The 288,358-nt window shown below is 42.7% G+C and overlaps 1 protein-coding gene, 1 non-coding gene and 1 pseudogene across 2 annotated transcripts; all 3 read right to left on the minus strand.

The window, feature by feature from the left end:
* Positions 1 to 9,044: 9,044 nt before the first annotated feature.
* Positions 9,045 to 125,519, minus strand: THSD4 (thrombospondin type 1 domain containing 4). The gene is made up of 11 exons (XM_090268309.1): positions 125,177 to 125,519; positions 43,536 to 43,711; positions 41,054 to 41,150; positions 38,189 to 38,464; positions 33,191 to 33,320; positions 31,285 to 31,489; positions 30,537 to 30,710; positions 20,859 to 21,032; positions 14,956 to 15,135; positions 10,758 to 10,902; positions 9,045 to 10,313 (listed from the first exon to the last, which is right to left on the minus strand). The coding sequence occupies exons 1-11, from the start codon at positions 125,517 to 125,519 to the stop codon at positions 10,171 to 10,173; spliced, it is 2,043 nt and encodes a 680-aa protein (XP_090124435.1). The 3' UTR covers positions 9,045 to 10,170.
* On the minus strand, positions 36,738 to 36,866 carry LOC150015729 (small Cajal body-specific RNA 15). The gene has a single exon (XR_016510331.1).
* A 157,155-nt stretch (positions 125,520 to 282,674) lies between the features above and the next one.
* On the minus strand, positions 282,675 to 284,183 carry LOC150015730 (non-POU domain-containing octamer-binding protein pseudogene; annotated as a pseudogene).
* Between the last annotated feature and the right edge of the window lie 4,175 nt (positions 284,184 to 288,358).

Below are 288,358 nucleotides of genomic sequence, written 5' to 3' on the forward strand. Positions count from 1 at the left end.
AGTTTGAAAAAAATTAGTTCTCCTAACCCCTATCCTCTTACTTTATCCCCCCAATGTTTACTTTAGAAAATGTCAAACCTCAGAAAAGAATAGTATAATAAACCCACATACCCTTCACTATTATTCACTGCAGCATGTTTTACCTCGTTTGCATGTGTTCTGCCTCTCTATGCACACACATGCGCACACACATGTGCAAACATGCAGTGCTACTGCCCCGGTAGGGTAAATTGCAGACATCATGACCTTCGTCCGTTACTACTGCAGCAGGCACACACTTCTGCTCGACCAACACCAATAATCTCTTGTAAGAAGTTTAGATGGAATCCCATGTTATCTTTATTTATTTTTCATATTTAAACCCTAATATATAGTTTTATTTTATTTTAAAGTGTATTTAATTGATTATGGTGTTACAGTAGTCCCAATTTATTTTCCCTTTGGTCCCCTCTGCCCAGTACCCCACTTCCCTCCAGTAATCCCACCCCCCTTAGTTCATGTCCATGGGTCATGCATATAAGTTCTTTGGCTTCAGTCTTTCCTATATTATTCTTAACTTCCCCCTGTCTATTTTGTACCAACCAATTATGCTTCTTAATCCCTGCACCATTTCCCCACTTCTCTCCCTTCCCCCTCCCAGCTGATAATCCTCTAAATGATCCCTGTCCCTATGATTCTGTTTCTATTCCGGTTTGCTTGGTTGAATTTTGTTTATATTTTTTAGATTTGGTTGTTGATAGTTGTGAGTTTGTTGTCATTTTAATGTTCATGATTTTGATCCTCTTATTCTTAAGTAAGTCTCTTTGACATTTCATATAATAATGGCTTGATGATGATCAGGTCCTTTAGCTTTACTTTGTCTGGAAAGCACTTCATTTGCCCTTCCATTCTAAATGATAGCTTTGCTGGATAGAGTAATCTTGGTTGTAGGTCCTTGCTTTTCATCACATTGAATATTTCTTGCCAGTCCCTTCTTGCTTGCAAAGTTTCTTTTGAAAAATCAGCTGAGAGTCTTATAGGCACCCCTTTTTAGGTAACTCTGCTTTTGTCTTGCTGCTTTTAAGATTCTCTCTTTATCTTTCACCTTTGGCATTTTAATTATGATGTGCCTTGGTGTGGTCCTTTTTGGGTCTAGCTTCTTTGGGACTCTCTGTGCTTCCTGGACTTGTATGTCTATTTCCTTCGCCAAATTTGGGAAGTTCTCCTTCATTATTTTCTCACATAAGCTTTCAAGTTCTTGCTCTTCCTCTTCTCCTTCTGGCACCCTTATGATTCGGCTGTTGGCATGTTTGAGGTTGTCCAGGAGGTTCGTAAGCTTCTCCTCAATGTTTTCAATTCTTTTTTTTTAAAGTATATTTTATTGATTATGTTGTTAGAGTAGTTCCAATTTTTTCCCCTTTTCTCCCCTCTGCAGAATATCCCATTTCTCTCCAGCAATCCCACCCACCCTTAGTTCATGTGCATGGGTCATGCATGTAAGTTCTTTGGCCTCACCCTTTCCTATATTATTCTTAACTTCCCCCTGTCTATTTTGTACCAATTGATTGTGCTTCTTAATCCCTGCACCATTTCCCCATTTCTCCCCCTTCCCCCTCCCAGCTGATAACCCTCCAAATGATCCCAATACCTATGATTCTGTTCCTATTCTGGTTTGCTTAGTTGGATTTTGATTTTATTTTTTAGATTCAGTTGTTGATAATTGTGAGTTTGTTGTCATTTTAGTGTTAATAGTTTTGATTTTCTTTTTCTAAGTAAGTCCCTTTGACATTTCATATAATAATGGCTTGGTGATGATGAACTCCTTTAGCTTCACCTTGTCTGGGAAGCACTTCATCTGCCCTTACATTCCAAATGATAGCTTTGCTGGATAGAGTAATCTTGGTTGTAGGTTGCTTTTCATTACATTGAATACTGCTTGCCAGTCCCTTCCTGCCTGCAAAGTGTACTCTGAGAAATCAACTGATAGTCCTATAGGCACCCCCCTGTAGGCAACTCTCCACCTCTCTCTTGCTGCCCCCAGGACTGTCTTTATCTTTCACCTTTGCATCTCAATCATGATGCATCCTGGTGTGGTCCCCTTGGGGTCCAGCTCTCCTGGGACCCTCTGTGCTTCCCAGACCTGTATGTCCATCTCCTTCGCCAAATTTGGGAAGTTTTCCCCATTTTTTTCAATTCTTGCTTCCTCGTTCTGCACTGGTTACCTGTTTTTTTCTTCCTTATGTTCCAAATCATTGATTTGAACCCCTGTTTCCTTCCCTTCACCATTGGTTTTATGTGGACTTGCCTTCATTTCACTTAGCATAGACTTCACTTCTTCTCTTATGTGTTTGCCGAATTCAAGCATATCTGTCAAGCCTGTGAGCATCTTTATCACCAGTGTTTTGAATTCTGTATCTGTTAGGTTGTCTGTCTCCTCATCTGTTAGGTTGGCTATTTCCTTGTCAATTAGTTCTCCCGCTGGAACCTTGATCTCTTTCCCTTTTTGGGCCACACTTCTCTGTCTCCTCATCTTGACAGACTCCTGTGTTTGTTTGCCTCTGTGTCTTAGGTAGAGCTATTGCACCTGTTACATTGTAAGGGGCGGGCCTTACATATTCGTCAATACAGGGTGGCCTGTTTCACCATGTTGTGGTGCTGTATGTGGGGAAGGGGTCTGAAAGGGAACAATGCTGCTTGCTCAGCACTCGCCCTTTTTCCATGCACTTCTCCCACTTCCCTATGGGCCTGGCGCTCCTCTAGCTGTTGCCCTGGCTGTTGTTCCCAGAGTGGGTAAGTCTGCAGATGTTCTAGGATCGCGGGGCCCTTTCAACAAGTGGACCCTGCTGAGAGACCAGCAGTTTCTTCCTCTGCCCCAGTCCCCACTGGTTTGCACTGTCAGAAGCAATGAGGCTTTATTTTCCCTGGCACTGGGACAGTGAGTTGGCGGTCTGGTCTGGTGCTGGGAGTGCTCCCCAGGTGTCCCTACTTTTTAAAACATTTGAGTGCACTTTCCACTAGCCTGCTGCTGCCACCGCTGCCGCTGCTGTTGCAGCCACCACACCACATCCTTTCTGCCCCGGCTCTGCCCCTCCTACCTGTCTGGATAAATATTTCTTCTTTATATCTTTGTTTGTTGGACTTTCATGCAGTTTATTTTTCTGGAACTTCTGGTTGTTTCTAGTTTTGAGGTAGTTGTATTTCTTCTTAGTTGTGGAGGGAGATGCAGCATGTCTCTGTAGGCCTCCATCTTGGCTGGAAGTCTTCCCGGTGTTATCTTAAATACACTTCATATTAAAAAATTCCTTCTTCCCGAGTGTCCCTGATCACTTTTGTTTGAGAGTCTCTGTCTTCTGAAATACTGCCAAGCCACTCTATTACAGGAATGTGTTGTTTTGAACCAAAGTCTGATTCCCTGTCCCTTCTCTTTGCTCATCTGCTGCAGGTTTCCAGGTTCTCATCACTATCCCTGATAATTCTTGAGATGTCTGAAGACAGTTTCCCCTCTACCCGCCCCCCAACCCCAGTCACCATCCTAGTCACCATCCTCTGGGCTTGTTTCTGGTGGCCAACTAACCAGTATGGCGTGCGGTCCCTGGAACTGGAGACCAAGGGTTCCAGCTGGGGCTAGTCCTGAAAGCAGAGAAGGCTTGTTGCCTCTCTCTGGGAGGTGGTTGTATATCTTCAAATGCAGCCTGTGATCAGATCAGTCAAAGTGAGCTTGGGCAGACTACACAGCACCTGACATTTCACAGGTGGCTAAGCATCCCATCCAGTTCTCATGCTGTTGTCATCACTGATCAGATTTGATGTGGAGGAAGAGACTGGAGCTTATACGTGCTTGGTCCGTGAGTGTGGGGAGATGGAGATGGGCAGGCACAGGCCACCTCTGGGGGAAGCTGACCGTAGAGTTCTGGTGTCACCAAGTGATGGCTGGGGACTCTCGAGTCTCAATGTTCTCATTTATTAAAGGGGATAATATTCCTACTCCTAGGTCTGCTGTGAAGGTTTCAATAAGATGAAGTGTGTCGGAGTGTGCAGAACAATCTGTGTATTGCATAGTACAGGGGGTTTGGAGGTAGTGAAAATGTGGAGCTGGTCACACAACACTGAATGTTTTAAATACCACTGAACTGAATACTTTAAGATGATTAAAATAATAAATTTTATGTTAAGTAAATTTTACCGCAATTAAAAGTAGAATAAATGCAGATTTTTCCAGGCAGAAAAGGTGGTGGAAGGGGTGGGAAGCACACTTCAGGCATAAGAATAATTTCTGAGAGCTGCTGACAAAATGCTGCTCTGGGCGAGGTTGAGGGCAGAGCTTGTAGGCACTCCACCAGATGCTGTCTCTGGTCCAGGGTAACTTTCAACAGGTACTGTAACCCAGGCCATACTCCACATCAGCATGCACCAAGGTAACTGAATGATCTTGTGAAACACTTTGCCAAACTCAAGACCAAGGGGCAGTAAGCTCAAGGGGAATCTGAAGAAGTCTTACTCAAGCTGAGATGGAGCCATGCTGAACTGGCACAGTGGGTTCTGACATTTCCTCCTGCCGTGGGGAGGTTTAAAGAAACCCCTGGAAAAGGGCCATCCTGGGGTGTCTCACTTTCCTGAATGTGTTCTCTTAAGCTCCTCTGATGGCTGTCACACACAGACAAGGGTGAGCTCTTACGGAAACCAGCAGGCTAACATCCTTCATACCTAAGGTGGTCCCTGTTCTCCAAGTGGCCCAGCCACGCACAGAACATCTGAAGCCAAGTCCGACAAGCCAACCAGCCGCTGGGGGCTTGGCTCTTTTTATAGACGTGGTCTTGTGAAGCCACTTGGGTAGAAATGGAATAAGGCCTGAGAAAGCACAAATGTGGTAACCAAGCTGATATTTTAACCAGTTTATTGCATTTTTACAATAATAAAAATAAATTAGTCATACACAAAAATAGTTGTCATTTTTGCTGAAGAGAAAAACAAACTGCATTTGCTCACATAATTCACCTTCCACCCTCCACCTCCTTAAACAATAATGCAACACCACAAGGGTGACCTGAGGGCGATGGCATATTCAGGGGCTTCCTTGCTTCTGACTATGCAGTTAGCTGAAAGGACAACCCAGAGAGCCCACTGCAACAGATCCCAGCAGGGATCCTGGACACATGTCCCTTCTACCCTTGCGAGTGGACTCTGCCTCATACATGGTGCTGCTCAGTCCTCCAGCAACTTATTGCTGGTGATCCTACCGAAGGAGGCAAGACAGAGAAGAGATAGGACAGACCCTTGTATCTCCTTCTCCAAGTGTCTGGGTCATGGTGAAGAGAAGCCGATCATATGAGCAAATATAATATTTAAGATGGAAAGGTGGCAATCTAGGCAGACCTGTTTCAGGTATAATGCCAGGGTTTGAAAAAGCCCCTGAGCAAGTCAAAAGCAGAGTAATTTATACTTGATCTTAAAACCCAAGGAGTTTGACTAATCAGTATACTAAATTGTAACTATGGACTTAGGATAAGATCATGTAGCAACTTTCCGGGAAGCTGGGTTAGTAAGATCAAATGTAGATTGCATATGTAAATAAATAGCTATCAGTTCCCTTTAAAATCAACATATTCTAAATAATAGAACTATTTTGGTGTAGTGACTCATTCTGCCAACAGAGTTCAGAATACACATTTCCTATAAACATCTTGTATTTACAAAGAACAAATAATAAGTTATAACAAAGTATATCCTTCTGTCAAGCTGAATGGTGGGGATCTGGGAGTCAAGGCAGGTGGAAGTTAGCTTATGTAACAGACTGGCTTTCCCATCACTGAGGCCAAGGGCTCAATGTCTGGAAGATGCTGAGAAAGTCCGTTGGAAGTCCCCACCTTCTCACGGTCACTTTTCCTCCACATGTGGACGTCTCCACCGCAACCCGCTGAATGGAACCAGGACTGGGGGTTGGCTCAGGGGGAAGGGATTACTTTGTGCCAACATAGGTGTCCAAAAGCAAGGTGAGTTGAGTAAGAGAGATGGTGTTAGAGGGTCCTAGTCTAGTTGAAGCTCTGCTGCCATCAAGGTGTGTGGCCCTGGGCAGGGAACCAGCCATCGGGACGTTGATTACTCCCCTACAAAGCAGGACTGGTTAGGGCAGCTCTGACCAATTTGCTAGTGGTTCTCTCTCAGCCAGATTTAGCTTGGGGCAGGGCATGACACTGGATTCAAATCGGCGGACACAGACATGGGGAGCACGTGTGCCCACATTTGCCATCCCAGACCTGGCACCTCACTTAGAGCAGCTCTACGTATAGAGCCACTTAACCCAGACTTAGAAGTCACATTGCCCAGCTAGCTGCCTGAATCCCCTCTCCAGCATCCCTGACAAATGGCCACTCGGTCTCTGCTGAGACCTCCAGTGACAGGTCAGTCACCACCCGCCAGGGAGGCCTCTGCCTTCCGAATGCTCTAACTTGCAGAAAGACGGTTCTTCTGTAAGCATTAAAATCTGCCTCTCTGTAGCTTTTTATCTCCTGGTTCTAGGACAGCTATCCCAAAGTCTCTTCATCTCCAGGCTACACATTCTCATAAAGCCCTCTGCCCTGTTCCTAACAGTCTGCACCCTCATCAGGACTGGGCACAGCATCTGAGCAGCGCGCACTGTCGGTGTACTTCCGCAGCTTCCCCACAGTCGTAAGCACAATGTGGTGTGGCTCCACCAACGCTTTCTCCTTATGCAGCCTAAGTGTTTCATCTTTTGTTTTGGTTCCATCCTACTCTCCTGACTCACATTGAGCTTAGTCAACTGAAACTCCTATCCTCCCCACCCTTTATAGTTTTTTGTTTTTGTTTTTTAATCCAAAGGTAGGGCTTTATGTTGCTCCCTGGATCCAGAACCTGCTCCCTAAGCTGGTAGCTCTCCAATGCCCTGACATCTACAAAATTCATCAGTAAGACATTATTTTCCCACTTCAGCCATATTAAAAATGTTTTACATGGCAAGAATCCGATGTTGGCCTCCTTCTGCCAAGCTGACATAGATTCCTTCAGGTTTGATTATGAAGTCTGCTTTAAGGTAAGTCCTGTTTCTTTGTACTACTTTTATTTGTGTCTTCTTCCACATTAGAAAACTGATATTTAGACTCTAAAATGGTCATTAAAAGAAAAAGTCATTGGTTTAGAACGGTACTAGTAACACCAGTAATATCTGGACATCTTTCTCTGCCACACAACTTGATAAAAACAAATGAAGCTCATGTTTCCAATTTTTCATCCATCCATAGGCCATTTGTTTTGAAATAAAAAGTGCTGAATGCTAACCACTTTGAAGATAAGTATATGATACAATACAATGTGAGGAAATGAGAAAGGAAAACAGAGAATAACACAGGACCAAAGGAGGAAGGCAAAGGGCCAGCCAGGCACAGTCAGGGAGCCCCGCCTCAGCACAGGGTCTGAGGGCAGAGACGGGCCGTGCTCACCGTGGTTCTCCATTAGCTGGTCACAGCGAACGGAGCTGACTCTGTCTCCGGGGGGCCTTACAGCATTTTCTGTAGCGTACTTTCTACTCCTTTTCCAGGGGCACAATGCAGATCAATGTGAGAATGGGAAAAGTTGACCACATTAAATGGCCTTTGCTTAGGCTTTAAAGGGGCACAATTTCCTTTTCCAATAAGTAAAAGTGAAAAAGCAAACTATTTCTGTTTGGTGCTTTGTTGATGTTTGTGAGAAAAACACAGTAATGGCTTAAATACACCTAATTTTAAAATTCAGGGCAGGGAACGAGGCAATCCAGTACACAGAAGAAATAAAGCGATAGCAAATATAAATTTCAGTTTTGCGTTGTGGCTAGTCCAAGGAACATGGGGAGTACTGAGAAGAGGTGGCAGGTAATGGAGAGGGGAGGGCGAAATAATGGGGTTCAGGAAAGGGAGGGTGAGACATGACTGCAGGGAGGTGGTTATCAAAGGTGAGCTTTCCTGACGTCCCCCACCTCCAGGAAAGTCATCACTGGAAAGAACAAAGGACTTTATAGAATGTGTTGTGCTAAGAAAGAAGGCATTAGATGCTGACATGAAAAGCTAGGAAATTAGTAAAAATTGCACGTCTAAGACAAATAAGTTGAAAAATCCCCTATTCAAATAATTTTTAACCTTTTCAGAGATAAATGGCTTCAAAGAATAGCTTGACTATTTGTTGGAAGAGAAAAAAAGCCCCCTAACATAGGCACTTTTCCCCCGGCAGTCACGAGGTTGAGCCATTTGCTCCCACCCAATTCTACACCCAGCAGAATGGCCGTTCTCACGGGAGGGTCACTGTGCATTTGCAGAGCTGTAGGTGACATATGGGAGCCACAGAACACATCAGATGTCAGACAAAGTCATCATTGGCCAGCCCACCACGATAATCCCAAGGCAGAAGGCCCCGGAACGCTCACCTGCAGCGTGACAGAGGAGTCCCATTTAGGATGGACAGCACACTCACGAATGGCGGCCTTCCCTCACTTGTCAGCTTGGATGGCTACAAGGTTCTCCTTTAATCTGAGATAAAGCCAGCCTTCCTGCTCTCCCACCCACTGATCCTGCACTGCCCTCCAGCATGCAGACAGCCTCTTCCATGGACTCTTTCAAATGACTGGCTTGTTCAGCAGGATCTGAGAGCAGCTGCAACCAGGAAAAACTCCCCTGTGACTAGAAGCAAAACCAGCGGTGAAAGGAGGAGGTTGGGCACTGGATGGAATCACTGATACACTGGTGGGCACGGGCAGCCGGGCCTCTTCCTGCCTGCTTCTCTGCATGGGTCCCCTAACAACCAGAAAAGATGCGGGTGCTTCTGCGAAGCGGTGGTGCTTCTGCACCCCAGCCCAGCCTCTGGAACTGCAGTTAGGAGAAGTGAGTCAGGAAGACCCCTGTGCTGCAGCCACTGTGGGAGCCCACAGACCACCCCCAGCCTGGTGGCGTTGCTGCAGGCCTCCATGCTCACATCTGGGAGGAGGGGAACATGGGCTGTGAGTCATGGGGGTGGGGGGAAGGATTTGAAGTCATAGAGAGAAATCCATAAATCAAACCAGAAAGACCAATGGCAGATTCTTATATAAACATTAGGTTTTTGCTGGGGTGGGGTGGGTAGACTTTCCACTGGGTGATGTGTGGTGAGCAGCCTGTGGGGCTGGCTGAGGAAGGGCAGCAGCCCACAGCTCTGGAAATCTGCTCTGTGGCCAAAGAGAGCCTGACCTGCGGTTCCAGGGGAAACATCTCGCTGGAGAATGAAGTAGGCAATCGCCTAGACACCCAATGGCTTTATGGTGTCAAGGGACAGTTCCTTTAAGGACAGGGTTTAACAAAACCTGCAGAGTTCTGTGACCAGGCTCTGTGACTTTGTGGGGAAGGGGTAAATGGAAGCAGATTTCTGAAACAATTGCTCCTGGGATGCAACTCTGACCTTGGGCTGGAGGGAAGAACTCAGAGGCCTGGGCTTTGTTTGCCTCTTGGCCTGAAATGAAGCTGCATCTTGCAGACCTGAGACTTCTGGAGCGGCCTTGGGGCCAGGGTTTTGGGGTTACATGATTGGGGTTGGGATTCAGCTCCGCACCGAACAGGTGAATATACCTGGCAGGTCAATGAGTATCAGTTTCCTTGTCAGTAAAATGGGGACAATGACTCATTCCCTGTCTCCCTTCTGGGGCATGGTGAGCTGCTAATGAGTTAATATCTGTGAATATACAAGAGATATCTGTGTCATGAGGCAGAAAAACAGCCTAATGTCTTTGAGAGTGAAGTCAGGCACAGCCGGGCTGAGGTAACAGAGAGACGCAGGCGTCTCAGAGAGGCCGGGTGGGACCCTGGGGTGGGGGCGCTGCCTCCTCGGACTCTCCAGGGGACCACTGACACCAGACAGCCAGCGGCACCGTGGAGGAAGCGGCGCCCAGCCAGGGTGATCACTGACTTAGAAAGTGCCAGGAGGGAGCTGGCTGAGAGCTACCCCCACGCCCCAGTGCTTGGTTTTCAGAGAGCACTGTTGCAGGTGCCAGGTTTCCCGAGGAGGAATCAGCAGTTTATGGCGATGCTCAAAGCCAAGGCTCTGCTCCTCGGCACCATGTGCACACTTCACGAGGGTGGGGCTGGTGAACCGTGGGCCGGCGGTGCCCTGGGTGGCGCAGCAGCCTGCCAGTCACCCTGCTCACAGACTCGCACCAGCCCTGGGGGTGGGTGCAGGGTGTTATCTGTTCCCTAGGAAGCCCGGGTGCCTGTTGGCCACTCGAGTGCAGGAGGCACAGCAGGCAGTCTTGTAGTAGTTGTAGACGCAGAGGCGGGCCTGCACCACCACATTGCAGTTGTAGTACCTGTCCTTGCAGCTTTCATCTGTAGCAGAGAGGACAAGGCACTGTGAGCACAGGGGCAGCAACTAAGAGGAAGAGAGCGCTGTAGGGGGCAGTTCATCCTGGTTCTGCTGCCCATTACTGACTACTGGCGAGGTGTGAGTGTGCACTAGAGCTTGCATTCACTTTTCTCTTTAAACTTGAGGCTGAAGTCTCACTACTCTGACCTTGAGGATGATGAAACCAAGTCTCTGAATGCATTACCATTTTAATCAATTCATATTTAAATTTATCTTCTGTGGGTGGCTTGGATCGCCCTACCTGCTACAAACTTATCTTCCATCTCAAAAGTACTTTGACCCCTGAACTCCATGACTATGCACAAGGTCAAAGAGAGACCTAGGTGGGTGTGGCATATTCATACTGGAGAACCTAACCGAGCTTAACAAAGATGAATCTCTAGTCCAAGATAGGGATCCCTACTTACCGACTTCAGGGACACAGTCCTGAGGGTTACAGGATTCTTTTTCTTCCGGTTTCAACTGAGGGTCACAGAGATTACTGAGGGTCATCTCATCTGACAGACAGCGCACTTCACGGACCCGGAAGCCACCCTGGCAGCTCTTGGAGCACTGCATGGGGACAAAGGGAGAAAGTTAGTTTTCTTGGCAGCTCAGCATACTGCAGGGGGCAGAAACTGGATAGTTTCAAACATCCTCAAAAGGAGACAGAATATTCAAACAAACTCTAATGCAGCCAGCAACCAGTTTCAAAACCCATCAACTCATGGCAAGTCATGTCCCATCTATACTACCCCCTAAGCCCACCCCTTGAATTATTGTTGTTATTATTATTTATACTCATTCAAGGACAGGCTTATTTATTTTAGACAGAAAGGGAGGGAGGGAGAGAGGGGGAGAGAAACATCGATGCGAGAGAGAAACATCAATTGGTTGCCTATCGTACACGCATTGACCAGAGATGATCAAATCCACAACCCAGGCATGTGCTCTGACTGAGAATTAAACCCACGACCTTTCAGTTTACAGGATGATGCTCCAACCAACTGAACCACACAAGCCAGGGCACCCCTTGGACTATTGTCAGGCAGATCTAGGCATCATATCATGTCTTCCATGGCATTTCACTTTGCAGTTCTAAAACACAAGGACTCTATAACAATTACCACAATACCATTACTACACCTAGAAATTAACAATACATAGTTCCTTATTGTTTTTAAATACAGGGGTGGGCAAAAGTAGGTTTACAGTTGTTTGCATGGAAAATAATGCAAGAATTAATAAATAATAATACAAGGAAAAACTCTTTTCACATGCCTACTCCTACAGATATTCAATGTTCCTATTTTCACTTGTCTTATGAATCTCATAGATTTTTTAATATAGTTTTTAAAAAAAATTGGGATCCATGTCTGGTCTTCCCACCAGACTTTCAATCATATGTTCCCCTCTTCTCTGCTTCCACCCCTTGCACTGAGTCAGTTGTCTGGCACAGCTTCCCATAGTCAGGACTGTGCTGACCGAACCCCTGTGGTACAGCTCAGCATGGTCCTCTGTCTTGACAGGTGCAGGTTTGATTTTTTGTGGTGAGACAAAAGTATGAAGTATCATAGGATGTATATGATTTTCTCTCTTTGAGGATGTCAGCAGCCGCTGAGTTGCAGAGCCCAGATGTTTTAGTTCATTCTGGGTTGGAAAATAGGAATTATATTCTATCAAATCTTCTTTCATTAGCTGGAATCTTTTCTAAAGAACCACCCCCCCAACCACGCCCTATCCATTTACTCTTCACTTACCTAGTGGTGCAGCTTGTTAGTAAAAGCTGACTCTTTTATTTATCAGTTTTCAGAATAATGAGTTGGTTCCCATTCTATTCTCTGATGGTGAACTATCAGTCTCTTACTATTATAAATGGATGGATTTAACATATGTGATGTGTTTCGGTCATCGATGGCAGTTATTATTATTATTATTATTATTATTATTGCCACATAAAAGCTGATTTATTGTTCACCACAAATCCATTGCAGGTCAATCAGCTCACTTGGTTAGTTCATTGCAGGGTCACTCAGGGATCCTGTCTACTTTCTTTTTGTGGCCATCTCAGTAGGTACATTCAGAGTTGCCACTGTCTGGATGAGTACTTCTTCTTTATATCTTTGTTTGCTGAACTTCCATGCAGTTTGATTTTTCTGGAACTTCTGGTTGTTTCTAGTTTTGAGGTAGTTGTATTCCTACTTAGTTGTGGAGGGAGACGCAGCATGTCTATCTAGGCCTCCATGTTGGCTGGAAGTCTGGCAGTTATTATTTTTATTGGTGCTCACTGATGCCCTGTCAGGGGCCGGCAGGAACTTCTAAAAGTTGGATCTTGAGTCCTCTGGTCATAAACTCAGTTGCCTCTGAGAACTTCTTTGTTGCCATTATAAAAAGATATTCCAATCTAATTTAAATACGCGTGGTCCCAGACCTGGAATCGGCCATTTAGCTAAGAATTCCTGGTTCCTTTAGTGGAGAGGGTTATTTTGGAACCACATTCTGGCTGACAGGTGTGCCCTTTGCTACTGGTCTGGTCACTGTTTCCAGGCTCTCTCAGTGGATAAAACTAGGAAAGTAAGATAAGTTAATTTATGAGTTCACACTGATATTTCTAATTCGAGTTCAGGACAACAGGATTTTCACTCAAACTTCGTCTATCTTTTTTATCTGTATCTTTTCTCTCCTAGGTTGAGAGCCCTATTTCTCAAGGATACTGGATGTAATAGAGCTATACTACTGTGTTATCACACACATATTATTGTAGTACTATAGAGTATATTACTCATTTACTTTATCACTCATTATACACCCAATCATCTCAGACTACAGTACATCATTATCACTCAAAATGTGATTATTACAAACAATGTAAACATTTTTCTGCAGTTCTTTTATTCTTAGGGATGGATATTCAAATTACTGTGTGCAATAGTACTGAGGCCAACAACTGAATATATACTTAGGTTAGTTTGTTTTATTTCATTTTCTATTATTAGGGATTTTTTAAAATTTTATTTTATTTTATAATTATATAAAGTATTTACTTAGTTCTAAACTCAAATGTATGAAACAAGGCATATTCAGACACATCCAGTTTCCATCATAGTCCTAGTTTTATCATTTATGTCCAAGTTTCATCACATACAACAGATCCCCTCGTGCTGTTGCTTTGCAGTGGGATTCAGGCCACGCTGCCCTCCGGCAATCACTGATCTGGCATCTGTCCCTATAGTTTTGCCTTTTATAGGACATTATATAAGTGAAATCATACAATTTGCAGCTTTTGGGGTCTTTCCTTCATTTAGCAAAATGCATATGAAGTTCACCCATGGTGTTTAGGTGTCAAGAGGTCATTCGCTGTTGCTGCTGAGTAGCGTTCTGTGTGCGGAGGACCACCATGGCCTGCGGGGGGGATGGTGGGGTTGTTTCCCACCAGGTGGCTTCAGTTTGTCTCCTGTGATCTGACCTGGTGAATCTGGCCCTTTCTAGACTCTCCAAACCAAATGGTAGAAGAAAACAGTGATCTCTCTGTGTGCTCTCAAGGACCTTGGCTAACATCAGAATAATTAAATTCCGCTTCCCAGAAGTTGACAAAACCTCTGGAGTGCGACACCCCCTTTGCCCCCACTACTTCTGAGGTGCAACCGTGTGCCTCACCACGTGCCTGGTGGCTGTTCTGGTGCTGACACATGCTCTTGGGAAACAGAATTTGCAGCATTTATTCATATATTTTACAAGCAAAATCCTTTTTATCGCCTTTGAATGATTTTGAGAAAAGCTTTGGCCTCTACCCTGGGCTCAGCTCAGCTATGTGAAGACCTGCAGTGACACAGTTAGAGTGCAGCCCAGCCCACATGGCCAAGGACGATGCCCAGAGCACATTTTCACTGCTAGGATGTTTCCTGAAAATGAACTCTTCTACTTGACAAAAAAAAAAAAAAAAAAAAAAAAAAAAAAGGGGTGGGGGAGGCGATTTATCACTATTTCCATCCTTTTCCACTTCATTCCTAATAACCCAGTACTTTCGTATTTACTCTGTCTCTCCATCTCCCACTCTCCCTGCCTCTCATCAGTCACACAGCACCTTCTTCCTTACAAGGACCTGAGATGGCTTCACAAAGGCTTAGAGGGCTACAAGATGTAAAAAAAGAAAAAGGGGAAACAGGGGTAAAAAGAAGACAAAAATAGGAAACTCCATTTTGTAAGGTCTGATAAACTCTCTCTCTTAGAGATGGACCATATTTTAGTTTTGAATTTCCTAGCAGCCAATTCAAAGAGAGAAACAGGACCAGGCCCAAAGTGTGCCCCAAGGACACCTGCATCTGACTCTCCTTGGGAGCTTGTTCAAAATGCAGACTCCTTGGTGGATCCAGAATTAATCTTTTCCAACGAGATCCCAGTCGATTCTTATGAATGTTGAAACTTGAGTCACTGCTTTATGACGCCACAGTTTAGAGATGAACAACGTCCCAGCCTCAGGCTCCATCCACTGAGCAGGCTGCATCTGGGGTGCCCTGACAGCGACCAACTAGATAGTTCACTGTAGGGAATCTGCCTGAGGGCTGAGCCCAGTGCCTGGCACCTAGTAGGTGGGCACGTGCGTGTCTCTCAATGCCCCTGACTTACCACACTCCACTCCGTGTTGAACCATTTGGCCCCGCAAGGCTTGAGGCGGCAGGACTGCTGGCTGGGGGGTCGCTCCAGGAAGGAGCATTCATAGGGGTCCAGCACTTCAAAGGCGTCTGCGTTCTTCCTAACGCAAATCACCTCCCTCTGCTGGGTCCCGCTCCCACATTCTATGGAACACTGAAGGAAGAAGCAGAGAAAAACGGTGTCACATCGTGGGAAGGAGACGAGAACTACCATCCATCAGAGCGTGTCTGCGCCTGCTTTCTACCATCCACTCCGGGCGGGAGAGCCCCAGGGCACCGGAAATCGTCTCCGGAGGAGACTGTCCGTGCCCTCCAGTGCTCCTAACTGCCGCGTGTCTGCGCAGGAAAGCGGGTGCCCCTAGTTGCCACCACTTCAGGCTCCCGGGCACAGCGATCCTGGAGCGCCCTGGGCTGCGAGTGAGATGGCCTCTGAGGTTCCCCATAGGGGCACTCCTCTGACGGTAAAGCAGTGAACTAGCACCCTGGGGTTCCGTGGGTCCCTAGTGGGTGGACACGGGGAATGAATAGTCAGTCTTATAGAGCCTCCACAACCTTGCCTGAGGGGCTGAGTATAGTTGAGTAGAAGATTTTAGACTTGGGAAAGACAATACGGTTAAGTCTCCCCTCCCAGCGGGGCTGGGGTGGGGGTGGGGGGCGGTGGGCAGCCGGAAGCCTTTCATTGCAGATCCAAGCCCCGCTTCCTAACTTGGTGCTGAAGCTCGCTGGGGTCTGAGCACGGAGGCCAGACAATTACACACACTGGGGCATTTTGTTAGTTTATGGAAATAGGATGCATATCACTACCCATGAATCTATTACTTTGTAAAATGCTTTTTGTTCATGTTCAGTTTACTCAATATTTCTTGATTAAAAAAAATCTAAAGCTGTGATTTATAGGCCTTTAGAGACTTTAAAGAATCCACTACATCTATGAAAAGCTTTAAACAATGTCTACAGCTGAAACTGTTAACAAAGCCTTGCTTCTGTAGGCAGGCACAGGGCCACACAAAAAGAGGGGGAAAACCCACATCTCTACAGAAAAGAAAAGACAAACCCAAGCCAGCAGACTATGAACTGGCCACACAGGGCATAATGAGCAGCACCACTGGCGGGCTCTGCTTTGTGCCTTCTTCTCTGCCATCTTCATAGGCATCCAGAGAGCCTCTTTAGCTTGTTTTCCCTTTTCCTTCCATGTTAGTTAGTTAGTTAATTTACTTGTGCTGAAGGTTAAGTCTAATTCCAGCATCACAGGCAGACTGTATTCTATCTATGTGGCTTATACAGTGTGTATTAATGACATATCAGACCTGGACATGATCTTTCTCATCTGTGTGTAACAATGCTCATCAGAACATGCTCGCTGATTATTTATCTGGTATATACTCAGTATATTCACGATTTGTCCTTTTCTTTTAAGTGCTGCAGACAATGAAAGAATCAGAGGCAGGAGAGGTGCAATGGGCTGCCTGGCGAAGGAGGAGTGAGGGTATGTGTGAAATGGCCCGGGTCGGCAGTGGCAGAATGCTGGACTGACGTCAGGAGGAGATGTGGAAACTAGTTTAGACATCGTCACTACATAGTTCTGTGTCTGTGGCCAAGACACAGCACTTTCCTGGGCCTCATTGTCTCATCTGGAAACTGGAAAGTTTGGAAACCAGATTGAAAGACACGTGACTGCTCTGAGAGGCTAGGTCTCTATTAGTATTTGGCAGAATAGCAGACAGTAAACTGTAACCAAAACCTGAAGCTATTTTATGCTGTGTTTGTAAATTCCTTGACGACATTAAGTGATTAAGGGAGAATAAGCACATAGCTCAGCCTTCTCATACCCTAAATGCCCAGAAAAGGCAGCATATGTGTGTATGGGAACAAACGAGTAGAATGGTGTATGTATATGTATGAGGCAGTGTTTGAGACAGGAAAGGCTCCCCTCCTTGCTGGACCAGAAATTACAGGGAATCTTGGAATGGTGAGAGATAGATGAGACAACTGAAGGAGAATATCATAGTCCAAAGCTCAGATAGAGGAGGACCCCTAACCAAGACGAAGCAGCTCAAGTGCTTTGGGTGAGAATGGTGGTGGCCAGTGGGTATGAGGAGGGAGGGAGGGAGACCTCAGGATGATGAGGGAGTGGCCCGCTAAGATAGTGCCCGGGAACCTGACTGTGCCAAGGTACCTGCCCCTCCTGGGAGCATTCAGGCCAAAGGGCCAAGTGAGGACATGTTCAGATATTCAAGGGCTCAGAAAAGATATTAGAAACAATTACTGGGTTATGGTCTCCAACAAAATTAAAGAGAACCAGGAAGAAGGCACAGGATACAAAACCAAAGTTGGGAAAGACACCAGTAAAAGCTATCGTTAATAATGGATATGGGTTTCTTTTGGGATGATGAACATGTTCTGGAATTAGATAGTGGTGATGGTTGTACAACTTTGTGGATATAAAATAATCACTGAATTGTATACTTTAAGAGGGTGAATTTTATGATATGTGAATTATATTTCAATAAAAATAAACTTTGAAGGGGAAGAAGCTATTTTAAAACCTAGATTAGTATTTTCTATGAATTAATTAACATTACTATGGAGCTAAATCCAGATAATCTCGACATCTTTTTGGAGTATTAGGGGTTGAGAGAATGTTGTTACTGATAACTTGAAATGATAGAAACATAAAAGTTTAAAACTCTGTGCTAAAGCTTTTTTTCTTTTGCTCTCATTAAATAGGATTTATGACTTCCAAAATCTTAGAGGAAAAAATGGAATTAAGGAAACCTGACCAATATAAATGCAGGGAAAGGAAATAGGAAAAAAAGCTGAGAAAGCACGACTATACGAACTAAATAGAAAACGCAAAATGAGATGTCAGGGAAAACTCCAAATATGTAAATGATTACGATGAACATGAATAGTTAAAGTTTAACTCTTAAAAAATAGAGACTTGCAGATTGGGGAAAAATAAAGACAAAAATAGTCCTGCACACAAAAGACATGTCTTAAAAAAATACACAAGAATTTGCAAAGGTATACTAGGTGAAAAGTAACAGTGAGAAATAAGATAGAGTAATACAAATATCAGAAAAATGCAGACCAGGGAAGAGTGGAGGGGTCTGTCCAGCTACCAGTGAGAATAAATATGATCCAGACACAGTGTGACCAGAGATTGTGGAAGACCCCTCAGAGCTAGGACAATCTAAGGGTGAAGTAAGCCTAGAATTGACCGGGAAGAAAGGAAACAACTGGGCATGAACAATAGACTTGGTGGAATACCTTACAAGTAAGAGTTGGGCTGTGAATACCTTGCCTCTGGAGTGGAAAATATTCTCTAAGCTCTACAGGTCTCGTTCTCTTTGGCTGGCTTTCTTCACAAGCTTCTGCACAGCCACTGTGGGCTCCTGTGCTCACTCACTACTTCCCAGGGAGTCTCTTCCTTTAAGTCCATACAAGTGCCAGGGAAGGACTCTGTTTGACTTGGCTTAGATCCCATGTCCACCCTGGACTAGTCACTGGGACCAGGCTGGGGGTTTTTCAAGATGCCAACTCTCATTCAAACCATGTGGCAGAAAGGACACATTCATTTTTATATTCTGAAGTCAGTTAATGCTTAAGACTTACCTTTCAATAAATAAGCATTATTAATTTCATTTTCTTTGGGGATGATGTCAAATTTCCAAGGCAGGGAGGTGCCAGTAGGTTCCAACGTTTTAATAAATCCAGAGCCAAAACTCTGTCCACATTCAGTCATGTTCTGATCCTTTTGGACAACAGGGCAATAAATTCCATGTTCCTAATCTCAGCAGAAATAAAGGCTGCTCTCACCTGGATTCACGCCACTCTGTTCTCTGGGTTTAGGTCTAGAGTCAATAGGAGGCCCACAAAGCAAAAAAGACCCTGAATCTGCTCTCCTCTCCTCTTCTGAGACTGGTGGGAGTTGAACTGCTCCCCTTATCTTCACTGTGCATGAAGACTTAGGATCTGATATTACAATCTCACATAGGACTCTTCCTATTGCTTCAGTTCCCATGGATATTTGGCATCCTATAGGTACATTCCACTTCTGAATTATCTTTGGGGTTTAGGTCCTAGGTGTTTTATTACCAATGAAGAGAGAGAAACAGCTGACAGCAAAAATAATAAACACGGAAAAAAGAGAACTAATACTTATTAAGTACCTCCCATATCCCAAGCAATGGGAACCTCCATATGTATAGTATTTCATGAAAATCTAATAACAATCTTAGGAAGCTGGTATTATTGTCCTCACATTTGGATAAGGAAACAGGCTCAGAGGGGTTAAATTAGTTGCCCCAAGTCAGAGAACTAAGGAGTAGAGCTGGAATCAGTTATTAAGTATGCCTAACTCCTACCTACTGGGGTAGCATTGGATATATTTGAGTTTTCTTTCTTAATTTTCTATATTTTACAGTTTGTATTATAAAACATTAGAGGAAATTTGAGAAAAAACATTTCCCCATGTTGTTTTCTATAATTTGAAGTGGTTGAGATCATCGGGTTCATAGGCTTTCATGTCGTTTTTCACTTGCCACTATATCAATGCACTACCCACATTTTCCTAGCTATTGCTGTTGTTATATACTATCCTAATGAGTTATGATATACCATAATATCCTTCACTGCCCCACCATCATGAATGTCATGGGCAGGTGCACTCATAAATCACCCATCATGAAATGGGCAAACGCACTGAAACAGTCTTCAAAAAAAATTCACTGAAGTTGAACACAGCCTCTCACAACAACACCAGCTGGTACATTAATACTAATGGGTTCCTAGAACACTAACCTGGTGGGGGAAGTGCATACTACAAGGGGCCTGCCCTCCAGAAGATAATTCCTGTTTTTTGTGGGGTCCTCCCTCGTACACTGTGAAACCATTGAGTTAATGCATCTTCCTTTCTTTGCAGTGTGAACACTAAGTCCTACTCTCACAGCCAATTACAATTATACAGTACAATGTTATGAACTACAGTCACCATGCTATACATTAGATCTTCAGACCTTATTCATCTTAAAAATGAAAGTTTTACCAGCCTCTCCATTTTCCTTACCCCAGCCCATGGAGATTATCATTCTCCTTTCTAAGAGTTTGGTTTTTTTAGATTCCACAAATAATTCAATCCATGCAGTATGTGTCTTTCTCTGGCTTATTTCACATAGCATTATATCATCCCTCCCCACACGAGGTTCATCCGGGTTGTTGTAAAAGGCAGGATTTCCCTTTTCTAAAGGTTGAATAATATTCCTATGCATATTTTCTTATCCATTCATCTGTTGATGGACACTTAGGTTGTTTCCATACCTTGGCTAGTGTGAATAATGCTGCTTTGAACACAGGGGTGCAGAAATGTCTTTGAGATCATTTCATTTCCTTTGTATATACACCCAGAAGTAGGATTTCTGGGTCATATATATTTCTGCTTCTGACACTCAAATATAGACAAACAGGCTTTATTAACAATAATAACAGCAGTAGCTATGATTATTGTATATTTATTGTATGTCAGGTACTGTGCTATATACTTAATATAAATTACTTCATTTCTTCTAAAAACAACCACTAAGGGGCTGTCGCTACCATCATTTTATAGACAGGCAACCATGCTAGACCATGAGCTTCCCTGAGGGCAGGGATATTTGTTTTGTTCATCGACATATCCCAAGTGTTTAGGAAAGAACATAATAGGCACTCAGTAAATACTGTTGTCCAAGTGAGGCTCCCGGAGCATAAGTAACTTCTTCAGGCTGATGGGTAACATAGCTGGGATTCAAACCCAGCACACCAGATCCTGGTTCCTCACCCCTCTGCTGTGCTGCCTCTTACTGGGCACAGGCAGATACACCTAGTCTGGTCACTCACCTGACTCCAGCTCCCAGCAAACCACTCCACCTTGCCCGTGCAGGGCCCATTGTCACACGGGGTGGCCTCTGCTGGCCGGTTGTTCCCACAGCCCTCCAGGGGCAGGCTGCTGACATGATGGGTCATGCACACCACCGAGCGCGTCCGCACACCAGCCCCGCACTCCGCTGAGCACTGTGAGACAGAAGATGGGCACATTAGAGGGGAGGCCTCTCTCCCCAGGCTCTGAAGCCACTTTCAAATGATGCAAAGAAGGATTGAACACCTCGTTTTCCCACCAACTCTTCCTCCTAGAAATCTTTGACCACTTCTCATTCAGGCCCACTCCATCACGTCACATCAGTCAGGCATATCCCCCAGCCTTAAGATTTTCTGGGACTGCCTATGTTCCCGATATCCTGTCTCATTGTTGTGATTTATATACTTACACTTGTCAGACTATCTGTCCTGGCTTTCGCTTTCGAAAATAAATCCAGCAAAGAAGAATTACAGCATGAAAACGTGGGCACACATCTGCTTGCTGGTAGTCTGGGCTTGTTTGAGAAGGAGGGAAACTGGCGTCTGTCGCTCAACATTGCTGCCTAATATTAAAGCACATGGTTCCAGTACCTGAAGGCCACAGCTGTGACAGTAGACCAGGAGGCAGCCTGGTAGGAAGGGAAAGCCTGGTCTGGGAACCAGCATGTTAGTGTTAAAATCCCCATCAGCTGCGTGGCCTGGGGCAGGTGACCAAATCCTCTCACTTGTGGCAAGTTTACCTGACAGTTGGCATGGGAACACACTCCTGGCAGGATTCCAGGGAATGAATGACATGTAGAGAGCAGGTGCTAATGAGTGCAGACAGCAGGTACTCAATACTGGTACGAGGGTTTTAAAGGGTCAAGACCTACACCCACACTCTGAGATAGAGAAAGCGAGGCTCACAAGGTTAAGCCTTCACTTAAAGCCACATAACTCTTAGTGGTTTCATTACTATAATATCCTTCCATCCTTACTCAGGACACAGTCAACACTCCCCTGAGTCACATCCTGGAGCTCCATGAGCATTTCCCATCTGTCTTGAAATACTTTGGAACACTGCCTTATTTTCAGGACACATTCATACGGATGCTCCACAGACACTTCATGTCCACCAGATGAAATGATGGGACACCCCTTTCATCACCATTCTCATCCTTCCCCTGGATTTTCCAATTTGTGTTCAAATGTATATCTGGATTCAAACCCAACTGCTCTTCTGCCTTCTGGCTTCCCACATCTTGCCAGCTGGCAGGTCCCATAGATTCTCTTTTAAATACACTTGTCTGTCTGGTCCCTTCTGCCCATGTTCCCAGCCCACTGACATTCTTCCCCTGGACTGTGGCTGCAGCTTCTTACTCAGAGTTTCCAGCTCTTCGAAGTCACTGGGCTTCCAGGTGCTGGAATGGCCACACTGAAATAACCCCCTCTGTTGTTGCTCCGTTCCTGACAGCATTCACTTACAGACCTCCCTGGTGGATTAAAGGATTCCTAGAATACGGCTCCAGTGATCCATCCTCCTAGACTAACCCTCTATTATACACCAGAAACACACTAACTAGCTTTTTGATGTGGTCTCCACATCACTAGCACATGAACTAAAAAAAATCATAGGGGCTGAATGGTTTGATATAATATGTGAAAATCAGACTATCTTGGACAGAGCCAAGGTTAGCTATTCCCTAGTCACATGAAATGTTCCCATGCCTTGTCCTTGATGGTCCTTCTGCTCTTCCCCAGGACACACCAAAATCCATTCAGGCTCAGCTCGAATGCCATCTCCTCTGTGAAAACTTTCTTGATTTCCCAATTCAATGTACTCTTCCCATCCTCAGAATTTTCATGACATCTGTATTCTGCAGTTGGCCTTTGTATTATGGTTATTTGTGTCTTGTCTATTTATTTTTTCATTAAAGAAGTAGGTTCTGTGTGGGTAGAGACTATTACATCACCTTTAATTCATTCTCAGTCAGCACCTTATCTATGGCTGAACCCATGATTCAGCTGAATGAATAAATATAAACTTGGGCCCTCCCTCATTCATTTCTCTTCTTTTACCAGCAGCTTCCAACTCTGGAAGTGCCTGTACATGGTGACCAAAGCCCTTCTAGGGGCTCCTGCTGAGTCTTTTCTTAAAAACAGAGTCTATGTTTGGTTTCTACCAACATTACCATTTTTAAAAGTAAATAAAAGCAATATAATTTTAAATAAAATTTGGCAAAAGGAATAATACTAACAACCTTGTTTCCTAATCAAAATTTCTACTTTTGTTTTTGTAACTTGCTGCCTAATCTTGTAAAATCACAGGCTGAGATGAGTCATCAAATATTTACATGACCACTGCTAAGGTGAGCCGGACTCCTCAGAGAGGAAACTCTGGAGCAAAGAGCTTGATGGTGGTTAGAACATGCCCCCAAATATGCTACTTTGGCATATTAATTATTTTGAGTTGAAGGCAATGAGAAAACAGCAGATGCAGGAAGGTTCTCTGCCCTCCCCTTTCCTGCCTAAAAGCAGGGCATCAATTTCCCATGAAAAGGTGCCCTCCCAGTTCCAGGAAGACGAGAACATTCTTATTGGTGGTGGGGAATCAAGATGATTTTGCACAAACATTACTAAAATAACTCCTATTTTTCATTAGATTTCCCCATATATTTCTTAGCCACTTTCCTACAGTTTACTGGCCCCAGTAGCCCAAACCCCTTTCTTTGCCTAGTCACTTCATACTTTATCACCCTTTGTTAAAGTGGTATATAATCGACTTCTGGCCAAGATGGAGGCGTGGACAGACACATTGCATCTCCCTCCACAACTAGGAAGGAGGGCAACTACCTCGGGACTGGAGACAACCAGAAGTTCCAGAGGGTCAGACTGCATGGAAGTCCAGCGAACAGGGATGTGAAGGGGAAATACTCATCCAGACAGGTGGGAGGGACAGAGCCCGGGCGGAGAGGGCGCGGTGTGGTGGTGGCAGCAGCAGCTGAGGCAGCAGTGGCAGTGGCAGGTTGGCAGAAAGCATAGTCACACATTTTGGAAACTCAGGAGGGACACCTGGGGAGCATTCCTGGCTCCTCGCAGGACCTCGTGGCCCATGGTCTCAGCATCGGGGAGGGTTGGGCCTCATTGCTTCTGATTGTGTGAGTGGGTAGGGGTTTGGGTAGAGGCAGAAACTGCTGGTTTCAGAAGAGTCTGCTTATTTAAAGGGCCCCCACGGTCCTAGAACATCCGCAGACCCACCCACTCTGGGAATGACGACCAGAGCAGCAGCTGGAGGGGCACTGATCCTGTGCGGAGGTGGGAAGGGTGCCTGGAAGGGGGGCGAGTGCTTGGCAGGCAGCATTGTTCCCTCTTGGACCCCTCCCCACATACAGCGCCACCACATGGTGAAACAAGTCGCCCCATACTGACAAATCCCTAAGGCTCCGCCCCTTACAACATAACAGGAGCGACAGCTCTACCTGGGATGTGGAGGCAAACATACACAGGAGCCTGTCAGAATGAGGAGACAGAGAAGTATGACCCCAAAGGGGAAATGGATCAAGGTTTCAGTGGGAGAACTTAGCGACAAGGAGAGAGACAACCTAACAGATAAGGAGAGAGACAACCTAAGAGACACAGAATTCAGAACACTGGTGATAAAGATGCTCACAGGCTTGACAGATATGCTTGAGTATGGCAGACTCATAAGAGAAGAAATGAAGGCTATGCTAAGTGAAACGAAGGCAAGTCCACACAAAACCAATGGTGAAGGGAAGGAAACTGGGGTTCAAATCAATGATTTGGAACACAAGGAAGAAAAAAACAGTTAACCAGTGCAGAACGAGGAAGCAAGAATTGAAAAAAATGGGGAAAACTTCCCAAATTTGGCAAAGGAGATGGACCTACAGATCTGGGAAGCACAAAGGGTCCCGGGCGAGCTGGACCCAGAGGGGACCACACCAGGACGCATCATGATTGAGATGCTAAAGGTGAAAGATAAAGACAGAGTCCTGGGGGCAGCAAGAGTGAGGTGGAGAGTTGCCTACAGGGCGGTGCCTATAGGACTATCAGCTGATTTCTCAGAGCACACTTTGCAGGCAGGAAGGGACTGGCAAGCAGTATTCAATGTGATGAAAAGCAACCTACAACCAAGATTACTCTATCCAGCAAAGCTATCATTTGGAATGTAAGGGCAGATGAAGTGCTTCCCAGACAAGGTGAAGCTAAAGGAGTTCATCATCACAAAGCCATTATTATATGAAATATCAAAGGGACTTACTTAAGAAAAGGAAGATCAAAACTATTAACACTAAAATGACAACAAACTCACAACTATCAACAACTGAATCTAAAAAATAAAAACAAAATCCAACTAAGCAAACCAGAATAGGAACAGAATCATAAGTATGGAGATCATTTGGAGGCTTATCAGCTGGGAGGGGGGTGACGGGGAAATGGGGAAATGGTGCAGGGAATAAAAAGCATAATCGGTTGGTACAAAATAGACAGGGGGATGTTAAGAATGATATAGGAAAGGGTGAAACCAAAGAACTTATATGCATGACCCAAGGACATGAACTAAGGTGGGTGGGATTGTTGGAGAGAAGGGGGTTACTGGGCAGAGGGGAACAAAGGGGAAAAAATTGGAACTACTCTAACAACATAATCAATAAAATATACTTAAAAAAAAAGGGGTATATAATCCCTCAAGTCTAACTGCTTCTTTGGGGTTTTCATTTCTTTCCTATGAAGCTCCCGCTGCCCCCATGATGCCATGTAAAAAAAAAAAAAAAAATCAAATAAAATTTGTATGCTATTGTCCTGCTAATCTTGTTATGGTCAGCTTAATTTGCAGGCCTCCATTACAGAACCTGAGTAAAGGAAACGTTTTTTCTTTCTTATAGGCTCACTAATACTTTTCATGACTTTTGTTTTTATCTGCATTGTCTTTAGAAATCTGCTTTCTGAACCAAATAATTTACATGCACCTTGGGAGAGTTTCCCCATGTTGCCATGGACTTAAATTAAAAGGACAATGTTAAGGGGCAAGTCAGTACCCAGTGGGAGAGCATCATAAGGATGAACCCCCAGAGGCTGCGGTGAAGAGCACAACACATTTCTATTCAGAAGGAGCTACACACACAGGACCTGGCCTAGGGAGCTTATCAGGCTGCAGAGACTAATCTTCAAAGTGAAGCACCGAAACACACCCGTTCACTGTCCCTGAAGGATGTGCCTAAAAGAAGGACCAAATCCACTTCAGAAAAGAATCTGATTCCTAAAAGAACTTCAGGACAGATAATGTACAGAGATGCATGCAATTCCTAAGCAACCCTCTGGCGGGGTTTGCCTTCTCTCTCTAGCAACAGCTAAATGCTAACCTTGGCCCAGCTGGCCCCCGAGGGACAAAGGGGCTCTAACGATTAATCCTGAGCATCAATTTTATGCACCTTCTTCCATAATTTAAATAACTCAATATCTTTACTAATTTTTTTCTCTTGGAAAAAACATCCTTAAAAATTAAATGGTACAAAATGGAGCCTGGTGGATTTCCCAAAAGTTGTTTTTTCTGCTGTGATTAAAAATTGGATGAGTGTTTCAACCTGGCATTGATGTGTAGAACTAAAAAGTAACTGATACCGGCAACTGATAGGGCCCACCCTGAGGCCCACCTCGAATAAAATTAGCTGCAAGGATGTTTTTACGGTGAGTCACTAACTCAGAAAAACTACATATAACCCTAGAAGCTTAAGAGAAAATTCAGATTGAATTTACAACCTCAGTTCATTTAGGCAGAGATCAATTAATTCTAAATTGGGCAACAGGATACTCTTTAGTATTCAGGGGCCAATTTCAATGTGTGTGTGTTGGGGGGGGTCCTTACACCAACAGGCAATTCTTAGGTCACCAGCTGGGTGTCCTACAATCCAACTCAATTCTGACACAGTCGACCCAGAGACAGTATCAGATCCCACACGTTAAAGACTCAGTCCTACAAGACTGTCCCACCCAGACTGCAGCAGCCAATCCCAAGGCCAGGTTGTTACCTGTACTTCTGACCAGCTGGCTAAATATCTGAGGTTCCTAAGACCCACTTCTCAGTTCAATTGCTTTGCTAGAGCAGCTCACAGAAATCAGAGGAACATTTTAGCAGTTTATTATACAAAGATATAATCCAGGAGAAGCCAGACAGAAGAGATGCATATGGAGAGGTATGTGGGAAGAGGCGCCGAGCTTCCAGGTCCACCACTCTCCCCTGTCTCCGCATCTTCACTAACCCGGAGGCAGGTGGAGGCGCTCCAAACCCTGTCGTTATGGGTTTAGATGGAGGCTTCATTACATAGGCATGATTGATTAAATCAGTGACCAATAACTGATTCAGCCTCCAGACCCCAGACCTTCCTTGGAGGTTGAGGGGTGGGACTGAGAGTTGGCACCTTTGGGAACCAACCCCTATTCTTAAGTCATCTTCTTAACATAACAGAAGACACCTTTATAACTTTCAAGACTACTGAAATTCCTAGGGTCTGGGGAGCTGTGAGCCAGGAACTGTGGATGAAGGCCAAATATGCTTGATCATCTGAATGACCACACCCATATTTCTTGTAAATTACAATATTGCAGATTCACTCTGGATCCTTAAGTGTTTGTAAACTTTAATCTCATTTGTTCTCTCTCCCCGTTGAACTCTTTAAATGAAGGCTGTCTTATTCACGCCTAGCTTTTAACAGGTACTCAATACATGTTTATGCTAAAAACTGCATAGTTTGGACTAAAGCTTAACAAGGCTATTTTATACACAGCCACTATTCACATGTGGAAGATGGCCATCAACTGGTTATTCCTGGGGTCGACCCTTCCTAAGTTCAGCTGGTGCCTGGAAGGCCCAGTGTTGACATGAAGCCAGAGAAGAATGAAGCAGCCTCCAGGGAACCCTCCCCAGGGCGCCACCTCATCTAGGTCATGGTTTCAGATGTTATCTCTTAATGCCCACTCAGCTATTACAGATGAGGAAACTGAGGGTCAGAGAGGTGACAGCTTTCTCAAGATCTAGTAAGAAATGTCCTTGGGCAAAGGGTGCCAAAGGAAATTCACCTTCTTTAAACCCAATAGCACCCCTTTCCATTCATCTGCTCTGAAATAATCATGAACGTTCAGGAATAATGATCTATTCTACAGGTAAAGCAAAATTACTTACATCATATGGTTAAATCACATGGCTTAAAACATCTTTTCCAAAAAAGCAAAGAAGTTCTCTAAATGGAAAAAGAAAAGTGCTCATTCCTTTGCAATATTTGGAATTTTATGTCAAGGCTTAGATCCAGCAAGTACTTATGTTAAAATACAAAGCAAAGAGTCTTTATTGGAGGGGAAATAGCTAATGAGGACTTCCTTGTAAATTACTTGTAGAGTTCTACTGTCCTAAATAAATATGGGAGACACATAGTGGAATTAAAGCATTGCAGCTTTTTCTTACCACGTAGTTGCTTTTTCCTTTGCCCACAGGGCATTCTGAGCCCAATGCCTTTTTCAGAGTATGGCAATACAGAGATGGAATTAAAAAATGGTAAAGAATCAGTGCCATAAAAGGATTATAAAAGCGATCTCAATTGCTTCTTGGGAGACTCTAAGTTGAAATAGTCTTTCTGGAGAGAAATTTGCCAAAACGTGTCAAGAGTTCTAAAAGGCTTTGCAACATTTAGTCAAAGAATTCTACTTTTTAAACATTAATTTAGGCAAGCACAGAAAGGTGCATATAAATATTTATGGATAAGAATATTTATGAAATATTATTTAAAATAGTAAAAAATTAGAAAAAAATGTCCCCAAACATTTAGAAATAGGGTATTGGTTCAATTATAATATTCATACAATAGCTTAGTCTAATTAAAAAATCATTCTTTAAAGGTGTTAATATTATTAAAATGTTTACAATACATAAATGAAAAAATTAGGTTAACAGATTAATAATATATTATGATTTATATTCTTGAAGTGTGTATAAATACAAAATACTATTTATGCAAAGTATGTATAAGTAGAAAAAAGCTTGGCAGTATAGCTTAAAAACCTTAAACTGTTATCTTCTAGTGAAGAGATTATAGTTATACTTTCATGTTCTTTTTATAATCTTTACAATAGTATACTACTGTATGAGCAGAAAAGTGAGCTATTTTAAAAAGCATCTTTCCAATATTAAAGGGAAAGCCTAGTGTCATTGTTCTTATCCATTTGCTTACACACTAAGTTTGGCAAGTTTACTGTGAATACAAATTCTGGCTAGAAACCCAGAAGGACAAAAAATCAGTTAAAGGAACTAGTAATTTTTAACCTGGAGAGGATGGGGAAGGAGCTCCCCATACCTGAGGGTCTGCAGCGTGAGGAGTGTGCATGCATTCCTTGCAGCGCACGCTGAGAGCTGGCAAGAAAGACTAGTTCAACAGGAAAGGAACCCTCTTGGCACTGGGCTGTACAAGAAATAGATGTCATTGTCTCGACACACAGGGAATTTCTGACAAACGGGCCAGATCTATGCCAGGGCCACTGTCGAGGGCCCCTCATGTGCCAGGGCGGCTGCCCAGGTGACCTCTGCCACATTTCCTGCACTGCTGCCACAAGGCCAGGAGCTGTGCTGAGACGGGTGGCTTGGAAAGGGGTCTGCACGCAGGCAGGACTGGGTGAGCCCTGCCGCACTCAGGGGCAGACGTCTGAGTCAATGTACACCTTTAGATCAGCGCCCACTCCCCCTTTGTTTCCTTTTGGTGAGCCCCTTCCTGATGGCCAGTTTGGTGCCCAGCACTGTCCACTCCTGGGGCTGGAGACACAGGAGCTGCTCATCCAGAGAGCTGTGCTTTCGCTAAAGGCTCTCTCTGGGGACTGCCTCAGGGCTAAGGGGCAGGGGCCTGTTGCCACCAGGTGTCGGGAAACCAAGAGGAGATTAAATCTCTTGATGAGAATCTCCAGGAGGATCGTTGAATGTGGGCTGAAGGCTGCATTTGCAGGTGTGTTTTCTTCCTTTCTTCCCTAATAACACCCCCACTAAAGTGGATTATTGCTGTGATGAGAGGGAGGCAATGCAGGAAACCCATGCGAGCACTCCAGGGTGATGCTGAGAATACTCAACAACTGCTCCATGGTGGGCACTGACCAGTCAGAAAGGATGCTGGCCAGTTGGAATCAACCAACAGGGTGGATGGGCCTCCATCTGCTGGTGTGTGAAGCTTACTCCTCCAAGCTTGAGACAGTGCACTGTTTGTTGTTCACATGACACTGCGGGGAGAGGGCCTGGGAGCTCAGCAATGTCTCCTAAGATTCCATGAACATGGCCTGTTTCCTCCATTCCCTGGACCAGCAACCTTGGCACCACTGGGAACCCCTTAGAAATGCAGAATCTGGGCTGGCCCCATACCCCTGCTCAGACTCTGCATGTAACAAGGTTCCCAGTGATCTGTAGGCATGCAATAATTTGGAAGCACCATGGAGATTCATATAAGGCTAGAACGCCTGTAATAGTTAATCTCTGAGCCTTTTCCCCAAAGTCAGAAAGCACCCTTGGGATTCTTAGCTGGGAATTCATCTTTACGCAGCTTCGGAGCACCTGCGACACATGGCTCCCACCCGTTAGCTGAGCAGACCCGGGTCGCTGGCTCCAGGAAAGCACTCTGCTGACATCACACTCACCCTTTCACTCCACTCGGTGAGGAACCAGCTCCTCGCACAGGGTCCCATGTCACAGTTCTCAATGTCATTTGGCCGGAGTTTCATGTTGCATTCCTCGTCATCAACCACGTCCCCGATGTTGCTCACACACTTCACGTCTCGGGTCCTCTGTCCCACGCCACAGGGCACCGAGCACTAGGACATAGCAAGCTCACGTGAGCAGGACGGGAAGCGTTGGCTCTGGGTGGTGCCCTCATTCTTGTCACCTGCCACCTAAACAGAGGCCTGGAGAGACGCCCCAGGTCGCAATGGCCCTGCAATGAGATGCTACCCCGGGAGGACCCCAGCCCTGAACATTTCACCACCCTCTTGCCTAAGACCTTCTCTGGTATCTTGCCTCCTTTGTTCGTCTGAGCTTCAGTTCTGTCACCTACCGAACAGGAGACCGGACTGGGAGGAGTTGGCTCTGCCAGCACTTGCCAGCCTTCACTCCACGAGGACACAAGAGAGACGAGACCGTCTACACCCACCTTCCGTGGGCTCCCTGCTAGGGCCGGCCGCGGTGCGCACGCTAGCTTTAATTTTATCGAGCTATTGGCACGTTCTTTGGTTTACAAAAGCAGCATTCAGAGCCCCACAGGACAGGTTCCCTCCTGGAGAACTCAGGGTACTCCTAAGTGAGGTCATGGCGTGGGGAGGAGGGAGGGTGGCGGTGGGTCTAGGGGAGGAGCCTCAGAGCAGGCCCCCTCTCCCCCTCCCCCCTACATACCGAAGTCCAATCCGTGCGGATCTGCCACTCGCTGCAGATCTTCAGCTGGCAGGTGCTGGTGGTCTCGGGCTTGTCCAGGTGCTGGCAGCGGTAGGGCTGCACGGTCAGGCTGCGGTTGGCGTACACCTGGCGGCACAGAACCTGGCGGTGCTGCATGCCCAGGCCGCAGGTTTTGCTGCACTCTGACCACTCCCCGATGTCCCAGCTAGCTCGGGAAGGAGAGAGCAACAGGGACAGATCACCTCAGTCAACAGGAGGAGGGCCGGAGCTCACTTAGCTTACTTACACAGAACCATCAGAATCCTCGGAGGTAATAACCCTTCTCCCAGGGCACTGCTTACTGGTCTGACTCTAAAGAAACTGACTTTGCTTGACATGCTATTTGCCAATGAGTCTATACAATTTAAGAAAATTGAGAAGGTACAAATAATTTTTATCTAGTAAAAAAAACCAAAACTCCAAAGCTTAGTTTCATTACCCTGTAGAAAACCTTAACTCACTTTGGAACTAACTTAGAAATCCTAGTCCAGCATTCTTTATATTATTACTTTAGATTTTATATAATCTTGGATTCAATGATCTCCTGGTTCTGGACATTAAGGAACATCTTTGTGTTTTGAGTCATCACTTTTGAGACAACAAGTTGAGAGACCCTGGCTCAGGGGGCACTTTCAACTTCTTAGTAGCCTGACAGGGACACACCTCCACAGAGAGGCCTGTGCGATGGGCCAGTGGCACAGCTGTGGGTTCCGTGGGAGGCCTGCATCTGCATGCATGTGAATCTTCGATTTCCTTTACCAGAAATCTTTATTTCTCACTGTTTACACGTTTCACATTTCTTCCTCTGTCACCTTGCTCTGTCATTTCATTAAGATGTCAGCACATGCATGTCATGTGTATGGATGAGAAATATGTTATTATTTTGAGAATTAAGTTTTGACCCTGTTTAGGGCCCTTTTGACCTGTTCTGATAGTGTCATATTTATCACTCAGTCAGCAGCACAAGGCCTCTCCTGAGATGCTCTTCGTGGCTGCTCCAGGCAGATGTGGTGTGACTTCCGTTCATCTCTCTCCGCACACAGCTCTCCTACCACACTGACCACACTGGATTCCACTGGGTTGGCCAAAAAGCCCATATGGATTTTTCCATAAACTTTACCAATAACTTTATTGATTTGGACATTTTGAGTATATCAGCTATCTCCTGTGTGGTATAATGTTGATTGTTCTCAATGTCTCGATTTGATCACTATCAACTTCAACTGGTCTACCCGACCGTGGTGCATCATCCAGTGAGAAGTCTCCAGCATAGAACTTCACAGACCACTTTTGACACAGCTGATCACAGCACCTTCTCCATATGCTGCACAAATCTTTATTTTTTTTGTGTTTCAGTTGTGTTTTTACCTTTCTTGAGATAATAAAGCATAATACGCCAAAAATATTGTGTATCTTCTACAGTCTTCAATATTAAAATGCCTACACAAAAATTCACCAATTTTGATACTTTTTTAAAAAAATGCATGCTGATGTGACAGCTGTCACAATACAATCTAACAAAATTGTTAGAGCCACCTTACAGAAAAAACCAAATGGACTTTTTGGCCAACCCAATAATTCTTTGCTTCCCTAACCAAGCTAAACCCTAATCGCTCCAATTTCCAAAAAGGTGGGCTCCCAGGGGCTGTGCTGACCTGCTAAAGACTCCGGCTCCTGTGTTGATCCTGAAAGACAGGTGCTCTTGCTAAACAGACTGCATTTTATGCATAGATCAAGACTCGTGTTCCTAAATCAGATTTAGACAGATTTCAAAATGAGATGAAATCTGCTACTAAGGTCCTACGCACGCACATGCAAGCAGAAGTGACTTGGTTTACAGGGGGTGGGTACAGAGAGACCATCTTACAAGGCTGGGCAGGGGAAGATGTTGCAGGGCTCCTCCTCGGGGGTTGGCTTCATGCCGGAGTCACAGTAGCTCTCAGGAACCTCTTCATGAGTGTTTCTGTGCACACAGCGAAAAATGGGATACTGCGATCCTGGAAGGACAAGGAGAACGTCTGAAGGACAGTCCCACAGACCTGAATGTTGCTCTGTGGTGGAGATGCACAGAGATCCAGGTGCTGATGAAGAGTGGCCGCAGAAACAGAACAGTTCACACACACACACCTGCCACACAAGGGCTTGTTCTGCACTGAGGTGCAAAGAAGAGTAGAATAGTTCTTGACTCCTAAGAGCTTATAGTTTATTTGTGGACATGGTTTAAAAGTGCTCAAAGGCAGATATAGACACTTCTCATAATAGTTTAACATATCACTATGCAGGGGAGAGATTCTAAAACAAGCACTAACAGTAACTCCTTGAAGATTTTCTGGAGACATTGAAGAGAAAGGGTCCTAGGGGGCTCAAGCTACAGCCTACAGAAAGGGTTGGGCTGGGAACCTGTGCCCACCTGTGTCTTGAAGGGAGAGGGCTGTCTAAGTCACTGAACTGGAACAAAAGTGCCCAACAAACTGGCCTGCAAGTACCAGATATGTTCACGAGACAGTTAGGTTGGTGCAGAGAAATGAGATTTAAGAAAGGCTAGAAGAGCAGCTGGCTTCCACTTTGCAAAGTATTTTGCACATTCCCCTAATAAAGTTCTGATCCAGTGGTGCTTTATTTATTTGAGTACATGCCTGCTTCCCACAAGACAGTGAGCTTCTTAGGTACAGGGCTAGTTCTCATTCATCTCTGTATCCCCAGTACCTAGCAGAGTAGTGGGTGCTGAATAAAAGTTTGTTGAATGAATATTTATTAGAGGTCTAACATTTCTTTTTATTACTTTGCTAAAAAAATTAACTGCCTCAGGTGTTTATATTTTTATAAAACATACACAGCCTTGGCCAGGGGGCTCAATTGGTTGGAGTGTCGTCCCGTGCACCAAAAGGTTGCAGGTTCGATTCCTGGTCAGGGCACATACCTAGGTTGTGGGTTCAATCCCTGCAGGGCACATGTGGGAGGCAACTGATGGATGTTTCTGTCTAACATGGATGCCTCTTTCTCTCTTTCTCTCCCCTCCTTCCTCTCTCTCTAAAGTCAACAAATATAGCTTTGGGTGAGGATTGAAAAACACACAGCCTAGTTTCATTGGCTTAAAATGGATAAATCTATCAGGAAAAAAAGATTTGGTTAAGTGTAATTTCTAGCTCTCAAAACAACTCAAAAAACAGCCGATTCACAATTCTGCCTTCCTCTCTTTGCTGCCGCCTGTTGGCAGCACTGAAGTATCACTAGTGAACGTTTACAAAGTTTGAAATGTAAACCAGCTGAACCTGCAACCCAGCTGCAGGAAGAATAAAATGCTTCCTCACAAAAAACCGTCTCCCCTCTATTATAGGCCACTACGCAATGCCTGCCCCACAGAACATTGTCATTTATTCTATGTACAGCTCTGTCTTAGCTCTGTTGCTAACTGGCCAGGTATATATAGTTTCTGGATTTCTAATTTCCACAATTTTAATCATAACTAGAGAAATAACTTTTAATATGTCTCAAAATTTTATCATCAGCCATGAGCAGTGTCTCAATGCCTCTTTAAACTGATCTTGTGTGACGCTGAGCCCAGAGGTAGTTCTTATAAGAAACTGGACAGTTTGTAAGACAGTTTAGATCTGAAACACATATTTGCTTAAAGTAATATGGCCAGTCAGAGAAAGACAAAAACCATATGATTTCACTCATAGTTGGAATCTAATGAACAAACTGAACTAACAAGCAAAATGAAGACAGACTCATAGATGGAGAGCAGGCTGACAGCTCTGGTGGGGGGTGGGGTTAGAGGGTGGAGGGATCGAGCAAAAAGGAAAAAGGACTCATGGACGTGGACAACAGTGTGGGGATTGCGGGGGGAGGGGAGTATAGGGGGGAAAATGGTAATGGAAAAAATACAATAAAAAATAAGATAAAATAAAGTACTCTGGTAGTAAAAATTTACAATGTAGCTATAACTTGAGATCGTTATTTAAAAATAGTGTTCCAATTAAGCATAATTAGTAGCTGAGTAAAAAGCAGCACTGACTGTAAAATTAATAAGAAACAAAAACTTTTGTGGAATTAAGTTTTGTCCAGAGACATATCTGTTTCCATTTAAGAAGAGATCTTTAATTAAATTCAACAAACATTAAGCATATTATTCTGAGTTAAAAGTTGAATAAGATTCAGTTCATGGCTTCCAGGGTACCCCTTTGGGACCCAGCTATTAAAAGATTAAGTAAAAATCTTATTTTTTTTTTTAGCCTATCCCTTTCTCTTCAGATCACATGGGTAAAACTTTTCTACTTACAAGTCTATGGCTTGGAAAAACAACAGTAGCTACCCCAACTACTTGGCACTCAAGTGAGAGGGAAATTTAGTATATTTAGCCATAAAAACACAGGCAAACAGAGGAATGTTCTGTGTCTTACAAAGATGGGTCCTGCATGAGGCTGCCTGCAAGGCCTTGGCTTGCCTTCCCACCCCCTCGCTGCCCTGACAGTAAACTTGTCCACGCACCAGCTCCGGCGTTTAGCCGAGGAAATAAAGTCAGAGGATTCGTTCTTTCTCTGATGGTGAGAAAATACCAGATCTATAATTTTTGACTCCAGTGACCACAATTTCTTTCTTTCTTTGGGTCTGTTTCAGTTACTGCAGAGAGGGAGATACCTGGCCATTTCTTCATTGTTCAAGCACACCATTGGATATTTCTCTAATTGCCAGCAAGCAGGAATAGGGTGGTGAGGGCAGGTGCTGGCTGGGCTCCAGGCAGCAGGAGGAACCTGGGATCAGTTTGGTTGGGTTCCATGTTGGGTGCATTGATCAAAACAGAAGCATGTTATGTTGGAGCAGGAAACTGTAACACAGGTAGAAGTCAGCAAGGCATTATGGAGAGATGGACAAAATAAGGAAGAAGAAAATAAATAACATTAGCCTTGGAACTCCAGGAGTCAACCAACCAAGCCAAGCGCTTGTCCAGGTAGACAGAGGTCTTGGCAATGACTATATGGAGTACAGGCCATATCTGAATGCCGGCGATGGAGCCCTTCTGTGGGGATAATGTCACAATGCTGAAAGTATTGACAGAAAGGGAAGTTTCAATGTGACAGGCAGAGAAATGTGTGGTCTGGTTAATTCCAGCGGGAAAGACTGGAGAAGAGTTTGGGAGGGTCCAGTGTGGCAGACTCAGAATTTCTCGTCATGGCACACTTGTCACCACTGCTGATGACCAAGAGATAAGCTAAATATTTGGTGCATCCATGCTGCCTCACCTGCCCCGCACATCTGACTGAGGCTTTCAAAGCTTGGGAGCAAGCCTACAAGGGAGCAAAGGAGGGGCATCCACAAATGGGCTATTGCCATTTGTCACAGGGGAGAAAAACAGGGGCCTGGGAGGAGGAGAGAATGGAGGGCTAGGGGAGTAGGACAACTCTCTCTTTTTTTGCTCTTGGTAGTAAGTAGGTCTTGAATTTATCTTGCAAATAAGACCTGTCCTATCTAACTTTTTATTTAGAAGGCTAAAAGCCGAGTTAGCTTGACTTCAAGGACTCCTCTATCTTCTAAGTCTCTAGCACATCTCTATTTTTGTTCTACTTTTAAGACACGTCTTCAGTATCTCTTTGGCCTGAGAACCAGTGTCATTTAGAGGCTGGACATCTCATTTTAGGCATCGAGTGGCAGCTGTGAAGTGTGTGTGTGTGTGTGGTGTATCCATGTGCAAAGGAGAAAGACTATCTTAGAACATTAATCAAAATAATATGGAAATCTAGAGAAAGAGATTCTTCAGTTTTGAATACATAAATCCACATTCTTTATGTTACTGATAGGACCTGGTAAAAGCAATAACAGACTTGTATACCCAGGATGTATTGAAGATGTAAAAACTACCCTTTATCTCCTCTACCAGCTGATATATATCACATTTGAAGTGTAGTGATGATATAGCCACTCATTCCAGAAGCCCTTGAAGAGCACTGACTGTGTGCATGGTAAGATACCAGGTGCAGAGGTGGCAAAGTGTACACTCATTAGGACAGCAGGCCAAGCAGAGCCCCAGTTCAAAAGGAACTGTGCCCCAAACTGCCTACTTCTGCTTTGCAAGATCAGGAAGGGCTTCACAGGGGAGGTGGCACCTGACCTAGATGGTGAGGTGTAAGCAGGAGTGGGCCGGCTGGGTACCAGAGAACAATAAGGGAGGCAGATTTTTATTTCAGCGCGGACCGTAAAGACTAGAGTGTGGCGTGAAGGGTGAGCTGACAAACGACACGCGCTTCTGTCCTCCTCCCACTCTGTCCACAACGCAACTCCTGATGGCTCCTGACAGGGCCACGCCCCACCCTATTGGGAGGCCTGGGCCAGGCTGTCTTTAAAGACAGGACTCGGAGAATCTTGTACACATGCAGCCCTTGATACAAAACCACGTGACAACCATTTTATCCTTTTATAACTTTCCCTTGTTTCCACCTGGTTCTGAGTGTAGCTAGTTCCTTTAATGAGTATCACACCATAACCTAAATGGCAGAATATTTCAGTAATAATAATTTTGATTTGGGTTCCTCTGCAGTGATGCTGCACACTGCTTACGGCCATCGTGTTGTGGGGAGGCCCTCGTTGAAATGCTTTTGGCCTCAATGTTTAATTATCTCTAACTTGCTGCCCCCCTTTGCTGATTCTAATCTATATCTTTTCACTGTGATAAATTGTAACCATGAGCACAGCAGCTTTTCTGTCTTGTAATTCCTAAATGGATCGTCAAGCCTGAGGGTGGTCTTGGGGCCACTAATGAGCCCTCTCGGGGCCAGGCTCATGGTGGCGTAGGGTGTGTCGTGCCCTGGGGGCCACCCGCTCAGCCCTCCTGGGGGGCTGCTGAGACCCCAGCCACACGTGAGCTCACCTTTCCCACAGGTTGTGGAGCACTCCGTGGTGCCCAGCTGCTTCCAGTTGTGGTCTCGGCTTCGTCGTGGGGGCTGGGAGCCAGGGGGAACCACACCGTCTGGCCGGTGGGAAGAAAATCTGTCTGGATGCCTGACTGGGAAGCTCTGAGCTGCTTCTGAGGTGAATATTTCAGGTGCTCCACCGTGTAGGTCTTCCTTCCCCTCGGTTCTCTCCATCCCTTCTCCCCGATCCTGGCTCCTCCCCTCCACGAGCAGCTGACCCTGGAAGGGCTCCCCTGGGAGAGGCCAGTGCACACACACAGGTAAGTTCATTTTTCACAGTGAGTCATAAAGAGGAAACTGCTTTAGCATTAGAAATCAGGTAGCAGGAGGTCATTTCTAATTCAGAGAAATATATTTAAAATATGCAGACACTAATTTCCCCAATCTTTAAAACATGATTAAAAACAAATAAGGAAAAGGTGAACATCCCAGTGGAAAAGGCAGGCAAGGGCCAGGGAGAGGCAATTCACATAAAAAGGAATACAGGCAAGGGAAGTCTTACAGCAGTGCTCCCTTCACTCATAACTAAAGCACCGCATGCAAAAACGAGGGCGGCAACAAGTCTACTTGCCTAACAATAAAGATTGGAGACTTTGGAAACCCTTAAATCACTAAACCCCTTGCTGAATGTGCCAGAAAACACATTCTCATACCCTGTGGGGGAGGCTGCAAGTAAGACACAAATTTTGGAGAGAAATTTGGCAATATCTATCCAAGCACATATTAGTTTAATACAAAATAAGGAGGAAAATTCTAGAGTCACTGTTGAATCCAGTTAGAACAGGGCTTTCTCTGACCCTTCACCAGTACTTTCTTATTTAGTTGGCTACTTACGATACTTGGTGGTTTAAAATATTATATGCAAATTAAACCAAGAGAGTTGAGACCAGGCATACTGATATGAGACAAGATGTTATCAGCCAAAAACACTTAAAAATCTTCGGAGTACTTTGTATGTACTGGATGCTAAGATTGATGCCTAATTTATTCACTACCTCCCTCCTACCCCCCTCAAACCACACCAAACCAGACCAGACCAAACCAAACCAGAAAATCTGTTAGTGCAGTTTTCTTCCTCTCTCTGTGTTGTGGACTGGGAGTGTGTTCGGAGAAGTTCCCGACTTGCCTGAGGAAGCACTGCAAGGAAGTGGCAGAGTGGGATCCAGGCTGTGGCCTCCTGCCTCAGCTGACATGGAGGACGAAGCCCAGTCCAGAGCGCCCCTCCTCACCAGCGTCTTACAGTGACCCCTGTCCCAGGCAGCCAGCCCCAGAACCCCATGCTCCCTGTCAGGTGTAATCCATTAGGCTCCATCGTTTCAAGTAGTCTGTTCAATTGCCCCCACAGATCAGCATCAACCTCAGTATCTCAATAGTTTGCCATCTGGACTTGGCTCTCAGACTGTGGACTGCTCCTGGGAATGGCTTACAAATTCTGCTGGGCTGGGTGTGCTGACTTGGTGTTCGGACAACACGTATATGCCACCTGTCTGACACCAGGCTGCTGTTTCCAGGCGGCCAGGTGGCTCTTCCCTGACCTGTGACAGTCGGGTGACCTGGTTATTTGATCGTCAGCCCAGGGAAGGATGGAGAGGCTGGGTCTCGCACCTCACTTTGTAGGACAGGCATTGGGCCAGGGAGCCTCCGGGCAGTATAACAAGCACAGGGCTAGTTGCACAGGCTAGTCCGAGGTCACTGAGGGGTCCGGGCAGGAACTTAATTTCTCTAAGTTTCCACTTCCTTACTTTTAAAATGAAGCTATGATAGCACCTCTCTCTGAGCGCTGTGGGGGAAATTCAATGCACTAATCTCTGGGAAGGGTTCAGCAGTGCCCAACACACAGGAAGGGCTCTGTCTGTGTGATCAACTATCATCATTAATATTTTTGCAGCCCTTCTTGTTGGAAAGACAGAAAATTGGTCTCCATTTGGGTGGGTTCCATCATCACTCAGTAAAGAAATATCTGCGAAGCCTGAGTGCCGAGCCATTCCCAGCAGCAACCCAATGAAAGCTGCCCGCTCTGTCCCTCAATAGAGCCTGTGGGGACAGGTGTATCACTAGGTGTGAATTCAGTATTCTTTTCTGACAGGTCAAGTCGTGTTCACAGATGCCAAAGGGGACTGGCATCCCTCAGAAGTCTGTGTCCTAATCCCTGAAACCTGAAATATGTTACCTTACATGGCAAAGAGGACTTTGCAGATGTGATGAAGGGGAAGATTTTGAGATGGAGAGATTATCCTGGATTGTCTAGGTGGCCCAGATTAGGGTCCTTATAAGAAAGAGGCAGGAGGGCGGGAATCAGAGAGATGTGGTGATGAAAGCAGAGGGTTAGAGTCAGCGAAAGATGTGAAGATGCCGCTCAGCTGGCAGTGAAGATGGAGGAAGGGGCTGTGAACCACAGAGGGCAAGTGGCCTCTGGAAAAAAAATGAGGAAACAGATCCTTTCCTGCAGCCTCTAATGGGAGCATGGCCCGGTGACCCTGTGATTCGGCCCAGCAAACCCATTTTGGACTTCTGACCTTTAGAGCTGTGAAACCGTAAATCTGTGGTTGTGTTGAGCCACTAAGCTTGAGGAACTGGGAAGAAAGCCCCAGGACGTTTAGTTCATTTCTGAATCAAGTGAGTGGAGTGCTCTTGTCAGTGAAGGCTCAGACAAATGGGGGAGCTTCTTCTGCTACCTGGGCCCCTGACTCTGAAGTTCGCATCCCTGGGTTTTCTCTGCATTGACTTAGAGATGGGGGAGGGGCGTGTCTGCACAAGAAGAAGATAGAGGGGGCTTTAAAAGGAAACGAACAGAGGGCTTGGCAGTGCAGAAAGGACTTTACCTGGTCTCCTGTGAGGTGGCACCTGTGGGCTGATGGCATTGCTCCCCATGATAACGTACTCATAGTGGACTCCTGGGTTAGGCTGTTGGTGTATCATCTGACAACACAAAAGTCAATGTCACTGCACTGGCGCGCACGCACATCCCTTTCCTCCCAGCTTTGGGCTCAGTGTTATAACTGGCACTATCTATAAATCCGTGGGTTAATCATATTAGTGGGCCTGTGACAGATTAAATGGAAGCTATTTTCCAATGGCTTGTTGCCATTTGCTTTTGAAGAATGAACAGCTGAAAAGAAAACTAGGCTTAAAGTCAATATTTTATACCTTATGATTAGGAAGATGGGAGCAATGGAAGTGGACCATTTCTGTTGGCTCCAGACCAACCTGTACCATGGCTTAGATTTTGCTCAATGCTCTCAAAATATCCAAATAGCTAAATGTTTACATTACAGAGAACCCATTAAAACACTAGGTGGCGAGATAGAGTCATGCAAAGAAGGGCAGACCTCTGGCAGAGCCAGCCTGGGATCCTTGAGGTTCTTTTAAAGTTTTCTACCTGTTCGGTGAGGCTGGCTCAGGAAAGCCCTGCCCCATCCCTCTATCTAGTTGATTCTGGGTCCCACCCCTTCTTATCCATAGGAAGCTCCAGAACCACAAAGAGATGGGGTCAGGAAACCAGGTATAAGGGAAGCAGCTTTCCCTGGGTCCCACTCTTTCAGGAGCCGATGACAAAAGCAGGAAGTTGCACAGGGCTCTGAAGTCAGCAATGAAGCTTGTTTGGGGTCAAAGACAAAACCAGTAATCATGGCCCAGCAGAATAAACCCCACCCAACTGGCGCTGGAGCACCAAGGCCTCCGGCTCCCCTGGCGGGCCGCGGGGTGATGGGCCCCGGGCAGCGGCAGACAAGAACAGACAGCGTGGGTGTGAGCCAGGCCAGGCGCCGCCACCACGTTCTCACATTCCTGTCTCTACTGCCGTACAGAGGGGCTCTCCTGTGGACTAGCTGTGTAACTTAGAGCAAGTCCTGAACTGCAGTTCTTTATTTCTTCACCTGGAGAATGAGGAAGTTGGAATCACAGTGGATCTCTTAAGTCCCGTTAGCTACAAGCACCTCTGAGTGACTCCTGCACAGCTGGGTCCTGTTTGGTTCCTGAGTATGTCTATTATGTCCATGTCGGCTGTCATCTCTTACCTCTTCCCTGCGTGTGCAACGGGGCCTGCATTTTATCAATCACCCACGGAGGGAGGCAGGCATGAGAACCACTGGGCTTCTTCCACCCAGAAACCATGGTGTGGAGTACAGAACCCCGAGACACACAGTGGTGTGACCTCAGGTTCCCGCTGTCTACCCTTCATCCCCTCACTTCTCCTTTCACACAATCCGACCATCGGTCTGAGGTTGGAAACCCTCTCTCCCTCTTCTGTGCCCCTTCTGCGTGAGCATTTTGCCAGTACAAACCCTGTCCCATTTATAAAATTATTGTTGGCCGCCGCATCCTAGACCACCCACACTGGGCCTTTAACAATCTGGGTTTTTTATTCCTGATGCCGTTCAAAACCTACCCAGAGTCCAACAACCCAATGGACAGTGTAAAAATAATATTCAAAATTAACTATAATAAGGCTTTCTTTATAGTTTTTAGTCCATGAACCACTAGGCTCAAGAGGAACAACCATGAAACTGCATAGTTGAAGAAGGAATCTTTATAAAACTCTGGCACAGCACACGTCACACGCTGGGCTTAGAGGTGGTAAGAGAATGCATATCTATGAGTCAGCTCATTCTTTTTATCATAAAAACCCAATTGCAAGCTTTTACTTCTTGTCACCTTTTATTTCCTGATGTTTTTAAGAAGACTGGATTCTAGTGGTTTCTTTGAAAAATAAGGACTCTTTTTAACTCTGTGTAACTTAATAATTCAGTTTCTCATTAAATAAGTGGAAGTTCTGTCTTCTGCGAGGCAGGGACTGTCTAGTGAACCTCTGTATTGTTACTCTGAGCTTTATTGGGCCATCTGGAGTTCTCTACAGTCCTTCTGTCTTCATTCGCTTTAATAGAATTTGAAGAGGGCTGGGAACTGTGAGTGGTCTTGTCTTGCTTTAGGCATTTGCTTTCTTTTGCCATAAAAAGAAAACATGCCAAATTAGCATTAGGAGGAAAGTGCCTGGAGGAGATCCAATGCTCATGAAATAAAGGATAAGTTTTGACTCTGATTTGGTTCAACAAGTAAAATTGGTTTTACTGGGTCAATAAACTCTGAGGGTTCTAAGCATCTGGGAGAGTTTAAGGTTTCTGTGAGCTTGGCATATCCAGGGTGAGTGGTGAAGACGAGGCTGAGCTTTACGGGTACCTCCAAAGACTCTGCTCAGATGGTCTTACTGAGCATGGGCAATGGTTTGTTGCTTATTTGTTCTAACTGTGGCCCTTAAAAGTAAAAAGATACAAAATCCAGAGAGCAGCCAGAAACATTAAAACTCACATAGACATCCAGGATCTCATTAGTGGGACCTTCGGCCAGGAAGGACTCGCCCGCAGTGCTCGAAATCTCGTTTGGACGCTTATAGGTGAACATGGTCCCTCCACCCTCGTATTTTCCGGGCCGGTCAATTGCCCAGTTCCCATTGATGATAGAGCGGCCAGAACGACTTCGCAAGGCTGTTGAGAAAAATGAGACAGTTTCTCAGGTAAGCCCATGGTGTACACAAGAAACTGAACTATCCCCCGCCCCCACCCCCAGTTACTGGCTATTGATTCATCAAGTTTCTCATTAGGATCCACTATGTGCCAGGTACTAATCTAGACCCTGGGACAAGATGAGGTGTCTGGATCACATCCCTTTGGGCTTCATCATCTCTTCAACCCACTCCAGTCCCTTCGCCATCGGTACAAAGGGTAAGTAAGAGTGGTTAGGTGAGGTGAAACTATATGTCCCATTATCCAGGTAAGAGGTTGCACATTGTCAGCTTAGCAGCTGATTTTGGCCCACAGATGGGCTTAGTTTGGCCTTGTTTTTTTTTTTTTTTTTTTTAATATAATTGAACTTAAATGAAAGAATTGGGAGATTTCACATAAAAAATGAAGAGTTCTAGCTTATCTTATAAAACAAGAAGACATGTTAACATTGGGTCCATTCCCTCAATGCAGCTGTGGAGGAGTCTCTCTGCCTGCTCTGGTTTGCCCTGATACCCACCACTCCCTAACACTCCCCAGCATTGAGGCTGTTGGTTTATTATCCATTTATTAATTAATATGAATTATTTATTCCATTTGTGAGCATGCTGCATTGCTATTTTTGTTACAGAATACATTTTTCTTATAATTTTTCTACTTGTATGTGCCCCAAAAGTGGCAAAGCTAAATATAGGCCGAGAGGTTTCATGTGATTTTCTCCTACCAGGTCCGCTTCATTCATTTCTATTACCTCCCTGACTTCCATGGGCCTTGGAGGCTGTGAGCCATGTTAGATACTTCCACATACACTGTCAGAATTAATCCTCACAGCACTGCCAAGCAGCTGTGTTACCCAGTCTTTCAGACACTGGTTCATGGACCAGAGGGAACTTCAAGTTCAGGAAGATAGTAAGTGGCAGAGCTGTGATTTGGAGTTCAAACTCACAAGGGAGGAAAGAAAGGAGGAGGGGCAATAAATGGAGTTAGGGTTAATGACAGAAGAAAGAACAGTGCGTGAGAACAGACTTTCTTCTCTTAGACACGTGACAGCTTGAAGTCCACAAGCCAATGGTGGATTAAAGGTGATCCTGTTTTGAGTACCATGTAAATAGTGGGCCCTGGGAGAATCACTGGCTGTTTAACTTTCACTTCACAACGTTCCTAAATTTAATGTTTTACAATGCATTGTGGGAAAATTTATCCATAAACAAAAGTATTGAGAACAATATTATAAACCTCCAGGTACCCACTGCCCAGCTTCAATAATGATCAACTTATGGCTAGTCTTGTTTCACCTTGCAAACCCCAGACTCCATTTACCCTCACATATTTCAGTAAGTGTCTCTAAAACAGAAGGACTCTTTGTTTCTTAACCCAGTTTTCAGCAGTGATTCTACAATGGGCCTTCCCAGGCCTGATGTGTTGGAGGCTGCTTGGAGTGGAAGAGCCTCCAATTTCCATGCAGCCTCCCCTGCAAACTCTGCTCCCAGCTGGCTGCTTGCCATGGCTACTGAGAGACCACAGCTGTGGAGCATTGAATCTGAATTATAAAATCAATTCAGGTTACTGAATGGCAAAGAAGGCTCAAGAGTTGAGACTGAGGAAGGGCAGGTTTGGGCTGTTTTCTATCGAAAACCCCACTGCTTGAGAGTGTTCCCGTACAGTGTTTCCATTTCCTCATTTCCAATTTATTCCTCAACCATTTCCTGTTTGATTTCTGCCCCCATTATTCCATTGAAACAATTCAAAATCATGTCACCAAGACCGCCACATTGCTGAATCCAGCGGGCACTTTCCAGGCCTCCTCGTACTGGACATCTTGACAGCACTTGGCACTACCGGCCACTGTCGTGTTTGGAACACTCTTCCCCTGGTTCCTGGGAGTGTGGCACACTTGGCTCACCCTCCACCTGCGCACCGCTCTCTCTCCACCTACTCCTGTTCTTCCTTCTCTCTCATATTTCTCTACTCAGTTATTAAATGTTAGTATTCTTTAGGGATTATGAGTAGATGTGATCTAGGTGCTGTGCTCCTTTCATGGGCCATTTTACCTATGTCCATAGCTTTAATTACTGTATTCAGTGACTTCCAAATTTATATTTACAACCCAGACTTCTTCTCTGGTCTCAGACTTTTGTATCTAATTGCCTACTTGACAGCTTCACTCAGACGTGTTTTCTAAGACTGCACTCATCCTTGACTCTTGCAGTGTTCCTTATTTCAGTAAATGGCACCCCATCTAATTAGAAACCTAGAGTCATCCCAGACACCACCTCCCTTCCTTAGCACCTACATCCAATCCATTATCAAATTGTACTTGACATCCTCCATGTTTCTTGAAACCATCTACTTCTCTTCATGACCACTGCCATAACCAAGGGCTACATTACCCTCAGAGCTTACCTGCACTAACTCAAGAACAGTGGGCTTTCTACTTGGTCTTTCTGTTTCCCTTCTTTTCAGCCAGAGTGATCTTTTCAGAATGTAGATTTGATCACCAATTACAGCTTAAAATCCTTTGATGGCATTCTATTTACCTAGGGAAACCCCTAATTATTAATGGGTCCAGGGCCTAGGTGATGTGCTCCACCTCCCCTTGTGCCACTGTCCTATCTGTGCTCTGCTCTCTGGCCTTCTTTCAGCACATCAGATACATCCCATGCCCTCCACAATGCTGTGCCTTCTTCCAGGAACGCTTCCCCTAGCCCCCAGTCTTATTTGTTCTTTTCTTTCCTTCCTTTTTTTTTTTTTTTTAAATTGAATTTACTGAAGTAACATTGGTTAATAAAATTATATAGGTTTCAGGGGTATAATTCTATAATACGCCATCTGTATATTGTATTGTGTGTTCACCACCCCAAGCCAAGTCTCCTTCCATCACCATTTATCCCCCCTTTACTCTCTTTTACATCACCAACTCCCCTTTTCCCTCTGATAATCACCATGCTATTGTCTGTGTCTATGATTTTTTTTTTAATCCTTTCACTTTTTTCACGCAGCTCCCCTACCCCCTCCCCTCTGACAGGTGTCAGTCTGTTCTATGTATCTATGAGTCTGCTTCTATTCTGTTTGCTAATTTCTTTTGTTCATTAGATTCCACATATAACTGAAATCATATGGGACTTGCCTCTCTCCTATTTTTTCTTTAGCTGTCAGCTTCTTAGCACAGTCTTCTCCCACCCCCCAGTCTAGGCCTCTCTCTTCTCTCACTAAGAGATGCGAGAGCTTTTCCTTTAAGGCACTCCACTCAGTGTGCAAACAGCCTCATTCAGAGTGCGATAGGATTAATGTTTGTCTCCCAGCACACGGTGAGATCCCAAAGGGCAAAGACAGTGGTGTGTCCTCACTATTGGAGCTGTAGCACTCAGCACCATGCTCTCCACATGGCAGGGACTTCCTATTTGCTCAACACAAAAATATGTGGTAGAAAAAGGCAGCAGCTCAAAAGATAGATGGCAGAGAATGGTAATGAGGCAATTCACAGAAAACCAAGTATAAATTTTCCATAAGCAAATGAAAAGATGCTCTACCTTACTTATACTGGCTTGGCCAAAAAGTTTGTTTGTTTTTTTTCTCTAAGATGGCTCTAGTAGCAATTAGTTGTCTTTACCTTCATTTGAAACAATTTTATTAGATTGTGTTGTGACAGCTGTCATACCAGCATGCATGAAAAAACTTATCAAAATTGGTGAATTTTTGTGTAGCCATTTTAATATTGAAGATGGAAGAAAATACACATTTTTGGCACATTATGCTTTATTATTTCAAGAAAGGTAAAAACACAACTGAAACACAGAAAAAAGATCTGTGCAGTGTATGGACAAGGTGCTGTGAGTGATTGAACGTGTCAGAAGTGTTTGCTGGAGATTTCTTGGTGGACTATTCTCCACAATCAGGTAGACCAGTTGAAGTTGATAGTAATTAAATCAAGACATTAATTGAGAACAATCAATGTTATATCATGCAGGAGATAGCTGACATACTCAAAATATCCAAATCAATTAAGTTATTGGTGAAAATGAAAAATGTGTCTCTTATTTATGGAAAACATGATATGGACTTTTTGGCCAACCCAATAATTTAAGAAATGTAAATCAAAGCCACAATGGGATATGCTTGGTCCACCAGACTGGCAAATGTTTTAAAAGATTTAATGCTGCCAGAATTGATAGGTGTGTAAATAAGCAAGCACCCATTACATTATTGGTGGGCAGTGATAATATTGTTAAAACTTAAGTGCTCATACACTTGACCCAGGAATTGTACTTCTAGGAAACAATTTGAGTTATAGCTTTCTTTAAATGTACATAAGTGTTTGTAACAAAGATATTCTTTGCAGGTTTTCTTTTTAATCCTCACCTGAGGACATGCTTATTTAAAAAAAAACTTTCTAAAAAAGGATTTTATTTATTTATTTATAGAGAGAGGGGGAGGGAAGGAGAAAGAGAGGGAGAGAAACATCAACGTGTGGTTGCCTCTCACATGCCTCCAACCGGGACCTGGCCTGCAGCCAGGCATGTGCCCTGACTGGGAATCAAACTGGTGACCATTTGGTTCACAGGTCAGTGCTCAACCCACTGAGCTACACCAACCAGGGCATGCTTATTAATTTTAGAGAGAGGGGCAGGGAGGGAGAGAGAATGGGAGAGAAAGATCAATGTGAGAGAGAAACATTGATTGGTTGCCTCTTGTAAGCACCCTGACTGGTGACTGAACCCGAAACCTAGGCATGTTCCCTGATTAGGGATTGAACCCATGACCTTTTGGTGTATGGGACAGTGCTCCAACCAACAGAGCCACACCAGACAGGGCTCTGCAGGTTGTTTTTTCTTAAAATGTAGAAAAAGACTAAAAATAACCTAAACATCCACCAGTAGTGGATTGCTTAAGGAAATTATCATAGAGGATGTCCATACAGTGTGGCCCGAAAAACAATGAGACAGGGCTGTGCCTGGGCATGGCAAAAACTTCATGATAATTTTTAAAGAAAACAAAAATGCAAACAGTGTGTTTGGTGTGATCTCATTTGTGCATACTTTTAAATAAAAGCATATGCATAAAACATGCATGCACAAGCATAAACATTTTGGGGACAAAAACTAGGGTTTAGGTTGGGATGAGAGATGAGAAAGGAGTCATTTCAATTTTATATCTTTTTACTGCCATTCAAATTTAGCTTAATCATATGCCTATATTCCTTTTTATAAGGCTTAAACATTTTAATTACTATAAAGGACACAGTACCAACAGACATAGTCTTGAGGGATCTATGTTTTTACCCCTTTTAAAAAAATTCTCATTAAATCTCATTTAGAGTATCAAAAGCTCAGAATTGAGGTAAGTTCTGGCTAATATTTTATTGCTCTCAATGGCAATATTGTAGGAGAGGTTATTATCTGGGAACCAAAAAGTCCAAAAAAACCATTTAAGGACTTACAGCCAAGATGGAGGCCTAGACAGACACGTTGAGTCTCCTTCCACAACTAAGAAGGAATACAACTACCTCAAAACTAGAGACAACCAAGAGTTCCAGAAAATAGAGCCGCATGGAAGTCCAACAAACAAAGATATAAAGAAGAAATACTCATCTAGATAGGTAGGAGGGGTGGAGCCAGGGTGGAGAGGCTGCGGTGTGGTGGAGGCAGGAGCGGTGGCAGCAGCAGGCCAGCAGAAAGTGCAGTCACATGTTTTAAAAAGTAGTGAGGGACACCTGGGGAGCATTCCCAGCACCAGCACCAGCACCAGCACCAGACCAGACCGCACAGCTCATGGTCTCAGTGCCAAGGAAAATAAAGCCTCATTGCTTTTGACTTTGCAAACCAGTGGGGTTTGGGGTGGAGGAAGAAACTGCCGATGTCTCAGCAGGGTTTGCTTGTTTAAAGGGCCCTCACGGTCCTAGAACATCCGCAGACCCACCCACTCTGGGAATGACGGCCTGGGCAACAGCTAGAGAGGCACCAGTCCCATACAAAAGTGGGAGAAGTGCCTGGAAAAGGGGCGAGTGCTGAGCAAGCAGCATTTTTCCCACAAAGACCCCTCTCCTACATACAGCACCACAACGTGGTGAAATGAGTCACCCCGTACTGACAAATACCTAAGGCTCCGCCCCTTACAATGTAACAGGAGCGACAGCTCTGCCTAAGACACAGAGGCAAAAAAAACACACGAGCCTGTCAAGATGAGGAGACAGAGAAGTATGGCCCAAAATGGGGAACAAATCAAGGTTCCAGTGGGAGAACTAAGTGATGAGGACCTAGCCAACCTAACAAATGAGGAGATAGCCAACCTAACAGATGTAGAGTTCAAAACACTGGTGACACAGATGCTCACAGGCTTGACAGATATGCTTAAGTATGGCAAACACATAAGGGAAAAAGTGAAGGCTATGCTAAATGAAATTAAGGAAAATCCACACAAAACCAATAGTGAAGGGAAGTAAACCGGGGATCAAATCAATGATTTGAAACGTAAGGAAGAAATAAACAGTTAACCACTACTGAATGAAGAGATAAGAATTCAAAAAATGAGGAGAGGCTTAGGAACCTCTGGGACAACTTTAAACATGCCAACATCAAAACCATAGGGGTGCCAGAAGGAGAAGAGGTAGAGCAAGAAATCGAAAGCTTATGTGAAAAAATAATGAAGGAAAACTTCCCAAATTTGGTTAAGGAAATAGACATACAAGTCCAGGAAGCACAGAGAGTCCCAAACAAGCTAAACCCAAAGAGGACCACACCACGACACAACATAATAAAATGCCAAAGGTTCAAGATAAAGAGAGAATCTTAAAAACAGCAAGAGAAAAGCAGAGAGTTACCCACAAAGGGGTGCCTATAAGACTATCAGCTGATTTCTCAAACGAAACTTTTCAGACAAGGAGGGGCTGGCAAGAAGCATTCAATGTGATGAAAAGCAAGGACTTACAACCAAGATTACCCTATCCAGCAAAGCTATCACTTAGAATGGAAGGGCAGATAAAGTGCTTCCCAGACAAGGTAAAGCTAAAGGAGTTCACTATCACTAAGCTATTATTATATGAAATGCCAAAGGGACTTACTTAAGAAAAAGAAGATCTAAATTATGAACATTAAAGTGACAACAAAGTCGTAACTATCAACAACAGAATGAAAAAAATAAAAACAAAATCCAACTAAGCAAACCAGAATAGGAACAGAATCATAGGTATGGGGATCATTTGGAGGGTTATCAGCTGGGATGGGGAAAGGGGAGAAAGAGGGAAATGATGCAAAATCTGTTGGTACAAAATAGACAGGGAGAAGTTAAGAATAATATAGGAAATGGTGAAGTCAAAGAATTTATATGCACGACCCATGGACATAAGCTAAGGATGGTGGGATTGCTGGAGGCGGAGCAGAGGGGCGCAAAGGGAAGAAAATTGGTACTATTGTAATAACATAATCAATAAAACATACTTAAAAAAAAAGAACCATTGAAAATACTGCATAGGAGAGAGCTGCAAGGGCCTCCTTGGTAATCAAACATGGGGATCCTGAATCTTTTTACCACACACCCTCTAGAATAGTTTAGATGAATCTTTATGCGTATAACAGTGCAGCATGAAAAAGCTGTACTAGATTTTTAGCAAACAGGGTTCTGGTTCAATATGCTCACGGGTTAGCTTCTGAAACAGCTCCCAAGCCAGCCCTGACCTGGCTGGGCATATTGCAAACAGGTGTGGCTGCAGCTCATGGGCCCACTGGCAGTCAGTGCTATGAGTGGTGTTAGCACTACCCACAAAAAAGTGCAAGCGACTCATGACTCTTGCTAGTGGTGTGTCACTGAAGTCAAGCTTTGGCAAAGCCTGTTTGAAAGTCAACCTCACAGCTGCGTCAGTGTGAGGAAACCACCTTTGTTTGACATTTGGGTTTATCCCAGTTTTAGATAACAATGCTTGGCACGTATATTTGGCTTAAACCATCTGCACCAGCAATGCCCTTCTCCAAGAGTCCTACAGGACTTGTTTATTTATCCAAGCCCTGTTTCTCATACACTTTGTCCCATAATCGCAATGCCTACTATTGATGACCCAACCAGGGGCTTTCACAGTCAAATAAGGAAGGTGGTTTCCTTTGAGCAAACAGATCACTATGATCTAGATGTCTGTTTCTTCCTTTGGAAAATGAAGGTTAAGTTTCTCCTAGTACCAAAATCCCAATCTTCTTAATCTTTCAGTAGTTATTAGTAGTTATTTGGGAAGTAGCACAACAAATTCAAAGGCAAAAGAGTCCAACATCACTGGCCACCACCACAATGCGAGCTGGAGGTCTGCAGCCCTGCCATTTCCCATGTGGCCTATGGGCTTCCACAAAAGCCCACATGTGGGCACAAACCCAAGTGAATCTCAGAATATACTAGCTAATCTGGAAATGGGACATAACTATTCATTTTATACCACCACCTTGGAAGGGTCTATCAATTACATCTTTATTTTAGCACTCCTTCTATTATAAATGTAGGCAACCATAATAGTTCTAACAGTACTGTGACTTTGTCACCAACAGAAATCACATATACAACATTTGTCCAGAATATATCCAGCCATGTAATATCATGAAATACAGACATTCATTGAAGAAGATATACCATCCAAGAAATATTGTACACAGGACAGTGACACCTCAGTCCCCTTCAGAGTAGCACCTTGGGACCTCACACAGTTCTCCTAATATCCATCAGCTGCCTTGTTGTATTTTTCTGAATCTCATTGACGGTCTGAAATCTCTTCCCTTTCGAAGGTGATTTTAGTTTTGGGAAAACCCAGAAGTCGCAGGGCCCCAAATCTGGGCTATAGGGGCACTGGGTCACCTGCTTGATTTGCTGTTTCGGTAAAAAACTCTGCATGAAATGTGATGCGTGAACAGGTGCATTGTCATGATGAAGCTGCCAACCACCAGTTTTCCATAGCTGCAGCCTTCTGAATCATTCAATTAGTTTCTGTGGAGGAATCTTTAAGCTTAATGCAGAATTTGATGCAGACTCATTGCTTTTACTGCTCAGACATTTTGAATTCAATGGCCACACAGTACAAATGCTTACTTAATGGTGTCTACTGCCTCCACTGAGTAGTACAGTGAAGTCATCAGTGTTCACGCATGTGCATTCCAGTCCACTCTCCTTGACTGCCAGGTAACATCGAGGTTGCACATACCATTATCGTTATATTACCAATGGCTGGAATTTTTCCAGAAAGACCTTGATATTCATACATTAAGTTGTTTAACAACTCATCACTATATATATAATTACTGTAATTATTAGATCCTTCAAGAGGTCTCCTATTTTAATGTTAAAGAAGCACACGTTACTATATTGCAAATTTGTTTTCTAAAAATTTGTTGATAATTATATTTCAATATAATTGGTTTTCTTTGTACTCTTTTGTATCATATTTTGTGGATTTAAAAAGAATATTCTGAGAAGGTATCCACTGACTGCCAAGGGAGTCCATGGTACAAATAAGTGAAGAAACTCTGGTTTAATGATTTATGGCTTTCAAAACACAAATGAATAGAGAATATGGTCAATAATACTATAATAACTTTGTATGGTGACAATAATAGCAATGTGGTGATCACTTTGCAATATATATAAATATCAGATCATTCTGTTGTATATGTGAAACTAATATAATATTATAAATCATTATACTTCAATAAAAAACCCACAAATGAACTCATTTTATGAATGCCAATCCTACAAAGCAAGCAGGACACATATTACCTTTCTTATACAGAGGAGGAAATAGGCTCAGAGAGATTTAAGTTGCTTGCCCAAGCTCATAGACTATTATGTAGAGTTCAACACTTGAACTTTGATGCTCTGACTCCATATTCTTTCCCTTACACCAGTGTGGTTTCTGGACCAGCAGCATCAGCATCCCTGGAAGCTGACTAGATATGTAGGTTCACACTGGCTGAGTCAGAAAGTCTGGGGTGGGGTCCAGCATGAAGCCCCCCAGGTGTCTATGGTGCATTTAAAGTTGGAGAACAACTATAGAACAGTCTTTCTCATCTCTTATTTTTGAGCCCTGATCAAAAGAGAAGGCTTCTCAATCCAGGGAGGAAAGGTTTCACCTCTCCTTGTCTGGCTCTGCCTGGGTAACAGGGCAGACACAGAGGAGGGAGGCCTTCACCACATGCCTGCCCTCTCTGTCTGTAAGCATTTGGGATTCTCAGAGGCAGATTTTTTGAGTTATCAGCAATCCATCTGAGAGGACACCTATAATTGTGTGACTTTCTACACAAGTCATAAGCCATTAGGATCTGGATTGTGAGTAATCCTTGACAGGGGGGTCAGGGTCAGGGGTATAAAAGAGAGTCCAGTTCAGTTCAACATAAAACTACCTCCAGACACTAAGCCTGCACACTATGTTGTTATATCCCAGGATGCAGAGTTTCCTCATTTTCACTGGCACTGGCTGTGTTGTACAACAGAAAAGCAGTGGCTTCCACGCAGATGATTAAGTTCTGGTGTAGTTGTCTTTTCCTGAACACATGGGCGATTCATCTGATTGGGTCATTTCAGTTGAGTTAATTGCATTGGCAGCCTGATTTGTAGTTATATTAAAAAGTTTTAAAAAAGGATATAACATATATAGAGAAATATTTAAATTATAAGTTTATAGTTGTTTTTATATTTATATTACACCTGTGTTACTACTACCTGAATGAAGATATAGACCATTCTAGCCCCCAGAAGGCTTCTTCCAGCCCCCTCAAAGTCATTACCCCTGTCCCCACAAAGCCTCAAGGATTAGTTACCACTACTCTGCTGTCTAGCACCATAGTTTAGCCTATTTCTGAATTTCATATAAATGGAATAATACCATACATATTCTTTTGTGTTGGACATATTTTAGTTAACTTTATGTCCATGAGATATGTTCACATTGTTGAATTTTTCAGTTCATTCTTTTTCATAGCAATTTAGTATCATACCATATGACTATCTCACCATTTATTTACTTTTTCTGTTATTGATCGACTTTTGGTTTGCTTCCAGTTTTTGACACTTATAGGTAAAGTTACTATAAACATTCTAGTATGTTTTTGGTGGACAGAAGTCCTGATTTTTGTTGGGGGTTTGCCCAGAAGCAGAGTGCTAGGTTATAAGTATATGCATGTCTAGTTGTACTAGGCGTGCCAAACATTTTCCCAAAGTCATTGTACTCTGGAGTTGATGTTGGGAGCCAGCGGCCTCACTGTGGAAAAGGAGACATACAGCTTGGGAATGGGGGAAGGTGATATAGAACCTCATGGTGATGGATTTGAATTTGAGGTAGTGTGAATGCATGATTTTAAAATTATGTATATATATATGGCCCCTGGCTGGTTTGGCTCAGTGGATTGAGCGTCGGCCTGCGAGCTAAGTGTCGCTGGTTCGATCTTCCAGTCAGGGCACATCAGAGAAGGAAAACTCTGACTCCAAAAAACCTCTGCTGCCTTGTGGTATACCTCTTCAGGGGAAAGGCTAAGGGAGTAAACCCCGACAGAAAATCCGGAGCCGGAGTCCCTAAGGCGGTTTGACGTTGTAGTCAACACCGGCAACTCCTGCGGCGCACCTGAAGCCAAGCTGTATTGACTCCGTCTTTCCCTTGGACCCTTCAGCTGCGAAGAGAGGGGGGGTCTGCTGCATGGGCAACAGCAGACCCTCCATATCACCCTGCCCAGGCTCTGTAGCTTCAGCTTCACTGGAGAGGACACTCCAGCGTCATCGCAAGATGTCGATTCAACACGGGAGGAGACAGATACCGTGTCACTCCCGAGTCGGACTGCACAACCATTCTCGGCGGTGCAGATAGACTCTTAAGAAGCTACACCATCGTCTCTCGAGACGGACGGCTGCCGACGACGATATATATATATACACACATGCATGTTTATATGGACATGTATATATGTCTATGAGTGTGCATATTTTATGTGTGCATTGCATATGTATATATACAATACATGCATGCATTTCCTAGCACTGTCTGCTAAGAGGGATAAGAAGTAAAAACAATCCACTAGCAAAAGCATACCTAGCACCTTAATCATAGTCTCTAATACCAGTTCCCATTAAAAGGCACCATTTCCTGGAAAAATGACTAGTTTCATGGGTGGGGCAACATAGATACATATATAATATGCATGGAAATGTTCACAGAAACACTGGGGACAAGTCACAGGGGCATAGAAGTCACCCTCAGGGGGCTCCTACTAGCCACATCTGGAATACTTTGAGCACACTAATAAGTATGGTAATAAATTATAAACTTTTTAGAGGAAAATTTGAGTCCACATCAGTAAGTAGATTATTAGTATAAATATAATAAATAGATGAGGGAGAAAGGAGAGCTCTTTCTAATGAGGGATCTTGAGGGAGTGCTGGAGTTTGAAAATCATTTTGCAATTGTCGTGGTAAAGATTGGATCAGGCAAGAATCATCAACAGATGTTAAACGTTGGGGGACATTTTTATGTGGATTGAGATATTCTGTTAGTCTTATAATTCCCTCAAACTCTTTTTTAGTTACAAGGGATAAAAAGAAAGAATAATTATCCAGTGGAGAAATTGGGCAGCACTTTAGCAGGTGGCCAGAAAGAAAAGGTGAACAGCGGACGTCCTGCCAGGTATCGTGGGGAGGAGGCACCGCGCTGTGTGGTGCTCTGGCTGAAAGTGCATCATTTCATCAGACAGCAAGGAACGTTCTAGTGTTTGAAAATAGGGGGACTGTATTCTTTAAAAATGTCGACATCATGAAAGATAAAGCAAGTCTGCAGAACAGATTAAGCGAGGAGAAAGAGGAATGTCAACTAAATGCAGTTTCTGACCCGGAACTGGGTTGGATCCTTAACCGGAGGTAGAAAAATGCCACAAAGGACATTATTAGATCAATTGACAAAAATGAAATATGTGGTAAATTAAATACTTTTAAGTATTGTATGAATTTAAATGTGTGAAGGTGTTAGCTGTACTGTGGTTACACAAGAGAACATCCCTACTCTAGGAAATAGTGAAACTGAGGTAAGGGGCCACGATATATATAACACCCTCAAACGGTTCAGAGGAAAACATCTAGGGGGCTCTGGATAAAGGGAATACAGGAGTTATTTGTACTATTTTTATGTTTGTGACATTTTATGAATTTCAAATCATAGATGCTCCTCACCTTACAACGCGGTTGCATTCTGACAAACTGTAAGTTGAACATGTCGTAAGTTGAAAATGCACTTAATCCACCTAACCTACCGAACACCACAGCCCAGCCTACCTTAGATGGCTCAGAACACTTACATCACCCGACAGCTGGGCAAAATCATCCAACACATAGTCTGTTTTATAATAAAGTGTTGACTATCTCATGCAATTTATTGACTACTGTACTGAAAGTGAAAACAGAGTGGCTGTATGGGTCCTCAGCATTCATGCACGCAGCTGAAAGCACTCTGGGCCTGGAGAAGGTTCGAAGCATTGAACCAGAACAGAAACGCTGGCAACACAGGGCACTGTAGGGCACTGGCTGCTTCTCCTAGTGACTGCCTGGCTGACTAGGAGCTGCGGCTCCTGTCACTGGCCAGCATCACGAGAGAATAATTGGACCTCATATTGCTAGCTCAGGAAAAGATCAAAATTCAAAATTCAAAATTTGAAGAACAGCTTCTACATATCACTTTTTTTGGGCTTTTATTGTTTTATTATTTGGTGATTACATATCACTTTTTGCACCATCAAAAAGTAAAAAAAATCATTAAGTCAAACCATCCTAAGTCAGGGTTAAAACACCCAAGTTGACTCCTTTTCCCTCAAATCCTTCTGCCTGGGTTCCCACTCCCAGAGGCTGGGATTTAACTGGTTGGGCTGCAGCTTGGGTATTGAGTGATTTAAAAACTTCCCATGTGGTACTAGTTACAGCCAGAGCTCGACCAGACAATAAAATTTCCCACGCTGGCGGAAGCTGCTGCCTCTGACCGCTGCATCCTGAGTCCCCACTCTGTTGTTGCTCCACATCTGTTTTTCAAAAGTTTCGAGTTAAGTCTTCAGAGATGATTGCTGGAAATATGTAATTTGATGAAGGGAAGACAATATGTTTAATCAAACAAGAAATGCAGACAAAATCCCAGTATTCCTTAAAGCGCTCCGAACTCCTCCTGCTAGGCGTGCACATGCTAAAGGAAGGCCACGTGCATGGATCACACAAACACGCTGTCACTGTTTCGCTCCACAAAACTGCCTAAGGCTAAAAGTGGCTCAGAATACGTTTGAGAATCTAAATATGAAGAAGGCTTGGGGTCCAGCTTCGATGCCAATAGAATGAAGTTGCATCTGTACAAATATCCGCTATGGATGGTTTCTGTTATTAAGTTTATGTCCCTGTTTTATCTCATGTATTTATATACCTACCTCCCTTGCTAGAAGGTGAGGGCTTTAAAGACAGATACTGTGACAGATGCATTTTTGCCCACTACTTGGCTCTTGCTTGGCACTCAGTAAATGCTGTTGAGTAGAAGAAAATTATGAGCCGTATTATTCTGATTTATATTATTTTAACCTTGGCATTCAGATAAGAGAGTCTTGGAAATTCTACTTAAAGTCCTGTTTATCTGGATATTCCAATCACAAAAATGTCCTCCATTTCGCTTGACCCAATGGTAAACACACACAGTGATGCAGAAAAATTCTGCTAAAAAACAAAACAAAACAACCATTTCTTTCTAGGTAGATCCAGGCTTGGTTTGATAAAGTGTCCCAATTATTATTTCTGTCAAACAAATATACACACATATCACACAGTACTTTTTCAGTTCAGATTTGCTTTGGCATTTGGGATTTTGAAAAAAATAGAACCCATGTGATTTTCTAAAATATGATGTAACACATTTAGATCGAAAATCAGAGCATCAGAGAAAGAAGGTTGGCTTTCTCTTTGGCACACCATGATCCTAGGTTGTGAGGGGTTTGAATAAAGAGAAATGCCAAGTCTTTGTTCTTATTTCATTGCTAAATTACAACTAAGTATGGCTAATTCTCATTCAAGATATTAACATTTCATTTATTTTGACTTCAAATTTCTTTTGAATACTTACTAACCATAAAGAAAGTTTTTGTTTTGTTTGTTTTTAAGCCCCAAATAATGTTGTATGTAATAGATTCCATACATGGTATAAGTAGGAAAATAAACTGGGCAAAAAAGTATTGGAGGGGGTGTGTGTGGCTGCAAAGGTGAGACGGCCCGTAGCTTTGGGAGCTCAGACGCATGCTCATCCAATGGGAACAGGGAGCCTGGCAAATTCCCATGGGAGGGCTGAGGGTCTCAGAAAGAAGGTGGCATCTGAGCAGGAGTGTGCAGGGTGAGGAGCAGTCACTGGGCGGAGGATGCGGACAGGGAAGAGCATGGACCACGGCAGAGGCAGGAGGAGCCCTGAGCTTGGAGGAGTGCGGGACAGTCTGGTGTGCTGGAGAAGAGGTGTCAGGGGGTGCTGGGGCCGGAGTGGAGTGGGGGTGTGGAGTGAGAGCCCCTGTTGGAAAGGCTGGGAGGGGAGATCGTGGGCAGACTGTGGGCTGGATTGTGGGCCCTGGGAGCTGTGAAAAGGTTTCTTTCTGCTTGGGGTGGAGATCCGATTTGTAGAGGTCACCCTGGAGCGGGACAGGAAGGCCAGAGGTTCATTGCACCACAGTCCCTGAGTGCCTACCACTCGCCGAAAGCAGGGAAGAACCATGTCTGCCCTTGAGAAGGAATTCCAGAAGTGTAAGTGCTCCAGTGGAGCACATTATAGCTCAGTTCATCCAGAGATAGGCCTTCTTCCTCACCCTAAGTCACCCTGCTTCCTAACCTCCCCCTAAAAAAAATATTATTCTCCCTTTACTCAGACTCAAGTTTTGGAGATCATCTTTGGCTCTTTCCCATCTTTCTTCTCCCCTAGCCAATCCCTCATCAGGCACATCTGTTCTCATCTGCTGCTGCGTCTGTCTCCTTGCTTTCCTCTGCTGCCAGCTGCTCCCCCGTCCAGGTTCTCTGCCTTGCACATGGGCCACAGCAGAGCAGCCGGGATCTCCCTGCGTGCTCCCCTAGACTGATGCTCTGAAATACACCTTTCCTCCTGTCTTTCCCCTCCCCCACACCACCTCATTCACAGTCAAGGTCTTGTTGACTTGACCTTCCCTTCAATCTCACACAGCCCCTTGTCCACAGTCAATCAAGTATAGAAAATGTCAGTAATTTGTGTCTCTGATATGAAAAAAAATACTACTGTGATTTTTCATAGGGCCGGAGCCCTGTCTCACACAGCGTCTGACAAAAAGACCTCGGCAGACGTTGCTGGATACAGCTGGCGTCCCCGACCATCCCAAGGGTCCTGTTTCCGTGCTTCTTCCTCCTGCTTCTAACCTCTTAGCCCTAATCTCAGTGACTATGCCCTGTTCTCCGAGGCTTAGTCAATAGCTGTCTCAATGGTTTTACTAACGTAAATGCTGATTCTAAGCTCCTCAAGACTTTTTTTAACCTTAGGAGCAGAAAGTTGAATTAAGACTCTTCAGCTCATGGATCTTCGTGGCACACCTCTCCTGTCTTATTAATTTTTTCCTTCACACTGAATTCTCACCGCCACTGCCTCCTGCGCATCCCAGAAAGCATCTACCCAAACATAATATATATGTGGATGTGTAATTCACAGAGTACTGTTTTTACAACAACTCTCTACTTTGAAGGTCCACCTTTGCTGCTGTAAAGTCCATTTAGATCATTGCTTTCTAACTGCTGCCTAGTATTCCATGGCCTACACCCACTCGGTTTACTGAGCCAACTCCCTGATGCTGTGGAGACTGGTTTCTCAAACTTCTTTCTATAGTCCATAGCGTCAGCAAAAGCTGGTATTTAGAAGAGACTCAGTGGGTATTTGTTGACAGAACACCAAAGCCACAAAGGCCCATTTTAAAAAATAGCAACCCTACCAATAACAAGAGGAGAAGTTTTTGATCAGGGTTCACATATGTAGGTAAAACATGGCAACATGTTTACAAGGATGCATACTCCTCCTGGCACAGGCAAGGAAAACTGGGAGTGTCTAAAAAATAATATGTCAGAGGTGGATTAGAATTCAACTTTTCCTGCCTCCTGGTCCTCTGGCCAGTGCTGTCCCAAAAGTTTTCACTAAGGAATATCTGTGCTGATTTCATGGAGTTATATGTGCAGGAACCCCCCAAAACCCAGAATTATCTTCTGGAGGGAAGACCCCTTGTAGTAAAGGCTTCCCCTTGGTCAGCGAGTGTTCTAGAAAGCCACATGTATCAGTGTACCAGCTGGCGTTCTTGTGAGAGGCTGAGTTAGGTTTCAGTGAATTTTTTTTGAAGACTCAATGTGTTTGCCCATTTTATGATGGGTGATTTATGAGTGCACTGGCCCACACTGCACTGAGGGCTTAGCAATTTTTGACCAAAAACAGCATGACCCCCATGCCCCACCCTCACTATTCATCTAATCTTGTCCTGAGTGACATTTTTTAAAGTTTATTTTATTGATTATGTTGTTACAGTAGTACCAATTTTTTTCCCTTTGCTCTCCTCTGCCCAGCACCCGCCTTCCCTCCAGCAATCCCACCCTTTTTAGTTCATGTACAGGGGTCATGTCTATAAGTTATTTGACTTAACCCTTTCCTATATTATTCTTAACTTCCCCTGTCTATTTTGTATCAACCAATTATGCTTCTTAATCCCTGTACCATATCCCCATTTCTACTCCTCCCCCCTCCCAGCTGATAACCCTCCAAATGGTCCCCATACCTATGATTCTGTTCCTATTCTGGTTTGCTTAGTTGGATTTTCTTTTTCTTTTTAGATTAAGTTGTTGATAGTTGTGAGTTTGTTGTCATTTTGGTGTTCATAGTTTTGATCTTCTTTTTCTTAAGTAAGTCCCTTTGACATTTCATAGAATAATGGCTTGGTGATGATAAACTCCTTTAGCTTCACCTTGTCTGGGAAGCACTTCATCTGCCCTTCCATTCCAAATAATAGCTTTGCTGGATAGAGTAATCCTGGTTGCAAGCTGCCTTTCATCACACTGAATATTGCGTGCCAGCCCCTTCCTGCCTACAAAGTATCCTCTGAGAAATCAGCTGATAGTTCTATAGGCAGCCCCCTATAGGCAACTTTATGCCTCTCCCTAGCTGCCCCCAAGACTCTGTCTTTATCTTTCACCTTTGGCATCTCAATCATGATGCATCTTGGTGTGTCCCCTCTGGGTCCAGCTTACCTTGGACCCTCTGTGCTTCCCAGACCTGTATGTCCATCTCCTTTGCCAAATTTGGGAAGTTTTCCCCATTTTTTTCAATTCTTGCTTCCTCATTCTGGACTAGTTGACTGATTTTTTCTTCCTTATGCTCCAAATCATTGATTTGAACATTGGTTTCCTTCCCTTCAGCATTGGTTGTTTGTGGATTTTCCTTCATTTCACTTAGCATAGCCTTCACTTCTTCTCTTATGCATTTGCCATACTCAAGCATATCTGTCAAGCCTGTGAGCATCTTTATCACCAGCGTTTTGAATTCTGCACCTCTTAGGTTGTCTATCTCCTGATCTGTTAGGTTGGCTATCTCCTTGTCGCTTATTTCTCCCACTGGAACCTTGATCCGTTCTCTCTTTTGGGCCATAATTCTCTGTCTACTCATCTTGACAGGCTTCAGTGTTTGTTTGCCCCTGTGTCTCAGGCGGAGCTGTTGCACCTGTTATGTTGTAACGGGTGTGGCCTTAGGTATTTGTCAGTATTCGGTGCCCTGTTTCACTACATTGTGGTGCTATATGTGGGGGAGGAGTCTGAGAGGGAACAATGCCCCTTGCTCAGCACTTGCCCCTTTTTCAGGCACTTCAACAACTTCCATATGGGACTGGTGCCTATCTAACTGTGGTTGTTGTTCCCAGAGTGGGTGGCTCTGTGGACGTTCTGGGACCTTGGGGGTCCTTTCAACAAGCAGACTCTGCTGAGAGACTGGCAGTTTCTTCCTCTGCCCCAGCCCCCACTGGTTTACACAGTCAGAAGCTATGAGGCTTTATTTTTTCTGGTGCTGGGACCATGAGCTCTGCGGTCTGGTCTGGTCTTATGCTGGGAGCACTCCCCAGGTGTCCCTCTTGACTTTTTAAAATGTATGATTGCGCTTTCCACCAGCCTGCCACTGCTGCTGCTGGTGCTGCCACCACACTTCTCCGCCCCGCTCCACTCCTCCTACCTGTCTGGATGATAGTTCTTCTTTATATCTTTGTTTGTTGGACTTCCATGGTGCTCAGTTTTTCTGGAACTTCTAGTTGTCTCTTATTTTGAGGTAGTTGTATTCCTTCTTAGTTGTGGAGGAGACGCAGAGTGTCTGTCTAGGCCTCCATCTTGACATTCTCTTTTTGTTTCCCCAGATGAAAGAAGTCCTCAAATGGAAACGTTTTGTAGATGTGGAAGAGGTGAAACAAAAAAGGGCAGAAGCACTAACAGGCATCAAAGTCAGAGTTCAAAACCTGTTTTGAGCAGTGAAAAAAATCTTGATAGGTGTATTGCATCAAATGGAGAGTACTTTGAAGGTGACCGAAGTTTAAACATGTAAAAATAAATACAGAATTTTTTAATAAATAAAATCTGATGTTTTTGAGTCCCCCTTTGTATATTAGGATCTTACATTGGAGGATTCTGTGTGGGAGATCAGAACACATCAATAAAGAAGCATCCTACATAGACAGCAAGAGGCGACCCCCTCCCCCATGAAACAGGAAGGTGCTCTATGAGTCAAAGGAAGAGTGTAATAACAGACCACTCTGCATTGTTCATGCTTGACTTTGCACAGCCACAGATACTGTACTGGGTTGAACTGTGTTCCTCCAAACTTGTATCTATCTGCCCAGAGCTTGTGAATGTAACCTTATTTAGAAATAGGACCTTTGAGGATGTAATAAAGTTAAGATGAGATCATACTGGATTACAATAAGCCTTAAATCCAATATGTTTGATATCCTTAGACAAGAACAACAACAACGACAACAACAAAAGGCAATTTGGACACTCAGACATAGAGCCACAGCGGGAGAATGCCATGTGATGAGGCAGAGATTGGAATAATTGGCCACCGGGCAAGGAGGCCAACTGCCAGCAAGCACTAGGAGCTAGGAGAGAGGCACAAAACAGATCTCCCTCTGAACCCCCAAGAAGAAACCAACCAACCCTACTGAGACCTCAATTTCAGAATTCAGGTCTCTGGATCTATAAGAAAATGAAATTCCCCTGTTTTAACCCACCTAGTTTGTGGCATTTTGTTATGGCAGCCCTAGGGAACCAATGAAGACACTTATTATCTAATTCATGTTGTGTTTCAGGCTGTAAATGTTTGGTGGTTGTAGAGTGTTGTTGTGTACAGATTAGATTGCAACAAAATAAAGTATCAGCATTTGAATCTGGAGTTTTAGTATTAAATAGTCCTATCATAAATAGAGAAAAAAAGCCCAGAGCCTAACTCCAATTCCACAGCACAAAACCTGCAGCTAAACTGGAATGACATTGGGGAATAAGCAGAATTCTCAGCATCATGGGACTGCTGGTGTTTTAAATTTTACTACATATATAAACATGTAATTGTATTCAGTTTCATTCCTGTTCTAGGCACTGTATAACTCAAAGGACCCTCAAAGCTGGGGACTTGGGCGACTTTTCTTAATTACAAAAATTGGTGAATAGCCCTGGCTGGGTGCCTCAGTTGGTTGGAGCGTTTTCCTGTACACATGTGAGTACTCCAGGAGTGTACAGGAGGCAAGTGATAGATGTTTCTGTCTCATATCGATGTTTCTCTCCCTCTCTGTCTCTTCCTCTCTCTCCTTTCCTCTCTCTCTAAAATCAATAGACATATCCTTGGGTGAGGATTTAAAAAAAATTGTGACTAAAGATAGGAACCTTGAAGTATAAACTTGAATCCAATGAAAAAAATGCAAGATTGTGAAGGGAATTCCAAACATCCAATTCAACGGTGTTGTTGGAACCCCTAGGTTCCAAAATTAGGACAGCAATTCAAGTTTAACTAGTGAACTGCTAATGGCAGAGAAGCAGTTAATCTAAAAAACATAGAGTGCATTCAGATGCTAATTTAACATAAGGGTTTCACTGTAGAGATACAAATGAACCCAAGCCTTGGAGTTTTTTGAGTATGAGAACTCTGAGCAATAATTGCATATCAGTTTTAATATCCTTTGAGCGTAAACTCACAGAAAGAAATTCCTGTTTAATTATTTTGACTATTGAGCAATGATTTTTGTATGTGATACTCCTCTAAGACTGAACTATTGGGTTGGCCAAAAAGTCTGTTACATTTTTTTCCATAAAATAAAAGCACATTTTTCATTTTCACCAGTAACTTTATTGATTTGTGTATTTTGAATATGTCGGCTCTCTCCTGCTATTGGCTTCTAGTCGGTAGAGGCCAGGGGTCCTGTTAAACATCTTCCAATGCATAAGGCAGCCCCACAGCAAGGAATTATTTGGCAAAAATGTCAATAGTACCAAGAAACCACTTTAGACACGTTTGAGCAGTCACAGCATCCTCTCCATACACTGAAAAAAAAAGTTTTTCTTTTGGGGGGGGGTGTTTCAGTTGTGTTTTTGCATTTCTTAAGAAAATAAAGTGTAATATGTCAAAAACGTTGCATGTTTTCTTCTATTTTTAATGTTAAAATGGCTGCACAAAAATTCACTATTTTGATAAATTTTTGTAAATGCATGCTGTTATGACAGCTGTTACAATACAATCTAACCAAATTGTTTTGAATGAAGTTAAAGACAACCAAGCACTACTAGAGCCATTGATGGAAAAAACATAACATGCTTTTTTGCCAACCCAATACTTATGTCTCTGGAGTTATGAGTTATGTATGTGATGATGGAAACTTGTTCACCCACTAGTTGAACAGGTAGGAAACATTTTTTCCCAACCGGTAATAATTTAAAACATTCTTTTTAGATGAAACCAAATGGATACTAATTAGAGTACAAAATCACATTTAGAAGATAAAATAAAAAATTTCTAAGAAATTTGGACTTGCAGTAGAACAACCCTGGGCAAACTTCTTCATGTCACATAGTATTAACTTTCCTCAGTTACTTGGGGCTACAAAGCACTGGCGGAGTAAATTTATGTCTAGCCATTTTAAGAATTTGAAAACAGCATTTTAATTTTTTTCTAACACCCATCCATCTTCTGCTTGGCTCCTTGACTTTATACTCTCAGTTTAACTTTTAAGGCAAAAAATTTTTAAACATGGAAAATGTCAAATATTAAAATAAACAGAGTATAATAATTTCTCGTGTACCCATCACCAAGCTGCAAGAATCATCAATGTTCAGCTATTCCTCAATTATACCTCAATAATTACTTTCTTTACCTCTAAAAAAAAAACTTTTGGACACTTTTCTTAGGGAAAATTGTCTTGTTCTTTTCCCTGGAAGCCTTTACTCAATTCAGACTCCAAGAATATAGATTTCTTACTTTTCTGCTTTAATTCTATTTCCAAATTGGGTTGAGGGATGCCAGGTGGAGCTCAGAATGGAATTAACCTCATGGGGGCACTGTTGCTGCACCTGGGGTATTGAGCATCAGGTGGCAAGAGTCCAGTGGGAGTCGCATAGGTCAGAGCCAGGCTTCTCACAGTGTGGTCCCTGGCCAGCAACATCAGCATCAATAGCATGTGGGAACTTATTGGAAATGAAACTTGTTATACACACACTTGCATGTAATCATATTTTTATTTAAAAGAGCCTAAAAAGTTGATATTTCTACATGAAAAATGGGATACAAGCCTGAGGAACATAGAAACAAATGAAACTCCATAGGCAAAATTTAAGCATCTTTGTTGCTATATTTAATCTTACTAATTCTGCTTTCAAATTTTATTATAAGTTATGTGCAATAGACATCTCTGAAGCTTAACCACTTCAGAGAGTAACTCACCTGAAAATCACTCCATGCCTGTTACAGTAATCAAGACTGTGGTACTGGCAAAAGAATGAACACACAGATCAGAATACAGTCTAGATATAGACCAGCACAAATATGGCCAATTGATTTTTGACAAAGTTACAAAGGCAATTCAATGAAAAAAAGGGTAGTCTTTTAAGTCAATGGTGCTTTAACAATTGGACATCAATTTATAAAACTGAACCTCAAACTATAGCCCCCACTTTACACAAGAACTAAATAGAAATGGATCATAGAATTATATGTCAATGTAAAACTTTTAGAAGAAACGTGGAATAAAATTTTTGTGACTTTGGGTTAGATGAAGATTTCTTAGATATTATACCCAAAGCTAGAATTATGAAAAAAAAATACACTGATAAACTCGGTATCATCAAAATTAAAACATATCCAGATGCTACAAATAACTTTTGAAATTCAACAGGAAGAAAACAAAAATCCATTTAGAAATTGGGTGAAAGATTTGAACAGTCACTTTAGCAAAGAAAGATACAGGTGCATGTAAGCACATTGATCTTTCTCTATTGCTTTCTTATTTTTAGTTTCACTGACTTCTGATTGCTTTGGGCTTAATTTGCTCTTTTTTTCCTAGTTTCTCAATAATAAAGTTAAAATTATTGACTTGATGTCTTCTTTTGCAGTATAAGCATTTTAATACTATAAATTTCCTCTAAGCACTGCGTTAGCTACATCCCACAAATTTTGACAGGTTTTATTTTCGCCGGTATTCAGTTCAAAATATTTTCTAAGTTCATGTGAGACTTGTGTTTTCATTCCCATGTGTTGTTTAATTTCAAATATTTGGAAGATCCCCAAATTTGTTTCTGTAACTAAGATCTAGTTAAATTCCATAATGGTCAAAAAAAGGCATATTTTATATGATTATAATTCTATTAAATTTGTTAAGGTCTGTATAATGGCCCAGAATATGGCTTATGTTGGTGACTATTCCATATGCACTTGGAAAGAATGTGTATTTCTTCAGCTGTGAGTGGAATGTTGTATAAATATTAGTTTGGTCAAGTTGTGTACTTGCTCTATTAATTTCTTGAGAGGCATATTAAAAATAATTGTGGATTTGTTTATTTCTCCTTCCAGTGCTATCAGTTTTTGCTGTGTGTTTTGGGACTTTTATTTATGACACCTTGTTTTCTTGGTTTATTTCTCCTTTACTGTCATGAACTTTCTTCTTTATCCCTGATCATTTTTTCTTGTTCTAAAGTGTACTTTGTGTAATATTAATATAATCACTCCTACTTTCTTTGATTAGTATATCCATGAAATAGCTTTTCTGTTTTAACCTCTTACTTTTAATCTACTTATATCATTACATTTAGAGTAGGTTTCTTGTAGATAGCATATTGGGTCTTTCCTCAAAAATCCTATGTACAGATTACTGGCCAAGATGGAGGCGTAGACAGACACGTTGCATCTCCCTCCACAACTAAGAAGGAATACAGCTACCTCAAAACTAGAAACAACCAGAAGTTCCAGAAAATCAAACTGCATGGAAGTCCAGCAAACAAAGATATAAAGAAGAAATACTCATCGAGACAGGTAGGAGGGGTGGAACTGGGGCGGAGAGGACGCAGCAGCGGCAGGTTGGTGGAAAGCGCAGTCCCGCATTTTAAAAAGTCAGGAGTGATACCTGGGGAGCATTCCCAGCTCCTCACCGGCCCTCGCAGCTCACCATCCCAGCACCAGGGAAAATCAAGACTCATTGCTTCTGACTATGCAGACCAGCAGGGGTTGGGGTGCAGGCAGAAACTGCCAGTCTCTCAGTAGAGTCTGCTTGTTTAAAGGGCCCCCACAGCCCTAGAACATCCGCAGACCCACCCACTCTGGGAACAATGGTCAGGGCAGCAGCTAGAGGGGTCGCCAGTCTGGTGCAGAAGTGGGAGAGGTGCCTGGAAAAGGGGCGAGTGCTGGGCTGGTGGCATTGTTCCCCCTTGAACCGCTCCCCTGTGATACAGTGCCACAACATGGTCACCCTGTACTGACGAACCCCTAACTCTCTGCCCCTTACAACGTAACAGGAGCGACAGCTCTACCTGGGACACGGAGGCAAAGAAACACAGGAACCTGTCAGAATGAGGAGACAGAGAAGTATGGCCCAAAAGGGGAAACAGATCAAGGTTCCAGTGGGAGAACTAAGCGACAAGGAGATAGCCAACCTAACAGATGAAGAGATAGACAACCTAAGAGGTGCAGAATTCAAAACACTGGTGATAAAGATGCTCACAGGCTTGACAGATATGCTTGAGTACGGCAAACACATAAGAGAAGTGAAGTCTATGCTAAGTGAAACGAGGGAAAATCCACACAAAACCAATAGTGAAGGGAAGAATACCGGGGTTCAAATCAATGATTTGGAACATAAGGAAGAAAAAAACAGTTAACCAGTGCAGAATGAGGAAGCAATAATTGAAAAAAATGAGGAAAACTTCCCAAATTTGGCAAAGGAGATGAACATACAGATCCAGGAAGCATGGAGGTCCCTGGGCATGCTGGACGCAGAGGGGACCACACCAGGATGCATCATGAGTAAGATGCCAAAGCAAAAGATAAAGACAGAGTCCTGGGGGCAGCAAGAGCGAGGCGGAGAGTTGCCTATGTGGGGGTGCCTATAGGACTATCAGCTGATTTCTCAGAGGACACTTTGCAGGCAGGAAGGTGCTGGCAAGCAGTATTCAATGTGATGAAAGGTAACCTGCAACCAGGATTACTCTATCCAGCAAAGCTATCATTTGGAATGGAAGGGCAGATTAAGTGCTTCCCAGACAAAGTGAAGCTAAAGGAGCTCACCATCACCAAGCCATTATTATATGAAATGTCACAGGGACTTACTTAAGAAAATCAAAACTATGAACACTAAAATGACAACAAACTCACAACTATCAACAACTTAATCTAAAAAGAAAAAGAAAATCCAACTACGCAAACCAGAATAGGAACAGGGACCATTTGGAGGGTTATCAGCTGGGTGGGGGGAGGGGGAGAAATGGGGAAATGGTGCAAGGATTAAGAAGCATAATCGGTTGGTAGGAAAGAGACAGGGGGAAGTTAAGAATAATATAGGAAAGGGTGAAGCCAAAGACCTTATATGCATGACTCATGGACATGAACTAAGGGGAGTGGGATTGCTGGAGGGAAGGGGGTTATTGGGCAAAGGGGAGCAAAGGGGGAAAAACTGGAACTACTGTAACAACATAATCAGTAAAATATACTTTAAAAATAAATAAAAAATAAAAACAAAAAATTTAAAAAAAAAAGAATCCTGTGTACAATATCTACCTTTCTTTTGCGTTTTAGACTATTTACATAATTTAACATAATTGTTGACTGGGTTTCTACCAACCATTTTATCAGTTGTCTGTTTGTTTCTCCTGTTTTATATTCCTTTGTTCTCCATTTGGCTTTCCGTTTTTGGAATTGAATCATTTTCAGTATGCCATATAATTTATCTATTGGCTTTTGGTTATATTTATTGTACCGTTTTTAGTTTCTGTTCAAGAATTATTATATACAAACTTCATTTATCACAGTTTACTTAGGGTTAATGTTAACCACTTCAACTAAAATGTAGAAGTCTTAAAAGCATATAGGTCTTTTTACCCTCCCCTATTTATATTTGCCATATGTATGGCATCTACATACGAGGTCTTTCCAGAAGGTATCCAGCAATGTAGTATGAAAAATAGAGACATTTACTGAAGAAGATACAAGATACAAGAAACATTGTACACAGGACAATGACACTTCAGTCTTCTTCCAGGTAGGCACCTTGGGACCTCACACAGTTCTCCCAATCACCATCAGCTGCCCTGTCGTATATTCCTGAATATCATTGCCAGTCTGAAATCTCTTCCCTTTTGAAGGTGATTTTAGTTTGGGAAAGGCCAGAAGTCATAGAGTGTCAAATCTGGGCTGTAGGGGGTCTGAGTCACCTGGGTGCTTTGATGTTTCACCAAAAAAACTGCACAAGATGTGATGCATGAGCAGGCACGTTATTATGATGAAGCTGCCCATCACCAGTTGCCCACAGCTGCAGCCTTCTGAATCATTTGAATAGTTTCTACAGAGGAATGTTCAAGCTTCATGCAGAATTTGATGCAGATTTGTTGCTCTACTTGCTCAGTCATTTTGAGTGGAATGGCCACACAGTACACATGCTCACTCAATGGGGTCTACCACCCCCACTGACTTTTACAGTGAAGTTGTCATTGTTCATGCATGTGTATTCCAGTCCACTCTCCTTGGCTCCCAGGTTACATCGATGCTGTGCAAACCATTCATAGTGACTGGACTTCCCCTGGACAGACCCCATACATTGAAATTCCCTAATGTTATATTTCTGCTTTTGGTGTTTTTGAATATTTTATATAACTTAAAAGGATAGGACCTTGGCTTATTTCTTTTTAACCCCACAATAATCCCATGAAATAGGTAGCAGATACAGTAAGCTTCATTTTATAGAGGAGGAAACTGATAAGTTAGGTGACTTGTCTGCATTCACACAGTTGGCTAATAGCAGAACCAGGACTCAGCCTATGTGTCTTCATTCCCTGTTCCTTTCCCTGCTCCCAGGCTGCCATATGTCAGTTTCAGCTTCGGTACGCAAACTAGAGCCTGTGCGGCACAGAGGTGCCATGAAATTATAAAAATACCCTGGAAAAGAGAACACCTGGGTTTAAGACTTGCTCTGCACAGTGTAGGACATGAACAAAGAGCTTAATCCAGGCTGAACTTCAACATGTGAATGCAAAGCCCAGGAGCTTTCAGCAAATAATATTTTGGCATTCTTCTCTTTGGAAATACCATGGTGAGCCAAAGGAGGTAGCTCTTATATCCCATCTGTGGCACCAAATAATAAGCAGAAATAGAACTGGGTCTAATTTCTAAGGCACTGGGTCCACCACAGACTGGCTGATACTCTTCATTTCCCCAACTAACAAATGGTGTAGGTCCAACCACGGTCATTTATGCTGGCTTTCCTCCAGCTGGGATTTGCTACTTCTGTTAATCAGGACAATCAAGATTTCAACTACAGTTGGTTGAATACATAATTCATTTCTGTGAAAATCCCTTCTCTTAAGTTGGTGGTTTTTAAAACTGTCTTCCCTGGAGTCCTAGAGATTTTCATTAAATTCCCAGATTTCCATGAAGTGTCCTCAGGGGTCATCATGAGAAGAGAGCAGAATGGGTGGGGATGGGGTAGGAGAAGAATCCCCCTCCCTCTTCCTTTGCTTGTTTTAAAGACTTTATTTTATTTGAACAAATAGTTCCTTAGAACTATTAAAGACAACCTCCATTTTGGAACATTGACTCAGACTTTCAGGGTGGGGGCACTTGAGGTTTGTCTGTTTTAGTCTACCTACCTAGGGGAGGGTGGACAGCTTGAGTTCATCAGCACCAAGTGACACGCAGTCTGGATCTGAGCAGCTTCAATGGCAGGGACTGTCCACACTCTAGCAGCTCACGTCTCCTTTGCTTAGTTCGGATCTATCATTCCTTCCAAAGATCACTGCTTTGCAAACTTGGTTGCCTGCTGCAATCATGTTGAGAGTTTTAAAAATAGTGTGCATCCTGGACAGTAGGAAATGTAAAAGTTTTGGCGATTCCAATTTGCAGCAAAGTTGGGAACCACTGCCTTAGATGGACTAAGATCCACACCTTTGAAGTGTCCACCCTCCTCTGGAAGACACAGATAACGAGACAAATCTGTTTTCCGTGTAAGAACATTCACAAAATCTGAAGAGAGTTTTCAATTTCCAGAGTTTTCCCCTTCCAGTTAAAACCCTGGAGCTCCCTAGATGTTTCCTCCTGCAAAATGTAATCTGGCTGATCTATATTCCTCTTACAGTGAGGAGCCTCCCCTGGCTTGCAATGCCTGGGTGGACATGATCACTGCACCCGAGAGCAGAGCCAGGATGCCCCTTCCCCTCCACACCTCTGCTCCATGCTGCAGTGTCTGTGTAGCCCCAGCACATGGCTGGTTTGATAACCAGCCTTTTTCAAACAGGTGCTGTGGCCAAGCTCCTTTCTCACACATCTGCATTTGGGTACTTATTACTGATGACTGGGTAAGGCCTACGGCAACCGGAAAGCCAACTCAGCATAGCCTTACATTTCTTAGGCATTTACAGTTCCCAAAGTAAATTCACAGCTTTATTTCAATTACTCCCCCTCAACCTACACCAGCTGTCTTCATGCCAACCCTATTATTCAGGTGAGAAAGCTAGTTTTAAAAGAAAGGAGATGTTTTCAAAACTCTGAGGTTAGTAAGCAGCCAAGCTGGGGCTGTAGTGTGACACTCCCCTGTCCACAGTCAGCGATCTTTACACGAGGCCACACTACATCCCATGTGACTGTGCAGCACACGGCAGGCCGGGCCAGGACCTCACGGAACAGAAACCTCGGGTTCCTGCTGCGGCTTTGCCTGGCCGGGCTCCAGGGCCACCCACGCGCTCTGCAAAGTGTGTGTGTGTGGCACCATAACCACAGGACGGGGCTCCGCCACCGTGCTGAGACAATAAGGCTTTGGGCAGCATTCCATGAACCTCACTCCTAATGTGGACAGAGATTAGGTGGTGACTTAAAGATCTCCTTGGAGGAAGGCCTCGTGTGCATGGCTGAACCAAAACCAAAACCCAAACCAAAAAACAGGTCAGAGAGTGGCAACTGTTTTGGCAGAAATTCATCATCCATCTCACGATGGATCCCTCCTTGCATGTACATGTGATGCTTTTTCCTTTGGGTTCCTGACTTGCCTTGGCCTAGGACTAAAACAAATTTCTTCTAGCAACTGACACCTTAACTCTATACCCTTTTAGTTGCCAGCTCAGCTACGACTCTGGACTTGGGGCTTCTGCCTGCGTGTTTGGGATACTCTTAGGACTTCCTCATTTCAAACTCCCATGGCTGACCCAACCTATGTATGGGTCTTAATTTTACCTATCTCACACACTGGAGTAAAAGACAGTGTGAGATCCGTGGGCTGGGCAGTGGGGGGTGGGGGGGTGGGGTGTCTGTCCTAGGTGCAGGCAGTAGGAGGTACACTACAGAGGATTTAAAAATGATAGTAAAACTGTCTATCATTTATGTCCCCACAATGAAATACTCCTGCCACTGCTCCCTCACCCCCACCTCGGCATGCTGAGATCCCAGACTTCCATTGCAGGTCTCCTACAGCCTAGGGCTCCAAGTCTGCCCTGTTTGTTGGGCAGAACAGATGTCACAATGGACCAGGGTCAGCAGGACTTCCACAAAAATTCCTGCACAGTTCAGATGGAGGGGAACTCAGTTAACTCTCTTAGAAACAATATATTCCTAGAAGATAGTGCAGCTTCTATGGCAGAGCCTGAAAACCAGAGAAAACTGGATTCTAAAAACCTCCAGGAAGGTACTTTTATATGACACACTTTATTCCCAAGCACTGGAAAGTATCGCTGGAAAAAGATGGCATGGAGTTGTTTTTATTTGAAATGCATTTGTTTGAGAAAATGAGGCTTTCTCCAAGCAAAATGGTTAGAAGTTAATTACAGTATTTATTGCTTAAAGCCATCCTGGAATTTTGGCTTGAATTCTTAGGAGCCCATTATTTAGGGGGAAATTACCTACTCAACCCAAGATCAGTGAGCTAAAGGTTGATTTGATAACTGCCTACTTCAGAAGAGCCTAAGACAAGAATTAAGTCCCAGAGGCTGTAAGAAACTCTGGTTTTAGATCCAGAAACCTTATTGGAGCTACAGGAATGTTTGTTACTGAGACTGGAGCTAAATGAGGAAATGACTTAAAGGAATCAAGTGGTTAGTTGCCTTGATTCCTAAATTAATAATGTTTTTGCTCTTTTGATATCTTCAATATTCACATTCTGGTTTAATTGAAATATTTGAAAGTTGAAGTCCAGTGCAAGCAGAGAAATCATGCATTTGATATGTGACTCAATGGACATTAGCTTTATCTGAAATTCTAACCTGTCTCACAAGCAAATATTAACCTTGTCGGTCATCTTCTTTCAGCCCCATCTTCGGGGCTGGGCACCCCTGACTGACCTGTTTAGACCTCTGGACATCATGACTATGTTTACCTACTGCCCCATCCTCGGTAGCTATTTGACCTTGAACTTTGGGTTTCTCGAAAGGTTGGTTTTCTTTTCCTGTGTGACTGACTTGATCTGCCGGGCTTCTGCGCTTGTCCCATCTACCACTGTCTAGCCCGGCTCTCCCACCTCACCTAAGAGGTTTCAATTCTAACTGTCAGCAGGCCATGTCCTTGATCTTAATCCCTTATGCCTCCTCCAGGAGCACCCTCCATCAACCATTCCTTCTCTCTTCCATCTTTTCTCTCCCTCTCTCTCTCTCTCTGCCAGCTCCTCCCATCTTCTAATAAACACAATTAAATCTATCCTAGCTTTAAAACAAAACAAAGCAAACAAACAAACAACAACAAAAAACTAGACCCACATTTTGTCTCAGCCCTGGCACCCCTTAATGTCTCTCCTCCTCTTTACCATCAAACTTTCTAAACGACATTTTCTCTGACTGCCTTGGACCTGCAAAAGCCAGGCGCAATGTTTTAGTTGCTAGATCCAGCTGTCTCTTCTCAGGCATCATGTTGGTGGCATGTTAACCCCTTTGCTGTGGCACAGACTGATCCCTAAGAAATCTCTCATCCTTCACCTCCGGGGTATCACATTCCCAACCTCTGCCTACCTCTGACTTGCCTTGGGTCCCCTCTGTCTCCTCTTCGCCAAAGGGAGCTGTAGTTGGCTATACTATAGTCTGTGATCAGCTTCTATTTAACCTCCATCCATCCCTTGGGCTACCCCAACTCTCTACTCTGAAGAGATGACTCCCAATTCATATCTTTAGTATCAACACCTTCCTGAACTTCAGCACCAGTTCCCACGGCCTGCTAGAACTTTCCCCTGTACATGTTATAAATGCCTCCAGTACAGCATGTCCCAGACCAAAAACATTGTTTTCTCTCCCAGCCCCGCTTCTTCCTGTTCCCAACCCAGGTGTCCTCCCATAGTCTTCATCATCAGACTGGAAACCTCTCGCTTTCCCTGGCTCTTCCTTTGTCCCTGGCATCTGATCAAATTACAAAATCATATTTCAAAGCAAACCACAATCCTCATCCCACTGAACAAGGTCAGAACTCACACCCCTCCAGGCTGCACTCTCACTGGTTCTGCAGGAAGCCCTGCCCCAGGACACTGTGTGCACAGAGGCTGCATTTAGGTAAAGGCTCAGTCTCCAGGCTTGCCCCTAACCTCCTGGGCTTCAGTTCCTCACAGGCAAAGAGAAGGGTTAGACAGACAATCGCTAAGGCTTTGGGATTCTCCTCACCACGCTTGCTTGTCCACAACCTACTTATCCTTCAGGGTTCATGGCTAGCTGCTGCCTCCTTCTGAAACATTCTCTGACTCCCTTCCTGTACCACGCCAACTAGAAGAAACGTCTGCCCCTGTGGATTCCTGTAATGCTATATATTTTTCTTCTAGGGTATTTTCACTGATTACTGTACTTCTTATCTCCCTTATGAGATTAACTGACCACACACTCTTGGAGGGAAGAACCTATGTCTAGTCATTTTCTTCTTTACATCCTCCTCATGGATAGGAGGCAACCTTAAAACAGTCATTTAATGAATGAATGAATGCCAAATCTTTTTCCTTGATGAAAACCAAGAATAGCTTCTCACTTCCTCCTGGCTGCTGTCCTGCATCAGGGCTGGATTAGTTTGGCTACCCTGAGCGCTGAGATAGGGAGAGGACCAGCATGGCAGCTGCTTCGGGATATTAATTGGTGAGGAGCTCTCAAACATCTTTGGGACAGCAACATCTTACCAGAAACGTGAAGATGAAGGAAATTTTATTTACCTCAACTCCTTTCGGGGACTTCTGTGTACGGCAGGAAGACCTCCCTGGATGAGCTGCTTGGGGTTTACGGGGATTCTCCTCCACTATGGGGCAAGGCTTCATTAACAAAGGAGGCCAACCAAATGCCCTCTAAAGAAAGTGGGCCTGGTTTTCTTTGGGATTTAGTTTACTAACTAGGGTATGAAAATTGAGGCACTGCCATCACTAGGCTCCTTTTCTCACACAGGGCCCAGCTTTACCTTGAAATGGATAGCAGTCAAGTATTTGAAGACACGGTTTGAGGGACCTGGCTGTTGGCTTGCCATGGATGTGCACCCTTCCGGTGCTGCTCCTTCTCCACAGGATCCTTCGCTTCACTCCTGCAGCTCCTTGACTGCCCTTCCGTGGTTTAGGATCAGCCTCACCCCTCGGCTTCTGCTTTTTCCTTTCCAAATTCTACCTTTCTCTGAGGCCTGGCCCATGTCCCTCCCGCCTCTTCCAGGTCTCCCCTGACTGTGATTACTCTAGATATCACCACTTTCTTTCTGTTTTGAAGACCCAAAGTGAACTCTCTCTATCTTCTCCAGGCCAAACTCTTCAAATCGGAGCCCATGGGGGTGGTGTTACTCTCCACTCCTCACAGCTTACAGGCACCAGGGTTCGGGTTCAGAGCCGGGTGTGGGCCCCCGTGCTTCAGCATCCCCAGCCACCCCACCTACGCTCCCTCACCTATTTCGAGTGCCTGGTTCATAGTGGTTGCTGAATAAATGCATAATAACTAAAAATACATACTTAGCTCTGAATTATGTAATTTAGTACAAACTTATGCACTATCTTTACCTTGTCACCTAGCAATTTTCACTCTAAGAAAACTGTGGTTTCTTAGGGGAAAATTACTTTAAGTTATGTTAAAAACTCTGTACAGTTTTTCATTAAATATTGGCTACAATTTGACAAGATTCTTGCCCCTCACCAGAGAGGAGGGCAGAAGTCAGACCTCACAAGGAAGAAATGAAGGCTCCTAGCACTAGAGATTTTCCACCCACCCTCAGGCAGAGCGGGGGCCTGAGGCTGCTGCTGAGCCCCCACCTGGACCTGCCTGCACTCCAGAACTGCCCATGCCCAAGGACCTGCTTCTCTGTGCCATCTGCCTGTACTGCAAGCCCAGATGAGCTGTCTTCCGTGGAAAAACCAGCAAGACGTCAAAGGGTGGGGCTGGCTTTAGGTCTGTCAGAGCACCAAGCCCCTGGGACTCTGTCTCTGGTACTTAAGACCTAGGTGAAATCTGAATTCTCTCTCGGTCACCTGCCTCAGGTTACAACCACTCACAGGTTTCCCCCATCTGATGACAAGGGGAAGCTTAACAAACAACCTAAATTAATGGAAGGAAATATGTTCAATTTTCCTCATAATCCTCATAAATCACAATAGATCTGAACCATTTTTTACTTTAAAAACTGCACTAAATGATAATACACATTCCATGGACTAAATGAGGAGAAAATCACATAGAGCAGGGCCCAGAAACCTTTCAAAAGTGGGTGTCAGATTTGCCCCACCATTCACCTAGCAAACTCTTTGAGCACCTACTATGGGTGCTGGGCTCTGCGGGACTCTAAGGATACAACAAGAGACACAAGGAGTCTCCTTTGTTTCAGGGCAACAGGTTGCTGACAGGGACAATGATGGGAAGACCTCTTTGAGGAGCCTGAGTGCAGGAAGGAGCTGGCCTTGTGAAAGGCAGGGAAGCACAGCCCAGAAAGAGGGAACAGCCTGTGTGCAAAAGTCTCAAGGTCAGTAGGACTTAATCTGAAGAAATGACAGAAGGTCTGGCTGATGACTTTTGTTCACAGAAGTGACCATTTTTAACCTTCCGGAGTAGCGGGCAGGTGATGACAATAACATTCTCAAAGGGTAGCAAAGGGGCAGGAGTTGGCTTTCCTATGAACCAAGAAATGAAGGTAAGCCCCCAAATTGCAGGGTCTTAAACGCAACACAATTTATTAATGCTCCTTCCCTGGGCTTCTGACTCCTTATACATAAACCATTAGGACTAAACTGAAAGATCTCCAAGGTCTCTTTAAGTGAAAAATTCTCTTAAAAGATTAAATTTAATTAAAATAATAAATTAAAAATGATGGAATGAATTAACTAAGAGTTTAAATATGACCATGAGCTCTAGAGACTTGGTGGCAGCCTCCTCCTGCTTTCCCCTGGTCTGGCTACGATGCTCCAGCTGCGGTTACTGTGGTGTGGGGGCCTGGATGGAGAGGCACCCTCAGTAGGAATCCGCGGGCAGGCCTGGGGTGGGGGTGGGGAGCAGATAACAGAGCACTGCATGGACAGCTAGTGTCTGAATGCTGTCAGTGAGAACACTTCAGATGAGGAGGAGGCTGGTGGCCGCATCTGGTCTGAAGACAATTTTCAGATTTTATTTAGAGGCTGGACATCAGTGTTACCTATGTTTTTCATTAGAATAACTTGATTTTTAAAGAAATCACAGAGATAATTTATTAAAACAATATGTATCCTAGAGGTAAGAAGTGCCAGTGCTCGCTTCTCCCTCCACGTAGCCCCGATTTCACGTCACTGCATGAGGATAACCCCTTTGAACAACTTGGTGTCATTCCTTCCAGACCTTTAGTGCATGTTCACACACAGATGCATATAAAATTATATGTAATTTCATATAGTGCATTTTCAATACAAAAATGGGGCCCTACTATAACTTATTTTTAAAGCCCAGAATCCCTTCAAGGATCTTCATTTTGTACCATTACATGGAGAGTGACTCCATTATTTTTAATGACTGAAGAGTGTTTCATAGGATGGAACTATCATAACATGTAAACCCTTTCTTATGATGGGGTGGTCAGATTGCATTTAATGTTCTTCAGCTTATAAAACTTGTTGTAATAAACATTCTTGCACACGTCTTTGTGCTCTTAAAGGACTATTTTCATAGGATAAACAATCAAAAGTGAAATTGCTAAATCAGTTTGAATAGTGTGGTATAGTATATGCTTAACACTTGATGAGAGTTGCCAACTATTTTTGCCTCCTCTTCCACACTGTATTTTTCTTTTTACCAACATTTAAATTTCTGAAATCTGCTAGGTAAAAGCCACACTGCAACAGTTTGCATTTTCCAGATTACTAATGGGGTTAGTTATCATCTTATATATTTTTATATCATTGGTGTGCCCCTCCCAATTTCAGGGGAATTACTTGCTTATATCATTTGCCTGTTTTATATTGAGTTGTTATATCTTTTTTTAGTGAATTGTAGGAGCTTTTCCAAATATTAAGGATATTAGTCATTAGTCTTTATATGTTCAAAAATATTATCTTTTAGTTTATCGTTTGTCTTAAACAGAGTCTTTAGACGTAAAGGAGGTTCTAATTATTATTAAATCAAATTTGTACACTTTATTAATACTTAAATAGGCAAAAAGGTTTTGAGTCTTGTTACTCTCTCCTCACCATGGAATTTAAAAATAATTTCCCCAGGTACTTTTATAGAATTAATGTTTCTATATATTTTTTCTGGTATATTTATAGTTTTTATACGAATTTATACTGTGACACAAATCTAGCCTTACTTTCTTTTCCATAATGATAACAAATACTCTCCAGGCTGATTGTTGAATTGTCCAACCTACCCTCAATTATTTAAAATGCACCCTTTATCATATACTCTGTTATATGCACTCTTATTTCTAGAATGTTTCATCTCATTGCAGTCCCTTTGGCACATGCTGTCATTTATCTTTATTCAAAAACTGTGATTATTCCTGCACATTTGCTCTTGCTCTTCCAGATGAACTTGTGAATCAGGCTATTACTATTAGAATGTTGATGTTCTTAAAAAATTAAATTTATGGACTCCCGACCAAGTTGGAGGCCTAGTCAGACATGCTGGGTCTCCCTCCACTCCCTCTACAACTAAGAAGAAATACAACTACCTCAAAACTAGAGATAACCAAGAGTTCCAGAAAATCAAGCTGCATGGAAATCCAACAAACAGAGATATAAAGAAGAAATACTCATCCAGACAGGTAGGAGGGGCAGAGCCGGGGCAGAGAGGATGCAGAGTGGTAGTGGAGGCAGCAGCGGCAGAAAGTGCAGTCACATGTTTTAAAAAGGGGGGAGGGACACCTGGTGAACGTTGCCAACTCCTGACCCGACCACACAGCTCATGGTCCCAGTGCCAGGGAAAATAAAGCATCATTACTTCTGACTGTGCAAACTAGTGGGGGTTGGGGTGGAGGAAGAAATTGCCAGTCTCTCAGCAGAGTCCTCTTGTTTAAAGGGCTCCCATGGTCCTAGAACATCTGCAGACCCACCCACTCTGGGAACGATGGACAGGGCAACAGTTAGAGAGACACCAGTTCCATATGAAAGTGGGAGAAGTGCCTGGAAAAGGGGCAAGTGCTGAGCAAGCTGCATTGTTCCCTCTCGGACCCCTCCCCCACATACAGTGCCACAATGTGGTGAAATGGGTCGCCTTGCACTGAAGAATACCTAAGCCCCCATCCCTTACAACGTAACAGGAGCAACAGGTCAACCTAAGACACAGAAGCAAACAAACACAGGAGCCTGTCAAGATGAGAAGACAGAGAAGTATGGCCCAAAAGGGGGAATGAATCAAGGTTCCAGCGGGAGAACTAAACGATGAAGAGATAGCCGACCTAACAGATGCAGAGTTCAAAACATTGGTGATAAAGACACTCATAGGCTTGACAGATATGCTTGAGTATGGCAAACGCATAAGGGAAGAAATGAAGGCTATGCTAAGTGAAACGAAGGAAAATCTACACATAACCAATGGTGAAGGGAAGGAAACAGGGGTTCAAATTAATGATTTGAAATATAAGGAAGAAAAAAGTCAACCAGTACAGAATGAGGGAACAAGAATAGAAAAAAATGAGGAGAGGCTTAGGAGCTTCTGGGACAACTTTAAACGTGCCAACATCTAAATCATAGGGGTGCAAGAAGGAGAAGAGGAAGAGCAAGAAATTGAAAGCTTATGTGAAAATGTAATGAAGGAGAACTCCCCAAATTTGGCAAATGAAACAGACATACAAGTCCAGGAAGCACAGAGTCCCAAACAAGCAAGACGTATAGAGGACCACACCAAGAAACCACATAATTAAAATGCCAAAGATTGAAGATAAAGAGAGAATCTTAAAAGCAGCAAGAGAAAAGAAGAGAGTCACCTACAAAGGATTCCCCATAAGACTATCAGCTGATTTCTCAAAAGAAACTTTGCAGGCAAGAGGGGACTGACAGGAAGTATTCAATGTGATGAAAAGCAAGGGCTTACAACTAAGATTACTCTACCCAGTAAAGCCATCATTTAGAATGGAAGGGCAGATAAAGTGCTTCCCATACAAGATAACGCTAAAGGAGTTCATCATCATGAAGCCATTACTATATGAAATGTTAAAGGGACACATTTAAGAAAAATAAGAAGATCAAAACTATGAATAGTAAAATGACAACAAAATCACAACTATCAACAAGTGAATCTAAAAAAAAAATACAAAAACAAACTATGCAAAGAATTAGAACAGGAAAAGAACTATAGATAAAAAGATCATACGGAGGGTTATCAGTGGGGAGGGGGAAGGGGGAGAATGGAGAAATGGTGCAGGAATCAAGAATCATAATTGGTAGGTACAAAATAGACAGCGGGATGTTAAGAATAGTAAAGTAAGTGGAGAAGCCAAAGAACTTACATGCACGACCCATGGACATCAACTAAGGGGTTGGGAGAGGATTTCTGGAGGGATGGGAGGTACTGGGAAGAGCGGGGCAAAGGGGAAAATATTTGGGACAACTGAAATAGCATAATCAATAAAATATACTGAAAAATGTCATGTCATATGTAAATAAGTTTTATCCCTTTCCCCTCATTATTTGTACCGTGTTTATTTTTCTTATCTTATTCCATTGGCTAGAAACTTCACAGTGATAGTGGGTATCTTTAGCTTTTCCCTGAACTAGGATTCACAGTTCATCTTAAGTGTGATGACTATTATTGAATTTCGGGAGACATATCAAATTAAGGAGTTTTACTTCTAGTTCTAGCTTATTAAGAGTTTTAATATGGATTGTGTGGCAAATGTTATCAAGTGACTTTTCAGGTCTTATTAAGATGATTTTTTATTTTAATATATTTTACAGTATCAGATTTTCTAATATTAACTATTTTTTATTTCCAAAATTATTTGGACTAAAAATTAAACTAGTTTTTATTTCCCACAAAGCCTTTTTGATAGGATTGTCTGTAAGACAACAAAGATCATCATATCATGCCTTCCAGGATGCTGGACCTACCACCTCTCAACTAATCTCTCCTCTTTTTGGTGTTTTCAGTCATGAAAGGTCTTGATGGAACTGTGGTATGTAAAGCTGGCTCAATTTGAAGGTGACTTCTTCAAACCCAGGCTATACACGTCAACCAAAATATGAAATGTCGAGAACAGAAACAAAGGGAAAGACAATGTTATTTTTAAAAGAGAGGATAAGAGACAATAAAGATTAATAACTTTACTAAATACCAGAGTATAATATCAGTAGAAGCCTTGCTTTGGAAAATGAAGAAAAATAACATCAGAAGATACAAGATACAGGATATACACACTCTTAGCCATGAAAAATACATTAATATCTAGCCTTGCTGTTCCCAAAGGAAACATTTCATAATTCTGGGCTTTAGCTAAGGTCTTATAAGAGATTATAGTTCTAAATGCCATCTTGAATCCCATGAGGATGATCAGGCTATAATCCTGTCAAGTTGGCTTGGCGAATCTGGCTGACAAGTTCCTCCTCCTGTCTTATTGCTCCTGGACTTCCTAATTCACCTCACCCAGCCTTCCATTCTTATTGCCCTTCTCCCTTCACAATCATGCTATGTTCTAGAAGTTCCGGACACTGAACTCCTTAACAGTTTCAGAACATTCTATGTCTAGTTACACTTTAATGCATTTACAGTTTGCTCTCTTTGCCTTCAAAGGTCTTTCTCCATTCTCACCTGGTGAATTTTATTCTTCACAATCCAGTTCTGAGGCAGCTCCTCAGAAGGGCTTCCAAAATTCCCTTTCCTTTCCTCTCCACCTCCTTCAGGCAGAGTTTATTGCTCTCCCTTTTACTGTTCTACCTTGCACCCACCTCACTGTGTTCCAGAGTGTTGTTTAATCTTCTGTCCCCTCTCTACACCCTGAGTTCTCCAAGGGCAGAAAATGATGTAATGAAAACATGTGATGTTTTATACCTATCCAATAGTATTTCCTTCTACTTAATTCAAATGCAGCTTATGCAAACTTCATAATTTGCAAAGACCCAAGTGTTAAGCAATGTTATCAAGGTTGCTCTATCTTTCTTCTCTCATTTTATATGGTGCATTTTGTACTCCAGTGACCTGAAGTCTACATCATTCCTGTTCTATGGTGTCTGTAATTATCACATTTTTCTCTGTCTCCTTTCATCAAGCTCTCAAATGCACACTCTTTAGGGCAGAGCCCCTCAGATGTTTTACCCACTCCCTTTCCCCTGCCTGTCGGCCCTGGGATGCTCTGGCCAAGGCCTGCTGGGTGACAGGTATGTTCATGTCTATGTATCTAGGCATCCACGTCCCCTGAGCAGGTGTTTCCTCTCATTTCCTGGAAAAAACACCCAGTGACTGAGGAAGCTTGCATTTCAGCACGTTCACCCCGCAGTGGCTGCTTCCTGGCTCTGACTCCGTTCTTCCTGTTATGACTATCCTCACTCTCCGCTTCTGCCTGCCCTCCACACTTCCAGGGTGGCTCCTCCACCTAATTTTCCCACTTGTTTCCTTGGAAGGTCTCCAATTTCATATTCCTTCCGGTATTCTCCCAGGCACATCTGCCCTCAGGCTTCCCCCTTCCACATGACTTGTACCTGTGCCCTTAACAGTGGCTCCCCTATTGTCACTCTTTGCATAGATCCCCCTTTACCACCCATTGCCCAAGGACACTTCTCCATGGTTCTCTCCCCCACAAGCCAGGCGCTGGGAGACTGCTCCTGCGAGTCGCAGATACTTATGAGTCCCCAGAGTCCACTCTGATCTATCTGGATGCTTTGTTTAGTATTTTCAAAATTAGAGCAGACTTGATCATGCCTGGGAGCTGTTTCAGATCAATCTGAGGCCTCCCCACGATGCCCTTCTTCTTTCTTCCCCAGAGATCCCCTGAGCGCTCTGCTTCCACACAGTGAGAGGTCGGTGGGGGAGCGTGGTTCTTCATGTGCTGTGGTTTGGTATTCCTTCCCATTTTAGTTAGTTATTTTAACATTGGGGCATTCTCTGTCCTCATGTTATGCCAAGGGTATGATTTCTGTGCAGTTTCATTTTTCCCTTATATTCTAGATTGTTTGGGAAGGAAAAATTGGAGACGGGCACCTAGCTGCTGCCATTGTCTTCAGCTATCTGGAAGCCCCCATATTCTCCTTTAAATGACAATGGCTACCATAAAAGAACTTTTCAATAGACCAGATACTTATATAATAATAGTAAAACTAGCTAAGATTTATTGAGGACTTACTATGTGCCAGGCATGTCCTAAATGCTTTTCTGGTAGGCACTTCTATTATTTACATTTTAGAGAGAAGTTAAGTAATTTGCCCGACATGCACACATTGTCATATACAATTGTCACAAAGTCTCTGGGTAGACATTACAAACTCCACTGTACAGAAGAAGAAGCAGAGGCAGAGCAGCTCTGGGTATGTCCTAGAGCTACCATAGTGCAAAGCTGGGACTTGAACCTGAGCTCATGGTGCTGAAGCTGATCCTAGATGTGTGGTGGGAGTCAGTTTACCTCCCTGCCTCTGCTATGGTCACTACTATGTTTCCCTTCACCAGGGGTCCCAGGGGCAGCAGAGGCATGGCCTGTCTGGAGTCCTCCTCTCCATGAGATTGTTTCTGGCCTTCACAGAGCTATGGGTCTGCCTTCTTTTGAGGCAAGGACATTCCATGTCTTTGGGTGCACCTCTCCTGGAATGGCAAGGGAGGCAGCAAAGGAGTAGAACTGGAGGGTTTCTGAGGGGGAGAAGCTTGATCAACTACAGAGATATCAACACATACAGACGCATCTCACTCAAGGGACTGTATTCGACTCTGATCAATCCTCTGATTTAGCTGCCAATTAGCAGGAAATACAGAGGAACTTCCTAAACTGATCTATGACTATGTAATCAGCAAAACTCACCACTATGGATAACCTTGCAATCAAATACCCTGGGTCCTCGAACAAGTAGATCATTAAAAAAAGAAGAGAAGAGTGAATCTGTAGATATAGGGAGGCCTAAAGGACCTAGTTAAAAATGGGCAAGGCTAGACAATAAGGTCTAAGAATACACACTTGGGCAATAAAATTATAAATAAATGTAAGGAAATAATTTCTATATAAGTCATGGGGGAGGGAGGGAGCAGAGCTTGGAATAGGGCACGTGGAAGGGCTTCTGGTGACTGGTAAGTTCTAGCTCTTTTATAATAACTCGCTAAGCTACAAACTTGTTTTGGGGGATTTTTAGGGGCAAGAAACAAGGATGGAATATGAACTCAAGGGGCACAAAAGGAAAAGCTGGAATAAGATACGAAAATGCCTGGGCAGTTCCATGCAAATGCTAGTTCTTTCCTGCAACTCCTTGCCTGCCCTGACCTGCTCCACTTCCTTGCTCTTGGGGCTGCCTGCTGCACACAGGCCCCAGGTGGATGCACACAGGCCCCAGGTGGATGCACACAGGCCCCAGGTGGATGCGCACAGGCCCCAGGTGGATGCGCACAGGCCCCAGGTGGATGCACACAGGCCCCAGGTGGATGCACACAGGCCCCAGGTGGATACACACAGGCTCCAGGTGGATGCACACAGGTCCCACGTGGAGGCACACGGGTCCCACGTGGATACACACAGGCTCCAGGTGGATGAACATGGGCCAAAGGTGGATGCACATAGACCCCAGGTGGATGTGTGTAGCATTCTGTGTGGTTTATGGTGGTCCTGCAGGGTCTTGCAGGTGGTCTCTGGCACTATGAACTGCCTCAGGGTTGTGCTTTGGGATTTTCCTGATGAACTTAAGCATAATTATGGCAGTGTGTCCTAAAAACATAAGTTCAGTTCCTGATATCTGCACTTCTTCTTGGGACATGATAATATGGACAGCAACATTAGACTTAAAAAAACTTAATTTTTTTTCATCAATACACGTTCCGTGACTAGATCCTTCCCCTTCTTATTGCCCTTTTCTACCTCCCTCCTCCCTCTTTGTTACTGTTAGTCTGCTCCTTGTTTACATGTCTCTGTTTCAATTTTACTCATTTGTTTGTGTTGTTCATTAGTCTCCTGTATCAGGTGAGATCATATGGTATTTGTCTTTCATTGCCTGGCTTATTTTGCTAAGCATAATTCTCTCTAATTCCATTCATGTTGATGCAAATGGTAGCAGTTCCTTCTTTCTCTCTGCTGCATAGTACTCCATTGTGTAAATGTACCAGAGTTTTTTGATTCACTCATCTACAGATGGGACCTTAGGCTGTTTCCAGCACTTGGCTATTGTAAATAGTGCTGCTGTGAACACAGGGGTGCATAAGTTCTTTTGAATTGGCGTTTCAGGATTCTTTGGGTATAATCCTAGCAATGGAATCACTGGATCAAAAGGTAGTTCCATTTTCAGTTTTTTGAGGAAATTCCATACTGTTTTCCATAGTGGCTGCACCAGTCTGCATTCCCACCAACAGTGCACTAGGGTTCCCTTTTCTCCACATCCTCGCCAGCACATGTTGTTTGTTGATTTGTTGATGATGACCATTCTGACCAGTGTGAAGTGGTATCTCATTGTGGTTTTTATTTCCATCTCTCTGATGGCTAGTGATGTTGAACATTCTTTCATAAACCTATCGACCCTCTGTATGTCCTCTTTGGAGAGGTGTTTGTTTAGGTCCTTTGCCCATTTTTAAAATTGGGTTGTCTGTGTTCTTGGCACTGAGTCGTATAAGTTCTTTATATGTTTTGGAGATCAATCCCTTGTCTGAGGTATCATTGGAAAATATGTTTTCCCATACTGTTTGTTCCATTTTCATCTTGCTGATGTTTTCTTTTGCTGAGCAGAAACTCTTTAGTTTGATATAGTCCCATTTGTTTATTCTTTCCTTTATTTCCCTTGCCTTAGGAGATATATCAGTGAAAATATTGCTACGTGGGATATCTGAAACTTTCCTGCCAATTTTTTCCTCTAGGACTTTTATGGTATCATGGCTAACATTTAAGTCTTTGATCCATTTTGAGTTTATTCTGGTGTATGGTGTAAGTTGGTGGTCTAGTTTCATTTTTTTTGCATGTCCCTGTCTAGTTCTCCCAGCACCATTTGTTGAAGAGGCTCTTCTCACTCCATTTTATGTTCCTTCCCCCTTTGTCAAATATTAGTTGACCATATAGACCTGGGTTTATTTCTGGGCTCTCTATTCTGTTCCATTGATCTGTATGTCTGTTCTTATGCCAGTACCAAACTATTTTGATTACAGTGGCCTTGTAGTATAGTTTGATATCAGGGATTGTGATTTCTCCTACTCTGTTCTGCCTTATAATTGATGTGGCTATTCGGGGTCCATATACCTTTTAGATTCCATATAACTTTTAGGTTCCATATAACTTTTTGAAGTATTTGTTCTAGGTCTGTGAAATATATCATTGGCATTTTAATAAGAATTGCATTGCATCTATAAATTGCTTTGGGTAGAATGGACATTTTAATGATGCTGACTCTTCCTATCCATGAACATGGTATATACTTCCATCTATTTGTATCTTCCTTGATTTCTTTTTTCAGGGTTATGTAGTTTTCCAAGTACAGATCTTTTACCTCCTTGGTTAAAATTGTTCCTAAGTACTTCACTTTTCTAGTTGCTATTGTAAATGGGATTTTTTTCTAGTTTCTATCTCTGATAGTTTATTGTTGATGTACAGAAATGCCTTCGATTTCTGAATATTGACATTGTACCATGCTATTTTGCCAAATTCACTTATTAGGTTGAGTAGTTTTTAGTGGAGTCTATACGGTTTTCTATGTACACTATCATGTCATCTGCAAATAATGACAGTTTTATGTCCTCTTTTCCAATTTGGATGCCTTTTATTTCTTTTTCTTGTCTGATTGCTGTGGCTAGAACTTTCAAGACTATGTTAAATAGGAGTGGAGAGAGTGGACATCCTTGTCTTGTTCCTGATTTTAGGAATGCTTTCAGTTTTTTCCCATTGAGTATGATGTTGGCTTCAGGTTTCTTGAATACGGTCTTTATTTTGTTGAGGTATGCTCCCTCTATTCCCATTTTGCTGAGTGTTTTCATCATAAATGGTGTTTTACTTTATCAGATACTTTTTCAGCATATATTGATATGATCATGTGATTTTTGTATTTCATTTTGTTCATGTGGTGTATTACATTTATTGATTTGTGAATATTAAACCATCCTTGCATCCCTGGGATGACTCTGACTTGATCATGGTGTATGATCTTTTTAATGTGTTGCTGGATCAGGTTTGCCAATATTTTGTTAAGAATTTTAGCATCTATGTTCATCAGCAATATTGCCCTGTAGTTTTCTTTCCTTGCTGTGTCTTGACGTAGTTTTGGAATTAGGGTAGTACTGGGTTCATAGAAAAAGTTTGGGAGTCTTCCGTCTTCTTGGATTTTTTGGAATAGTTTGAGAAAAAAAGGAGTTAGTCCTTTCCTAAATGTTTTGTAAAATTCACCTGTGAAGCCATCTGGTCCAGGGCTTTTGTGTGCCAGGAATTTTTTAAATTACTGCTTCAATTTTGCTAGTTGTTATTGGTCTGTTCAGGCTTTCTGCTTCTTCTTGATTCAGTTTTGGAAGATTATATGTTTCTAGAAATTTGTCCATTTCATATAGGTTGTCAGATTTCTCGTGATACAGTTGTTCATTGCAATTTCTTACAATCCTTTGTATTTCTGTGGTATCAGTTGTGGTTTCTCCTCTCTTGTTTCTAATTTTTTTTATTTCAGTCCTCTCTGTTTTTTTCTTGATGAGAATAGCTAAAGGCTTGTCGATTTTATTTCTCTTTTCAAAGAACCAGCTCCTGGTTTTGTTGATCTTTTAAATTGCTTATTTCGTCTCTATGTCATTTAATTCTGCTCTTATCTTGATGATTTTCTTCCTTCTTCTTGCTCTGGGCTTTATTTGTTGTTGTTCTCCTAGTTCTTGCAGCTGTTGGGTTAGATTTTTTATTTGAGATTCTTTTTTCCTTTTTAGGTAGGCATATATTGCTATGAACTTTCCTCTCAGAACTGCTTTCGCTGTATCCCATAAGTTTTGGGTTGTTGTGTGTTCATTACCATTTGTTTCCAGAAACTCTTTGGATTCTTCCTTGATGTCCTGTTAACTCATTCATTATTTAATAGCATGTTATTCATTCTCCATGAATTTGAATGTTTTTGAGTTTTTTCCTTGAGGTTGATTTTCAGTTTTAAGCCATTGTGATCTGAGAAGATACTTGATATAATTTCAATTTTTTTGAATTTGTTGAGGCTTGTTTTGTGTCCTACCATGTGGTCTATCTTTGAAAATATTCCATGTGCACTTGAAAAGACTGTATATTTTGCTTCTTTGGGGTGAAAATTTCTATATATATCAACTAAGTCTATTTGATCTAGAGTGTTGTTCAATGCCTCAATATCTTGGTGTTTCTTTGCTTCAAAGATCTGTCCATTGTTGACAGTGGGAGTGGGGTGTTAAAGTCCCCTACTATGAGTGTGTTGCTGTCAATATCCTTCTTGAAGGCCTTCAAGATTTTCCTTATATATTTGGGTGCTCCTAGATGGGCCCATATATGTTTACAAAGGTTATATCGTCTTGATGGATTTTTCCCTTAAGTATTATGAAATGTCCTTCTTTGTCTCTTTTTATGGTCTGTGTTGTGAAATCTGTTTTGTCTGATATAAGTATTGCTACCCCAGCTTTTTTTTTCATGTCCATTTGCTTGAAATATTTTTTTCCATCTCTTCACTTTCAGTCTGTGTAGATCTTTTGTTCTGAGGTGGGTCTCTTATAGACAGCATATATGTGGGTCATACTTTCTAATCCATTCAGCTACCCTATGTCTTTTGATTGGTGCATTTTATCCATTTACATTTAAGGTTATTATTGATATGTACTTATTCATTGCCATTTTTCCCCTTTGTACCTGTGTTCATCTCTCTGTTTCTTCATCTTCTTAAAGCAGATCCTTTAGCATCTCTTGCAATGCTGGATTGGTGGAGATGTATTCTTTTAGCTTTTTTTTTTTTTGTCTGGGAAACTCCTTATTTCACCTTCCATTTTGAATGAGAGCTTTGCTGTGTAGAGTATTCTTGGTTGTAGGCCTTTGTTTTTCATTGCTTGGAATATTTTTTGCCATTCCCTTCTGATTTTAAGTGTTTCTGTTGAGAAATATGATGATAGCCTTATTGGAAGTCCCTTGTATGTTATTAGCTGTTTCTCTCTTGCTGCTTTTAGAATTCTCTCTTTGTCTTTGAGTTGGGTCTGTTTGGGTTCATCTTCATTGGCACCTTCTGTGCTTCCTGGAGTTGCATGATTTTTTCTTTTATCAAGTTAGGGAAGCATTCTGTTATTACTTTTCATACAGGTTTTCTATTCTTTGCGCCTCTTCTTCTCATTCTGGCATTCCTATGATACAGATATTATTACGTTTCATGTTGTCCGGTAGCTCTCATAAAAGCTCTTCATTCTTTTTCTGCTTTTTTTGTTGTTGTTGCACTTTCTGGGAATTTTTTCTACGTTGTCTTCCGGCTCACTGATCTGATGTTCTGTTTTCTCTAGCCTGCTTTCAATTCCTTCTACTGTGTTTTCCAATTCAGAAATTGTATTCCTCATTTCCTCCTGGCCCTTATTGATAGCTTCTATGCCCTTTTTCATGCTGGTGTAATTCTCAGTAAGTTCATTGTAGTTTCCCTGGAGTTCTTTGTAGTTTTATTTGAGCTCACTGAGCTCACTGAGCTTCCCAATAATCCATATTTTGAATTCCATGTCTGATAATTTGCTTTCCTCTATTTCATTTAGCACTCTTTCTGGGAGTTCTGCCTTTTCTTTCAATGAGTGGTTGTTTCTCTGTCTCCCCATTTTTTTGTGACTCTTCTTGTTTGTTTCTGCTTCTTAGATTGATCTACACTTCCTGGATGTGCCCCTGGTGGCGTCAGATCTTGAACCAGTCTCTAAAATTTAGTTTTTAATGGCTCTTTTGTTTGGGAACAGAAGTTAAAAACTGAAATAATATTTGTATTATTTCTTAAAACTGCATGTTGAATCTGCAGTTATTTCAATAAAAAATTCAATTAAATTATATAGAGGAAGGGAAAAATAAGGTGCTAGAAACTTGTTGAATAATTGAAGGATGTAGACTTCTTGAAAAGCTTAACCATGTTAAAAGAAAATATGATGACCCAAAGTGATGCCTACAGGATGCCAGAGCGTCAGTGAAAGTCATCAGGAATTGTGATCTGGAGGCAATTGAAGAAAAGCTAAAACAGGTTGAAAGCTGTATTTTAGTGTAAAACACAGGTTGAGGTAAAAGTAGGTTTACAGTTGTGTGTAAGGGAAATAATACAATAATTAATAAATAATAATACAAGGGTAAACTCTGTTTTGTGTACTCAGAACTATAAACCTACTTTTGCCCCACCCTGTGTAACACAAAGAAAAAAACTGAAAGAGGAGAAACCTAAAAATTCCAAACTTCAGGAATTGCCTGTGATAGTACAAGAAAAAGTCACTAGAACATAAGTAAAAATCCATTCCATGGCTGATGCTTTTCCATACAGAGTGTCTGACAGACAGCCTTTCCCAGATGGTCTTCACCAAAGCATCAGCCTCACCTGAAAGGAGGCCTTCACACTCAGAGTCCACCCTCAACACAGGCTTTGTTCTTCCACCTCTCCTTCCTGTTCAAGATCTTTTGTAGTTAGTGACTCCAAGGAGGCAGATCATGGCCCTTGGGCCTCCTTGCCCAGCTGCCCCATCAGAAAGCATGAAGAGACCACCTCATAGATGCTTCCTGCTAAGGGGGTTTTCTGGCCTTCCATACCCCATGGCTACAATGAGAAATGTCTGTCCACGGAGGGTTTTTCAGATTTTCCTTTCCCGTAGATCGGGTCTCCTTCTACCATCCCACATCCTGAAATTAATAGTGAGTTAATAACAGGGTTGATTCAGTCTTCAAATCAACCAATGACCAAATATCTAGAACAACAAAAAGAAATTTGAGATATTTTTGTGTCTTTTCAAAAGCAATTTTGAATTTACTCATTGTTTTAGGAAACTGCTCTTTCCTAATTGTTTATTTTTGCCCAACTGGAAGTTTATGGAATTATAATCCCCACTTAAAAGGTAGTTTTAAATAGTAAATATTACCCAATTAGCATTTCCCAAACTGTCTACACTGAAATGCAAGTCCCTCAAAATACCAGGATATGTAGCTGGATTTCTTACTGCCACTCCTCTCCTCCTCATTTTCACCCGCTGCTTCTCTGAGATACCCTCAGATGTCAGAGCTACACATGAAATAGAATGTCCTGGTCCTGTCCCCAAGCACAGAGGAGGAGGCCGAGCTGGAGACTGTGGCTCTGAGTGCCGAGCTGAGGTTCCGCACAGCCGGCTCCTGACCTCCAGCTCATTGGTAGCTCCCTGCATATTGCAAAGCTCAGTCTTACAACTCAGTGAGCAAAAAAAGGTCTCCTGTAGAAGAAACGTGTGTGCCATAAAGTACAGCTTTTGTCCAGCTAAATCCCCTTGGCATTCAGTGAAGTAAGAAGGGAAAAAAAGTCCTGAGGTGTTTTGAAGGATGGCCTGGGAGCATAATTCCAGTAAGGTGACCTCACAATCTCTCATTATTGAAACCTATTGCAGCAACTCAGATTAGAATGATGGAAAAAAGTCAAAATTAGACTCAAACATTCTCTGACACGTGCACACATACCCACGTCGCTTTTTATCAGTTTGTGCCTGGATATTCTGGAACACTCATTTGTATATATTAATGTCTTGGTATTTTATTACTCTTAAACTAATTATGTGGGAAACTGGCCCAACTGTGGCTCTGGCCACTTGAAGAAAGAACACACCCGTGCCATTACTTGATACTTTTGGCGAACGTCCCAGCTGGAATTTGTTACCTTTAGTGGAGAGGTTACACATTCCAGCACGTCCACATTGCTGTTTTTGGTCGCTCAAGGCTTTCACCTGGATGGCGTGGTCTTTGGGAATCTTGATCCTTGTTCAGTTTTCACTTCCCCAGGGATGTGCTGGGCCAAGTCCTCACGTAACAGAGAGTGTTTAGCTTCCCAGAATCCATGGTGGTCCAACTACCTGCAATGGTGTTGCTAGGAATCCCTGGAGCGTGGCTACCCAGTGCTAGACAGGGGAGAATGTCAATCTCCCCCACCCTAAAAAAAAGAGAAACTCTTCCCAGAGTCATGTGTTGAGAGTCTGCTAGGTGCCAGGTAGGAGTACCTCATGCAGTTTAATCCTTTCATGATGCCCAAGGTGAGGACAGTGAAGGTCAGAGATGAAGCAATTTGAATCAGTTGTGCATCCGGTAAAGGATGATGCTGGAAATCAATCAGCTCTGCCTGCTTCCAGGTCTGTGCTCTTGCCTCTCCAGAGCAGCTACCCATTATGATGAGTCAGCAGCTTTGCCCTCCAGCCAGGTGACAGTAAAGAATGACACACCCACAGTGGGGCGGAGGGCTGAATGATGATGAAGGAGGGGGAGTGTATTAGTGTCCTAGTGCTGCTATAACAAATTATTATAAACTTGTGGCTTAGCATCATGCATTTATTATCTTGCAGTCCTGGAGGTCAGAAGTCTGAAATGGGTCACTGAACTAAAATCAAGGTGTTGGCAGGTGTTCCTTTATGAAAATTCTAGGGTGAATCCATTTCTTTGCCTCTTCCACCTTCTAGAGATGCATCTCTTGCACTCCTTGGCTCGTGGGCCCTTCCTTCCATCGTCAAAGTCAGCAGTGGAGCATCTCCAACTCCCTCTGACTTCAAGTTTTCTGTCTCCCTCTTCTACTTATAAGAATTGTTGTGATTAAATCAAACCCACCTGGATAATCTCCCCATCACAAGGTCTTGATTAGAGACTTCATTTTGATCTGCAACCCTAATTCCCCTTTGCCACCTAATCTAACATGTCCACAGAGATTAGGGCATGGCCATCTTTGGGAGGGGCATTAGTCTGCCTTCCACAGGTTCTGCCTCCTCACAGTTTTATTTGAGGCTGGCTGATGATGGTCTCCATATTCTCTTCTAGCATGTGCACTGACCCCTGGGTCTCATCCCACGAGGTAACCTTGGGAAAGTATAGAAATACAGACTCTGCACCACCCCATGAGACAAAGATGGGAGCTAATGCTCCTCAGGGACCCCAACTTCATATCAGGGATTCTGTGTTGATGCCCAGTGGTTCAGAGAGAGAGAGAGCCAGCAACACTGAAGAGGACAGTTCCACAAAGTGTTCTTAAAAATGCTCAGGGACATACAGATTCAATCATCCATCCATCAGAAAACCACATTCACACCCTATGGTCAAGACAAAGGACAAGGATGGCCCTTCTGCAAAGATCCCACTGGCTGACATTTTGATTTATTTTTTCCCTTCAAGACTGACTTCAATGCTTGATTGAACCTGATTCCTTTAGGATAAAGATTCTTAACTTGGACAAAGTTTCGTGGCATATATTATTGCATTTTGTGGATTATCTGTGGGATGTCGGAAGAGGCAGATTTTAGCTTTTGAATCATCAGAGCTGTTAAGGGTTGGAAAGACTGCCTGGTGAGGAAGTTCAGCTCTGTGCCTCTGCGTGTGCTCAGGGAAAGGGAAGCATGGTCCAAACAGAGAGTTCCAGATAGCATTGAACCCAAACTGAAGGGAAATAACACCTGGAGAATGCCCTCCCTGGTGCAGATGATATGCTGTTTCCTTTATAGGCACCTTTCTCTTAGACTCCAGGACCTCAATGAAGGTAACAGTATTAGCTCCATTTTATGGATCAGAAAACTGAGGTGAGGCACAGAGACTAGCCCCAGGAACATAGCTTGTCCAAGGCAGGGCTAGGAGGACCACCCGGTCTTGGGCACTCAGGCCCCTCCCACCCCTCTGGTTAGCGGGGAAGCCTGGATGCTCTGGTTCACTGATGTCCTAATAGCACTGAGAGTGGAGGCAAGAAAATAAAGTTCACTTTGCATGTGGAGGCAGCTTCACATAACATTATCTCATTTAATCCTCTCAACATTTCTATCCTCTTCACTTTATATCTGAGAAGGAGATTCAGAGCTTAAATAAAAGGAGATTCACAGAATTTAAATAACATGCCAAAGATTGCAGAGCTGTCTAGTGGTGGATACAGAATTCAAAAACTCACTGAGGCTCCAAGTGAGGGGCTCTCACCACCCTTCACGGGTACTACTTTCAGAAGCCCAGGGCTCCCCAACACCCTGAGGAACCAAGGGAAGCAGGAAGGACCTACCAGCTCCGAAATCCATCCTCCATCTGACTGTATCCATTCATCTGAGGAAACCAGGACTATAAAACACTTTTAAGGGGCTAAAAATATCTCTGTGTATGTTCCCAGTAGGCATATTATTATTTTGAGGGTCACATTTTAGACATATTGTTAATCTGTCAGACTCTCATTGGGTTGGAAGTCAGCTGAAGAGCCTGCAGGCCCTATGACAGCAGTTCAGAGCGCAGGGTCCCTGGCACCTGCCTGGCACCTGGCCATGGATCAAAGACTTTCATGTGCCTGGTCTTGTGGGCCCAGAGGGAGCCAAGGTGGGGAAAGGGCCTCGCTCTCCAGGAGTCAGATGAGTGTGATTCTGGGACATTTGTCACAGCTGGAAATGGCAATGTCCAAGTGAATAACTAAAAATAAATAAATAATGAACATGGGGTGATTACTCCAAGATGTTAACATTTTGCCCTTAAAAGTAGCTTTTTAAAAATTACAAGCAGCTCACAAAAAGAAAAAGAAAAAATCACACACACAGAAAAACCAACAACTGCAGGCATTAAACAAGTAACTTAATAGAACAGTGTTATTCTTTTTAATTATAAAGGTTTTAATTTCTCCTTTACCCCTATTATTTCTGCTAATAAGCTTGTCAGCTGGGCTGGAACTGATTGTGAAAGGCTGGGAACAGATTTTATTGCCCAAAATAACATTAGCATTTAACTTTTCAATTTTATGAATCAAATGAAATATGTAGTCTCTTTACAAGTCAGGACACAATTCTGAATATTAACCCAGGGTTACTTCATTTAAGTATATAAATACACTCATCTTGAGGGTGAAGTCTGGGACTTAGTAATGACTGATTCTATACAAACGCTTTAAGGTAGAAAGGAAAATGTTCTTTGCAACCTTCAGGAATTATAGGAAAATGAAAGGAAGAATTCTGGATGGGACAGAGACTGGATTATGAAGGCTTTCCATCAGTCAGGAAATCAAAATAATGTGTTAAGTGTTTTATGGCCACAGAGCATCCAGTTGGGAGGTGTAGAACATAATGAAGAAAGGGGAAAATACAGATTTGCACTCACGTGTCTTTCATTATTAAAAGAAAAGGTAGAAGAAATTATTATATAGAATATGTATGAACATGTGAACAAACATTTCAAAGAAGCTATAACTGAAGTCATAACTGCAGCCCAGAACAGACTTGCCTCATAACAAACTCTCAATAAACATCTGTTAAATGAATGAATGAATAAATGAATGAATGAATAGGCATAATCTGAATATAAGTATTCAAAAAATTTTGGCTGATTGATGGTTGATATAGATGAATTACCGAAATGTTAATTTGTGAGGTCAGTCCTTGAAGTGGTGGTTCATTTTCCTCTGGTGGCCTTTTCCTAAAAATACGAAGTTCTATCCAGAGGAAGCAAAGATGCCCTGCTTATGTTCTCTTGGTTTAAACAGCCAAGACCCCACAACTTTGAAAAATTAAAGCAGATCAGCATAATTGTTTATATAAAATAAAATTATTATTTAAAACAGCAGAACATAATTATATTAGGGGTGAACTAAATAGTACTAAAGAACAAGCAATTAAAGAAAGTAAATACCTCGTAAGAAGTTCGTAGCTTAATTTTTATTCCCTAGTGGTTACTAGCCGTTGTCTAACTTTATGCTCAGAGTTGAGTATACAACTTCTCTCAACTAAATGTCTGGATGAGAAATGAGCCCAGCTCTGGTACCCACTGATAGGTAGGGTAAGTGACTGTCCATTCTCTGGTTACTGTTCGTCTGTATGTGATGGTAGAATTCTCCTTTAAGATAATCAGCTGGTAAAGAGTGAGATATTCAGAAATATTAGCCCAGTTTTCAGATCTGCCAGGCATTCATTTAGCATAGGCTTGCAAATTATAGCCTGTGGGTCAAGTTTGACCTTCCATATGTTTTTATAAATCATGTTTTATTGGACACCAGTCACTACTTTCACAGTACAACAGCCAAGTTGAATAGTTGCAGCAGAGACCATAAGGCCTGCAAAGCTTAAAATATTTTCTTTCTGGCTCTTACAGGAAAAGTCTAGTATAACAGCACTATAAATCCTCCCCTAACTCTACTGTCCCTTTCCCCCCACCAAGAGACTGAATCAGTGGAATACATCCTCACCACCACTACCTCCTTCATGTTCCTGCAGGCTTGGCTTCAGGGATGCTCCCTGACTCTGCCCTGACAACCTGAGTTTCACAACATGGTGTTTGTGGGTAAAAGGCCAAGTCATTACTCTGTCCCTGGTGTGTTCTGGTTTCCTAGTTCACACAGAAAGACAAGGACTAATGAAGCCGTGAAGGAAGATGCTCTAGCCATCTCAAGACAGGTGCTCTTATGTGAAGGGAGGCACAGCTGTCACCTTTTGTGTTTGGGAGAAACCCTACAGCTCTGACTCAGCTCCTAATATTTTACAGATCACATTCTCCACAGAAATAAAATCAGAAATTAACAACACAAATATAACTACTTACACATGTAAATACTACTGACAAATGCCTTAAATAATTTGGGTTAAAGAACAGAATCAAAATTATACATTATGAGTAGAGAGTTTCAGTTTTGGAAGATGAGAACGTTCTGGAGATGAGTGGCTGGTTACACAACATTATAAATGTATTTAGTGTCACTGATGTGACACTTACAATGGTTAAAATGGTAATTTTATGCTATATATACTTTGCCACACTTAAAAAAAGTTAGCATTAAGGGAGGCTGAGTGAAGGGTATATGGGAACTCTATTATCTTTGCAATTCTTCTGTAAATCTAACATAATTTAAAAGTGAAAAGTTAAAAAAATTACCAATACTTGATTTATTTAGTATAGCATTTCTCAAAGTATAGTCTCTGAGATTCTTTCATGGGGTCTGTAATATCAAATCCATTTTCATCATAACACTTAAGATGTTATTTGCATTTTCTCTCTCACTCTCCCATAAACATTAAAATATGACAAATTTATCAATAAACCTAAAACACCACATAAACAAAATGAAAGACAAAAATAACATGATCATATCAAAGAAGCTGAAAAAGCAATTGATAAAGTACACCACCAATTTATGATAAAAACACTCAGCAAAATGGGAATAGAGGGAGCATACCTCAACATAATAAAGACCATATATAAGAAACCTGAAGCCAACACCATATTCAATGGGCAAAAACTGAAAGCATTCCCCCTAAGATTAGAACAAGACAAGACTGTCCACTCTCTCCATTCCTATTCAACACAGTTTTGGAAGTTCTAGCCACAGTGATCAGACAAGAAAAAGAAATAAAAGGCATCCAAAGTGGAAAATAGAAAGTAAAACTATCATTATTTGCAGATGACATGATAGTGTACATAGAAAACCCTATAGACTCCACTAAAAAACTACTCGACCTAATTAAGTGAATTTGGCAAAATAGCATGGTACAATGTCAGTACTCAGAAATCAAAGGCACTTCTGTACATCAACAGTGAAATATCAGAGATAGAAACCAGGAAAAAAATCCCATTTACAATAGCAATAAGAAAAATAATGTACTTAGGAATAAACTTAACCAAGGAGGTAAAGACCTGTACAGGGCATTGAAGAAACAAATTAAGGAAGATATAAATAAATGGAAGCATATACCATGTTCATGGATGGGAAGAATTAACATCATTAAAATGTCCATACTACCTAAAGAAATTTATAGATTTAACACAATCCCTATTAAAATGCCAACAGCATATTTCACAGACCTAGAACAAATACTTCAAAAATTGATATGGAACCAAAAAAGACCCCGAATAGCTGCAGCAATCTTGAGGAAGAAGAACACAGTAGGAGGAATCACAGTACCTGATATCAAACTATACTGAGGCCACTGTAATCAAAACAGCCTGGTACTGGCATAAGAACAGACATATACATCAATGGAACAGAATAGAGAGCCCAGAAATAAACCCAGGTCTATATGGTCAACTAATATTTGACAAAGGGGGAAAGAACATAAAATGGAGTGAGAAGAGCCTCTTCAACAAATGGTGCTGGGAGAACTGGACAGGGACATGCAAAAAAATGAAACTAGATCACTAACTTACGCCACACACCAGAATAAACTCAAAATGGGTCAAAAACTTAAATGTAAGCCGTGACACCATAAAAGTCCTAGAGGAAAACATAGACAGGGAGATCTCAGATATCCCGTGTACCAATATTTTTTGCCGATATATCTCCTAGGGCAAAGGAAATAAAGGAAAGAACAAACAAATGGGACTATATCAAACTAAAGAGTTTCTGCTCAGCAAGAGAAAACATCAGCAAGATGAAAATGGAACAAACAGTATAGGAAAACATATTTGCCAATGATACCTCAGACAAGAGTTTGATCTTGAAAATATAAAAAGAAGTTATACAACTCAACACCAAGAACACAGACAACCCAATTAAAAAATGGGCAAAGGACCTAAACAAACACCTCTCCAAAGAGGACATACAGAGGGTTCAAAGGCATATGAAAGAATGCTCAACATCACTGTCCATCAGAGAGACGGAAATAAAAACCACAATGAGATACCACCTCACACAGGTCAGAGTGGCCATCATCAACAAATCAACAAACAACATGTGCTGGCGAGGATGTGGAGAAAAGAGAACCCTAGCGCACTACTGGTGGGAATGCAGACTGGTGCAGCCACTATGGAAAACAGTATGGAATTTCCTCAAAAAACTGAAAATGGAATTGTCTTTTAATCCAGCAATTCCATGGCTAGGATTATACGAAGAATCCTGAAACCCCAATTCAAAAGAACTTATGCACCCCTATGTTCATAGCAGCACTGTTTATAATAGCTAAGTGCTGGAAACAGCCTAAGTGCCCATCTATAGACGAGTGAATCAAAAAACTGTGGTACATTTACACAATGGAGTACTATGCAGCAGAAAGAAAGAAGGAACTCCTACCATTTGTGACAACATGGATGGAACTGGAGAGTATTATGCTTAGTGAGATAAGTCAAGCAGCGAAAGACAAATACTATATGATCTCCCCTAATACAGGAAACTAATGAACAACACAAATAAATGAGCAAAATAAAACCAGAGGCAAGTAAACAAGGAGCCAACTGAAAGTGACCAGTGGGAAGAAAGGGGGAAAGAAGGGGAAGGGTTTAGTCAAGGAACTAGTATAAATGACCCATGGACATGGACAACGAGCTGGGGATTAATTATGGGATGAATGGTGGGTAAGCCCTGGCTGGTTTAGCTCAGTGGATTGAGCGTCGGCCTGCGAGCTAAGTGTCGCTGGTTCGATCTTCCAGTCAGGGCACATCAGAGAAGGAAAACTCTGATTCCAAAAAACCTCCGCTGCCTTGCGGCATACCTCTTCAGGGGAAAGGCTAAGGGAGTAAACCCCGACAGAAAATCCGGAGCCGGAGTCCCTAAGGCGGTTTGACGTTGTAGTCAACACCGGCAACTCCTGCGGCGCACCTGAAGCCAAGCTGTATTGACTCCGTCTTTCCCTTGGACCCTTCAGCTGCGAAGAGAGGGGGGGTCTGCTGCATGGGCAACAGCAGACCCTCCATATTACCCTGCCCAGGCTCTGTAGCTTCAGCGTCATCGCAAGATGTCGATTCAACACGGGAGGAGACAGATACCATGTCACTCCCGAGTCGGACTGCACAGCCATTCTCGGCAGTGCAGATAGACTCTTAAGAAGCTACACCATCGTCTCTCGAGACGGATGGCTGCCGACGAATGGTGGGTGGGGTGCAGGCAGAGCAATGGGGGAAAAAGTGGGACAACTGTAATAGAAAAAACAATAAATAATTTTTAAAAAACATGACAAGTTTATTCATGTTTTCAGACTTCACACTGCAACTAATCTTTAAGAAGCTACCGCTTCTCTAGTTTGGTGTACTATCAGAGAAAAAGATTCACAATTATCTGAAGACCACCAAATCATTTTTTCACTTTCTGACTACATAGCTATGTGAAGCCAAATCAACATATCTCAGTGGATTGAATTCACAAGAAGATATGAGAATCCAGCATCTTCTACTAAACCAGGGATTCAAAAATATGTGAAAAATTGTATAATGCTACACTTCAATGCTTTTTTTTTTTTTTTAGCTTTGGGAAACAGTCGTTTTCAAACATTATTATTATATAATGAGTTTATTTTATTTTTAAATAAAATTAATTTTCAAGTTTCAGCATAAATTTGGAATACTGCAAATACTAATAAATATAGCCTTGGCTGATAGTTCAGTTTGTTAGAGCACCATCTCAATACACCAAGGTTGCAGGTTGAATCCCCCGTCAGGGCCCACGCAGGAATCAGCCAGTCGATATTTCTCTTTCTCTTTCTTGTTCTTCCTCCCTTCTCTCTCTCTCAAAATATAAAATAATTTAATACAACTCATATAAAGAAAATATTTTTGGAGTCTTCCATAATTTTTAGCATGTAAAGAGGTCCTAAGACCAAAACATTCGAGAGTCTCTGAGAAAATAAAAATAAAACAAGCACATATTGAACTTATGAAAGGTGGTCAAAGTCAAAAATTTATTAAAAAAAAAATATCAAGGTGGAAATCTTCAAAGTTCATAAATTTAAAAAAGAAAAAATTCCACTTGCATTAGAAACTGAGAGCTGGTTCTCCAAAAAAGTTTCTTAATAAGCAACTTTAATAAAGAAAAGCAGTAACATCCAGATAAATAATATTAAAACTAAAAAGATAATACATCAGAGTACTTTTAAATTATAAGTGAATTCTACATATAATTCTATTTAATGACATTTGGAACTCTCCATGAAAAAGATACACTAAAAGAATTACTAAGTTGATTTAAGATGAACAAGGAAACATGATAGAGTAGTAACTTTAGAAGAAATTTTAAAAATTACAGAAATAATTTTTTTCCTATAAGATTCTAGGGATATACATATATATATGAGTTGCCACCAAAATCTACAGGACCAGGTAATGGTATAAGCTTCTCAAGAACATGTACAAATTGGAAAGCTAACCTAACCTAAGCTTCAGAGAGATAGCACCGTGAAAGCCACTGGCCTGTCTCACTTATGAATTACAGATTTAAAAAAATTTAAGTAAGTTACCAGCAAACTGAATTCAACAGAACATTAAAAGAATCATTGAGCAAGATGAAGTAGACTGTATTCCAAGAATGCAAGGATGATTTAATGTAGGAAATTTTTAGGAAAAAATAATTTAAATAAATGCCAAAATGGCATTTAAAAGTCATTCTGGTAAAAACATTTACTGAATTAGAATCAGACTTTCTCAATCCTATAATAAGCATGTAATCAAAGAGTAATTTAAAATATGTATCTTTCTTAATAGTGAAAATTAAAGGTGAAAATTAAAGTCGGAGTTAGTGTTACAGAAACAGGGGGGTTCAAAAACAAACCCTAGATTTTGCGGCTGGGGAATGGGTTAAATGAAGCAGCTTTTAAGACACCTTTGCATGCCTGGGGCTAGTTGCTAGTGTCTTTGTTATGCAAAATGGCTTTCATACTTCCAAGGCCCAAGAAGATGGGAGGAGTCTTGAACTGTGGGACCTTATGGAAGGAGCCTACAGAGCCTGCGTAGGGTTCTGTGAATGGTCAGAACTGGTTGCAACACCCACTGCGTCAGAGGACATGGTCAGGGATATATAAGCAGCTGCGAACACTTTAGCTCGGGCTCTCTCAAGCTCTCTCGGTCTTGGGTCTCACGCTCTTTCTGGCTCTCTGTCTGGCTCTCTGTCTGTCTGTCTCTCTCTCTCTCTCTCTCTCTCTCTCTCTCTCTCTCTCTCGCTCGCTCCCGCTCTCGCTCACTCTCTCTCTCACGCCCCCTCCATGCGGTTTGGTGAAGGGGACTTCTCCATGCGGATTAAAGAAGCTGAGTTCTCCATGCGGTTTGAGAGGTCTCTTGCCATGCAGTTTCGAGAAGGAGAGAAGATCCATGCAGTTTGCAGGAAGAAGGCAGTTTGCAAGGAGGCTGAGAATCCACAGGGTCCTGCATTGAGAGCTGGAGGGCATCACAGCACAGAAAGGAACTGCCCAATCAGATTTGAGTGATTGGCAGCTACCGGTAAAGCTGAACTGTGCCTACGAAGTAGGGAAACGGTGTTTCTGACTTTTCTAAGACTGGCCAGGTCTGGGAGGGGGAGGCAGAATTATGTGCAAATAAACAATTCCTTTTATTTTCACCAAACTCTGGTATTGAGAGTTATAATTCTGGCGGCGGGCAGTCAGGCCCCTAACTAAACAGCCCGTGGGTTCTGTTGCAATCGGAGCAGCCCAGGGGTCCTGTTACATTAGGGTGTATAATAAGTGCTTTCTGTTATTAACAGATATTCTATAAGTTTTGGTAAACTTTTGGTAATATATCATAAAAAAGAAATCAGAGGTATAACTATTGGAAAGAAGTCAATATTATCATTATTTATATATGACGTGATTATATCATTAGAGAATCTTGAGAATGCTCAGAATTAACAAAATTTCAACAGTGTGGTAAGATAGTGATAAATGTAAGAAATCGAAAACCATTGTTCTATATACTAACAACAATTTTGAAGAGTAAATAGAGATTTCATTGTCCATCATTATCATCACCATACCCTAACACATACAATTAAATACCTAAAGCCAATCTTCACAAGAAATTCACAGAATCTATATGGGAAATATCAGAATGTTACTGGCAGATATAAACTATGTGAATAAATGGAAACAAATGCTATGTTCCCAGGCTGGATGTTTTAATCATGTCTATTCCTCTCAAGTTGATTTACAGATGTGATACGCTCTTGGCATGATGCAGGCTCCAGTTCAAGTGTCACCTCTTTTGGAAGACCCTGGATCACATAACTTGAATAGCACCCTGCTCTTCTAGTCTCTTGTTCCCCTTTCCCCATGTTTTCTTCATAGCATGCATTGCATTCTGAAATTATCTTTTTGTTTTTCTGCCTCCAATATTCCTCACTAGAATGTAAGTGTGTTAGGGTGGGGGTGTGCCTTGTTCTCTGTGATATTCCCAGCACCTAAAATGGAGTCTAGCACATAGCAAATGCTCAATAACTGTGTATTGAGTAAATTTAACACAATTTATCACATGAAATCAGCACTAGTATTTTTTTCTTGAATGTGACAAAATGGTTCCAAAATTCACTGGGAATATATACACTCTAGATTATCTAAAATGTTACTAAAAAGAAGCAAAACAGGGAGACTTGCCATGACAAATATTAAAACACACAGTCGCCCTATCTGGGTAGCTCAGTTGTTTAGAGCATCGTTCGGATAACACTAGGGTTGCAGGTTCTATCCCCAGTCAGGGCTCATACAAGAATCAATCAATGAATGCATAAATCAGTGGAACAATAAACTGATGTTTCCCTCTCTCTCTGTCTCTCTCTCTCCCTCTTCCTGTCTCTCTCTCTTAAAAAAAAAAATTAATAAGTAAAAAAGTTTAAAAAACGTTTTAAAGCTAAGCTGCAATAGTCAAAATGTGGTACAGAAAGAATGTGACAGAGAAATGGAATGGAATAAACAGCCAAGAAGCAGACCCAGGGTAGTGATAATGACTAAGCACACTGCAAGCTTTCCAATGTCAAATAAATGAGTCATTCAATAAATTGAGTTGAAAAAATTGGCTAAAAATCTACATTCTCATTTTATATTATACTCTAAATTAAAAGTAAAAATATTTAGTGCCCCCCCCCCCACCCCTCAAATAAGCCTGGTACAAAAAAGTATGTGCTGTATAATTCCATTTATATAAGGTCTGTCTTCCTTTCCCTCTCCCTCTCTCTCTTTGTTAAAAAACAAACAGGCAAAACAAATCTATTGTAATGATGGTCAAAACCATAAATACTCTTCTTATTTCTTTATTTTATTCTCACCCAAAGACATTAAGAAATTTTTTTTTTAGAGAGAGGGGGAAAGGAGAGAGAGAGAGAGAGAGGCATCAGTTGGTTGCCTCCCATATGCGCCAGGACTGGACATCATACTTGCCTAGACAGGGATTAAACCCACAACCTAGGTTCGCGCCCTGACCCAGAATCAAACCCACAACCCTTTGGTTACCGGACAACCCTCCAGTCAACTGAGCCGCATTGGCCAGAGCAACGTTCTTATTTCTTACAAAATGGAAATCAAGGTGGAAATTTAAAAACAAAAATTTATAAAATTTTCTTGGGGATGTGGAGGGTGCGGGGAGGGGTTCCTGGACTCAGAGCACTTGTTTCCTGAGTGTGTTCATTTTGTGAAAATTCATTAAAGCTGTAATTTAAAAAAGAAATTTTTATTTACTTATTTTTAGAGTGAGGGGAAGCAAGGGAGAAAGAAAGGGAGAGAAACATTGATCAGTTGCCTCTCACATGTCCCCAGCTGGGACCAGGCCCACAACCCAGGCATGTGCCCTGACCGGGAAAGCAACTGGTGACCTTTCACTTTGTGGGATGATGCTCAACCAGGTGAGCTATGCCAGTCAGTGCAAAGCTATGTAATTTGAATGGAGGACTTATTCTCTGTATTTATACTTACTACTTCAATAAAAAGCTTATTTAACAAATAACTAGATGCTAGGTCAGCTAATGGCTCTTGTTAGGGATAAAGAAGCAAGCCAGTGACTCTCAAACCAGTAGGAGATAATTAACAGATGAATCGTGGAAAAGGGGCGAGGAAATGACATTCTGCAGCTCCTCACACATATCTCTGGGATCAAAAGGAGGAAGACTGTTGTTACCAAACACAGAGAAATTGAAAGATGTAGCTAGATAACTTTGCAAATAAGTTGGAGATAGACCTATAACTAGATTCGTCGGCAGCCGTCCGTCTCGAGAGACGATGGTGTAGCTTCTTAAGAGTCTATCTGCAGCGCCGAGAATGGCTGTGCAGTCCGACTCGGGAGTGACACGGTATCTGTCTCCTCCCGTGTTGAATCGACATCTTGCGATGACGCTGGAGTGTCCTCTCCAGTGGAGCTGAAGCTACAGAGCCTGGGCAGGGTGATATGGAGGGTCTGCTGTTGCCCATGCAGCAGACCCCCCCTCTCTTCGCAGCTGAAGGATCCAAGGGAAAGACGGAGTCAATACAGCTTGGCTTCAGGTGCGCCGCAGGAGTTGCCGGTGTTGACTACAACGTCGAACCGCCTTAGGGACTCCGGCTCCGGATTTTCTGTCGGGGTTTACTCCCTTAGCCTTTCCCCTGAAGAGGTATGCCGCAAGGCAGCGGAGGTTTTTTGGAATCAGAGTTTTCCTTCTCTGTATAACTAGATTACCCTTAGTTAATCACATCCTGAGTTAAGTAGTTAATAGCATTAGATTGTGAAGCCGGATTAAACAGTAATGGAGAAACGGGGGAGAGGAAGAGGGGAGGGGGGAGCTAATTGCATTACTATAAAACCAGTTTTGTCTACTTCACGCGCACATGCTCTTGGCTGGCGGTGCGCCTGACTCTGCAGACTCATGAATAAACACCTCACTTTGCTGCTCAAGCCCTGTTTTTTTTTTTTTTTTTTTTTGTGTGTGTGTGTGTGTGTGTGTGTGTGAGCATTTCTCACACTTTGACCAGAGGTTAGTCTTGCTGCACTTACACATCCATTTCTTTTCCACTTGTGCTCTGAGAAGAGGAAATACAGCTCTGTAATGAAAAGTTGAACTTACTTGGAGTCAATTAAGCAGGTCTGCAAAGACCGTGGGGTGAAACATGTTGTCACCCATTCCAGGAGCAGTCTGTGTCACAGGGCTCTGGGCGTCCCCACACTGAACAGTACTGAGGGTCTATGCCCTCGATTCTCACATGCTCACAGCAGCAATTCTATTATTCTGTAGGTTTCTGAGATGCAGATGAACATTTTGAAAAATGACTCATCACAGAATAGAAAGTCAGTATTCATATTAAAACATAGAACATCTAAAAGCCCAATCCTTGTTGCTTGTCCAGACCTTAAATATGAGTGTTGATCAACTTCTCATTGCATCTATGAACATTCTGGTGACATGTCAAGCCAATGAGCTCCATTAGGGTACACCACAGAACTGGAGACAATTCAAACAGCTTTTGAGATCTAGTTCACTCTTAGCTATGTAAGCCTGTGCCATAAAACATAGACCTCACTATTTGCTTGGTATGGTGAGAGCAAGGGTCTTTGCTTGTGGAAAGGTATTTCTTGTCCAGACAAAATCTCTAAGCACAAATATGTGGATCTAGAACCATGTATTCTAGACTAGTTTGTATAATAGTGACAACAATAAAGAGTAATGATACCTGACACTTGTTGAATAAGTATTTTGTGCCAGAGTGCTTTACTACTAGTATCTTATTTAATCTTCTCAACTACCCTGTGAGATAAGTATTAATGTCAGTTAATTTTACAGATAAAGAAAATGATATATGGAGAGGTCAAGTGACTGACTGAGGCTATAGTGCCAGGAAGTGCATGGCACAACCTGCACAATCCTGCTTGTATTGAAATGTTTGAGACTTTGAATGTTGGATACCTTTACCAGTGAAACCCAGGACTGGTAATCCTTAAAATTCCAAGTTAGTCCTAGCCACAGTGTGAAGTACGCATCAGAAGAAATCTCATCAGTTGATAAGATCCTTTTTCTTTGATGAACCAATTTCTGCCATACTAATAAAAATTATCTTAAGGGTTACTATTGGTCTTCTTGAAGAAAGTATGAAATGTTATACTTTATGAATATATAATTTATTGGGATAATTGAAAACAGAGGAATTCCATTTAAACAGAGCATTAGTGAAGGACAGGGATAGGACCTTGTTGCCCAATGAGAATTTGCTGTGAGGATTAGGTCATCGCCACGGCTAGAGATCTAGATAACCATTTAGCTTTGGTGCCCCCAGGACACACCAACAAGGAAGGAAAGACTGAGCTAGGTTTCAACAGTTCTGCTTTTAGCGACAAGGAAAGAAACTTAGTTTCTTTCAAACGCAACTCAAATTTCCCTTCGTATGTTATTCCTCTCTCTCTTTTTTTATTAAGTAGAATTGATCACTTAAACTTCCAACTCCTGAAATGACTCATCTGTCCCTTCTACTCTCATTTGCTCCAGATCATCTTAAAATGCTAAATGCAAATGCACTTTATCCTTCCATGATCTAGCAATACTTTGGTGTGTATTACGTTTTTGTGTAACAAGGCATTTAACTACAGTCTGATTAGAGACACACGTACACAAACTCTGGTTTTCAATTAAGGTTAAGATGATTGTTTGGAATCACCAAACTCACTGATATACCAATATGTTAATTAGTCATTTCTGGCCCTCACATTCTTGGCACAGACCTAGCCTTTCTGAAATGGTTGGTTGTTCTCTATTCCCGTCCTCCCCTGCAACTGCCAGAGACGTTTTTGTTGCAACCCTTCTCCAGCCCAGCATCTTTAGTGTCTGCCCACGGCCCAAGGACTTAATCTGAAGGATGAAGCGTGGGATGAGAGGTCACCCCTGGGTCTTATCCTACAGTTGCAGCCTCAAATGTCACCGCTGCTGACTTGTTCCATAGGACACCAAGTCCAAGTCCAGTCCTGCCTCCCATTTCCTGTTTCTCTGTACCTTAGCTCACGCCGTTTCCTTTGGATGGATATGTTCTTCCCTCCATTTCTTCTGATAAAAGCCTTCAAGTCCTCTACAACAGGAGTTGGCAAACTACATGTGGAGGCAAATTTTGGCAACAGCCTTTTTTTTGTAAATCAAGTTTTACTGGCATAGAGCCTCGCCCATTCATTCATATATCATTTGTGGCTGATTTCTCACTATGACTGAGAGTGGTTGCAGCTGTGACCAGATGGCCTACAAGGCCTAAAATGTTTACTGTACGGCCATCCCCTGCTCCAAAAGCACAGTCTGAACTCCATCCCCTGGTTCCTCCTCAGAGTGGCCTGTTAGAAGTAATTTCTCCAGCCTTTGCACTCTCATAGTGCTGGGTCTCTTATCAAAAGTCTTCAAAGGTTTCTCAGTGGGTTGTGAATGCCTTGTGAAGCAGGGACTATGTATTGTTCCACTTCAGGTCCCTGCAGTACACTGCACACAGCAGGTGCTCATGGGTAGTCACTGAAATGTTTAATTATTTTGCATGAATATCAGTCAGAAAAAGCGCAATGTTTTACTTAATCAGATTAGCTAAAGGAAGAATTAAATACTGATCAAGGAGACAATTTTTGCCCCCAAAGAATAATAAATATGACTATGACTGGCAGGCCACAAAAGAATTTGGAGAAGACTATGTGAAGGTATATTTTCTATGGGAGGACATAAATATCAATTCAGAAATCGGACAGAGGAGTGGGTCTTTCCTATACTGATGTTTACATGATTGCTAATTCAAGAAATAGTGTCTGGCTTGGGAAAGGGTAGAGTAGGATCAGGGGATGCCCAAAGTTCCAAGAGTGGGTGATGCTTAGCTAAACAGCTGAAGAAGAGCTAAGAGAGGCAGTCCATGCTTAGAAGAAGAAAAGAGGCTTATCTTCAACGCTCACTCCTTCAGGGTTTATCAACAAGAATTACAGTTGCAGAAGAGCAGAATCTGACTGGAGTTCTGCTTGATGAGAGAAGGGAACAGGGTGCTCAACTTCTCTGTGAAAGGGAAGACCAGGAGAGAGGAGCGGACAACCCTGGAAGGCAGAGTTCCCATTCATGAAGCTCTAACCCTTGAGAGAAACTAAGGGACACCCCAAAAGACAGCAATGAGCACAGAATAGCAAAGGGTGGGTGGCCCCAGCTGCTGGTTAAGAAAGCCCCGAAAGTACTGTTTTCCTCAGCTGTCATGTCTCTTTTGTTAAGTCAACTCTATTTATTAAGTGTTGTTTAAACCTTAGATATCTCTACTTGAGGCTTAATTTGTATTAATCCCCTAATGTGGAAGCTGAGCTATCTACCACATTGCAAAGCCTGACCTTGATTCAAAGAGGGAAGGCTTCAGGGTACTTGCATGGGGTTAGGGAATAGACGGGTCTGGGACAGCATTATGCCTGCCCCCCACACAGACAATGGCTACTGAGTTATTACCCTAATCTGGGTAGGAGAGCTGGGAATGACAAGCAGCTCCACTGAAGATGCCCCACCCAGAGCAGGTTGGGAGAGAATGTCCCTCTCCCTGCAGGGACAGGGCTGTCATGCCACTTCCATAAAAGGCCATGACCAAGCTCACTCATCAGTTGTTTCCTGACTTTGAGGAAAGCACCTCATTAGGTGTAGAAAAGCAGGCATGGACGCTTTGCATGTGTCTAAGACAGAAGATACAATTAAAAGCAAAACAAACTGGAGCTTCACTATTTTGCACAAAACCAAAGGCAAATCCAAGTATTATCTAAACAGGCACACCCAGTCTCACATCACCAGGTGATGAGTTGCTAACTAAAAAGCAGGTCCTGTTTGGTCCAGCAGACCCGAAAGCTTTTCAAGTCAGAGCGACTGACGGTGAAAATGAAAAGAAAGCTCATGTAAACAGATTAAGGACATCAGCGTGTTCCTGAATCAGACACCCGGTGGAAGTATGTAATGTAAGATGAAGTCCCTGAGAGGAGTGTGAAAACAAACAACAGCATCTTTCCCCGTCACAGCAGGAGGGCACAGTCTCCTTTGTTTGAAAATTTGGTTTTGGACAGGAATGTAAAAGCTTGCTGTTGAACGAAAGGTGAGAACCGAGTCCAAATAAAAACTCAGTTGCTCAGTGATCACTTTCTCTCACGTGACCAGGGAATGCCAGCCACGGTCAGAGTCCAGGGAGAACTGCGAGGCGCTGGCAGTTTGATGAGCTCCTGGGGCTGCCACTACCTGCCGTAGGTAGCAAGGAGGGTCACAAAGTCCATGTTGGCATCCTGTCCTGATACCCAAAGGCAGACCACCTGTGTGTCATGTCACCTGCCAACATACTCTTTTAAAAACAGACTTGACATGGTGAGATGTGGAGAAATTGGGATCCTCAGGTGAGGAAACAGAAAATGGCGCAGCCACTGTGGAAAACAGTTTGGCAGGACTTCCGGCCAAGATGGAGGCTTAGACAGACACGCTACGTGTCCCTCTACAACTAGAGAGGAATACAACTACTTCAAAACAAAGGATAACTAGAAATTCCAGAAAATAAAACTACACGGAAGCCCAACATATGAAGTTATAAACCAGCGGTGCCATTTGGGCAGGTAAGAGTTAAAGAGGGCAGTGCTGTTTGCGGTCGCACCTGGACAACGGCAGGCGGCGAGGAATCCGGGATCCGTCAAGCCCCTGGCGGTGCGCGACCCCGGCGAGGAGTCCCGGCTGCGGCCAAGACCCTGCTGGTGCGCGACTCCGGCGCTGGGGAGAGCGGCCGCCGCATCGCCTTGAACAGTGAGGCCCAGGGGGCGGGAGGACGGATCCCGGTCTCCTAGCTGAATAACTGTGTGAATCCATCTTGGCCCCCCGCCCCCAAAGAAAGCACCACAGGGCTGCGAAATAGGTCGCGGACAGGCAGGCGCCGGTCGCTGATTTGTGACGCCAAACGGCGCCCGCCGGTCGCTGGGTCATTACGAGTACACAGGCACTGCCCCCGACAGCCGGCCCAAGAAAACAAAACGCATCTGTCAAAATGAGGCAGACAACTATAGAAATCCCGGTGACACAGCTCACCAGGCAGCAGATAGAGAACCTGACAGATGAACAGATAAGAAACCTGTCAGAGGCTCAGTTCTGGGCCATTGTTATCAGGTGGCTTAGAGAATTCACAAAAGAGCAGGAAAAAGATAAGAAAGAAGCGAAAAAATTTCATAACGAAAGGAACAAAACCGCATACGAGATAGAAGGTGAGAAAAAATCCAGAGTTCATTTCAACAAACTGGAATATGGAGAAGGAACAAGCAGTCAACCAATGCAGCGAGAGGAAATGGGAAGCAACAATGAGAGGATCAGAAACCTCTGGGACAGCTATAAAAGGCCCAACATAAGAATCATTGGTTTGCCAGAGAATGAGGAAGATGAACTAGAACTTGAAAAATTGAGTGAAAATATAATAAAGGAGAACTTCCCAGACTTGGGGAAGGGAATAGACTTGCAGGTCCAGGAAGCAAGGAGAGTTCCCAAGAGACTGGACCCAGGGAGAACCACTCCAAGACACATTATAATCAAAATGTCAAAAATTAAAGATAAAGAGAGAATCTTAAAAGCAGCAAGAGAGAAGAAAAGAATTATGTACAAAGGGGTCCCAATTAGACTATCAGCTGACTTCTCAAGGGAGACCCTACAGGCAAGAAGGGACTGGCAAGAAATATTCAAAGTAATGAAAATCCAAAACCTACAGCCACGAATACTCTATCCAGTGGAATTGTCATTCAGAATAGAAGGGCAGAGAAAGTGCTTCCAGGACAAAATAAAACTGAAAGAGTTCATTAGATCCAAACCACTGTTATATGAGATGTTAAAGGGACTGGTTTAAAAAAACAGAAGCTAGGGAGATGAAACAAAGGCAAACTAAATAGGCAACGAGAGTGGAAGAGGAACTGTGGGTACGGGAAGCATATTGGGGGGAGGTCAACAGGGAGGGGGAAGGGGAAAGGGAGGGAGATGATATAGGAATTGGGGATCAAGGTAGGAGGGAATGGAATAGACGGAGAGAGGTTGGGAGGAACTGTATGCACAACTAATGGACATAATCTAAAAGGGGGGGACAACTGGAGGGAGGGGGGCCACCGGGTGGAGGGGAGCAGAGGGAAGGGAAATTGGCACAAATGTAATATTTTAATCAATAAAACACATTGAATTTGAAAAAAAAAAAAAAACAGTTTGGCAGTTCCTCAAAAAGTCAAACATAGGATTGCTATATGACCCAGCAATTCCACTTCTAGGAACCCCAAAAAACTGAAGTAGGGACTCAAACAGATACCTGTCCAGAAGCATTATTCACAACAGCCAGAGGTGGAAACAACTCAACTGTCCCTCAACAGATGAATGGATAAACAAAATGTGATATAGACATAAAAAGAAATAAAATTATGACACATGCTACAACATGGATGAACCTTGAGGACATTATGATCAGTGAAATGATCCAGACACAAAAGGACAAATACTGTGTGATTTGACTTGAATGAGGTACCTAGTATAGTCAAATTCATGAGATGAAAAATAGAATAGAGGTTACTAGGGGTTTGGGTTAGGGGGAAATGGGTAGTTATTGTTTATTGTTTATTAGTTATAGCTTTTGGGATGATGAGAAATTTCTGGAAACAGTGTTTATAGTTGTACAACATCATGAATATATTTAATGCCACTAAATTATATACTTAAAATCATTAAACTGATAAATTTTATGTTTTATATATATTTAACACAATTAAAAATAAAAGAGTAAAAGCCCACCTGATGTTTCATTTCTCCAAAATGTCCTACTCTTCTTAAGAGCTGGATATTCTTTTAGATGCTAGTTTTAAAAGAGTTCCGCTGTGGCCGATGGTGAAAAGTCTAGTGACTAAGATATAACTATGGCGACCTAGTCCCAGGATTTGCAATGGGAAGGTAGGCCAAATGAAATTTAACCAAATTTGAGGTCATCATGGGGGTAGGGGTGGAACAGTGTGAAGGGGACAGAAAAGCTGTAAGGAATTAGGACATATCCTTCTTCTAATGGTGGGGAGAGGGAGGAGGCTCAGGTTCTCCCCCAGCCACATTTTATTTGCCAGCGACTGTGGTCGTATATGTAGAGCGTAGGGCATGAGGAAGGACTGCGCCTGCATTTGGTTCCTACTCAACCACTCCCATGCTGTTCGCCTCAGCAGGCCCATCACTTGCATTGGGCTCAGTGTCTTCAGCTATAGATGCGGATGCGGACCCTGGCAACCCTGCCCCTGTCCCACTGTGTGACTGCCATTTTACATCAAGGAGGCACGCCCTGGTTTCCCACTGTCTGTGAGTAACACACGCCTCCAGTGCCAGGAGCGATGTCTACAGACCCCCAAATGGGCTGCATAGCACTGTGTGGCCTCAGGAGAGCCAGGACTGCCTTGGTTTCTGTATCCCCACTGCAAGCACAGCTGCTAGCTAGCACATGGAGGGGACTCGAGAGAAGGAATGTCTAAGGCTGGGCTGTCTTCAAGGAGTGCACAGCCTACCTGGAGAGAGCAGACATCTAAACAGATAAGCTATAATTCAACGTGGTAAGTGCCAAACAGGAGGTATGGTCAAAGTCCAATGGGAATCCAAAGAAAACTCTTACTCTCTTTGCTTTTTCTTTTCTCTGTCTTCTATTTTTCTGCAGTGTATTAAGAAAGCAAGCAGGTATTCTAAATGTCAGAGAGGCAGGCTATATGGAGGTGTTCTAAGCTGGAACTTCTGTTGCTGGGGCTGCCACGAGGAGCCCAGAGCCAACAGGTTGAGTGAAATATTGAAGGTAAACTGAAGGAGGGGGCTTGGATTGGAAACTAAGAATTCAGAGTGAGTTGATAAATGCAAACTTAATGGTAGATAAAACAGTCATTCCAGTAACTCCATAGACATTTATTATTATATTTTAGACAACATTCCAAAATAAGTGACCTGTGAAAGTTTGCATAAAAAGGAGCTTAGCCCTGGCTGGTGTGGCTCAGTAGATTGAGTACTAGCCTGAGAACCCAAAGGCTGCCAGTTCAATTCTAAGTCAGGGCACATGCCTGGGTTGTGGGCCAGGTCCCCAGTCAGGGGTGTGAGAGGCAACCAATCAATGTATCTCTTGCACATCGATGTTTCTCTCCCTCTGTCCCTTCCTTCTCTCTAAAAATAAATAAAAAAATATTTTTTACAAAAAGGATATTAGGGCTCATCTAGGCTAGGGTTTCTTGTCCTAGCACTATTGCTATTTGAACTGGATACTTCTTTGCTGCGGGGCTGTGGTGTGCACTGTAAGATGTTTAGCAGCATCCTTGGCCTTTCCTCACCAGATGTTAGGAGAAACCCCTAACCCACTCCCATCCCAGTTGTAACAATAAAAGATGTCTCCAAATGGTGCCACATGTATGGGGTGGGGAAGCCACCCCTATGTTCTTTTACCCTGAAAGGACATTGGAATCACCTAGAGAGCTTTAAAAACTCCTGATATGCAAACTGTGTCCCACACTAATTACACCTGGAGGTGGGAGGCAGGCATTGGCATATTTCAAATAGGCTTCAAATACTGTGCCTCCTGTGATTCCAATACGCAGCCTGAGTGAGAACCACTGATCTAGGGAGATAAGGAAACTAAATTATTGAGTACCTCTAAGATGCTAGATATTTACATATATATCTGACTTAAAGCCAACAGTTCTGGGAAACTACAATCATTTTCTTATTTTACCGATGAGAAAAGCGAATCTCAGAAAAAGATAAGGCACTTGTCCAAGAGCATCCCAGACAAAAATGGTAGCTGTCCAGAGGGCAGCCTCAATGGGCAGTGCTGGGTGGTCAACGGAAGACAAGGCCAAGCACTGGAGGCTCCATGGGAATAAAAGCAGAGAAACGCCACTTATAGCACTGGATGCAGTCTGGATTGAGATGTGTAATAATAAATTTATACCCTAAGGAAACCGTTTTCCAATTAGAATGAGTCAGCACAGGGGAGATGCCGGACCCACATGCCCACTTTGTCTCTCCTTTTGTTCTGCTGGGAAGAAGGAACAATTCCAAGAGACAGTGGGGAGCAGAAGCCATGAGGACACACAACTAGAGCAATTGAGTTCAGTTAAGCAGGGGTTTGATCCCTGAGAAGAAAGGTGTAGAATTCCACACTTAAGCCAGCAGGATCCTGGAGGCATCTGAAGTGGGGAGGCTGAGAAGGCTGCTCCCCACTTTGCCAGTACAAGGAAACTAGAGTTCTGTTAAAGCTGTCATTCCTAAATATTGGAGCCTTGAGATAAGGTAGGGAAAATATGTACTAAACTCTCTTCATGCTAGATGCTTCATGGTGGTTATCCTACTGAAACCCTGCACACCTCTAAGACATAGTGGATTTGATTCTCCTGTCTTCCCATTGTTCACACACTCAGAGGATCCTGTCTGAGAGCAGACTGCCCAGCACACTGGGGTCTGCTCCATTCAAAGGAAAGGCCTGGTTGCATTCATCACCACCAAACCAGTATTACATGTAACATTAAAGGGGATTCTTTAAGAAGAAGAAGAGGAAAAAGAGATAATATAAATAATAAAATAGCAATAAATACATATCTATCCACAACTGAATCTAAAAAACAAAATAAATGAAAAGCGGAACAGAAATAGACTCATAGATACAGAGAACATTTTGATGGTTGCCAGATGTGGGGGAGTCTAAGGGGGATGGGAGGAAAAGGTGAAGGGATTGAGAAATACGAATTGGTAGTTAATAGAATACTCATGGGGCTGTAAGTACAGTATAGGTAAAATAGTCAATAAACTTCTAATAACTATGCATGGTGTCAGACATGTACAAGATTTATCGGCATAATCAGTAAGGTATATAATATCTAATCACTGGGGTGTACACTGAAAGTAATAAAATGTCAACTGTAATAAAAAACAAAAAATGATTTTAAAAAAGGAATCATATGATGGTAATTGCCCCAGTCTATTCAGACTGCTATAACAAAACATTGCAGACCAAGTGGCTTATAAACAACAGAAATTTATTTCTCACAATTCTGGGGGCTGCGAAGCACAGTAGGTCCTCACTTAATGTCATTGATCGGCTCTGAGACTTTACGTGAAATGACATATAATAAAACCAATTTTACCTTAGGTTAATTGATATAAACCAGACTTTAGCTCCCGTGGCAGCTCATCAATGTTATAATGAAGAGACACTGAACAAAATGTCCGTATCTGAGGACCTTCTGTACAAGACAAAGGTGCTGACACATTCCCTGTCTGGTGAGAGCCCGCTGCCTAGAAGACTGTCATTTCCCTGTAGCCTCCCATGGCAGCAGGGGCCAGGGATCTCTCTTCAGCCTCTTTAATGAGGGCCCTAATCTCATTCAAGTGGGCTCTGCCCTCCTTCACGACCTAATCACTCCCAAATGCCCCACCTCCTAATGCCACCGCCTTGGCAGGTAGGATTTCAACATATGAATTTGGGGGGATATAAACATTCAGTCTGTTGTAGTAACTGGAGGAAACCTACTTATGCACCTATAATAAGCCAATATCCATTAACTCTACAAATATAAATTTACAACAGTTATTAGACATTATTATCAAAACAAGGGCAAGTTCCAATGAACATTCTTAAAAGCTAGTTACAGAAAGAAGAGTCTTTACTTTGATAAAAGATATCGCTCAGAAACATCAGCAAACATCTATTAGAAGCGTTCCCATTATCAGGAGTAAGATAAAGAAGTCCACTATCAACTAATGGTGATTCCAAAACTTTTTAGAAGTCTGCCTCTGATTGCAACAAGACAAGAAAGAAGTAAGAGACAGAATACTGCAAAGGAGGGATACATTATTATTATCCATAGATAATCAAGATTTTTCACTTACAGAATCCTTATCAAATAACTGAACAACTAGTAGAATTGTTAAAAGAGCCTAGCTAAGTATCTCTACCCCACCCCCAGCCACATTTTACTTGCCAGTGAGTATGGGCATATACATGAAATGTAGGTCATGAGGAAGGAGTGAACCTGGGCTTTGGTTCCTGACTCAAACAAAATAAATAAATAAACAAACAAACAAATAAAATAAACCGACTTAATGTACAAAATAAATATATAAAAAACTGACTTAACATCCACCACTGTGACTTATTGAAAATATAATGGAAATAAAGGTCTTATATCATATTAGCAAAAACTATAAAATACCTGGGGATAATCCTAATAAAACATATGCAAAGTCTAGATAAAGAAATATTATTAAAGAACATAAAGTGGGGAGATATACTATGTTCTGAAATCAAAAGAGTCAATACTGTGAAGACATTTTTTGTCTTCAAGTTAATCCATAAGTTTATTGTAATCTCAAATAAAATTTCAACAGAAGTTTTATGGATTTTAAAGAGTATGTGGAACAAATGTAAGAAAATTTAGGAAAAAGTGTTTGGGTAAAGAATTCCGTAGGAGGCAGAGAGTTGACCTACAAAAGAATAAAATGTATAAAACTATGGTAATGAAAAAAATATGGTGCTGAAGCAGGAAGAGACAAATCGACCAAAGAACCTGAATTGAGAATCCACAAGTATATCTACATATATTTGAATTTAACATATGGTGGAGGTGGCATTTAAAATTAGTGGGGGAAATTTAACAAATAGTGTTGGGACAACTTTATACTATTTGGACAAAAACGTTTGATTCCTACTTCACACTGCACACAAACATTCCAGATGGATTAAATATTTAAATACAAAAAAGATGATTATAAACATAAGAGAAGAAAATATTAGAAAATAATTTTATAGTGTTGGAGGTGGGCAGGTCTTTCTAAGTAAGACAAAAATAAAAAAGATTGACAGATTTGATTTAAAAAGATTTAAAATTTTCTGTACAAAGTAACAGATATCAAAAGCAGAGGAGAAACACAAGATAAAGGCTAATATACATATAAGCTGAAAATAGTTATTATTCATAACACATGAGTTCTTAAAATCAGTGAGAAAACTACAAACACAATTTAAAAATAGTAAATTCATAGGAGTACAAATAATGATAAAAACGAGTGGTCAGAAAGTGTAAATAAAAAGATATACTAAAAATGAAGTACATTAATAATATTTAGTGTTGATAAGGGAGCGGTGAAAGGGTTCTTTCATGTACTTTTGGTGGGGGTGTAAATCGCTACAGTTACTTTGGGGAGGAATTTTGCTTTATCGTTCAGATTTTTAAGTGTTCATTCCATTTGACCTACAAGTTCTATTTCTAGGAGTCTATCCTACAGAAATATTTATACAGGTTTGACAGGATATATATGCATTTGGACAGTCATGGAAGCATTACTTGTTAAGAGGGCATTTAAGTTTTCTTCTCTAGAAACAACTTTTTCAGTTATTTATCTTGGCTTTTCTCTTTCATGCTATAGATTTTAAAATAATGTCTACTGATTCTTGGTTGTCCATTCCCGTTATTTTCCATTAGCCACTACGTTTTCGGATGAAGCGACGAGAAGGCTGCCCAACAACTCTGCACGCCTCCACGGAGCCTGTGAGCGGCCGCGCTCTGCTTTGTGACACAAGAGGGAGCCAGTCCCGCAGCTCCTCTCCCTCCAGTTCTAGAGCAGTGGTTCTCAACCTTCCTGATGCACGACCATTTAATGCAGTTCCTCATGTCGTGGTGACCCCCCAACCATAAAATTATTTTTGTTGCTGCTTCATAACTGTAATTTTGCTACTGTTATGAATCGTAATGTAAATATCTGATGTGCAGGATGTATTTCATTGTTACAAATAGAACATAATTAAAGCATAGTGATTAATCACAAAAACAATATGTAATTATATATGTGTTTTCCAGTGGTCTTAGGCGACCCCTATGAAACGGTCATTCAACCCCCAAAGGGGTCGCGACCCACAGGTTGAGAACCGCTGCTCTAGAATGAAGACCGGGGCCTGGGAGCACCAGTGCTCCCCCCTGTGCCTCAGTGCCCTTCGGCTTTGGGCAAGGAGGTAGATGCCAGCGCTCTGAATGTGTGCGTGTAGGTGCCTGTTCATATACACGCTTTAACCCTATTCCTTCATTTTCCTCCTATCCCACTTTCCATTTTTCTTGCTGCCCCCCAACTTAGAAGCCCCTTAGGCTTGCATGCAGGCTGGCTCCTCCTTGTCTGCTACCTAGGCTCGATTCCTCTGCTCTGTTCAGGTAGTGAACATTCTTTCAGAAATTTGTTTAAGTCATTTAACAGATGTCCCTCCCTTCTATTTTCTTGGTAGCTGTAGGTTATGTCCTTTCTCATTCCTTTAGCATCATTTTGATGGAATCTTGGGAGGAAGGGAAGAAAACCTCATGTACTCTCTCTGCCATCTTGAACCCAAAATTTACAGTTTTATTTGTAGTATTAGGAAACAAGAGACAATCTAAACATCTCTCAATAGGGAAATACTTAAATGGTGTCACAGCTATTGTATGGAATACTCTACACTCAAAAAAGTAATGAATGAACTTTGTATGTATTAAAATAAAAAACCATGATATAATATTAAAGCAGCAAATTGCAAAAAGTGTGTGCAGTAATATCAATTTTAGAAAATATATATTTACTTGTACTTTTCCAAAGATACTCACTAAACTGTTAAGAGTGGTTATTTATCTCTGTTTTTCCACTTGACAGCAGTGGACCAAGCATGGGCTTGGCATAAAGGAGGAATTTCACTTTTTTGCTCTATATTGTCTATACTGTTCACAATTTTTACAATGCATATAAAAAAATCTTTGAGATTAATTGTCATACAAATATAAGACATCAGTTTAAAATTCTTCACTCTTTCCTACATAGAAAGCTGCTCAACTAATAAATTAAATAAAAGATGACCCATGATACTGGATATTTGATCTCTGACAATGTAACATGTTGGCAAGTAGAACAGGAATCAGCTTTTGTTTGGCACGCTTTTATGACTGAACTGTTACGTAATGACATTAGTAAACTGAGCTGGCTGAACTATGCCAAACTTTGATATTTCAGCTAAAATAATTTTACATCTTATTATTAAGGAAGATTCAAGTAATATAAAATGTAAATCATTTTGATACAATTAAACTTTTTATATCTAAAAGGAGTGTTCTGAGTAACTTATGTGCAAAAGGAAAATACATAGCTTACCACAGATATAGGGGTTTCAAAGTCTTTGCCATTAAAAAAAATCTAGGAATCTATAAATTATCAACTAGTCTATATTTTAGAGCATGTGAACAAATTCAAATTAACCATGCCACTGAAAAGTAGAACACACTTCTGTAGAATTTCATTGGGTTCTAACCTAAAATGAGGCAAACACTCTGAAATCTGTGCACCAATCAATGTCATGGTTTCTCCAACTTCGCCCAGAGAAACATGAAGTGATGAGCTGGCTTGTCCCCCCAGGTCCGTGTAGCCTAGTCCCTCTGTGAGTTATGACTCAGGGCCAGACCTCAGGCCTTCAGAACCTGAATCCAGTAGGTCCAGTTATTGATGGCCAAACCAAATTAAACCATAAACTTATTATTTACTCATTAGCCAAGGTTTTTGGTATACGTACTTCCTTCTGTAATGTGGTTTTTGATATTTAAATTTCAATTTTCATAGCCTAACTCTGTAGTTGCATCTTTAGTAACTAACACACCAAATCATTTTTTTTTTGAAGCAAACAAAGTAAAGCATGTCCAGTTTTAAAATTCAGAGGACCATATATGTAAAAATGCTTGGAGACAAAGTGCTATATATTCATAGAACATGACTACTATTATTAACTGGGTGAGTGGCTTAGGGTCATTTAAATATTGAGGGTTTAAAAAAATTTTTTCAAATGAGGTGATTAAACCATCTTCTCCAGCACTAATAAGACAAGTCCTTCTGTTTTTATAGAAGTCTACTTTTATCTCTATCAAGTTTGGAGAGTCAGTCATCCAAAAAATACAAAATGTTTCACAAGGGAATTTTGGTTTGAATCACAAATAACGAAAGGTAATGCAGGAAAACAATAGGACGACTGAGAAACAAGTTAAAGTTCTACATTTTTAAAAAGCAATGATACAAATTGGAACTATCGGTTTCCTCTATATTGCTTATTCTGCAAGAACAAATGTGTGCAAATGGCAAAAGCAATTAAGTGAACCAAGTTAAATTTTTATACAAATACAGTTTATATAGCCAGAAATCCCAAGGTAAGAAAACCTTGAATATTGTGGAGAAACCCACCACTTATATCTGAAAAATGTTTCAATGTTTAGAATTGTGTAATGTAAAAAATTGTCTTTGGATAATTCAAAAATAGCCAGACAGACCCGTGCTCTAATGGCTTATATATATAATTTTAAGTAATGTTATACAATTTTAACTTTAAAAATATACATACTTAACAGAAAAGAAGATTTAGCAGGGCACGTTGGATAGGTTCAGAGAACCCTTGTGATGAGAAAATGACCATCCCAACCACTGTGCATTAAAAGGGTGAATTTTATGGAGTATGAATTATATCTCAATAAAAAAAGAATTAAAAAAAGAAAAAGAAAGATCATCCCAGGTGATGTTAGATCCCAAGTGATGCTTAAGTTCTATAGCCAGAAGCTCCTGTTCATCACATCTGGAAACTCCCTTCCCTATAGCCTGCTCTTCTATTTCCACTCTTTTTCCTTCGCCCACATGGCATCATGTAATATTGCCACAGACTCTGAATTTTCCATGTACCTCCCTGGTTGCTGGGCACAGGAAGTTTAACTCAATTTTCTGAATCACTCTCCCACTGACTCTGGGTACTTCCAGATGGAATTTTTTGATATAAAGCTTTGACTACTGACAAGCTCTCTGAGACAAAATGAAAGCGAATGAATATTTGTCAATTGCTAATAAATGCCAGGGGCTCTGCTGGGTCCTGAATATCTGGTATCCTATTGCTTTTCAGGAAAACTTAAAAGATCAGGATTCTTATTTTCTACACTAGATGGAAACGCTGAGCAGTTTCTATTCAGACATCCAGTGGATATTCACCCAGGACATGAATTTTATGTTCAGAGGGCACAACTTTAAAAACCACTTATTGAATAGGACTAAATTCAAGCCATGGAAAACTTACTAAAATAACACAAAGCTTAAAAAAAGTTGCATTGTTTGCTGGTGCATTTAAACACAATCACATTTCAAATAATCCCCTGAAGAACACTTCCCATTCTAGGAGACAGGATGTTTATGGAGATGTGATCTCATAGTACAAAAGAAAGAAGGAAACAGACTATTTTTTGCAACTAAAAATAACACAAAAGCCATTCACTGGGAACCTACACTTATTGCCTCATTGATGGCTCCTGGGTTTGTCAGAGCCAACGAGGCAGCTTTCCACATTGATTGGGTTTGTCTCAGTTCTAGCTGCCATCCCTTTCTCTTCCCACCATTAAAACCAAGTGAGGCTAACTCTGGTTGCATTTGACTGGGCAGAGAAGGACTTGCTGCAGAACCTGGAGTTCTCAGGTGATCCTGATACTTGAAATTTGCAAAATGAATACACGTAATCTCTCAACTGCTGCAGCCATTGACCATGGCATGGCTGATGTTATTCCAGAAGAACTTGCCTGTGCCTGTTTCCTTATCTATAATATAGCGATGGGACAGGTCCTATTCCCTAGGGCTGTTGAGAGTGTTTGGTGCCTGGCACCAATCTGTGCTATTTCAATTCCTGTTAAATAAATAATTCAAAATTAAAATGAATATTGTTCATTAAATGACTTTAAGAAATTTCTTTCCTTATAGTATTTTGTTAACTGATTTGTACATGCTCACTTGAATTAGAAACTGGTAAAAATTCATCTGTAAGACCTCAATTGTTTTGCATAAAACACAATCAGCCAGAAACTTAGAAATCAACCAAGATTTTCTTTTGCAGGAAAGTAGGTTAAGATGGCCTCTCATTATTGGTGATATTGCCCAAAATGGTTGCTGAGCAGCTCTGCAGTTGTTCAGAAGACACACACACTATTGCGCCAGGCAGATGAGGCAGAAAGAAGAAAAACTTGGTTTTTGCTTTAGACCCCCAGGGAGTGAAGGTCCAGATAGGATCATCAATTGCCCTTAGCCACATCACATTCCCCAGAAGAAAGACTGACAGATTTCATCTTTTCAAAGACCCTCCCCTGTCTCACAGAGACAATTTAGCCTGTTATTGAATTCATAACCATATTTCTCTTGGAAAGGAGGAAGGATGGTTTACTTGTGTAAATATTAAACATCACTTGCAATGAGGACTTTTTAAACTTTCTCCACCCCAGCAGCTCATTCCAAGGGGAAGGTGGTGCTGTGGTGTTCCCGGCAACCTTCTATGTGTCCGAGGACCTCTGAGCACTCCTATGCCCATGTCACCATCCTGGAGGGAATAAGGCACTGGAGTGACAGATGGTTTCCTCTGGAAAAAGACCAAGCTTACCCAAGTAGTTGTTGCTCTTGTGCATCTCGGTGATGTTGATTTTGGTGGCTCCTTGGGGAATCTCAACCACGCGGTGGTAGCCCAGGCTTGTGAGCGCGTGCTTGAACACGCCCGACACAACCTGACAGCCTGTGTTATCGCCTCCACACACCCCACACTTGTCCACTACTTTGTCCGAGCCTAGGTAGTCGTCACAGCCGATGCTCTGCAAAGAGGTGGAAAAGAGAAGACTCTTGTAGCATCTGTCAGGGGCAGCCAGGGGAGGAGCGAGAGGGCTGACCCTCCTCTTGCCCCATTCAGTTCCTACAGATGAGCGAGTCCATGCCCCCTTTACTCCCTTCATGCTCCCTTCACAAAGCACTTGCTCTGGGTGTGTGTGAAATGTGCATTCTAGGGGCCAGATGGGGACACAGACAAATAAACAAAATAGTACATTTGGAGGTGGTAAATGACCAGGAGAAAAATAATGTAGGAAAATGGGATAGGGAGAGTGTGGGGATACGAACACTTATCACTCAGGTTGGACAGTGAAGTTGTCCCACAAATCCATCCCCTTGTTAGACTCTGACAGAGGAGAGGGTGGGCTGTGCTGGGATTTTTATACAAGGAAGTTTGTTGGGATCATGATAAATGCCACATCTAAAGCTAGGGTTTGTCCCCAAGTCTTCTGTTGTAAATGACTTGATGATACAAACACTTAGCAAAGTACCCCCACAAGTCGTGTTCTCAGGCCCAGTTTCTTAGGAAATTAAATCAAATTGGTTGAGATCTGGGTCCCCCCTGGTCACTGTGGCTCTGATGAGCTGAGCACCAGGACTTCTGCTTGGCTACCCTGAAGCACTTTCCCAGGGCAGCGAGTGCAGGGAAGAGGGGCCAGAAACATCAGCAAACTGGATGATACACCTCTAAATAAGGGGCATACAAAGATCATACAGGTGGTCTCATTGGTGTTTAAAGGAACACTGACTTCCCTATATATTCTCCCCCAAATAATCTCTCATTTCCCATTCCAATATCATTTTGTTTTATCTCCTCCCTCCCCTATTGGGGCAATTTCATTCTGCATAAAAAAATTAAACCTTGGATCAGAATAGAATGGTCTTTTTAAAATATTTTTATTTTTTTATTGTTTTTCTGTTACAATTGTCCCACTTTTTCCCTCATTGCTACCCCCCACCCAGCCCACCCCTTCTCCCATGGTCCATCCCGACCCTGTTGTCCATGTTCATGGGTTAAGAATGGTCTTCATGGAATTCTTTTCCACTCCTGGAACTAATGCTCCTGAACCCAAATATAGACCATGGTCTGAGCAAAGAATTCAGTCACACCTCCTCAGGAGGTGGCATGGGTGGAGTGTTGTGTGGACAATAAAATACTAGATGATAGAATCATTTCACTGAGGAATGAGAATAGAAAACAGTACTTGAAATCAGAATGAAATTTTAAAACTTGAGACATATCTTTGCTGAATACAGGCTAGTATTGGTTTTTGAATTCTAATAATCAGACCTCATTTCAGGGGGCAAAGTGGTCAGAAAACCATTCAAAGACCACTTCTGATTTTGTTAAATAACCCTGGGTCTGTGCACGTGGGTCCTACGGGTCAAATTGTACATAGAGAATTGAGGCAGGTGTTCATTCCTTTCCCTCCAACTTCACATTTGATTGACACCTTTCTGCAGGCACCATGGTCTGCATTATTACTTCCACATTCTTAAGTGCACATTAGTCCATCAATAACAACTCGTGTCTCTTCATAAATACCTTCTCTGGAAAACATTATTTCTGACAATTAGAGAGCATCCCCTTAATAAGTTCATCCACAACCAGTTAGCCTTTCAAAATGTCATGTTTGCTCAAATAGTTCTTGTCCCTGCCCCATGTATATTTTAGCAGAAATTTTTAAAAGTTATTTTCTTGGCGACAGCTCTACCTAAGACACAGAGACAAACAAACACAGAAGTCTATCAAGATGAGGAGACAGAGAAGTATGGCCCCAAAGAGGAAACAAATCAAGGTTCCAGTGGGAGAACTAAGCAACAAGGGGATAGGCAACCTCACAGATGAGGAGGTAGCCAACCTAACAGATGTAGAGTTCAAAACACTGGTGATAAAGATGCTCACAGGATTGACAGATATACTTAAGTATGGCAAACACATAAGGGAAGAAGTGAAGGCTATGCTAAATGAAACTAAGGAAAATCCACACTAAACCAAGTTGTGAAGGAAAGGAAACTTGGGTTCAAATGAATGATTTGGAACATAAGGAAGAAATAATCAACGAGTACAGAAGGAGGAAACAAGAATTGAAAATCAGCAGAGGCTTAGGAACCTCTGGGACAACTTTAAATGTACCAACATCTGAACCATTGGGGTGCCAGAAGAAGAGGGAGAAACACTCCCCAAATTTGGCTAAGGAAATATACATACAAGTCCAGGAAGCACAGAGAGTCCCAAACAAGCTAGACCCAAAGAGGACCACACCAAGACACATCATAATTAAAATACCAAAGGTTCAAGATAAAGAGAGAATCTTAAAAGCAGGAAGAGAAAAGCAGAGAGTTACCTACAAAGGGGCGCCTATAAGACTATCAGCTAATTTCTCAAATGAAACTTTTCCGGCAAGAAGGGGCTGGCAAGAAGTATTCAAGGTGATGAAAAGGAAGAACTTACAGCCAAGATTACTCTATCCAGAAAAGCTATCATTTAGAATGGAAGGGCAGATAAAGTGCTTCTCAGACAAGGTGAAGCTAAAAGAGTTCATCATCACCAAGCCATTATTCTATGAAATGTCAAAGGGACTTACTTAAGAAAAAGAAGATAAAAATTATGAACATTAAAATGACAACAAACTTACAACTATGAACAATTGAATCTAAAAAATAAAAACAAAATCCAACTAAGCAAACCAGAATAGGAACAGAATCATAGGCATGGGGATCATTTGGAGGCTTATCAGCTGGGAGGGCGAAAGGGGAGAAATGGGGAAATGGTGCAGGGACTAAGAAGCATAATTGTTTGGTACAAAATAGACAGGGGGAAGTTAAGGATAATATAGGAAAGGATGAAACCAAACAACTTATATGCATGACCCATGGACATGAACTAAAGGGAGTGGAATTGCTGGAGGGAAGGGGCGTACTGGGCAGAGGGGAGCAAAGGGAAAAAAATTGGGACTACTGCAACCACATAATCAATAAAATATACTTCAAAAAATAAAAAGATTGATAAAACTACACAGTAAATACTCTGAAAGGTTTTAAGAGAACATGAAATGTTCATCTTGGCTTACATTCACTTAAGATAAGAATAGATACATCAACAAATAGAGAATCAAACCCAGTTAAAAATTAACATTATTAATCACAATATTAAGTAATCTTCAAAATTCTTGTTGGAATCACTGACTCGCATTAAACTAGTATAAGAAATTAACTTAAATATTATCAAGTCTAATTCTACCCTCCTTTACTTGAGAAAAGATGTCAGAGAAGCTAAATAACTTGGAAAAATATGTGCTAGAGTTTATACCTGTCTTAAATTTTAAACTTTTCAGTACATTTTACTTAGAGCTACAAAAATTTTTACCCATAGCTACATAGATCTACTTATTAGAATAAAAAAAGGGAAAAATAAAGATGTTTTCTGTGCATGATTTTCAACTTCCCCAACTCCTCAGTTCTCCTTTTCTTTAGAAAAAAAGGCCACTACCAATAGAGACTTTGGAAAGTAGATCTCATGTTGCCAAAGCAAGATCCTAACAGAATTAAGGAGATGCCTCTGACTGTCACCGATGGGGCAGAGGGACAGAAAAACTGGTCAGCACTCCCTTGCTCTCTGTTGAGCAACATCTCATCCTCCCACTTCCCCCACCGACAGTCCATTCCTTATACCCCTAGACTTGACGGTCCCACACTGAGCTCATTCTCACGGGGCACTCCAGGTAAAGGGAATAATGCACACAAAGGCAAGGAGGTAAGAATGAACACCTAGGCAGTAGGAAGTAGGAAAGCATGTTCATAGACTAACATGCTATTGATGGAAGGGATGAAACGAAGCTGCAGCGTTCAGCTGAATTTGTCAAGAATCTTCTTAGCCAGGGTGAAGCCCGATGGGATCTGCAGCCACAGGATGTCTAAAGAAGGGGAGGGCGATGCTCAGATTCATTTTTAGTTAATAACTTGGGCTGTAGCATGGGTGCGTCCTTGAGTGAGGAGAACAGGCTGTTTTGTGAGTTTCTCTCTTGTAAACAGGGTAGGGATATTTCAAGAGTGAATGGGAGCTGCCGAGGATGGCACATTGCATCAACTGTCAGCCCTCAGCCCAGTTAGAATGGGATGATCACAAGGAAATTACACTGCCATGGATTGTTTCAGATGACCACATACACAGATACAATGTCATCTTACCTTGTGAAGCGGACATTGTATTAAAATGCTCTGCACAGCATGATGGATGCCCACCCTCCCACCAGACTTCCTGCACAACACAGCCACTCTGGATGAATCTCCACACGGAGAGGGAGGGCGCAGTACTCCCTGGAAGATGCTCAGTAGCCCGGTCGTTGGCTTCAGTGAAGTGTATGGCCACACAAGCAATGCCAGGTACTAAAGGGGTGACCTCCTGTCTCCTTAGGGCCAGGCTCTGGACTCTGGATGTGCAGTGTTCACTTCTCAAGAGACAAATCAGAACAAAGAGGGTGGGAACCTTCCTTGGGGGTGACAAGGGGTCCTAGAGCATCCTTTCAGTGCTGTAGTGGTTACTCACTCTGAGTGACGGGTTTCCATGGAGTTGCCTAATGCCTCCGATGCACTTCACAAAGTAGGAGCGGCAGTGCAACAACGAGAACTGGGCAGACAACGTACATTGAAGGTCTTTATTTTTAGGCAATTTCATACCTGACAACTGTCCCTTCTCCAGAATAGGGCTCTCTTGTGAGGATCAGAAGATATAAAGAGGAAAAATTTGGGTTGAGTGTCTCAGCATGGCATGGTTAAAGAAGTGACCTATGGGCCAGGACTGGAGTGAAAAGAAGGACCAGCCAGGGAGGATCTACACATGCATTTTCATCACTGATGTGGTTGAGTGACTACACCAGGCAGGTGGGATAGGAAATCCCAGGCTGAATCAGACTCAGATTCTGCCTTCGGGAATTTGCATCTAACTGGGGTGATGAGACACATACATGGATTTATTAGGCAAGAGAAGGCCTGCATCTTGTGTGTCATGTGGGCCAGGATCAACTCTATTTTAGGAAGTTGTTAATTAACAATGGGGTACATGAAGTCTAGAGGGTGCTGCACTATCCCAGCCTAAACTAGGGGAATGGTGATGGAGTGAAGAGGATTTGAGAGATGCTTGGGAAGCAAAATGGACGGGCCTATGTGGTGGTTGGGGAAGGAGTTTGAATCCTCCTCAGCATCATCATATTCACATCTACAGTCCTCTGGACTTATATTTTTCTCACTTAATCTTAAAAACAATCTGCGATGTTTCTAAAAATTGTAGGAAAGAAGTTGGGTAATTGGCCCAAGGCCATGCTTGTCAACAAGAGCTGTAGCTGAGATTTTAACCATAATCCCATGCTTTTAACTATCATGCAACCCCGCCCTCTCCGCTCCAAGGAGCAGAGGCCATGCTGAGGGTTCTAGCTGTGTTGAAGGTGTAGACGGTGGTGGTGGCTTAAGTGCAGAGGAAGAAATTCAAGCACCGTTACCATAGTCTCAGTAAGAGGCTGGCCCACAAGTGACTGGTGTCCTCTTCTTTCAATATCATGAAGCACCAGCCATGTATGTATCTCTCCCCCGATATGCTATTTTAACCCTATACTCCACACACAATAGGTGACTAAATATTTTTAACTCACCTTATTATATTAATTTTTATTGTTATAAATTTTAAATTTTGAAATAGTTAAGACTCACAAGAAGTTACAAAAATAGAAGTGTTTCAGTGACCCTTTACCCAGCCTTCTGCAATGATAACACCTCACATAAGCACAGCATGTTGTTAACCCCTCCCCGCCCCACACACATACCATTGCCATGAGTAAGATACATTAGTTCAAGGGTAAACCTTACTTTGATACTTTGATTTTACCAGTTTTTCTTGGTGTGCAGTTCTATAAAATTTTATCACATGTCTAGATTCCTGTACTATGTTACTTTAAAGCAGCTGGTATTCTCCAGAACACAGCCATGTAATCGATAAGTGGAGCAGACATCAGTTAGCGGGAAAAGCAGTTGGCACGAAAGAAAGGACGTTGGACTGGGACTCAGAAAACCTGGCGTGTAGCCTTGGCTCAGTCCCTCACTGGCTGTGTGATGCTGGTGGGTCACTTCTCTGTGGGGTTGGAGCCGGAAACATTTCCACCACGCCCAGGTCTTTAAGGGGATAGTGCCCAGAAATGAATCTAGCCTGAATTCTGGTTTGTATCTCAGGATACCGGTCAATTGGTTTCTGCTGGGGATGTTTAACAGTGCTGGCCCATGTCTCCAAACTCTCCCAGAGGTACCACCAACATGCCAACAGTGGGAGCTTAAGGTGGGACTAGCCTCTGCTGGACCTGGGTCATGTGCCAGCTCTGCACCTTTGGTCACATTCACTGGGCTTTCTAAGCCTCAGTTTCTTCATCTGTGGTGGGGGGGTGATACAGCATCAACCTCAGAGAACTGCAGGGAGAACCAGATGTGATAAACATGGAAGACACCCAGCAGAGCACTATTAATAGAGTGGCTTCTCAGAAAACGCTGTTGTTATTTTTATTCTTATCCTCATATATTGGTTTCATCTGGAATCTATCTACTTTTAAGAAAATCCCATCATCATATAACTACTTGGACCATATGTCTATAATACTTTCTATTATTTTTTAGTCACAGATAATCTCTTCTTCACTGAGAGAAATGTAGAAAAGTCTGAAGAGCTAAGCAAATGCCAAGGTTCACCATAGAGGTCAGACACCCTGCACAGCCCTTCACTCTTACTGTTGCAACAGCACCTAGTGAAAAAGACAGAATGCACATTTGCTCCCTGATTTACCCTTATGTATGTATATATGTATGTATGCATGCATGTATGTATTTATTTATTTATCTCACCACGTCCTGCAGTTCCAAAGTGATGTTTCTTGCTGTTCCAAAGGCAACTGGACAACTATCAGGTATCCTTGGTATTCTTCCAGTGATTTTTGCAACATGTTGTAGGAAAATTTTACACGTTGCAAGCCATCACAGGAGAAAATGTTCAAGAATTGCCCCCAATTGTGTGCCAAAATTAACCTAAATGAAATTTCCTGAGGGAATGAACAATCTGGATGACATGTTTGGTGGTGAATTTCACAGGGAGGAGGCCTCTGTGTATCACGGCGGGTAGGTCAGTGCCAGGCGTGCAGAGTGGAGCTTCTGATCCTCTAACGGGAAGCAGATGTTGCTGTGTGTGCTCAATGAATCGGCCTCAACTGGCTGGCTAGATGACACCAACAGGCAAAACAACGTGCCTTAATAATCATGCTGTCACAACGTACGAGGGAGAATGTTATTATTAAAATGATTAGTAGCTAACCTCAAATTTACAGTGAGCTAATTCGTGGACATACATATGGATGCCAAAACCTTTATTCATGACATTCTGTTGAAAGAAATCCTTTGTATATGATAAATATCTCCCTCTTATTAATGTTCAGAATGTAGATCAATCCACCTTCCTGGAAAGCAATTTAGTAATATATACTGTTTGACCCAGTAATTCTTCTTCCAGGAATTTATCTAAGGAAATTATAAGAAATGAGGCCAACAATTTCTGTATAAAAAAGCTCCTCACAGTATTATTACTAATAAAGAAATTGGAAACATCTTAAATTTCCTACATAGGGAAACAGTTAAACAATATATAGAGATTCTCTGGGAAAAACTGGGTGGGTCTTTTTCCAGTTGTTATTCTCATTAAAATCTTGTACTTGTGCTGGCAGGACAGATGCTGAGGCAGCCCTACTATGCGCCAACATGGTGTGGGCTGGGGAGACTGAAGGTGAAACAGACCAGGTTCTGACTTAGGGCCTAGATTAGGGGTCAGGCCCACTACCTGTTTTTGTAAATAAAGATTTATTGGAACACAAACATGCCTGTCTGTTTATTTATTGTCTAGGACTGCTTTTGTGTCGTAACACAAGGTTCAGTAGTTGCGACTGTGATAGTATGGCCCACAAAGCCTAAAATATTTACGATCTAGCCTTTACAGTAATAGAATACCAGCTCTGGTCTAAATTGACCAGCAGACACAATCCCATCACTCACCATGGCAGGGAATGTTGAGAGGGAACATGCAGAGCCCTGGACAGCCAAGACTGAGGCTCAAGCCAAAGCTTCCAAATTTGCCCCTGCTTGCCCTCATACTGAATCACAGACACCCCCTTGATTTGTCCCAATGTGTCTCAACACAAAACAGAAGGCAAGGAGTTGTCAACTTCTACCACAGTGGTCTTCAGTTGTTATTTATTTATTCCTCACTGAAGGATATACTTACTGATTTTTAGACGAGGAAGGGAGAGAGGGAAACATCGATTTGAAAGAGAAACATCAATTGGCTGCCTTCTATACTCACCCTGACAGGGAATCGAACCAGCAACCTTTTGGTGTACAGGACGATGCTCAAACCAACTGAGCCACCGGGCCAGGGCTTCAGTTGTTTTCTAAAGCAGAAAGACCACACACCTTTCACAAAAACTTCATGTAGAAACACAGAACTCAAATATATCAGATGAGAAAAGCAGAAATGTTCTGACTGAAGAGCAGCTGGCAGGGTTTGAAACCCAGTGTCTCTCTTCCTCACGGCCCAGGTTTCTCAACCTTGTCCCTAGTGACATTTTGGGCCAGACAGTTCTTGGTTGTGGGGGCTCTCTTGTGCATTGCAGGATCACCCTCAGTATGACAAATAAAAATTTCACCAGACATTGTTAAGTGTTGCCAGTGAGAACAAAATCATCCCTTGCTGATAATCACTGCTCTAGTTTATTCTAAAGCTCATGGTACACCGTGGGGCACAGGACAGAACCCCCAAAAGCTTTGAAACAATGGCATTTCCATAGAGGTGCATAACCATTTCTTTTTTTGTAGGTGTTGGAGAAGCTAATGAACTAATAATACTTAATTATCTGGTTTTACTTCCTCACTGGCTTCAAACTAACTATCGGCCTTCTGGAGTTCTTTCACCTCGCCTTTTGGTTTAACCAGTATGAGCAGCATTACCTACTGAAAAGAGCAGATTGCCTGGCATATAGAAAGTGCTTAAACAGTGTTTTTTTGAATGAAAGAACAGCTGGTCAAGGAGTCAAGAGATCAAAGTTATAGGATCCATTTGCTCCTTGCACTGGATCTTCTCTGAGGTCCCTTCTGGCTAAATTGTTTCTGGAAAAAGAGGTGGAGCCCTGATGCGAAGGCTCCCTTCGTATCTCATCAGCGGAATCTGCTTTCTGTCAGCAAAGTCAAATTGGAAACAGGACTCAGTGGGAAACAAACTGACAATGCCATTCATTTGAAGAGAAGAAATGGTGCATGAGATAAAAGGTATTTTGGCTTCCTTAATGATGGCAATTGTGAAACCAGTGATCTGGTTTTAATCAAGCTATGGTTGTCGCTTTTCAGTACCTCATCTTATTTCATTAGAGAAGAGCACCTTACCAAGTGACTCAATGGGAGGAAAATGTTGGCGCGCTTATAGGAGGAAATTGAGGAGAATCAACTACAGCAATGTTTACAAATCTGAGAGGGAAACATTTCATACGCTGTGAGGGAATTACTCCCAGCCCTGACCACGCACATACTGAAGTGGTCTTTCCCTGGAGAGAGGGGTATTCTAAACTCCAAAATTCCAGTCCTTCACTTTCATGATCTTCCTCTCGAATCACCTGAAATGGGGGTTGGGGCGTGGAATGAATTACAACTACAACTGCTCTATTAGGAAAGTAAGGTATCCATGTAGAATAGTAGGAACCTGTGGACTTTCTCTTTACTTTTAAAGTGTAAGGCTGTGTGGTGAATTTTATGTTGTTTAAAATATCTGGTCAGATTGTATTATAACTATGAAGGCCCAGGAGGGGCCAGCACCATATGAAACAAGTCTTTTAGAGGCTGTGGGTTTGAGCAGCTAAGAGGTAAGGAATAGGAAGTTTCCTGGAGAGAGGACCACAGAGGTGCTGTCTACACTGGCAAGTTCTGGAAGCCATCATATCAACAAAAAAGGCTTGGGTGGATGAACTCTGCTCCAGGGTGGAGGCTGCTTGCACACTGGCCCAATTTACACGGCCTCCTGGGTGCAGACAACTGTCATCCACGGGTGTAGGTCACAACCAGAAGGCTCTCAGAGGACTGTGGGTGAATCCAGCTGCTGGAAGCAATGATGGAGACTCATGCACGTGTCCTTGTCATTTCCTTGACATGCAGCCTATCACCTAATGTGGCTGTTTGCATTTTCCTCCACAAGATGGCACTTATAAACCTTCCTAAAAGAGTAGTCACCTAAGCAGTTAGTTTAGGAATAAGAAACAGTGGTTAAACCTTTAAAGGAATGATAGTTGAGAAACACAGGAAGGGTGAAGCTGGTAATTTAGGTAACTGCATATTTATTATACTCTTATGTGAAAGTTCTGCTATATTGTTAAGGTACAATTTTCATTTCTCAGAATGTTTTTGTGGAGCAGTTAAAAATGCGAGAGGAATACTCGAGCCTTTATTTTCAGCATGTTCAAGAGAATGCTTAAAAATCTGTGTAAATGAATTAGACTTTGGGGGTTACATGGCCTTTTAGATGTCACTGGGTGATCCTCGGGGACTGCTGAGAAGACTGGCTGGTGGGTGGGAGGAGATGATGAGGGAAAAGGCTGGCTGCCAAAGCATGTGGTCTTGAACCCTGAGACTCCTGAGTGGGGCCATGGATTACTGAGATGCTAGGCAGATGCAGGCAGTGGGTTGCAGATGGAAGAGACCAGAGGTTAATACACACAGGCACCCGCATAAAGATGAGCACAGAGGGATGGGGCTGGATGAGAGAGAAGGAATTAGAATGGAGGGCAAGGCACACGACGTTAGGCTGAAGGAAGGGATGAGTGGACTGAAGGCTGGTCTACTGAAGGTGAAGTAAGGAAGGCTCTGGGGTCTGGGGACCTCGGTGAACAGTAAGTAACTTTGCCTGTTTTAGGCGGACACTTTACTGGAAGGCAGGCCTTTAATGGAGTCATCTTAGAGTGAGGGTCTGAGTGTGGACCTTGATAATCAATAATTCATTAATCGAATTTAGCCATATTAATTCTCTCCCTCCCTTTCATTAGAACTTTCTTCTAGAACCATAAACATTTTTAGTTTAGCATTTGGTAGGAAATCTTTCCAAAGTGTATTTTATACTTCTTTGCTATATTTTTCTTTTTGAATCAAAAATAATGAGCATTATTTGATCTTCACTAGCCCCCTGTCACTCAGAGTGTGGGCCGTGGCACAGGTGCAGGCTGAAGAAAGCTTATTTTGCAATCTTGGGCCCCAGTCCAGGTGTAGTGAATTCAAATCTGCATTTAGGCAGCATTCTCAGTGATTCCTGTGTAATCTGGGATTATTTGAACTTTCAGGTCACTTTTTGTTTACTACGTGGACCTTCTTTTCTCAAGTGCACACCAACCCCCAAATGATAACCAACTCTCCCGTTCAGTCAAAACAAGGAAATACAATATTATGGCCCTTTAGCTCACAAACCGACAAGCAACAGTGCCTCCAGAAAGCTTTCCTCTGTGCGATTTTTAATGGGGGCAGGGTGGCAGTAAGATGCATATTTGCAGTCCCCCAAGGCTCTCAGTACTGGCCATCAGGGAGGGCTCTGGGAACACTGGCCCCTTGCCTCGAGGGTGACAAACCAAGTTTGGGAGGAGAAGTGACTTCTCCAAGGTGGCAGGGAGAGGACTTCCTGCTAGAGACTCCTTTTCATGACACTACAATGCCCTCCTGCTCCTTTTGAAGAGGGTTTTACTATTTCCTTGCAAGTTTCTGCTGTTTTCATTTCTCAGAATGGTCTATCTTCTTTTCTTTCTTCTTATTATGTCCCTGTAACCACGTGAAAAAGGTTTTATCTACCAGCTAGAGTAGCAACTCCTTTAGGGAGCATACTATTTTTGTGAAAATGCTTGGATAAACTGCTTGGGGTGGGGCGGAGCCCTGAGACCCCAGGGGTCAGTGGAAACCAAGGCAACAGGAGATAACAGCTAACCCGAGACATGGATGGCTATAAGAAGAGTCGGGCTTTGCTTCCAGGGGTGGATAGAGAAGGGACGGGAGTGAGAGGCAAGAAATGGTCAAAAAAGGGGAGGAGGAAAGAAACTAGGACGTGGTGGAGGGTCAGTAAAAGCCATGAGTGTTAAGAACTGACCTGGAATCTGAAGTTTCCTTGCTGTGATTTAAACCTCTCTCTTTCTCCATCCCTCCCAAGTCTTCACCAATGTTCCTGCCTGTAGAATTCCTGGTTTAGATTCCTTGAACCCCTTTTCATTTTCATAACCTGCCAAAACTTCTGTGTTGCCACATCTCTAAAAGCCTTTTCTTCTAAGCACATGAGGTTCACGTCAGAGCTCCCCGATGTACTCTACACCTGCAGGTGACAACGTTTTTCTGAGCCTTACGTTTCCTTGCCTATAAAACGATGGCATTAAAATCTAACTCTCAAATCTCATGTGAGGATTACAGGCGAACAAGCAGATGGAGGCATCTGGTTCAGCACCAGCCTGGAGGAGGGCTGGAAACACTCGTCTGCTTCTCCTCCTTGGGGCCATGCCTGCACCCTTCAATGATCTGTCCCGGCATGGCCCTGAGAATCCCTGTTCTCACACCAGCACATACATTTCTCTACTCTGTTTGCACAGTCCACTGAAAGCCCACTTCTATTTACACAGGATTCTCAAGTGGTGTTTGAAGTCAGGGCTGTAACAGGCAAAGTGCCGTGATCTATCTGCATTTCAGTAACAGTTTGGGACAACGGTAATCAAGATTTCCAGAGATTTTCTTATAACTTTGTTACCTCTCTCTTTTTTTAAAAAAGTTAAATTCCTCTTTCGTTAACCTTTCCTAGCTTGTCTTGGAGACCAGCCATGGAAAGCCTCAAAAGTTGTAAAGGGGTAATGTTCATTTTGGAAACAGCAAGGGAGATTGCCAGATGGAGCTTATAACTCGGGCACGTGGCGTAGTCTTACATGGGAACTATAGGTGAAAAGTTGCCGCAGCTCCCAGGTATGCAGGCAGTAGGCAGTCACACGCATACATGCGATGGCCATCATGGGTAGAATACACATCACGTGCTAGGCACCTTACATATGTCAACCTGGTTGATTATCTTGACCATCCCTGCTTTAATGGAACTCAGAGAAAGCAAGTAATATGTCAAAGGTCACACAGCAGTAGTGATGGTGGGTTTGAATGACGGGTCCTTGGCTTCAAAGTCCAGGCTCTTTCTCCTCTGCTAGTTGCCTAATCCCTTAGTCCAGTGGAAATTCTTCTTTACTTGTTAAAACAGGGTCTTGAAGATGACTGACCAAGGGCCATATATAGCAAGGGCCAGAATGATCAAGACATCAAATAAGGACAATTTCCTCTTAGTGTTTCTGCTCTCTGGCTCTCCCAAGACCCTTCCACAGGGGCTCTACTTGCAGTCTGAGGCATTCTCTCCCACGAGGATTAACGGAATTGTTCCAGCATCTCCTACAGCTTGTCTTTATTCTCCTGTTCCCTCCAAAGTCCTATGTTGTCTCTCTCCCATCATGCAGTGCTCATTTACCCAAGTGAAAGGACATCAGTCATGCCACCCTTCCTTTCATAACAAATTCCTAGGTCCTAAGTTATTCACTGAAATAGTAACTTTTTTTTCATTTGTCTTCCTGGGAATGGAAACCTTTGTTTACCAAGCTGGAAATTTTTATGGCTCAAGGAAAAACATCATGTTCCATGGAAGATAGCATTATGCACCCAATCCAAGAGCTTGCTGTTTGGGGTGAGAATGACAAAGAAATCAAATAAGGATAAGTCCTCTTACTCTCTCTTCTAACCATAGATGCATCCAATACATATCCAATATGAATATTTATTTCATTAAGAAGTAAAGACCTTGTGTTCCATGCATGCTCAAAAGGAAGACATTTGGCTGAAATATTTAAACACGAAGGCTTCTTCATGTTTCTTTTGAAGGATGGCTAAGAACAGGGTAATCTGTCAAGCTCAATGTGTTCCATAACAATAATTCAGGTGGCAGCCAGATGAACCATTCTCATGTTTGCAGAGAACTTCCCTTCTCTTGCAACTTTTGGCCAAAAGGTAGGGCAAAGGAGACGTGATACCCACACATGGCTTCCAAGTGGCTGCATTCATCATTTGTGCTTGTGTGCTGAAGCATTCAGGACATGCAAACCAGTTGAATAAACACGGATCTTTTACTTTCTTTGGGGGAATCTTGAAATTCTTAATTTTCACCATTTCCTTCTTTAAACAGATCCTACTTATGAGTTTTTAAATGCTACCCCCCTGCCCTGCCCAGGTGTGTGAGCATAAGAAAGGCTAATGCTGTGGTTTCAGGTAATCTATCCTGCATGTGGTGGTGAAATTTATCTTCCCAAGATACTGCTGTCATCATGTCATTCCTCTGGCTCAAAGAGCTTCCTGATGTCAACTGTCACTTAAACAAGCTGATTATTTCCTCTTAAGCATTATGCCTGTATTTGGGTCCCTGATTCTAGGTGGAGAGAACAGGAGTGCCTAGGACCATAGCACTCAAGAATAAGCTTTATCCCAGGTGTGGGTAACTGAATAAACATAGGAATTTGGAAAATGACCCAGACTCCTTATGCTTTGACAGCAAAAAAAATTTTGTATAAAGTGACAGTCGTCGGCAGCCGTCCGTCTCGAGAGACGATGGTGTAGCTTCTTAAGAGTCTATCTGCACCGCCGAGAATGGCTGTGCAGTCCAACTCGGGAGTGACACGGTATCTGTCTCCTCCCGTGTTAAATCGACATCTTGCGATGACGCTGGAGTGTCCTCTCCAGTGAAGCTGAAGCTACAGAGCCTGGACAGGGTGATATGGAGGGTCTGCTGTTGCCCATGCAGCAGACCGCCCCTCTCTTCGCAGCTGAAGGGTCCAAGGGAAAGACGGAGTCAATACAGCTTGGCTTCAGGTGCGCCGCAGGAGTTGCCGGTGTTGACTACAACGTCAAACCGCCTTAGGGACTCCGGCTCTGGATTTTCTGTCGGGGTTTACTCCCTTAGCCTTTCCCCTGAAGAGGTATGCTGCAAGGCAGCGGAGGTTTTTTGGAGTCAGAGTTTTCCTTCTCTGATGTGCCCTGACTGGAAGATCGAACCAGCGACACTTGCAGGCCGACGCTCAATCCACTGAGCCAAACCAGCCAGGGTAAAAGTGACAGTATATACTAATTATTAATACAAGTATTAATAATTACCAATTGTTACTAATTATTAATAATTACTGATTACTTCTGTATTCTAATGTATTGGGTTGGTTTTGTGATGAAGAAGGGAGATAAAGTTTTTAAAAAGCATCTGATACATGGAAAGAACTCAATACATATTATGTTTTATTTAAAGTCAAGTTAAAGATAATATATGGGGCAAATTCAAAGAAACAAACAAATAATACTCATTCCTAGCTTAAACAATAGCTGCCTTGGAATGTTATTTAGCTAGAGAACAGCGTGCGTATACTTTAAAGAATGTGGAACGACAGCAAATATGGAAGTAAAAAGAAAAGCGACTCTCTGGCAGAATAAAATAGGCCCTAGTTAAAAGAGAGCCAGAGCCAAAGTCAAATGAAGTCACAGATTCAATTCTGACTGTGGATAGACTCTCTGGGACCCATTAGAAAGGCTTGCTCTCATCATTCAGAGAGGCCTACAAGGATACTCATGAAATGAGCACCAGGAAAAGCAATAGAAAGGAAGGAAACTGGTAGTTGCTGAGAACCTACTGCCGTGTTAATAGAGGAGGAAGGCGGGAGGTTAAGTACCTTGCAAGCCCAAGGTCACATACCTAAGCATCAAGATGTGAATCCATATCTATCTAGTTCAAAAGCTCAGACAGCCAAGGGGAGCACGGTGACCGAGACAGCACCCTGTCTTCCCGGTGAGTGCACGAGCTGCAGGAGGAGGAAGGAAGGAAGACAGCTCTGGAAGTGGGCGGGCGTGGCAGCCGGAGGAGTCCCACCAAGGCCCTCCTCCACCCAGCAAGTGCCATAGCCTGGGGTTGGCAAGTGGTGTTTGGAGAGAAAGAGCTCCAGGTGGCTTCTGAATGCCTGCTCTCTGATATTTCAGGGAAAGGAGTCGTATTATCATCTCAGACTTGCCCTTTATTCTCACGGGGAAGCTCCAATTAATCAGAAGCATTGTGGTCTCTTTCCTGTTGTCTCCCTCCTGCTGCCTGAGCACTGGCACCAAAAACTCTCCCTGCCGATTTTTCCTGGGTAACAAAGGACTTGATGGAGGCTTTTTCTCTAGTGCTGGCCCAAGGGTCTGGGACTTGAAATCCTTTGGACATTCTCTATTTCCTAGGGCTCACTCTGCCTCCAGGCTCCAGGATGTTCTTTGACTACCAGAAAGGAAACCGTAAATTAGAGCACCATGAGCTTATGCACCAGAATTTCACCAAGACTATTTTTCCTTTGGGATTATTGAGTCATCCTAGCAATCCTGAGGCATCTGAAGGTTACCCTCCTTGAGACTATATTCTATATATGTTTGAGGGCTGCAAAGAAATCACTGAATAATTTTATTTGTTCAACTTACGTTTTTAAATAATGATAGGAAAACATCCTGCTATCTTTAAGATAAAGTAATTTCTAGAGATTTTGAGCAGAAGAAGGCTATAAACCTATAACCTATAGGCACTACTGTAGAACATTGATTTTGAACTGTTCATGAGCCCTGTCTATGAGTTAACCAAGGCATTATCAACTGAAATGAGAAATGAACTGGAAAGTTACTGGAAGTGTCTACTTGAACACTGGAGAATTCTTGCCTCAAATAAGTTGGTAATCGTGACATGGTTGACACAAAGCCATGGTAACTAGCAAAATGATTTATCTGCTGCTTAGGATGGCTGGGTTATTCTATGCTGTGGCTCAAAATCATCAACAAACTGAACCAAGCTCTTTGATACAAGCTAAACGCCAGGGAACAGAATACAAACAAGGGTGGCACAAGTAATCAAACTAGCTGGTTATGAAAAGTATATTTGGATTTCATTGTAAATTTAGACCTCACAGTTACCAGTGAGTGTCAGCAAGAAACACCACCCCTCCTTGCTGTAGAAGATCACAGTTCTATATTTTATAGAAACATCATTAAAATGGATAGGAACAAACACGAAATGGATGTGAAACAAAAGACATCTCTACTTTTCAGAAATTATAACTTTGAAATTTCACCTCATAACAGATTTTTGTAATATAGAGAACAAAATGGCCCAACCAATAAGATGAGGAAGAAGCTTATCATAGTAAAATCAAGCTTATTAGCAAGTATTTCCACTAAACATAGAATGCTAGACTCACAGAATCTTAGAGTAGGAAAAAGCCATAGAGGTCAGGTGGTCTCAGAGGAGATGGAGGTGCTGTAAGGGGCCATGCTGAGCACTGGTGGCAGCCTGGGTGCTGCTCTGCGAGACCCTGGACAGGTCACTGGGGCTAGTTTAACTGATAAAAAATGTCTGCTAGATGAGACAGGTCAGTGGCTTTCAAGCTGTTCCAAAGTTCTACTGTAATGTTTTTATAATCTTTAAAACATTTTTAAAATATGGAGAACTTAATAGATATCACACATCATACTAAACCATAGTACATACTTGCTTATAACACACTGGACATACTGCTACATCAATTCATTTTTATGCAGACAAATGGCTCCCATTTTTATTTCATCAAAGAGATTATCTGTTGACAATTTGCAATTTCTTGTCTGTGTTAATCAAGTATGCCTCAAGAGTTGTAAACAAAAACAAAATTCATAAATAAACTGGTACATGAAAAATGATTGATACATGCAAAAAAGATGAAACTAGACCACTTTCTTACACTATTTACATGAATTAACTCAAAATGGATTAAAGACTTAAATGTAAGACTTGAAATCATAAAACTTCTAGTAGAAAACATAGGCATTTTTCTTAGCAATACTTTTCCTAAAATATCTCCTTGGGCAGGGAAAACAGAGGAAAAAATAAACAAATGGGACTACATCAACCTAAAATGTTTTTGCACAGCAAAGGAAACCATCAATAAAACGAAAAAACAACCTACTGAATGGGAGAAGGTATACCTCAATCATATATCAGATAAGGGGTTAATATCTAAAATTTATAAAGAACTCATGCAACTCAACATCAAAATAAAAACCTCCCCAAACAATCCAGTTTAAAAACGGGCAGAGGACCTGAACAGACACTTCTCCAAAGAGGACATACAGATGGCCAATAGATATATGAAAAAATGTTCAATGTCACTAATTATCAGAGAAATGCAAACTAAAACCACAATTAAATTCCATCTCACTTCTGTCAGAATGGCCATCATCAACAAATCAAAAACAACAAGTGCTGGCGAGGATGTGGAGAAAGGGAACCTTAGTGTACTGTTGGTGGGAATGCAGACTGGTACCGCCGCTGTGGAAAACAGTATGGAGATACCTAAAAAAATTATAAATGGAACTGCCTTATGAGTCAGCAATTTAACTTCTGGGAATATACCTGAAGAAACCTGAAACACTAATTTGAAAGAATATATGCACCTCTATGTTCATTATAGCGCTATTTACAATAGCCAAGATATGGAAGTAACTCAAGTGCCCATCAATAGATGAGTAGATAAAAAATCTGTGATGCATATATACAATGGAATTTTACTTGGCCATAGAAGAGAATGAAACCTTACCATTATGACAGTAAGGACGGACCTAGAGGGTATTATACTAAGTGAAATAAGCCAATCAGAGAAAGACACATACCATATGATTTCACTTTTATGTGAAATCTAAAGAACAAAACAAACAAACAACCCAGCAGAACAGAAACAGACTCACAGGTACAGAGAACAGACTAATGGTTGCCAGAGAGGAGTGGGTTGTGGGGACTGGGGGGAAAAGGTGAAGAAATTAAGAAGTACAAATGGGTAGTTACAAAACAGTCATGGGGACGTAAAGTACAGCACAGGGAATTCAGTCAATAACAGTGTAGTAACTATGGAAGATGCCAGGTGGGTGCTGGAAATATCAGGGGGAGCAGTTTGTAAATGGTATGATTGTCTAACACCTGAAATTGCCTTTATAATAATTATACGTTAATGTTTTAGTTAAAAACTAATTTATACTAAGAAAAGATATTTGGTCTTGGAAAACTTGTTTTAAGTACTGGTATCACTCATGCCACTTTCTTTGGAAAACAGAGCACGTCTGCAAAAGTAAAGACTGTGAGACTAAATGATTTAGCATGTGCATAGTGTTTACATTTTTAAGTGTCTCATATAAATTAACTTGTTGACTCTTCCCAACTCCACAAAAGGTAAACAATATTATTTCCATTTTAGAGATGGAAAAACAGAGGCACAGCAAAGTTGAGAAAATTGTCCAACGTTAGCAAGCTGTTGAGCTGGAATGTAACCTGGGCAGTCTGGTCCCAGAACCTGGGCTGTTACTTCCAACTGTCACTGCATCTCCCAGAGACCTCACAGGTGCCCAGCAAGCCTCACTTTGTAAGACATTTCCCTTCTTGGCAAGAGCCCTGTCTACCCAGATCTCCTCGGTGTCTGAGAGGAAGCCCATCTATCCCTGAGAGGCTCTGACTTGTGACAATATTCCCAACCAGCCACTGGAAACCTTGCTCTGTACATGTCCACCACTGCTCCACGTTCTGGGGTCTGCAGACCTCTGGACACCGGCCTGTGCCACTTCCTTCCTAATATTTTACTTGGTTTGATGTATTTGCTTAAAACAGGTCTTTTCCTCAACATGATCATCTCTTTGTCCAGACTAAGTTGAGCAAGTCGAGCCCTAGGTTTCCAGATCCAAAGTTAAATTATCTGGAATAACTTTACTGCTGTACACTTATCAAAAATATTTCTGAAGTTTCTTCTTAGTATTCTACATTTTCTAACATTTGGTTTTCCTGTGAAAACAGTGGCTTCCATGAGTCTCCTTTCTATGACAAAGTATTTACTCTTTCATTCTTCTATTAAAAAGGTGACCTAAGAAATTCTACACTGTCAAAAGAGATAGAATCACTATTAAGTATCAACAATATTGTATACTAATTAGAAAGTCTGTTTTTGGAACCACACTGTCCTGGAATTGCAATTATGTTGACCTCTCACTGGTTGTGTGACATTAGGCAAGGCACTTACCCTCTCTGTACCCCTTTTATCAACTGTAAATAGAGAAAAATTACAAAAATTTAAGGCACAGGAGGAAAGCATTTGTCATAGTGCCTGGGATACAGAAAGCATTTGTAAGAGTTGGTGATTATAACAATAGTTTAAAGGACTGGGATGTTTAACAGGAAGAAGACAGACATGTTAGGTGGCTCCAAATATTGGAGGCTTTGTCACATGGAAGGAAGATTTCTTATCTGTGACCTCAAGAGACAGGAATGGAATGAACAGGGGATTATACAGAGGCCTTCTCCGGTTTACTGATCCCAACAAAGAGCCTCAGTCAATTCCTGCCTCATACAATTGTTATGAGGACTAAATGTCACAATCTGCGTACAGGCTCAGCATTGTGCCTGCAACACAGTAGGTGCTCAATAAATCTTCACTATACTCAATATAACAGTCAGAATTGACCGAGGATGGAAGAGGCTGTCTGGGAGAAAGTGAGTTCCTTGTCACTAGAATCATTCAGGTAAAGACTCAATAATGTGTGTGTGTGTGTGTGTGTGTGTGTGTTTAAAGAAAGGTTTTAAATTCAGATGTTTTGAAAGTAACATTGACTCTTCCCACCACCTAATGATGGGTGCTCTCCTAACAGAACTGTTCACCCTGAGAGTTTTCTCTTTATTCTGTTGCTTTCAGTAAATTCATCCAGCTGCTATCTCTTCTCACCTGACCTCCTAATCAAAAAAATCACTTACTTGAGGAATCCTTTAGGTATCTTATGTTTTCCAGCAAAAGTCCATGGATTATACAGGAAAAACATTCTACTGGTTATCTTTTCTTTTTTGTTATTACCCTCCAGGAAATTCAAAAAAGATACTAAGCCAAGAATGCCAAAGTTTCTCAAAGAAATAAAATCTAATTCTAGAAAGCATTTTTGAGGGAGAAAATAGCTGTTTTCAGAATTCTCCTCTTAGGAACCTGCTTATAGGTGAGAAACTCCTGAATAGAAGAGAGTGCTGGGCCAGTAATCACATTGCAGGTTTCTTATCTTGTAGGTCTTCTTGTGGGTCAGAGTATGCAGGGAAAGGTGGGAGGTTGTGATTCATGGAGGACCAGCTGGGGTCATGGTTGTTGAAGGCACCACTGTTGGCTTGCTACTAAGGGCTTGGCAAAGAAGGATTTCTCTGCGCTGGTCCCCACAACAAAAAGCCATGAAGAAGCCAAGAATAAGATGCTGGGAGCTTCAGTCCAGGGATGGAAAAAAAGAAATAATTGGAAGAAAATGAAATGAAGGAGAAGAACTGACATTTGTTGAATACCACTGGATTTCATTTATCCTTATTTCATTTAATCTTTATGCTAGCAATGAGGCAGCTTTTTAAAAAAAATTATTTATTTGTTTGTTTGTTTGCTTATTTATTTATTCATTTTTTAGAGAGAGGGGAAAGGAGAAAGAGAGGGAGAGAAATGTCAATGTGTTGTTGCTTCTCACTCGCACCCCCAACTGGGGACCTGATGTGCAACCTAGTCATGTGCCCTGACTGGGAATCGAACCAGCGACACTTGGTTTGCAGGACGATGCTCAATCCACTGAGTCACAGCAGCCAGGGCAGCTTTATTAATTTTTTTCCTTTTTACTTCAGTTGAAGAACTGAGTTTCAGAAAAGTGAAGCAATTTGTTGAAGGTCATGTGACAGACATTGATGAAATCCTGGTCCATCCCCAAGGCACATGTGCTTTTCACTGTCCCAGGATAACAGAAGGTGTTGAGTGGATACTTCAGGGCAGACAGAGCTTACTGAGTTCTAAGTCCTGACCCTGCCATTTTCCATCTGGGTGACCTTAGGCAAATTCCTTAATGTGTGAAGCCACAGTTTCCTCAGTTATAAAATGGATGTGTAATAGTACCTAACACATAGGTTTTCAAGAGCCAAGTGAGATGATTTATGAAAATGCATGCATTTAAGGTGCCACAGAGGGAGCACCTAATAAACATTAACTCCATGAATATTATGAGTTTTATATTGCTAGTATGGCCTGCACCACCACATGCCTGCTCCAAATGATGTGGCTGGGAAAGAATCAGTATTTTATTTCTTTGATAACTGGCAATCTTTTTATAGTATTTTTTTGATTCTCTATTAATTAAAGCATTTGGGAACCAATCAATAGATGCTGAAAAAGCATTTGATAAAGTTCAGCACCCATTTATGATAAAAATGCTCAGCAAAATGGGAATAGAGGGGGCACACCTGAACATAAAAAGGCCATATACAAGAAACCTGCTGCCAATAACATACTCAATGGGCAAAACTAAAAGCTTTCTCCCTAAATCAGGAACAAGACAAGGATTTCCATTCTCTTCACTCCTATTCCACATAGCTTTAGAAGTTCTAGCCACAGCAATCAGACAAGAAAAAGAAATAAAAGGCATCCATGTTTGAAAAGGGGAATTAAAATTGTCATTATTTGCAAAAGACATGTTAGTATACATAGAAAACCCTATAGCCTCCACCAAAAAACTACTCAACCTAATAAGTGAATTTGGCAAAATATCAGGGTACAGAGTCGATATTCAAAAATCGAAGGCATTTCTGTACACCAACATTGAAATATCAGAGATGAAAACTAGAAAAAAATTCCATTTACAATAGCAACAAGAAAAATAATGTACTTGGGAATAAACTTAACCAAGGAGGTAAAAGACCTGTACTCGGAAAACTACAGAACACTGAAGAAAGAAATTAAGGTAAATACAAATAAATGGAAGCATATACCATGCTCATGGATGGGAAGAATTAACATCATTAAAATGTCCATACTACCCAAAGCAATTTATAGATCAATGCAATCCCTATTAAAATGCCAATGGCATATTTCACAGACCTAGAACAAATACTTCAAAAATTGATATGGAACCAAAAATGACCCCGAATAGCCTCAGCAATTGTGAGAAAGAAGAACAAAGTAGGAGGGATCACAATACCAGATATCAAACTATATTACAAGGCCATGGTAATCAAAACAGTCTGGTACTGGCATAAGAACAAACATATAGATCAATGGAACAGAATAGAGAGCTGAGAAATAACCCTAGGTCTATACAGTCACATAATATTTGACAAAGGTGGAAGAAGCACAAAATGGAATAAATATAGCCTCTTCAACAAATGGTGCTGGGAGAACTGGACAGGGACAAGCAAAAAAAAAAAAAAAAAAAAAAAAAAAAGGAAACTAGACCACCAAATTACACCGTACACCAGAATAAACTCAAGATGGATCAAAGACTTAAATGTAAGCCATGACACCATAAAGTCCTAGAGGAAAACATAGGCAATAAAATCTCAGATATACCACGCAGCAATATTTTTACTGATATATCTTCCAGAGCAAGGGAAATAAAAGAAAGAATAAACCAATGGGACTACATCAAACTAAAAAGTTTCTGCTCAGCATAGGAAAACATCAGCAAGATAAAAAGGGAACCAACAGTATGGGAAAACATATTTGCCAATGATACCTCAGACAAGGAATTGATCTCCAAAACATATAAAGAACTTATAGGACTCAACACCAAGAACACAAACAATCCAATTAAAAAATGGGCAAAAGACCTGAACTAACACTTCTCCAAGAGGACATACAGAGGGCCCATAGGCATATGAAAGAATGCTCAACATCACTAGCCATCAGAGAGATGCAAATAAAAACCACAATGAGATACCACTTTACACCAGTCAGAATGGCCATCATCAACAAATCAACAAACAACAAGTGCTGGCGAGGATGTGGAGAAAAGGGAACCCTAGTGCACTGTTGGTGGGAATGCAGACTAGTGAAGCCACTATGGAAAACAGTATGGAATTTCCTCAAGAAACTTAAAATGGAACTGCCTTTTGATCCATTGATTCCACTTCTAGGATTATTATACCTAAAGAATCCTGAAACCCCAATTCAGAAGAACCTATGCACCCCTATGTTCATAGCAGTGCTATTTACAATAACGAGTGCACCTAAGTGCCCATCAGTGGATGAGTGGATCAAAAAACTGTGGTACATTTACACAATGGAATACTATGCAGCAGAAAGGAAGAAGGAACTCCTACCTTTTGTGACAACATGGATGGAACTGGAGAGTATTATGTTTAGTGAAATAACCCAGGCAGAGAAAGACAAATACTATATGATCTCACCTGCAACAGGAACCTAATGAACAAAACAAATGAGCAAAATAGAACCAGAGGCATAGAAACAAGGAACAGACTGACAGTGACCAGAGGGGAGGGGGGAGGGGGAGAAGGGGATGAAGAAGGGGAAGGGTCTAGTCAAGAAACTAATATAAATTACCCATGGACATGGAAGACAGGGTGGGGATTGACTGTGGGAGACAGGGGAGGTGGACAGGGCAGGGGAGAGCAATGGGGGAGAAATGGGACAACTGGAATAGAACAACAATTAAAAAAATGGGAAGAAAAAAGCATTTGGTACCCCAAACATTGTGTGTTCCAGCAACCCACAACACCCATGATGTGTTTCCTTTAAAGAAAAACAGGTATAAGAGAAAGAAGACAACTCTTTTTAGCCTCCTAACAGTCTCAGTTATAAATTGGTCCATTTTTGCCTATACAGAAACTGAAGCTGCTATCTTCAAGACCATCTTCTCACATGATTACTTTTCCCAGATAGCTTTTCATTTTCCAGGGTGCCTCAAATAAAGTCTCTCTGTGTGTGTGTGTGTGTGTATATGTGTGTTCCCACCCAATAAATCTGCTTGGCAGAGTGTTGATGGTTTCTGTGAAAGGGTCTTTGTGTCCCTTTTTGTTTAAGAAACTTTTTCATTAAAAGCCTGGAAGTCAAGGTAAGTGCCACAGGGATTCGAGGATCTCTTGGCTTTTCTCTGATGTCCAAAGTACATATCTGCTGGAAAAATAAAGTCCTACATTCTTTGCGATCAGTTAATAGAAGTGACAGCTGTGAGAGCTTTAAATCTGGCCTTAATTAACAGGCACTGCACAAATGTGACCAAAGCATATTTACAAAGAAGAGGCTTTAAATAGCATCCAATGTTTGTGAGCATGAGGCCATGCCATGACAGGAAATATTTGCCCATCTTAATGGGATCAGGCTTTTGTGCGCAAACAATGGCGAGCAAACCTCAAGCCCAGCTAAGAGCCATTAGAATAGTTTTCATCTGTGGTGCTGTGAAAAAGCTCTTAAGTAGCCACTAATAAGGATAGAGAAAAACGAACTGATGGCCTAATGCAACCGTAATAAACCTGGGTGCCCACAGGGGTGGCCCCACGGAGATATTTGTACAATTTACGTGGAGTGGTCTTCCCCTTGAACTTGCTGCCGTTCTGAGCACAGAGGAGCATCATCTCCTTCAAGAAACTCTTCCCTTGACCTCTGAGGCTAGTTGTTCCCTCTCATTTCAGAGTGACCCTTCTTCAACCTGTCCCTTCATTCCCTCAATGAGTCAATCCCTAAGCCACTGCTCTTCTCTGTTCCCATTTGTTATGTGAGTGGTTCCCCAGGGAGATTCTTTCTCCTAAATCATATAGGGATTTAAGAATGTCATCTATCCAGCTATAGCCAAAGCACTGGGCATGTCATTGGATGTGGATGTGCTCAGGCTTACCTAAACACTTATCCTGAAGACAGCAGAGTCCTGAACATGTGGGCATGCCATGCATTCATTCATTCCAGACACTTTCATTTCCACATAACAGATCTAGCAGCAGGTGGTGCAGATAGATGCCCTCATGTTCTCAAGGAACTTATCAAAACCCCCTCCTCATCACTGCAGCAGCTGATCTGACTTGGGTATGCCAGGCACTCCACTGGGTGCTTTATTTACGTGATTCCACTTAATCCCCAGAACAACCCAGTGCGGTGTTTATTCATTCATTTGACAAGTGACAAAACTGAATTTTGAGTGGGAGGGCGATCAGATAACTTTCCCCAAGCTAGGGAGCTGCTAAACAGCAGAGCTAGGACTAGTTTCAGGCTTATCTGTTGTGAATAATCCATGCTCTTATCCATTACGCTGTGCCGACACTCCTTTCTAGTCATTTGCCTCCCAGTCTAGTGGAGAGAAACAGGCAAATAGGTTCACAATGAATGATAAGTCTAACCCAGTAGGAAAATGAACAAATAGGAAGACAGACATTAATAACCTATACCAATACCCAGGTGAGCTGTATGTCCAAGGAATCAATATTTGTCCCTTCAGAAGAAACACTGCTCTTGGTGTCAAGTCACCATGTCTCCCTAGTTACACCTATCTTCAACCTCAGTGGACTCATTCTTGCACGTGGGACTGGCTATTTGTACACCCAATAGATGGGGGTGACTTAGAGCAAGAATCTGAAGATTTCAAATTTGGGGGCAGTGCAACAAAATATTCCTCCAAGCATCTTCCTGTTGAGGGCCAACCAATGCCTACAGGCTCCAGTTTGATTTTGAGGGAGTTTGTCTTTTTTCCTTATGTCCTCTTTTTTTTTCTCAACTCATCTCGACCCCTGAAAAAAAGGGGCAAGCTGTTAGGTAAGCTGCCAAATTGGGGATACCTGTAATAAAATAACCCTTGTAGTAATTAGGAGACTCATTGCAGCAATAGGCTCAGACAGGAGCTGAAAGTGCCAGGATGCAATTTCTCCTCACTCATGAATTAGCCTTTATCATTAGCCTCTGTGTCCTCAGGAGAAAATTTCACATGTAAGCTGTTTGTATAGTCTTCTTATTAATGTAAATAAACAAGAGCCTACATGAGCTGCAGAAAAGAAATTAATCAGGACCAGGCAATGTTTCCAAATCACTCACAGCACTTGCTGGAAAAACAAAACTTTTTATTTAAAACATGACAGGGAAAAAGTGTGTAACACTTCAGTCCAAGACATATAAACTGTGAGCAGGGGAGTTCATTTGAACAACACTTAGAGTGACTGGAAAACACACAGACATTTAAACACAAGCGAGGAAGCTAGTCAAGGTTCTCTGGTCCTGGGAACCCAAGTTGACAATTCTGACGTACTGGGAGACCACAGCAGGGCCAAAGAAGTCGGTTCTGGCTGCATTCATGGCTTCTGGATTTTACCCTGTTGATTGCAAAGGACCCCTGAAAATGTTAACCAAAAGTCACATGACCCTAGTAACACCTGGAGAGAGGTCGCTGGGTGGCAGAGCTAGGCAGACTTGCCAGGAAGGGTGAGCAGTCCAGAACTCAGGCGATGACAACAGAGACGAGAGGAGGAGGCCAGATTTTCAAAGGACATTTCCAAAGAACAGGTAACAGGACTTCCTGATCCACTGGACTTCAGGGCCAAAGAATAAATAGTGGTAGTAGCCAATATTTAGCAAGATGTCTGTCTACTCAGTTCTTTTCATGAATTTTCTTAGCTAATACTTCTACCAGGTCTATGAGATAGGTGTAACGATTATCCCTGTTTTACAGATTGGAAAACTGAAGCCCAAAGAGGCCAAGCAGCTCCTTCTCTGAGATCTCTCAGCTAGTAAGACATGGTGTCAAGAGTTGAGTACAAGTCTAGTGACTCCCAGGCCCGTGCTCTTGATCTCCCTGCTGTAGTAGAAGTCAGAGTGCATGGTGATTGAGGTTTTCTAGCATCCTCAACTGAAACCTAGAAGTCTGACCCTGAAGCGTCCTATTGGTTTTCCTATCCCTTTATTATAGGACATTGTATCATAGAGGAAAACGGAAGGACACACAAGACCCCAGCCACCATTGCTGAAGCAACTGCCCCACCCTCAGTTAGCTGAAATCAAGTGGCCCACAAGGATTGAACTTTCCCCCTCAGGACCACTCCCTGTCCCGGTCTGTCTTTCCCTCTTCCCCGACTCCAAGACCCAGCCTCCTTTTCCCCTTTAGACTCTCCAAGACACTTCCTACTTCCTTTAGCATTCTTCCTCTCTCACAGTGGGCTCCCTAGCTTCAGCACAGGTCTTCTTCATTTTGAGTTCTACTAATCTCTAAGGAAGACAACGAGAGTACACACAGACTTGTGATGGTCTTTGCCCTTCTTGGACTTTCCTGAGTCCCTTGTTAATCAAATTGTGATATCCAAAGTTGCCTGCTCCTCTCTTTGTCCTCTGAATGGAGGTCATGAAAGTCCTCTCTTTCTCGACCCTGAACATTTATTAGAATCACTTGGGGACCTTTAAAAGCTATTTATGTCCAGGCCTTACCCCCAAGACTCAGACTTACTTGGTGTGGCATGAGCCTGGCCATTGTAACTTGTTGAATGCTCTTCAGGTGACCCTCCTCTGTGCCCACTACTCTGGGTCCCACAGACCATGCCTCACAGAAGGACCCCTTTGCAAGGCCATTCAATGAAGTGAGTGGTTCTCAACGTGGGAGATTTTGCTCCCCCAGGGGAGGTAAGGGGGATCAGTCCTGACATCTGGATGGTAGAGGTGGGATGCCACTAAACATCCTCCAGTGCGCAGGAGGGCCCCACAGCAAAGTGATGTGGATGGTGCCGCTGGTGAGAAACTGCACGCTAACACTGGTGGAGACGCACACTAGTGCACTCAAACACCCTCACACTGCCGAGGGGACCCCCAGGGCTGCGACGGGCCCTATGTGGAAAGCCTCAGTCCTTGCAAGGCTCCTTCTTCCCTGGACATCCTGACTGCTGCTACCATTCTGAAAAAGTTGCAGCGAAGGTTATTTTGCCATGTCCTAGGGGGTTTGTGCCATGTCCTCTGTATTCAGGGGAGGGGCCCTCGCTTTGTATTCCATTGCACAGTCCAGCTCAGAGTGCTCACACCTCTTTAATTATATAAAGAAAGTTCTTGAGGAAAGCGTGACAAGAAACAAAAACCCTAGAATTGGGGGTAAAATATAAACAAATGTTTTGGCTGATGTAGCGCACATTTTTTAATCACAAAGTGTGTTTTCAGATTGTACTGAGCTCTGCCAGAACGGCTCGAATTAAAGATCAAAGGCAGTGCCGTGACGAGACAGAGCAGAGCTCTGTGCCAATTTCCCATCCCCCTGCCCCTCCCTGGAAATACCCATGCGGTCATCCATTTGCCTGAGACGTGCTTGTCTGAAGCACTAGCTAAGCAAGCGTTGATTAAAGGAGGGTGTGTGTGTGTGTGTGTGTGTGTGTGTGTGTGTGTGTGTGTGTGTGTGTGTGTGTGTGTGTGTGTGTGTGTGTGTGTGTGTGTGTGTGTGTGTGTGTGTGTGTGTGTGTGTGTGTGTGTGTGTGTGTGTGTGTGTGTGTGTGTGTGTGTGTGTGTGTGTGTGTGTGTGTGTGTGTGTGTGTGTGTGTGTGTGTGTGTGTGTGTGTGTGTGTGTGTGTATTTTCATTTTTATTGGGAGAACTTTATAACATAATTAGATAGTAACAAACTTTAAGAAAAGAAAGACGGTGATTGAGAGCCAGCTTACAAAAACCTAAATCTGATGCTTGGAAAGCATTTCCACTTTTATCAAGAGATTCCAACTTGAGGCAGCAGGAAAGCTGGCCAAGGGGACAGAGGCCTCTTTCTGAGTACACAGGGGGCTTGTGCATGCAAAAGAGCCACTAAGGGTCCTGGAACTGAGGCTTCACCCTCCCTGAGGGTGGTTCTCCTGCTTTTCAGGCTGGGTAACCAACCACAGGAATGAAGCTCCTGCGTATGTATGGAGGCTGAAATCAACATATCCTGGAGGAGGGACACAGATAGAAAGACTGCTCTAGCAGCTGCAAATAGGATGGATTTTGTTGGGGACCGGGACAAGGGAGGTAAACGAACAAAGGGAAACTTCTAGGGGGGCTGATGCCACAGTCTAGGTGTGGGATGTTGGGTGGGGTGGGGGCTGGATGAGGAAGACAGGCAAGTCTTTGAACATCACAAAGGAATACCTAGGAAGTTATGTATCACAGCCCATAGTACTGAGCTTTTCAAACTGTCTTCCCAAACAAATAAGAAATGAAAGTATGACCAGAGAAGGGATAAGAGCTAAGGAAAAACTGTTTATGGGCCTGTGATGGGGAGTGCTTGAGGAGGCTGCTTTACCTTGGATAGTCAGAGAGGGTGATATCTGGAAAGACAGGCATCTGCCCTGGAAGGACTGTGGAGGGGCCATGGTGGTGGAGCGACAGCTGGAAAGGCACTCAGGGTCCCTCTGGCTGTCCATCTTGAAGTAGGACCAACACTGCCAGTTCTTTCAATGGTGCTTGATGTGACAGGTTCAGGTCTCCTCCATGTCTGGCTGCTCGCCCTGGACAAAGCCCAGTTTGTCACAGTTCCCACTGAGATAGGGCCCAGAGATCTGAAGCCAGCCATCCAGCTGCAGGCTGACTGGGCAGGAAGCACCAGCTCAGGCCACTTCTCTTCATGCAGGCGGGGCCTCCACTCGTTTTCTGGCAAGTCCACCACATTGTTTATTCATATTGAGCCAATCTGGTGACAGATTGGACATAGAGGCTGACAGAGTGAGAGAAGTCAGGGTACTTCAAGGATTTGGGCCAGGAAAACTGTAAGGTAGATGTGTAACCAAACCCCATGATAACTGTTTTGGTTTAGGTTCACTCCACTAGATTATAAAAGAGCCTTGTTTATCTTTGCATCTCAAGTGCCAAGAACAGTCTCCAGCTCACCATGGGCACTCAATCAATATTAGCTTTATGACTAGATGACCAAGCCTAGTTCTGTCACTACCAACCTCCTTCTTCCTGATTCCCAGGGAGGCCTGTCTGATCCGCCTGAGCAGGACACGCAGTGGCTGTGAGTCAAGCCAGAGGCTTCCTAGACAGGCACGGACACCAGGGGTCAGCTCCTGGTGGCTTCTTGGTTTTTCATCTGGGAAATAGAGTCATCAGACTCATCTGCAATCAAAGACTCCCTAACAACTTGATCAAGATCACCCAAACCCTCAACATCAGTGTGCCCTGTGGGCCCTCTGAGGACTCGCTACAAACACAGAACCATGGGCCCCACCCAGACCTCCTAAAACTGAATCTGCACTCTAACAAATTATCTGGGAGACTCATGTTTGTGCATCAAAGTGGGAGCAGCCCTGGTCTCTGCCAAATGGGCTCAGACTAGGTGCACCTTGGTTTAAATCTTGTGTCTGCTCCTTAGCTGCTGTGAAACCCTGGGAAAGTTAATTTTTCTGATCCCTGGTATCCTCATAGTTAATATGGGGATAAATACTGCACAAGTTGTTATGAAGCATTTAAGTATTTGAGGATATAAAACTATCCACTGCTGAATCTGGGATATGGAAGGGCCCAGGGAATATTTATTTGGTTATCCATGTGTGATCTTTTCTAAAACATTGTCTTCCTGAATGCACAGTCTGCTTGCAACCCTCATTTAGATTTCTTTTTCATTGTCAAAATTGAATTTCTGCCTTGATCCAGGAGATGCTCTGCTTGAAACCTCTGCATAAATAAACTCCTCCAGCAATGGAGGACTCACAGCTCAACTGGAAACATCTCTTCTAACTCTGAACCCAAATCTGCTTCTCTGCTGCCTTCTGTGCAGCACAGTGCGAAGTCATCTACAACCTCAACTCCATGGGGATTCTTTACAGTCCAGCTTCATTGGGCAACCCTCATAGGAGATTTCTGGGCCCCTCACAACCCAGGTCAAGCTCCTCTGAAGGCCAGTTGTTGGCTGCTGGATATCCATGTGTCTTCTAAAAAGCGAACCTACTTCTTATCTAATGAAGAGTTTACGTGTAGCTCAGGCTCTCCCAAAGAAGCCATTTCAGTGCTAGCTGGCCCTTTGCTGCTGGGGCCCCAAGTCAGTCATCCCCCAAAAGCCAATGCCACGATAAAGAATAGACTAGCTGTGTCACAGATGAAGATGTCAGAGTCTTCATCCTGCACAAATGTACGTGATCTAAGCATCTCGCCTCTTGAGGCTCCCTTCTTAGGACAAATAGGACACACTAAGAAGAGATGTTTGTGTGCCTTTCACACAGACATGTATTCTGACAGTCGTCTGGCTTCAATATGGGGTGCCTCTTTGTCCCTGAACAGTTCTGGGGCACTGTTTCTCTTGCTGTAACACCCAGGAGGATGTTCCTTTCTTCCATGAGCATCTACATACACTAGGTGCCAAAACCAACACAAAGGATACAGAAGACTTACAGACCAATAGCCACTAAGTAAATTGATGCAGTAACAGAAGATCTCCCTATGCCTCTGCTCCTTCCCCCAAAGTGCTAGGCCCAGATGATTTTATGGGTAAATTCTACCAAACATTCAAGTAACAGATAATCCCTATTTTACAAGTTGCTCCTGAGCACAGAAAAAGAAGAGACGCTGATCATACTAATGTCTACCCTTGATTCCAAAGCTTTATAACAACAGTTAAAGAACCAAAAAATCATAATCCAATGTTCTCTGCTTTACTATGCCATAATCTGGAATAAAATATTAGCTAATGAAATCTAGTAGTATGTTAATAATTACAGTCAAGTGCTTTTTATCTCAGAATGTTAAGGATGGTACAAAATCTGTAAATCTATAAATGTACTTCATCCCATCACTGGTTCTTAAGCAGGGGTCCCCAACCCCTGGGCCATGGACTGGCACCAGTCTGTGGCCTATTAGGGACTGAGCTGCACAGCAGGAGGTGAGCAGCGGGTGAGTGAGTGAAGCTTCATCTGTATCTACAGCCGCTCCCCTTTGTTCACTTTACTACCTGAGCTCCACCTCCTGTCAGATCAGCAGGAGCATTAGATTCTCATAGGAGCACGAATACTGCTGTGAACTGCACATGCGAGGGATCTAGGTTCATGCTCCTTATGTGCCTGGTGATCTGAGGTGGAGCTGAGGCAGTGACGCTAGCGCTGGGGAGTGGCTGCAAATACAGATGATCATTAGCAGAGAAGTTTGGCTGCACAGAGACCATAATAAATCAATTGCTTCCAGACTCATATCAAAACCCTATCAGCAAAGGGCAAGTGACAATTAAGCTGTGTCTGGTGGCAGGCTATAAAGCAATCCCCCACCACCCCCAAATCCATGAAAAAATTGTCTGTCATGAAAGCTGTTCCTGGTGCCCAAAAGTTTGGGGACTGCTGTTTTAAATAACCAGTATGGGCATATCAAAAGACGCAAGTTAAATAAAGCATTTGTTAAAGTTCAATTCATATTTAAGGTAAAGCATTCTTAGGAAAACTTAAAAGGGCATTTCCTGAAACTGAAAATGGTTATCTATCAACACCTACCCTAGAAAACATCACTCTCAAAAGACAAAATTGAGACGCATTCCCTTTATGGTTTGGAAGAAGACAAAGATGCTCACAATTACCGCTGCTCTCCAATAATATACGGAGGTCTTGGTCAATGCAATAACACATGGAAAAAAAATAAGAAATATGAGGACTGGAAAAATTGAGACAAGATTGCCATTGTTAGACTTCCGGCCAAGATGGAGGCGTAGACAGATACACTGCATCTCCCTCCACAACTAAGAAGGAATACAACTACCTCAAAACCAGAAACAACCAGAAGGTCCAGAAAATCAAGCTGCATGGAAGTCCAACAAACAAAGAAATACTCATCCAGACTGGTAGGAGGGGCGGAGAGGATGCGGTGTGGTAGCAGCAGCAGCGGCAGCAGCGGCAGGCCAGCAGAAAGCACAGTTACACGTTTTAAAAAGTCAGGAGGGACACCTGGGGACCGTTCCCAGCTCCTCACCAGACCTTGAAGCTCATGGTCCCAGCATTGGGGGAAATCAAGCCTCATCACTTCTGACTGTGCAGACCAGTGGGTGTTGGGGTGGAGGCAGAAATTGCCGGTCTCAGCAGAGTCTGCTCGCTTAAAGGGCCCCCATGGTACTAGAACAACCGCAGATCCACCCACTGTGGGAACAATGGCCAGGACAGCAGCTAGAGGGGCGCCAGGCTGGTGCGGAAGTGGGAGAGGTGCCTGGAAAACGGGCGAGTGCCAGGCTGGTGGCATTGTTCCCTCTTGGACCCCTCCCCCACAACACAGTGCCACAACGTGGTGAAACAGGTCGCCCTGTACTGACGAATCCCTAAGGCTCCGCCCCTTACAACGTAACAGGAGCGACAGCTCTACCTGGGCCACAGAGGCAAAGAAACACAGAAGCCTGTCAGAATGAGGAGACAGAGAAGTATGGCCCAAAAGGGGAAATGGATCAAGGTTCCAGTGGGAGAACTAAGTGACAAGGAGATAGCCAACCTCACAGATGAGGAGATAGACAACCTAACAGACGCAGAATTCAAAACACTGGTGATAAAGATGCTCACAGGCTTGACAGATATGCTTGAGTATGGCAAACGCATAAGAGAAGAAGTGAAGGCTATGCTACGTGAAACAAAGAAAAATGCACACAAAACCAATAGTGACGGGAAGAAAACCGGGGTTCGAATCAATGATTTGGAACATAAGGAAGAAAAAAACAGTCAACTAGTCCAGAATGAGGAAGCAAGAACTAAAAAAAATGAGGAAAACTTCCCAAATTTGGCGAAGGAGATGGACATACAGGTCCGGGAAGCACGGAGGGTCCCGGGTGAGCTGGACCCAGAGGGGACCACACCAGGATGCATCATGACTGAGATGCCAAAGGTGAAAGATAAAGACAGAGTCCTGGGGACAGCAAGAGCGAGGAGGAGAGTTGCCTACATGAGGGTGCCTATAGGACTATCAGCTGATTTCTCAGAGGACACTTTGCAGGCAGGAAGGGACTGGAAAACAGTATTCAATGTGATGAAAGGCAATCTGCAACCAGGATTACTCTATCCAGCAAAGCTATCATTTGGAATGGAAGGGCAGATGAAGTGCTTCCTAGACAGGTAAAGCTAAAGGAGTTCATCATCACCAAGCCCTTATTATATAAAATGTAAAAGGGACTTATTAAGGAAAAGAAGATCAAAACTATGAACACTAAAATGACAACAAACACAACTATCAACAACTGAATCTAAAAAATAAAAACAAAATCCAACTAAGTAAACCAGAACAGGAACAGAATCATAAGTATTGGGATCATTTGGAGGGTTATCAGCTGGGAGGGGGAAGGGGGAGAAATGGGGAAATGGTGCAGGGATTAAGAAGCATAATTGGTTGGTATGAAATAGACAGGGGGAAATTAAGAATAATATAGGAAAGGGTGGAGCCAAAGAACTTACATGCATGACCCATGGACATGAACTAAGGGGGATGGGATTGCTGGAGAGAAGCGGCGCACTGGGCAGAGGGGAGAAAAGGGGAAAAATATTGGAACTACTGTAACAACATAATCAATAAAATATACTTAAAAGAAAAAAGACTGTCATTGTTTGTAGATATTATGTTTATCCACATAGAAAAACCAAGAAAGTCACCAAACTTAGAGTTCTGCGAAGTTGTGAGATGCTAGACCAATGTCAACTGTAGTTCTCTATATCCAACATACCAACCAGAAAAAGAATAAATGATAACATAACTCTTCACAAGAGCATCAAACATTATAAATTATTTAGGAATTAAGTTCAAAGATCTTTACAGAAAAAATGTATACAAATCCTCTTAGAGGATATAAAGGAAGACTAAATAAGTAGAAAGATGTGCCACAGTTATGCATGGAAACACCACATTTGACTTACCCATTTCCAGTCCTGCAGAGTCCCCTACACCTCCCCTAGGAAGCCCTCCCTGACTCTCAGGGCAGGACTTAGGGACTGCAGGTCTATGCTTTTGCATCCCCCGTGCCTCTCTCTGCATCAGCACTGTGTCATCTGGCAATCTCTGCCCCTTTCCCCAGACTGTGAGCTCCGTGAAGGCAGAGGTTGAATCTCGGCACTCCTAGCATTTTGTGGCGTGCTTGGAATATATTAACTGCTCAGTTGAGGCTTATTGCACAAATGAATGAATGAGAAACGGACCCCTGTTTGCATGTTTCCATCAAGATAAACACAGGGACCATCTTCTTTTATGAGTAATGGATAAGGTAATGAAAACAAATAAGAGAAAGTTAAAGAAGCTCTATAAATCTTATTCCCAAAGATGCCCACAGAATAGACTGATTTATCAAAGGTCTTCACTGGCCCATTAGAAAGGGGTTCTAAACCCTGGTGAATCTTAAAGACTGTTAAGAAAAAAAAAAGTATGACTGTATCCTACTCCAGCCACCAGGAATCAGATTCTTTGGGGGATAAAATTCAGGTATGCCTGTATTTTGCGTGTGTGTGCCTAATGCTGGTCTAAAACAGCAGTGGTATAATGGCGTGCTCCCTAAGTGATTCTGGCACATGACACTATTTCACAGCCCCTCTCTGCAGGCAAGCCTGGTGAAGTCTTTCTGATGGACTTGAAGGATGGCTTCATGAGACCATAGGAGCTGGGTTCCTGGCCAGTGGTGACAGTTCATGCTCCTTCTTTAGTCTGAAACCAGAAATCCAGACTAGACTTCCACTTAAACAAGGCATCATAAAAGAGAGCAGGTGTGAAAACAGTATTGGATTTGCACATTAACACCAGATGGGTCCAAAACACAGTGTTTCAATTAAGCCACACACCAAATGCCTTCCATGTTATTTTCATCAAGAACAAAGGCCACCATTCCATGGCAAAGGAATGTACTGACAGATTTACTGGACATCTCCTCACCAAACAGTAGTTTAAAAGGAAATATTCCTCTAAAATGTGACTTAAGGTGTTTATGTATTGTTTACATATTGCAGAGCAGATCATTCAAAACTATGTATGTTTGTCAATTTTGTGTAGTGGATGCTGCAGTGTGTGGTCTGGATCACCTGCAGGACTGAGGCTGGAGACTCACCGAGGACCCTCTCCAGGACCTGTCATCAGCACAAAGAAGTGGCTTTGTTCAAAGGTCACCAGCCCTTCCTGGGGGCATCTAGCATCTACTGACTGCTTGATGGAGGGGTATAAAGTTGCCCTTTGCCTTTATTGGGACAGCTCTGAAAGGTCATTGCAGCCCCAGAACTCCCTGTGAGATCATTTGAGGTCTCTGTCACCTCCAGCCATCCCCGCATCCCTCCCCCGACCTGGGGGTTGTTCCCGAGCACTCTCCCTGCCAAGCCTAGCACACAGGCTCAGACTGTGTTCCCTGGGCAACCCAACCAATGCCATCTATCTGCTTCACATTGTAGGACTTGATTCTCTGGTTAGATTTTAAACTCTTATGATAAAATACTTTAAGATGCCATAATACCAAGTACAATGCTAAGCAAAATATTGGGTAGTTCTCATTTCTGCCATTCAAATATTTCTAATGTCCCTCTTTTTTAGCGGGGGCCCAGGTATCAGATGGTTTAGATTGAGATTCTATGTCTACCAATCACTTAGGGGAAATCATTTAACTTTTCTTTCATCTGCAAAATGAGATTAAGGTTGTTGTGATGATTAAATGATATAGTCTATGTAAAGCACTTAGCACAATGCCTGGCACATAATAAGCATTCAGTAAATGGTAGCTGTTGTTTTTATTTAAAGGCATAACACTGACACCAGTCTGGTGGCCTTAGTTATTACCTTCTTCAGTCATCACCTTACTCCTTGATCATTTGTTTTTATAAAATACAAACTGGTCTTCCTGTCTCCTGGTATTCCTCATCCTTACCCCTCCCCTCCAATACCACAATGCCACCAAATTAACTTTCTTAAAATATTGCTTTCATTATATCACTGCTCAACTCCAGTTCATTATGCATTGCTCTCACTTATTTTCTCTCAGTCCAAACCCTGCCCAGCTCAAAGTGGACCCCAACAACCAAACTTCCCCTCAATCTAAGTCCATAGCTACTCCTGTCCTTAGCCTAACATTCCCCCACATTTCCAATACTGTGTAGTCTAAAGTTTTAGATTTTCCTCCAATTTCATAATTGGGACAAAACTCTCTGTTATGACTTCCTACAAAGGCTGCTATTCTGAGCCTCTCCATTGGTCCTCAGGTACTTCTCACATCATTAAAATTTATGAAAGAACAGTAGTGAAAAATAGAGTAGACACTAAAAAATGATTTAGAACACATAAGGAAAAAAAGTGAATCCCACTCATAAATAATGCACAAGACCAAATGCTGAGCTGTGATGAGGTAATGAGACATATGGAATTTGTCTGAAAGGAGTCAACTGGCTTCCAGATTTGGAGGTTTGATGCCTCTGAGTTATTTTTACTGGTAGAGATTCCATTTCATGAGTAATATTTGGGACATGATATCAACAGGCAACAGTTTACACATTCTTTAAGAAGTTTCCCTGCAGAAAATGTTTAATTAAGCTTGACAGAAACTATCTAGCAGCTTTCATAAATAATTGCTGTTACCCAAAATAGAACCTATTCATAAACTGCATGATTTCAGAAATGATGAATGAATAAAAATGTTTATAGAAACAGCATTTTGGTTAGTTCCTTTAGACTGATAAATTTATGGCACGTGCGATAAAGTAAGATTTCTACCGTCAATTAGGAAAACCCAGAAATCAAAGCCAGCCCTCAAATGTGGCCCTTTGGATAACTGGTCCCAGATTTTGGCATTGGGAAGTGCTTCCTAAGAGCAACCTCACCACACCTCTGGGCCTTATTCCTGGGATAGTCAGGTTCAAAATTGCTTCAATTGTCAGCCGTGCTAATTGCCACGGTGAGACTGACTATAGACAACATGTGCTGTGATCATTAGGAAGGCTTGATAAGTCAAGCAACAAGTCATCCACAAATAACTAGTGGCTTTATTTTATGCATGTAAGGTCAACAGCAACAAAACGTCATCATCAATTATAATTCAGTAATATGACCTCTTTTACTAGGGTATGAATTAACATGAAAGTTCCATTTATCTAGAGCACAAGGATGAAATATTTTTTCCTAGATGGCACCATGCTTACAGCATATAACTCTTGAGGGTCTAAAAAACCTTTTAAGGCATCAACCAATATGAAATTATTTTGAATATAGTTTTAGTGTCCAAACATATTTATTTGAAAATAAATAATGTGTGACAGTTATGGCAACATTCAGCTAATCAGAATATCAATAACTTAACACCTCAATGAAATTTTACATGTAATTATTTAATAGGTACTATATTACTATGTCGTCCCATAAACCACATTCTATTTTTTTCAAAATGCTTGATAGCTACATAATAAGTGCACAAAATAATAAACCAAAACCAAGTAACTAAAGTAAAGTGTGTGTCATAGCCCCGCAGGGCCAAAGAGACCTTTAGGGACACCCACATGAATCCCTCCTCTGGGAAAACTATCTGAGCAGCTCCTGGGCTGTTTTCTGTGTGAACAATCTCCACTGAAGTTACACGGATTGTAAACTCTCATTTTCTGTCTATATTTTGACAGAAATTTTCATTTTTTCCTGTAGAAATTCTTGATAAAATAGTACTTATTATTAGTGCTTGCCATGAATTTAAAACTGTATTTCACAAAAATCTAAATTGCCATCAATTGTAAGTTACATCCTGGCTTTGTAGATATTAAAATGTAAAAACAATGTGTATTTTACAATCAATAACACATGGTAGTGTGCAATCATACATGCAAAAATCAAGAAGTTCTGAAATCATCTATATACTCATTGTTTTTTAACCTCCCTGAGCACATTTTTTTCATTGCCTTTTGGAGAGAGAGGGAGGGAAAGAGGAAGGGAGAGAGAGAAGAAGCATGAGTGTGAGAGAGAAGCATCAATTAATTGCCTCCCATATGTGCCTGGACTGGGGATTGAACCCCCAACCTAGGCATGTGCCCTGACTGGGAATTGAACCCTCAACCTTTAAGTTGTGGGACAATGCTCCAACCAAATGAGCCACACTGGCCAGGTCCATCCTCACTTTTAAAGACTAAGACATTTCAAGCCAAATAACTTATTTTCTCAAGATTATGCAATAGTGAGCAGTCAATAGAGAGACTGGAAAACAGATTGGACTCCTAGCCAGAAGCTGGCCCCACTGGTTGTTAACTTTTTCAACCTTTCACCTCAACTGAGGGCTAAGACATGCCCCCGCCAGTAACACTGGTCACTGGGGCAGTGAGTCTAGGCAAGAGGGATGACATGGGAGTCTGAATCTATCCACTCAGAGGCTTCACTTCTCAAGGCCTGTACAAAGTGGCACACAGAATTTGTAGATCTAATTGTGTCATTTGATACCACAGCTATTACCAGGTTGCTTCAGCTGAGCTATTTGGCTGGAACAATGAGCTAATCTTGATGCCTTCCTGATGACAAATCATCATGCAAGGAGATGACCTTCGTTGGGTAAAGGACATATAGATGGTTACAATCCCCAGGCAAAACTTTGATGTGCCCATTGAAACAAAGCTGGACAGTATTTTTCTATGTCAATCATCACACACAGATCATGTGTCCTTAAAGTTATGTGCAGCATCCACATGATTCTGCCTGTCTCCTGTCAGGGACAAGGAAGAAAGACCCACAGCTGTGCTTTCCAATGCCAACAATGTCAGGCACTGGAGTAAGCATTTTACATTACTTACGTCATTTAATTCTTAACAACATCATAAGGCTGGTATTACTGACCTTACTGTTCCGGTGGGAGAAGATCGAAGATGTTAGGAGACTTTTCCAAGGCCTCTCAGGTGGTAAAGTGGCCGACCTGGGACCTAAAGCCCCACCTGTCTGACCTCATACCTGGTTGTTTCCTCTCTGCCTCCCTCACAGGACTCCCCAAGGCCTCTAATCACAGCCTCAGTACAATGGCAGTGTGTCAAATGATTTTCTTCAAACTGACTTCTGGGACTGCACATGAGCTTCTGATGAGCTGTATACAATTCTGGTCTTACAGTAGGCTGGTCTCTCTTGATAGAAAAGATGTTAAACACTAGTTTAACAAAAGCAATGCTGAGAAACATTTAAATAGCCTAAAAAATTGGTGGATATTTCCAATTCAGTGTTAACTGAATTAGTTGGGAAAATAGACTGCTATTGTCAAACAGACTTCCCTCCATGTGTAGGTATTTGCACTTATTAAACTTCTACCTGAAATAGAGAGTGGGCTGTGCCATTAGCTTTTATGTCCCATTTGGGTCTAGATGTTTGAATAGAATGTACCGACAGAAGAGAAAACTTGAGGGTAAAATGGAAATTTCAATTGATATTATTATCAAGTGGGATTAAAAATTTGTCCTAGGTAAGTAGAATGTGACCAGGAAGTTAAGTCATTAAATAGCAAGCCTTTACGGAATCTTGGGAGCAGGCTGCTGAGAGAGGACAGAGTGAATCAGTCTGAGCATAACTCTTCTGGCACTTGGGCTGCTTCCCCAGATGCCAACTGTCCCACTCCGCTGGGTTTGGGAGAGACCCGCTGCAGTGCCTGACAGTGCTTCCCTTCTTTTAGCTTAAATTTTTCCCTTCTCTGGGCTTAATTTTTAATTTGTAAAATAGGTACAGGTACAAGAAAGCACAGAAATTATACCTAAGTACTCACTAAATTATTGTTAAATGTGTTTCAGATATTTTCTTTCTCAGGGAAACACAACATTATCAATGATGTTGAAGAGCCTTTGGTTTCCTTCCAACCCCCTCAGAGACTGTCTCTGAAGCTGGGGTATATCCATGCTCCTATATTGTATATTTTGTGTTTTATTAAAAAATATGCACCATGGGAATGTGTCCTCAGTAGCTTGCATTCTTCACTGTGTTGTTCTTGAGATCTATCCATGTGGGCACATATGCACCTAGTTTACTCATTTTAACTGCTGTGCACATGTGGGAGAGTTGCCCTAAAGCGTATACCTACAAGTGGAATCGCTTGCTTTTATGGTGTGCACATTTTCAGTTTTACTAGAAAGTGCCTTTGTCTTCAAATTCATGCTGTTTCTACATCTAAATAAGACTACTTCCAACAGCACTAGGTGAGGAGAGAAGTTTTATGAAAACTTAAGTGGAGTTCAATGAGCATCATAGTTTTCTTCAGAACACCACCTTGAGAACTTGTTTTTAGGTCTCTCCATGAGCGAATGTGTTTCAAGCTTTGGGCTGGGACCAGAGATGGAAAACAAGGCCCCTTGTTGTTCAGCAGTGCATGCCGATTGTCTGGGGTCTGTGGACACCAGCTCAGGCCAGCTGAGGAACTGGTAAATGGCTCCTTTCAGGAAAAAGATAAACAGAAATAAAGAAATGCCAGAACTAACTAGAAAATTGGTTTCATAATTCAATTTTGTTTTACATAACCTTGCTTCCCAAATGTTAGCAATTTAGCTCAAAGAGCTGTTAGTGGGATAGTCACTAAATGTTGCAGAGAGACAGCTCAGCAAAACTCACAAATCGAGAAACCATTTTATGACCATTGTTTCACCTCTGGGGGTGGCTCACTGCATGCTGTTCCAGGTCCCTAGGGCCCAGAGGTAATAACATCTGTATTTTTAAAGACCAGCTTTGCACCACACCTGCATGTCAATTCCCTCTTTCGACTTATGCCTCTAAACCAAAGCCAAATGTTTGGCTACAGTTTTGGTTTCCAGGGTTTGGCTGAGTATTAAACTCAACAGCTCCAAGACTTCACTGGTCCCACAAAAATTTTTTTAAATGATGTTAATTGAATCCTGGGAAAGTTTAAAAAATTGAAATTCTTAGAGGAAAAAGAGAAGAAAGGAAATGAAAGAGGGGATGAAGAAGAAAAGGAATAGGCGATGGGAATTTATGGATAGAAATACAAGTTAAATCTAAACACAATGGATTAAGAAAAATTATTATAGTCTAAATTAATATGCTTCCATTAATTTATTTCTGGGTTGTATCTGATTTTATTTAAAAGGTATGAGATTGCTCCTAAATGTTTTAAAAACAACAGAAGAGAAGAATTTGAGATAGGATTCTGAAGAATTCCAGAAATCTCAGATTGCAGTTCATGTTAGTTGACATTTGCCATGATAGCACATGGTGCAATGTGAATCAGTTCTCTAACTTATAAATTCGTCATCGTCAGCAGCCGTCCGTCTCGAGAGACGATGGTGTAGCTTCTTAAGAGTCTATCTGCACTGCCGAGAATGGCTGTGCAGTCCGACTCGGGAGTGACACGGTATCTGTCTCCTCCCGTGTTGAATCGACATCTTGCGATGACGCTGGAGTGTCCTCTCCAGTGAAGCTGAAGCTACAGAGCCTGGGCAGGGTGATATGGAGGGTCTGCTGTTGCCCATGCAGCAGATCCCCCCTCTCTTCGCAGCTGAAGCATCCAAGGGAAAGACGGAGTCAATACAGCTTGGCTTCAGGTGCGCCGCAGGAGTTGCCGGTGTTGACTACAACGTCAAACTGCCTTAGGGACTCCGGCTCCGGATTTTCTGTCGGGGTTTACTCCCTAGCCTTTCCCCTGAAGAGGTATGCCGCAAGGCAGCGGAGGTTTTTTGGAGTCAGAGTTTTCCTTCTCTGATGTGCCCTGACTGGAAGATCAAACCAGTGACACTTAGCTCGCAGGCCGACGCTCAATCCACTGAGCCAAACCAGCCAGGGTAACTTATAAATTATCTTCTAATAATTAGAAGTAATTATAGATGGATCACTAACTGGTAATGAGTAGAAAGTCACTTTAAACGGATGGCCAAGTTCTTCTGAATCCCTGTTGCAGATGCAGGTCACTATGAGCAGCTGACCTGGACAACAGTGAGAACGGAGTCCCCAGGAGCTCTTTGACACAGTGGCCCTGGTCTGGAAAGGTTTCTTGCTGAGAGTCAATCCTATTCATCATGAAGGAAGTGGGATTGTCATGGATGCTGGGAGTTGAAGACCACCCCATTAAAAGCTCTTGCTCAATGCAGGAACCCCATCTATGGCTTCCCCGAGCAGGTTATGCAGCCACTGCTGGAGCAAAGGGCATCCTCTGCACCTGGAGGCAGCACAATTCTATTTTCTAGGAAATTCTTCTTGATGGTGGATTGAATTTGGGCTCCATTACTTCAATCCATGGGTCCCAGTTCTGTGATTGTGCGTAGCATGGAAGAGAACGAAAAACACCTACGTTTCAGAGCTTTGCAGATGGGGTTGCTGCCTTCTGCCCACCTCTGCCAACTGTTCTCCAGGTTAAACCACACCAGCTCTCTCCTGTGCACTCATCTGACAGGAGCTCGGATGATAGATCCTAGTCACCCTCCTTCGGGTGTGTTCTAGTTTATGAGGGTTCTTCTTAAAATAAGCGGCTCAGAACAGAACATATTGTGGTCTGACCAGCAAAACACAAGAAAACACAAGGAGACTATGATTGTTCAGGGCCCTATATTTCTATTAACGTAATATATAGTTGGATTCACTATTTAAATCTCTTCATCACGCCAGTGGATTTCAATGGTCAGTTCAAATTTCCTGATCATTTCTAAATGAATTGCAGATTTTTCCAACCAGCTATTTAAGTCTCTTCCAGATTTTTTAATTTTTTTAATCCTCACTGAGGACATGCTTATTGATTTTAGAGAGAGGGGAAGGGAGGGGGAGAGAGAGGGAGAGAAACATCAATGTGAGAGAGAAACTTCAACTGGTTGTCTCTTCTAAGCGCCCAGACCAGGGATGTGCCCTGACCAGGGATTAAACTATGAACTTTTGGTTTATGGGACAATGCTGCAATCAACTGAGCCACATCGGCGAGGGCAAGATTTATTTATTTATTTATTTATTTATTTATTTAACATCAAGCTTAGATATCTGTAGTTCCCAAATTTTACTCTTCTTCCATTTCGGAAATGTAGACATTTGTCCATCTCTCATCTTCCAGTCTCTCATTTAATTGGCACATTTGTATTTGTGTGTCTACTCAGGGCTGGACCCTGTGCTGGAACTTGGGAAAGAACAGTAAATGAGACGACGTTTCTGCCTGGAGGAGCCTCTGTCCAGGGTAGAGGGCCGTCACGTGATCAGAGGTTCTAGCAGCTCGGGAAGAAGCGGCTGTGGGAGCACACGCTCAGCCACACTCCACCTGCACAGGTAGAATTGGCAGGAGCCCCAACTCATCTCAGGTGCCTGGGTTCTCCATCTCCTAACCTTTCCAAGCTGCAGTTGCCTCTTTACCCTGTTGTTTCTAACTTTTCTCAGGTGAAGAGCAATTTCCACCCAGGAAAAGGCAGAATTCTTGTTTTCCTCTGATATTATTAGCATTATTCTTGGGGCCCTGAGGAGTAGGCCTGACCTTTTGCTCTGTTTCTTCTTGCTCTAAAGGATGATGAATATGATAGAGGAGGGACAGAAAGAGCAGCTTCTAGTTCTTGAACACTCACTCTGTATAAAGTGCATGCAATATGTACACATACCTCCACCATGCTCCCTGAATACTTTTTAATACTCATAGCAACATTCTAACGGGGCTGCTTTTATCCTCATTTACAGCTGGGAAAACAGGCTCAGTAACTTGTGTGGTGTCACATAATTAGGGCCCCAAACCCAGGAATCCTGCATCGCAAATGCACAAGTTACCCTGACCACCTGGTCTGCTGCCCTGCTTACCCGTAGACCAACAAGACATCCTAATTATGTAGATGCCTGCTTTCAAGATTCCTGACTGGTTCCAACTTTGGCCTTCCTGGCCCCGTTTTCCTAAGTTCCTCCACTGTGTGCATCCTGATCCCGGCCCATGTGGCCAACCTTTCAGACACCTGAGCTCAGATCTCCCAGTCATCTCATGGGTTTCTCTGGAAGTTTCCCTCTTTTCTTAGTTCTCATTTTCTTCAGTGATGTTCCACATCATGGTAAAGTGAATTGAGTTTAGGGGTTTGATAGTGGTTGTCTTATTTTTATTAACTTACTGACTTAGCAACATTTAAATTTATTTTTAGTCTCCCATCCCTTAGGAGGTGTATTTCTCTTAGGAGTCTCTCATCAGGGGACCTTGTTTATCTTTTCTGAAAATAGAGATCCTGTGCATCTCAGAAACCTCATTTCCATTTAAAAGGGGAGAGTGAAGGAGCCGGAGGGAAGAAGTGGAGAGCTACAAAACACTGGTCCACTGTTTTCCTTTGCAAAACTAAATGCCTGCCAGTCCATTTACATGGAAGGTAGTGTAATCTAAGAACTGCTCCCAATGCCAGCCCTTCCTCAGGTCCTGTTTTTAGGGCAGTGTTCAGCTGGCCGGGAGGGTGGCACCTTCCTTTCCCAGCAGCTGGGACACCTCGCAGCCAGGCCTCATTGGCTGGTTGTAAAAGCGCCCAGCACAACACCCAGCTGGAGTTGGGTATTGGTTTCGGTCACTTCTGGGGGCTTCACCTACATGCACAGGGATGCTTCTTGCTCTTCCAGGTCTAGCTCATTGTCTTTCTCCATTTTAAAAGGAGAAAGAAATAGTCCCAAATTTCCCTGTCTCCTATTACTGCTCTCTTCAATATTACATATTTCTCATCTCCACTCAAAGTCTCATCTTCTGGGGGAAGCTTCCACAATGACTCTAACCAACACTGACCCCTCCCTCTCTTCCTATACTTCCTGTAATTTCAGAAACAGTTATTGACACATTTCAGATTTATTGCTTTTCTTTCCAATGAGATGATTCTTTATAAAGTCAGAACCAAATCTTACTCTTTCCAAAAATCCAGTGCAGGGTTGAGTCCGGCAGTGAGTAAAACCTCGGGTCTAGATTTACAAAGTCATTTACAGACTATTCACCACAAGACAGACACTAGAATTGCAGATAAATAGAGGGCTCTGATAAAGCACATACATCTTTTAGGTGATTATAACATACATATCAACAAAGCCAGGGAGCACTTTGCAGTAATATAAGAGAGAGCAGGACAACTTCACAGCTTAAAACAAAATGAGTTAAATAAACATATTTTACAGGTTTGTCCTTGTGCTTCCTAATTTACCACTTGGTCACAAATGTCACCAGAGGTCAGGGAGACCGGAAAGTCAAAGATAATTCTAATATTTTAAATCCAATTGACCTGGGAAATTTAGGATTCCATTTAGAGAAATAGAAATGTTTGGAAAAGGCGACAGTTTTGGTTTGCTTATCCCCTGCGGCATTACATTTGGTAGTTGGAAATAAATTAGATATTTGAATGGAAACATTCTGTGCGGACGGTGGAGACTGGATGGGCTGATTTGAGGAGTATGTGTGAGAACCAGGAGAATTCAGCATCCTGTAAGTCCAGAGAATAGAATCCTCCAGAAGTCTCTGAGCAGGTGGAAAAATAAAACTGTGAAAATGACAATGAGGTATGGTAACTAGGCAGTGCCTCCGGAGTGAGGGGACTGAATCTAGGCTGAGCCCAGTAAAGAATGGAGCAAATGGTGGCAAGGAAATGTAAGAAGTAGTCAGAGTCCTTTGCAAACACTTCGGGAAAAAGGGCTTTATTCGGAGTAGACAGAGAAATACTCAGCCAAAACAGAGGAACTGGATTTTGGAGAAAGATAGGGTGCTTTAGGAAGCAAACATTTCTATTCTACCATTCTGATGTCCAGCCCTACCCATGGAAGCTAATGTCTGCAGCCAGCTTCCATGGTTAATAGTTGCTTTAATAAGTATCCTCTGTAGTATGGGGAGGACTGGGGAAAGATCTATTTATTCAGTGAGTTTATGGTTTGCTCTACAGGCAGCAAAGTCTCATTCAGATCATAGATGGAGATCAGTAATGCTACACTCAAGCCAGATGAGCTATACTTAAAGCGCACATAAAAGGAAGCATACTGGCCAGCTGGGAATTTGGCCCAAAAGTGATACTACATTCCACCTAGTCAGGACTGGTTTATGGAGCACTTAGGTTCTGCATGGATTTACTGGTTTACAGGGGATATAATCCGCGTGTGGAAAGAAGCACGCATCAGAGTACAATAGTTGGTGTGGATATAGGTATGTAAACAGGTTATAGAAAAATAATTGAATGGGAGAAAAATGGGACAACTGTAATTGAAAAACCAAAAAATGAAAGAAATTATATAAAAAAAAAAAAGAAAAGAAAAATAATTGACATGGTCGGATCAGTTTTGCTTGGGTGGATGTGGGGATTTCTGAAAGCGACAGGGTCTAGATTAGAAGATTAGAGGAGAAGTTTGGAGACAGAGGTTACGACTCATTTTATATATGTGGTACCATATACTCATACATATTCTGACTAAGGATAAATCAATAAATCCTACTTCTACTTATGTATTAGTTCCCCAAGTCAGCATTTCCTGAAGTTGGTCCGAATATGCAAGATTTTAAAAGATGTTAAAAGCTTGGGGGTGGGAGATGTATGGGGGACCTACCCCAAACAATGGCTCCATGGATAAAAAGGTTGGGAAATGCTAAATTATATGAAGTCAACTGGGTTTTCTCAGTACAAGATACCTTAGCATCTTCACTGTGCCAGTGGGCCATGCGAATATCCAACAAGGGCATATAATACACAGTGTTTCTTGAATGTATTCACATGTAAAAGCCTTCCATTTTAGGGCTGGAACAGGGCTAAAAGCTCTGGAACACTTTAGGAAACACTGCTCTGCATATACTAACAGAGTGCCCATAACTATGACCATTAATTAGCACATGAACATGCATGTGCTTTTCCACGAAGTCAAGGGTGACTTTCACCATGTGTAGGTTATTCGTATGACCAAGTCGTTAAGGTCTTTATTAAACAAACAATACCCTTCAAGATGGAATCATTATGAAAGGCACAATTTATAAGCTTGCTAACTCCTTCCTACTGATGGCTATAGTGCTCTCTCTTCAGCCACATTTAGCATCTGCCACTATTATCCATCTTGCTCCAAGCTCATTGGAGAGCCTGGACTGAGCCTTTGAAACATATCAATGCCCTGACTCTGCTGAGAAACACTTCTGAGCTGGGGTCTCTTTCTCTATGTGACCCTTTCAATTGTAGAATTCAGAAAGCCAAGCAGCAGACTTGAGAGGAAGTTGAATGGCCTCCCATTCCAGTCCCACAGCAGTGTGTCAAAAGCTGAAGCAGCTGCATATCCCTCTTTTCTCCATCAACAGCTGCAGCCATGGAGCTGCCCCCTTTCCTGGGCGTGGGCCCCGAGAGCAGCACGGAAGACCTTACACGGACTCACACACTCATAATCCAGCAGCCCCTCTGCGCCTGGGACCGTTATGGCTGCCTGCGGCCTGCCCTTGAAATTCCAGATCCGCCATCTCTGTGCACTTTCTCTGTGAAATACCTGTTTTCAGAAACTTTTCAGTTCGGGCACCATTTCACAAAGAAGTTTGCAGAAACCTTGCTTCAACCCCCCCTGGGGTGGGGGCAATTAGTTGAAACTGTGAGCTCATCCAAGCTTAGAAAGCCTCATTACATTTTTTACAAAAGGCTTCAATCCCCCTTCAGTGAGTAATCTGACAAAAGCACACAGATATTGTTCATTCATGATCCTTTTCCAAAGGTCGTCCAGGTCTATGGCCCCTCTCTGACCACACAGCTAGTGTTCCCCGTTCATTTCCCGAGAACTGGTTAACAAGATGTCTCTCAAATGATCCAGTACTCCTGGGGCCCCAAACATCTTAGCTACAAATGGTACATGATACCCCCTGACTGAAGTGCCCCTATACAGCAGCAGTTCATGGCAAAGAGCCTTCCTCAACTTCTGCTCAGCTCCAAGCCTGCAAGACCTGTTCCAATTTACATGCTCATTGGCAACCTCGTGGGTCCAGGTGTTCCACACCACGTTCCCTGTCCCTGGGCCCTACCCTGCTGCAGGCTCTGCCTTAATTGTCCTCATTGGCCAGGCAAACAGCAATCATCCTTTAAGTTCCAACTGAAATGTCATTTCCTCTGAAGCCTTCCCTGACCCCCCAGACAGGGTTAATCCCTCTCTTCCCTCCACACGGAACCTTAATTGCTCTCTGGTCATGTCCCACAGTGGTTGGTTGTTGTGGAGCTGTTTCTCCTGTGTCTAGACTGTGAGTCCCTGAAGATCCCCAGTGCTTAGCACAAAGCAGGGATCCATAATGTGTTCACTGAAGAAAGACAACTGCTGAGTTTCCTCTGTGAATGGGCACAGCATTGCTGAGGGAGAGAACTAGCTTCTGCAGGAAATGTTGGCAGTGGGAAGCAGGTTGCAGCAAAACAGAGCAGGCTGGCCTGGTACCAACCACCCTCAATCTAGTTCTAGAAGGAAAATGTCAATACTTTCATTTTCAAGGAAAAACCCAGGCTCCTCCAAATGCCTGATGCAGGAAGTAGGAGGTGAGTGCAACAGTACTAGACAACTGGAAGTGTCGGAGAGACAGAGGGGAATGTAATCTGCCCACTGAAACGACCACTGACTCCTACCGTACTGACTGACGCAGGGCTGCCGCGGTGGCCATAACTCCAATGTTTTTCCTTTTAAGGTACCTAAGTGCACTTTTAAGATTTCCAGGGCCTCTGCAAATGGTTGTGTATTAAGAATAGGGGTCAACATGCTGTTCATTCATGTAGTCCTCTCCACTGCCCAGCCTTCCTCCTGTTTTCTCTCCCCACTCCCTACACATGCACATATATAAATGCATACGTACGTAAGTGTACATGCGGGAGTAGACATACACACACACCAACTTGCCTTGAGGGCATCTCTCTAGACCCCCACAACCATGACATAACTGACCTGTCTGCTTTATGCTCTCTGTCCCCCACCAATTTATATTTGGGGAGTGACTGTCAAAGTGTTACTTTCCCTGATGTGAGCAAAGAGATATGAAGACAGGCATTTTCTACAACATGAAGAAGGAGAGTCTATTATTGAGAGAGTATGGTCCAGTAAATACAGGCAGGCCTGGTTTTATTACATGCTTTACTGAATTTCACAGGTCTTGTGTTTTTTTATAAATTGAAGGTACAACCCGCCACCAGAAAAAGGGTTACGACTCACTTTATTGTTACATGTGCTTTATTGTGATGATCTGAGATAGGACCCACAGTATCTTTGAGGTGTGCCTGTTTGTGTGTAAGCGGGTATAAATCACCTGCATCTACTCGTGAGCACAGAGTGTTAGTGAATTACTGGAACCTGAATGTCCAGCACACATGTCCCTCCTGGTGCAGGACATAGTTCATTTGCCAATTTGAGAAGTTCTATTGTGAAAAAAATTACCATGGCTTTGAGTATGCCCAAGGCCTTCCTAACGATGGCCATTGTCTGGTCAGTGGGGGTCTCTAGAGGTCATTCTCTCTTAATGACAGGAGCAATGGATAAAAATTCAAGGTGGGGATGGAGATGGGCAGAAGTCGGAATGCAAGGCCCTGAAGTGGGGAGACACATCCCACTGAGCAAAGCATCACCCACACGTATTTCCTCTGAGACATTCGAGAGGTTGTCACCAATGACTTGTGAATCGGTTGGGGTCTTCTAGTTAGTACCAGTGTGCTCTTCAAGTTAGGCAAGTGATGTGCATGACTCAAAGTGCTTTGAAACAGATTATTTAAATTACTGAAATCCCTTTGCAAACGGTTTTCACCTCTTCATTGCTGACAACAGTCTTGGACTCCACACCAGGGAGCCTGTCTTTAATTTGGATTGCTTATTGGGTCCCAAATGTGCCTGACAGAGTTCATTTTCTCTAAGTTCCTGGCATACAGTAAGCACTCAATAAATGGCAGTTCTGATTATTTTTCTTACACTTCCCATGTGTGACCAAGTGAGATTATTGGCCAATTTGGGTCTTTCAAGAGAGCAAATCAAATCCATGTGGCTAATTTGGCCCATAGCCTGAGTTAAATCCTCAGGTGACCCCAGACCTGGATGTCATTACCTGTGACCTTAGGGTCTGAAAAGCAGAAGCGGTACAGGAGGACTCAGAGATGTAACCGAACTGAGACTGACTCAACTTTATCCCTGGTGAAATGACCTTCTACAATTATGAACTACGCAACGTTGGTTAGGAACTACTGCAGCGGTCCCTATTTGTTAACTGATTTGTATGAACTCATATATGTTACTTATTACCATTAATAACCTACCTTATATTTTCTGTTCTTTTTTCCTCTCTCTCCACATAATTAGTTTTTAGCTCATAAATGCCCAAAGAAGAAGAAGTGTGTAAAGAAAGGGTTCTCTTGTGTCAGTTGGTAGTTAATCTTTAGATTTGTCACCAATATGCAACCAGCACTAAGAAGAGCAGGCCAAGAGGACCTTGTACTCCATGTTTCTCTCTAGATTTAAAATTCTCCACAGGAGGCCCAGACCTGCCCAGGGAGAGGGAGCGAGATGGCTCTCGAATTAGCCAAGCCTGGCGTTAGTTCTGTCTCTGTGCCTTACTAGCTGTGTGACTCGGAGCCAGTAAGAACAACCTCTCATTTTCCATGTCTTTCATGAGAATATTATAAAGATTAAGTGGTTTAAAATTTTAAATTACAACATTCACTTTTGGAGAGTATGTAGTAAATGCTGCCAGTTGAAGCACAGATTGGAAGTATTTGTTGGAAAACCATTTGGCAATAAGGATCAGGCGATTTAAAATGCTCATGCCCTTTGACCGAGTCTTTCTAATTATGGGAATTGATCTTGAAGGCACAATCCAAACAAAGATTTATGATGCAATGATGTTCATCATAGCTTTATTTATATTTACATAAAACTGAATGTACCCCAAGTATTCAGTGCTAGGAGAATGATTAAATAAATTATTGTACTTTCACATAATGGAATGTTAGATATTGCTTAAAATAATATCTATACAGAATTTTTAATAATGTGGTAAATCCCCTTTAAATGTTAAGTGATAAAAAGAAGAAAGGGAAATTATATAATGGGAAGAGGTACTTCTTAATGCTAACAATAGAGGATTGTTTCCTTCTTTCTATGTTTTGTGTTTTAAATTTTTCTATGATGAGTACATTTTTAAAACTGAAAGATCACAGCTCAAGTTAGAAATATGAAAACCTTCACAAAGGGCCTGTTATACTGCTGGCACACAGTAGTACTAGCCCGACACTCCTCCCTCTCAGCACGCCCACTTTTCCTACCTCGTCTCCTCTGGACTTAGAGCACTTCCATCCTCCTCAGCTCCCTGTTCCTCTCAGGACCTTTCATATTCTTCCACATGCCCTGGTGTTTGTGTGGGAAATTTCATGTCCCTCCTGCTCACACCCAGTGAAGCCCCATCAGTCCGACTCTAACTACACACCCCCACTGAGACTTGAGGTTAGGTAGGGTTCTACCTCCTTGCTCCCCAATTATAACCCTCGTGCTTTGTGCAGTGATGACCACACACTTGTTTCACCAAATGATGGTGAGGGGGACTACATCAAGTGTAGATAGACAGTGTACCTTTCACACCTTGGAATTCTCAGGGCTGGGCATGATAGTTGGGTCTCAGCAGTCACTCAAATAAGTGAGAGACTCTTATTTCAAAACCTTCACTACCTACGGTCACCTCTCAAGGACCTGGTCATTTACAAATGCCATGCATTCTCGCCTTTGAGTCATCTTGCAAGCTGGACCAACTGCCTGTGCCCTTCCCCATTACCACTTACTTTCAGGATGATTAAGCTGCCTTGCTCCAACATATGCAGTGGCTCTTAGAGCCCACCTTTCCTAGTTAACAGAATTTCCTCTGTCACTTCTCAGTCAGGGCCTCCTGGATCCACTGGCCTCAGTTTCTAGCCAGTGACAGACCATCTCCGTCTTTACAGTATCTCCTGCAAAGGTACCAGACTGCACTTACCACATTGCACCCCGCTGGCCTCTCTTTTCCTCCCAACACATTTCTGCTGGAGCGCTGCTGAGCTTCTGGCCCTGAGAGCTTTGATGAATTCTTTCTTTTCCCCTAATTCATCCTCCAAAGCTAGGCTGCCATCCAGCTCTGCTTTTTTTTTCCCCTCCAAGATATTTTCAAATATCATCTCACAAGTTGAAGGACAACCACATTACAATTGCCACTCGAAATATGTTATTTCAGGGAGGTCTTGTTCCTTTGAGCAGTCTATCCTGTTTCCTTGCTGGAGTTTGCGGTTCCCAAATTGCATTTACTTTGCTTCAGGAACTTAAGTGATAAGAAATATAAAATGAATTCATGTCGCTGCAAAATGTCCCCATCCCCAAAAGGAGCCAGGCGCCAACAATAGAAAACCATATAACTTCTGTGGTCCCCGGCCCAGCCACTGCACCAAGTAGGTTAGAAGAGGTCTCTTGGAGAAAGTGCCTTTGTCTTTTGCTTTTGCCAAGGACCGAGGAGGGTGTTTGAGAGCAGGGAAAGGAAAAAAAAAAAAAAAAAAAAAATTAAAACACGCAACCAGATACAGCATTTTTGCTTTTAAACTTGCTGCCATCAGGCTTCTGATGCTTCCTCTGTCAAGATTATCGAGGACTGTCACGATACTAAGCCCAACGGTGACTCGGACTCCTCATCTCACGGGACCCAACAGAAACACTGGACCCAGCTGATCACTCCTCCCTCCTTGAAATACTGCCTTTGGGTGGCTTCGGGAACAACATGCGCTCTGGTCTTATTACTCTCTCCCTGGTGGATTCTTCTTAGTCTTAGCTGCTGTCTTCCTGTTTCACTGACTTCAAACATTGTAGCTCCAGGGCTCTGCTCTCTTACTATCTTCTCTCCTCTACAGCCGTCCCTCTCTATGTTGAGGTTCATTTGTCGCGGTTCACTTATCGTGGCCTCACTGTATCTTGGGATTTTAAAAAATATTATATTTAATTATTTATCATGAATTTTTTGCTATATCGTGGGATTTTGCGGTACGGTATACGTATGTTGTTAAAGTTATGTAGGTTTCAGAGTGTAGAATATGTTTAAGAACATAAGTAGTGTTTATAAAAGTGTGGAAAAGGTTAATAAGGGAGTGGGAAAGGTTAATAAGGGACTGGGAACAGTTTATAAGTGTGTGGGAAGGGTTTATAAAGCCTTAAAATATATAGAAATACTAAAATAAATGTAAGGTTCCTGCTTCGCGGATTTTCACCTATCGTGGGGGGGGGGTGTCTAGAATGTAATACCCACAATAAGTGAGGGAATACTCTATTTACATTTGGAAAGCTCACCCAGTCTCTTGGCATTAAATACGGCACTATTCTCTCTGAACCTATGGCCTTTATACCTCCTGGCTCTCTGACACCTCCACTTAGCTATCCAAGGGCACCGCTGACTTCACAATCCAAATTTTAGTTCCTCATCTTTCCTTCCAATCTGTTCCTCCCACAACCTTCCCCAGCTCAGCTGTGAGCAAGTCCATCCTTCCTGTTGTTCAGGCCAAAAACTCGCATGTTACAGCCTGCTCCCGTCGTCCTCCCACAGTCTCCATCTCATATGCCACTCTCCCTCCAAAACACTCGCGGAACCCAGACACTCTCATCTAAACCAGAATATTATTTAGAATAAAATAATATCAGGACCAGAGGTATAAATCTGGATTGTCCCAGCAAACAAGATTTAAGTTTATCCTTCCTGTAAAACCCAACAGTGGGGTCCACTGTTGACTTTATGAGGTCGCCCCCTTCTCTTCCCCTCTGCTCCAGCCACACTGGTCTCCTTGCTATTCCTTACATGTCGGGCGCACGCCCTCCTCAGAGCCTTTCTGCCTGGCACACTCTTCCCCACTTGTGTCCTTGGCTCACCCCTCACCAACTTGCAGTCTCTGATGTCACCTTCCCAGAAACATCTCCATTGACCATTCCACTTAAGAATGAGGGCCCTACTCCATGCATTTCCTAATGACACTTCTTGCTTTATTTTCCTCCTTAGCATGTGTTCTTCCATTATTTCTAAAGAATATTTTCACTGGATATAAAATTCTAGGTAGACATTCTTTTTTCCTTTCAGTGCTTAAGAATGCCATTCTGCCATCTTCTGGCTCGTATACACAGTCGACGTTTTATACACCTTAAAACAGCTGCTAATTGACCCTAAGCACATATACAGATTCCCCAGCCCTTGCTTGCGTGAACTTTTCTGGAGCCTCCCTAAGTCTGAATGAGGTGTTTGTTGGTTTGAGAAGATGACACACATTTCACCATGTACTGGTGGGAGTGTCCCTTCTTGTATCCAAATATTCAGGGCCTTTCTGATTCTTCCTCTTGAACTCCCTATACCACTCACCTGAGGTCACCTCTTGGATTTAAGTACATTTGATCTGAAATCCCCAAAGTGCAGAATGGAGTGCCATAGTATATCCAGTTATACAGTTTCATGCAGGGCAAACGCACCATTCTGAAAGGATTACCATAAAACAATGGCAATAACTAGAATAAAAGATGTCAAAGTAGTTTGTAAATTGTTATAACAATGTCTTGGATTGTCAATGCTATTATTCTTACATCTTTGTCACTGGCGCAGCAACCAGGCCTTGTCTTCCCACAGTGGAAGGGAGGGAAAGGCTGCTCCTATCTGGGATGATGGCCTGGATAGGAAGTCGGCACAACTCTTGGTACATGTTCCATTGTCACTATCCCAGACTCATTCTATCCCAAACTTATTTCATTACCTTCTCCTCACACTGGGCCTCCTTTCTGTTTAATATCCATCCTTAGCATCTTCAAGTTTCCCACCTCCCTGCCTGGAAAACACAGAGTTAATAAGGAGAGAATCCTAGGAGGAGTTCCTCTCAATCTGTGGCCAAGGTTATCATGGTTTTTCTTCTAAACCCCACCCAGATTCACACCTCTTCTCCATTTCCACTACCAAAATCATGAACTAAACTCTCTCCTGTTGGTGTCCGGATGGCCACAGCTGGCCTTTGGGCCCACGCTGCCTTCCCGTTAACCCGCCCTTGGCACACCTTCTGGCACCAGTAGCGCAGCCCTGCACCTGCACTAAATTAAAATCCCCTGCCAGAGGGGTGGGCATTTTAGGCCCTTGATAATATGATCTACTCCCATAGACCCTGCCTGCCACAGCCCACTAGCTGCAGGCACCAAACTATTCCATCACAAGGCTCAGACAGTCCCTGTACCCTGGGAGCCACCCTGCCCACCAGGACCTCCATCCTGACCTGGGGGAGATCCAGAATTGTTCTTGTTCTCTTCAAAGCCAGTATCTTGGGTGTTACTTCCTACAAGAAACTTGACTATGTGTCTCCCTACCCACTAGGCTCCATATTGTATCTGTCAGACAGCATCAATGCATTTGTGTGGCAAACCTCATGGCTAAGGCTTTGTAAGTGCTGAAAGGACAAATGGCAGCATGATCTGAGGTGGGGTGGGAGGGGGATCACAAACTTTGGAACCAGTTTCATGACCTTGAGAATGTCACTTGATATTTTTGAGCTGTTTTTTTTTTTTTTACCGAATTATTTTTAAAAAATTCAAACACCATACAATTTGCGCCTTTGAAGTATACAATTCAGTGGTATATTCACAAGTTGAACAGCCATTACAGTTACCCAGTTTCAAACACTTCATCACTCCCCAGAGGAGCCTCATCCCCATTAGTAATCACTCCCCATTACCCCGGGCCAGACCCTGGCGACTGCCAATCTGCTTTCTGTCTCTGGATTTGAAGGAGCCTAAGATTTAATTCTCTCTAAATCGAGCAATAATACCTTATAGGATTGCTGTGAGGCTAGAAGCAATCTTACAAAGCTTCTAGCTCAGAACTTGGCATCTAATAGCACTGTAACAAATCATTAAAAATGTGCTAATTATTCCTCTGGCTCCTTCCAATTCCCCAGTATGGAATCCTTAGCTCCAGTCAACTCATCTTCCTTATCACTGCCTCACTTCACCCTCTCTGTTCTAACCCCACAGCTCGTTTGTGTCTCCTCGATCTCTGCCTCTCCAAACCCAGCACTTAAGGTCCAGCTGAAATCCTTTCTCCTATGTGTGCAACCTTCCCTGCTTAACTTCTGCTTTTCCTAAGCTACCCTCAAGGTAGAAGAAAGCCCTTTCAGCCCAATGTTAAACATTTCCCACATAATGAGATTCTGGTCACGACTCCAGGTTGATACAATTTGTGTTTATTCTGGATTTTGCTTTGTGACACATACAGGAATGTCCCTAAAAACAGCTGCTTTGTCACATAAAGAAAAGAAAAAAAAAAAAAGAGTGCTACAGTATTTTCAGAAGAGATTTCTGATCTTGCAAGCAAATCTCCAGGACAAGATGATGCTGAAGTGATAAACAGTGACACTTCAGTAGCATTGTAAATGGCAGCTGTATTTGTCCAGATCCTTGTGATTTGCAAATTTAGAGCCATCAAAGATTACAGCCTCTTCATGGTTTATTTGGCTCTGGAAACTTCTTAATGAGTTTGACATTTTTATTCGCCTCAAAGTCCTCCACCAAAGGCTGGTGCAATTACGGTCATTTATAAAGTAGCCAATCTGAAAGAGGCTTGGCAGGCCTGGGACAGTTCCTCACAAAGTCCAGCGGCCTGGGAGGGCTCACCCACTTCCCCACTCCCCTGTCCGGGAAGCCCCAGGCAGGCCAGCAGACAGTGGCTGGGGCTGGGGCAAGACCAGATGACCTGTGATGCTTTTTCTAACTGTGAAGTGCTTTCATTCTAGGCTGATCTCACAAAGGCATCAACTCACCCCACTCCCCCAGCCCAACCCTTGAGGGAATAAAGGGAAGAGCCTGCTCTCACATAACTGTTCAATGACAGATAGTCTTCAGTGTAACAGAATACTTAATGGCTGGCTTTCTGCAGCCAATGGACCTGGGTTCAAATCTTACTTCTATCATTGACCCATTTGGGGTTCTTGGGCAAGTTATTTATGCTGTCTAAAACAAGGCTTCCTCATCATTAAAACGGACATAACAATATGTAAAGTGCTTATCACAGTGTCTAGAATGTAGCAAGTGTTCAGTAATGGTATTGTCACCGTTTAGTTGCCATCACCATTATCCTCAGACAACATAGTCATAAACCAGTTGTGGAAGTCATTAAAAACAGTAGATATGGCTACAAACTCCCAGTTATAAGATAAATAAGTTCTAGGGATGTAATATATAACATGACTAAAGTTAGCAATACTGTATGTTGCTCAGAGTGCAGATCTCAAAAAGAATTGTAACTATGTGAGGTGATGGATATTAACTAAACTCATTGTGATAATCATATATAAATATATATGTCATACATCTAAAACTAATACAATGTTATATATCAATTATATCTCAATAAAACTAAAAACAAAAACTACAAAAATGAAACAAAATGAGTGTGATTAATTAAAATAATTCCCAATCATTCCTTTTCTACCCCCACACCCCAAATATTAAAAAAGTGTCTGGTATGTGTAAGGCACTATACTAGGCAATATGGGAATTATAATGATTAGCAAGATGGATTCTTCCCTCAAGGAACTTATAGAAGAGTAAATGACACTTTGGCATGTATTAAGATAGGACAAAGAAGAAAATAAGGGTTCCAAGAGAAGAGCAAACAAAGCTCTCTTGGATTTCAGAAGGGGAATATGTAGAAGACCAGAGAAGCCTTCCTGGAGGAGGTGGTATTTGAGCTAGCAAAGTGATGATAAGATTTTGACCGTTGAAAGCCTAGGGAATGTGCATACCAAGGAGAGGTTAAGGCTTTGAAATCCAGAGTGCTGTGTGGTGGCAGTCTTGCGCAGGATACTGTTTAATCCACAGTATTGACTGTAGCTAATTAGTGGTATTTTCCCAAGGCCACACTGCTATATAATCTTAATTGCTATTTTAGTCTTTAAAAAAAAAAAGTTCCCCCTCCGCGCCCCCCGCCACCCCCCTGCTCAAATCAGTCACTTTGGAAAGGAAATTAAATAGGCTTTTACCAGATGGAGTCATAATGGAAAGATGACACTAACCAAGCCTGGATGTTTCAGAATGTGAGATGCGAAAGCCTACAGGAAAACAGAGCCAGAGTACATCTCAGTGAGATTTGCAGCGCTGCTGCTGAAAAGGAACTTCTCATCCTCGGGGCACTGTGGGGAAGACACTGGGGCTTTATGCCGCTCCCAGTCTGTAAGCACAAAGGGAGCCTCCCCACACAATGCAGTGGCCCTTGAATGCACACATATTCCTCTGGGCCCCCTGCCAGCGTCTACCCGAGCAGCTGAGTGCAAAATGGAACCGTTCTTACATTTAAAAAATGCTCCTCATCAGGTTTTACAAAGAAAATGGAGCGAGACCTTGCCAGGGGAATGTGTGCCACCCAGCTGATGGAGCACAGTTGCCCTGTGTTCTGATTCGGGCAGGGTTCCTGCTCTCAGATCCTTTTCATCCTTGAGGCACTCACAGCAGTTCTGTGTCCTTTCTGGCGGCCAGGGTCCGGTCAGAACAGTGAACAGTTTGCAGGAGTCTGAGGCTCAAATTCAGGAGCTAAGAGAAAACATGATGATGCGCGCTGGAAGGGCTGGCGCAGCGGGTCAGGCTGTGCCCTGTGTGTGTGCGGCCGCGAGACTGGATACACGACAGCACGCGGGAACCTCAGCCCAGAGGATGTGGACCCTCATCAGGGGACAACCAGCTGTATTTCCAGTTGGATACAAAAAGCCACAGCAAGTTAATTGATATTTATCCTGTGCATACCGTGTAACCACTGTGTTAGAGACAGAGGCTGAATTCAAAGAAACAAAACATGGCCCCTAATCACAAAGATTTATAATTTAGTTTGGGAGACAAAACTAAGCCACATGAAATACTTGTACCCAATGTCATTTACGGTTTTTACTAAGGCTTTCAAGTGGTCCCCACTATAAATATTGACGGTAAGTACAAGTGGGGAGCAGAGAAAATACAAAGTTCAGAGCAAGCTTGTGTGGGGGTGGAACTTCTACTATGTTGCTCCTGTCACAGGTGGTATGTACTCTTGTCAATCTTTAAGAAATCACTTCTACAAGAAACAATAAGCACTCAGAAATCTTGTGAGACAGCTGCCATCCTAGGTTATTTGGAGGTGACAGGGGATTTGAACCTGGGGCTGTTCTTGAACCTCACACAGCTGAATGACCACAGTGGAACCTGACTAAGCTCTTTTCTCATTCTAGGTCATGTAGGAATAATACGGTTCTTACAGATGATTTTTCAGAATAATATATTCTGGATTCTCATAAATTATATGTCTGGGAGGGACTGGGAGGAAAAGGCAGCATTCAATGAAGCCTGTCTATTGCACAGTGGCTCTAAAGAAAGAATTTATGAAGAAGATTTCTTCTCCATCTTGGGAGCCTGATGATGGAAACGCTGTTCTTGGCATTAGCCTGAGGCATCTGCCATCTTGAAGAATATGAGCAGCTCAACTAACAGTGACATGTATCACAGAGAAGCGTTTGTGGAGCACAGCGGAGGAGTGCGTGTGCGTGGAGGGGCTCTCTCAGACACCACCCCTGAGGCCTTTTGGTTCCTGCCTCAAAAGACTAGCTTAGTTACTGTTACCAGCCCAGGGCCCTGGCTGAGTGGAAGACCCCAGCACAGGGCACAGGAGAGAGTAAGGGGCTGGCGGCGTGCCGCAGGGCTGGGGGGACGCGGGCTCAATGGAATGACGACCTTCTCCCCGCCCTTCAGTCAGATCCTGGTCTTCACAGTGGACCTTCGGGTGTGCTCACACTCGACATCATGTGTGCATCCAGCCGTCCTCTTCTCAACACCCACCAATGCCTGCAGATTAAAGGTCAGACTCTTTGGCCTTGGTATGTGTCTTGGCTGACCTCTCGAGCCTCCTGAGGTAGCCCACCAGCCAAATTCTCATTTTCCAAACACATTGTGGGCTGGACTCCTTCTGCCTCTGATTTTTGCTCTTGCTCCCCAGGCCTGGAAGGTCTTTCTTGCTTGTCTGTCTGACCAGTTCTTAACGGTCCCTCCAGGTCTAACCTCACCATCACAGGCTCACAGGGTCACAGGGACTCGAGTTGCCCTCCCACACAGCCCTCTCTACCTCTCTCAACTGCATCCTGCTCACTCAGCTCAGTCTGTTGTCAGGAGCACAACTAACTCTCTTCCCTGACAGGCTGGGAGACCCCTGAAGGCCTGAATCACGGTTTGTTCATCGGCCCCACTTTGGGGCCCCGCATAGCGTCTGACTCCCAGCAGGCCCTCGTTAACTGTCCAGAGGAGAAGAAAGAGCACTTGGAGGGGGCTGAGCCGCTCCCTTTGGGGCTGATGCACTGTATACACAGCCTGGGGATCAGAGTGGAGATGGGGGTGGGGGCGGGGTCTGCTGCCCACCTGGGGAGGCTATGGATACAAGAGGCTCTTCTCACGTGCTGTGTTGAGCTTGTTAAGAACAAGTGTCACTGACTGACCCCAGCGAGGTCGGGGGTCAGTATGCAAGAGAAATGAATTCAGCAAAGCTCAATATTTGACCAGTGAGTTTCTCATCTTGTTCTTCCAAGGGAAATATAAAGGTTGTATTCTTTGAAAACATGGTTTTTAGTTTTAAAACTTATTATCCTTATGAATACTTCTGTTATTATGCTCTTTGCAGCATGTATTGCCTAATGAAAAGAACTGGCATAAACATTTTATACCAAGAGTCAGGAGAATCTGAATATATTATGAATATAAGCGATCTATTTAGCAACTCTCTGAAAATTTGCAAAACACATACCAGACACCAAAGAGTCAATTGTCAGTTTGAGCCCGTCTGTTTTTACACATTCTTGCCTGTTTGAGAAAGGAGATTCTGGGCAGCACAAAGGCCTGTGACGAAAAGCATACCCAGGAATCTGAGAAAGTCGATGCTATAATTTAGAAATAATCTAAATAGTCTATGTTCCACCGAAAAGCAAAATTAAAAGAACAATATTGTTGGAACATTAAGAAAAGAAACATCTTCAAAGCTACACTTTCAAGCAAAAAATTTGGACAGAAAGAAAAAAGTGAAATCTAGTTAAATGTTTTGGTTTAGCAATAGTTTTTTTTGCCTCATCCAGCTTTGTTCCCTAAAGCTTGTGGCTTCAGTGTTTCTTGGCTGCTGTCCTTCGTCCCCTGTCGCTGGCTGCAGCTCTGGGGTCATCAGCCGCAGGCCGGGTCAGAAGGGCCAGGGTCACCCGGGACCCAGCAGACCGCTGCACGCTTGCACCGCCCTCTGCTCTGCGCTCCCACAGGGGACAGCATCCTTCTCGGGCCTGCAGGGTCCCCACCCCACCATGCACAGCAGGAAACAGGCAGAAAATGGCCCCATCGCATTACAGGTCAGCCGAACGGAGTCTGAAGGGCACTATCAAAGCCGGTATCAATCCGGGCCTCTTCCGTACCAGGAAACGCTCGGATTCAGAGCCCCAGCAAGGGTCTCGATCTGGAGTAACGAGATGGAACCAAGTATCTTGGTGTGTTCCCGTGGACCCAGTCTAAGATTTCTAAGAACACCCTGAATGGTGACTTAGCAACATGCTTTCACAGCACCTTCTAAAAGGTGGGTATCTGATGCACTTTTATTGGGTTAGAGAAACCGACGGCTGCTTTGGGGATGAGGTGGAAGATTTTTTTCACGATAAAGAGGCTTTGGAAATTGGCTTGGATTTGTACTTGGAGAAAAGAGAGAAAGAGAAAAAAAAAAAAAACCACAATGATGTCACCATTCTGACTACACGTCTACCCACAGAAGGGTGGCACACACCACGCCACTTGAGGAAGGCCACTCTCTCCTCAAACCAGAAGTTGCCTCAACATTTCATTCATTGCTTAGTGAGTGCTCTAAAGACATGTTTTTAATAAAAGATGGAATGAATACTCATGAGAAACAAAAACATAAACAAGGAATACCTCAAGGCCATTCTGGTTATGATTTTAAAAAACAAAAAACAAAACAGAACCTTTTCTGGGAAAGAAAATAAGCGATGAGTTTGGACAGAAAGCCTATGTCCCGACCGTAAAGGGTAGGGGAGGCTGAAGGAGTTGCCCGAAGGCCCTTGCTCTAGTGAAACCAATGTGGGCAGTTACACAAACAGATTTGAAAACTGCTCTGCCACTTGCACTGACCGTGGCCAAGTTTCTTGGCCTCTGGGTCTCGAATGGGTGTCGAATGGGTATAACAGTACCTGCCACCTTCGAATCGTGGCTGTTGAGCTAGCAGGTCTTGGGTGATGGGTGGGGGAATTCTTCTGCTCTAATAATTAAGGGGAGAATGGTCTCCACTGTCGTAAAGGTGCAGTTAATTATTTTTAGTTTTATTTATTTTTTATCCTCACCCAAGGACATTTTTTTTAAAATTGCTTTTAGAGAGAGAGGACAGGAGAAAAAAAACATCGATGTGAGAGAGAAGCATCGATTGGTTGCCTCCTGTTTGTGCCTGGACCGGGGATAGAACCCACAACCTTTTGGTTACAGGATGATGCTCCAACCAATTGAGCCACACTGGCCAGGGTCAGGTGCAGTTAATTATTAACAGGACTTTGGAAATACAACAACTGGTAAAGGCTGCTTCTTTTGAACTGATGTGTACACATGTGCAACTTCAGGCCCTTTTCATTTCCAAAGCTCTAACCATACTGCTTATTGAAACAAACTTTTAGGGTTCACGGTGTCTGACTTTCAGGCCTTTCTGTCCATAGCACCTTTCCAGCATCACCCAGTATCTATGTGGAAGCAGCACCTCACAGCTGCCCATCCCAATCTGATTAAAGAGAGAAGTCCATACATTTAGTTCAGTAACAATATCACACGACTTTTCAAACTCAGCTCATTCCTGACCTCTATGCTCTGGCAACACCAGATGTCCCTTGTTCACACCATACCCTTGCGACTCACTCTTAACATCAGGACTGCCCATCCTCTGTGTAGCTAGTAAACGCTTCCTCCTCTTTGATGCCCAGCTCAGATATCATCTCTTCAGAGAAGGCTTCTCAGTTCCCTAAGCCCAAGGAGACTCAGCAACTGGCTTATCTTTGCTCCCAAACTCTTTGTGCCTTCCTTAAGCATCAAAATTCTTCATTTACTTCTCTTCCCCTCTCCGCTCTCCTGTGCATTCCTCCAGACCAGGACTGTAGCTTATTTTCCTTTCTGCCCCAGCACATCACACAGGATTGGCATATTGTAGGCAGTGGGTTCATGGTTGCTGGGTAGAGGCAGGGGACTGAGGGGCCCGGGGCATCACCTTCCACATGTCTGCTGCCAACGCCGGGGTGGGAAGGGGGCACAGGGACCCCAGAAAGGCTCAGATATGCACCTAGAGCAGTGTGGGGAGCTGCTTGATTCAGGAGGACTGACTCACTGGGTCACGCCTGGGTCAGACTGGGTCCTCCTGGGCAAGGGCAGGGCTGGCTCACAAGGGGCAGAAATCCCAGCTCGAAAGAAATCCACGAAGGTTTGGAAACAGACTGGGGCCAATGGTGCCAGCAGTCCAGTGGGCCCCTGGGCCGTGGGGCAGAAGGGGCAGAGGGAGGCACTCGGCTGAAAAAGGCAGCCCCACTCTGTGTGCCCTCAGCACCCTACGGAGCCCACTCCCACCCGCCCCACTGTCCCTCCTGTCCTTGAGCACCTTCTGCCCTTCCCAATGGCCCCCTCACTTGGTGACTTTGGACAGTCACTGATCTGATAGTAAGAACTTCCAGCTGACACAGAGAAGAGAAAGGGCGGTGAGACAGCAAGGGGGCGAAAGGGCAGGAGCAGGTGCGAGGGACAGTATCACCCTGCCGGGGTCAGAGTCGCTCCAGGGACATGCTGTGTTTTTAAAAAGCCCATGGCTTTCCTGTGAGTTTTTTGTTTCTTTGTTTGTTTTTTGTTTTTCGTTTTCCTATCTCAATGATGCTGAGGGACAAGACTGGGGACAGAAAGAGAACCTCTGCTGCCTTCTGCATTTGATCTAGATTTGCCCTGACTCCTTCGGGAAAGAACTCGAGCTTCAGACCTCGGTCCTCCCTAGCTGTATACCCTTGGAAACATTAACAGCCCTCTGTGTGAGCCCAGTTGCCCTCTACAAAATGCAGAGCCCCCAGTATGGTCCCCATTCAGCCCCTGGTACCTAGGAGAGCTCACGAAGTGCCACTCCCCGCCCCTCCTTCAGTCCACACCGGAAACCCAGACCTTTAACACCTCAAAGCTCAATATTCCTCCAAGGTAGGCTATTTTCAACTTACAAGCAGGCTGTGTTCCAAAGGTCCATTTGAAAGTTAAACAATGAACACATGTGCTATAGACTGTATGTTACACATAGTAACTGGGCTCCCAGACCTGCCCATCAAAAGCCAGTCCCGTGGGTTTTGTCACTGCAGACCAGACCCCAATACCAAGGAGGACATGGTTTCCAGGGGAAAATGAGTTCTGCACTTCAACTTGTGATGCCACAAGAATGGCGCCCCCTTCCCCTACAGAGAAGTCACTGCTCAGCAGCCTCCTGCTCCCCGCCACTGTTCACTGCTGGGTGAGACGTGTAAGAACAGAGCCTCCTCTGGAACCGAGAACTGCAGGTGGTCTCCCAGCCCAGGACCCCAGGCCCTCCAAAATCGACTTCTTTCCACGGTAACCACATGTTGGCTTAGAAATGTCTCTCGTTTTCTCTTTCAATTGTATTACTTCATGATATAGGGGACACTCTCTGAGTATTGGAGCAAAACTTTAGTTTAAAGCCTGGCTACAGGGTTTGCCCAGTGATGTGGGGCAGACAAACTAATGTCTTAACTCTTGCTTCCTTGTCTTTGAATTGAGGGATATTAACACTTGCTGGGAACATTACAAAAGATTATGTTCATAAAAACTTGACACAGCACCTATCACACATTAGAACTACAAATATTTGTTTTTGTCTTTTTTTTTTTTAAATCCTCACCCGAGGATATGTTTATTGATTTTAGAGAGAGAAGAAAGGAGAGAGGGAGAGAGAGAGAAAGACAGAGAGAGAGAAGTATCACTGTGAGAGAGAAACATCAATTGGTTGCCTCTGATGCACCCCAACAGGGGATTGAACCTACAACCTAGGTTGTGCCCTCACCGGGAATTGAACCCGCAACCTTTTGGTGCATAGGACGACCCTCCAACCAACTGAGCCACACTGGCCAGGGCTGTTTTTGTCTTTTCTTCCATTATTTATACGTGAAACCACTTCTGAACAATACCATTCACATTACTTGCCTCTTCTTGTCACACACCCACTTCTTTTGTTTGTTCATTCTTAGTATATGGAAGATGTCTGGGTTTGTTGAATTTCTTTTCCCAAGGAAAACATCTGGCCCCAGTCTAAACATCTCTTCCCACAAATGGGCTGGTTGCAAACATTCCTGCAGAGGTCGCATCAGGCCCCATTCCCCCAACAGCTGCCCTCTGACATCTCCTGAAGCTCTGCCAGCACCAAGCTACCAGGTGTTCGCCTTCACGTCCCCCTTGCAGTGTCCTCTGCCACACAGGGACTATGCCACACGACCAGCAGGGAAGCCTGGCCTGTTACCTGCTCCTGCACTTTTAAGATGGAAGTGGGCCAAAGAGGCACATTACGGCGATGCTCTCGCTTCATGGGGATTGAAGATGTCTTCACAGTCAAAGTCTTTTTATCACATGGCCACGTGTTTGTGATGCACAGAAATGAGAAACAGAGATGTGAAGAGCGATTCTTGGGCTTTGGCCAAAGGTGGGCCCAACATGCCAGTCTTGAAAGACTGAAAAAATCATGGGCAGACCAGCTTCAATTCCCCACTTTACTACACATTATCTTGTCTTAGCCAAGTCATTTAATTTCTCTAAATTTCATCTTCCTGAAGTTTATAATAATAAACAATTGCCCTGCCTGTTTTGTGACCATAAAGTGAGAAGCTATCTGTAGAAGTGGTTTACTATTTTGAAAAGCCCTTCCAACACACAGGGTGCTAGCACAGCTGCTCTCACGTGTGGTGTGAGGGTGCCCACTCTCACTGCCACCCTCACCCACATCCTCATGGCCTTAGGGCTACCCCACTGCAAGTGTCTGGGTCAGTCTCTCCCCAGCCTGGCTCAGGAGTTATCTTACAGTTCTGTTCTACACTCCTGTATTATGGAGTACTGCAAGCCGGCAGGCAAATATAGGGAACAACACCACAAAACACGAGTTCCCATCGCCTGGATTTAACGCAACTGCTGCAGGTGAAAGGCTCTCTCCCTGGTCCCCTTCCCCATCTCCTCCATCAGCCATACCCTGCCCTTGGTTTGGTGTTACCGTTCTCATGAATGTATATACTCCTACTGACATCTGTAGATCCATAAATAATTAATTGTTTTGTATGTTTTAAAATTTTATAGAATATGCTTATAATTCAGAAAACATTTTTTCTTTCATCTTTGTTTCTTTTTTTTTGTTCATGTGACACATATGACTTTAATTTCTTTCTTTTTTTTTTACTGCTAGTCTGTACTTCATTACATGCATTGCCCACAATTTCCTTACCCACTCTCCTCTGGATGGACACCGGGGGTGTTCCCAGTTATTGCTGAGCACAGGCAGTGATGCCAGCAACGTCACTGTACTCGCTTCTGTGTACTTGTGCGTAAGACTTTTCTCTGGGTGGGATTTTTCAAATTCTTTGACAGCAACCCAGAGTAAGAAATATATATTTATATCACAGCATACTGTACAAAACACAAAATACATACATACACACACAAAGTAGAACAGTCAAGAAGCCATACTAATTACCCTTATTGCATCCTCTGTCCTTTAATATATTCCATACCATTCTATTATATAGCTTAAATGCTGTTTGCACCCACTAAATTGATTTCATGATCTATTAATGCACCTAGTGTGTATACTCAGGGATGAAATTGCTAGGCGGATGAAAGGTTATGTGAACCATCAGCTCCCCATTAAAACACTGCTATTCTACATTACCCTCCAGCTAAAAACCCCACAACAGTTCCCTAATGTCTGCCACCCCACAGCAAATCCCTGGGTCTCTTCGACAGGCCATTAACCCTGTGACAGGCCTCCCTCATGCTCCCACAGCACACTTTGCTTGTTCCTGCCTCTGCTCAAATTGTCCCTTGGTCCTCTTCTCCCCTCTGCACACTGGTGCCCATATCCCATTGAGTCTCCCCAGCTACCTCAGCCCCTCAAAACACCATTGTGATATTTACTCCCCAATCTTCAACTGCTCTGTCTCACTTTGTCTCCCCAGTGACAAGATTCTTGAGGGTGGAGATGTTCCACAGGGGAGTTTTCTGGTCCTGGAGCCAGAGGGGATCATTCTTGAGTCAGAGATACCAGCTCCACGTCACTGGGTCTGTTACCTGGGGTTAATCTATTAACGTCTTTGGGCTCCAGTTTCCTCACATATAAAATGAAAAGGTGGTAGAGCTTCTTCTCCTTCTCCCTCTTGCTTTTCTTAGGGGAAATGAAATCACAGCAGTGGAAGTGCATTGCAAACTGTAAAGGGGCAGAGAGGGTTTATGTGCGTTTTGTCTCCTCCGTGGGCCTCCATGGTAGGCCTGAAGCTTGTTTTGTGATAAGCAACTTCCCTTTGGTTGCAAAAGAAGATGATGCCCCACACTGGGACAGTCACCAAGATTGTGAATGGGAGGGATTTTACTCCCATGATCAGGTTATGTCAAATGCATGGCTGACCTTAAGACAGAGATTCTCTGGGTGGCCTAACCTAACCACTGAGCCCTTTAAAAGCCTGGAGTTCTCTCTGGCTGGTCACAGACTTGAGGCACAGTAAGTATTTGTCATGCTGTTTCTGGCTTGAAGATGGAGAGGTCACGTGGCAAGGAGTGTGGGTGGCCTCTGAGAGCTCAGAGCCAACAAGGAAACGAGGCCTCAGGGATGAATTCTGCCAACAACCAGGGAGGTTGGAAGATTACCCTGAGCTCTGGACAAGGAGGGCGATCCTGGGCCAGTGAGACCCTGAGCAGAAAACCTAGCTGTACTAGGAGTGCCCAGATTTCACACTTACAGAAACGATGATGTAATATGTAATATATATGTATCAGTATAATATATTCTGTATATAACACAGAAACTACGACCTTACACATCTGTGTTGTTTTAAGCCACCAAGTGTGTGGTAATTTGTTATATGGCAATAGAAAGCTACTGCACCCAGAATCAGGCAGTTTTAGTCCCTCGCTAGGTTTACCATTTCTCTGTAAAATGAGTGTCTCTCACTGCTGTTGCTTTACCTTCCAAATCATGATGATGCAGGTATTCGAAAGCTATAAGTGGAAAATAAAACCCCAGCTCAGGGTGAGGAGAGTGGGAGGGACCACCTGCCTGGAGAGGGGCCTGCCTGGCGGAGGAGACGGGCACAGGGCCGTGCGATGCTCCTGCACACTTCACTATGGCCGCTCTACATCTGAGTAAAAGCACTGAAATACAGGAACAAACCTTCTGCAAGTGAATCAAGACCATTGAATTATTACTATTTGTCACATACATTCTCTCCATTTCCTGGGGACTTGTTTACTCAAAGGTATTGCTAATGACTGTTCTCATCAGAAGCTCCGTAGACTTGTATAGGTGGACCACCATGAGAGCAGTCCTGGGCCCTTCAGAGGACAGCTAGCCCTCGGGAGCACACTCTCAAATGCCTGCTGGTCTCCCACAAATTAACAGTAGGTACCGGACACCTATGGGTACCAAGGAGCCAGATCGTAGCGAGAATACAAAAGAAATAAGGTAATAATATTCCTTTACCTAAATTCAGGCCATTCCCAAGTTATAATTTATAATTTGCCTCAAATTTTCTAAACTAAAAACATAATTACCACTGATTTCGTAAGAAAAAGGGTTAATGCAACCCAAATCCCCAAATTAAATCTATGTATGCAAAGACAACACTAAATACCACTAAAATGGTCTTAATTACTTTACTACAATAGAAAACCTCGATATCATGATATAACTTAATCAAGTATTTTCTTTATATTACTCAGTCTCCTTAAGGCTACTGCCCCCTGTATACTTAAGACTATACTAGAAAAACAACACATATATATGATTCTCAAGGTTTAATAATTCAGCCTTTAATTTAATCATTAAATGAAAGAATGCTCAGCCAGATGTTGGTGCCATCTGTACCACTGTCCAGGTGACCACCTGCAGGCCACACAGCAGCTCACAAGGTGCATCCATCCAAACTGGTTTTCATAAATACCCACATAGCCCCTTTAGAGCTAAATCAGGGGCACGAAGTGAAAGTTTAGTAAAGCCAAATAGTGTCAACCAAAGACAGAATTTCACAATGCTTTACAGTTTACAAAGCATTTCTTCATGTTGAAAGCTCCACAGCACTACATTTATTTCCACTTCTGTAACTGGGGAAACTGTCATTCACCGCCTTCCCCAGTCACCTGTCTTACTTAACAAGTGTGAAGTCCCAGAAGGTTAGCGACCTCAGCCAGCATGTTAACGTTGGAGAGGCCAGGATGAGACAGGTGAAGACCCTGCCTTCTGTTCACTCCCTCTCGCCTTGTCGAGGAAGGCTCTCCTAACCCCCAGAACACTCAGAATTGTGGATTAGTCTATCGCAAGTACTCATCGACATTCCTGATGTCCTGGCACTGATCTGGAAACTGAGAGGGATTTAAAACAACATATAAAACAAAGGGATTACATTCTAGTCCAGGAAACAAAGCTTAAACATGTAAAATAATTTTGTATGAGAGTATATGGAAGATTTTGTGTTAGGACAGTCCTGGAGGCATTTGCACTTTGTGTTGAATAATTCAGTACTTTCCAAAAAATACCATTTATTATATAAATAATTCTATTTGTTTTTAAAATTATTTATATATCACTCCAACATAGGCTTTAGGATGCTTTAATAAAAGACATTATAAGGTTGATAAAAATAGAAGAAACCAGAAAACTGAAAATGTATCCATCTTAAGTGTAAACAAAGCTATTCTGGTTGAGCATAAAATTTGACCTTGAGGCTACTGGCATCCAAGGCAAAAATAAATAAATAAATAAATAAATAAATAAACAAACAAACAAACAAACAAATAAATAAATAAATAAAATAAAATAAAATGTGTCACGTCATTTTGTTATCTGAAAGGAGAAAAACAGACCCATAGGCCATTAGAAAGGATCCTAAAACTTCCTTATATGGAAGTTTAAGGTCTACCATGTACTACTGTAAGAGAAAGTGTCCTGAACAATAGCTTAAAAAGAAAACAAAGGCAGAAGTAGATTTTTAATAGGTTGTATCATCTTATGATCTCTATAAAGCTAAGAACATCGCAGTGGAACATAATTACTGAGGTCCAAGCATTCTAACTTCTCAAAGGCTGGATGAAGAATTCCCAGCCAGAGGGGAGGAAGGAGAATATTCCTTAGATTATTTCCCCAAATACTACCTTTTTAAAAAACATGGTTAAATTGTAGATGGAACGAAACCATATTTTCTATTAAGGATCTGATGCTACAAATGTACTGAGAAGGATTACACTAAATCTTTCTGTATTTGTTCCCTCTCTTACTCAACCACGTTTTCATAATTTTGAATTTTATAGGTGAAAAATTTTGAATTCCCAAACAGAACTTTGAAGGCTCTATAGATTTGCTCCCTTTTTACTGTCAAGAATTTTTTAAAAAACAAACAAAAAAGAGTGTCTACAGTCTACTCTATAATTTCATAAGACATTTTAATACCAAAAAAGTAGAAGGAACATAATCTCAGAGTAAAAGAGAATTTTAACAAATGAATATATTTAGGCTCATGTGAGCTTCTCTACAATAGTCTTCACTTTCACATTTTGCTCAGGGCCACTGAAAATGGCTTTTAGGAGGGCTGGGAAACCACTGATGTGAATCGTAAGCACCGTGAAGGGGCAGGCTAGCCCACCGCAGTGAAGTTACCCCTCAGCCTTTTCCAGTCCACTGTCCCATACGTTTACATCCACTCCTGTAGAAAGGAGACATAAGTTTTATACCTTGAAGGGGCCATTCATAAATGTCCCACAGTCCTCTGCAGAGTTGGTTGACCTGTACAGCTGGCTCCACCTTAGAGATGGTAATAAGGGAGTGTCATCTAGTGGTAAGAAGGGTAACTGCAGGCTTTCAAAAAAAAAAAAAAATCTTTCTAGAAGATGTAGCTTCCAGGTATAAAGTTTGGCTCAATGTAGGACTTCCAATACAACTTACTAAAAATAAACAAACAAAACATACCCTAACTTTCAATACATTTCTGAGTATATAAAATCATTCTGCTTGCTCATTTATGCTTTCAGTTATTTTATTTATCATCTACTATAGTCAAAACTGACAACTTACAAAAATAAACAATGTAATCAAACAAAAAGTAAGAAGGAGATCTGTTACAAGAAGAGTAACATGAAGCCTAAAGTGAAGTCCGTACCAAAATATATGTCAAGAGGTCTTCCTATTTGTTAGTTGTGGATAATATATTCAGCTCTAAGCTTTCTGGTAGACAACTTGAAGAGAGACATGCAGGACCTTCACAAATCACAAATCTGTAAGATTAAAACCCAGCCCAGCTCTAGAGAAGCCCAGGTGTGCCTAGCACAGAGCCAAGAGAGGAATCTCTCCCACCCTTTGCTAACATGAACAAAGTTTTCAACAACAAAGTGGGAGTAAATATGACCATGAGCTGCAGAGTCATTTCCCATAACTTCCCTTGTGTACGGGCTGACATATCACTAAAGCCCCACTAGTGAAGGTGATTCTAATGAGGGCTTTAGTGCTGTCGTCCAGGTATGGAACCCCTGCCATTCTGGCTTGGTCTGAAGCTACTCTAGGGTCTCTAGAGAAGTGGATTATGTTAGCCTCAGGCAATCACTATGGCTGCACTTGTATCCATGCTTGTGGCAATGTGAGGCTGCAGCTCCTCCTGCGAAGAGATGAAGAGATGCAGTCAATTTCCCTACCCTTGAGGTTTTGCATGTCTCGCATCACAATCTTGGAATTCCAACACTGTCATGTGAACAAGCCTGGGCTAGCCTGGTGGAGATGTGTGGTTCATTCACCCTTGTCACCCTGGTGGATAGCCAGCACCTGCCAGACATGTGTGTGAGACTCCTTTATATCAGCCAGCTTCCTACTGACCACAGATGCGTGAGTGAGCCAGCCAAGGTTAGCCACGCATGGCCCCAGTTGGACACCATTCAGCTGACCTGTGGACTTGTGAACAATAATAAATGGCTGTAATTTAAAGCCCCTCTTGCCTGCCTTACCTTGCATCAATGATTATGTTCAGGTGATTTTCTCCTTAACAATCTTGTGTCTAGTTGCTCCTCTCCATCTATTCTGTGCCCTTTAGTTCATCACCTCTCTCCTGGGCACTAGCAACTGAGGCTCAGAGAGAGGAAGGAGCTGCTCTGGGTCACAAAACAGAAGAGCACGGAGCCAGGGGTTTAAACCCTTTGACATCTGACACCCCATTTCATAGTCACCACTGCTTACTTAGTTGGAGAAAGGAGACCCAGAAGCCAGCTTCTGGAACCAGGTGGATGTAGGTGCAAGAGCCAGCTTCCCCTTTGATTGCACCTTCTTAGATGAATAGCTTAGTGTTTCCAAACCACATTTTGCTAATCAGAAAAAGGGGTGATTTTATCTACCAGGGTAGTTTGCAAGGTTCAAGAATGAGAAAGCTCTTTAGAATCCAAGGAACACTATAAATGTTTGCAATTGCTTTGGCATACCATAGGTGCTCAATAAAGGCTGGGTGCATACATGAAAGGTTGCCTAACTGTCCATGGCACAGACTTGAACTAAGAGCCATGGCTCACCATGAGACATTGCTACAGCAGGGTTGGTCTGTCAGCAAATATTCGTTGAGTGCCTACTATGTGCCAAGGTACTGGGATAAAGTGATGTATTAGAGCAGGTCTGTACTCCTTTCTCAAGGACTGAATTCTGCTTTCATCTCTTAAGTTAATGCCACCTAAACTGCAGTTCTCTCTGACCTCTCTACAATTTCTCTGCAGAGCATTTTTATTTTATTATTTTATTTATTTCTTTAAAAATGTTTTATTTATTTACTTTTAGAAAGAGGGGAAGGGAGGGAGAAAGAAAGGGAGAGAAACATCATTGTGTGGCTGCTGAGAGAGAGAAAGAGAGAGAGAGACAGACAGACATAGACTGGTTGCCTCCCATATGTGCCTGCACTGGGAATTGAACAAGCAATCCAGGTATGTGCCCTGACCAGTGATCAAACCCACAACCTTTTGGTTTATGGGATGACACTCCAATCAACTGAGCCATCTAGCTAGGGATGAGGAGCATTTTTAAAGAATTGAGAGTCCTTCATTCAACAGATATTTATCAGGTACGTTGCTTATTCCAGGCATTCTAGTTGGTGCTGGAAATAGGGTGAAAATTAAAGGTAATCAAGGCAACAAAATCAGTATTAGTTACTAAATGAAGTCACAACCGGTGAGACTGTAAGAAATCAATCAGGACTTCTGGCCAAGATGGAGGCGTAGACAGACACGCTGCGTCTCCTTCCACAACTAAGAAGGAGTACAACTACCTTAAAACTAGAAACAACCAGAAGTTCCAGAAAATCAAACTACATGGAAGTACAGCAAACAAAGATATAAAGAAGAAATACTCATCCAGACAGGTAGGAGGGGCAGAGCTAGGACATAGAGGACGCAGTGCGGTGGCAGCAGCAGTGGTGGCAGCGGCGGGCTGGTGGAAAGTGCAGTCACACGTTTAAAAATCTCAGGACGGACATCTGGGGAGTGTTCCCAACCCCTCACTGGACCTCGCAGCCCATGGTCCCACCACCAGGGAAAATCAAGCCTCATTGCTTCTGACTATGCAGACCAGTGGGGGTTGGGGTGGAGACAGAAACTGCCGGTCTCAGCAGAGTCCACTTGTTTAAAGGACCCACATGTTCCTAGAACGTCTGCAGACCCACCCACTCTGGGAACGACGGCCAGGGCAGCAGCTAGAGGGGCGCCAGTCCAGCGCGGAAGTGGGAGAGGTGCCTGGAAACGGGGCAAGTGCTGGGCAGGCGGCATTGTTCCCTCTCAGACTCTTCCCCCACATACAGCACCACAACATGGTGAAATAGGTCACCCTGTACTGACAAATCCCTAAGGCTCTGCCCCTAACAACGTAACAGGAGCGACAGCTCTATCTGGGACACGGAGGCAAACAAACACAGGAGCCTGTCAGAATAAGGAGACAGAGAAGTATAGCTCAAAAGGGGAAATGGATCAAGGTTTCAGTGGGAAAACTAAGCAATGAGGAGATAGCCAACCTAACAGACATAGAATTCAAAACACTGGTGATAAAGATGCTCACAGGCTTGACAGATATGCTTGAGTACGGCAAATGCATAAGAGAAGAAGCGAAGGCTATGCTAAGTGAAACAAAGGAAAATCCACACAGTGGTGAAGGGAAGGAAACTGGGGATCAAATCAATGATTTGGAACATAAGGAAGAAATAAAGAGTCAACCAGTGCAGAATGAGGAAGCAAGAATTGAAAAAAAATGAGGAAAACTTCCCAAATTTGGTGAAGGAGATGGACATACAGGTCCGGGAAGCACAGAGGGTCCTGGGCGAGCTGGACCCAGAGGGGACCACACCAGGACGCATCATGACTGAGATGCCAAAGGTGAAAGGTAAAGAGAGAGTCTTGGGGCAGCAAGAGACAGGTGGAGAGTTGCCTACAGAGGGGTGCCTATAGGACTGCCAGCTGATTTCTCAGAGGACACTTTGCAGCCAGGAAGGGACTGGCAAGCAGTATTCAATGTGATGAAAAGCAATCTGCAACCAAGATTACTCTATCCAGCAAAGCTATCATTTGGAATGGAAGGGCAGATGAAGTGCTTCTCAGACAAGGTGAAGCTAAAGGAGTTCATCATCATCAAGCCGTTATTATATGAAATGTCAAAGGGACTTACTTAAGAAAAAGAAGATTGAAACTATGAACTCTAAAATGACAACAAACTCACAACTATCAACAACTGAATCTAAAAAATAAAAACAAAATTTAACTAAGCAAACCAGAATAGGAACAGAATCAAAGGTATGGGGATCATTTGGAGGGGAAGAAATGGGGAAATGGTACAGGGACTAAGAAGCATAATCGGTTGGTACAAAATAGACAGGGGGAAATTAAGAATAATATAGGAAAGGGTGAAGCTGAAGAACTTATATGCACGACCCATGGACATGAACTAAGGGGGTGGGATTGCTGAAGGGAAGGGGGGGTACTGGGCAGAGGGAATCAAAGGGGAAGAAATTGGAACTACTGTAACAACATAATCAATAAAATATACTTAAAAAAAGAAAGAAAAAGAAATCAATCAGATCTCATATTGACATTTATTAGAGTTCATAATCCTTCAGAAGCAGTTGATTCATAAGCTACCCTTAAGCAATGCTGGGCATGTGAATGCAGAACATTGTATAGGGAAAATTAGATTATCCTATTCCCCAGAGAGTAATTCATTTATACAGTGGATTTGAGGAAATATTTTTACATGAAAACAGTATGGTGTTTAACTTATTTCACAGGTGGTATTTTGGGGGAAGAAGGCATCCATTGAATAGAACCAAACTATATAGTTCACAAAGCAGAGATTAGAGTTTTGAAAGGTCTAGAAACATTGCATTGGCCTATTGGTTCCTAAAGTCAAATACCTTTTCAAAAGTCACATTCTAGTTTTTTCTCAGGGCTAAAAAACTGGGGTTCTTGGCCATTAAATCAGTAAATATCATCCATATCCCTTCCTAAATGTCTTTCTAATAGGACTCCTCCCTTCTCTTCTCCCTGGCACCACCCAGCATCCTTCCTTGAATCTTGTAACAGCCTCTTTCAGATGCAACAAATCTTGAGCACCTGGTGTGTGCTGGGCAGCAGGAAACAAGTCATGATTCCTGTGGTCAGGAAGCTGGGAGTCCTCACCCACTAACTCTTGCCAGAAACCCCCAAGTCTGTTGTCCCCGCCAGCAGATGCCACAGTGAGTGTTCTTGAAGGACATACCTGCTGAGCTCAGGCTTCTATCTGTAAGTCTTAGTGGCCTTGCCAAGTCTTTGGGATAAAGTTACTCTCCTGGGAGGTGGGGGGCAGGGGGCGGGCATCAGAGGCCTCTCAGGATGTGTCCCTTGCAGACCTCTCTAGCTGCAGCTCCTGTTTCGCCCTTGCAGGAGGCCTGACCTCAGGCCAGAGTAAAGCCCTGGAAGGAACCCAGCCCCGCCAAGTCCCTGCTCTTGGCCTCATTTGCCTGCTCCCGTCCTCTGTGTCACCTTGTCCTTCAAGGAACAGCTCAAGAGTCAGCTACTCTTAAGGAGCTTTCTCTCTACCCTTTTACCCCAAGACCACTTTTCAAACTTAGTGAACAATAAAATATACATAACTCTTAGATTATACTGAACGGATTTAGTATTAGATGACTCAGCAAGCTCTTTCAGACTCTGCTAAGCTACTGGGGATGGCTCCTGATATCAAGTATCACAGGAGACAGGGCCAGCGCTCCCAGCCCCTCCCTGAGGCAGGTGATGCCTTTTCTTTCTTTATTCCCAGGTCGGAGGCAGAACCAGGCAAGAGCTGTGCACTCTGGAGAGGTGACAATGCCACAGCCATCTTCCTTAAAGACAGGGTTGCCACAGCTGTCTTCCTTAAAGACAGGTTTGAAGAAAAAGAGTGGAAACCATCCCCAAGTCCAGCATGGAGGAAATGGGGAAAGAACAACGGCCTCATCTGTACAACTGCAGCTTACGTCGCCATCAACAATTGAGGTTGTGAAGACTATTTAGTAACACAGGGAAATGGCTCACACATAATATAGTTATTACCCACCAACTGGAAAGTCAAATAATTGGCCAGGGGTGAGAATAAATAACTAGGGCAATACTACTTTTATAAATCCAAAATATTAATAGCAGTACGCTTGTTGTGCTGGGATTTTATTTTCTTTATTATGTTGTTCTAAATTTCTCTCTGCAATCTTTCTCTCTGTTTCTGCCTTTCTCTCTGTCTCTCAACAATGAACATTAATTACTTTTACAATAAAAGACAAACTTTTTAGGAGGGCAGTTTAGGCTTGGCAAATAGAAGAACCCAGTCTTTGAAGATGCTGGAGGAAAGAAACGCAATTTGCAGAGAAATCGCCAGGGCAGTTCCTAGATGTCAGGTGAGCTGATGAGATAAGAGGTGCACTATTGCTCGGTGTCAAAGATCACAGGCAGGGAGAAAAGCTTGTCCCCAGGCTAAAGTTAAAACTTTCTAATGATTCTAAAGCAACCTTTGCAACTAAATTAGAGGGACTTTGAGTCTCCTTGGGCTTCTCTATCTCCTACAGGGCTCCGAGGAGAATCCTGTCCACAGCAGGTACTCAAAATGCAATCTAGGGGCTAAATGCAGGCAGTTTTAGAAAAGCATACCAGACATCTGGGGATTTGGCGGGGAGAACTTGCCTTAATGCAACGGGAACATGGAAATCACATTTTGAAATATAAGCTCAGGGATCTCTTTTTTCCATTAAATAAGGAATTCTTGGGATTTGCTAAACATTTTGGTTTTATTCGATACAGAAACTTTTAGGCAAAGGAATGCCAGAAACAAACCTAAAAACTAAAGCTCAGGATAGGGTTTATTTATCTGGGCACAGGAAACTAACACACAACACTTTGCCCCCTGGGAAGCCCTCCACAGAGACATGGCTCACTTGTAGGAATCCAAGACATGAACATGGGATCTCTGGGCGCAGAAGAGGCTTAAAAAGGAAAGAAGAAATAAAACTGAGTTCTTCACCAGGTCTGGATCCAACCTCAGGCACTTTCCACTGTGAATCTTCCTCAGAAAAACCCACGCAGGATGAAGTATCCAACAGTAACAGTAGAAAACATGTCTGCTAATACCGTGGAAAGGCCCCGTGGGGCACCATGGGCGTGAAGGGAGTTCTGGCTTCTCTCAGACTGAAAGATGCAACCTGTAAGCCCGGCTCCCAAGCAGGCTGGGACCGTGGTGAAGGTTAAATGGTCCACAGAGGTGTAGCCGGCCGAACCACAGAGTGACTGCTTATGTGAAAATGACTAGGAACACTTGGAGTGTAGTCTGGGGAGCCGCCTGGAGCCATAGAAACCCAGAGATGAACAGGCTGTCCCAGCTGGAATGAATCTTCCTCATTCCCCAGTGAAGACACTGTAGACCCGAGGGGAAGAGGGGCCTGACCAACCCACACAGTTACTGGCGGCCCTGGGAGTGGACACCTGCCACAAACTCAGCTTAGGATTCTAGAGCTACAAATCTCAAGATTCTGAGATTCTAAATACCCACATTTCCATCACCATGGTTCCCATCCCCCCTCCACCCCAAATCATAAAGTAATGGAAAAGGCGTACCTGAAAAATCTGGATTTATATATTTCAGGTCCACCAATTATTAGCTATATAACCTTGCTTTCCTCATGGAAAAATAATGCCTTTCTGGCCAATATCTCACAGGGTTATTGTGAATAATTAAGTAAGAACCAAAAGGGGAAGCCTTTTGTAGATGATAAATTTTATTGAGTACTTTCACAAATATAGTAGCTGTATCTGATGCATAATATCTAGTCCATGATTGCACTGGCTAGATAGTGCTTGCCATACAAGATGTGCTTAATGGATGTTAGGTAGATAGTCTATTATTTGTCCTGATAAATAGGGCACTGACTTCCTGAGGGCTAATATCTTTTATCCTCTTTGTATATGTTCCTCCAAATAAATCAGCTTCCTTTTTATCTATGAGTCATATATTTGATTGCATGTTTGATTCTTCACTTTGGCTGCTACGAAGCTCAGAGTAGAATTTCTGACCCATACCCAGTAGGACTTTCCTGCCTCTTTTTCCCTATCCCAAGTTTTCCTGTTGCTCCATTTTCCTCCCTTACTTGTTATCTTCTACATTACAGTCACTAATTTTTTAAAGTTTGTTTTAAAATACTTTTTAGAATTAAGGCATCATAAATATATAACTTTTTAGAGATGCTCAGGTAAACTATTGATTATTGGACATAAGAAAGAGAAACAAGAGCATAGTCTATGTTTATTTGTTCCCTCCCTCCCTCCACCTGCCTGAATATATTCCTGGAAACATGATACCAAAGGGCAAATAAAGCCTAAGTGTGGCTTTGCAGCCACATCCACAAAGACTGGAAGGAGAATCTTCATTTCTTTAGCACTATAACCAGCAAAGAAAACCACCACAACCTTAGATTTCTGAGTGGCGCGCCACATTTTTCCTTGGATAGTTCTAGAGAAACATCTCTTTTTAGGAAGTGAGATATGTGTGTGTGTGCGGGGGGATGTCATGATTAAAAAACATTCAGATGAGAGGAAACACCTTTTCCTTGTCTCCCCATTTAAAAGTAATACAGGGAGAGACTTCCAGCCAAGATGGAGGCCTAGACAGCCTGCCACTGCAGCCGCTGCAGCCGCCACCACACGGCATCCTCTCTACCCTGGCTCCGCCCCTCCTTCCATTCAGATCAGTTTTCTGAAACTTCTGGTTGTCTCTAGTTTTGAGGCAGTTGTATTCCTTCTTAGTTGTGGAGGAGAGATGTCTGACAGACATCTGAATCATGGGGGTGTCAGAAGGAGAAGAGGAAGAGCAAGAAATGGAAAGCTTATGTGAAGGGATAATGAAGGAAAACTTTCCAAATTTGGTGAAGGAAATAGACATACAAGTCCAGGAAGCACAGAGAGTCTCAAACAAGCTAGACCCAAAGACGACCACACCAAGACCCATCATAATTAAAATGCCAAAGGTTCAAGATAAAGAGAGAATCTTTAAAAGCAGCAAGAGAAAAACAGTTACCCACAAAGGAGTGCCTATAAGACTATCAGCTGATTCCTCAAAAGAAACTTTCAGGCAAGGAGGGACTGGCAAGAAGTATTTAGGTGATGAAAAGCAAGGACCTATAACCAAGATTACTCTATCCAGCAAAGCTATCATTTAGAATGGAAGGGCAGATAAAGTGTTTCCCAGACAAGATAAAGCTAAAGCAATTCATCATCTCCAAGCCATTATTGTATGAAATATTAACGGGACTTGTTTAAGAAAAAGATCAAAACTATGAACATTAAAATGACAACACACTCACAACTGAATTTAAAAAATAAAAACAAAATCCAACTAAGCAAACCAGAACAGGAACAAAATCATAGGTATGGGGATCATTTGGAGGGTTATCAGCTGGGAGGGGAAGGAGGAGAAATGGGGAAATGGTGCAGGGACTAAGAAGCATAATTGGTTGGTACAAAATAGGCAGGGGGAAGTTAGGAATAATATAGGAAAGGGTGAAGTCAAAGAACTTACATGCATCACCCATGGACATGAACTAAGGGGGTGGGACAACTGGAGGGAAGGGGGTACTGGGCAGAGGGGAGCAAAGGGAAAAAAATTGGGACTACTATAACAACATAATAAGATACACTTAAAAAAAAGAAAGTAATATAGGCTCATCAAAGAAATTTTGTCACATATTATACAGACAAGGGGTAAAAATATTAATCAATAAAAATCACATATAGAAGCAAGTGTTTTAAACATTAGCCTTTTGAAAAAAGAGCAATGATGTTACAGCTATTAACAGTTCCGGAAGCTGCTTCTGCTATACTTGCCTTCACTTATCTTTCTATGTTCCATGACATAAAAAGGGTTCAGAATCTTGACTCAGCAAAGTTGTGACTCCTGGGTTCTGACTTGCCTTCAGGGACCTTTTGGCAACAGCACCCACGTGATGCAGTTGTCTCCCATGTTACCGCATCATGGGGATGACGGACATCCCATTTCTGTGGCCACTCGGAAGAACTCGTGCATTTTCCTTTACTTTTAGATCTCTGACGACCCACTACAGCCTGACTCATGGACAAGAATTCTGTGGTCTCCAGGCAGTCAGGACCTCCGGGAGGAGCCCTGATAGAAAAAAACCTTCTGTATGTAAAGTTGCAGCCCAGCAGGTGCTTGCAGCTAGTGCCAAGTTTGTTTCTTAACTGGGTAACCTGTTTCTGTACTTATTTATACACAACCTATCTACACCCATAAAGGGATTCCAGGAGGCTCTGAAAGGCATACACAAATAGGCTAAGAATAAACATGCAAGTAAACTGGGGCAGAAGGAAAATAGGTAAGAGAAAGGAAATAAAAGGGTATGTTTTGGACAAAGATTGCCTTGTCTAAAAGCTAGAGGTGAGTTATACATTGTTTCTGAGCTTCTGAATTGCCAAGACCGAGAAGCAAGCATGATGGTTAATCAAAATTAGTGTTTATAAGTCAAACACACACACACACATGGAATTTCTTGTTTCTGACTGTTGAAGCTTCCTCTTGTGACCTTGGTAAATGGGGACTATTTGGAGTCCACCCGTGCCCTGCTGTGTCCTTTCCACACTCAATGCGTTGCTTTGAAGGCAGAGTGCTGGATGCACCTGTGCCTCTCCCTGGGCACTCCGTGCTTATTGGGAGTGAACTGGAAGCAGAGAGGCAATGCTCCTGAAGCAACTCTCGGACAATGATGAAAAGGAGTTGGTGGCGCTTCCTTGCTCCTCTGTTGGGTAATTCTGAATTATGTGCTACATTGTCACCCAGAGGTCCCCAGCAGGATGGAGCCCCAGTGCCCACAGAGTCACTGGCTTGATCATACACCTATACCAGCCCCGCCCCCCCCTGCGCAGTCTCACTTCCCCTCTCCTTCTCCTCCCTGGGGTTTCCTGAGGCCACCCGCCAAATGGACCACTTGCACTTGGGTCCCTGACTCATGGTCTGTGTCTAGGAAACCAAATCAAGACAGGGACACTGTGCAATCTAGTGGAACATAGTAAACACAGTGAAGATTGTGATTGTCCTGTGCTGGCTCTTACGAGGACCCCTAGTACTGCCACCCATTCACTGCTCTTGGTGAGGGGTCTACTTGATAGAACTAAATGTAGCATTGCTGTGTGAACTTGAGTCAATAATTTTACTCGGCCTGCAGATTCCTAATTTCTAACAAGAGAGGGTTGGTCTGTTGGTCCCCGTTGATTATAAGATTCCTTCATATAAAATACACCACAGCTACATGAGTTTAAGCTTTTAGAGAGGGGAAAAAAAGTCACCGTTTTCTTTGCTGAAGTGTTTTTCAGAAGCTCTCAGACTAGGAAGACAGGGAGGCTTCTGTCCCTGAAGATGAGAAAAGCCAATGTCTGTATTAGCTGTCAACTCTCTCTGTGATGGCCAAGGAGGTGGGGAGGTCTGGGGAGGGTGGGAGCAGGAACACAAGGGGCCCAGGAGGTAAGAGGACAGTTTCGAAACCAAGAGAGGAAATGGCAGGGTCTTGGGAAGGCCCAGTGAGTCAATTTTAGTTAAATTGACTATAATTAAGTAATATATAATAAAATCTGGTTGCAAGGTAGGAAGGGATGAGGATTATAGGGCAAAATGGTCCAAGAGATGAGGGTTTAAAGTACAGAAAATCGGGGCAAGATGGTATCACCTAGCATGGCTGAGGAATAAGGAGAAGTCCTGGCCCCACCTTAATAGGCTATACTCACCCTCTTACTTATCTGCCTATCCCAGTTATCTCATCTAAAAATGGGACAATAATCCATATCACAGAGTGCTCTGCTGAGGGTGAAATGAGATTGTCTAACACATAAGTACAAAGTAGATGTTCAGTAAATACTGGCACTGGAATCTGTTGGGTGATCCTGAACTGAGGAACTGCATGGACACCTCTGACCACAAATTTCTCAGTACTCAGAGAGCAGGTATTTTTACTCATGGCTATTTCAAAACTGGAGTGCATTTTTATTTGATTAAATCCCTATAAAAAGAAAATACACACAACATTCAAATCATGCACTGCTACAGAATAACAATGCCTGACTTCACTACTGAATTTCAGGAAAAAAAAACCTAAAACAAAACCAAATGAAATAAAACCATTGAACCACTAGCTCCTTACTTTTCTTTAAGTACTAGCTGTGACCTTACCAGGTTTTTCTGCTTGCTGGACCTCAGCTTTCTCATAACTAAAATCCAGGGGCACTGGGCCAGATAAAATTGAAAACCCCTTTCAGGTGTTTGGTCTGTTTCAATTCTGGGACGTTCTGGGGAAGCAGAAAACGCTCCCTTGTGTGGCCAGAAAGAAGTCCTTCTTTCTGCCAGCATCATACTGGTGTGCTGAGCACCTCAGAAGCCAACTTAGAGCATCTGAACTGGAATTATTCCTTTCTTTACTTGTCAATAAATTAGAGTGAGTTTTTTCCTCTTGCTACCATTCCCTGTGATTTATGTCCTTTGGTCTCTGAGGTTCATTCAGAGCCCAGGGAAATCTGCCCATTACTCCTTCCTCAAATTCAATGTTTGTAACTAAACTTACAAGACAGTCCCTGCAGTAGAAACCAGAGCTAAGGTCTCTCCTGTCTCTTCTAACACATCCTTCGAGGCTGAGCTCCAGCTCTGCCTCCCCTGTGAAACTCCAGTCTGTTCATGTCTCTCACTTCTCTCTTTACTCCATGTAGTTAGCACCTTATTACATACTTTGTTATGTTCTAATTGTCTGCATCATAGAATTGAGGAGTGGGTTACTCGGGGGAGGAATACATTTGACTGGAATGTTCAAGCAGCATAATCTACCATGGGCTCTGGAATGAAACAGGAGAGGGTCCGAATCCTGGTGCTGCTTTTAGGACTGTGTGATCTAGGCCATACAATGTGGGCACATCTGTGATGTACATAAAATGGATGTCTGTGATTTTTACCTGCTGATATCATCCTGATATTACTCTGTGATCCAGGCAGGCTGAACACATCACCCAACTCCAGGTGTGGGCTTGGGCCCAGGACTTGGATGGCCAACCAGCATATTTATTTATTCCCTTGGCTACCATGATTGGCTTAGAGATGAGCATGTGACCTGGGTCAGCCCAATGAGAGCGTTAGGAATTTGCTGATATTGCAGCCATAATCCTTTTAATCAAGATTCCAAAATCCGAAAGGCTTGAAAAGCTATGGACATTTTGGGGGGGCTGGGGGGCGGGCCTCTAAGTTTGATATTCAGACTCATTTGGTAGCAAAACATGATGTAAGTGATGTGACACTATTAATAATAGTCTTTAATTAATACAACTTGGTAGGAATGTTCAAATGTTTTGCTCCAGATATATTCATGTATTTGACTAGAACCCTGTGTGTGGTGTAATGTAATATATGTTCCATATTATCCTTCTAATATCTTCTCCCCCACAAATGATAAATTCAGAAACGCCTCTGGGCACTAAGGGTTCTGGATAACAGAATGTGAACATGTACAAACTGCCTGCTTTTGCATACACTGCTCCCTCTGCCTGGAAAGTTCAGTGCCCCTTCCCCAGCTTCTTCAGCTGACAAACTCTTACTTATTCTACCAGTGCCCCAGTGTAAACACCTTCTGTGAAGTACTCCCTGACTTGCCTCGGCATAAGCAGCCATGTCCTTATCTCAGTTCCCATGGCACTGAATCCACAGACAAGGCAGAGTTTTTACACTGCACTGTGGCCTCTCCGCTCACATTTGTCCTCTAGGAGCGAGGACCCATGTTTGCATCTTTAGTATCTGGTATAATGCCCAATGTGCACACAGTGGGGCCTGATTGCAACTTCCCAAAGAGGAGAAATGTATGTTTATACATAATGAGCTGCTGGAAGTACATAAATCCAGTTCTTTAAAGTCTGAAACAGAAGTCTCAGTTCTAACCTATTTGGTGATGTTGCAAAAACTCTATATCCCATCAATATAGAAAAGTAAAGTGAAAAAAAACTCCCACCTCAGTCACAGAATTGGCCAATTGGCACATCAGCCCAGGACAACTGATGGAGAGGCCCATCCCCTTCAACTGACAGGTCAGGGCTGATGCTGATGAGCACATCAAGCTCTGCCTTGGGGGCTGGTGCACAGTAAAGCCTTGATACACATGCACCACATGGGCTGAACAGTTCATTCCCCAGTCAAATACCTTTATGGGAGACGGGAGCAGTAACTGAGGGAAGAGAGTGCTGGCTGGATAGCAACCTTTTCTGAGTGTGGACAAAGCCATCTCTATTGAGGTTATTGACAGACATATTATACTATGAAACATGGAATTCAGAGGCCATGTACATCCTTAGAATCAGGTTACGTGAACCAAATAAAAATATGCAAACTTTTAAAGAAAATTTACTGTCCCTCTACTTCACTGTGCCTTGTTTCTCAGGAATAAGAGCCAAATGATTAATCATTATGGTATGCATTCAATTTTAAGTCTTGGCATAAAATTCTGTTAATCATCAAAATGCTTCATGATTAGAGGGCCTCTTTCATCTGACAACCGCACAGTGCTTACTCAGGGGCATTTAGGATTTCAGTTCCCTTGGAACAAGCTTTCCAGGGCACTTAGAAGATTCAGTTCTAAAGGTGCTGCCTCTGGGGCACTAACGGAGTTTTCACTACCTGAGCCTCACAGTAAAGAGTCCTGGAGTGGTTTTTGCTAGTGAGTCCCCCAGCAAGTCTCTGCTGCACCTCTCATCTCTGACGGGTGTCTCATCAGTAAGCACACAACTCTTCAGCTTCCATCTAACACGAAGGTTCAATAATTCTGTGCCGCAAGCATGCACCTCGTGTCCAGTGCTGTAGACCGTGGGACAATGGGGGGTGTAGGGATGGTTTCCCAGCCTCGGGCTGCTAACAGTCTCACCAGGAGAGCAGGTATTCATGGGGGAAACTACTAAGAGGGCAAACGAGGTCAAACCAGAATCAGCACTTGGCATTACGGAATGTGCCAACGCAGAGGGTGCTCTAGGATCCATGATGGTGTGCCAGGGTGTCCTGAAAGAGGTAGGGCTCGCAATGAGAAGGGAAGGAGAGGTGTGATGAAACGGACAGCACCACATCCAGACCGGCTTTTCTGCCACACTTCAGGGGCAAGAAAGTTGGAATGTGGGGTCCGGCTCTTCGTCAGATTGGCTCACTAATATACGGCAATCACTTAGAACAGTACCGGGCATACCGCAGGCTCTCCTTAAGTAATGCGTTGATGAATGCAGTAGCGGCCTGGGTTCTACCTTTTCCACCTGCCTCCCCACCACCTTTGAACAGACTCAGGTGGTTGATGTACAAATCTAACCATCACCACAGGGTCAGTATTTGGAGAACAAACTGTGCACAGCTGAGCTCTCTTATAAATTAGCTTTGAACACATTTAATGTATCTGGCTTAATTGCTGCCGCCATGAAGATTTAAAGTCACAACCACTCTTGTTCAAGTTCTCCCCATGCTTTCACTCTTCCAAAAATCTCAGATGCTACAACTAGGCCCACCCCAATTCTAGACCTTTCACCCCCCAGCTCTGGGTTGAGAAACTGTGTGGTCATGGGAAAGCCATGTAACCTCCAAAAGATTCATTTTCCTCCTGTGTAAAAGTAGTGGGTTGGACTAGAGCATCTCTAAGGTTCTTCCTCAAATAATGATCAAGAGTGAAATTTGATATGTGACACCACTTTTTGACTCTAGAGAAGACAGAGTGTTTTTTTATTTATTCTTCACCAACTGGGAAGGTATGGTCAACTTGTCCTAGTATTAGGAATCCTAGTTTTGCTCTTTCCCTATCTTTCCATTTGAGAGCTTCCTTCTCCTTTCTCTCCTACTCAGAGCCTTCTACTCCATAAGACCTGGCCCAGGAATCTGGAGCCACATTTTGAATTCTTGACTGCAAACCTCCTCTCTCCAGATCTCCTCTTTTTCTTCCTGTTCTCATGCATACTTCTCTCAACTCCAGACTCATTCTCTTTCATTCCTCCCACTTTATATTCTGCTTTAATCAGACAATACTTCCTTGTAGCTTTACACAATTTCTCTGGCCTAACTGAAGAATCTTTTTCCATTAGCCTTGAGAGGTCCCATATATTTGTGACAAGGATAGCTGCCATCCCTTGAACATCTGCTGTGCACCAAACACTTTATGGAAATAACCTCTTTAATCTTCACTAAAGGTCCTCAATGTTGACATAATCCTCCCCATTTTAAAGATGAAGAAAATGACGCTTAGGGAAGTCACTTGGTCTGCCCAAGTAAGAACGTGCAGAATGGAGAATCAAGGTGAGGCCTGTGTGTCTCAAAGCCCATGGGTCTTCTCCCCTCTGCTGAAGACATTAACACTATTCAAGGGTTTGTGATATGCATTTGTAGTTTAGCAGCCACTCTGAGAGTCAGAGAATCTTAATGTTGGGACATATTTAAGGAGTCATTTAGTTTTAGTGACTTCTAGTAGACCTAAGAAATATAAGAATATATCCACAGAGGAAAAGAATGATATAATGATATAGAAGAATGCACGCATATTATACACATCTATATTTATAATAAAATGTAAAGTATATCTTTACAAACTTCCATGAAACATTTATAGAAATTGGTATATTTGGCCACAAAGAAAGCCTCCATCTTTTTTCTAGGCTGAAATGGTATTATGTACGATATGTCTCCGAGCCGACTTGCTTACATTATCTCCACCTATGTGTACTTGATGTTCTAGCCAAAAGAAAAAAAAAGAGAATCATTTGCCATTGTCTAAATATGTCCTACCTTCCCAACTGGATACCTTTTTTATTCATACTGTTCCTGAGACTTGGAATGGCTTCCTTCACTGTTCATCTATGGAGCCCCTAAGTATTCTTCAATCCATGTTAAATGCTCTTTTCCCCATATGGGTGTTCCTGATCCTCACAATGGGGTGTGATGTATCTACTAGGGTAATTCACACCTTAGCTTTACCTACCGCACTTGTTGGTGCCCACCTTTAGAGGACAATGGAGGGTCTCACCTCCTTATGAATCCCACAAACCTTAGCACAAATCTTATACACAAAACAGCACTCAACATGCAGTTGTTGAATTTAACTGACAGTTGATAATTTTGGTGCAATGTAGGAATATGAAAGAAAATTGTAGATAGGCAGATTTCAGTATATTGTAACACAAACCACTTGGTCTTTTCCATCAATTACTTGTTCCGTCCCTTAAATATGCCTGAATTGAAATTTTAGCATTCTTTCTGTCAGTTAATATTAACTTTCTAAGCTAAAATAAATAAATTTATGTAATATGCCAAGTGACCAAATAAAGTTATTAAGTAAAATTACTTTTAAAGGAGAAGTGACTAATTGAGTATGCCTGTCAATAACATAGTATAAAAAAGTAGACACACACACACAAAAAAGACACTCACATCAGCATTTGTTTTGAGACTAAATATTTCCATTTACAAAATATGTGACTTTCTATTAAAGCACCCAATAGTTCCTTGGCAAGTGATTTTCTCAAAAAGTGGCAAATAAAAATTTGTTTGAGCCTCTCACAATAGACCAATCATAATCACCTTTCTCTAATGTGGCAGAGCTGCTTTATAACGTTAGTTGCACAAAAGAAAACAAAAGTTGAAGGAATGTGCTAAGGTCATCCTTTCCATTTGTATACATCTTTACAGCTTATAAAGCACTGCATTGATGCCATCTTACTAATGTTCCTTATAAACCATTGGGATAAATACTAACATCACCCCTATTTGATAGATGAAGAAACAGAGGTCTAGAAAATTATTTGCCTGTTAGATATATATTCAGAGAAAAAGGAAAAGGAAGAAAAGAAGAAAGGATAAAAATGTTTAAGAATGACAAACGCATATGGGAAGAACTGAAGGCTATGCCAAATGAAACAAAGGAAGATCCACACAAAACCAATGGGAGAAGGAAACTGGGGTTTGAATCAATGATTTGGAACATAAGGAAGAAAAAGACATTCAACCAGTACAGAATAAGGAAACAAGAATTGAAAAAAATGAGGAGAGGCTTAGGAACCTCTGGCACAACTGTAAACATACCAACACCTGAACCATAGGGGTGCCAGAAGGAGAAGAAGAAGAGCAAGAAGTTGAAAACTTATGTGAAGGAATAATGAAGGAAAATTCCCAAAATTTGGTGAAGGAACAGACATACAAGTCCAGGAAGCACAGAAAGTCCCAATCAAGCTAGACTCAAAGACGACCACACCAAGACACATCATAATTAAAATGCCAAAAGTTCAAGATAAAGAGAGAATCTTTAAAAGCAGCAAGAGAAAAGCAGAGAGTTACCTACAAAGGGTGCCTATAAGACTATCAGCTGATTTCTCAAAAGAAACTTTGCAAGCTAGAAGGGACTGGCAAGAAGTATTCAGAGTAGTGAAAAGCAAGGACCTACAACCAAGATTACTCTATCTAGCAAAGCCATCATTTGGAATGGAAGGGCACATGAAGTGCTTCCCAGACAAGGTAAAGCTAAAGTTCATCATCACCGAGCCATTATTGTATGAAATGTCAAAGGGACTTATTTGAGAAAAAGAAGATCAAAACTATTAACATTAAAATGACAACAAACTCACAACTATCAACGACTGAATCTAAAAAATAAAAACAAAATCCAACTAAGCAAACCAGAATAGGAACAGAATCTTAGGTATGGGGATCATGTGGAGGGTTATCAGCTGGGAGGGGGAAGGGGAAGAAATGGGGAAATGATGCACAGATTAAGAAGCATAATTTGTAGGTACAGAATAGACAGGGGGATGGTAAGGATAGTATAAAAAAGGGTGAAGCCAAAAAACTTGTATGTATGACCCATGGACATGAACTAAGGGGGGTGCGTTTGCTGGAGGAAAGGGTGGTACTGGGTAGAGGGGAGCAAAGGGGAAAAAATTGGGACTACTGTAACTACATAAGCAATAAAATATAGTTAAAATTATTTTTAAAAGTGGATAGGCTTCAATAGGTAGTCCTGTGACACTTTGTTATCAATATGGAAAAAAAATGAACTTAGATCTCTTACACTATAAAATAAAAACTGAAACAATTACTTGAGAAATAAATTTGACATTATCTTGTAGAGTTAAACACACACTCTATGACTCAAAAGGAACCCTTGCACACATATGTGAAGAAACATGTTCCAAAATGTTCATAGCAGCATTGTTTATGATAGTAAACCCCACAAACAAACCTGGAAAGAACCCACCTATCAATGGGAGAAAAGATGGTATGTTACATAGAAGAATACTGTGTAGCAGTGAAAATGATTGACCCACAGCTATGTGCATTGTCATGTAGAATACAAAAGCAAGCAGAATGTTTATATAACTCAAAGCTAACAAAATCAAACAATACATTCTTTAGAGATACATATACATGTGAAAAATTATTAAAATAAAAAGCAAGGACATGAGCACCATCAAATTCAGGATGCTGGCTTTCCTGGGGGAGAGAGATGAGGAGGATGTACCTGGGATTGCATGCCACATTGGATGATTTATTTCTTTAGCTGGGTGCTGAGTTCACAGGTGTTTGCTTTATTACCCTGCTTCATAACTTGCTTATATGTTACATTTATTCTAATATATATTAAATATTACACACTGTTTTTTAAGAAATGAAAGAAAACCTAGTCAAAGACCACCCCTCCACAGAAGGGCTGGTTTTATGATTGAGGTCAACAAACCTTTAAGAAAAGGCTAATTCTTCTGATATTTACACTCACTATTTCAAAGCACCCTGCAAGATGAAAAACTTCTAAATTTATTTTACAACGTTGGCAAAACCCTAGTTTTGCTATAAAACACAATATAACAGAGCCACAAGTCAACAGTACTTTTGAAAAAAAAAGACAAAAAATGAATATTCAAAAATCAAATCCAATAGTAAATTTAATGAATAAATCACCATGATTATGAGTTAGTTACATAACTCATAAACATTAAGAAATCTATTGAGGATCCAAGATGGTAGAGGAGCTACACTAACCTCCTCCCGTGACCAGTCTGGAATTACAACTTAATTGTGGAGAAATCATGTGGAATAACCAACTGAACACTAGCTGGAGAGAGAAGTCTTATAACCACTGAGAGACAGAAAAGGCCGCTTCATCACAACGTGACTGAATACAACAAGGATGCCAGCCTGTTAAACCAAGCACACCATGGTCTGGGGACAGCCAACTGACCTGGAGTCTGCAAGATCCTTCCCCATGTGAGAAGGCCACCCTCCCCTCCACACCCCCACACTTATTAGGGATTTTTGGACCCAAGGGTAGGTAGGATGATGACTTGTGTCTAGCTTGAAGCAGCTAGAGGAGCGCGAGACCTTTGACCATTTTCATTTATAAAATTATAAAGGGTCTTACGTCTGAGAGGAGGGAATTGTTATAAAAATTAATTAATTAATTAAAAAAAGAAGAAGAATATAGGAAAGGGCGAAGCCAAAGAACTTGTATGCACAACCCATGGATATGAACTAAGGGGAGGGATTGCTGGGGGAAGGGGGGTACTGGGTGGAGGGGAGAAAAGGGGAAAAAATTGGAACTATTGTAATAACATAATCAGTAAAATATAGAAAAAAGAAATCTATTAATATAATTCACTATATAAGTAGGTTAAAAGAGCAAACCATATGAGCATTTTGATGAAGTCAAACAATGTTTGATAAAATTCAACAGTCATTGTTGATAAAAACTTAGAAGGGAACCTATAACTAGATAAAATGTATCTACCTTAAACATCTGGCAGGCATTACACATAGTGATGACATATTAGAAGTCTTCCCATTTAAGTCTGGAAAAAGACAAGGGTGTTCACTTCCATTGCTACAGTTCAATACTGTACACTGGAAGTCCTAGCAATCGCAGCAAGATAAGAGGTAGAAACAAGAGGCCCCAGCTGTCAGAAAATAAGCAAAACCACATCTAGTCATATGACTTTTGATATTTTTAATTTTTTAAATTATGAAAGCTGCAAGTTGTAGGCATTATTCGTAAGTTATAGGCATAATTTGCACATACATGCCTATTCACACACATATACACACACCCTTATGATTATAAGTAGGTAAAAATGGTTCTAGAAGGACAAATGTTAAATTGCTAACAATGGTTTCATCTGAGGAGGAGGAAGGAGGGGGAGAAAGTGAAGTAAAGAGAAACCTTTAACTTATTCCTTGTGCTTCTTTACTGCTTGGATTTGTTTTTACAACAACAGCTTTCATATTTAAAAACATTAAAAATGTCAAAAGTCATATGGCTAGATGTGGCGGACCCAAGACTCAAACTCTGCTCTTGCTTTACCAACTTAGGTCCACATAGTTGGAACATCAGAAAGGGTAAGAAAGGGGGCGCCCCTGAGAACCGCACACGAGGAATCAGTCTGTACAGGCGTTAGCTTCATCCTGCTCTCCTATTTGCTCCAGGGACTACTACCGATGGTTAGCTTTCTACACAGGCTGTCACTGCTACCTCGTAACTCGATGTTCATTATTGAATCTGATTTAATCCATTACAATAATTTTAAAAATCTATGACTAAGAAAATGTCCCTCAGTGGTAACCTAAATGACATGCCATAAAAAAGATAATCTTAAGAATGTAGACATGGAATTTCTGGAAGTTTCAAAGTCATGGAGAAAAAGCTCCAACCCTCAGGATCCAGGTGACTGAAAACCTCCTGTCACATCCCCTCCCAATGCATGCTTCTGCAATCTGAACGAGCATTGTTTCCAGGATAGGCTGTGCTCTTATTTATAGGGTTTTATAGGTCTTTTTCCCTCTGCTTGGAATGTCCTCCCTCCCGCTTTTCCAGTTAAAATTCATGCAGAAAAGAGTTAACAAACGTAGCAGATCTGACTTGCTTTTGAGATTGGCCATCAGCTGGTCTCTGGGAACTTGGATTTTGGGAGGGTTCCCACCATTCCCAGAACTGGTAAGAGTGGTCCACTGTAAACACACTGTACAGACAATACAATTTATGCTGAACACCTGCTTCCTTTCTGGGAGTCTGCAATGTTGGTACACAGCAGGCAGAGGGTGCTTATGGGGCCAGTGCCCAGCAAAAATCCCAGGAGCTGAGTCTCTAACAAGCTTCCCTGGCTGGCAACATTTCACATGTGCTGGCAAACCATTGCTAGAAAATTGTGTGTCCTGTGTGCCTCCATTGGGAGAAGAGCCTTGGAAGCTTGTGCCTGGATTCCCCCGGCTTCACCCCACGCACCTCTCTTTTGTTGAATTTGCTCTACGAGCTGTCACTGGAATAGCTCCAAGCTGTGGGTGCAACTGTGTGCTGTGTTACTGAATCACTACCTGGGGGTTCTCCTGAAGACTCCAATGCACAGCCCTTCAAGTCTCCATTTCATATGACATGGCTTGTGGAATCATTCTCACTTTGCTGGGCAGATTTCATTGCTTCTTTGAATGTGCTCTTGGAATTAAAGAGAGTTTCTTATTGCATGATCATTAACTGTTTGCATTATGCTCCTTTCAAAGTATAAGCTCATCAAAGACAAAGACCTTACCTTTACATCTTCCTGTGTTCAGCGCTGGTTGGCACACCCTGGCGGTATTTCCAACAGTAATTGCAGTAATAGCCAGTAAGTGCTGTTTACCATGTGCCTGACACAAAAGCTCAGAGCTTGGCACACACACGTTTAATCCTGCCAACCACTCCTTAAAGTAGCTACTATTACCCTCATTGTAAAAATGAAAAAGAGCAACAACAACAGCGGGGTTATAAGTAGATGTTAAATGAATGAACAAGTCACCTAAAGAACATCATTTTAGCCCTTAAGGAATGACTTCACTGAGCTGCACTTCACTGTCACAGCTATGAAGTCATATACACGTCACCTTAGCATCTGCTATGAAGTTCTGCTGAGGACGCTATATACCATAGCACGTATTCCATTTATTATGAAGTGATTTATTATTATATCACATTATTATATTTTACTAGAGAAGCCATGCTTACTGCACACAATTCAAAAGGTACCAAAGACATAGAGTGACATGTAAGTCTCTCACTGGCCCTTCTCCTCCAGCCACTCTAGTTTCCTCCCCATTTTCTATTGTAGAACCTCCCAGAGAGAGGATGAACAAATACGGCAACTCATTTTATATACATTGTTCTGCAATTTGTTTCTTACCTAATGTCCTATCCTGGTGGTCATTTCATATTAGCACAGAGAGAGCAACTTCATTCTTTTGGGCACTGCATATTGTTCCTTACTGAGGGACATGGAGGTAGTTGCAACAGCCGAATTATGAAAAGTGGCTCAGAGAGCATTTTGCACATTCAGTATCATTCTAATACAATAAAGTATTAGAAATGGAAAAGGCAGGGCAAAGAGATGCTCATTATTTATTTTTAATTTAAAAAATTGAGATATTATTCACATGCCATTAAATCTGTTCTTTTATTTATTTTATTTTTATTTTTAAAGTATATTTTATTATCTTTTTACAGCAGTTCCAATTTTTTCCCCTTTGCTCTCCTCTGTCAAGTACCCCCCTTTCCTTCAGCAGTCCCACCCCCCTTAGTTCATGTCCATGGGTTGTGCATATAAGTTCTTTGGCTTCACCCTTTCCTATATTATTCTTAACTTGCCCCTGTTTATTTTGTACCAACCGATTATGCTTCTTAGTCCCTGCACCATTTCCCCATTTCTCCCCCTCCTCCCTCCCAGCTGATAACCCTCCAAATGATCCCCATACCTATGATTCTGTTCCTATTCTGGTTTGCTTAGTTGGATTTTGTTTTTATTTTTTAGATTCAGTCGTTGATAGTTGTGAGTTTGTTGTCATTTTAGTGTTCATAGTTTTGATCTTCTTTTTCTTAAGTAAGTCCCTTTGACATTTCATATAATAATGTCTTGGCGACGATGAGCTCCTTTAGCTTCACCTTGTCTGGGAAGAACTTCATCTGCCCTTCCATTCCAAATGATAGCTTTGCTGGATAGAGTAATCCTGGTTGCAGGTTGCCTTTCATCTCATTGAATACTGCTTGCCAGTCCCTTCCTGCCTGCAAAGTGTCCTCTGAGAAATCAGCTGGCAGTCCTATAGGCACCCCTCTGTAGGCAACTCTCCGCCTCGCTCTTGCTGCCCTCAGGAGTCTGTCATTATCTTTCACCTTTGGCATCTCAGTCATGATGCGTTCTGGTGTGGTTCCCTCTGGGTCCAGCTCTCCTGGGACCCTCTGTGCTTCCTGGACCTGTATGTCCATCTCCTTCTCAAAATTTGGGAAGTTTTCCTCATTTTTTTCAATTCTTGCTTCCTCAGTCTGTACTGGTTGACTGTTCTTTTCTTCCTTATGTTCCAAATCATTGATTTGAACCCCGGTTTCCTTCCCTTCACCATTGGTTTTGTGTGGTTTCCTTCGTTTCACTTAGCATAGCCTTCACTTCTTCCCTTTTGTGTCTGCCTTACTCAAGCATATCTGTCAAGCCTGTGAGCATCTTTATCACCAGTGTCTTGAATTCTGCATCTGTTAGTTTGTCTATCTCCTCATCTGTTGGTTGGCTATCTCCTCGTTGCTTAGTTCTCCCACTGAAACCTTGATCCACTTCCCCCTTTGGGCCATACTTCTCTGTCTCCTCATTCTGACAGGCTCCTGTGTTTGTTTGCCTCCGCATCCCAGGTAGAGCTCTCGCTCTTGTTATGTTGTAAGGGGTGGAGCCTTAGGGATTCATCAGTGCAGGGCGACCTGTTTCACCACGTTGTGGCGCTGTATGTGGGGGAGGGGTCCGAGAGAGAACAATGCCGCCTGCCCAGCACTCGCCCCTTTTCCAGGCACCTCTCCCACTTCCGCACCAGACTGGCGCCCCTCTAGTTGCTGCCCTGACCCTCGTTCCCAGAGTGGGTAGATCTGCGGACGTTCTAAGACTGTGGGGGCCCCTTAAACAAGCGGACGCTGCTGAGACCGGCAGTTTCTGTCTCCGCCCCAACCCCCACTGGTCTGCACAGTCAGAAGCAGTGAGGCTTGATTTTCCCTGGTGCTGGGACCAGGAGCTGTGAGATCCGGTGAAGAGCTGGGAATGCTCCCCAGGTGTCCCTCCTGAATTTTTAAAATGTGTGACGGCGCTTTCCGCCAGCCCGCCGCTGGTACTGCAGCTGCCGCCACCACACCGCGTCTTCTCCGCCCCAGCTCCACCCCTCCCACCTGTCTGGATGAATATTTCTTTTTTATATATTTGTTTGCTGGACTTCCATGTAGTTTGATTTTCTGGAACTTCTGGTTGTTTCTAGTTTTGAGGTAGTTGTATTCCTTCTTAGTTGTAGAGGGAGACGCAGCGTGTCTGTCTCTGCCTCTATCTTGGCCGGAAGTCTAAATTTGCTCTTTTAAAGGGTACAATTCAGTAGTCTTGAGTGTAGTCACAAACTTGTGCAACCATTACCACTATGTAGTTCCAATACATTTTCATCACCACAAAATAAATACCCTACTCATTGGCAGCCAAGAGTTTAAAATTTTTCTAATAGGTTTTGCCAAATTGCTTCATCAAGACCAAAATAAACATGTTTTTGACTTCTAAGAATTTATCTGACCACAATATATGGAACTGTACCGGTTTCTAGTTGCCTCTCCCTTCTGCTCCCCACCTATAACAATATCTTCCTGGTTTTACCTGAGAAGGCAAGTTCAAGTTTAGGAAGGAAATTTCCCCCTGGCCTCGCCCAATTCTGCTGCAAAGATATGGGACCCTGGCTTGCTTCCCACATTGATGAATGCACCAAAAGTCCGGGCTTACCTTTGAGTCCTTTACATTCTTTTAGGAGTTGCATGCAATCTGTACAAGTGAACACTGCTGCTATCCTAATTCTGACAAGGGCAAGGTCAAAGACATTCTAGTGTCCTCAGTGAGAGAGAGAAATATCAATTTGTTGTTCCACTTATTTATGCGTTCATTGGTTGATTCTTGTATATGCCCTGACTGGGGAGTGAACTACACTCTTACCCAGTAAGCTACCTGGGAAGGGCCCTTGATGTCTTATTTTAATGTGTCTGCAACCAGAAAATAAAAGAAGGAAGACTCCTTTGTGATCATACTCAAACCCGTGCACCGGCACCATACCAGGTTGCTCTGTCCTTGGACTCCAGTCATTAGTGCCAACAGTGCCAGCATCAGGATACCAAACAAGGCTTGCTTTGGATCATACCCTTTCCCACCACCTGCCAGCCCCTGCTCATCTGGAAGGACCTCACACCCTAGAAAACTGACTGGGTTTGCTGAGTGGCTTCCAGCCTCATGCTGAGAACACCACTAGGTGTAGGCTTTCTTCCCCTTTCTTCCTATTCCGCATGTGTTTTTATGGACATCCAAAGGGAAGATAATTAAAACCTGCAAGAAATCCAGCTGGCAGAGAAAAGGGAAATCTTGGTGACTTGGGGACGATGCCACATGTTTATGGGTGAGTTTTGTGAGTAACATGGCTATAAAACACAGCCTCTTATAAATAAATGCCACATTCTTCAAAGCTCCATATAAACTACATTCTTTTTAAGGAGGGAGGGGGAGCTACTCATGTTCCTTCATCATCGCTTCATTTCCAACAAGGGGAAAAGAATCCTGCTAATTGTACAATTTCCTTGGAGCACAGTGGTATGGAGCCACAGCTTTGCAATGTGTGGACACACCACGCACATGCAAGCACACACGTGCACGCACACGCATAGAAGGAAGAAAAAGAAGGAAGAAGAGAGAAAAAGGCACACGAGAGTCTTTATTTAGCACAGCAGAGTCGAACAAAGGAGCAGAAGAGCAGCAGGCACCTCATCACTTGTGATTGGGTTTTCTGACTACTAGGCACACATACTTGAACTCACACTACGAAGTTGTGCCTTCTGCTCTCAAGTGCTGAGCGCCGTCTAAACAGTAAGATTTGGATGAGCCTGCGCAATCCCCTTCATTTTTCATCTGCTTTGCTGATCGTAAAGTGAAACAGAGCCGCTCTTGCCTCTCTGCATGTGACACAAGGCTGGAGGCACACACATTCCAGAGTGGCCTTCCCTCGGAGCCAGCTGCGTGCAGGTAACTGAAGCCTGCCCTTGGCCCTGCTGTTAATAAGAGTAATTGGCACGCCGCTGAGGGCTGCTGGAGCGCCGTGATTTGCTCTGTACGGGGGTCTCCCCAGACCATATGCGCATGCAGCGGTGACAGAAATATTTTCCATATGAGCTCTCCTCTCACATGCCCAAGTGCTCCAGGCTGAGTTAGGCCGGCACATTTGTCATTTACTTTGCACAGTGAAAAATCAACAGGGAAGTTGAGAACTTCAACTACAACTAGAGGGCAATGGTTTGCTTTCAGCTTCCAGCATCACTAACCCATTCAGTTCCTTCAGTTCCCATTCAAGACCTCGATCCCCTCACAGGCCCAGAAAATATCTGCAGAGCAGAGGACTAGGGTAACTCATTGGCTAAAAGTCTAAAACAAGTGACCAATTTCTGCACGCCTCGAGCCACATGTCTATTTGAAGGGAGTAGCAGCCCGCTGAAACCCCAGCCAGCCTTGCTGCCTGGGTCTGGGAGCACTGTCCTTCCCTGCTTTGAACACAGAGAAAGTAATTACATTAGGCTTGCAGAGCCTGCTCCATGCTGACAATGCCAACAAAAGGAAAAGCTGTGAAGTGGCCCCATGGCCCTCTTAGGAAACATACTTTCACTTGGCTTTTCAGAGAGGAAGATGGATTCAGGAAAAGGCTGTCCTTCATTACACAGGCATCTGTGACTTTTCATCAGCATAAGGAGTACAAGGAATGGACAAGGTCAATTTGTTGCAGGCAAGGGTGGATACACCTAAGTGCTTCCCTCTCTGGCCCATATGATCATCCCTTCCAATCTCTGCCTGCATCAAAAACTGGTGCCTATGGGCATCTGTGATGTTCAGAAGTGTATGCAGCAAACATATAGGCTAAACCAATAAGAACAAATCATCCTTGCAGGCCTTCCACATGCCTCCTTCTGTGCTTCTGTGGTAGATCTGGACACATTCCTAGCCCTAATAGGTATCACTATCCTTCTTCAAACCCATGAGAGAAAGTTAACCACAGGTTTTTCTAAGCACATCAAGGCAAAAAGGGAGAAAAGATGATGTGAAAGCAGTAAAGAAAAGTAATTCCTCTAGCATGCATATTTTCTCTGCAACACTGGAGAAAAGTTCTCAAAAGGTAACAGTGCCTCTTAGGATCTGACATGCACGTTTTCTTCATTCCGCAGCGGCAGGAGAGACATGCACCTCCAGACATCTGTCATCAAGACCATGCCAACTCCCCAGGGCAGCCACTTTACAACCTCAGAATGAGATTTTTTACAAATTACAGGACCCTTCAAGAAGAAAAGAAGTCTGCCTAAAAGAAATGGCCAGGCAAGCCTAAAACAGCAGTATAAAGCATTACTCTTTGCACACCATAAAAGCCCATTCCCTGATCCCTCCTGATAGATAGAAAAGGAAATATAATGCTGACAAAAATACAACTTCTGACGAGATATTTTATTTGGCTTACCTCTCCCCCAGGTCTTGCTAACACTGCTGTTTGAACGTGGAGCAATGTTAATATCAGGTAGCTGACAAACATTATTACCCAAAGTTGGAACTGCCCTAGAGGAGAGCTCCGTCTGCCAAGTGCTAACAGCAGATGCACTTGTGTCCCGGAATCCAGCTCTGGAGTTGCACTAGGCACCACGCCGTCCCCGCTGCTCTCCCTCACTGTACTACCCGGAGCTCCGTGCTCAGCCTCTGCTCGGGACAAAACTGGTAAGCTGATCTCCTCATGTAATAACTTCTCCCGGTTGGGGGAGGGGACAGGAGCCAGCTGGTAGCTGGGGGGCTGCCTTTAACAGAAAACAGAAAGGGGAGGGGCAGAAATGATCAATGTGGAGTTCTGCATCTGGTCTCATTCATGAAAAGGATCCAAGGTAAGCACTCCACATACAGGGGGATGACCCCTGCTTCATCCACTGAGGCAAGCAGGAGACAGTGAGCTGCAGCAGAATGAGTTCCTGGCTGAGAGCTGAGAGATCGGGGGCTTTCCTAGTACAGCAGCTGCTGCCAACAAGCTGTGTGTGCCTGAATAAATTGCCAGCCCTCTCTGGGTGCCAGCTGGTTTTCTCACTGAGTTCTGATTTGATGGCTACAGAAATCTAGGCAGTTAAAGGCTGCATTATCAAGGGCAGCGTCGAAGGAAAAAAGGTCATAAGGATGCTGTGTGTTTATGCCCTGATCATATGGAACTGGAAGCACCACTAGAGCCCCTTCTTGCTGGCTCCCTGGGTCAGCTAACCCAGAGCTGGAGGAATTATAGCCAATGATGTGAGAATAGACGGTAAGGTGGGACCAAAAGAAGCCCAGGCATTAGATGGTACTGGCAGAGCACACCGAAAAGCAGGGCAGGTTTAAAGAAAATCCTCTGCATGAAGTCAGGTGAACCAGGTTGGGACTTGGGGACACAGACATCGTGGGAGCGGATGGGGAAGCAGGTGTTGCTAAAGCCTACAGTGCACTTGAGACACACCTTAACAGCCAGCTCTTACTGTGAGATAGCCAGGCTCATGGTGTCACATAGGTTGAGAGGCCAACACATATTAGATTCTACTTCAAACGGGGACAAGGAGCCATCCTGAGGCTGTTGGATGCCACAGAAGATAGGATGACTGCACGGCGCAGTGGAAACAGCCTGGAGCCTGGAACCTGGCTGACCCTTTCAAACCCCTGTTCTGCTACTGACTCCCTGCGAGCCTGTGTGAGCCCAGATGCCCGACCTGTGAAGTATGGACAGACCATCTGATAGTTATGACGATTATCACTTAGGTCACCTAGGCACAAACCTTGGCATAGTTGCTGACACACAGTGAGCGCTGAAGATGCCGGCTTCCTTTTTGATCTGAATAAGTATCGGTGCCCAGTGCCAGAGGATAAATTAATAAGCACTTGAAAAGCTTCAGGTTGTGGGCATTTTCCTGCTTTAACGGGGAAACTTTAAACCAAACTGTATTTGTTGCCCTCTTAGAATGGTTACTTTCACCAGTCACATGACAATTTAGTAGTGGGAGTTATCTGGGAGGGTTGGGTGGAGGGACTTATAATCCCTTTCTCCAGAAGGTACAGTGAAGATATCTCCAGTTAGAGAAACAAAGGACTGAATTTCCTCTCTTCCCCTCCTCCTCATCCTCCTTCTTAATCATCATCATCATCATTATTGTTTGGCTGGGTCTGTTCTGCTCAGTGACTGAAAGGGCACTGTCTTCTACTCAGTAACTTCACCTCTGCTTGCAGACTACATGGTTTCTGCGGCAACTACTACACTCTGCTGCCACAGCATGATCAGATGCTGACAAACACACAGGAAGGGCCTGGTTGGGTTCCAATAATACTTTATTTACAGGACTTGGCCACGGTTTGCTAGTCCCTAGTCTAGACACTTCCCAAGCACCCTTGCACCCACTGCAAGCTGACTTCTGACCTCTGCTCCACTACAAGACTCTGAAAATGTCACCAGTGGCCCCTGGGTCACGGAATGCATACAAAGGATAATTTTTCAGGGTTTATTTGATTCTGTGCAGCATTAACCAGCATTGTCTTTTTCATATTGTGGTAAAATACATCAAACATAAAATTTACCATTTTAACCATTTTTAAGTATACAGTTCAGTAGCATTAAGTATATTCACAATGTTGTGTAACAATTGCCACTATCCAGTTCCAAAACTTTTTCATCATCTCAAACAGAAACTCCTCCCCCAACTTCAGGTAACCTCTGTGTAACTTGCCTATTCTGTCTCTATGAATTTGCCTATTCTTGGTTCTCATGTAAGTGGAGTCATAGAATATTTGTCCTTTTATGCTGGACTTACTAAAACTTAGCAAAATGTTTTCAAGGTTCATCCATGTTGTAGCATGCATTAGAACTTCATTCCTTTTGAGTGCTGAATAATATTCAACTCTGTGAATGTACCACATTGTGTTTGTCCATTCATCTGTTGATGGACAGTTGTATTGTTTCCACCTTTTGGCTATTGTAAATAATGTTGCTATCAACATGGGTGTATGAGTATCTGTTTGAATCTGCGTTCAGTTCTTTTGGTACCTATGAGGAGTAGAATTTCTGAATCATATAGTAATTCCATGTTTAACTTTCTGAGGAACCACCGAACTATTATCCATAGTTACATCCCATCAGCAATGCCTAAAGCTTCCAATTTCTCCACATCCTTGCCAGCACTTACTTTCCACATTTTTGGTAATAGTCATCCTAAGGGATGTAAAGTGTACACCCTTCTTTATGAACTATGTTTAGCTTCCAGAACACTCTCTAGTTTTCCTTGGCCTCCAGTTAGCCAACATTCTTTGAGCACCGTGAGTCCAGCAGTATCCTAAGAACTCTACAGATAACACTTCACGTAATGCTGACAACAGCCTTACTAGGTTAAATAACTTGCCCCATGTCACACACTGGGTAGGTGGCAAAGCCAGTGAGCTGGCCCCAGCAGCCTGCCTCTAGAACTTAGCTCTTAGCAACCACCCTGCACTGCCACCGCTTCCCTGGACATGCTCTGGTCTCCTGGTCACCTCCTGGTTCTAGCCCCTGAATGCCGTGCTTTGCTCTATTCATTCTCCTTGAGTCATCTCATCATTTCACCAGCCTCAATCACTCTTTAAATACCAGACTCTCTACAACAGTATACAGCCAGCTCTTCCTGCTGACCTGCGGGCTCATATTTCCAGTTGCCTAATAGATACTTGGATCTTTCAAATGTGCTCCAAACTGAGCAGGTCTGAAACTGAATTAATGTTCCCCTGAAACATGTTCCTCCTCCTGTTTTCTCCATCTCAGTGAACGATGTCATTACCCATGTAATTCCTGGAAGACAGAAACTGGGTGCTATTTTGAGTCTTCCTACTCCCTCACTTCCTTGCCCAAACCATTGCCAGGTCTGACCGAGTTTCTTTCTGCAGACTTCTCCAGTCTGCCCACGGCCTCAGATTCCTGCTACCCCTGTTCCTATCCTTGGCTAAGATGGTGTCTGCCAGGTTTATCCACTGTAAAGTTATTATTTTTCCTTTGCCATACCCTATTCATTAGAAATGAGTCATTAAGTCCAGTGGAATTAAGCTCCACTTCCTGGAGGGGGACTATCAAAAAATATTTGGACATATGTTAAAACCATCATAAAAATGAATACATATTTTGGGGGAGATACTTTGAGGCTATGCAAATATCCTGTTTCTCAAAGTTTTGCCCACTAATTTGAATATTCATCAGCAGATTTGGCCTGTAGAGCTCTAAATGGTGGTTTTCGGCAGCCCTCACACCTCTACAACTACTAATCAGAATTCATCAATGAAGGAGATTTGTCCCTCCTCCCCCAATTAGTTATTAATTCAGTCGTGCATTTATTCTTCCCTGTTTCCTAAAATTTTTTCATAACTTTCCAGTAGGGATGAAGTTCAAACTCTTTAACAGGACACTTTGCAGTCTGGTCTCTTCCTGCTCCCCCTTACCCCACTGCCTCCCACTCTTTTGTTCACATGCACTCAGCTCTCCAGACATCTCAAGCCTTGAGAAATTATCCCCAAATGCCATGTGTCCTTGTGCCCCATGTCCTCCTTCATGCTAGTCTCTCTAGAATGGCATTTCCCCAATCTCACTGGGTTGGCGCCTGCTACTCTTTGCATCTTTGGAAACTCAGCTCAGATTATTTATAAGTGCCAAATAGTGAAAACGACCTCACTGCCCATCGATAAAGACCAATTGAGTAATTTATGACATCCATAAAGTGGGATACTCTGCAGTAACATAAGTAAACAAGCAAAAAGAAAAAATTGAGCTTATTTCCTACGTAATGATATAAACTGCTTCCAAAATCTGCCATAAGTGAAAAAAAAAGTAGAAAGCACAACAATGTGATTATTGTCCCATTGTTTGCCTATAAATGTGTCTCACAGCTTGTGGGTAAATGTGTATGAGTATAATTGCTTGTGTGCATGGCAGCTATCTGTGGAAGAACACACCAGAGGTTTGAAACAAAGGGTGCTTCCAGGAGGGGAACTCAGGAGCTTCAGTGCAGAAACATCACTATCTCATCACTTAGTCACACCTGGCTACTTGAAATGTGGCTATTCCAAATTGCTGTGAGTTATAATATTAAATACACTTTGTACCAATTCAAAGGCTTGGTACAAAAAAAGAATGTAAAGTATCTCATTAATACATGTTTATGCTGATTAGATATAGTTAAATAAACTAGTGTTAATAGGAATTTCACTTCATTTGTTTCACTTTTGAAAATGTGGCTAAAAATGTGAAATCATATCACATTTTAAATCATATCATATTTCTGTTGCACAGCACTTCTATAACCTTTTTCTTACTGCATGAATTGTGAAACATGTGAATGTAGTACTATTCAAAGAGTAAAAATGAAATAACAGTAGCAATAACAATTAATAATAGAAATACATAAGTGCATACACAGATCTCCTCCCCCAAATGATTTATGTGAATGTGCCTTTTCTGGGAGTTGAGCCTTGCCAGGCTCCCCACCACGCTGAGGGCAGAGCCCTTGGCCTTTGTCCCCATGTGTCCTCTGACTGTCTCAGTGCAAGAGTTACTGAGCTGTATTGTAATCATTAACTAATGTATCCACGTTCATTTGTCAACACAGAGGGAGACCTCAATGATAGCAGATGCATCTGCTGTGTTCCCAGAGCGCTGCCTGGAGACCACCTTGCTGTGTGTGTGCCGAGTATGGGAGTGGACGCTGGAGGGCGCTGTAGAAACTTGTCTGCTTGTGACAGGAGAAGGTCTGCTGACGGCATATCTTAGATACCATGAAAGAAAAAATGAAAAGCAGACATTCCCAGAGGGTATATGACTTAAGAAGATGCAAATAATTGTCAACCTAACTTTTCAGTGACTTAGATAGGGAAAATGTAAATGAGTGGGGGAAGTGTGTCAAAAAATCGGGAAAACAGATGTTTTCCTAAGGCCACATATTTCATCTAAAATATAATCATGTACTTTCATCTTAATGACAAAGTAGAGAAGAAAGTCATTCCTTTGTGAAGGAAGAAGACATAGGCTTCTCCACATAGGTAGAGATTGTAGGGTTAAACTGTTCAAACGATGCTTATTTCTTTAAATATGCATTATGTAGAGTAGGTAGAAAAGTCTCTGCCAAGTATTTGGCTGTGGGTCCAGGAGCAGAAGCAGGTGTTAGTGTTTAACTCTCCCTTTGTGTGGACCCAGATGCCATTAAACAGTCATGGAAGTGGGAGTGAAGAAAGCAAAGGGGAGTTCTCTGCTCTATTCCCCTTAAATTTAAGGAAAATCATGAAAACCTACAGCACAGGGAGTCAGTCACCCCACCCTTGAAAGGGGGTCACAGCATGGCTGCCGGGAGCTGTTAGCATCAGGGAAGCTGTGAAAGGTGGGCTGGGCATTGAAGTAGAGCAAGGAGCAGGGCCAGAGAAACCGGCAGCGAGGTGCTCACAATAAGCACACAGGGTAGGCTCACGGGAAAATCAGCTCAGAGAAGGCACCAGGACTGTTCTCAGACTGACCATATTCTTTATTTCAAGCAGTTAAGGCAGAGATTCTCAAATTGTAGTCCCTGGATCAGTAGCGTCAGCATCATCAGGGAACCTGTTAGAGATGCAGACACCTGGGCCCCACACTAGAAGTAGTGGGTCAGGAGCTCTGGGGCGGAGTCTGCTACTGTCTGAGAACTCTGCTCTAAGGAACAGTTCTCTGTCCAGTAACCCTTCGTTCACATTGTATGACTTGAAAGTGTAATTTTATAAAATTTATTTTCTTAGAAAATGTGACTCAGGTATTACAACATAGCATAAAGCTGTTATTAAAACAGTGGTCAATTCTATCAGTGATGGATATACATTATTTACATAAGTAAACATGAAAAGGGATTTAGTGTGCAATCAATGAGTCACTTCAAATCTGCATGGAAAGGAGGAGAAAGGATTGGGAATCAGGCTAATCACTTTGGAAGTAAAGTTATTTCCCTAATTTATACCACATGCCAAACATAAATTACAGGTAGATTAAAGATGTTAATGCAAACAGTAGAAGTATAAAAGCAGTAAAAGAAAATAAGTCAGTATTTCTATATTCTTGGAGTGGAGAAGGACTTTTAACATAGCTCTAACAAAGAGATATCATAAAAGATTTACACATTATATGTATTTTTAAGATTCTGTAAATCAAAAATACCATAACAATTAAAAGTCAAATATACAGTAGAAAATTGATTTCCCTTGTTTATTTACTCAAAATATCAATACTTAACATGTGTTGAAACCTGAGGGTATGATGATGAGCAAAAACAGTCCCAATTTCTGTCTTTCTAGAACTTGCTGTCTGGTGCAAGAAGCCAACATTCATGAACCCGGACAAGTAACTTTAAAATTGCAATGTGAAAGGGCTGTGAAGGAAAGATATGTGGGGATATAAGAGGTTTTCCCTCATTAGGGAGACTGGCTTGCGGTCGAAGGAATAATGGCTTTCATGAGGGCCTGAGAGAAAGCAGGTGTGGACAGATGGAGCGGGAGCATTGGATTAGGCTGAGATGAAGGGAGGGAGGGCCAGTATAAAGAGTTTTGTCCTTTTCCTAATGAGAATCTCTGTTAAGGGCAGAGGCTGTAGTCACATGACTAGATATGCATTTTGCAAAGGCCACTCTGCTTATGGAAAAAAGACTGTAGAAAGGCAATTGTGGAAGCTGGGAGACCAAAGGGCAGATTAGGGCTATAGTCCAGCTGAAAAGAGATAAGAGCTTAAACCAGGATGGTGGAAAGAAGTGAATAATTTCAAAGATAACTTACAACATACATAATGGAAAAATGTTTGTGTCCGTAATATATATTAAAGAAACCCCCACAGATCAGATAGTGACAATTTTAATAGCAAAAGGCTGGAGGCAATGTCCAGCCATAGAGGAGTAAAATCCTACTTAGTCATTTAAAATGACATGCCATAGTTATTGGTATGGGCACATTTTGCTGTTATACTGTTTTAAGACAAAAAGTAGGTCATATAAATGGAAGAAGAGTCTTTTCAACAGATAGTGCTGGTATAACTGGATATCCGCATGCGAAAAAATGAAGTCATGCCTCTATCTCACACAGCATACAAAAATTAAGTCAAAATGGACCACAGACTGTGGCAGGCAAAATTATGGCCCCTCAAAAATGTCCATGTTCTAATCCTCAGAAAGGGTTAACATGTTACATTATATGGTAAAGGGGAATTAAGACAGCAGTGGGAATTAAGGTGGCTAATCAGATGACTTTAAAATAAGAAGGTTATCTTGGAATATCCAGTGGCCTCAACATAATCACAGAGATCCTTAAATGTGCAAGAGCAGCCAGGCACAAGAAAAAGAGTAATTTGACATGAGAAGAACTCAGCCTGCTGCTGGCAACTTTGGATGTGAAAGACAGTGGTGAGCCAAGGAACACGGGAAGTCTCAAGGCGCTGTCAAAGGCCAGGAGAGAGGGGTTCCACCTCAGAGCTGCATGGGAATGCAGCCTTGCTGACACCTTCACTTTCCCTGGTGAAAGCTATTTTGGACATCTGACCTACAGAATTGTAAGAAAATCAATTTGTGGTTGGTTATTTTAAGCCATTAAGGGTGCGGTAATTTGTTATGGCAGCCATAGGACACTAATATGTAAAACTATAAAATTCCTACAAGAAAGCATAGGAGTAATTTTATGACCTTGGGTTAAGTGATGGTTTCTTAGATGTGACATCAAAAGCACAAGTGACAAAGAAAAAAACATATAAATGGGACTTCACCAAAATGAAAGACTTTGTGCTGCTAATGATACTATCAAGATACCATGAAGAAAATGAAAAGACAACCTACAGAATGTGAGAAATATTTACAAATCGTGTGTCTGATAAGGGACATGTATCATAAATATATAAAAAATTCTTACAACTTTGTAATAAAAAGACAAACAACCCAATTGAAAAATTGGCAAAGTACTCGAATAGACATTTCTCCATAAAAGATATATAGATGGCCAATGAGCACATGAAAAGATGCTCAACTTCATTAGCATTAGGGGAATGCAAATCAAAACCACAATAAGATACCATTTCATACCCCCCAATCAAAAATATAGGTAACAACAGATACTGGCAAGGGTGTGGGGAAACTGGAAACCTCACCCACTGCTGGTGGGAATGAAAGATGGTGCAGCCATGTTGGAAAACAGAATGGCAGCTGAGCCATCAAGATAAGCATAGAGTTACCACATGACCCAACAATTCCAGCTGATGAGAAACGAAAACAAAGGTCCACATAAAAACTTCTACATGGATGCTCTAGCATGTGATTCATAATAATAGCCAACAAGTGGAAACAGCTCAAATGTCCATCACCTGGTGAATGGATAAACATATGATGGTGGTACACCCATGCAGTGGAGTATTACTTGGCAGGAAGAGAAATGCAGTGCGGAGACATGCAACAACATGATGACCCTAGAAGATATCATGCTTTATTTGTTGGATACATTACAGACGTGTAGTACATACAGTCAGTGAGTTTATCTGTAGCTAAACTGTTAAGCTACCTTTCATCCTGGCATGCAATATATACTTATTCTTTCATCTCTCTACCCCAAATAGTCCAAAATCAACTGATGATGGCCTGAATTCTTGGTTGTCTTCTTTGGTTTATAATAAAAGTCAGCAAACTTTTTCTCTAAAGAGCCAGATAGTTATATTTTAGTCTTTGCAGTCCATATGGTTGCAACTACTCAGCTCTGCCCTTGCAGCGTGAAAGTAGCATAGACAAAATGTAAGTGATGTCCATGCTGTGCTCAAATAAACTGTGTTTATAAAAATAAGAAAATATTATGCTAAGTAAAAGAAGCCAGTCACCAAAGAGCACTTATGAAGTGGCTCCTTTACAGGAGACGTCCAGGGTAGGCAAATTTATAGAGAGAGAGCAGACTGGCGGTTCCCCAGGCCCGGGGTGTATGAAGACGAATGGGGAGTGACTGCAAACGGGCAGGACTTCTTTCTGGGGTGATGAAAATGACTACAAATTAGATTGCAGTGATAGCTGCACCATTTTGAATATACTAAAGAAAGATGGCATTATACTCTATAAATGGAAGAATAGTATTTGTGAATTATTTATTAATAAAACTATTTTTAAAAAGTAGGCTGTAAAATGGCATCCTTAATATGAGAAAACATAGAAGGTGATTATCATGTTCTTGTTTTTAAATTTTTACTTATTCATTTTTCTACAATGAGTGGCAGAAAAATGCAGGAAGAAAAACAAAATTATTTTTATTTGAAAAAAAATGGTGACTTTAACAATAAAAATGGGAAAGACTGTGCACAGTCAATTCACAAATGAAGATACACAAATACAATATTAAAACTGAATATGAAAAAAATTAACATTAGTGGTACTCAACAAATTACAAAACCAAAAAACAGGATGCTGTGTTCACCTAAGACTGGCAAACAATGTGTAGTGGGTGGTCTGACACGGGGCTGGTGGGAAGATAAGTCACAACATGCGCTGCAAGAACTGGGCTTCTCAAACCCTGACATGCACGCACAACACCCGGCCTCCTCAATGAAGAGCCACCGAAGGTCCTTCTTCCGCTTTTGATCCACGGTCTTTTTTCCCCTTTACCCTCTCTCTCCTTTCTCCCTTTCCCGGCACAGGAGCTGAGCCGGCAGAGTGTACTGAGGCAGGAAGTCTGACTTCTGTTAACGTCAGCTTGCTGGAACCAGCAACCACCTCGGCCCTGGCTGTTACAGGCCCTCGGGCTGCTGAAGCAGCGTCTGAAGGCTGGGAGTCCACTCTGCTGGGGTGTCCCCAGCTCACACAGGGAACTTGTTCATCTTTTCATGACACAGTTGACCCTTGAACAACATGGGATTCAACTATGCAGGTCCACTTATATGTGAATTTTTTTTTTCAGTGAACACTGCAAGTGTTTTTTGCATTCCTTATGATTTTCTTAATAACATTTGCTTTTCTCTAGCTTACTTTACTGTAAGAATACAGTATATAATACCTATAACATACAAAATAGGTATTCATTGACTGTTAATATAACTGGTAACGCTTCCGGTCAACAGTAGGCTATTAGTAGTTAAGTTTGGGGGAGTCAATAGCTATACATGGATTTTCAACTGTGTGGGGAACACCCCTAACCTCTGCCTTATTCAAAGGTCTACTTATTTCTACTAGTGGTGTTTTATTTTCTTCTCCCCATAACACAGATTTTAAGACGATAACTTGAAGGCTGTAGCTACCAGTAGAAATGGCCAGAAGAAGTCACTGCGAAGTGTGAGACTCGACAGGTGCTGTCCCCTGGCAGTCAGAGATCCTGGACAGGCCTCTGAGGCTGAGAATGCATGTTCCCAAGCACAAGTTCAAAACACAGCTCGGTGAACCAAATCATCAAGCAGCAGGTCAAGGCTTCGATAGCTACTATGTGTACTGCTAGATATTTATTGTGCTAGACATTAGGCTGGGAGGTAGACATGACCTCATTTAAACCTCAGATCCTATGGATTAAGTGTCCTTCATTTTATGGTTGATGAAGCTGAAGACTGGGAAAGGTACAATTATTTTCAGCATTGTACTTTGTTTAAGAAAACACAAGAGCATAGAAAATACTTTAGAAATCTTTTGATTTTCTAATTAGGAATTTCTAATAACTTAGAAAAATAATTATGTTTCTTTCTCCTGTCTTTATAGAGCTCCCCCTCTCCAAACCAGCACCTGGCATCAGGAGTACTTAATTAATAATACATGTAGTGAATCATTAACCCTGGTCTTCAGCTGAAACTGTTAAGTAAAAAATCAAATAGACTTCTTGCCGACAGAGATAGAACGTTGCACTGTATATCCTGTGTTTGACATACACAGCTTATTTTGCATAGATAGACCATATAGGTAGTTTTAAGCAGTTATAATATTTGTTTCCCCACAGTAACAAAACATAAAATGGTGCTGTCATATTCAAAAGAATGTCAAATTCATCACAAGGGGAAAGTTTTAAAAACTTACTTCTAGTTTCCTAATGTTTATTAGTTAAGGTCATGCTAGCTGCTATAGTAGATAAACCTGGAGCTTTTATTGGCTTCATACAAAGCGAGCTTCTTTCTTGCCTGGGTGAGGTCCAGGGCGTGGGGCAGGTGGTGCTATGCTCTACCTGGCCTGCCAGAGGCTCTGCCTGGCAGAAGGGGCGGAGAGAATGTGGGGGCCTCAGGACAGCCCACCTTCCACTGCCACATCCAACTGCAAGAAGTCTGGGAAATATGAGCTAAATGTGGGCCCAGAAAGAGCCACAGGTTTGGGAAACAAAACAGTCTGCCATTGTAGTCAAGATCATCTGAAGGGGAGAGTTGACCTGTTATCTATGATGCATGTTTGTAGTAAGGTGACCACGAAGAGCTCAAACTTACTCCTTGCTACCTAATGTACAAGACCTACACGTCTGCTGTATATTCAGATTTCCCCTCTGCCCTGCTGCATCTAAGTCCAACCAAGAAGCCTGATGAATTCACCAAAGAAGCATCATGTCTCATTATCCTCATCAGTTCATGGGGAGATATTTCTGTTTCAGAAACAGAGGCTGCAGCCCAGCGAGGAAGTCATTGCTATACTACTGGTATGGAGAGGCAAGGAGATGAACCTTCACTGAGTGCCTACACTCCGCTGGCACTTGATAGACATGATCTTATTTAATTCAAATAACCACGGAGGAATAAATTTTATTTCCATCTCCATTTTCCAGACGAGAAGGCTGAGGCTCACAGAAGCAGTTAACTCTGCCAAGGTTGCAGCGGTGTAAGAGGTGGCCGCCAGTCCGGGTGGTGTCCAAGTCCATGTACTTTCCACCACAGCACCGCGTCCCACAGAGCCAAGGGCTCTCCAGTGGCACTGTGGGGAAGCCCGCAAAGGGAAGGTCCTGACGTTCTTAAGAGCCACAACTCTCAGAGTCAAGGAACCCTGTCTATCGCAAAAACACCGCGATGCCTGGGCAGCAGAACTGGCCTCTAACCCTTATCACCAACCCTGGTAGAGGTGGAGGGCTGAGGGGAAGTTACCAAGTTAGCTGTCCTCCATTTTCAACTTGTGTGGTTTCTAGTAATAATCACTTTGAAAAAGTTGGTTATTTGCTGAAGAACAAGAGATGTCAAGACACTCTTCAGTCTTACCTAAGACAATTTTCCTGGGCTCACACGTAGGCTGTATCACAGAGGATACTGCATTATAAATGGAAACATGGGGGGAAATCAACAAAATCTGAATGTCAATGAAAAAAAGCAGAAAAATTCAAAAAACATTAAAAAAGTCCAAAACAAGAACTATAAACATGAACTAAAGTGTGTGTGGGGTGTGTGTGCACCAGAGGCTAATTGATATTTTTGGGAATAGATCAGTGGTTTGCAATCCTTTTCTATGTGCCTATAAGGTGCACTTTCAAACATTCAAACTTTTTTGTTGTATTTATGGAGGGCTTTAAAGGTGAACACAGATTATGGAAAGAAAAGCTTTAGGAAACTCCAAGAACTTCCTACAGTTGTCGCATCATTCAGTTTTGTTGGCCTCCATTTGAGAAGAACTGTTTCCTTTCCTATTATATGTGCTTTCTGTATTCATGAGAAGTGTTTGCATATTTCAATGAATGGCCAATTTTTATATGTGCTAACTTGAGGTGACGCTGTGTCTCTTACCTGATGGCACAGAAAATTGTGCCTCATTCTGTGCTGCATCCCATAATCTGCTCAGTTCAACCACCATCTGACAGACACTATAAGGGAATCAATTCTAGTTTGAAGCAAGAATAAATTTTACATCCAGATCAAAATTTGGCAGCATACCAGGTGCCACTGCTACACAATAATCCACCACTGGCTCTAAAGACTTGCTCACCTAATTGGAAATGTGTCAAATAAAAGTCACCAAATTTCATAAGTGAGATGCTAAGCTCCCTTTCACATGAACAGTCTTTCATCTAGCCCATAAACATGCCAGGAGACATTCAACATCATGTTTCAAGTGCAGCATTGAAGACATAGTTTCTTTCAGGAACAAAAACAAAAAACACAACAAAAAAACAAGCAAACACATTTAAAAAAGTATCACTGAACTAAACCTAAGAACAGCACAATAAAACTGCCAAGAACGACAGCACTTCTCTACTCAGTACATCTTGAAATCACTGTCTCCTAAGAAGAAAGAAGTAATTTGAAAATATCCTGCCTGTGCCAGTGACGTGTGATTTAAGAGAGGAAATACTTAGGGGCTTAGGAAACCTTTGCAGGGAGCCTGGAAGCTGGCTGCAAGTTTGAAGACATTTGCATTCCCTGGAATCTAGGCTCATTTCTCTCTGGGAACCACCAGGATGTAGAGTCCATAAACTGTGATTGTAGAAGGTCCCTGAAGCAGGCAATGAATCAGAACAAAGTGAAACTCAGTGCAAGTAGGTAGCAATTTATCGTGGCTTTGTCCCCAGCGTGTAGAGGAAAATTCCGACATTTGCAATGAAACGGTGGAAGGTCAGGGAAAACACTTTAAAATTTGATAATGTATCCAGGAGTGAATGTAGCTGACTAGGGCTAACTGTTCTCACGTCCTTGGCTCAATTGATCCAGCTACTATTTTCCTGTTGTCTGCAGCATGCAGGAAGCTCCTGGATGAATGGGATCCGGGTCTCATGGAAGTGGGTGGGCACCGAGTCTATAGTTACAGATGCTAAGGCAGAGCTTCTGTACACCAGAGCTTCCCACCAGCACTCACCGAAGACCATGGTTTTCTACCGCACTTATGGAACCAGTGAGAGGTCTCCGCCTCCCAAAGTTCCCAACCGATTCTGACTTTTCAGCAGGATTTAGGATGGAGACGTCTGCGTCTGGGTCCTGTTTCCACACAGTTGGAATGTTCTGTCCATGGACTGTGATAACAGTAGTCAGTTATTTCTAACTCATTGCTTGGGGAAACACCCCACTAACACATAAAATCTTCGCATGAGGCTCCTCCTGTGTTGTAAATCTGTGTAACCGACTACTGACCTCATAATTTGAGTGAACTTATCCATGGGTACTTTTCCACCACCATCTCCCCTGATGGCTCTGAGCCCAGGCCTGCCTTCGTCCGAGTCTCTACACTCCACTGCCTTCTGCATATTTCCACTCGCAAGTCTTACCAACATATAAAATCTAAAACATCCATAATTAAATCTGTAATCTGGTGGTTACGAATGCCAGCTTTAACTTTGGATGCCTGAAGTCACATTGTGGACGTACCACACACTACCTATGTGTCTTGGGCAAGTAAATTAATCCCTATGTACCTCATGTTTCTCATCTATAAAATCTGACAACCAGGGGCTCCTATCCCTTAGGGCTTTCATGAGAATTAAATGAGGTATTACATATAAAACACTTCATGTGGCCTCTCATGTATAATAAGGGCTCAGTAAACATTTGCTCTCTTTACAATCATTGCAAAATTCACATCTATATTTCTGTCCCTGGTGCCACCATTGTTCTCCGCGTGAGACGGGGAATGCTCACGACTGGAGGGTCTGAGATTACTGTGGTGGTCGGGGGCCAGAAGGGGGCAGCTGTGCTCTCGGAAGGCCCCTTCCAGCGTATGGAGAGGGAGGGTGGGAAAGGCCGTTCTTTAGGATGGGGTGTAAAGTAAGAGGGCTCCTAGCTCCTCTCCACCCTCCTCCTGTGCTAACCATTTGCAGCACTCTTCCTGATGCCTTTCCCCAGGCAATACGGAAGTCATACCCAAGGGACCAGTGTTGGCACAATGGCCTACACTTACGTGCCACACCTGCCCTAAAGCGAAAACTTCTGCTGTGGATAAGACAGCACCAGAGAAAGAAGAACTCAAACCACAGGACAGCCCCACAGATAATTCAAGTCAAAGGCAGCTGTGCAAGCCTTTAAGCAGCTTCTGCCAACTTCCTCCAACCCTGTGGTCATCCTTGATGCTGGCAGACATCTTGGGAAACAAACCTGGCCCTTAACCGACCACCTGACTCATTGTTCTTCACTCCACCCTTCTGGCCCTCACTCATGGTTTCTTTTCACCCCTGTCCCTATCGCAGAGGGTGGGGCAGCCTAAGAGCTGTATTTTCCAGCGATGTTTGGTCATTTGTCCTTTGAAATCATCTAGGTAAAACAGGTCCACAGTCAAATAAGTTTGGGAGAAGCCCCCCATTAAAAAGCCAAAGGCCGAGAAGGGCCACAGAATAGAAGTCTGTTCAATCCCTTTTGACCCAGGGCTTCCCAAATGTATTTGCCTATGGAGCCATTTCCCCCACATATTACCCGCTGTCATGACAAGATCCAGTATTCTACAGCACACATTTCTGAGAAACATGCTTTAGTGCCAAATTTAAATTTTCTTTCTCTCATTCATCACATGCGCAGTGATCAAGTCCTGGCAAATTCTTTCAACACGTGTCCCCAGGTTCCGCCTTCGCCTTTACTCCCATGGCCTCTGCCCGGAGCCAGCTCCTCATGTCCTCGGTCCTGGACTGTGGCCAAGCAGCTGGTGAGCCCAGTGTCTCCTTCCTACCTGGCATCCTGCTCCCCTGTCAAATTCTCTTCTAATACATCCATGTTCCTGGAATGGATTGAGTGGTGGTTCCCCTAAAAGTTATGTCCAGGCCCCAGTCCTCAGAACATGTGAATGTGAATGAAGGGGTTCAGGACACACTACCCCCAAATTGGCACCTTGTCATATTGAATATTTTCACTGAGAGGAATCTGAAAAATGTCAGGTGCAGAAAGGACTCTCTGATCTTCCCTGAAGCAGGTCATAGGACCCCCATGTGTGAGGTCTTCTCCCTGTTCCCAGAGGAAAGGAGCACCCTTATCTCCAACACTGAGGGACACAAGAGGAATCTGAACAAACAAGCCTCAATAAGGTTTGCAGTTTTCTATGCTCATCTCATACACCTTTTTGTCTTACAACATTTTCCCACAACACTCTCCTCTTTATTAAACCTGGTAAAAAGACACTCGCATTTAACTGTTTCTTTAGGTCTTCATTCCCCTTAAAGGCTCCATGTCGCCTAAAGCTTGTATTAAATACATTTGTGTGATTTTCCCTTATTAATCTGTCTTGAGTTACAGGGGCTCCAGTCAAGAAGTTAGAAGGATAGAAGAAATATTTTTCCTCCTCTACATGATCTTATTTGGATAAAGTGTCTTTGCAGATATAATTAAGTTATGGATCTCAAGATGAGATCATCCTGAATTCTTCAGTTGGGCTAGAGATACAGGGAGGAGAAGGCCACGTGACGATGGAGACGGGGACTGCAGAGACACAGCCCAGGAAGAAAGGGCTCTCCCACAGAGCCTCGGAGGGGTGCAGCGCTGATTTTGGATGCCTGGCCTCCAGAACTGAGAGAGAGTAAATTCTGTTGTCTCAAGCCACCAAGCTGTGGTAATATGTTACAGCAGTCCTCAAAAACCAACGCAGTCAGCATGACATGTTTCAGCTCATCTCCAGACATGAGGCAACATGAGCCAATGCTGATTACCCTGAGTTATTCCCATCACATGCCAGATAACAAAGTGTGGCCACCGTGGGGCAGTGCATCTGAGTGTGATAGTGCAGCATGAGGGAGGCTTCTAGAAATCTTGGCCAGCCCTGCTCCAGGTTCCAAGCTGAAGTCCTCAGCTGTAGAGCTTATTAGATCCTTCTTTTCACCTCCCAGATTTACTGCCACAATGCTAGATCCCTCAATAAAATCTGAAGATAGACATTCATGAACTCTGCCACTGAAACATTTTGGTTCCACTCAGAGACACACAGTTGTTAAATCATATATTCCAGGAGGCACAGAGAAAGGAAATGAAGACTCTAGGTCTGCTTATTGTCTTGGTTTCCATTATCTTTCCCACATTTATCATTCAGTCAATAAGTGTTTATTGAGCACATACTGAGTGACAGCCAATATCTCCATAACTGGTAGCATTTAAGCATGAATGCTGAATAGATCTCTTTCAATCAATGGGCCATATTTTCTGCTTTTCCAACATTCACCCTGAAACTGCATCTTCCTTTAATTGCCATATGCCCTGACCCTCCCTCACCCGCATGCCTGACCCAACACCTTCCAAAAGAACTGTTTTTCATGGGTGGCAGTTGCACGCCTTGGACTTGGTAGGCAGTCAAGAGGACTGTTTTGAGTTTGCTTCTACCAAGGTCCTACAGTATAACATGCTGGCTAGGCTAAACAGATTTATGGCTGTCAATAATAAATAATAATACATACATACATACTAATAATTTTTGAGGAGGTTTAAAGACATAAGCAAAATGTACATCTAATACATATGATTTTATTTTAGATGGAAAAAGTGCTCTGAAATAGGAATTTGAGGTCCAAGGCCTGGCTCTGCCACTTTCCAGTTGGGTAATCTCCCTGGATTCCATCTCTTCATCTTTAGGAGTAGGTAGGCTTTGATGATTTGCAAAGCCCAAGTCCAAGGGGAGCATTACTGGAATAGTGTGCCAGTGATGAGGATCTGGAAGTTATGTGAATGTGTTCAAGGCTTTAAGCCCCTCACTGTCAAGGAATTTGTTACCCAAAGAGACACAGACTGGCTCACCTCACAGGTGGCTATATCTGCCCCTTACCAACTTCTGTAATAATTCCTTCAAGCAATAAAGCCTGAAGAACAAGGCTCTCACCTTATTCATTTTTGACATTTGGAGCCTGGAACCCAGTAGGCACTCAATACACTTTTGTAAAACAAATGAACAAATGCCTATTATTCATAACATTTTTCTCTAGAGGACCTCAAAAGAACAAGTGATAGCAAATTCTGATCCCTCAGGTGAGTCAAAAGGAAACAAACTGATTTAAAGCTTAATGAATTCTTTTAGAATACAAATGAAGAACTGAAGGCAACCTCAGAGGCTGTCTCCTTACACATGGCCTTTGGCGGAGAAGTCATGACCCTTCCTCAGCAGTTCAGTTGTTCTGGAAGTCCAGGTATTTTCAAGTTGGAGAAATACAGACATATGATTAAAAAGTGACTTTGCCAAGATCATGGAGCCTAAGAAAACTGAAATCAGATTATTCACCCATGTTTTTGGATAGGAGTAGATGACTGTCAAATACAATATATTTTTTAAAATGATGAAATGGATTTAATTAAATACGATGCCTAAAGAATCTTGTTTATTTAAACAATTTCTTTTCAAAATACCCTACATATTTTTCTTCTAAAGTCATGGAAAACTAAAAATACCTTAGAAAAATCAACCATAACTCTACCACTTTTTTGCTGAGAGACAGGGCAGGGAGAGTAGGAAAGTGAGTGGCTTTTTAGGTGTCTATTAAGTGGAATTAGAGAGGGAAGAGTATTATTTGAGTAGTGCCACTTTTAGACTCAGTAGGAGCAAACAAGCAAGTAAAGCAGTGATTTCTTTCTCTCTGTTCACATCAATTCCCTGATTTTCACCCTTGTTTCCCACCAAGCCCATCACTTTCAGGTTGCTCCCGATCCTGAGAGTTGGTCTACTGACATCTCAGAATTGGTGTGGTCAAGGAAGACCTTGGCTGTTCACTTCCAAGATCACTCTTCCAATTTTGTGTTGCTATATTCACTGGTTCTTTCAGGTTTGCAAAGACTTCTGTGAAATCACTCCCCCTGCCCAGCATATGTATGTCCCTCACTTGTAGCAGGGAGGTTAAGGATTAACTTCTGATACCAGATTGCAGTATTCAAATCTCAGGTCCACCCCTCACTATAACTCTGGGCAAGTTACATAACCCCTCTAGAACACAGTTAGCCCATCAAAAAAAGGGGAGTAAGAATAGTAGTCATATCATAATATTATTATGTTTATTGAAGGAATAATAACACATGTCAAGTGCTCAGCATAGAACCTGATATGAAGTAAGTGCTTAATATATCATAGCAAATGATTATTAGCTCCAAATCAGAGTCATGGTAATACATCCCATAAATGTATAAAGAGGTGGGGCAAAAGAGGTCAAGACAGTGACTTGTTTAGATGAAGCTCTGTTGCTCCATAGGCTGCCTATGAAAGTCAGCCCAGGGAGGAGGCCTGCTCACCCGCGGCCCCTCCCACCCACGGAAGCTGAGGAAAGAGCAGGTGCTCAGGGGCGCCGGGCCTCTCAGTTTGTGTTGATCGAAGCCCTTCTTTTTGTGTCACTCAGGGTGAATGGCATCATGGAACAAACTTGTTTACCTTCATCACCATCTCGTGGATCACATTTGTCATCTGGGTCTCATTTCCAGAATGGCCAGACAAAGCATACAAATGTCTATGTAGCACTTCCCTCCCTCTGGGAATCTTCTAGAAGCTTCCCAAACGCTAACAATGCACTGTATTTTTTGCTCCATAAGATGCACCACCTCCCCCCAAAAAGTGGGGGGAAAATGTCTGTGCATCTTATGGAGCAAATATTGCACCACAGACCGTGATGTGTATCACCTGACCTGTCAGCGGTGGTGACAGCTGTTAGAAGAGGAGGTGGTGGGCCCATGCAAAACCCCTGTGGATGCTTAAATGTCCCACTTTACTGTGGAGTCTCAGGGCCTCTGGTCAGTATGAAGATAGCGAAGAAAGTGATATCAGTGATTGTGAGCAACTGAGCTTCATAAATTCTGACACTAGTGATGATGAGTTCTTGGCGTTCCCAGAAAACCAGAAGAGTGCTTAAACCTTAAAGTCTCTCCTCATTTGTTAATGACAGTGATGATGGTTCTTAATACCGCTGTTGACTGCTATTCACTTTACATGGTTAAAATATTATTCTGTTATATTTTATTAAGTATTTTAGTACACCATTTGGTTCAGAATATTTTTTTTTTCTTGTTTTCCTCCTCTAAACGTAGGTGCATCTTATAGTGCGAAAAATATGGTAGTTTTTTTTTTTTTTAATTTTAAAAGAAGTTGCATTTAGCCTTCTAGGCAATCCTCAGCTTTTCTTTTTCCTCTTCTTCTTTTGTTAATCCTCAGCTTTTCAATAAAGGTAACCAATGCCACAGAGGAAGTTTTGAGCTCCTCTTCCACAGGCCTGAAGAGAAGCATGACCAAAAACTGTCTTGGTGTTTTAAAGGTGGCTTTGGAGGGAAGTAGGGTAAAGCAGGTAGTTTGATATGGTTGCCACACTGAAGGGCAGGCAGACGTCTGAGTGAAAAACAGTTCAACATCAAACGTGCTGACTCTGAGGTGCCAGCGGGCCTTCCAAGGTGAGATGTCCAGGGTGCAGTTGACCACGTCTCTATGGAATTCTGCTCGGAGGCGTCCCTTACACATGTTGCAACTGGAACTATCCTTTGGCCTGACATTATTGTAGTTGAAGAGTAATTTACAATATGAAGCCAAATATACTAAAGTTTTTGAATTAGGGAGATTACTGGTTGAGAAGGTAAAAGGAACCGAGAGAGAGAAGACTAAGGGCAAGAATGAAAGTGAGGTTAGGACCCAGAGAGGTGAAGCAAGAGGAAGAAGGAGCATGAAAGCAGAAACCACACACAGACACACACAGAAAGGAAAGACGAACTGGCAGAGAGGGGAGGCGGTAGGGTGGCAGGGATGGGGGTGCTGAGAACTGTAGGGAGGCAGCAGATTAGAGCATACTGAAGTTCAAATGCTTCTACTGGCCTTGCTGCTTACTCAGATAATGCTAATTGGAATAACCTATTACCTGACATTTTTGATAGCACTTCCTAAACTAATCACTAATCACAGTTTTGGGATAATCTAATCACATATTAGCTCACCTTGTGCCAATGACAGCAGTCAAATTGCCCTGGGCAAACAGACAGCCATCAGGCACAATGTGCTGCGGGGACAGGTGTTTCCCTGTCTGCACTGCCCACCATGGTACTGCGAGCCCCAGTGGCTGCTGAGCAGCAAAGATGTGGCTAATTCAACCAAGGAACCTAATTTTAAATTTTATTTAATTTTAATTTATTTCTCAGATAGTGATATGTATATCAAAGGCGGTAAAAAGTGAGCTATGTTACGCAGTATACAAATTAACAATTAAAATTTTAATAGCTATGTGACTATTTTAAGTTATATTAGAAAACTCTAGTACATCAAAGATGATTTCACAGATAATATATTGCTTAGAATAAAAAAACTGAAAGACTGCATTTCTTTGAAGACAGATATTAAGTAAATAATAGTACATATGGTACATGAATGTGGCATAAATTGTGAAGGCTAAAGGACTCAAGTCTGGAAAATACTAGTCTAGAAAGGATCTTCTAAGTGCGCCACACTGAAGATTAGCTATGGACTATACATTGTTACTGTGGACTCATATATAGGAAGGGGTTGTTTTTTAACTACTGTCCCTGAAGGGTGAGGTAGAACAGGAATGTGTGAGGCTGCAGAGACTTAGGGGAACCCCAGCCAGCTCTGCGCTGCTGTTGATGCTGCTGCACTGCTCAGCACCTGCACCCCAGCTCCCACAGGTGTTGCTGGGCAACTGGGGCAGCATGGCAGCGAGGGTGTTTTAGGGACACTCTATGGAGTAAACAAGCTAGGCAGCAACTGCAGAGAACCAAACACAAACGTTACTTCATTTTATCCCCTCTTCTCTTCCTTAGCTTCATCGCCTCTCCCAGGACACCACCTGGACCCCATTTCAGTGGATCGCAGATATTTTAAGGAATACTAACCACTTTCTATGCTTTGGCTATATCCCATTTCCCATGGTATGTTGACCTGAGAGTTTCCCTCTGGTCCCCAAACCTCCCGAGGCCCAGGGTAAGTGGTCCGTTATAAAACTTAGATCTCTGACTATAGGTCTGATTTCAATTATTAATGTAGGGTGTGTGTCATCTAGCAAGGTCACTGGATCTGCTGATACTCCAAATAAGCTGCCAGGATTTTGCCAGAGTGTGCCCTGAAAAATGGCCAAGGCACAAGTTAACACCCACTTTCCAGCAATGGGAACAATTCCCGGAAAAGCCACTTCCGCAAAACCCAAGGCAACCTGGAATAATCCAAGAGCCAAGACACAATTTATTACTTCACTAAGAACACAGAATTCTGACCCAGCAGCAAACTAGCTTTTTCCTTTCCCACACAAGCTGCATTTCAAAGGCCTGACATTCTCAATTTACTAGCCCAGGCTTTGAGAGGAATGCTTGAGTTACACTGGGGAACACGATTTTTGTTGAGTTAGATCTGACACTTCTTTTTGACTAAATTTTGGCATCTGAATGCAAAAATGAACTCAGTTTTTCTCTATCACGTCAACTTTTTAAGGTACAGGATATCCTCCCTTTGTCCCAAAAATCATACAAAATGTACATACAATGGAAAATAAAGAAGAAATTACCTGAATATACTGTTCATTTAGAGTTATTTTATTCCTATAAAGGCTATATATTGTTACTGTAAGTCAAATTGTGTACAGGTAGTAAAGTTCTGTTACCAAACATACACATTAAGGTATTTTATCTTTTCAAACGACAGGCTAGGAAATGCCAAAATGAGATACTTGAAACAGTCTCCTTCAGTTGGCAAAGCTTTAACAAATAGCTTCATGAGACCCAGTTTTATGTGCAGAGGTGGGAATAGAATGTTCTTTCTGTCAATAAGTGGCTCATGTAGAATGTTTGGATCACCAGATTTGAGGTCAGATCTTGGAGGTCAATACAACTCCACCCAATGCTTCTTATGAGCTCTGCTGTCCCACCTACACCGAAAACAGGGATACTTGGTGTATCCGCGTTGTGGACCAAGAAGGAAGCAGACCATTTGAAGGTCAACACAGATGATCCAATTGTGCTTGTGATATTGCAACAGATCAATGACTCTCTTTATATCTTCACATTCTTCACAAAAACAAACTGAATGACCAGTTGGGACTGCACCAAAAAAATGGCCATTGTGGAAGAGGACACACTTCAAGCTCCTCTTTGAGCTATCGATGAACAGTTGCCATTCAGTTGCGTTACAGATTGGAATTCCCAATTCTTCCATTAAACCATGTATGTTATGGCAATACACAAAGCCACCATCACTCCAAAAGTACTGCAGAAATGCACTTTCTCTTGATCGAAAGTAGGATACCTTCACTCCTTTTTCAAGCAAGTTTTTCTCATGCAGTCTTGATGCTAGGAGTCCTGAAGCCTCTTTGGATAGTCCTAAATCTCGTGCCAAGTCATTCAACTCATGCTGATCAAATCCCTTATGAACTGAGTCATCTTCAATTTCAAAATCTTCATCATTGCTGTCACTTAGTTCTTCACCATACTCCTGTTTTTCAAAAGAGGGTAGTTCAATGAAAACTGGCACTGGGATCTCAGCTGAATGAGGCACTAGGCGTATAGCTGATGGTAGACTAGGATACTCTATTTTACATTTATTTTTCTTTTTATATCCTGACATTTTGACTATACTAAAGTAACAGTCACTTTGAATGCTCTCTGGGCTCTTGCCAAACCAAAGGTACACCAAATGGCAATTTATCATGTGTTCCCTTCGTTCACATCTGTAAACTCTTGACATGCTGCTTGCGCACCTTGTGAGGGGCCGAAGACTTATTTTGATCACCAAGTTTTACTTTAAAATATGCAAAATAGGCTTGCCTGACAAATGTGCTGACGTTTGTCCTTTGACTGGGAACAGTGAAAGATGGAACAAAATGAATCAGGGTTGTTTAGGCACTTATGATGAGGAATAGCAGAGGCAGACATGATCTGAAGGAAAGGAAATAAGTATGTATGTAAATAAAAAAATAAATTCCGCTCACTCCTTGTATACAGATAAGAATTCGGACTACACTTCGGAATACGATTCACTATATAGAGCGGCACTCAACCTCTCACCACACTGTTTCATGTGTAACTGAATAGCCTAAACAAGTATGAACCTGTTGCTGGTCTCCAAGGTCATTCCCTACCCCTCCCCACTCAAGGGAAGTTTTCTCTCAGCCAATAGGAGAGCACTAGTGCTTCCCTCGATCCAGGCTCCATCCAGCCTACAGTGGTCACATTAAGATAAGCTGTAGAGAAAAACTTGACGTGATAGAAGCAAACTAACTGCAGTTTTGAAATCAGCATGCCTATTTAAGTCCAAAACAGCTGAAAACTTGAACTCAACAGGAATTATGTTAAAAATTGTTCTCTTGTGTTAGCCAATGATTTATAGACTATCATAACTGAAGATAATGTAGTGATTAGGTCATCCTCCAACCCTCATCTTAGAAATGAGGCCACAGAGGCCCAGGCTGGGCAAGCGAGTCACTTGCCCAGGATCTCACACAGCAACAGACAATGGTATTGCCAGCCCAGAAACCAAGGTATCAGGACCTCAGCATTACTTCTCTTTCCAGTACCCCCAAGTTTTTTACTTCATCAAACATCAATCATGTCCCCAAACTAATACTTGAAAGGAATATTTTTCATTTCAAGCTAGCAGAATCCAAAAGGAGGTTCAGGCATGCTTGGCTGATGAAGGTGGACAACATCAAAGGTTAATTTCTAACCCTGGTAGGTGAGAGGGACAAGCACAGCCTGTGTATTAGGGGACATTCACTTACTGCTGGTGAGAATGAAATTGGTAAAACTATTTTGCAGAAAAATAATCACAGTGTGAACTAAATGCCTTAAAGATGTACAAACCTCAATTATGACCCAGAATTTCCAACTGTAGGAGCTTTCCATGAGAAAGCAACTAAAAAAGACAGCAAACATGTATGTAAAGATGTTCTCTCTTGCAGGAGGGTAGTAGGTAACAGCAAGACTGGAAACAACTTAAATGCATTAACAGCAAGGTTTAAACAAATATACAGATCCATAAGATGTTATATAGCCAATAGAATAGTTAGCTATTAATATCCTTCAACATAGAGACATTTCATATGTTGTTTAAAAAGCACATTAAGTATAATCTTACTTTTGTTAAGAGTATTTTTTTATTTATCGGCAAACAATAAAAAATATTTGAGATTATCATTAGATACTAGGACCAAAGAGGTTTTAAATTTTTCTCCTTTTGTTTGTATTTTCTATTTCTTTGCAGTGGAAAATGTCCTGATGAATCCATAAAGAATTTTGAAAGATCTTAAAAGTAAAGCAGATTTATTATTTACTACCCAAGGTGGAAAGCAACAAAAGAATAACCTTAATATCTTCTCTACTGGCAGGGTCTGTGAGTCAGAGAGTGATGCTTATCTCTGCGCTGATGTCTGTCAAGCCTTCCTAATTACTCCTGCAGGTGGTCACAACGGAATTGGCTCTTTCCATCAAAGGTGCCAGGACAAGCCTCATGCCCAAGACAGGAATGTGACCTCAATGACTACTGCCCACGTGACCACAAGGTAGTACTGCCTCCCTTCTGTTCCCTCACTGCTGTGCCTGACTCTTCCTCACCTTCCTTCTGCACTACGTCCCATCAGTTGGCCTGAGTTCAAGTACTGGTCTGCCATTTACTTGCTGCACAACTTCAAATGAGTATCTTTCTCTCTCTGAGCCTGAGTTTCTTCTTTTGTAAAAGTATAATTTGCACATAACAAGATGCACAACCCTTCAGTGTACAGTTCACTGAGTTTTGACAAACATTTACAAATATTATAGGTATTTACATCCATGTATCCACTCTCTTAAAATACAGAACATTTCTATGACCCCAGAAAATTCCATTCCGTCCCTTTTGAGTCAACTTCCCTCAGCGGAGGCATGCAGTCCCTGATTTCTATCACCACAGCTTAGTCCCACTTGTCCGAGAACCGCATGTTAATGAATCCTGCAGATCAACTCTTGTGTCTGGCTTCTTTTCCGCAACAGTGTTCTAAGATTCATCCATGTGGTTGTGTCAGCAGTGTTGTTTTTCTTTTCTTGTGAAAATATCCATGGTGTGAATACACCCCATTTTGTTTATCCACTTACCTGCTAATGGATGAATGTTTGGGTTGTTTCCAGTTTTGAGCTATTATGAGGAGATCCCCTATTAACATTCTTGCTCCAGTCCTGTGTGTGTATGTGTGTTTTGATTTCTCTTCAGTAAACACCTAGAAATGGAGTTTCTGGTCAGTTCTCCAAAGTGGTTGTGCCATTCTACGTGCCCAACAGCAATGGATGAGCATCTCAGTCTCTCATCGGCCCCTTAGTTCTGTCCTAGATCCAGCCCATTCTTTATTCCCTGCATGTACGGGCATGAATGTTCACGGCAGCATTATTCATAATATGCAAAAAGTGAAAACCCCCCAATGGCCATCAACTGGTGACTGGCTTAACAAACTGGCACATTCATGCAGTGTAACATTATTCAGTCATAAAAAGGAATGGAGTACTGTTACATGCGACAACACGATAAACCCTGAAAATACTACCAGTGAAAGAGGCCAATTACAAAAGACTAGATATTGTGTGGTTCCATTTATATGAAATGTCTAGAGCAGCAAAACTATAGACAGAAAGCAGATTAGTGGTTGCCAGGGTTTGGGGGGTGAAGGCTTGAGAAGAAATGGTGAGCGATTGCTAATAGGTACAGGCTTTTTGTTTGGGGTAATGAAGACGTTACTAAATTAATGGTGTTGATAGTCACCTTTGTGAGTATAGTACAAAATACTGAACTGTACACTTTTAAGATGTGGATTGCATTATATGTTAATTATATCTCAGTAAAGTTGTACACACACACACACACACACACACACAAGGTGGAACACAGAAGAGAAGCGGGACAAAGTTCAGTTACAAAGGGAGGCCAGACTGTCCCAGGACCTGCCATTCCTCAGGTAAAAAGGGGTTCAAGGTAACAGCAGAACCACTCTTGCATTTTAATTCTATACTTGTTGTATGTGAGTAGGGTCTACATATTATTAAGCTAACTTTTAGGGAATTATTTTTGTGCCGTCTGATATGGTAGCCACTGGTCATGCATGGCTATTTAAATTGTTAAAAAGGCAATAAAATTTAAAATTCAGTTCCTCAGTGGCACAAGTCACATTTCAAGTGCTCAAAAGCCCCATGTGGTTGGCGGTGACCACATGGCACAGACACAGAGCAGTTCCATCCTCTCAGAACACTCTCCCTAGGCGGCGCTGCTCTCGATGGCTCAGGTGGCTGCTGGGAGGGCCCTCACTCCCCACCAGTCCTTTGAGCTCTCTTTAAAGCCCAGAGGTAAAGAACTCCTTCAGTGTTGTTGTAGGTAAAAAGCTGTGTTCTGACCAGACCCAGAGCAGGTCCCCGTGAAGAGGAGCTGCAGCGGGCCTGTTCCCGCATGGGTGTGTCCCTCCACACATGCGCACTTGCTCAGTCCCAATGGGACACCGGTTGCTTTTGATTTCTTTAAGAAAAAAGAAGAGAAGAAAAACAATTCTAGTGTTGTTTTTATAATACTGGTGGAATAATAAACAATTGTTTAATGTTCTGAGCTATGAGATTAAGCCACTAGGGGAATAGGAGGGAAGATAAATCAATATTTACCAGTAGTTCTTCTTATACGTTAAATATTAGCTTAAACTTAAAAACCCCTAGTTTTTCTTGCTGCTCTTCCTTATGCCAAAATTTCATTGGTCTCTTGCTCTTGTAGAGAAATAATCATTTAGGAAGCAGTGGGAAATATTTGAACCATGTCCATTATATATGTTTTACTGTCGTCTTTAATGGTTACTGTAAACATAGGGGTTTCAGAAAAACATTGCCCGACTGACATGGTTCAAACTGTAACACAATGACACATAAATGTCAACGGGAGTCCCCCAGTATAACCAACGACACTGCGGAGGGACCAAAATGAAGAGGCAGCTTGCTACTTTTGACAATACCTTGTCATCTGAACTGGGGGCTCACAGATTTGTGTTAACCCTCAAAAGCAGAGACATGACAGTCCCTGCTTATCCTACACAGACACGGCTGTGACCTCCACTAGCTGGGCACAGAAGCTGCCATCTGTCCAGTTTGCGCAGCCACGCCCCTGGTCTGTTAGCTGCTGGGAAAACAGTGAAACACAGTCTGCAGAGAAGCCAGAAGAAAGTCTCCAGAGGTAACGTGAAGCCAAAAACAGGTCATTCTATAACACTGGTTAAAGGGTCCACACAGCAGAGTTCCTATTGCATATTAAAATATTCATGGGTTCCACCTTCCCTGGGGTCTCTAATAAAGATCCTTTATAAACACTAACTGAATAAAATTCCTAACACCGTCTCCACAGGGGGTGTATATTAAATACCAAGCTTTTCTTATCAATGCTAAGGCTAAGCCCTGAGAGGTGAAATGACCTGCCTTAAATCACAACGCGCCGGGGGGAGTCCAGGTGCGCTGGCATCTGAACCTGCTTTGTAAAACCTCATTATAATTGTATAGCATATGACAAGAAATACAATCATTATACAAAGAATTTTGAAGTTAAGTGGTTACTTAATCAAAGTCGCTTAAATGATTTATGGGTGGAAGGATCAAAGAATCAATGTTACAAAATTAAACGAAAGCCAAAGAGCAGTGAGGTGGGGTGGGGTGGGGATCTGGTTTTCCCACGTTTTAACTCTTTTGTGAAATTGAACTCAACTAATGATTAAATATTTATAATGCAAGTAAATCATTCCCCTACTACTGGGTGGAAGGAAAAAGACAAAATTTGTGTTGTTCAACTCACTGAGAAGACATCAGCCTTCAAGTAGTCTCCTAACCCTCCGACCCTCATTCCCAATGTTAGGTACGGAGGCGGGGGGTGAGTCTGTTCTTCCTCTCTAGGTCCTTTAAGCCAAGAGCTGAGAAAGAGGCTGGTGATGCCAATCCCTGCCTCGGCCCATGAGAATGCCCACTGAGACCAGCCTGGTTGTCAGCCCCATGAAAATGCGCACACGAAGCCAATTGAATGGGCACCTTACCCATTCGATTGGCTCTGCTGGGAACAGAAGCCATGTTTTGCTTTTCCTCTTCCCCACTCACCCTGCCTCCTCCCCATGCTCCTCATAACAAAAAATGACTCAACCACACCACCAACACATCACACTCATCCTCTGGTATGAGAGCCGGCACGTAAGAAAAATCTATGTTTTTTCAATTCAAATAAAAATAAAAGTGTCTAATTCTTTGACGGCCACCTGGGGTAAACAATCAATAAAAGACTGCTTGCTGCCTCAACACATGAGGACTATCTGACGTGATAGGTGAGCTAAGGTCCACAGAGAGACCACGGTCCAAAAACAGAAAACAAGGCTGGCTTGCAAAGAAACTTTGTGCCACTTTACCTGGCTCTCGTGTCTACTCTTAATTCACACCTGTACCCACACCTTCCCTTTGCTTGCCCTCATACCTTACTCTGCTACCATCTCCGCAAAGGTCTTTCCAACCACGTAATGTAACAAGGCACCACCCACACCATCTCTCTAGCCTCTTCTTCCTATTTAACTCTTCTTCAGAGCAGTTATCATCACTGACATTCTATGTCTGTGTAACTGTTCATTATTCGGCTCCCCTCTAGAACATAAGCTCCATGAGGACAGGGACTCCTGTTTCGTTCACTCTTGTCTGTCTTCCCAGTGCCTAGTAGTGTCTGCTTTTAGCAGCCACTCAATAAGTACTTATGGAAGAAATGAGTGGATGAGCGAATACCTGTCATTCACTGAGAAAACATTTACCAAGTACCTAATCATCATATCCATCCATTACTGAGCACTTACTAGATACCAGACACTGTGCCAAGAGTACTGTTAGCAAGTTCATCAGATGTTGCATCAACACAACGATTTCCTGTCAATAGGAAACAAATCAATAAAAAACAAACCCTAATGTAATTTATGGATTTTGAGTGATAATGATGTGTCAGTGTGTAAACTTTTGGTAAAGGATGTTATTAATGGGGGAAGCTCTGCATGTGTGGGGGTAGGGGGTATGTGAAAAACTTCTGTATCTTCCTCTTATTATTGCTGTGAACCTAAATCTTCTGTGAAAAAATTAAGTCTTAAAAAATGTCTTTTGCCCCAATATAGAGGTGACATATGTCCCTAGGGTTATTCATTACCTGGTCTTCTCTCCAACACAGAAAGCTTATAACTTCTGCCAATATGGGTATTAGAATGAATCCTACTGTGTTCATTTAATTTTTAAGAAAATTCACTATATTTACACACTGGCTTTAAAAATTCTTTTTAAAGCCAATAAAACACCACAACAACCAGATTTAATTTTTTTATTTAATCTAAATAAATCAATTCATAGCTTGTAAATGAATCCTCCAAATAGGTAACAGATGGTAAGCTTTTCCAAGTAAAGAATCTTCAGACTCAACATCTAAGTAGGCTCAGCTACTTTTCTTCATGAAAAATCCACTTAATTTCATATCAAGTGGTTTCTACTGACTAGAGAATACAGTGTACTGTTTAATATGGTGAAACCAGCCAATATAATATGTGGGGTTTGGAGCCCAGCAAATCCGGGTTGGATTTCTAGCTCTGCCACTAATCAGCTGTGTGAAGTTAAGCAAGACGCTTTACTTCTTGGAGTCTAAAAGTCCTTGTTGCTCTACTGTTATTGTTTAACTAACAAGTAGTAATTGTTTGGTCTCGGTGTTGATTTTACCCCACTTGTAAGCTTGTAAGCTAATGAGTTTGTTGCTGGCAGAAGATGTGAGACTTTTGGCTCAGAGACACTAGACTTTATTACTCACAATGCAGCAAGCAGCATGGATATCGACATTTGCATCCATGGGGACAATGCAGAGGGTTCCAGATAGATGTTGCACATGCAGTGGGTTTGCACTGCAGCTGAGAAACACTGCTTGGATAATGCAATGCTTTTATAGCAAGCAATAAGCAAGCCTGCCCTTCCTTCTGGGGTAGCTCTTACCTCATTTCTCAGGGTTGCTTGCTGAGACCACAACCTTGGCTCAAGTAAAAAGCACTCATGATGTTACATTCTTGACACACTCAGCAAGACACACAAGAGTATGAGAGAACCATGGAGAACTGTCTTCCAATAACAATGTGATTAAATTATGCCCCACAGTGACTACAACATGGTACCCAAAGATGTTACCTGTCTCTCTCCTCTCTTTTTCTCAAAAAGATATCCTTTATATAAAAAAAATCCATCTTTTTTTGTATCATCACTCCAAGAATTCTAAAATGTTTGCACTGGGAGGCATTTTGGAAACCAAATGGTTATGAAATTTTTGGAAGCTATTATAAATTACACAGATTTTTTTTAATAAATGGAGAAGTCCTTCATACACTGTTAGGAAAAAAGGAAGGATCCAAAATTATACAATTGATTCAAAATTATACAATAGTACCTAAAAATACTTTGCATATATTAATATTTTTCTGTGTTTTACAAATTCCATAATGAAAATACCATATCATTTCCCTACTCTGAGGAAAATACAATGTTCTAGTTTGGCCCTTTCACTTCACAGATGAGGAACTGAGAAGCAGGCAGGTTAAGTGACCTGCCCCAGTTCTCCCGCAGGTCCTGTGCAGAGCTGGTACTGGCATGCACACCCCTGATTTCTAGTACTGTGTCTGATGCCTTTCCCTCTAGGGATGTACAAGGGCAGCAGGGAGGGGCCAGATATCGAGGGTCTGGCCAAGATAACTCTGAGTCTTTGAACTTGGAGGAAGCAGTTCTTTGCATATTGGATGACTGCTGGAAGCTAGACTCAAGTTCACCTGCCCATTACTACAGCGAACACAAGGGAAGAGATAAATTCCCTTAGGCCTTTTTATATGAGCCGCTCATTGTTAACAGTTTGCCGCCCACTGAGATGTCGTTTAACCCAGGGCAAATGAAAGCCCTGGGATTCCAGTAGGCAGGACTGAGGTTGGGCTTTGGCACAAACTCCTGAAGGGCTGGCTTCCGCCTGAGATATCTGAATTACTTGTCTAGACAGTTCCAATTTCATTGGATAATTAAGGGGTCCTACTGTTCCCTTAGCAATGTTTACATTCATGTAACACACTTTCTCAGTCGTGCACTCATCTGTCTTCTTCCCCTACTATTATTTTCAAATGACATTATTGCACTATGGTACTTTTAATTTTATTTTTGTAGCAATGACTTTGCTAGTCCCTATTTTAGGAGAAGAGTCCAACAAAGTTATTAGAAGATCTAATGGGTCAGTTAGCTCAGTTAAGTTAGAGTGGAGATAGCTCAGTTGAGTTAGAGACAGACACCCTTGGAGTGTCATGGGGTTTATCACTAAAAGTCTTGCAGTGTAATTCTGGTCCTGCTTCCATGGGGAGTGTATTTTGGAAAGGCAGCTGGCTTTCTGACCCCTATTACAGACAATGTGAGTTAACATTCCAACAGTGAGTCCATGCTTTTCTCCAGGCATGAGGAATAGGAGACCAAAGATTTGGTCTTTGCCTTTATGGAGTTTGGGGTCTAGAAGGAGGCAGATGAAGTTTGCAGTGGTGATACATTGAGATAACTTCTAGAAACTGAATGACTTCTCCTCACTTCTCATCAGGACCTACCTTTCAACTTTGGGACAACGGAGGAAACAGTGTCCCCAGCTAAGAACGTGACAGAGGAAAAGATCTGTGTGTGGTTGAAAGGAAAACACATAGCCGACTACAAGGCTTTCGATATGGACTCCTGGGAAACCTTGTGCTCTATAAAATAGTGCCCTTTAAACTAGTATAGTTTATGGGAAAACTAAGGGCCAACCATCTGAAACTTATGCAACTTTGTAACCAGACGGCAGCAAAAACAATAATTTGTTCTTGAGATATAATTGAACAGCCCAAGTAGGAAGCTTAGAGTTCTGGACTCTGCCTCAGGGATGTCAGAGGCGTACAGAGACGGAAGAGTGGCAGTGCCGGCTCGCAGGTGCCCAGGGGAGCAACACGACGCAGCGCCGAGCCGCGGGGCAGCCCTGACAGGCGGCGGAGGAAGCCCCTCTGCCCGCAGTCCGCCCACCGGAGGCGTGCTGCTCCCGGGAAGCCCTGTATGCACTCCTTTCTAATTCGCCTCACATAGATCTCTAAAGGCTCGTGTGTATGCAGCACCTGACTGAATTTTTCTTTTTCCTTTTTTAGGTTTGGTTGAAATTTGTAATTCTACTCCCATTTTTGCACCTCCCCTCTGACTTGGAAAAATCATGGATGAATCAACTTGCATTCCATGGTATGTTGACATTATTCTTCCTTTCACCAGTCATCTGTGGATTAACCAATGTCATAAGAACATGAGTTGTAACAGAACAGAGCACACGTCTCAGGACAGATGAGCCTAAACCACATATCCCATGAACCTGGCGGAAATGTCCAGCCGTGGCAGAGGCCTCAGGCCAGTGGAGGCCAGCAAAGACGACCAGCTCTCCAAGCACGTGTGATACAAACAGGATACAGTGGGATCTGTGCTTCCTCTACGCAACCTCTGGCTTTCATGTATTACAGTTTTGTGTGGATCACATGCCTTTTCCTAATCTTGTGTTGATATTCTTGTATGGGATGGAATGCTAAGTGTGTGGCACTTGGGCCGGATGGGACCACAGTTTGGACAAGGCAGGCCGGGTCCCCAGTTGGGGGTGTGCAAGAGGTGACCAATCGATGTCTCTCTCGCACATCTATGTTTCTCTCCCTCCCTTTCTCCCTCCCTTCCCCTCTCTCTAAAAAATAAATAAAATCTTTAAAACCTGGATGTGGTTGGTGTGGGAGTTCCAAAGTAGAGCCAAGCTGTGGCGGCAAATTTACTGTCCTACCTGTTTATTGGCTGCCCCTCTTGCAAGCACACAGGGAAGTGAGAGTGAGGAGAGGCGCTGACTCAGGTCACCCAAGGAAGAAGCAAACCCCAATCCCGCCTGCAAGAGGTTTCACTCCCAAGATCTAAACCAGCAAAACTGCAAATGAGAGGTAAGGGATGAAATAGGGATATACTAGAGAAACCATAAGTCCTCATGGGAAAGGACTGAATCCTGACACCGTGTCTGAACAGAGGAGGGACACCATGAATTCTTTTGCATGAACAAAAACATTCAGTTTGACATTGGGCACAAGCCACTTCTAGCAAACATGTTCGTGCATATTTTTCCTCAAAAATAAACAAACAGAAACCATTTCACCAACCTAAATATTTTTTTGAAAGGATTTCAAATTCCTTTGTTGTTTGCCTCCCAAAACAAATGGTTCTGTTCCTAAAAATTAAGTAACAGGCCCAAAGTCGAGCCTCTGGGACAGTCCTCGCAGGCTTCATTAAGCCCAAGCTGATAGCTATCGAGCACTTAGGGACTGCCAAAGGCTTCTTGCATGTTCCAAGCTGCCATCGTTTAACAAGATCAGATAACTGTGATATTTGGCGTTTCATTAAAATTTGCCTTACCTATTTGAAATGTTTTTTTCCATCTATGTTTCTGTTCCTATATAAACTCAAACCACTTGAATTTTCTCTACTTTTTCAAAATTTTATTTTAAAGTCGGAAAGTTTTGATTTTTAAACTTTTGCTTTTGACCACTGGTTTTCCATTTTGCATTTGCTATTCGAATCCCAAATTTTGCCTGTTTGCTTTGATGGACATTTTTCTCCCATATTGTTTTTTTATATCTACTTTTACATTTCATGGCTTATATCCTTTCCCAAGCCCTAAAAACATCATTTAAAAAATGAATGTCTGTTTTATGCACTCTCTTTGACAATGTTTAAGCAGATATTCAACAGACCTCTATAAAGGGAGAGAGACTGTTGCTACTGAAGCAAGAGAATAAGTGTGGGAATCGTGTCTCAGATAAGACAGAAGGAGCAGGGTTCTGAGGATGTCGAAAGGGATCTCCGTACCGTGTAACATGAGCTTCAAGGATGGAAGGTTGGCTGTAAATATGGGATGTGTTGGGGTAAAGGCAAGAACTGTGATAAAAAAAAATTAATCAATGATAATACCCCCAGTGAACTCGTGTGGATATCATGTGCCCCCTGATATGATGTGACAAGAAGGGCACTTCATCTTTGCGGGAGTCTTCTCCAAAGCCCACAACCCCAGTCCAACCATGAGAAAACCTCAGACAAACCCATTTGGAGGAACATTCTGCAACATACTTGACTATACTTCTCAAAACTGCCAAGGGCATGAAAACTAAAAAAGACTAAGGAACTGTCACCAACCAGAGATTAAGTAGATGTGATGAAATAGTGTGATGTGGGATTCTGGATTGAATCCTGGAACAGAAAAAGGACACTAATGGAAAAAGCGATGATCCAAATAGTCTAAGGTTTAGTTAATATTAATATACCACTGTTGGCTTCTTAATTTGACCAAGGCACCTTGGTAATGTAAGATGTTAACATCAAGAAACACTGAAACTGGCTAAGCAGTACACAGAAATTCTCTGTATTTTCTGTAAATCTAAAATTATACCAAAATAAAGATTTATTTAAAAATTAATCAAATAATGTTATTCTCAAGCTCCTTGTACTTGCTTTATCCTGTGGCTCCATTTTTCCTTTTCCTTTCCCCACCTACTATAATTATTTGTATACTTTGTGAGATGATTGTGTGGCTTTAGTTTTTATGCTTCTAAAATGGTGTCTTCTGAACTCACTTGACTTAATTGAGAAGTCCTTTCATCTTTCCATCAATTAATTCTTCTCCATAAATCAACAACAGTGACCAGCCTCATCTTTAATTGTCTCAGCATCCATAACTCTGCACACTTCCATGCATTCATTCATTCTCTTATGCGTTCATGCAACACACATGCTGGTGACAAAGTCCAGCTCTCAAGTCATCAAAATAAAGAAAGGTGAAACTACTTGACTTGCTTATCATAAAACAAGAGCATGTAGCAGGGCCCAAGAACAAATAAATAAGGCCATGACCCTGGAGGTTGATAGTCCAGGAAGGTGTCAAGAGGTCAGTTGAGAGGGAGGTCCTCCACCCCCTTGTCAGCATGAGCTCAGGATTCCACATTTTACTGACTTCCAGAACCTACCCACCTTGTCTCTTCAGAGATAACTGAGGGCTGAGACAGGATTCTTACATCAGAGGTGACCGTGGTACAATCCGTGGGCTGATGGGGGAAGTTAAACTTGGATTATAGGCTGAATTCTTGTTCAAAATTATGGTACTGCTTTGTCCCCTGAATTTGACTTTGAAGTGAACCAAGGGAACGCTCTCTTAACTCATGGAGGATCTGATGTCAGATAGATAAGAACTAGGTGGGCATCAATCCTGCAGAGCAGAAATACACATTTTTTTCATGGTAAAAGGGTAAAAAAATCAGGATTATGGAGAAATATAAGTAGTGGCAAAGAAAGAAGAGGCATGAATACCTACTCATTTCCTTGGTGGCAAAAACCAGTCCTTAGGTGCAGTGTGCTTGCCTACTAAAGCCACCTGAGATCACCTTTCTAGAGAGGAAAATGATGTTACCTGACTCTTGTAAATGCTGACCACAGGCATGAAGCATCCAAACTTTTTTCAATCATTGTCTTAGTGCCACAACTCTGAGATGGTTTCTCTCCAGGGAAAAGGTTTCATGTGCAAAGAGAGAAGCCAGAGTCCTCCACACACCTGGTATTTTTACCAGTGATGGTCAGCCATAGTCCATAGAGTCTCCCCCTGGCCAAGATGGCAGCAGGGGGAGGTTTTTACACTGAGCATGTGAAAAGCTCTTCTCCACTCCCTTCCCATAGCAGATTGGGGGTGGGACCAGGGGAAGGCATGAACCTGTGCCATAGAAGTCAGAATGGTACAGAGGGAGGTGGAGGTGCAGGACCAAAGAGGCCTGACAGTCTGGCCTGGGAAAAGGAGGGATTGTTTGGGAGGTCGTTTTGAGAAGGCACTTGGTCCATCCCACACTCAAAACTAATATAGTCCCGGGGGAACAAAGAAACTCTTTTCTTCCTGCTTGTGGCTTGCTAGCTCATGACCTGCACCTGCGTGGTGAACTCACCAGTTCTCTCCTTAGGCCAGATGGCCTCAGCAGCCATGTGATCTATGGCCTCCAAGAGGAACCCTCTCTTGTTCTCTCGCCCACCTGGTGATGCACGGGCTGGTGCGTTCGCACACCCTCTTATTTGGGAGCACACAACCTTGCTGCTTTAGCAACCACATGGCCCATAGACTCTAGGAGGAAGCTTGAAATGGGCTGTAGCCAGGAACAAGCTAAGCTCCCTGGATGACCGCTTAGCAGCTGCCCGTGGGCTTCAAAGGATGGCACTTTACAGTGGAGCAGGAACTATGGGCATTGGTCTATGTTTTGTTCTTGCTGAGGATGGTTGGACTTTCTCTTGGTCTTGTAGAGGAGATGATCTTTGAGACAGAACTCCACCATTCTCCCAGGTTGTGCGGCACTTAAATAAACCCCTTTCCTTGTGCACCGACACCTGCCTCATGAGTTTGGCTTCTGTGGTGGCAGGCAGCTGAACCTCTTTTTTGTTTGTTTGTTTGGTAACAGTATGCTCATGCCAGTGCTGTGATGACAGTACAGCTCACCAAAATATGAGTTCTTGGCTGTGGTTCGTCTGCTAGATTTTTAGTAAACCATGAAAAGCACCCTTATTGAAGGCTCTCCCCCAGCATGTTGGGGGTTTTGTTCCTCCTCCTATAGCTTTTGGTAACCAGTGCTATTCTGGACTGTATATACGTTCATTTGACTTATATCAGTACATATATGTGTGTGTGTGGGGTGTATAAAATGTAAGTTCAACTGTATGTAAGTTCACTAGACTGCTAACTCTGAGTCCAATGGCAGCTTCTGACGTGGCACCTGGCCCACAGGACTGAAGTAACAGCACGTGCTGTGTCAGTAGTGAGGACTCCAATATTTAGCCATTTGTCAGCAAGACCTCATTTATAAAATGATTTGTTTTCTCTCTCCAACTCTCATTTAAGCCATTTTCTACCCCTTTTCTGTCTAAAGTGGACAAGAGCCTAAAATTATGTCCTGTGGAACATCTTGCCTCTACTCAACATATAGTATGATCCAATCTATTGTTTTTCAAGTCAACTGTTAACTCTTTTTGTATTTTGCTTTCCAATGCTTTCATCATATTTGTCCTTGCCTTTCGAAGGTCCTTCATTTCTCTAACTTGTGAAGAATAAAACTTGACACTTTGTTATTGTACAGAGGTAATTTTAAGTTAGAAGTTTTTTAATAGATTTTATAATTGTTCAAACATCCTTTGTACCTGCTTTTGGATGAGATGTTATGTCTCTGTTCATCTATGATCCATGATGACCTCAAATTGTTTTTTACCACAGAAATTCACAGAGAAGCACATCCCATTATTTTCACTCATTTCCCCACCCTAATTCTGATGAACTTTTGTACTCCTAGTTAATTTCAACAGCATGTAGAAAGTGATGAGGTATATTTTTAAGTGCTTTCTGGACTGGCCCTATATTATATACAGGCAACTCTAAATATCTCCAAAACATAAGTGCACAAATTTTCCCCGATTATACACCATTCTTTTCAGTAACTATGTCAACTCTAATGAGCATGCTATTTATCTCAGTTCAATGGAGCTGTAATTAAGGTCCGGTTCCCACAAATGTTCTGGAATTTTATGAAAATACTTCCCTGAGATAGGTATCGTGGATTAGTTCTACTTTATTCATAAAATCAATCAACGTCAAAGGCCTCATTCTCAGTTTTATATTTAAACATGTTCCACATTCCTGGGCAGATATTAAACATAGTTAAAGAGGTGTGTTCTCTGTGAGATTTTTTTTCTCTTTGGTGGCAGAAATTATGTAACACATACTATATAGAAAGGTAGAGACGGGAAGGGGAAGTCACAAAGATGACTCAATGACACCAAAACAAAAATGGTCCTAGAAGTTCAGAATGGGAAGAGTTATTTGCATCTTTAAATTCACATCTGTCTTCAACTGTTGGTCGTTCAGAAGTGGCTAACCAGTCAGAGGACCCAGGGTGGTTTCATCAACTTAGTCATAAAGTACCCTTGCCATGTTGAAATACACTCTCCGAAGAAAGGCAAATAATGACTATGGCATTACCTAGCCCTGGTATGAAGGTACCAGGTTAGCAGAATTGGCAAATATCAGCATGAAGAGGAGAGAAGAGGAGAGGTAAGGAAAGGAGAGGGGAAGAGAAGGGTGGAGGGACTGAGGATGAGAATGGGAATAAATGGGACACAGACTTGGAAGTCAGACAAGTCCACTTTGGGCAAATGCAGTCTCTGCCATGCCCTAGCTGCATGACCTTTAATAACTGAAGTTATTAAGTGTGACCCTAAGTTTCTTTTTCTGAAAAATAAACTTACCTCATACGTTTATACTGAGAATAATCATACAGAGAAAGTGTTTGACACACTGAAAGTGCCAATATGTGTTAATTGCTTTCTTTCTCTCTCCCCATCTCCTCCAAAAGGAAAACATAAGAGAAAAATCCACAGCTTTGGTGATTTTTTTTCATACCTTTTCCTCATCAACAACAATCTTATTATTATATAAAGAATTTTGCTAAGCACCTATGACATATAAACCTGGCCCTCAAATTGCTTATAAGATAAGGATAGAAAAAATATAGCACAGTTGTTCCCCCTTATCTGTGGGAGGTACATTCCAAGATGCCCAGCGGAGGCTTAAAACCACAGGGTATGGAACACAATGTATACTATGTTCTTCCCATACATACATACATGTTAAAGTTTAACTTTAAATTAGGTACAGTAAGAGTAACAATAATAACTAAAATAAAATAGAGCAATTACAATGATATACTGTAAAAAAAGCTGTCACAAATGTGGCATTATTAAGTACAATGAGAGTTACTTGCACACAAGCACTGAGATACTGCTGACAGTTGCTCTGATAACCGAGATGGCTACTAAGTGGCTAAAGGGTGGGCAGCGTATACAGAGAGGAGACGCTGAACGAAGGTGCAATCAAGTCCATGTGGGACAGTGTGAGAGCTTATCACACTACTCAGAGTGGTGTAAATTTAAAACTCACAAACTGTTTATTTCTGGAATTTTACATTTAGTACTTTTGGATTACTGAAACTGCAGAAAGCAAAACCAAGAATAAGGTGGGCACTGCTGTACATGGGGACAGGGACACTATGTGCTTCGAAACTCCGTGCTGGAGAGACCACTGCTCCATGGAGAGTTAGAGCAAACGGAAAGAGGCTTCCTCCTGGGATCTGCGGCAAGGATCTCAGCACAGAGGACAGAGTGAGGCAAAGCTGCAAAGAGTGGACAGAAACTCTGGGCACCAGGAGTTGAGCTGATTAGGCCAGAGTGAAGAGTTTGTGTTTGGAAATAATGAAAGACCATTTGATCACTGCCAAGCTACAGCGCTTCATCTGTCATCGACTCAAGACTGATGAAGTCATGTCATGAGAACATTCACCTGGCTGCCCTGCGTGGGCTCAGTGGAGAAGGTGGGACCCAGAGGCAGAGGGAGCACTCATGGTGGCCACCGCAACATCCTGGAACCAGCATGAGACCTCGACTCGGGTGCTCATGTGAGTGAGAGGAGGGAATGAGCCTAGAGAGATCCTAAAGGGGGGAAGCATTTGGAGAGACAGCCATGGGATTAGGAAAAAGAGAGCAAGAAACAACTAAATACTATCAGTAAGGTAGCATAACTGGGGTGAAAAAATTTTAAATATTCCAAAATACGTTTAAGGTATTTACACACAGCGGGAAGGCTTGTTGGTCTCAACTTGCAATGGGCCTAAAATGTTGGCATTTAATTAGGTGAGAATTAATCAGCTTCTCAAGAGGAATAAGTTGCTCCCCCTATTAAAGCATGATAAATTACAATATATATGGATTATTCCCATGGAATCTTTCTGATTAGACAGCGTTATGAAACTTAATATTGTTTTGGGTCATATAATCCAATAGCAGGGTTTCTATTGGTTAAAAAACTACTTAATCATTACACTTTAGTGACAGATTTCTATCACCAACTCATGATGGCTTTATGCCATCCTCAGGACAAAAATCTAAATCATCATAAGGATCAATCTGCACCCCACCTTTCCCTCATAAAGAACTGAGTTTCCTTTAAATATAATTTTGACCCCCAAATCTGTAATTCTTCACTTTGAAAATTTCATTGGTGTGTACCAGACATTCTATATGCCAAGCATATTGAGCTGATGATCCTGAAGCAATATTCTACTTTTCTGGGCACCAAAACCATTTATTTTCTAGGCCACAGCATAAAAACCCATTATGCTTATTCAACAAATGAGAAAGCTTCATATTCAAAGACTGACAGGCTAAGTAGATAAGCAGAAAGAAAGCAACTGCCACCAACTGCAGGAGAGTGGGGACCTCATCACCCAGTGAGGCTTGGCTGGTAAGTAAAGCTTCTCTCCAGGGAACTTCAGTCTTAAGAGATTAAACTTTACCTCTGTGAAAAGGACTCCATGAACAAGGAAGTAATATAGCAAGCCCTTCAAAGTAAATTTATATATATATATATACATATATTTCATGCACACATATACTTTCATAGCATGGCCTCTTCTCTTCTCCTTACTAAGAGCATTTAAACCTGTATATTGCATTCTTACGGCAGAAAGATGTCACTTTGGGTGCAACAATTTCTGAACCTGTAAAACATCCTTCCTTTTGCAAAATGCCCCCGGGGTTAGAGTACAGTGGTAGCGCTGGAGCTCTCCTTTCTCGGATGGAGAAGTCTGAAGTGTGCCCACTGTTCGCGTTTTTCCTTCTCTTTGGTTGTTAATTCATCACCCTGCTCGGGCACAAAGCTTCAAGCAAATGCTCCCAGAGTGGTTTCTCTCATTTTTAGCTCTCCTGCCACAAGAAGAAAGGGGCGGGGCTGTGCCACAGTCTTTTCCTGCTTCTAATATTGTTTATGGCAAGACTCTGGGTCATGGACCTCTATTCACTCTCTCATTTTTCCTCAGGACAGAACCCTAGCTTTAATGCCATGCCTCAATGTGCCCAATTAAATGACTATAGTTGCTACCCTCCCTTGTTGCTAGGGGTGCCAGTGGAAGTTGCCATTTCTGGGAAAATTTCTTAAGCAGTAGCGTTTGGCTTTTCTCCCCATCCTGCTGCCTGGAGTGTGTTTTCTGCTGGCAGGAGTTCAAGTAGCCACCATGCATGGGCCCTGAGGCAACGTGGATGAAAGTGGTGTGCTCAGGGCGACAGAACAGACGGACAGGGAGTGCGAGATCGTCACTGCCTCCACACAGACTCCTCTGAAGCGAAAGTAAAGGAAAACCACCTTTCGGATGTGACACCACAGTTGTTTCAAGTGTTCTTATTCGTGCAGCAGATTCTAATCCTAATTAATATAATACTTCATCCCAATAGCTTTCTATTGCAAATGAAGTCAATTTTTGATACAAAAAGTTTATTTTCTTATACTATGAGGTAACATTAGGAAACAAAAACCAACGTTCAGGCAAGTTACAGACAGGTGTCATTGCATATCGCTAAATTATCTCAGCTCAGTTTAACCAAGGGACATGTCAGATTCACCCAGGACAAATGATGGCCCAGACTGACCTGTACCCTAAGAAGCCAAAGGATGGTATTTAGCTACAGTCCATCCCTCTCCAAAGGGGAAGCCTCTGCTCCGCGGCAGGCCAGTTCCTGAGTTGGTGGTTTACTCTGTGGGGAGGAGGTGAGTGTGAACTCCAGTTACCCTCCTGAGTACGAACAGAGGAAGCTCTGTCCTGCAAACTTCCCAAGCTGAAGCTCTGTCAGCCCCCTCAATGACTCAACAGTGGCTCCAACAAGATGCATGTTCTCCTAGGTGAAGCCTCATGAAGAAACTAAAATCAAGATGGACTGGGTGCCTGGGAGAGCCCTGGGGGCAGTGGATATGTTTGTGAAATAGAGCTTAAACCTTCTCCTGCGTATGTAGTCCACGTAGGAAGTTTCTCAACCCAGTCCTTTTCTGTTGCAACAATAATAATATTGACTCTGTAATTCTTTCCAGCCTCCAGTCTGCAGCTTCCTGGACCCAACCGGCTCGGGGATGTCCTGCCAGATCTGCCAGGTATCAGGTCACCTGAGCAAGAAAAAAGTCCTTTGTGTTCTCCTACATCATATTTCTAACTAACAAAGAGAAACTATACTTTTTAGTATTTTATTATAGAGTGTTATTTTTAGGAGATATTGGGGATCATCAGGTAATGACAATAAGATGTTCAAAGTGCATTCCTCTCCTGGGGCCAACAGTGCCCTGAGAGAGGCTGGCTCCTGAGCCTTCCTTGTCCCTGGATCTGGGCATTAAGGGTAGGGCTAGAATTGTCCCAAGCAGTAGGGGGGACATCCTTTTAGCATTCTCAAAAATAACCAATTCAAATTTATAGTGAGTAAAGAAAAGCTGGGTTGCTATTGGCAGTTGTCAACTTGAATTGTTAACAGTTTCTACCTTTCGAGAAAACTGTGACTTAGGTCACTTGTACCATTTCTTCTTCCTGCTTTCTGCAAAGCAATAAATTGTCTGCGTTTCCTAGGCCTCCCTCCTCTCACCCCTCACTCCCTCCTCTCGGCCCTCACGGGCCTCAGCCAGGTCAGCTGTATCAATACTTGGAAGGTGCGTGGACCATTAAGCAGGGACCAGTGGGGGCCTTTCTACCAGCACTTCATCAGGGCACATAAATCGCTTCCCAGGCTCTGAAAGAGAAACATGTGCCAAAAGTACGTCGATTTACAAAATGTTTTCATATCTTTAGGGTATTTTACTTCTCTGGCTTCTTGTGACATAAATAGTACATAACACTGACCCCAGGATTTTTTTTTTTTAATAACCAGCTGTGAAATTTCACTAGCACTAGCATGGAATCAAGAACTGAAAGTAATTCACCCCAATGTATGGGGGCTTCTGTCTGCCTCTGATGGAGCTTTGATTTTGGTAATGGTTTATAGAGTCACTCTTCTTCCTGAACTGAAACAGAACTTAAAAGAGAAATTCTGAATTTGCTAATAGGCAAGGATCCAAACAGTATTTTGGGGGGTCCATGGTGTGGTGTGGGAGGGGGAAGGGGACAGAATAAGGAAGAGTAAAAAGGAAACTTTTATAATACTTAGGTTGCTTGAAAGCTTTTAAAAGTATTTAATTAAAAATCAGTGTCCCGTTGCATTGGGGAGCTACTTATCTTCTGTGCTGCCTTTGGAACGAGACTTTGGGACTCACATGACCTGGAATGTCAGCATGTGACTTGACAGTACAAGGTTTCCCAGCTTGGAAGGTGCGGTTAGAAGGAAGATGATGGGGACCAAGATGAGCCTAGTCCCTTTTTTTTTTTTTTTTTGGTGATGTTCATCTATTTTATTATAATAATAAAAATAATAATAATACCTTCCTCCCAACAAGTTCAGTTTGTAAATAAAAACAGTAAGTGAAAATTGAAAAGAGTTTTCCCTAAATTTTTTCCTTTACCAAGTTTCACGTGTTATTTTAAAAGCCTCCCCATACCGGTAAGCATGATTTACACAAAAAATTGTCCCTCAGTTTTCAATCAAATTAAAGCTGGATTACATCTGGGTGCTCCATCCGTCAGATGCTACCTGAAAGCAATGCCGTGAGCAGGCCCTTGCCAGCGCCCTTGTCAGCACTCACAACTGGAGCCTCACTGTCAGCACAAGGCCAGCACCCCCGCTCAGGGCCAAGGTCACACGCAGCTCTGCCTCTAAGGAGCTGTGCTATGCTCTTGGGCAAGGTAAGCACTCTGAGCCTCCCTTTCCCCAGCTACAATGACGGCAGTAAGCCTCTTCTATCACAAGTCAGCTGCGGTTGATCCAAGATCCCGTTTGCAAAACACCTAACAGAGTATATGGTACAGTAGTGTGAGCTCCATGAATATTTGCTGTCTGGATGAAAGCAGCTGTCCTTAAGACAAACAGTTTGTTCCAGCAACTTCAGGGCAATCCAACTGTGTTTGTTTTCACTGAGCTGTGTGGAGTCCTTGGAATAAAAATAAAGCCCAGGTTCATACACTAATGTTGATGTGTATTAGCCATATGCCTCACACACAACAATGCATTAAGCTTCTCAGAGCCTCGCTTTACTCAGCTATAAAATGGGCATAATAGTTAGCTACATTTTCCTTGCAGATGATAAAGATCACATGAGGGAATCTCTTGGTGCCTGTGGGGTGCTATGCAAATATTGGTTATTATTAAGTTTGAGAGGGCTCTAGTCCTCACTCAGGGGAAATCATACAAAATTATAAAAAATTAAAGGAATATAAGAGTGAGAGGGAGAGGGACAAAGCTTTGGAAGAGTCCAGGTGTTTTCACAGTTAAGTGTCAAACTCTCCAACCATCTCAAACACCTGCCACCATGTCATTATCCCAGAGCACATGCAAGTGCCAGGAGGGGAAGCTGGCTCATGGTCACGCTTTTATGCCAACCTACTAAGGTCTTCCCAACCCATTTTTCCTCTGAGTAACCCAAGCAGGTTTGTTTATTTCAAGACATGAGGAATAACCATGTGGTTCAGAAATATCTTCTTGCTGTCTCCTTCCTGCCAAGACGCCCACCTGAATTCACAAAATGTTATTTGGAAAGTTTGATGGCTGGTGTGGTTTTTCAAGGGCTACTTTACACATTACAGCGATTAACCCTTTTTCAACAGTTCATTACATGGTTTCTGAAAAACATAAAAAAGACATTACAGGAGGGCAAAGGGTTTAAATGTGGCATGCTTCAGGAATAATGCTTGCCACAGGCAATCCATTCCTGCCACCAATTCCACAAATGTGGAATCAATTTAGGGGCTAATTTAGGAACAATGGGGAGCAGTTCCGCTCTGAAGAAGACCCTGGGTGAACTCCAGGCCCGTGAAAAGAAAGGAAAGAAGGGTTTGCTTCCTAAACTGCCATGGTTCTTTTTTGGAAGGTTTCTTTTTCTCAGGCTTGGGGAGGTGAAGCCAGGCCTGTAGCTTTCCCACAGAAATGTGCTTCCCTTCAAAACAAAACCTAAGACCCCAAGAACTGCCACACTGCCTCAGACTCATGGTGCACTTTCCACTCAGCTATGGATGCCGAGGGCAATTAGACAATATCCGAAACATTTGACTCTGTCTCACAGATCCTGAAAAACCCAACACTCCAACAAAAAAACATGCAAAGAATATAAACAGGTAATTAAAAAATGGAATGAAAGTGACAGTTGTGAAGAAATGTCTCACCTCAATGGTAATCAAAGGTAGACGAACAAAAGTAAGATACGACCCTTCAGTTTAAAAAAGCCATAAAGATTAAAGCATATGATTATAGCCCATGTTGTCATGGATGTGGGGAAAAGGGCAAACTTTCATACTGTAGTAATGAAAGAGTGAATCAATCTTTTTGGCGGGCAATTTGCAAATGCCACAAAGATGCTGATTTCCCTTTGATCAAATAGCTCCTTTCCTAGGGGTTTATGTGGAGAAAATAAACATACATGTATATAAAATGAACAATTTTTTTTTCTTTTAGTAATTTGGGAAAATGGTCATGTGAAAAAAATCAGAAAAAAATACTGTGGGTTTACAGTAATCCCAGTGTTTTAAAAGAAAAGAATATGTAAGCATGGAAAAGGAATTAAAAGAAATACAAAGATTTTAACAGTGGTTATTTCTTATGTTTCTAAAGAACTGAATTTTCTATAGTGTATAAATGTTTTATACTTAAAGTAGAAAAGTATTTAAAATGACAGAAATGAGCTTCTAGTGTGAACGTAGTTGCATAAGTCATCATCCCCATCCCTCTTGCTTGTGGAAATGATCCAAAAATAAAGACAAAAGGAAAAACCTTACTATCTTTCATTTCTGCAAAAGCAGGACAAAATCAGCAACTTTCTGTAAGGGACACAAAAGCAAACAAATTTTCCTTGGAGCTTTGGAGAAGGAAGTGTAGAGAAGAAAGGAGTGTGCAGGGGTAGCAGACTTCATAGAATTCTGCCCTTCTGACAGTGATGGGCACCCCGAGGGACCACGGCAGACCCATTAACTGCAGAAATAGGGCGGAGCTGGGCAGCAGCCCAGAGCAGATCATCATCATGGACCTGAAGCTTACAAATACAGGGGTCCCTTTTAAAGATACCACTTATTCTGTGAAACCCCTGCTCTATGACACTCCTGATCTATGACACCCTTACTCTAGAACACCCCATGTTTATGACACACCTGGTCTATGACACCCCAACTATATGGCACCCTACTTTATCACATCCTTCCTCTATGCCACGTATCCTGTATAACACCCCTGCTCTATGACACACCTGCTCTATGCCCCACTTCCTCTATGACACCCATAATCTATGACACCCTTCCTGTATGTAAACCTTCCTATATGACACTCCTTCTCTATAATACCCTTCCACTATGACAGCCCTGCTCTATGCCACCCTGTTTCTATGACACCCCACCTATGAGCCCCTTCCTCTATGACACCCCTGCCCTATGCCACCCCTCCTCTATAACACCCCTCCTCTATGACACCTCTTGTCTAGGCCACCCTTCCTCTATGACACCCCTCCTCTATTACACCCCTGCTCTATGACACCTCTTGTCTAGGCCACCCTTCCTCTATGACACACGTCCTCTGTAACACTCTTTCTCTATGACACCCCATCGATAAGACACCTTTCTGCTATGATATCCCTGCTCTATGCCACCCTTGCTCTATGACACCACTCTTCTATGCCACTCATCCTGAAGGACACTCTTCCTCTCAGCTAGCCCTGCTCTATGACACCCCTCCTCTATGACACCTCTCTCTATGACATCCTTCCACTATGATACCACTTCCTTATGACATCCTTCCTCTATGATACCCTTTCTCTATCACACCCCTTATCTATGAAAACCTGCCACTATGACATCTCTGCCCTATGCCGCCCTTCCTCTATGACATACCTTCTCTATGGCACCCATCCTCGATGAAACTCTACCTCATGAGACCCCTGCTCTAGGAGACCCTTCCTCTATGACACCCTTCCTGTATGACACCCCTCCTCTATGACACCCCTCCTATATGCCACCCTGCTTCTATAACATCCCTCCTCTAGAACACCCCTCCTCTAGGATACCCTTCCTGTATGACACTCTTCCTCTATGATATCCTTCTTCTGTGACACCACTGCTCTATGACACCCTTCCTCTACAACACCTCTTCTCTATGACACCCATTGTCTATTGCACCCTTCATCTGTGACACCCCTCCTATATGACACCATTCCACTATGACACCCCTTCTCTATGACACTCCTGCTTTATGACACCCCTGCTCTATGACACCCCTGCTCTATGAGACACTTCCTCTAAGACACCTGTGCTCTATACCACCCCTCTTTTATGACACCCTTTCTCTATGACACCCTTCCTCTATGACACCTTCTCTATGACACCTTCTCTATGTCAGCATTCCTCTGACACCCTTCCTCTATGACACTTTTTATATGACACCTTCTTCTCTAGACACCCATATTCTACACCACTCTTCCTCTATGACATGCATGCTCTACGACACCCATTCTCTATGACACCCCTTTTCTATAACACCAACGCTCTTATGTGACCCTTTCTCTATGGCATCATTGCTCTATGCTACACCTCCTCTATGACAACCCTGGTCTATGACACTTCTGCCGTATGAACCCCTCCTCTATGACAGCCCTGCTCTATGAGACCCTTCCTCTATGACAGCCCTGCTGTTTGATACTCCTGACCTATGACACCTTTACTCTATGACAGCCCTCATTTATGACAACCTTGATGTATAACACCTTTCCTCTGTGCCTTCTTTCCTGTACAACACCCCTGCTTTATGACATCCTCCTGCTATCATACCCCAGCTCTATGCCACCCTTCTGCTGACACCCTTCCTCTATGACACCCTTCCTTTATAACACTCATCTATGCCACTCTTTCTCTATGGCACCATTTTTGTATGATACCCTTCCTCTATGACACCCCTTCTCTATGATATCCTTAAGCTATGACACCCCTTCTCTATGCAGCCTTTCCCTATGGTTCCCTTTTTCTAAGACACTCCTCCTCTATGCCACTCTTTATATGACACCCTCTTCTCTAGACACCCTTATTCTATGCCACTCCTCCTCTATGGCATGCCTGCTCTATGATACCCTTCCTCTATGACACCCAATCTGGTACCTCTTCTCCATGACAGCCTTGCTCTATGACACCCCTCCTCTATGATACCCCTGATCTATGACACCCCTTTTCTATGCCACTCTTCTTCTCTGACACCCATGCTCTATGACACCCTTCTTCTGACACCCCTTCTTTATGACTTCCCTCCTCTATGAACCCCTTTCTCTATGACACCCTCTAGCTTTCACACCCTTCCTCCATGACACCCCATCTCTATGACGCTCTTCCTCTGACACTCCTTCTTTATGCCCCTCTTCCTCTATGAAACTCATGTTCTATGACTCCTCTTCACCATGACAGCCTTTCTTTATGAAAGCCATCCTCCATGAAACCCCTGCTCTGTGATGCCCCTCCTTTATGTCACCCCTGCTTTATGACAGCCCTTCTGTATGACACCCCTGCTCTACAACACCCATCCTGAATGACACCCCTCCTCTATTCCACACTTCCTATATATCACCATTCCTCTATGACACCCCTTCTCTATGAAATTTTTGCACTGAGACATCCCTTCTCTATGACATTCTTTCTCGATCCCACTCTTGCTATATGACATATCTCCTCCATGACACACTTCTTTTATGACACCCCTCCTTTATGACACACTTCCTATAACCCACTTTCTCTATGACATACTACCTCTATGACACCCTTCCTGTATGATACCCCTTCTCTACTACACCCCTACTCTATGACACCTGTCCTCTATGACATGCCTCCTCTATGCCACACTTTCAATATAAAACCCCTCCTCTATGACATTCTTTTGCTATGACACACCTGTTCTATGCCACCCTTGCTCTATGATTCTAGTCTGCTATGACACCATTCCTGTATGACACCCCTCCTCTATGACACACTTCCTTTGTGCCACCCTTCCTCTATGACATCCCTTCTCTGACAGTTTTCCACTATGACACCTCTCCTCTATGACATTCTTTCTTGATCCAACCCTTCCTGTATTACAACCCTCCTCTATGACACCCTTCCTGTCTGACTCCCCTCCTCTATGACACACTTCCTGTATGACACCCCTTCTCCAAGACATCCTTTCTTTATGCCACCTTTCCTGTAATACACCCTTCTATGACACCCTTCCTCTATTACACTTCTCTTCTAAGACACCCTTTCTGTGTGACAAACCTCCTCTTTGACACCCTTCTTGTGTGACACGCTTCCTCCATGACACCCATTCTCCATGACACCTCTGCACTATGAAATCCTTCCTTTATGACACCCCTGCTCTATGATACCTCTCCTCTATGACATCCCTGCTCTATCACACACCCTTTTTTGACAGCCCTGCTCTATGCCACCCTCCTCTATTACACCCTTCCTGTATGACACCCTTCCTCTATGATACCCACCCCTTCTTAATGACACCCTTTCACTATAACTCCCCTTCTATATAACACCCTGTGCTATGAGACTTTTCCTCTGTGACATACCTGCTAAATGTCACCCATCCTCTATGGCACCCCAGCTCTATGAAACCCCTGCTCTATTACACCCCATCTCTATGCTACCCCTTCCGTATGACCCCACTGCTTTATGTCACCCCTTGTCTATGACACCCTTTGTTTATGAAACCCCTGCTTTATGAGACCTTTCCTCCATGACACCCCTTCTCTATGACTCCCCTGCTCTATGGGCCCCTTCCTCTAATACACCCCTTCCCTTAGACAGCCCTTCTCCATGACAACCCTGGTCTATGATCCCCCTCCTTTATGACACCCCTGCTCTATGACACCCCTACTCTATGTCACTCCTTATGATACCCCTGCTGTATGACACACCTTCTCTTTGACATCACCCTCATTTATGATGCCCCAGCTCTGTGACTCCCTTTCTCTATGACACCCCTTATTTATATCACCTTTCCTCTGATGCCTTTCTTCTATGATACCTTTTTATGTGATACCACCTTCTCTAGACACCTCTCCTCTATGCCACTCTTCCTCTATGACATGTGTGCTCTATGATACCCCTTTTCTATGACACCTCTGGTCTATGACTATTATGCCCTATGAACTCCTCCACTATGCCGCCCTTCCTCTATGACAGCCCTTCTCTATGACATCCCTGCTTTAGACACTCCTGATATATGACATCCTTACTCTATGACAGCTCTCATGTATGACAGGCCTGGTCTATGACATCTTTCCTCTATGCCACCCTTCCTGTACAACACCCCTCCTTTATGACATCCTCCTGCTATCATACCCTGCTTTATGCCACCCTTCCTCTGACACCCTTCCTCTTTGACCTCCTTCCTTTATAATGCCTTCTTTGATCCCCTTCCTTTATAACACCTTCCTCTATGACACCTTTCCTGTATGGCACCACTTCTGTATGACACCATTCCTCTATGACACCCCTTCTTAATAACACCCTTCCACTATGACACCTTTTCTCTATGTCACACTTTTCACTTTTCTTTATGCCACCCTTCCTGTATGACACCCCTCCTCTATTGCACCCTATGCTATGATACCCTTACTCAATCCCAGCCTTCCTCTATGGCACTCATCCTCTATGACACCCTACCTCTATGACACCTCTCCTCTATGACACCATTTTTTTTATGACACCCTTCCTCTATGACACCTCTTTTCTATGCCACTCTTCTTCTCTGACACTCATGCTCTATGACACCCTTCTTCTATGACACCCCTTCTTTATGACTTCCCTCGTCTATGAACCCCCTGCTCTATGACACCCTCTAGCTATCACACCCTTCCTCCATGACACTCCATCTCTATGGCACTCTTCCTCTGACACTCCTTTATGCCCCTCTTCCTCTATGAAACCAATGCTCTATGACTCCTCTTCCCCATGACAGCCTTTCTTTATGAAAGCCACCCTCTATGAATCCCTGCTCTGTGACATCCTTCCTTTATGTCACCCCTGCTTTATGACACCCCTTCTCTATGACTCCCCTTTCCTATGGGACCCTTCCTCTATGACACTCCTCTCCTATTACACCCCTTCTCCATGACACCCATGCTCTATGATACCCCTCCTTTATAACACCCCTGCTGTGACACCCCTTCTCTATGATACCACTGCTCTATGTCACCCCTCCTATTTGATATCCCTGCACTATGACACCTCTGTTCTTTGACACCCTTCCTGTATGACACCTCTCCTGTATGACACCTTCAGCTATGACATTCTTGTTCTACGCCACCCTTCCTCTATGACACCCATCTTCTATGACGCTTTTCCTCTATGAAACCCTTCCAGTATGACCCCTTCCTGATATGACCCCCTTCCTCTATGACATCCCTGCTCTACGATAGTCTTGCTTTATAATACCCCATCTCAAAATATCTTTTGTCCTTATATTTATGGTTGTATAGCCCTTGATCACTTTTTCAAAGAATAGTAATTTTTAATATGCAAGAAATAGAAAATATGGTTCCCATGAACTTTCTGTGGGAATTTCTAACGGATAATCAATAACCAACTAATTACAGGGAAAGGCAAGAGTGAGCACTCTGAGTACACTTCACAACAAATCTATAACGTCAATGACCTTGTGGATTACATGTTAGAAGAGAAAAAAATAGATATTAGTGAGTTAGAAAATAGTAGAATAAAAAGAACTGAAATCTTTTTTTTTGTGGTGAAAGACAGTTAATCTGCGAACTTAAGAAAAAGAGATGAAATAGTAAATATACAAGTAAGAAATATTATAAGAAAGTAACTACCAAATATAAGTAATCTAAAAGAACCTTAAAGACTACTTTGCTAAACTCAAAACAAATGCACTTGGAAACCTAGAGGAATAGATAATTTTTAAAGAAAATATATCTATATATAAACTATATATAAATTATAATATACCTAAAATAAATATGTCAAGACTCCAGATAAAGAGAAAATGTAAACTGACCAGTTTCCATGGGAGAAAATAAGGAAAGTTGACAAAGCACCTCAGCTCCTAAAAAATACCAAATCAGGGACTTCCGGCCAAGATGGAGGCTTAGACGGACACGCTAGGTCTCCCTCTACAACTAGAGAGGAATACAACTACTTCAAAACAAAGGATAACTAGAAATTCCAGAAAATAAACCTACACGGAAGTCCAACATATGAAGTTATAAACCAGCGGTGCCATTTGGGCAGGTAAGAGTTAAAGAGGACAGTGCTGTTTGCGGTCACACCCGGAGCAGCGGGCGGCGAGAAATCCGGGCTGCGCAAGCCCCTGGCGGTGCGAGACCCTGGCGAGGAGTCCCGGCGGCCAAGCCCCTGGCGGTGCGCGACTCGGGCGCTGGGGAGAGCGGCCGCCGCATCGCCTTGAACAGTGAGGCCCAGGGGGGCGGGAGGACGGATCCCGGTCTCCTAGCTGAATAACTGTGTGAATCCATCTTGGACCCCCGCCCCCAAAGAAAGCACCACAGGGCTGCGAAATAGGTCGCAGACAGGCGCCAGTCGCTGACTTGTGACGCGTACACAGGCACTGCCCCCGACAGCCGGCCCAAGAAAACAAAACGCATCTGTCAAAATGAGGCAGGCAACTTTAGAAATCCTGGTGGCGCAGCTCACCAGACAGCAGATAGAGAACCTGACAGATGAACAGATAAGAAACCTGTCAGAGGCTCAGTTCTGGGCCATTGTTATCAGGTGGCTTACAGAATTCACAAAAGAGCAGGAAAAAGATAAGAAAGAAGCGAAAAACTTTCATAACGAAAGGAACAAAACCGCATACGAGACAGAAAGAAAGGAAATAAAATCCAGAGTTCATTTCAACAAACTGGAATATGGAGAAGGAACAAGCAGTCAACCAATGCAGCGAGAGGAAATGGGAAGCAACAATGAAAGGATCAGAAACCTCTGGGACAGCTATAAAAGGCCCAACATAAGAATCATTGGTTTGCCAGAGAATGAGGAAGATGAACTAGAACTTGAAAAATTGAGTGAAAATATAATAAAGGAGAACTTCCCAGACTTGGGGAAGGGAATAGACATGCAGGTCCAGGAAGCAAGGAGAGTTCCCAAGAGACTGGACCCAGGGAGAACCACTCCAAGACACATTATAATCAAAATGTCAAAAATTAAAGATAAAGAGAGAATCTTAAAAGCAGCAAGAGAGAAGAAAAGAATTATGTACAAAGGGGTCCCAATTAGACTATCAGCTGACTTCTCAAGGGAAACCCTACAGGCAAGAAGAGACTGGCAAGAAATATTCAAAGTAATGAAAATCCAAAACCTACAACCACGAATACTCTACCCAGCGAAATTGACATTCAGAATAGAAGGACAGAGAAAGTGTTTCCAGGACAAAATAAAACTGAAAGAGTTCATTAGATCCAAACCACTGTTATATGAGATGATAAAGGGACTGGTTTAAAAAAAAAAACAGAAGCTGGGGAGATGAAACAAAGGCAAACTAAATAGGCAACGAGAGTGGAAGAGGAACTGTGGGTACGGGAAGCATATTGGGGGGAGGTCAACAGGGAGGGGGAAGGGGAAAGGGAGGGAGATGATATAGGAATTGGGGATCAAGGTAGGAGGGAATGGAATAGATGGAGAGAGGTTGGGAGGAACTGTATGCACAACTAATGGACATAATCTAAAAGGGGGGGACAACTGGAGGGAGGGGGGCCACCGGGTGGAGGGGAGCAGAGGGAAGGGAAATTGGCACAAATGTAATAATTTAATCAATAAAACACATTAAATCTGAAAAAAAAAATACCAAATCAACCTGGTTTTCCATATAGGATTTCTACCAAATTTCAAAGAACAGAAAATTCCAATGTACTTTGAGGTATTCTAGAATGTAGAAACAGAATGAATACTTCCAAATTTTCTGATGTGTGCAATAACAAAATGCAACAAAGATTTCAAAACTAATGTCATAGACCATCACTTATGAATACTGAAGCAAAAATCCTAATAAAATATTAACAAACTGTTAAGAGTTTAGCCAGACTATTCCATGGTGTAGCTGTCTTGCTGTCCATTTGTTTGGCCAAGTGGCCTTCAGAGATTTTAAATAAATACTAGCCTTCTCACAGAGGCACAGGACCTAGATAGCAAAATGGCCTCAGGGTCCCGCACAAATGGAATTTTCTGATATAATGACTCCAAGGGCCCTTGTGATCAACAGCCTCTCCTGCCTCCAAGCACCTGTATGCCTTATGCTTTAGCTAAGGCCCTACAGGGCTTACCAAAACCTAAATGTTCGGTTTGAATTGATCAATCGGGCCATATCCTGGGAACTGCAGAGCACTCCACCCATGGACCCTAAAGAAGGTATGTGCTCAGGTTTTGCCTTGACCTCTTCATGTTGCCCTTTGAGGTATTTCCTCCAGGATGTTTGAGTAGTAAATTTCTATATTTCAATTTCTTTTGTGGTCTCTTGTTGAACTATGGCTCATCATCTGGCACCCTGTGCTCCAGTTAACAAATGTTAATTTCATGAAGTCATGATGTAAACAGAATCCAAGACATTAAAAGAACAATGCACCTTAATCAGGTGGAGGTTATCCTAGAAATAGGCAGTTTCACATTAGGAAACACATTAATATACTTTATCATACTAATAAGTTTAAGAAGAAAAATCATAATGTAACATCTATTCTTTTTTGGGGGGGTGGGAGGACTAGACAATGCAATTTTATTAGTATCGGCGATGTTTGTTGGGAGCAAATTCAGCTCCTGGAGCTGCACGGTTGAATGCAGGAGGGGTTCCACCAATTGCTCCCATTCCTTCCATTGCAGCAGCCTGGCCGAAGCGTTTGGTAGTTGGTGGGGTCAATCCCAAGGTTCCATCTGGCATCATAGTGGCAGGTCCTGGAGGAGCTGGGGTGCCAGCAGGCACAGGAGCAGGGGGCATGGCACCTCTGTTGTTTATGCCCATAGCACCTCCCATAGCCATCTGGCCCATCTGTATCTCCTGCTCTCTCTGAAACACAAAGGAACACGCATCAGGGAAGGTTCCCTTGAATACTTCCTGCTGTCGCCGCATTTCTTTCTCACGGCGCCTGTGCTTCTCGGTTGTGCAGCTCTTCCATCCTTCGAAGTTCTTTCTGACATCTCATCAAATCCTGCCTCATGAGCATGACCTGGTGCTCATGGCGAGCAGCCTCTATCTCCATCTCGAGCTTCTCGCGAGCTTCCTTGATGTTGCAGTCCACTTGGTCCTGCTGCTGTTTCTCCATCTCAATGAGTGCCTTCCAGCGCATGGCATACTCATACTCAAAGGAGCCAGGCTGTACAAATCTCGGTGGTTGCTCCCGCTCCTTGTGAAATTGCTGGTTCTTTATAACCAGCTTCTCTGGAAGTCCCTCTTCATCATCTAACTGGTCCATAGGCTCCACAGTCACAGGCTGAGGAAAAGTAGTTAGCAGGAAGGAGCCTTCACTGCATCTGTCCAGAGCTTTCTGAGCAGCTGGCTTCCCTGAGAATTCAACAATGCCTTTTCCTGAGGGCCTTCCTCGATCATCCACTATGACTATGGCCCTCTCTACCTGGGCGAACACAGAAAAGGCTTCCTCTAGCAGTTTGTTGGACACATACTGAGGAAGGTTTCTAACGGTAAGGGGTGCACTATGGCAGGGAAGGTGCACATGTAGCTGCTTTCCGTGGAGTGGCATGTTGTCCAGCTCCACTTTAGCAATCTCCGCTAGGGTTCTTGTTTCCAAGTGGATAAAGCCAAAGCCCTATCCTTATGAATGAAGACTTCGCCCGCCTTCCCATATTTCTCAAATAACTTCCTCATTTCCTCCTCCGTGATGTCAGGAGGCAGGTTGCCCAAAAAGAGTCGGCTATGATGGGTGAAGGTCTTCTCTCCTGGTTTTCTAAAATTCTTCAGGTCGATAGTCAAGCCTTCATTTTGGCTGCTGGCTTGCTGCCCGTTTGCAGGTATTGGTGGCGGTGGCGGCTGCTGCTACGGCTTGTCCGGCTGGTGCAGCTGGTGGTGCTGCTGGTGGTGATGCTGATGATGCTTCCTTGGAGCATGGTTTTGCTTCTCCAAGTTAAAGGTTTTATTGCTCTGCATTTTTGAACCCTCAATTTCAAGAGTCCAACAAACTTACTAGTCCCGTCACCTAACTTCTGAGCCTCAGTTTCCTCACCCTCTACCGACTGTTCTCTTCTCAGAGTAAAAGCGACGCTACATGGCCTCTACCGTCCCTAAAATTTATTCTTGATAAAAACATTCAATGATATAAGAATACTCCCTTCATATAACAATCAATCAATCCCAGACTAAGAGCTTGCATCATGCTGAAGAGAGAAATACAATTAGCACCTTCAGTTGTCAAGAACAAGACAAAGATACAAAGATTTAAATCTTATTTAACTTTGCACTACAAGTAGTAGCCTATATAATTATATCAGAAAGCTAACTGGGCTAAAAATATTGATTAAAAGAAGGTAAAATCATCACTACCTATCGATGATATGGTTACACACTCAAAAGGAAAAAATACTAAAAGAACTACTAAAATAGTAAATGATATTAGAAGATAATAAGTAGAAAAATTTTACAGAACTCAGTAACTTTCATATTTACAAACAATAACCACATTGAAGATATAATCAAAGAATAGATCCCATTCACAATAGCAACAAAAGAAATAAAATAAACAAATAAATTTAAGAAATGTGAAAGTCACTTATAAAACTCTTTAGAATGTTTCTGAAGTCATCAAAAGAAAACTTGACCAGATGCAAAGGCATCCCATGTTCTTGAATTGTATATATTAAATGTGATCGTAATGAGTATCAGCAGTTTTCTCCCCTTGGAATTAGACAGATATGTACATCCAAGATTCTGTGCTGGGCTCTAGGAGGACAGCAAACATAAGTCAAATAAGAATTGCCCTAGACCATGTTGCTTAGGACTTCATATTCTAGTTGATAATTTTGTGTGTTTACAATTATTAAAATACTCAACAAGATCTATGTATACCAAAGCTCAGAAAAGGCAACTGGCTTTAGCAACAAAGAGGTTACTGCTGATCCTCGAGAAAGCAGTTTCCATAGAGGAGCAGGGCTGGAAGCTAGCCTGCATTTCTTAGCCAAAGCCACTCATTTCACTAAGAAGACAAGCAACAGAACTCGCCTGATTACAGGAAGCTGAACTGATACAAAAAACTCATCTCCTGCTCCAAACAAATAGATAAACTAGAAAAACTGGAAAAAAAATGTCCCACATAGACAAATTCAGAATAGGAAAAGGAAGTCCTGAGACTTCATAAATAAAGAGGAAATAGCGTCAGAATGTTGTACCAGCATTAAGCTGAATGTCTTAGAGAGGTACCAGATCCTAATAAACCTGCAGGATGAGATCTGGATGCAATTGTAATACCATCTACAATTGAGACTATGGCTAGCCCTTCCCAGGTGAAAGGGAGCTGAACCTGAGGGGTTCTCTCAGCATAAAGCTGGAGCTTTATGAACTGGTGGGGAACTATTCAATTGGTGGTGTCTTCAAAAACTGAGACGAGAACATAAATCATGGCCAAGCACTGGGGAAATCTGTTGCATCCCAAAAAGGCAAATTCACAATCTTCCCCTAGGTACTCCTGTTGAATCCAGGGCAAATGAGTCTCTCCAGCAAAAGGGCTCCTGCTAAATCAGCTCGCACTCCAAAATTGCCAGGCGTGGGAGAAATGCCTCATCAAAAGCCGACATCAGTACTCACAACAAAGGAGTCACACCCAGGACTGCAGGTGAGAGGCCAGTCTGAAAGAGACTTTGAAAAACTACTTCTCAAGTGTTTACAAAGATAGAGGAAAGAGTAAGAAAAAATAGCAACATAACCCCAAAAGAAACTGGGCATCAGAGAGGTAGACAGCTGGTTCCAATGAAGATTTCAGTAAGATGTGAGTTACACTTGCAAGAACAGTGATAAATAGTTGGGAAAATGAACACATTAAGAGCCAATTATGTACCAGGCACTATCCTAATATGTAACTGTTGCATATAATTACCACAACTGCCCTGTGGGGTAAAACGATTATTGCTCACTTTTTTTAAGTGGGCCTCAGAGAGTTTACCTTTTCCAAGTTCGCACAACTGCAATTGGATTTGGAGCTCAAAACTAGGAAAGAGGGAGACACAATGGCTGCTAAAGGAAGGTCTGTAAAATTGAGTGCTTAATATTGTCCAAGAAGGGAGAATTAAAGAAAGTTTCTTTTCAAGGAGGATGGGTAACACTTGAGCTCTCACTGAGAAAAAGAAATATTTTGAGATGAAGAGGAGGGTGTGTAAGGGCGCCGAGGACTAAATATGCAATATATAACACTAACACCCCCAAACTGGAATCACCTCTTACTAACACAATTATTTTAGCAGGGGAGGAAAAAATGATCTGACTTCAATTTGTTCAGCATTTACTTTCTAAAAAAGGATATTTGCCACAAGTAATTACTATGAAAGGGGAGCTATTTATGGTTTCAAAGGTTTTCAATCATGAAGTGGTATTTGACAATATAATTATTTCCACAGGCTGAAAAACACACTTGTCACCAAACTATACTAGTAATTGAATTCGACCACAAAGAAAATGGCATGCATTAGTGATACACATGGTCACTAATTTTATAGGGATAATACCAAAATACATATTAAGAGTGATTTGCCATTCTATGAGAGGCACTATAAAATAATGTAGAAAACACAATTTAATGCTCAGTTTTGTTCTCAGAGTGGGGTGAAATTGGACGTGGGCTGTGATCTTTCCTTTATAGAAGGTGGGAGAAGGAGTCTAGTCTAGGATCTTTGTGACACTGAGTCCAGATTCCACCTATGCCTCCCTCTGGCCAGCAAGGTTGGTAACACCAAATGCTCTGGAGGCAACAGTGAGCCCCATTTTCTCTTCATGATCTCAAAATATTTTAAATATGGATTTGCAATAAGTTACTTTTTTACCACTAAGCCACAGTAATTTTGAGCCAAAAATAGTCAATGATGGTGAACTGTAACTCTACCCAGGGAGGAAAATGAATCACAGAAAAATTCCTTAGAGGGTTTCTAGTTCAACCTTGTCAGCTTAGGGATAAGGACCTGAGGTCCAGCGATTGACAGTGAGATGAACCTTGGCCTAGAATCTGTGTTTTCCAGTTCCTTATCAAGGTCTCCATACCATGCTGTTGGGACTCAGGTCAGCTGAATAATGGCAGAAACATATATACATATGTGAGCTAACGGTGCCTAGAAAAAGCCATTAGAATTAATGAGAACAGCAGGAGTGCAGTGTGGTTACCCATCAAACACCCCCTCCTCAGCCCTGCCCTCTTTCTTCCAGATCTGAAAACACTAGCTTCTAGAGGATCTGGGGAAACAGCTTATTTAAAGACACAGATCGGTTTAAATGTTTGCTAAAGATCACCAAGCTAGTCAGCAATAGCCAGGAAGAGAGCACAGGACTCTGGCCAGAGGTCTGTTTCCCAGAAGGTGGGAAATCTTAAATGAATTCAGGCACAATGTATATTTTATCAGTTAGGATCAAACCCTTTGTCAGAAACCATAACCTCTTTTAAATTGGCATGCTTCTAACTGCCTTGACTCCAGGTCTTACTCCATCACAGGTCTCCCTCAGTTGCGAATTCCCTGTAGCTTCATGGATAGGTCGCTTCACATCACCAAGCCTTCGTTTCCTCACGTGTAGAGTTGAGGCCCCAAACCTCACAGTTCAACCAACCTCAGAGTTGAGAAGGGAGTTATATAACATAAAAGGTGTACTTAAAGGATGATGATGAGAAAAAGGTGGACAAGAATTTTGAGATTGAAGATATTACCTTTGACCCCTGATTGGAGTTGAGGCTAAGAGCTCTGCCTTCTGATAAAGCAGATCTGGTTTAAAAGCCTGGCTCTGTGCAATCATGGTTAGAACACATATGCTTTCTGAGCCTCTGTTTCCTCAAATTTAAGTTTGGAAGAATAATAATACCCATTTCATGGTAAAAACAACTTAGGAAGAGACCCACAGCCAGTTTATTCTTCCGATGTTACTCATGGAAACAACAGCACATGGGCCTTTCTGAAAGCCAGCTTAGAAAAGTGAGACCACTCTCAGTGGGTGTTCCTCGTGATTAAACTGTGCTGGGGGAGTCAGTAAAACCAGTCGACAGAATTTCCCCCTGGTCGGAGCATTAGGAACTTTGTGGAAAAATATTCTAAAAGCTTCCTTTTGGGAACACAGTGTTGCTTCCATCTCAGTTTCAAATCCCAAGGAAGCTCAGGTTCAGAGAAAAGCTGTTCAATGGGCCCGGCGTGAAACAACACAGCACACTCTCACAAACGTGAAGGCCTGTTTCTGCTTACTGCGCCCTTGCTCGTTGGCTGCTCACTGCC

The sequence above is a fragment of the Furipterus horrens genome, unplaced genomic scaffold (assembly GCF_987537825.1).
Source record: "Furipterus horrens unplaced genomic scaffold, mFurHor1.1.pri manual_scaffold_3, whole genome shotgun sequence".
In the NCBI taxonomy this organism is placed as follows: Eukaryota; Metazoa; Chordata; class Mammalia; order Chiroptera; family Furipteridae; genus Furipterus; species Furipterus horrens.

Excerpts from the sequence above, each read along its gene's own strand:
- THSD4 (XM_090268309.1), bottom strand. The coding sequence starts at position 125,519 with ATGAAGGGAGTAAAGGGGGCATGGACTCGCTCATCTGTAGGAACTGAA. Across the intron at positions 30,711-31,284 it reads TCCGCACGGATTGGACTTCG|TGCTCGGTGCCCTGTGGCGT; the intron begins GTATGTAGGGGG and ends GCTATGTCCTAG. Across the intron at positions 21,033-30,536 it reads TCACCGAGTGGAGTGAAAGG|TGCTCAGCGGAGTGCGGGGC; the intron begins GTGAGTGTGATG and ends TCTGTCTCACAG.